The sequence below is a fragment of the Gallinula chloropus genome (assembly GCF_964237585.1).
Source record: "Gallinula chloropus genome assembly, chromosome: 1".
NCBI lineage: Eukaryota > Metazoa > Chordata > Aves > Gruiformes > Rallidae > Gallinula > Gallinula chloropus.
The window spans coordinates 85716321-86004678 of record NC_140085.1 but is presented as its reverse complement, the minus strand read 5'-3'; the positions used below and the strand labels follow the sequence as shown (position 1 = coordinate 86004678).

General features: G+C 41.0%; 4 protein-coding genes across 4 annotated transcripts; 3 read left to right on the top strand and 1 right to left on the bottom strand.

Moving 5' to 3' along the window:
• The first annotated feature begins 12911 nt into the window (after positions 1-12911).
• HAO2 (hydroxyacid oxidase 2) lies at positions 12912-23345 on the top strand. Its single transcript, XM_084268566.1, has 8 exons — positions 12912-13004; positions 14646-14798; positions 15556-15707; positions 16611-16894; positions 17256-17471; positions 19211-19369; positions 21662-21731; positions 23037-23345. The coding sequence occupies exons 2-8, from the start codon at positions 14668-14670 to the stop codon at positions 23090-23092; spliced, it is 1068 nt and encodes a 355-aa protein (XP_084124692.1). The 5' UTR covers positions 12912-13004; positions 14646-14667; the 3' UTR covers positions 23093-23345.
• Positions 23346-31317: 7972 nt separating this feature from the next.
• Positions 31318-41351, top strand: LOC311194204 (3 beta-hydroxysteroid dehydrogenase/Delta 5-->4-isomerase-like; the record flags this gene model as incomplete). The annotated part of the gene is made up of 3 exons (XM_084267231.1): positions 31318-31471; positions 37127-37299; positions 40545-41351. 3 exons carry the CDS (start codon positions 31318-31320, stop codon positions 41349-41351), a joined length of 1134 nt encoding a protein of 377 aa, XP_084123357.1.
• A 21242-nt stretch (positions 41352-62593) lies between these two features.
• On the bottom strand, positions 62594-203464 carry MAN1A2 (mannosidase alpha class 1A member 2; the record flags this gene model as incomplete). Its single annotated transcript, XM_084279553.1, has 13 exons — positions 62594-62726; positions 66495-66610; positions 74836-75008; positions 83457-83676; positions 89691-89806; positions 108029-108122; positions 108537-108660; positions 111287-111381; positions 136656-136736; positions 138934-139052; positions 156440-156536; positions 172251-172506; positions 203157-203464. The coding sequence occupies 13 exons, from the start codon at positions 203462-203464 to the stop codon at positions 62594-62596; spliced, it is 1932 nt and encodes a 643-aa protein (XP_084135679.1).
• Positions 203465-232281: 28817 nt separating this feature from the next.
• On the top strand, positions 232282-265621 carry CD86 (CD86 molecule; the record flags this gene model as incomplete). The annotated part of the gene is made up of 8 exons (XM_084273777.1): positions 232282-232349; positions 232485-232534; positions 233813-234154; positions 237139-237450; positions 239426-239560; positions 261954-262123; positions 264688-264816; positions 265496-265621. The coding sequence occupies 8 exons, from the start codon at positions 232282-232284 to the stop codon at positions 265619-265621; spliced, it is 1332 nt and encodes a 443-aa protein (XP_084129903.1).
• Positions 265622-288358: the final 22737 nt, after the last annotated feature.

Sequence of the window (288358 nt, the reverse complement as noted above, 5' to 3'; positions counted from 1 at the left end):
GAAGCACATGAAAACGTCTCTCCTGGTTGTGATCAAGGATCCTTGTAGCCTGGTAGCTTCTTTGCAATGATAACCATAGCAGATGCCTTTAGAAAGGTAAGAACATGCGAGGCTTTAATGACACTCTCCTAACTGCTAAACGAATTTAGCTCCAGAGATTTTCTGATCCTGATGCTTTTGCTCTAATATCCTTTGATGTAGTGCAATTCCAAAGTTTTGTCTAGTCCCTCCTTGAACCCAGACGTGTTTTTCATATCTGTAACATCCCATGGCACACAATTTTATTACTTGTACAAAAACTCGCTTTTCTTTGTGCAAGAGATGGAGAGGGTTAATGTCTCAAACATGCATGGTGCATGAGCAGAAGACCAAGAACATTCAGGAAAAAGAATCATATAAGTCATCAAGAGGCATAACTAGAGGTGGGGACTAGATTATAAAAGACACAAAGCTGAGGAGCCATATGCACTGGTCACCTACTACCAGAAGAAAGCATCCAGGGGTGGTGATATTCCCTTTCTCTCTCTCCTTTTCTCTTTCTGCTCCTCTGTCTTCCACCCCTTCCCCCATTTTCCTGCCTCATCATTTATAACTCTACAACATTTAAACAAATTTTGCCAAGTCCTTATCTTTTATATTCTTACTGACTGTTAAGTAAACTTATGCTTTGATCATACCTCCCAAGTAACTGTCATTACTGAGAACCATGCAGAGAAACAAAAAACAAACTTAACCTTACCCACCAAGAGCAACAGGACACTTTGTTAGTTTTTAACCTAGGTTCTGATAGCTTCATTTCATTGTCCCTAGTTCCTGAGTTGGAACTAGGTGCATCATAATGAATCATCACTATTTCATCCAGGCTTTTATTTTATCTTCTATTTTACAGGCAGTAAAGTTCTGACCTGCTAAGACTTCTACAGGAGTCATCTCATACTTTTGATCATCCTTGTAGCTATTGAATGTTTTGAAGTTTGAATGTTAACACTTTGAATGTTTTGAAGTTCCATTAATATCTTGAGATGTTAATAACAGAATTGCATGAACATTCAAGTTTGGAGCTAACCATGTGCTTGTACATGGGCATAATGCTATTTGCTGTTTTATTATCTGTTTTCCTAGTAACTCTTAACTTCTGATTTGCTTTTCACTTGATCCTGAGCACTGAGCTAATCTTCTCATGAAACCTTCACTTTCCTTAGTGACAATATTCAGCATAAGGTAATCAATTCATATAAGAAATGGCAGCTTTTCCTCCTGTAATTTGCTCATTTTCATCTATATTGAATTTCACCTGCCAATTTATTAATTTATTTCTCAGTCATCTGAAATCCTCCCACCATCCTGTGCAGGCCCATGGCAGCCAGTTTCTCAATCAGAGTGCTGTGAGAAACGGTGTCAAAGGCTTTACTGAAGTCCAGGTAGACCACATCCACAGCCTTCCCCTCATCCATTAAGTGTGTCACCTTGTCATAGAAGGGGATCAGGTTAGTTTGACAGGATCTACCTTTTGTAAGCCCATGTTGACTAGGCCTGATCCCCTGGCCATCAGGCATGTGCTGCATGATAGCTCCTAAGATGACCCTCTCCATGATCTTCCCTGGGACTGAGGTCAGAAATGGGAGTTGATTCTGCCTGCTGGGCCATCTCCACCTGACTGCTGCCGATCCTTTCAGAGAAGGCCAAAGAAGCCTTTCAGACAGCACTTCTCTTTACACAAGAAATTTTGACCCTTTTGAAGTGTGCTGTATTTCTTTACATATCAATGAATTCTCTATTAATGGTTTATCAAGATGTGCTGGTTTTGACTGGGGTAGAGCTAATTTTCTTCATTGTACCTATTATGGTAATATGTTTTGGATTTATGCTGACAACAGGGATGATACTGTTACAGCTGAGCAGTGCTTACAGAGAGCCTTCTCTGCTTCTTACACCACCCCATCAGCGTAGGCTGCGGGGGCACAGGGAGTTGGGATGGGACACAACCGAGACAGCTGATCTCAGACTATTCCATACCATATGACAGCATGCTCAGCAATAAAAGTAAGGGAAAGGTTGGCTGGGAGGTTGCTGCTTGGGAATGGGCTGTCTGGGCATCAATCAGTTGATGGTGAGCAATTGTTTTCATTTGCATCACTTGTCTCTTTTGGGCTTTATTTCTTTCTCTGTTATTTTCCATTATTATTATTATTATTTCTACTATTATAAACACAAACCTGTTCTTATTTCAACCCATGAGATTTCTCACTTTTACCCTTCCAATTCTCTTTCCTTCATCTTGCTGGGGCAGGGAGTGAGCAAGTGGCTCTGTGGTGCTCAGCTGCCAGCTGAGGTTAAATCACAACAGTCCTTTTTGACACCCAATGTAGGGCACAAAGGGTTTGAGATAATAACAGATTGACCAGAGCATATTAGAAGGGATTTATATCTGTTAACAGCTGTGGGTCATGATACTGATTCATCTATTCTGGATATTAGTTTATCTGATCTGCACTATGCTCTTTTTCTCTGTACATGTTGAAGAAGATTGCTGTTGGTTTGTGCAGTTTGCTGTGCTCTGTAGTGATTAGTGATGTTTTACCTGGGAGTTTGGTTATTAAAACACTCACCTTAAGCACAATCTGGTATTTGGGCTCTATGCTGAAGCTGTTACTGTACTTTGGGTACCATCTAATGGAGACAATTAAAAATTATACTTCTTCCTCTGAGAGGTTTTTTTATGGAGGCACCTTCACTAACACCTTCTGTGATGTTTTCTCCCTTGAGTATCTTGAAATGCTTGGGTAGATGAAATGCTTCTATTGGTATTTCTTAGGAATATTGCTTCATTTTTTTATAGTTAACAAGCAATTTATGAATATGACCCAGGCTCCATGAGAGTATGGTCATGGGTGGCACAGCATGTGGGAGAATACAGGCAGGTATCTAGAGATCTTACCTCCAGTGGTCTGGAACTTCACTCCTGAACAACTACATGATCCTGATGATGTGATTGAGTGTTAAATAAGACTGGACCCAGATCTGACCCCCTAGGACACACCACTAGCTACAGGCCTTCAACTAGACTGTCACAGGAAGAACAACAGCCATAAATTGTCCATTCAAGAGAATTACTGCTGCAGTGTCTGTTGGGCAGAGTAGAAGAGCTGGTCATATTTTGACCATATTTTGATACTGTGCATTTTCTCCCACATGAAAACTTTCCCTATTCGTAGTCAACAGCAGTGCAGAATGGCTTGTCTCTAGGTTTTGCCTTATCACTGGCCATGCAGAGTCTCTAGAACCTATTTCCTTCTGACATTTTGATGAAGCACTAGTTTTGATTTCTTTAGCTAAACTCCTTTTATCCTTCCTAATTATAATTTTGCTTTTAATCTCCCTGACTACACTATTCATTTCATTTTATTGGTTTGGATACAATGGGCATCTTTTTGAAAAATGCCTTCTTACTGCTAATAAACTTGCTTACTTGGCTGTTTATGTGCACTGGCCTCCTTTAATCCATTCTCTGGCCTTTCTCAATAGGTCATACACAGCAGTGTTACACTTCCAGTATGGTGTTCTTCAGAAGTTTCCATACTGCTTTTTCGGATTTCTCTTTGCTGACCTTTCTCGCTTCTTTTTAACAAGCCTCCTCATTTCTCCATAGCTTTTCTTGAAGCTGAGGACAATCGAAGTGATGTATATGGCCTGTGGTGCTCCTGTAGAGCGGGTGAAGCCAAGTCCTCTGTGGTCACTGTCACAGAGTGGAGCTTCCACTGGAAGGGCTAGAGCCACAAAGCCAAGGACTGTGTTTGCTCCTGTGGGCTCTTGAACCAGCTGCTCCACTGAAAACTTGCTGACAGAGCCCAAAAATGCCATCTCAGTTTTATTTCCTGGCATGGCATTCGTCAGTCTACATGAGGCCAGTTGACATCTTCTGTTACTACTATTTTCCTTCCTTTCTGATCTCTTCCAGCTTATCCAGTTCAAGGCACTTTGCTACCCAGGGTCACTAACATTATCTATTATAACTATATTCTTCCTGTTTAGTCCTGGAATTTCAACCTGTACAGACTTTATGTTTTTTGTGGCGGTGAGCTTGTAACTTGGATTTGATGCTGAGCTTTCAATAAGGTAGAGCACCTCTGTGCCTCTGGCTCAGTTTATCTTTACTGTGTACTTTTTATCCTGGTTTCAGTGTCCCATTGACTGCCTTTCTCTCCCTCTCCAAAACGCCTGGTGTATCAGTGTCAGTATTTCAGATCAGACATTCTGGTTCCTCATCTTATTTTTTAGACTTCAAACATTGTATAGAAGGTCTTTTATTGGCAATTTGTATGAAACCCAGGATGCTTTTTTCCCTTTTGCTGCTGAATTACTTACGTCTTCTGGATAGTGCTTTCCTTCAGGATTCAGAATTTTCCTTTTTTTCTTCTTCCTGTGGGTACTCATGCTGAGCCTGGGCTTTTCCACACCTGTTGGCTTTCCCCAACTCCCCAACTACTTCTTTTTTTTTTTTTTTATCAGCCTGTAAGGGAATATTTTCATTTCAAAATGACTGTTTAGGGCTTTCATTCTGGTAAGAATGTCTGAGAATGTTTTCAATTTGCTGCAAGACCAAGAAATATCACAGCAGAAAGTTAGATATGTTAGATATTTTCAAATCAGCTGGACTTGATGAAATTCCTGCTAGGATAGTATCTGAAGTGATGCCAGAACTATTAGCTGTTATCTTTGAGGAATCATGGGCTACAGAGATAAATGTGTTGCCTCTCACTGTTTTTTTAAATAAAGATGGGGCAGGGGAAGCAATTGTTGAGTCTCCAGAAGTTAACTACAAGGTGGGTGGCAACCAGTACGGATTTATCAAGAACAAATTATACCAAACAGATCTAATATGTTTCTGTGATAGGATTTGTGGGTAGGGAAGAACATCAGAAAGACGTATCTTAACTTTAATCAGAGTTTGAACATTGTCTCTTATGAGCTTCTCATAAGCAAGCTAAAGAATTGGCTACATACAATTTTTTAGCAGGTGAATGCCATATCAGTTGGAAATATATTCCAAGAGTAGTTCTCAATAGTTGACTGTTAGACTGAGGTCTCTATCAGTAACTTTCTAATTAACCAAGTGGATGACAGAATAGATAATATATTTATTATATTTCCATATTACATTGAACTGGGAGGGGTTGCAATTACTTTAGATGACCTTGACAAACTGGAGGAGTAGTCTGGGAAGGCTAGGATGCAATTTTATTAGGACAAGCATCTTCTGCCTTTAGCATCTGTGCACATGCTAGAGCAGCACTGCAGGGAGGAAAGTGGAGGCTGCAGCATGTTCCAAACTGAAAACTGCATGCAGTGCTCTCAGTGGAAGGTTGCTGCGGATCAGTGTGCAGAGTTGTGCTGCCTCAGCTCAACTGCTTTCCTGCTGCCTTATACTTGGGCTTATTAGACTCTTAGACTTAGTGTCAGACAGCGAATTACTTCCAAAGTGGGTCAGACCTGTGATTGTTGGGACCCAGGGCAGTGCTCTGATCCCATTCTGTGGCCTCACAAGAGTCAGTCCACTGCTTTTGTGAGAGGACTCAAGCTGGACTCGGAGTCTAGACATTAACAAAAACAGACAAGCCAACTTCCAAGGCACTAGTACGGTTTTACTTTCCTTTCAGAATATTCCAGAGTTCTAGGCTCAGATTAAATATTAACTTAGTTTCAAATGTAAAAGGAATACCCCAGTTGTCATTCTGAGTCTGCATTCTTATTCAGACCAAGTCATAAAAATCTCCTTTATTTTCTGCCCTTCCATCACCACGAAATCTCAAGACTGAGATGCATCTCTCTGGATAACATACTGTTCTGGACACTATTGTTCAAAGACCTCTTTTATATCACACATCATATCAGGTTTTCTCTGTCTCCATTTCTCCAGGGCGACATCCTGGATGCATTAGGGTGTCTCTGTTGTGTATTTGGGATGGAGCCTTTTTATAACATCTATTTTCTCTCAACAATTTTTAGCCAAAAATGATAGTTCTTTGTTAGGTGGTTAATCTCTGGGGAGACTTCTATTATTCTTAGCTTGATTCTTATCCTAGTTGGAAAATAGATGAGACTACTTCTGTATCTGGAAGAGATGAACAAAGGAGTTTGGCTCCTTTATTTAACTCATGATGGAATGGCACATCTGAAGAAATTATTAAGGAACATACTGCTGAGTAATGAACACAAAAATACTCTTCTATCATCACAGCTGAATAAACAGGAATATTGGCATATTCTTTTTGCTCTGTTCCAGATAAGGGCAGAACAGTGCTCAGCTGAACGATCATGTCCAGTTTTCCTCGGTGCCTTAATTAAGGGAGGAGTGGAACAGCCAGAGAGTCAGAGGAGAGGCCACAACTCTAGAAAACACGGCTCATGAGGAAAGGCTGAAAGAATTTGCATAGCTTGATTTAAAAAAAAGAGTCAATGGAGGCACTGGCCCATAAACTCCCTTTAAATGTTTTAAAGATAGACATGAAGAGAATGGGAGTGAATCCTTTCCCATGTCCTAAATGGCTGCATAATAGCTTAAATTATGGGAAGGGAGATCCGGGTGAAACAGTTGTAAACCTACCTTGTGTTGAGGGTAGTAAATCAATGAAGCTGGTCATCTTTGGAAGATGTGGAATCTCCATGAATGGAGGCAGCCACATGTATAACTGATTATAATTTCAGGAAGAGGAATGGACTTTAAAAAACAAGAAGGAAGAGAAAGACTGTATGTCTACACAAGCCCCACTAGCCTATTAGGCCAGATAAGGTTATGGACAAAATAATCCATAACCAACCCCACATAAGGGTGTTTCATGATTTATGTCATATCCAGCTGCTTCTGACTCTCAGTCTTTAAAAGGGACATCCAAGACTGAAAGCTGAGTAATGCCTGAACTCCTTCGCTGCTCCACCTTGTGTGTGAGCTCAGTGTCTTTGGAAGCAGCTTTGGCAGCAGCTAGTGAGGACCAACGGGTGTTCTGGGAAACACGGCATCTGCAGCCCTTCTTCCCTGACTTTTCTCTTACAACTGCAGGTTGTACTTATTTCTGCAGCTATTTGCTTGCAGTAGTCTTAGATACATCTGAGATGAGCAGTCTGATATGTTTTCATACTGACAGTCATCATCCCCCCTCCTTCAACATTTCTAAGTAATAATAAAATGACTCTGGAACTGCTCTCTGAAATCTTTTTGTAGTTGTATGCTCAGTCTGTGGCCTTGCTTGTGCATTCCCTCCTTGCTACCTGCAGTCCTTGACTTCTCACACCATGGTAAATGAGTCTCCTACATCAAACCCTGATGTGATCTTTCCTCCCACCTTATTGGCACAATTCTAGCATTTGCTGAAGAAGCCTGTGGGGATCTGTGACTCCAGTATCTTTGTGAAGAGGGATAACTTGGTGAAAACACTGTATCATCTCTCTTTGGTGCTGCAAAGTACTCTAGATCTTCCTCTACTCTAGGTCTTCCTCACTTGAAGAAATGCAAAGGAACAGACTTCCACAGTAGGACCCAGGAACATGCTCCTGGTTTCTCACAGTTTTTCTGGTGGGAAAAAAAAAAAGAAGACAAAGGGTAGGGACAAGATGGAAGAAAGGATACTAGAAAAGATCAGGTTGCTGATTGAATCTAGACATGTAAGAAGATTCAAACCAATAGATGGCAGAGTACATTGTGGTCCATGCACCAGCTGCCACATACACGAAGACTAAGATGGATGTGGTGCAAGAGATGTGTAGACTCCCTGTTGTGGGTTGAACCAGGATGAAGGCCAAGTGTTCACCAAGATGCTCTATCACTTGCCTCCTCAGCTGCACAGGGGATAACAAAAATATAACAAAAGGTTCATGGGTAGAGATAAGAACAGGGAGAGATCACTCACCAATTACTGTCATGGACAAATCAGACTAAATACGGGAAAATGAATTTATTACTAATCAAATCAGAGTCAAGTAATGAGGAATAAAACCAAATCTTAAAACTACCTTTTCCCCACTCCTCCCTTCTTCCTGGGCTCAACTTCACTCCCTATTTCTCTACCTCTTTCCTGCAGCAGTGCAGAGGAAAGGCGAATGGGGGTTGTGGTCAATTCATCACAAGTTGTCTCTGCCACTTCTTCCTCCACAGGGGGAGGACTCCTCAGGCTCTTACCTGCTCCACTCTGCATTGCCTCCCACAGGAGACAGTCCTCCATGAACTTCTCAAAATGTGAGTCCTTCCCAAAGGATTACCTTCACAAACTGCTTCAGCATGGGTCCTTTCTACAGGATGCAGTCCTTTAGGACCAGACTGCTCTAGCCTAGGCACCTCCCTTTACAGGGACACAGGTCCTGCCAGGAGCCTGCTCCAGTGTGGGCTTCCCATGGGCATCACAGCCTCCTTTGGACATCCACTTGCTCTATGATTTGAAAAGTACACTGCTTGATTCTCTTCCCCTTATGACAGGACAGAAGCAATTCCTGCACCTTGCAAAGGAAAAGGATCATTGTTTTTCTGACCTGAACTTTCTAGAGGAAAAAGAAGAGATTCCACGTACAGGGCTGTAGTGACCATGTGAGGCAACAGGGATAGGACCCCATGAAGTATTGTTTTCCCAACACATCTATGAATTTCAATTGTCTTATTTCAGGCAATCTAGGTCCACTAGCTCTTGCAGAGCCCAACCAAGAAAGAGTGGTCCTGAACTGGTGCTGTACATAGTAACAAAGCCATCTCTGCTTTACAGACAAGGGTCTGGAGCACAGAGGTTAGGACCAATGTGTTAGTAGTCTCAAGAATGCCTCTGAATGTGCACAGTCTAGAAGCAGGGAGGCTGTGCCAACACAGTGTTACTAGCAATTATCTGGCTGTGGATTACTAGCCTCAGCATTTCTTTCCAAACTCAACCTAATTTCACATCCTGCGATTTCGCTGTGCCCTGTTGTCACTGGTTTAGCAGGTCCTTGCTTGGTGCTCTCTGATCCATGTTAGTTAAACCTGATTTGCTTCATCCCCTTTCTCTAATACTGATGCAGATGTTGAAGTGAGATGCAGCTACTTTATTGGAAGACTTGGTGATGTATTGGCATGTTAGGTAAGTTAGAAAGAAAGGCTCAGAAATGATGTTTCACAACATGTGACAGTATATGGGAGATGTGAGACTTTATATGGTTGGACTTCCAGACAGAGCCCTGCCATATGAGCTAGTGGAGTCATCTGCTAGCAGGAAACACTTTTCCTTTTTGAGAATATAACACTGGGGATGGATGAGACACGTTTTCCCAAAGGGCTTTGCAGCTATGTGCTGTTATGTACAGTAATGCTGAGAATAAATCAAGCTCTCTTCTGGGTTTTGGAGAGAGACGTGGTTACAGAAAGAATAGCCAAATATTTGATAGTCTAGAACTCTTTCTGCCCAGTCACAGACTGTCCCCTCCTGCCTCTTCCCCAGATTTGTCCCTTTCTCTTGATTCTTCTATTCCCCTGAAGTGCTGTCACCCTGACATGTCTCTGTCCTGTTTTACTCCTATCTGCTACATCTCCAATTTTGCTTCTGCCCCATCCTACCCTGCCTGTCACCAGGCACTAGTCCTGCAGCTCTTCTTTTAGGGCCATTATTTTTCTCTCCCTTCTCTCCTCCAGTGGAGTTTAAGGCTGAATTCAAGTGCAGGTAGCATGGGGAGGCAGGGAGGAGGGGGTTGTTGGGGGACAACCAGTTCTTTACTCTTGTGTTTGGGGCTTTCTGAGTTCCTTTGGCCATGGCCAGAAGCATTCTCTGCACTAGGCAAGTCTTCAGGAAAGATAACATCTGGATTTCACACAAGCTCTGCTGAGCATGTGCAAGCACAGAGCAGTGATTTACAGCTAGGTCAGATCTGGCTGGATTTTCATATGGCCAGCAAGTACAGGCTGATCCCCATAGGGATCAGCCTCTACTAATTTCAAGCCCCTGCATGATGCACTGAACTGCAGTGAAACCACTGTAAGACATTTTCAGCATGGGCCAACCACCATATTTTTCACTAACCTCATTCTTGGAAGTTACCAACCAGCTTTCAGAGAAATGTTCCCAAAAAAAATCATCCCAAAACAGAGACCAAGGATGGAAAATTTCAGCCTAGAATGATTAAAATATGACAAAATTAAAAACAACTGAAAACTGGATCTTATAATTGAAAGTGTTAGGCAATGTTAAATACAGGATTTGTTGCCATCTCCACCCGTAATAGAGGGATGGCTATTGAAATATTTAATTTTGAGAAAACAGTCTTGTATGACTGACATGCAAGAAAAAAGCATTTTACTTCCAAACATGGGGCATCTGCCCAAGAAAGATATCTGATAAGGAAAACCAGTGGTGACAGTATGCAAACTGTTTGAGGTGTTTACATTGCTTAGAGTTCATCAGATTCTTTACTGATGCTTTACCAAGTCCCAGACTGGACTCACCACTAGTGGATGCATCAGTGAGATAGGTGTCAGCTTGACCCACAGAAATTTGCCATCTGTGAAAAGCAAATAAATATCACCAACTGGAGTAATGAGCATTGTGATTGTAACAGGAACTTGAGCACAGGTTTACACAGGAGCTTTGTGTTTGGACTCCCAAGCCTTTGACTATGTTAGTATTGAAAAGTAAGCAACTGCAGAACTCCAGCCGTGCAAAAATGAAGCTTTGGCTATCAACAACTTGGCACTCTACCTGCAAGGCTGGACCAGATGTGTGAGTATTTCCTATGTTATTTTCTTCTCTTCTCAAAAGAAGCAACAGGGTTCCAGCAAAGTTTTTAGGGTATATTTAAGTCTTTTATTGTACTCCAATGAGAGAGCTCCAAAACTTTAAAACTTGTCCACCTTTTTTCAAGTGTATGCCAGGGGCTGTAATAGAAGGTATTATCTCTGTGGCAAATATTAGTTTCCTGAGAACTTTAGAGCTTCACAGCTAATTCAGAAATCTAACTAGTACCAGAGAAGATATTACTTATGGGACAAAACTTCTTTAAAATAAATCCATTACTGAAGGTAGGGAATATATCTAGATGCAAAGCATGGTCTTTTAAAAGCCACAGCACAAACCCAGATATTTTTTTTTTCTTTCCTCCCCTGATCCAAAATACAGTAGTTACAGAATATTTTTAATTCATGTAAAATTGTGATAAACATGAAACCATAAACTCTATAGTTTGGTGAGTTGGCTGTGATGTGTGTCCCTAAAGTAGGTGTGTACTGAAAGCAGCATCTAAAGAAACATGACAGAGAAGCCTGCAGATAACTTGTAGGCTGAAGTGAAGATCAGGCCAGACCAGATGTCGTTATGTTGCGCATCAGAAAATGTTAAGATGAAAGCACAGGGAATTAAAGTTTCCAAACATACTAGCAGGCACTCTTGTGATGTGCTCATATTGGTTTTAAGGCTGTAGCGTGTGGCAGGCCATCAAGGGCTGATTTTGGTTATTATTACCAACACAGGTTAATATAAATGACCCAAAGCTGACATCTAGCGGAGGGAGGATGAGCGCAGGATTTTTCTTCTCAAGGGATGGAAACGCAACACTGTTGTGTGCAGGCAGAGATGGCGTTTTGCTCTTCTCTTCAAAAGTGACTGGAAGGCTGGCTACTGAAGGGCTTGTCCTAGGCAGGAAAACAAACCAAGAAGCTCACGGGCTCTCTGGCTAAGTGTGCATATCTCGTCTCGTTTGTGACAAGTGGATCCATAGGTGAATGCCAGGAGCTTGCTTTACAGTGCTGTTGGAGCTCTGAAGGCTGAATGTGAAATAGTTTCAAAAGACAGGGATATAGATGTTCACATCAGGTAGAGTTTGGTCAGGGTCTTGTGAACACATTCAGCAGAAGAGTAGATGTTCACTACAGATGGCGTCCGCGACCCAGGATTTCTGCTGTCAGGAAGGTCAGATCTTCAATCCTGGATCAGATCAGCATCTTGGACATCAGGTCCCAAGGTTACAGGTCTGTTCAGCTTCCAGCTCTTCCCCATTCTTTTGGCTTACTTACTGTCCAAGCTTGGCTGCTTGGGGTGGGAGGGCAACAATACTGGTAAAACTTTGGTAACATTTTCACAAGTTTCTGCCTTACCCTCTGCTTAGTACCACATGTTTATGAGAAAAATATCTCAGTTTTCTAGTTAGTAAAAAGCAACATGTCAAGCACTCTTGCTTACATGGAAAAATTGAAAACATGAACCCTAATGTCTTAGAAAACCAAAGGGCAAATAAAACTGTCCAGTGTTTACTTTTCATTGGTTGTGGAGTCTCCTCTGGAGACATTCAAACCCCACCTGGATATGTTCCTGTGTGATTTAGTCTAGATGATCCTGATCTTGCAGGGGGTTGGACTAGATGATCTTTCGAGGTCCCTTCCACCTCCTAATATTCTGTGAGTCTCTGATTCTGTGATTCATCTCTCACAAAATTAAGTCAATATCATAAAACTGTTGGCACTGCAATACCAGTTTGCAGTGCTTAGCAGGGGAGACAGAGAGAAGCACAGAGAAGGCTCACTAGCTCCAAGCACAGGAAAGGAAGGTGACCAGTGGTCCTCCTGGGAGATGGCTGGGGGCCGGGGGACGAGTGGAAGAAGGGAATCTGAAAGCCCAGTGAGAGAGTGGTGGGATTGTGAGATCCACACACAGCCCTTTAAAATGGAAGAAGACAAAAGAAACTTTACTTGTAGGAACTGTAGGGAGCAAAACCATCTCTGACAGGGTGGTGTGTGCTGTTCAGTGCCATGTCCCAAGCAATCACACTACTGAGAAGGTGCTGCATATTTTTGGGAGGAACTTTAAGTCACCTGATAGAAAAACAAAGTTAGTGTTAAACAAACAGAACAAAGTTTACTGCAGGATTGAGCTTTAATCTCTGGTGGTTGCTTATTGACTCTGGAAAAAACCAGCAGGTACTCAGTGAAAAGGACTCCTCTGCATCCTGTTTGCAGGTGAACTTGATAGAGAGGATCTATCCTCCTGCAGCTCTTCCTGAAACCCAAAGTAAGTCTGAACTGAGGTCTGAATTGGGAAACAATGGGGACTGGGACTGGATTGTTTAAAATTCCCATTTATTCTGCCATGAGAGGACTTGGTATATAATTTTGTGCTTGATGGCTTTGACCTTTCCCACAGTTGGAAAAGGAGAAGTTGTGATAATATACTGCATTTTATGGTATATTGCAATGTATGATGTAAGAAGACTTGTGTTATTAGCAGTGCTTGATGCCTTGAAGGAATACAGAGATGGCTTGGGTTACTTTTACCACCAGCTGCCTAATGCCTGTCAGAGGAGACAAAACAACAGTGAAGAAATCAGTGACATTTCTTCATTTCCAATGAGTTCCTCATCTTGGGTTCTCTCCTAGCAGAGAATTTTAAGTCCTAATTTTGAAGTATCACCTCAGTGATACTTATCCATGTCTGCAGTTTGACAGGTTGGATCTGTGTCCCAGTCCTAAGTGTTTATCTGTGTCAGAAGTGTGTAACATAGGACACATGGGACTGGCTTTGGTGAAGCTTGCAACACCTGCTGATCTGCTGTGGGAAGCTAATCCCGAAAGCTAGGATATTTACTTCTTCCTGTATATTTTTAGAAAAATTAGACCCAAACCACAGCTGCCGTAACACTTCATGTTTTCATATACCTTCCAAAACCACCCATTTTAATCAGAAATGTAGAAGCAATCGCAACAAATGATTTAGCAAATTGATTTTGTCTGTGTTCTGTCCACGTCTCTCCTTGCACACGGGAAGGATTTTCCAAAGCATTCCTTTTCATAGCTCTTGGTCCTGGCCGGTTCAAAGGCGTGTGAGTGCAGGCATTCGCCGAGCAGCATTTCTGCTGGTTTGGTTAGATATCTGGGTCACACAATGTCACTTCTGTTCCCTGAAACATTGAGGGTAGTTCTTAGAATCAGGTTTCATGTTGTGGAGTTTGCTTTTTGCCAGTGTTTTCTTATAGTTTGTCCAAATTTTGTATGTTCCTTCTCTCGCGTGTAATCAGGGCTGCAGTATGTAATGCAAACACCCAGAAGACATTTGTTACGAAAGAAAAAGGAAGATCTGTAGAAAGTAATTTGTTTTGCCACAGCGCTGGCCTTGACAGTGACTTGCACTTAAAGTTTGGACATAGTTTTACGATGCGTTCATGCTGGAGCAGGTTAGATTTAGACTATATTTACTTGCTTCCAGATTTTATGAGCTTGCATTTAGTCACTGCACTCCATAACTAATTGTTCAGTCAGGGAGCCGTCCTGAGGGGTAATCCAGCAAATTATGTTCTGTGACACCCTTTGAGGAGAATTAGTGGAACAAATAACCCAACTAGTTTTAAGATGGAATTTATGACAGCATATGTTTATGTAATGCAGTTTTCTTAAAATAGGAGAGGACCTAAAATGTCTTCTGCAGGCTTCTGAAGGCACAGAGATGCAAGCTTCTTCCTACTCTTATGTGTGTGTCTGCAAATTTTACTCATACTAGAGGAGAGAATGGGTGGCAAGATAGACTGAGACAACCTCTCAGCAACTCTTCTACAGACAGATAGGTCCAAGGTTTTCATTAAGTGTCATTGGAGTCCCTGGAAGAGAGAAGGACATTTCACAAATCTAATTTCCATTCCATGTTGTTCTTTTCTTCAAGGTTTCCAGACCCTCTCTCAGCAATGGCTATGGTGTGTCTTTCAGACTTCGAAGCTTATGCTAAGAAGTATTTACCCAAGATGGCTTGGGATTTTTTTGCAGCTGGAGCAGATGACTGTAGCACTCGAGATGAAAACATCCTGGCATATAAAAGGTAACGTGAGGTGCAAATAAGGATGTTGTACTGGAAGCATTTAAACTGTGATTTTGTGCAAGTGTTTGGACTTCAGAACCAAAGATTCCTTACACCTTGCCCTTTCAAGGTGGTCTCCAAGCAAAATGCACTTACCTGAATGGCATATGATGTATGCTCTGATGCTAGCCTGAATATGACACAGATGGTATGAGGCATAAAGGATGCTGCGGGTCCAGAAAAATGGTAGGGTATGGTATGGTATAGTATGTTATGACAGGTAAGGGGATGAGTGGCTATAATAGGAGATGCAATGGGGGGGTGTGTGGTGAACACCAGGAAGCACACATGCAAATAGTATGAAATTTGGGGAACATGCTGTAGACAGTGGGGGCAGGCACAATATACAGTGAGGACAGACAGACAAATGATGGAGTGGAAGGCAGTGACCTGGGGCTGGGCTGCAAGTAGAAGGAATCTGGGATGAACAATGCGAGCACAAGAGCTGGTGAGCTGAATTGGGAAATGCAGAAGCGATGTACTGTGAGGAGTAAGCAGGAGTAGGGGATTAATGAAAAGTGTAAGTGGCTGAACTGGTGGCTAGACTGACCTCTAAAAGCAAGTGGAAAGGACAAAGAACCTTTGTTATGTGCTGTTTTCTTTATTGGCTCAGATTACTGCATTGCAATAGGTAAATGAAGACTTGGTTTCCATGAGACTTCAGAAAGGTCACTGAACAGCTACCATCCAGAAGGTTGGGTTTTTTTTCCCCTCACAGAATTCATTTCAGGCCACGTATGCTGCAGGATGTATCCATGATGGACACTAGGACTAAGCTCCTGGGGACTGAAATCAGCTTTCCTGTAGGAATCGCCCCTACTGGCTTCCACCAGCTAGCATGGCCTGATGGAGAGAAAAGCACAGCCAGAGGTACTCTTCTGCTTTGTTGCTGTGTAGCAAAATGGGGCTTGTGGAATAGCCTCCAAAAGCTCTTAGGACAACTTCATTTGTGACTGAGTAAATTCTTCAGGCTTGAGGGGCAAACTCTTTTCACACTTTTTGACACCCTTTTTTGTGGATGACCCAGTTGACTCTGGTGACACAGACTGTGTGGGAAGCCCTATAGAGGTTGCTCTTCTGCTCCAGCTACTACTATTAGGAGATCAGCCCAGTGGTGGCTGCTGCAAACTTAAGATGGAGACCGTGGACACATTTCTGACACACTAAGGACCACTCAGGTCCTCAGTGCTGTGGGCTCTAGATAGGATATGAAAGTGGTGGGTGGCACTCAGCCTGTAAATTCCTTGTTACTCATAAGAACAGTCTCTCCCTTTGAGGAAAGCATGACCTCTCTTCCCAAATCCTGTGGTGGACTTGGAGAGCTAGAAATATCTTTTTTTTCTGTGTGTGTTTCTGTGTGCCCTGAGTGCACTTGACAGTGCATTCCTGCAAGGATATAGTTATAAAGCTCATGCTTTTTCAAAAGAAAGAGTTACAAAATGTAAGCATTGCTTCACAGACATAGTGGTGTTGAGTTGATTAGACTTGATGATCTTAGAGTTCTTTTCCAACCTGAAGGATTCTATAATGCTATAAATTACCTCTCCTTTTCCTAATTTCTTAACCATGGTCCTACAACAGTGCATGATAAATATAGGCATTTTAAAGCCCAGGGGCATATTTGCCAATTGGTAGAGGGCTGTGTTTGGTATGATATAAATAAAATGGGAGTTCAGGTGTTCTCTACAAACTGTATATAAAAAACTTGACCTGGTGTCTGGCAGGACTGTACCAGTACCCCTGATTCTGGTTATTTTCCAATACCTCCTGCAGCAGCCAAAGCGATGAACACCTGTTATATTGCCAGCACGTACTCCACTTGCACGCTGGAGGAGATCTCTGCAGCCGCCCCCGGTGGGCTCCGGTGGTTCCAGCTCTACATCCACCGCAACAGGGCGGTTTCCCAGCAGCTGGTCCAACGAGCAACGGCCGCGGGTTTCCAGGGCCTCGTCCTCACCGCCGATCTGCCCTACACTGGCAAAAGACGTGATGATGTCCGCAATGGTTTCTGCCCTCCTCCCCACATGAAACTGAAGAACTTGGAAGGAGCCTTTGAGGTTTGTAAAATAAGCCTGTCCTTTCATTCGCTGTGCTGGTGTGTACCACATGAGACAAGAACCGCTGGGTAACTGCTGTTCTGGCATCTGCTGTACGCAGGGTGTATCTTCTCCCCTTCTGGCTCTGCAGCATCCTGGCTTGACCTCCTGCCAGCCTGGGTTCTGGCTTCAAAATCTCAGCCCAGCATCCTTGGAGACACTGATCTGCATTATAATTATCCTCCTCCAGAGACATGTGCTGTCCAGAGATGATGAACGTATCTGTTAGGAAGTTTAATCTCTTCTAGGACAGGGAAAGACTTCAAGGGACCTCTGGATTGTTACAGCTCAGATGAGGTTTTCTTCCCTCCTGTGGCTGTAGGGAGATGACCGTTCTGAGTATGGATTGCCACCCAACAGCTTGGATCCTTCAGTCACCTGGAATGATATCTATTGGCTGCAGAGCCTGACCCACCTGCCCATTATCATCAAAGGCATCTTGACGAAAGAAGATGCAGAGCTGGCGGTGAGACATGGAGTTCAGGGAATTATTGTGTCCAATCATGGTGGAAGGCAACTGGATGGAGGACCTGCAACTGTAAGTGAGAAAACAGATGTCCCGTGAGGATTGCATGCACATTCACGCTAACCTGGGCATCTCTGTGGTTGCCTTTGTACCTATGCTTCTGGTGGGCCTGTGTGTTTGTTGCATGGCTGTGGATATCTGCAGGGGTACTTTAGATTTAACCTGGTCAGATGCATGCCTTGGCATGGGCTACCCATCTGAGTATTTTCTCAGCATTGAGCCCATATTACTGCAGATACTGGCCCAAGTTAATAAAAGGTCTTTGCCTATGTCTTCATTAGGTGGTGCAGTGCATACACATTCTTTACGTGCTGCAACAAAATAAAGTTCTGGAAACAAAAATGTACAAATGAGAGCATAATGTATTCTCATTGTTCACATCTGCCAAAACATGCACAAACAATGCAGCTAGATTTATGAAGAGGTTTGCTTGTATATTTATGGGCTCAAGTCTAAATGGAAACTTATTGACTTTCATGAGCCAGAAAAAGGATAACTTATCTGGAAAAAAATTCTCCCACTTTTTAATCTTTACAAAGAAATTGTGGGCTGTTTCGATGCTTGTGTATTTCACTGCTTTAATTTGTCTTCTGCCACTTTTTCCAATTGTTTTTATTTTACAATTCTCTATTGCATAGTATCTTAAGGACTTTCTTTTCTCTGTTTTCCTCTGTAAAGTAAAAATAGGCACCAGGAACTTGACCTCTTATTCCCTTCCCTTCTCTTCCTTTCCCTACCCTCCCCTTCCCTTTTCTCTTCTCTGCCTGACAAATTAAAAAAAAATCTAAATGCTAAAGACATAATAATGGAAATGGCATCCACATTAATTTTCTCTTCTATCTTCTGAGTTTCTTTCCATACACAGACAAAGCAGTAGATACCTAGTTCAGCTCTGCCCCTCCTCTACTACCAAGCCTGGTGCAGAGTGGCAGAAGCTATTGTCACTGGTTTTGGTGAGCTACTCATGTAAAATTTCAGCCCGAAATTTTCCATCCTGAAATTCTGAAAAAATAATGACCAATTGGAAAAACCTACTTAAGAAATCTTAATTATAGCTGCCCCACCTAAAAAAAAAAAGTAAAAGAAAAAGACAAAAAGAGTGTAAGGTACTATAGAAAAAAGACCTTTGAATTTGCTGCAAAGGAGAGTTAAATGGGTCTAGTGCAATGTCCTGCCACTGGCAATACTTCCAGAGCCAGCACCCTTGCATGGCACTGCCCCACATGGCACTCTGCTCTATGGGAAAGACCTGATGGACTCAGGAGACTCAGACTGGAGGAAAATGTAGTTGACTGGACTACACAGAAAATTAAAACAAGGTTTAGGGCATTGAAGGAGTCTTTTGACAGGTGGTCACCAGGATTAGTTTGAAATGTAAGTTTAAGCAATTTGGGCAGTAGCAGGGACAGGTGTGACATCAGCCTTTCATACAAACATTTGTATAATCCATCATTGTCTCCAATGAAAATAAGATAATGACGATCATTTCCATTTAAATCTATTTTAAAAATCTTTCAGATAGCAAGTGAAGCAAAGCACTTCAAAATGGGGTTAACTCCCTGGCAAAGAGAACAGGGAGCTGCATGTTACTCTGCAGCTTTTGCTGCTGAGCTATTTGTGATGCACCATCACATTTCATCTCCAGAAGGTGTGCTCTGGAAGCACTGCACCCCTGCTTGTCTCTCTGGAGTATCTCCTTTCTTTTGGAATCAAAAGCTGACCTCAAGGTGACAGTGGCTGCTTCTTTGCAGATTGATGCTCTGGTGGAGGTTGTGGACGCGGTGCAAGGCAGAGTTGAAGTTTATTTGGATGGTGGGATACGAAAAGGAAGTGATGTCTTGAAAGCGCTGGCACTGGGAGCAAAATGCGTCTTTATCGGAAGACCAGCCTTATGGGGTCTTGCTTACAAGGTAAGGAGCTTCCAGCTTGTGTGTCTACTTCCCATACTCTCCAATGCTCTGTTCTTGTTACTCAAAAGCTACAGAGACAGTTTCGTCCAGTGAAGAATCTTGCTGGGGGTTTTTTTGTTTTCTTTTGCTGAATTGTAAGTGGGAACACCCCAAATTGAATCAAAACCAGACATTTTCTGCGTTTGAAAAATACCACTGAGTTTTAAAACTTCAGATAGTATTTTGAAGCTGATAACATCTTTTGTGGGACCTGATTTCTTGGTGTGGCAGTTTAGTGCTAAAATACTGTAGGACTCAGGACCGTCAGTGTGTTTGAAAAGCAGAGGCTGTGCCACAGAGATGAGTCTGACAATTTTGTTTGCTGTCATCTTACTTGGAAATAATATATGGTTTTGATACAGCAGTTTTGTAGTGATATTATGAATTCTTCAGAAACACATACAGAACTCCATCCACTGATGTCTGAAACATTTTGGACAAACCTGATCACAACTGTGTACTGTAAGTGTCTGAGCATGTCATTACTCTCTCAGTTCCAGCTTTTCTGCCCCTTAACTACTAGATATTTCTATAATCTAGAATACTGAATTAGGCCTCATAATTGTGCCAGTTGTTTGCTTTGCTAATTTTTTGCTTTGTATCCTCTGGATTGGAGTTTTCAAGATTTTCTTTAAAAGAAAAAAGTAATTTTTATGGTCGAGAAACATTTACTGTCCAGTGATGTGATTGCTGTGGAATTCAGCAGCTGGGCTTTCAGCAAGAGATCATCTGAATCTTCTGAGAAACCTTGAAGAAGTTGAAGCACTAATTCTATTTCCAGTAAACCTCATGAAGTTCCACATGGCCAAGTACAAGGTCCTGCACATGGTTCAGGGCAATCCCAAGCACAAATGTAGGCTGGGCAGAAAATGGATTGCAATCAGCCCTGAGGAGAAGCACTTGGAGGTGTTGACTGATGTCAAACTCAACATGAACCTGCAATGTGCACTTGCAGCCCAGAAAGCCAACCATGGCCTTGGCTGCATCAAAAAAACTGTGACCAGAATGTTGAGGGAGGTGATTCTGCTCTTCTGCTCTGCTGAGAGCCCCTTCCTGGAGTGCTGTGTCCAGCTCTGGGGTCCCCAGTACAGGAAAAACAGGGACCTGTTGGAATAAGTCCAGAGTAGGGCCGCAAAAGTTGTCAGAGTGCTGGAACACCTCTTCTGTAAAGACAGGCTGGAGAAGAGAAGGTTTCCAGTACCTAAAGGTGCCTTCCCTGGAGATATTCAAGACTCGTCTGGACACCTACCTATGTGATATGTCCTAGAGGGGACAGGGGGCTGGACCCGATGATCTCTTGAGGTCCCTTCCAACCCCTACAATTCTGTGATTCTGTGCCTACAGGGAAACAGGAGTGGGACTGTTTACAAGGGCATGGAGTGATAGGACAAGGTGTAATGGTGTAACCTGGTCTAGTGGAGGGTGTCCCTGCCCATGGCAGGGGGTTGGAACTAGATGGTCCTTATGGTTCCTGCCAACCCAAACCATTAAATGGTTCTATGAAGTGGAGAAAAAGGACTTAATGTGAAAAGGGTGTTGCTGTGAGTTGCCTGCAGTTTTTCCACAATGAATTTTTTTTTTGTTCAGCTGTGCTTCGGTGTTCTATTCCATAGAGCATTCCTAAAGATGTATCTCCAAGGCATTACACTAGCATATGAGAGAGGAAGGCCATAAACAAGCACTGACATTGCCTGCACCCAAAGCATTTTTTTATTGCAAGAAGAAAAAATAAAATTTATGAGAAAAAAGAAAAATTCTCCAATACTTTACAGTAAGATCAAAATCACATGTACATTTTACTGGATTTTGGGTGCTCAGAGGAAAAAACCCACAGTGTACTATTTTCAAGGATTCAGTCCAGTATCTGGGTGAAGTTTTTAAAGCTGAAGCAAATATATAAAACTCTCATTGCTTCATAAAATACAGTCAGTGTTTGTAAGGCTTGACATTTTAAAACAAGCATATTGGTGGAGGCTAACTGAAAGCTAAGAGAAAAAACAGCTATAAAATGTCAGAAGTGAAAAACAGCTTTGTTTTCTTCCCTATTCAGATGTATCACAAAAGGAAAAGCATCTAAATTAATCTGTGATGAACAGAGTACATCCATCATATTATTTTAATCATTCATCTGTGTGAGAGACTGATACTGGCACAGGCTGAAGGGACTGTCCCAGCTCTCACAGCGCAAGCATCCTGCGGCATCGCTCTGTGCCAGTGCTCCTTTTACCCTGGCTGCTTTCTTTGTTGGCACAGGGTGAAGAAGGCCTTCAGGACCTTTTGAGGATTTTGCAGGATGAGTTTCGTTTATCGATGGCCTTGGCTGGTAAGCATTTTGCAGGTTGTTTTTTAATTGGCAGTACAGAGGCTTTTTGCATGCAAGAAGCTCAGAAGTCTGATGGGTGGGTCACAAAAAGGGAGCCCATGTGAGCTGTGCTGGGTCTAGTTGCTATATTCAAGGTAATTCTTCACTTCCTGTGAAACCACTTGGCATTTCAGGTGCCCATAGCGATGAAATTTGCATGGACGAAGTAGGTGGAAACACCTTTCTGACCCAGTTAAAGAGATGCAAAACTGCTAAGTAGAGAGCAAAACCTGGAAGTTCTGTTCTGCTGGGATTTGCAGCATGCATTTTTCAGTATTTAATGTTTTCCAATGCAAAATGCAACTGATTTTATTTCTTTTTCCTGCATGAAATTTTTTTGAAAATGGATGCAGAATTTTTCTCTGTGTATTAGAGAACACAGTCTCTTGGTGCACATTCAAATCTCTGCATGCCACATGCATTAAAATCCTCCATGTCTCCTCCAAGCTTTTACTAATGTTCCTTATTCTGTGCTTCTCATTTCCACTCCTACCTGTAGCTGCCACATTTGACCCCCTCTCTGAAGAGCGACTTTGCACAGTGGGTGCAAACAAACTCATTTCACACACATACAAGTATGACATGGGGATCCAGTGCAGAAGTATTCAGATCATCAGCATTCAGACATCAGCAAAGGGTCTTATCCCACTTTGAATTATGTTTTAAACATTTTCATGCTCTAGTGACCATGAACTCAAGTGGATAGCAACACTGAGTGGGAGACTGGAAGTAAAATCCCATTGGGCCTTTCTTAATAGGCCGGGGGTTTTGGGGTTACTTTTTCAACTAGCAACGATTCCTACAAGTTTGGGTTTTTTCCAGGAGTCTCTCACATTTCTTCACAAGCCAAAGGGCAATAAACTTGGCAAGAGTAGCAGCTTGGAACCTTTTTGGCAGGGCTGTGACATTCCAGCCAGATTTGACCAATTGATACAGCAACATAAATCTCCATCTCTGGTCATTTGACACACAGTAATCTCTGTGTCTTTTCTGTCTACCTTTCACGTCTGGCTGGGTCAAATGGTTCCCTGCTCAGCTTCTTATAAGAAACCTCTTTTTCATGTTTCTAACTCTTCTTGTGTGGGAAGCCTGGTGCCTAACCTCAAGGCTGAAGATGCCATTGAGGCTCCTGTGAGTGAGCTGTTGAAGTACCAACCTATCCCCATGTGGGTCATGCAAGACTAGACCATGATTCAGAGAAGGGGGGACCTTCCAAATTTCATCCACAGACCTTTTTCACAAACATGTTTAATTTCTCTATTTCAGGCTGCTCCAATGTCTCAGAGATTGGCCGACACCTGGTTCAGGTCTCAAAGCTGTGAACAGCCTTCTGCAGTGCCCACTGAATAGAGGCAGCTCAGGATGAGGTCCCAATCAGACCAAAGAGAGAAAAAGGAGGTGCAAATGTTGAATGTGCAAAAAGCATCTGTTAAGGCCTTCAGAAAACTTCTGATGAGATTAGGAAAGGCTTTGCATTACCAGAGGCTGTTCTCTACTTTTATAGATACCAATGAGTTCTTTGCTGCTTTGGGTAATTGTTACTTACTTTAAATAAATACATTTACTTTAAACTGACTGTTCTGTGACATTACTTGTGTTGGGCCTTACTCACAAGCTCTGTGTTATATTGGGCAGCCAGACCTGGAAAACTGTGCCCTTTGATTCTTCTGCTTGCCTGTCCTACCCAGACTGACTGCAACTGATGCACACCTTTCCTGTGGTGTCATTGCCTTTCCTTCAGAATAAATTTTGATTTCATGGTACACAATAATGGTGTAATGAAGCCACCACAAGTCAGCTCAGCAATGAAATTGCCATCATGATTGTTTCAGGTCCAGCAGACATTTCTGAGTTTAAGATGGCTTTCCTCATTGAAAGACTTCCAGCATCTGGTTTTGTTGCCTTACAATGAAAGCTGGGACTCTGGAGCCTGAAATGACAGCTTTTTTTGTGCTCCAAGGAGCGCAAACTGGACTGGGCTGGAGGGCCACAAAAATGATCAATGGGTTGGCTGATACCTTCCATATCTTGGGCTTTCCTAGATGTATTCATAGCAGATTGAGAAACAAGATACATCAGTTAACAGTTACTTCAGCTACCTTTTATGTTAGTGGTGGGAGGTCTTGTCTAGTGCTTCTGTATGCAGAGAAATGAAATCACTAGTAACCAAAGCAACACCCTGTGCTCCCCACAGAGAGCCCCTGTTCCTTCACTGCACAGGTATCTGCACTTCAGACTCATTCAAGCAATGGTCAGTACTTACACATTTTCACAGCACAAGCTTGTGGCAGTGCTTAAATAACTCACGTGGTGCACTGGTCTCTGCCCACAGAGGAGTACTGCCAGCACTGGCTGAGGGAGCTGCCAAAACCACCCAAGCAGCATGTGGTGTTTGCCCTCAGAAGATGGTACAGAGGTTGCTGCTGCCAGCATAAGCAGCACAAACCCTTGCTCTTCAAGGTAATGGAAAGGTCTGCTCATCTGTTCCCTGTCTGAGTTTCTTCCTGAGACACAGGTCTTGCCTCTGCATGAGGAAGCAAACCCTTGGCTATGCCACCCACCTGGCCACCAGCCATCAGCTGGTGGTGATGGGTCCTTAATAAGAACTAGGAGCTCTTCCTTGCTTTCTCTCTCCTAGTCCTTTTTCACCTGTATGTTTCCTTCTCTGGAGCACCTCTTAGAGAACAATCTTCAGCTGCACCATCTAGTCTTTCTCTTTTTCCCTAATTCCGTCTCTTTTCATCATCTCTCTGCTCCCCACCCTTATTATTTTTCTTCAGAAAAACTTCAATCCTAGTCTACACTAGGTGGTGAGAGGCTGGGACAACTGCACTTAAGCTCTGTTTCCATGAAAATGAGGTGTTCTGTCTCCCTGGTAAATGATCATCAAGGCCTTTGCTCCTCATTCACAGAAAGAAATCTCTTTTGTTTGGGGAAATCCGAGTACTGAAAAATCATCAATTTCTCACCTGCATTTCACTTAGGTAACTTTCACTTGCAGTCAGACTCTCTCAATGCTCCATGAAGGGAATGACTGGTCTGCTCATGCCCCTCCTCATGGCAGTTTCATAGAATCATAGAATGTGTTAGGTTGGAAGGGACTTTTAGAAGTAGTCTAGTCCCTGCAGTAAGCAGGGACATCTTCACTAGATCAAGTCACTCAGATCCCCATCAAGCCTGATCCTGAATATCTTCAGGGATTGGGCCTCCACTATGTCTTTGGGTAACCTGTCCCAGTGATCCACCACCCCCATATTGAAGAATTTTTTCCTAATATCCAACCTAAATCTTCCCTTTTCAAGTTTAAAACCATTACCCCTCATCCTACTGCTGCATTCTCTTGTGAACATTTCTTCTCCAGCTTTCTTATAGGCACCTTTCAGGTATTGGAAGGCTGCTACAAGGTCCCCCTGGATCCTTCTCTTCTCCAGGCTGAATAACCTCTCTTCATAGGAGCGGTGCTCCAGCCCATTGATCATTTTTGTGGCCCTCCAGTCCAGTCCAGTTTGCACTCCTTGGAGCACAAAAAAAGCTGTCATTTCAGGCTCCAGAGTCCCAGCTTTCATTGTAAGGCAACAAAACCAGATGCTGGAAGTCTTTCAATGAGGAAAGCCATCTTAAACTCAGAAATGTCTGCTGGACCTGAAACAATCATGATGGCAATTTCATTGCTGAGCTGACTTGTGGTGGCTTCATTACACCATTATTGTGTACCATGAAATCAAAATTTATTCTGAAGGAAAGGCAATAACACATCATGAAAATAAGCACAGTGTTTTATTTTGTGATTACATCTGTTTTTTCCATGGCACTGAAGTTGCGGGATGGAGAACAGGAGATCAGGTGAAGCTGAAGGACATGGGAACCTTTACTGAAGGCAGCTGGACAAAGGGTAGCCTTTGATCAAGCTGTTCTATAGGATAGATAGCATAAACAAAAACATAGCATAGGCATCAACATAGCAGAAATGTTTCTGAGGCCACTAATTTGCAGCTCCTGTGATCTGGATGTGTACTGCAGTACATATGAAGCCAGCTTTGAAGAGCCATGGAGCGCTTGGAAGTGAAATGAAGGCAAGCAGGTGTGCAGGACTGCAGGCATTTGGAATGAGCAGCATCACGGAGCTGAAATATCTAGTTCCCCATTCCTGTCTCTTGCTGTTGCCCTTTTACAGCCATACAATTTTTCTATCTGAGTTTTGAAACCATACAATACAAGATACTCTCCTTGTCCTTTCTCCCCTTTCAGATCTGCATGTGCTCCAAACATGAAGCGAGGCCTGTACACTTGGATAGTTCTGCATCCCCTGGGAAAAAAGGAGATGGGGAGATTTTGCTGGTCAGGTTTGTGTGCCACAGGGATCAGTACCAAAGGTGAACCATTACAGAACTGGGCATGTGCATCCTAGGGAGCAAATAGTGAAACCTCTCTTCAGCTTAGGTGTCAAGGGCAAGCTACTGCCCACAGTAGAATGCCATGTCTGGTGCAAAGAGCCAGCCCACAGTAGCACAGACCCCCTGTTGCAGCCTGATTTGCAACTGGCAGATGCCATGGTGCCCATTTGCCTGGCATGTGTGGGAGGAATCACAGGATCAAGCAGCGATCTGTTGCACAAGCCCTAGTTTAAATTGGCCTTAAGGAGGAAGAGGAGAGAGGCTAGCCCTTTAGCTCACTGTTTAGACCTGAACTTCTCACAGAGATAACAGTGTCTGCAGCGATTTTCCAGAGGCCTTCACATGGAGGCCTTTGTCTCTGTTCCAATAATAATAAACCTTGTCAGCAGCCTGACAGCCTGGCTGATAAGACTGAAGAATAATATCACATCATGCACTCTGACGGACTTCAAGGATGTGCAAGAACAGGCTGGGACTGTGCTCAGTCCTAAGAAGGCTAAAGGGGAGGGGAGGGGGGGAATCACATCACTGTCTTTTACTACTCATTTGGAGGGAACAGTGAAGATGCAGGCCAGCTTCTTGGATCTAAAAGGGTGAAAGGCAATGGACACAGGTTGCAGTGAGTTGAATTCCAGTTAGAAATGAGTGGGAATAAATTCACTTTGAGGGTGGTCAGATATTGCAACAGAGTGTTTGTGAAATCTTCATCCTTGGAGATGGAGACTGGGCAAGGTTCTGTGCAATCTTGTCTAACCTGACACTGATTTGAGCAGAGCCTGGGTGAGAGAACTTCAGATTCTCCTTTCAATCTAAATTGTTGGGGACCATCACAGAATCGCTAAATAAGAGCTACACATCAACTCTGCCCCCTGCTACACTGATGTGATTAACTACCGTGGAGCTGCTGAGGCAGCATTTTTATCTCTGTAAAAGAAGCTGCAGAAAGCATTTTCTGAGGGAAAAAGAGAGCTATTTGGTGAGTGAGCTTAAAAGAAGAGATCACAGGGTTCGGCCAGGCTGAGACTTGATTGAACAAGCCCCTCAAACAACTTTTCCAAGACTTTGGAACTTTTTTACAGTTTGAATTAAGCCTGTGCCAATGTCTACCAAAGTCTCATGCCCCCCCTCTTCCAGCCACCGCCCCCCCTCCCCCCAGATTTTGACTGCATTTGACTATTGTAAATATCTCTGATGCAAATTCAAGCAAGGTCAAATCTTCCAAAAACGTTATGCCCAAAGAGATTGCAAACGTGTGGGTTAAGGACTAATCAAACCCTGCTGCCTCCCAACATCCCTGTAGCAGGGACAGAGAATCAGTCAATGTACATGGCTAGTTTTTCTACAAATTGAACCACATACATTTTCCTTTGGTATATGGTGCAAATTTCCATGGCCTTTAAATATATAATTCACTCAACAATTTCAGTTGAGGAAACACAGTTCTACCTACAACTAAAGGGAAATGAGACTAAATGTTTGTTAATTGCCCAACTCATGTGCTGTTTAATATAGTAAAAATACCACAAGAAAGTCTTTCCGATCTTGAAGCTCAGGTAATAAAAGTTTGCAATGACTTTCTCACTTCTACCAAAAAACAGTTGATAGTTTTTCTGTTCAGTAGTTGGTCCTACTGAAATTTGAAATATTTTCTTTGTCAGGTTTGTATACACAGAAACATTGAGACCTCATAAGGTGGTTATCTTCATATCTTGGTGAAAGTGTCTCAAAACTGCTCCTCACTGTGAGAAGTTCTGTTTATTTGGAGTTTGATTCAGCACAGCAGTCCAAAAGTTGGTTATTTAAGCCTTGTTGCCTCTTCTCAATATGTAACCAGAAGAGAGATGAAAATGTTTTGAGGAGGGAATAGTGCCTCTCACCTTGAAGGAGAGAAGTTTTCCTATGATGAACCTACATCTCAAAGCACACCCTCTTTCACAGAGCTGCCAATATGTAGGCGTTTTGAGCTTACAGGCTTACAATTGTAAGAAACACAGTTTTTCACAGGAAAAAAATGGATTTTTTTATGGCTTTTTGGTCATAACTGCTCTAAGTTTAGACAGCAATGGGTCCAGTTAAATAATGAGCAAGCCTTTGCTTTCCCCACTTCAGTTATCATCAGTCAACAGAGCTGACTCCAGAAACACCTTTCCTAAACCAGACTTCTTTTCTGGACAAAAGAAGCTTCTGGATAGCTTCTTTTGCCTGGTTACACAATTAAACAGCATCATCCTCTGTAAAAGTATATTTTTATCCTACCTAAAACTTCCATGGTTTGCAATGTTACTGCATTTATTCACTCCAGTAACATGAGTTTGTTCTCAGTGCTGCTGGGAATTTTCACTTCACTATTTCTCTCTTAGTTTTATCTCCACTATACTCCCCCCTGAATCCCTTTTTCTCCTTGTGATGAGGCTAAGTACAAGCATTCTCCTAACACCAGCCAGCCACTACCCCAAAGTATCTTTGTCACAGTAAGCACCAATAAAGCCAGAGGATCAACACTGTTTCTGGACCAGCAGATAAGAGACATGGCTGTGATGGCACACAGACTGCACATACATGAATAGCAATTCTGTAACACAAGTCAAAATTTACAATCTCTGATTTTCTAAAATGATACTCCTAGACATGCATCCCATTCTATAGCAAAGTATCAGATTGTGAAGATCTTGGTTTATGTTCAGGTCTAGGAGAAGAAGACAACGTTGTTTAAAAATGATTACACCTTGACACAGAGTGCAGAGTTGGTAACCTTTTTAGACACTGCTGAATTATGTTTTAGCCTGCCAATTCCAGACTCTTGCAATAGCTCTCAATTTCTTCAAGTCATCCTTGGTGGTCACGGGTCTGGTGGCTCTGGCCTCTTTGCTCATCGACACTGTTCTGGGGCACACAGCCCATTCTGGCATCTGCCTCTGTGTCCTTTGAGGAACACCAGGGCCAGTTTTGTTCACGGCACAGAGGTGTTGTCATGCCACCCAGCAACCCCACACAGCAGTGTCAAGAAGAAACAGAAGGTGAAAATGCTGCCTCTGGGAGAGACCACAAGAAGCATCAGCAGGTCTCTGCTTGAACTGAATAAAGTGCTGTCCGACCCCTGACATCTGCAAGCAGCAGTTCCAATGAAGGCTGCTGGGCAGCTGTGTATAAAATTCCCTCAAACCAAGCCAAGCATTTGGCCCAGCAGCACCCCAGCAGACAAAGGGATGGCAGCAATGAGTCTCCTTACCCTCCCCTACGTGGCACTCATACTCTCACACAAACCGCTACCCCCGCTAACCTCGGTCCTTCTCATAGGCGAGCATGGTTTGGGAGAGCACTTCCTGTCTTAATAGGCTACGTTGTGGTCTTTATAATGCCTCCTTAGGCATTTTATTTCCTTCCTAAAACTGAAAAGGAAGGACTGTTTCGGAGAAGCCCCGACTGCAGCAGCAGGCTTTGGGCGGTTATCGTCCCTCACAAAACGCACGCACTGCACACAACTAATTTGCGGAGCCTCTGATAAGGACACACAACACCAAGGTCCTGCCTGAGAGAAGCCAAGGAAAGAAACACTGATAACAATTTTTTTAAAAGCTTTGTTGGGGTATGGGAAGGATTCTCAAGGACACTGTGATTGAAACAGTTGCTGAAACTTTGTCATCTATGTTAGCTTTTAACCAACTTCACTTTTCTCCTCCAACAAAAATGGGTTTGCTTTCCTCCAGCCACTTGCAGGCCCTGTTTTGCTCTAAAAAAGTGTTTCTATATGATGTTTCTAATGATGTTTCTATAGTTTTCTCCAGGGCTGTCTTTAAGGAGTGAACAAAATTGCAGAATAAAAAAAGGGAGATGAGGAGTTAGTTGCAAGAGTCTCTGAAAGGCATTTTTAGAGACGTATTCCAGCAGTGCCTGAAATCAGTGATCCCCTTTCCAGTGTTTTCGAACTGGTTGCATTGGTGGGCTACCTGTATGAAATCTTGCTTCAGTAGGGATGTCTGCCTACCCCTGCATGAGAGAGAAAGAAAATAGAGCTGCAGAAAGAGTGTCCTGACAGTACACAAAGACCCAGCAAAGCAGTGCAGGTATTTGGAGCTTCAGACTAATGCTGAAGCCCTGCCTTGGTCTCACACTAGAAAAAGAGTTTGGCTAGAACTGGAGCGAAACCCTTGGGAGAAACACCGGGGCGTTTTCCTCGTATTTTGGAGATGTAAAAAGCAATGACACAGTTCACTTCAAAGGCACTAACAGCCTGCCACAGCCTTACTTTAGCTAGGTACTCTCATGCCAGATGTTTCAGAGGTGAATCTTTCTCTCCCACAGCTCTAACCTACCCAGGCTGTACACTGGGCCGTTTTATCACTTCGAAATACCTCGAGGACACTGAGCAAATACAAAATCCCAGAGGTTACTTTTCAGTCTCACACAGAGAGGGTGAGAAACCCATGCTGTAATGGAGAGACCAGTATTAAAAAAACCCCAACACTGTAGCAACAGTCTACCTCTCAAACAGTTATAAAGAGCTACTCCTGCTATTTATGCTCAATTTTAATGCACTCTCCCTCATACTGTGTGACACAAGCGAGCACAAGCAGAGAGAAGGACCAGCATGAGGATTTACATTCCTAGGGTTTAGGTACGCAGGGCCACATCCAGGCTCAGACCTGGTTTCGTGCAGAGCCTTCCTCTTCTAGGGAGGAGGGGTGAAAGCACCGCACGGGTTGCAGGAGAGGAGGCATGCGAGAGGGAGGGGAAGCAAAGGAACCGAGGTGGTGCTGTGCAGTACATAAATACAGGCAAATCTCCCCCACGGTCTTTTGAGCGCTGGAGAGCTGGAACCAAGGACTGAGGCAGACTTTTGAGGGGTTTGTTTGGCACTGAAGTTGATTTTGAGCATTTTCAAATTTGTTAATTTCTTCAGTTTGTAATAGTTTGTAAATATTGGGGGGGTTGCATGGAAAACATGTAGGCTACTTCTGAACTGTGAATAGTATAGAGCTTTAAAAATTGCTCTTTAATGTAGGGGTTAGAATTTGTTTTTCAGTACTCTTTCCTTCTGTTTTGTAAAGACCACAGAAGTTGATGTCGTGTGCTCTTTCCCTCAGGCAGGAGGTGAACCAGCAGCTCTAAGCTGAAGAGAAAGCCAGTTCATCACCCAGGAGCAACCTAGAGCAATGTCCCTGTCTGGGGTGAGCTGTCTGGTGACGGGAGCAGGAGGATTTCTTGGCCAGAGGATTGTCTGCTTGCTGTTGGAAGAAGAGGAGGCACTGGCTGAGATCCGACTGTTGGACAAAGCCTTCAGCAATGAAGCACTCGAGAGGTTTGGAAGTAAGTAACTTCTCATGGGGACTACGTGCTGTGTGTATATGTGCTGTTGTCTCATGTGAATAGTTTGGTGTTTTTACCTCTCATTCAAACCAGCTTTGCAGATAGAGGCTTTTTGGGGGGATTTTTTTCTTTCCTAGTTGTGTGTACAAATGCTAACGTTTTCCCTCAACTTGTGATTAGTTTGGCTAATAGTGATCTTTTGGCTGAGAGCTGTGATGAGGTATCTTAAAAATTTGTTGTTGTGATTAAAGTTATCGCAGTTGCCTGGAGAGCAGAACCCTATTGTGCTATGTAGAGAAGAGGTAAGACCTCTTTGCAAAGGGCAAGTCAGGACTCTGCTTCTTGAATGGACTGGAAACAGCAAAAATAAGTGATATGCTCAGTGTCAGAAATGGTCTGGGGGGTGGGGGGGCAGCAGCTCAGTGTATTAGATCTTAAATGTCCCATTTGCTGTGATCCCGAGCATGCCTATAAAAAGGCACGTAGGAACCTAATTCAATCAAGTTTTTAAGAACCTGCATCACAGACATTTACTTGAAAATGCTTTCCTCCATCACATCATAACTTGAAGACTATTCCTCCTTGATACGGGCAACTATATGGGAACCCTTATGGAATATGCCCATAGGATTTGCCAAACAGCCACAATCTTTCTCCAAAGTGTGGCAGGAGTAACAGTGCGGCATAAACCTGGCACAAATTGTACAAACCTTCGGGGTGGTTTTCTATAACTCGGCTTCCTCCTTGTTAAATCCCATTCAGTGTTTCGCTGAGGGTTTGGTAGATGCCCTTGAGCCCTGGAGCACCCCTTCCTGCTCTGATTTCCAGGCAGTTCCTGCAGTGACAAAACCTGCAGCTGCAGCAGAGGCAGAAGCGCTCGGAGCATCAGGAGCGTGTGTGGCTTAGCACCAATACAGCAGCATCTGTGCTGCTTTGGGCCAGGAGAGCTTTGTGGGGATAATGGGGCTTCCTGGGAAGAGAAGATGGTTTTTTGTGTGAGCAGCCTTGGCTGCTCTGCACCAAAGGTCTGTTAATGGGAAAGCTCTATGCTCTCATTCTTTATCCTCCCCCCTTTCTCCAGTGAGCAGTGCCCAGACACTCCCTCTCCTATTCTCACAACATTCTCGCTGTCTATCTGACCAGCACAGGATGAAGGGAAAAAGCAGTTATCAGAACTTCCCGACCAACCCCCCTTCCCTCCCCCCATCCTCCCCGACCCTGCCAACAGGTAGCAGTAACAGTAAACTGGCATTTCGGATGCATTTGAACAGCCTCAAACTCCTGCCTTTGACTGGCAGTTCCTCTGCCTGTATCACGCTCTAGCTACAACTCTTCAAGAGTCCTGTGCTTGGGACTACTGGAAATATTTTCCTACCATTCCCTTTCACACCTTTCTCTAACACAGTGGCTCCTATTCCTAATGCTGAGTTGCTGCAAAAACTGTGGGGCTGGATTCTTCTGAACTGCATTATTTTTGCTGGAGGGACTTCTACTTGCTAGTAGATGTTGTTCGGGTTTCTTGACTAACCAGGAGCAGAGCTGAGTGCTTTTCTTTCTTGCTAGAGCATTTTTTACTTGCAGTAACTGTGCAAAGTCAGGGCTGTGGGTAGTAAGACACACAAGTTTGTGCAAGTTACAGCTCTTTGTGCCAGGAGATGCTCAGGGACGCTCCTCTTTTGTCCAAACAACTTTCCTGCTGAGACCTTGACCAGTGCACTCAGTCTGCGTAAAACAGTGGCATTTGCGGTCTTCCACAGCCCTGGGGAGTCCAGGATGCTCCAATCAACTTCAAGTGCTGTGAGCTGGACTCTACCCAGTTACACAGTGTGGCTGAGAATGAAGGTCACGTTGAACATGGTTGTTTGGTGCCTCGGGTTTCCTACCTCCCATCTCCACTTAAAACTTGTGTTTCTGTCTTTCCTGCATTTCCACTTAGGCAATTCTTTCTTTGTTCTCTATTGCACTGACACTTGCAGAAAAGTTGGAAACTCCTAGGTTGTTCTCAGGAGGGTTTCTCACTAATTCAAACTATTGACTCCCCCTTGCCTCATCCCTTTGTGCATCTCCCCCCCCTCCTCCCCCCGCCCCCAATTTCATGTCATTTTTCAGAGACAGACACTTACAGATTGTGGGATATTTGAGCACTGCTGACACAGTATTGCTCCAAAGAGAAGGAAAATAGAGGAAGAAGGAAAGTTTGGGGACTTTTTTTCCCAGGACTTTTGCTTGGGATAGTTCTTGCTCTGGGAAACTTCCTCCTGGCTTTTTGCTTGACATTACAGACATTCATTTGCCTTTATCACTGCATTCAAAACAGAAAGGCAGAGTAGAAACAGAACATCCCAGTAGCTGAAATGGGTACAAAATAAACATTTCAGCTTCCCTGGGCCAAAAAATTCAATAAATTTCTTTACCCTTTAGAGATTAAAATAAGATGCAATTTTTAATTTCTCCTATGAGTACAGAAAGTAGACCATTGTAATGAACTATCCAGCTAACCAGGAAAGTGGAGATCTCTCACTAGGAGTACCTTTCCCCACCATCACCACCTAACACCACAGCTAACACCACAGCTGTTAGGACCTTTGTAGAAGACCACTAAGAAACTTAAGCTAAGTCCCACAGACATTGTTGTTTACTTGAAATTTAAACAACACATAGAAAAGAGGAAGACAGTTTAGAGCAAGTAGTCTGACTGGATGACTGAGTCAGACGCTGCTCACAACAGGACACTGAATTTTGTTAAATAATCCTTGCTTTTTCAAGCCAAAACTACCCTGTAGGAAGCAGGGAGCATTGCTTACAGCTCAGAGGACACACAAGCCATTTGGTGAAGTAGAAGAAGGATTTCCAGTGGGTAGCTACTTTCTCATAATCACTGTATGCAAAAATGGAGACTTGAGCTTGAATTTGTTCTTTTTCTCCCTCTTCTAGCTGATATACATGTGATTTTTTTTGATGCCTGGGCAATGTTTTATGCAGATGGAGATCCAGTTTCTCTCTACTACCACTGTCCATCAGTTATGTCTTCTTTCCTCTCTCTGCTTCCAAACTCATCTGTAGTTTTTCTCTTCTCCAGAGCAAAACACTATCAGTCTGATGATTCCTTGCATCTTGCTGATGCTGGTCAAGTGAAGAAGACCCATACTGTATTTACCAGGGCAACACTCACCCCCACCCCTCCTTAAACTGCAAGACCAAAAGAAAGCCCAAAGCAGTGAGACAGCAGCTTTCCAGTGACTGATACAAACTATGCCTGTGATCAGCTTTAAAAGGGAGAAGTTTCCTTTATATTTTGTATTTGCACATGTAAAAAATTGCATTTTCCTAACTCCTGCACACGCACAGCAACTGCTCTGAAGTGGGCACATGTCAGAATCTACTCTGTGAAAAACATGTATTTCAATGTTTGGGATTACTACAACCCCATAAAAGCATTTACTCACAGAGAACACCAACCTAAGGTTGTGTTCAAAGACTAATGCTGTAAGAGCAAATCTGACAGGCAGGTGCTGAACAAAATCCCTTAGCCCCATAGTGTGACTCTTTTGCATCCATAGAAGTAGAGGTCAGTGTAAACCTTCTGGAAATGGACCCCTAGGAAATTAATGCACTCTGTAAAATAGGAAAGGGTAAGAGAGCATGTGGCAGTGACAGTGCTGGGAGGTGTCATGTTTTAGACCCAGGTGCAGCTGAGCACCACATGGATGCTCACTCACCATCCCCATCCCTACCCCCTTCCACCCCCCTCCTCGCCCCTGCCACCCCTTGCCCCCAGTGGGATGGGGAGGTGAACAGGGAGATAAAGGCAAACCGTGGGGTTAGGACAAGAACAGTTTACTGGGACAGCAAAAGGAGAGGACTTCTTGTCTGGGATTGGACTAGGTGATCTTTCAAGGTCCCTCCCAACCTCTAACATTCTGTGTGATTCTGTGACTTTGAACACACAAACCTGACAATACATACTGCAGTTTCTCACAAAAAAGCCCACCAAACCCATACAGCTCAGACTCATCATGAAGCAGGACCATTCCCCCTCCCTGGCTAGCCCCATTTTATACTGAGGATGATATCAGGGATCAGTTTGGGTCACTTTTCCTGGCTGTGTCCCGTCCCAACTTCTGGTGCAAATTAACCCTATCCCAGCTGAACCCAGGGCAGAGAGCAGTTTAGTAACAATTTTGCAAATGCTGAGCATTTAGGCTCCCATTTCATATCTCAGACTGAATGATTGTGATAAAAAAACCCAACCAACCATCCAACCATACAAACAAAAAAAAAGACCCTCGATCCTGTTGCATCAGAATATTGTTAAATTAATACAGAGCTATGGACATAATGAGATAAAGCCCTTTTAAAAGATACTCCCTCTCAGTTCCAGACCCCCGCAGCTGCTTCTGGCAGTGTTTGGCAGTGTCTGGCAGGATGAAATACTGCCTGCTCTGGAGGCGGTGGCAAAGCACTAGGCTCCATGCGATTTCAGTCACGGTGGAGGTTAAAAGCTGTATAAATCGATCAGGTTCGTCTCTTATCTAAAACGGGTGCTGGATTATGCTGGAAGAAGGCAGAGGAGGGAGGCGGCAGTGTCTTCCCAGCGGCTGGGCCTGGGGAGCCCTCTAGCGCAACCACAGCAGAGGCTTGCGAGAGGGATGACGTGATGACACTGCTAAATCGTGCTGGGGAAGTCCTCTCCTCTCCCGTGGCATAGCTGCAGCCAGGCTAGCAGACTTCCCGGGAGAGGAGCGCTGCCCCACGCTATAAATTTTTCCAGGCGATCATCCTGTGTTGGCCCGGTTTTGTTAGTGCGGTTCTGGGCTGTATAAGGATGCTTCTGCCCATCAAAACTTAGAGGAAGGATGGCTCCGAGACCTAGGACTGCACCAGGGTCTCACAAATTAGTTGTTGGGGAGGAAGGAGGCTTAAAAAGCAGGAGTTAAAGCAAGTCAGGGCTGAGATAGCTCAGGAGAGCAACCCTGAGAGTTCAGATTTGGGCCAGAAAGATGCCCATGCTAAAAATGACACCACTGCACAGACACTGAAATGGAGCGAGAGCTGGAGTTAGGAGAGGCACAGTTAAGTCCTGGCTGAGGTGTGGGAAAAAGGTGTATCAGAACTGTAATGTATTGGGAGAGCTGCAATATGGGCAAGGTCAAGGGGCAGAAAATAGGTGTGAACACAGATGTGTGCACACATGCTGTGGGTGGAGAGAGATCGTTTGTCACCTTGAAGACAGGACCGTGCAGTGCCTGGCTGTTTGGTATCCTTGGGTTAACACTTTTATACATAGCCTGTCACCAACTAGAACATGCACAGATAAAGTGAATCCCCTTGTGAACTTCAAAACTGTCACACCTGAAGGAAGCTTCAGGCCCTTGCTAGCAGTGGGAAAGGTTCCTCTTTAAAAAAAGAAAAGTTGAATATTGGGTCCAAAAATACAGTAGGTAATGCAACGTAGACATCTATAGCACTGTAATTAGCACTGACAATATGGCCACTGGAAAACACCTTCTGTTTTGCCAGCCTTAAAATATCACTGCTTGTGCCTGGGCGGTCAGCACTTCCCCGGAAAATACCAGCTTCCACACAGCCCTTCACCACTCAGTGCTCTTCTTCGCATGCCTGTAAGGTCTTCTTTGTTTTGTGCTGCCCTTGCAGAGTTCCAGGGTAAGACCGAGATGAAAATCCTGGAAGGGGACATCCGAGATGAGACCTTCCTGCAGCGTGCCTGTCAGGGGGTCTCGCTTGTCATCCACACGGCCTCCATCATTGACACCTTGGGCCTCGTAGAGAAGCAGCTGCTCTGGGAAGTCAATGTAACAGGTGAGTGGGTGAAGCACCTTTGTGAAAGGCAGGTCTACTATGTCCTGATCATCACCTGACCTGGTTTTCCATCCAGATTAACCGGGTTGTTCTGCATCTCGCACAGCCACATCCGTGAGTGCTAAGCATGCATATGTGCAGCTCTGTGTAGCTCTAGGGCTCTCCACACCTGGTAATCACTGGTCTTCCACTGCAGGCCACTGCAGGATCGCCCACTCCTGTCAGCACTCACATATGCCCATCCCCAGATCTGCACAGGCTTCTCCTTTCAGTGAGGATAGCCACAGCCTTGCGCACAGTGGACCTTTCTGGAAGCAATTCACCTCTGAAATCCCAGTGTGCATCCAAGCAAATCCCTGCCATGTAGCACCCAAGCCTGTGCACATTTTTCAGTTTCTACAAGCACTGCAGACTGGCTGCAGTTACAGAAAACTTGCATTACTGACATCCCAGACCTTGCATCTCTCTGTTTCCTATTCTTTTTCTTCCTCTTCCTTTTCCTCCCATTTGCCATCACATCTGTGTGCATGAATGTTCAGAGGAGCAGGTGTTCTCCCACTTTGAGCTTAGCATTAAAAATCCCCCAACAAAATCAAGACTGTGGGAGGAAGCGGTTTCTGTGACTTCTCACTTGGTGATTGGATCTCCCTTTCTATGGAGAAGCCCCTGTTCTTCATGAGATATCAGATGAAGGGGGGAAGTTTCTGGCTTAGAAATGGCCTGTGTGGTATCAGCTGCCAGGAAATTTAAGTGTATTTCCTAAAAGAACAACTTCACCCCCCCCCTCCCTGAGATCCCAAACCCCTCTCCCTATGCCTTTTAGAGAGCCAGTACTGCCTAACCTGCATGCCTGGCTGTGTTGCTTCACCTCTTGGTGAAGATTTGGACAAGATGTTTGGGGAAGATGGGAAATCTGTCCTATTGTCTTTTGGCAGGTTCAGACATAAGCACAAGATGTCCAGGCTGTCATAAATCTTTCAGTTCCCCTGCAGCAGAGTCTTCTCTGTGGGTAAAATAAGCCCACTGGGGCCTGTGAGGGTTAGTGGATAACATTTGGCAGAATGAGAACACACACCAGTCCTGCTCCTAGGGCAAACTGATCCTGCAGCAAATACTGCAGTCCCCTTCCTGATTTCCCTCCATTTCCATTCTGATGCTCTTTTGTCTTTCGGGCCAGCCAAGACACTGCTACGTGTTTCATAGACTTGCAGGGTGAAAGTTTTGTTTCTCCTAGGAAAAAAAGAAGTTTTATAATACAAACATGTTAAGGACCTAGATGTGGATGTTCACAAACCAGAACTGAAGCAAACAAGTTAAACTTGCCAAGATGCAGGGCTTTCCTCTGTCTCACACGCCACACAATGCCTCAGAGCAAAAATGTCCTTCTAGAAAGGACAGGGAAGCAAACTTTTAGGAGGAAGGTAATTAAGACAATAATTAAATGTAATCCAAACAACAGTGCCCTCTGGGATCAGATCCTCAGCCAGAAGGGTCTGCAAGCTAAACGTGGAAATCCACACATGGAAGATTTAATTTATTACACCCTATGTGAAAGATGCTCAAATTACCATTACTGCAGGAAACTTTTCATTTTTTACATATAACTTTGATTTTTCAAGTAAAATGCATTTTGTCTGGGTGAAATGGATCTTGAACAGGTACAAACCATCAGGATAATTTTATTTTTGCTTTTTTAAAAACTTGCTATCTCATCTGATTTTATCTAGCCCTTCTGCGCTTTTAGTTCACTTCCTAAACAGCATTGATGGTGGGAATTAAACTACTCTTTTAAAAAAATATATAATTAACTACTTAATTTCCCAAATGACGCTGGCTTGTGTGCCACCTAAATATAGGGGCTTGCATGAACTCACTTAGCATGTGAATTTATTCCCGGCTCAGTAACACTTTTTTCTTTGCTCTCATTTAGTGTTTCATACAGCCTCATCCAGATATATTTCCCATTTGTTTCAACTTCTTGTTCAAGCTTGAAGGGAATTTTGGTGACCTAACAATATGCAGTTCAATAATTTTTCCCATTCCCTACTCATCAATGGGTCCGTATTTTGCTGCCAGTATTCCTTGGTCCTCCAAACACCCTTTATTCATTATATTTTCTTCAGCAGTGCTAGCTTGCTCTGTGTTGTGCTTGTTGTTTTAACAGGTTGATCAGGCTTGTTAGATCATTTATGTGCCTCACTGCAAGTGTCCCCTTGGTTTTAGGTCACACCCTTCTGATATCATATCAGTTGTTTTCATTTATTTCTCCTTGCCAAGGACATTTGCAACATCTTGGAGCTGTATATTGTGTTCCAAACTCACTGGCTCTTTGACACATAAATTCTTTTGTTAGGCCATGCACAATAAATAAGGCAATTTTCCCCTCAAAGCTCAGGAAAAAAAGAGTCTAATTGCAACTAAACCAGCCTAATTTATTAAAATGTTTATTTTCCCCTTGAATGTGCTTTCCTAGCTTAACCCTCTTAGCTAGTTGAAAGACCTTGCCCATTTACCTCTGCTCTCCTTGATGGAAGCATTGTGATAGGATTTTAAAAGTAAGAAATCTTGCATTACTTCAAGTAAAAGCCAGAGTATGTCAAAAAAGGGGGTATGCATACACAAGCATCACTCTGCTCACTGCTCTTTATGATATTTGACTACATAGTATCATGTGTTATTCAAGCCCTCCTCTGGTCCTAATTGAATAGTGGATAGACTTCCATTGGGCAAAGCTTATTTTGGACTAAGTTTTCAGGTCCCACATGAACTTTGTCCCTCCTTAGAAAATCACCGGAAAGCACCCTCAAGCACGGAAAACGGGGCTTCAGCATACAGGATGGATGGTACCTAATGAGAGGGGCATCTTCTGAAGGTTGTATGCCTTCAGCCAAGTCAATCCTACTGACAGGCACAATCTGTGGTCAGTATCCATGCTAAGCTAGAGCAAGATAACATAGGCAAGAGCAAAATGGGACTCGACATAAAAAAGTCTCACAACATGAAATTAAGACCAAGTGTTCATTCTTGTTTAACTCCAGCAGGTGCACTGATACCACTTATATGGAGATTCAGAGCAGGTTCAGTTTCATTGAACAGGCTGTCCAGTTCAGCACAGGATTTTCCTAGCTGCAGAGAGGGGAGATTTATCCCCAAGCTCAGGTCAGAGATGCTGTTTCTGATCTAAAAAAGCCCACTTTTCCCTGCATGGAGAGCTTGAGACTGACTTGCATGTTTCTCTTTTGAAGGTACGCAGCTACTGCTGGAGGCATGTGTCCGCTGTAACATCCAGCACTTTATATACACCAGTACCATAGAAGTGACAGGCCCAAACTACAAAGGTGACCCCATTTTCAATGGTGATGAAGATACAGCTTACGAGAGTGTATCAAAATTTCCTTACGCCCAGAGCAAGAGAATGGCAGAGAATTCTGTGCTGAAAGCAAATGGCCAGTTGTTAAAAGACGGTGGCACGCTGATGACTTGTGCCCTGAGGTCCATGTACATTTTTGGAGAAGGATGCCCATTTCTTCAAGGTCATCTGGATAAGTGCCTGTTGAACAAAAATGTCTTCCTGCGCTTCTCCAGGAAGGAGGCTTTGGTGAACCCTGTGTACGTAGGGAACATTGCCTGGGCACACGTGCAGGCGGCCAAAGCCTTGCAGGTCCCCGAGAAAGCCATGCACATGGGGGGGCAGTTCTATTACATCTCAGATGACACCCCTCATATGAGCTATGCAGATCTAAACTACGAGCTGACCAAGAACCTGGGGTTTGGAATTGAGGCTGAGCTCCCCATGCCTCTGACAATGCTGTATTACTTCTCACTGCTGCTGGAGATTGTGAGTTTCTTGCTCCGGCCCTTTGTCAGGTACATCCCCTCCACCAACCGTCACCTGGTCACTCTACTGAACACCCCATTCACTTTCTCTTATAGAAAGGCGCAGAAGGATTTTGGCTACATGCCCCGCTACACCTGGGAAGAGGCCAAGCGGTCCACTGGTCAGTGGATGGCCTCCATGGTCCCACAGAGAAGGCAGCACTTGAAAAGCAAGGCTGCCTGAGACTTAAGGGGAGCTGAGACCTGGCCAACAAGTAGGGCCAGGAGCCAGAGGAGAGCTTGGTGAACAGCCACAGCAGGTAACTACAGCACATTTAAATGAAGAATTTGAGCAAGTCTCCTCATTCTTCTCACCCCACCCCAACCAAGAATAAACAAAAGTGAAATATTCGTCTCTTGAGTGCAGACTGATCAGAGTAGCTTTACTGTATAGTCCACATCTACAACTTGTATAGCATGAAGACACTGTTTTAGTAAGACTTCACAAAGTCCATGGTGTGAACACAGCAGCCCTTCTTTTCACTCCACCCCACCTTTAAGGCTTTTCTAAAGCACAACTCTTCCTAGAACTGTAATTACACTTTACAAATACATACTACTCAGCTATAGCTATTGCCAGCCTTACCAAACATGTAGCAGGTAGAAGCTACCTGATTGCAAGAGCTGCTGCAAATCTTGCTCACTTTTTCAAGCGGTGTCCAGTTGCATGTGCCATTCACCTGACAGTCAAACTTGAGAGCAAAGTTGGGCACCGTAAGCAGAGATTTGGTCAGATGAAGACCTCCTCATCCATTCTCATTTTCCTAGTTACCAATTTTGCAACAAATTGAATGGCTGCTCAGCAGAACAGCAGATTCAACGAGATGAAGGGGTGAAAAATATTGCAGGACAGCCTTGGTCACTGAAGGTTTCTGGTGCAGAGTCAAGATGTTCATGAACACTAAGGCAAAATAAACAGTGCTGGAGAAAAAAATCATGCTATTTCCAGGTTTCAGCTGGAAACAAGGGCTAACTTCAGCTAATAGATGCACATGCACCACCTCTGTGCTTTTCTGATGGCCATCTGAGTTTCTGCAGAATATTTAACTTGACTTTTGGACCAAAAATGCAGAGCTTGTCTGAACAAATAGATGTGATCTAGTGTTTGCTTCTTAAACATACATCTCACTTCCTGAAAATAGCTCTAAAAGGAGGGCATCTCTCTGTTCTGTTCGGGATGGTGTGAACAGAAACATTTTACCTGACTCAGTTGTAAATGTAAATAAATAAAATTTCCAGAGGTGCTGTCAGCTTGAAGTCTGTGTTGAATTTAATTGTGCTGTGCCCTAGACATTAGATAGTCTCAGTCCAAATACTACCATTTTCTTTAGTAACATTTTAGGTTAAGTATGTCAGATACCTGCCACCAGAACTGCCAGTCATATCCTGGGGACAGTGAAATAAGCTTTATTGGCTCCTACTGAAGGATTTGTAAATGCTCAGCAAACTAGTCCTGTGGATGTTGTTTGAATGCCGACGCTTCACAGATGACCTTGTCAACATTTACGCCCTTCTCCACTGGGCAAGCAGTACCCTTAACACTTCCATCAGAGTTCCTCCTCCTTTAGTGAGCACACAGATCCATCCCAGGCAGGACGAGACCCATCCCCTGCCACACTGTATGCTGATGGCTCCTCCAGAGACTGATGGAGAGTGAGGAGGCTGGCAGGAAGCTTGAAGCATGAGAGATTTGAAAGTGAAATTTGGAATTTGCAAACTCCTGGATAGAATCTGCACCAAGAAAATGGATGTGTGCACTGGAGCTTGAAAACAGGGTGAGGAACCTGTGCATGAAGCACCCTTCACTGTCACAGCTGCTCACTCAAGTGAACCTAAGTAGGAGCTAAAGTTTCCCATTTTCCTGTTAATTGTGAAAGCATTTTGAAGCAAGCTGCTAACACTGACCAAAGGACCAGCAAGATGGTGACATGGAACCACTCAAGGCACAAATCTTGTGGGCATTACAGACAAATGGAGGGTAATTTGGGGCCTCAAAATTTACCAAAATGAAGTCAAATCAATCCAGCATCAGTCAGCCGCTCATTACTAACACAGCAGGTAGGCACCCCTCACCCATCTGCTACCAATGGCACCAGGCGCACAGATGTGAAGTCACTGTCCTCCTGCATTGCTGCTGTGCCCTCTTCAACTCTATGAAGATTCAATGTCTAAATATGGACCATTTTTAGGTTGCTCAATTTCATTCATATGCACTAAAATTTCTTCCTAAAGAGGGCTAAAACCAAGTCTGTTTTCTGCCCAACAGGACTCTGAACTGCAGAACAGTTTTTGGTGAGAATGATTTGCCCTTGGGTCATGATGTTGCCCCAGCTGAGAGCTGAGCACCACACAGCCGCTCTCTCTAACAGGGTGTGTGGGGAAACTGGGGGTGGGAGGTGGGGTGGGGGTGGGGAAGGGAGGAAAAAGAAAACCAGAAAAACCCCAAACCTCATGGGCTGGGATAAGGAGAGTTTACTGTGACACCATAGAGAAAGGAAAATAATGGTGTCAGTGTCTCACTGAACGGCACAACGCAGGCTGTATAGCTCAGAACTGTCACAAAGATGAACTGTCCCCAAAGCTGTGCATCCTGGAGCCATGCACTCCTCCCCCCACCAGACCCTTTTATGCTGAGCATGACAAAATTGGCATGGAATACCCTCCTTGGCCAGTTTGGGTCACCTGTCCTGGCTGTATCCCCTCCCAGCTTCCTGGGTGTCCCAGCCTTCTCCTTAGCAGGGCAACATGAACAATTGAAAAGTCCCTGGCTGCTTGGCAACAACTAAAACCATCAGGGTGTTACAGCACTGCTCTCACCCCAACTCCCAAACATTACACTCACTGTTAGAAAAAAATTAACTCTGTCCTAGCTGCAACCAAGACACCATGAAGGACAGTAAGGACTCCAGGTGCAACTTGCAGACAGTAGTCATGCCTTACCTGCCAGTACAGTACCTACCAGTACTGAAATCATGGCTTTATGCTCCTGTACCTCCAGATCTCTCCATATGCACTTTGTTCATTTCCAGATTGAGCTCCAGCTCCTGTTGAGCTCTGTTCTCCTGCCACCTTGTTCCTTTGCCCTCCATTCCCCTCCAGTCCCTTCTGTGCATGCTCCATTGCCCTTACAGTACTTGTGTTTGTGTTCGTGCTTTTACCCCTTGTCCCTTCTTGTTCTCACTATGTTTTTCCACTCTAGACCCCTCCATTGGTGCTTTCTTCCCCTCCCCTCCAACTGCGCTCTGTTCCCTGCCAGTCTGCTCAGTTCACACATCTTGACCATCTTGCAAGTTAAGGACAATGGGCTTTGCACCTTGTGGCTGTCCCAGGCAACCCAGTGTCCTGCTGTCCAAAAAACCTGGGACAGCTCAGGGATGGAGGGAAACCAGGAATGCAAAAAAGTGGGGTTTGTTCTGTCCTTAGGACCCAGCAGCCTTCTTGGGCACCCATGTGTTCAGCATCCACCCCACCCCTTTTCTCTGAGCACCCTTACCTCCCTGCCATAACACCAGCAGAATTCAAACCTCCAGGGTCTTGCACCCGTGTTCTAACTTCTGTGCCCTCCTGGGGCTTCAGGAACACAGCGGTCCAGGATCTCCCCAGTTGCTGAACAAAGGTGAGGAGGGAGTCAGTGGCCAGGAAGAGAAGTGTCTTGGTGCGATCCATCCCAAAAAGCTTTGTTACCTCAGTTACCCTGTGCTCCGGAGCCACAGACTGGCCAATGGAGAGAGCAAAGTCCAGATGTGTAGGGGGAAGGCAGAGCAGGGGACAGCTGAGAACTCAGAGCTCAGGCACGCTTCTGCCGGGAGCCGAGGAGTTTGCAGCTAGTGAGCTTCTGTGCAAAGTTAGGTCTGAAGACCTGCAAAACTGGCAGGGGATGGCTGTGGCCTCTTGTGGTTAGAGACATGGTGCACAGGAAAGGCTGTGGGCCTAGGTCTTCATGTTCTCATGCTGTCTAGACCTCTCCGGGGAAAAATTGTTTACCTATAGCCCTTCTGTTCACAACCTCTTCCCCCTGAGCCTCACCATTTGCATACATTTCCCCTCCAGCCTCCTACATTGCTAGCTTTTTTCTCACCAGATAGTTCCTTTTCCTCTGTACCTACTTTGTCCTCCTCTGTCTCCCTCCAGTTCTATTGCCACTTCCATTCCCCTCTGGGCCCCTCCATTTGCAGGAAGCTCCGAGCTGGTCATAAGCCTCCAAAAGACTCCCAAGTACATAAAATTCACAGCCCTCAGAGTGCTGCTAGTAAAGCTACAAATCAGCTCCCTGTATTTACAAACACACAGATATCTCAGTTGCCTCCAGGGCTGAATAAGGCTCCGGGGATGTGCAAGGCAAAATTCTGCTGAAAGGAGTTTTCAAACCCTGCTCAGAAAAGCAAAGAGGTGTTTAACAGATATTAACACCCATTGTTTTTCTAGGCTACTGAGATCTCAGCAGCCGTGGCCGGTCTGTCACTGAAGTAGTAGAAAGGACGATCCAGGCACATGGAAACAGGGCGGGAAAGGAAGGGCAGAGCAACAGAAGCAGAGCTGCTGTTTAATAGGGGAAGGCACTTAGCACATCAAAGAGCTGCACTATTACAATATGTACCAGAAAACTGGGACATCTTTGCCCAGGTTTAACAGAGCTCCTAAAATACCTACAGATGCTGCCAGAGAGAATAAAGGACAGCTTTTCCTCCGCAGTTCAGTAAGTGACTCATTTCCCAAATGCAGGTTCCTGTTGCTGGAACCTGCTTTTGTCAATTTTGCCTTCTCAGTAAAACAGTGAGATCTTTCATCTCTCCAAGGTCTGTGCTCCCGAAAATCAGATTTCTAAACAAATTCCTGCTTTGCTGCACTTCTTCCCAATTCCTTGTTATCACAGCCCTTCTTTCAATCCCTTGGACAAACCATCCCTGCTAATGGGAAGCTTATTCCCACTTCTACCCCTACTATGACACCCACCTCATCAGCTGAAGCATTTCTTACATTTCAGGCAAGGGTAGGGCTGTGTGTGTGCCTGTGGGAGATAAGCTAAAGGAGGGAAGGTTTAGATTAGATATTAGGGGGAAGTTTTTTACAGAGAGAGTGGTGAGGTACTAGAACAGGCTGTCCAGAGAGGTGGTGGATGCCCCATCTCTAGAGGTGTTCAAGGCCAGGCTGGATGGGGCCCTGGGCAACCTTGTGTAGATCTTGGCCTGGAGATGGTGGCCCTGCCTATAGCAGGGGGATTGGAACTCTATGATTCTTGGTCCTTTCCAACCCAGACCATTCTATGATTCTACAATAAAGTAGGAACTCACCTTGAAGTTTTCATAGAATCACAGAATGTATTGGGTTGGAAGGAACCTTTGAAGGTCATCTAGTCCAACCCCCTGCAGTAAGCAGGGACATCTTCGCTAGATCAGGTCGCTCAGAGCGATATCAAGCCTGACTGTGAATATCTCCAGGGATGGGGCCTCCACTGCCTCTCTGGGCAACCTGTTCCTGTTTTTCCCACACTCACTGCATACAGAGGCCTTCTCACCTGTAGGATCTCTGGTGTTTAATTAAATTGCAGCATGACCTGAAACTCATGTTGTTTGGGACACTTGTGGGGTTTCTCTGTCTCATGATGCTGAAGTTTTGATGTCTGACTGATGATTTCCTCTCAATTGCTGTACCCAGAGTGATTGTCTCCTATAGCATCTTCTAGGTGAAGAAGGATGCTGTGGAGGCCCTCAGGAGTCTTTTCTAAATGAATGCTGTCATCCTGTCTCTCCCCAGGGATGTCTGTCTGGTACGTCTCTGACATGCACTGGCTCCCATATGCCTCTACCTTGCTACATCCCTGTGAAGTGTTATCTTCAAATGTCTCCAGTAATGTCTCCTATTTCTCATGTTCTTGGCATCATGTGCCAGGGGACTGTCATCTTCATTCCCACTTGTTGGCCTCATCATTTTAATGAAAGAGAAGCCAACGTTTTTTTCTCAGGAGGAAAGCAAGATAAGGAAATGGCTTTCACAACTGTGAGCCTTTACTAAACCCTAGTTTAAGGTTGGACTTGGAGGGCAACACCCCTTCTTTAGGATTATTCCCATCCTTAATCTCTGGTGACTAATGATGACCTGGACTTGGTTGTAAACTCAGTGCAGAAGTGGTTTTATTGGCTTTACCTTATGGAGGTACTGAATTCATTTGATGTATTCTTCACCTCTGGACACATTGGTGGGGAGCCCCCTCCCTGCAATCTCCTTAAAAATGGGCACTGTCAGCTCCTTCTCTCCTTCCATCTGGAGACTGCCCTCGAACAGATCCCAGAGGAGACTGCAGGGTAGCAGTAATTACCACCTGGACTGTCTCTCTGTTGGGAGGACACAATTCACCCTACAGACAATCCCCTTTTAGCATCATCACTACCCTTATCCTTCATCCCAAGACTTGAGCTGAGCAACCTGTGTGGGGGCTGCCAAGCCAAGAGGGCTGAGGGGACCCAGTGCCATCAGCAGCCACTTGCCTTGCCCTCTCATGCAGTGCTCAAGTCAGTGCCTTGTTGTGCATTGTGAATAAAAATCTTGGGGCAAGGGTGAACCCCAAAACATGACAAAGATCCTTAAGTTTGCAGAAAGGCCCTCTGTGCCAAGCTGCTTGCAGCTCCCTGCCCTGTGGAGCTGTGCCACTCTCACTGTTGGTGTGAAACCTGCCTGACAGTGGAAGAAGAGGGGAAAAAAAAAAGGCCTGTGTTACTTATTTGCAGTCATATTTTTGTAATGCAGAGGGGATTTTGAAGCCTCAAATTTTTTCTTTGGTTTTGATAGTGCCAGGGTGCAGAGAGGCTGGTAGAAGGTGAGGAGGAGGGATTGACCTAGGCAACTGTCCTTTATGAACACACTGAGGTTTGTAGCTGTGTTGTCTCTTGGCTCAAGTATTTGCCCAAAGTAGCAATGTCTGCAATAAAAAATCCTGAAAGCCCAAGGGGGTGGATAGCTGCATGTGCTACCCTGCTGCTCAGCAGTCGCTGAGTAAGCCTGCGTGTGTTGTTACTCAACAGCAACCACAAGCCAGTTAAGATATTTCAAGGGATACCAAGGCCCATACTGCAACGCAGTCGATGTGCTGCGAGTTTGCCCCTCAGTCTCCTTGGCATTACCTTATTTATATACTCTTCTGCTGGGTGGGTTAGCAGAGTGGCTGCCAAATGTACCCAATCTGTAAGAGCCTTACTGTTTTTTAAGTTAGCTGGCCAGTACCATTCACCTAATTTCATGGGTTTGTTGGCAACCAGTAAAGCACATGATTGTTTATCGATGAAACGCCACTGACAACAGGATCATGGTCAGTAAGAAAGATTGTACTTACATATGCACACTGGAGAAGAAGAAAAATGTTAAAGCTGCTTTGCTGGGCAGTGTCTATTTACTCTTCAGGCATGCAGAAAAGGGGGAAGTAGCAAAGATATGTCAGCGATACTTCCATGCTGCAGAAAAAAGAAGAATTGCTTCTGGTTCCAACAGGTACAAAAGCCAATTTTAAAGACAACCTTATGCTATTAAATATTTTGTCAACAGATTCTTGCTCATTTAAATGGATGAATATGTGTGAACTCCTAATGTGCATTTTTAATAAATTAAGGGATACTGTAGAAGCTCGAGAGGAACAGAAGCAAAAGTGGTTATCCTGTCAATGCTAGAAATACATGCCTGGCATTGGTATCATTAATATAGGCTACAGTCAATGAGGGACAGTCGGATGGTAATTGCCAATGAGTATCTGCTTATGAAGAATCCATATTGCCAGATAAGCATGACATTGGTATTTTGACTGCACTGAAGACTGCAAATAACAGTAAAAGTTCTGATTTGGTTGAATTTTGATTTACAAGTTGTCATGTTACACTATGACATTAAATCAAGTAGGAAAAAAAAATTATAAAAATCACAAAATAAACATTAACTTTTTCTAAGTATGTTTAAATCAAAATTCGATTTTTTAAATTATTATTATTTTTTAAAAAAGCTTTGCACAATATGTAGACTTGGTGCAGAATCACAATGTGAAACATGATGAGTAACAATGGTCTCAACCTGAAAAAATCTGTCACTTGCACATCTAGAGGTGATAACAGCTCTTTTAAAGCTAATTTGGAAAGTAGGAGTACAGTAGGATGCATTTCAGAAGACATCCTCATTTCATCAGTTCTTGTCGTGTGCCCTGTAGGCTCTTCTCCCTCTTTAAAGCTCCCCATCTGCATCTCTATCTAAGTTTAAAACCCACTGGATATCCAGAATTTATGTGTGGCCATGCCATGGATTTCTTTCTTATATCAATGCTTCTCATATCTAGAAGATCCTAATTCACATAACTAAACTTCTCACATTTCTTAAATAAAATGTGCCTCTCCCATGCTAGCAGCAAGCAAAGTTTATTAAGTAGTTGAGGATCAAACTAAGAAAAAGAAAAGGACAGTAAACAAAAGAGGCTACATGAAATCTCCAGTTTGGTCCTATGATGGGTGCCACTCAATTTTCTAAGTGTAGGTTAGGCGGGTAGGGGGTTTGCTGTCGAATAGCCAGAAGTTCCTGACAGTGAAGTGCTCAGTTAACAGACTGGTTTGAACTGAGGGGATGTGGCCTCACTAATGCCGAGTACAGGGGCACAGTCACCTCCCTAGACCTACTGGCCACACTGTTTCTGATACAAACAAGTATGTAGTTCTGCCTACAATTTTCTGAAAGGAGGTTGTAGAGAGGTGGGTGATCGTCTCTTCAGCCAGGTGACAGGAGATAGGACAAGGGGAAATGGCACTAAGCTGTGCCAGGGCAGGGTCAGATTAGATGTTAGGAAAAAAAATTTCACTGAAAGAGCTGTCGGGGTCTGGAACAGGCTGCCCAGGGAGGGGCTGAGTCACCTTCCCTGGATGTGTTTAAAAAAAGGGTAGATCAGGTACTGAGGGATATGGTTTAGCTTAGGATGGGAACGCTTGGACTTGATGATCTTAAAGGTCTTTTCCAACCTTGTGATTCTGTGGTTTTGTGATTCTATGATTCTATATTTACAGAGGGACGGTAGCTACTTTTACAGTGATCTCATTTACCTTGTACTTTCTGTTTGTGGTGTAAACGGGGGAAGGGAAATAAGAAAATGTCACAGCAGGAGCTTGACTACCTCTTATAACAAGCACTCCAATAGATTACAAACTGACCCGGTCCTGCTGCAGGACACAGACCCTAGACGGGGTCTCTTCCCCCCGGCCACACCATCAGCATCGCTTGTGCTTGGACCTTGGCTGTGGGAGCAGCAGGGAGCAGGAAGGTGCACTGGGCCTTGGAAGCCGTGCTGGACACCGGGGCCCAGGCTGCTGGTGTCTGGGGTGCCGAGCATCCTGCTCTAGTGGAAAGGCAGCTGGAAAGTGGCCACCAGGCAGATCTGGGTGACATCCCGGCGTAAGGACCATCCACGCCTTTGTCAGAGAAAGGTGTTTTGGAGACGGCACATCATGGACCGACCGCTGGGTGGGGTGAGTGCAGTATAAAACCCGCGGATTTTCGTCTGTGTCCCTTCCCTGCACCTCCTGGGCTAGGACACAGCCGGCAGAGCCAGGTCTCAGCCGCGTAATTGCCCCTCGGTGGCAACCTCCGCTGGGGCGGGAAGGAGTCTGTGATGGGCTGTGGGGTCGGGCCGATGCTGCTTCACACAGTCTCGGTGGCTGGCTGCGTTAGCCTGTGCCTCTGACTGACTGCCACGAGATGGTATCTTAGGCGGCAGCTTCCCCTCGCTGGCTCCAATGTGATATTCCGGCTGCCGAGCTTCTGTGTTCCCAAACCCTGTGCTTCTGTGACCAGTAACAACCGCCGCGCAGGGCTGCTGGTGCCGGTGCTGGCTGCTGGGTACGGCAGATTCGGACAAACAGAGCCGAAGGATTAAGCCTGACATACCATGCCCTGTACTAATGCAAATACTCATCTCGCCTCCTCCCCTGCTAACGCTCTTGAGTGCTTTGCAACCCCTCCTACAACCCAAAATTTCCCAGTGGAGCTCTAGGGGAATGGCTCGATGCATCTATTTCAAGAAAATGTTTCAGGCTGTGGCAGCAGGACAGACAGAGCACGACACGGCATCTGGAAGAATCTCCCAAACCCAGGGTGCCACTGTTTGCCTCTCTCTTCCTGTCTGGGGACAAACTGGCCAATATGCTGGAAGTCTGCATGGGCCTCTCTGTACAGACAGATGTGTTGCACAGGGTTTAAAAATTTCCCTTTCCCTTCTCCCTCCAGCACTCCTGCAGCAATTGCTGGGGTAACTACAAGTGATGGAGCTATGGCCAAGCATATGAATCCCACTCACTGTTCATTTGGGAGCAGAAAAATAAACCAGCCTGTATAAAGATCAGCACCAGAGCCCAAAAGCAATAGTGGGGCTCACACTTACATCACATTTACTTGGATGTCATGTTATTAAGTGTTGTGTTTTGTACTTGGTTACCATGAGCCACCTCGCTAAATCCGGGATGTTGCCAATTGTGTTTGAAACAGAGCAGTCAACAGGAGCAATTGCCTGGCATGTCTGGGGAATGAAGATCTTTGTCTGCCTCAGATTTAAGTTAAAAAAAAAAGCTTTCAAAAAAGCAAGTTGCTCTTAGTTTAGCACTTGTAGAGGTGCTCAGGGTAAGCTTAATGCAGCAGAAGACATGGGAAAAGATCCTCAAACTTATTATTTAGAAGCAATCTCCTAATTTTTGCATTTTTGAAAATTTTGGGTTATCAAGTAACTAAAAACTAAACTACAGTCTCTTGTCAAAGGGAGAAATCCCCCAGTGTCCTTGATGTTACCATACCCTCCCCATCAGGCACATTTGCTCCCCTCCAGGAAGAAGGGTCCTTACAGTCATGATTCACGTCCCACATCACAAATTCACCACCATCCTTTCTGTTCATTTCCTAATCTGTTTAGGGCAGACTGCTGTGCCCCTTGCCCTTGACTAGGTCCACTGAGCCTTGCTGGCTCCTGAAACAGGGGACCTTGCACATCCTAGTGAGTCAGCTGCATCAGGTGTTACGCATGCAAGTGGGTGAAGGATGTTCAGCATTTGGGAGATGGACTGTGGGTGTCTGACATTTGAACCACCAGTGCCCTTTCCCAACACCTAGAGGTGACAGCAAAATTTCTACTGCAGGAATAAAATACAGACATGGGCAGAGCATCTTTCTGCTGCAGCTACCATCCATCTGGCACCAAACATCACCAGTTCAGAGGGAACATCTCCAGGGCTACACTGTGCTCTGGGAAGGGATTTATGTGTTTTCCCTATAGACTTTTGGTCTATTAAGAAATAACATGAGCAAGAACTGTAGGAAGTCAAAGGCAGTATACAGAAAGGCTTATGTAGACTACAGACCTGGAAAAACAGTATTTGTGTATTATTTAAACTAATAAAAGAATCGATGGAACAACATCTCCTGCATGTGTCAGTAAATGTTTTCCTTTTGTCACTGAACTCACCGAAGTCTGCTTCACAGGAAAGCAATTAATCCCACACATTGATAACTAGTGGGTATTAAAAGATTTCAGGGATTCTTTTCCTGGGGGAAATTTCTAGTTCAGCTAAAAAATATCTGAGGAGAACGTGAAAAATCTAACCTTGCTGTGATAGGAGTGTCTGAGTTTACAGGAGCTTCACATAAAGTTTTAGCAGACTGTAATAAAAGGTTGATAGAAGTGGTTGCCCAAGTAGCACTGGTTCTGAGATTTCAGCATACTAACAGCAATAATGTATGGATTCTTTGAGATTATTTGCCTGGCTAAAGTGTTTAAAATGCATAACTGTGTATCAGTGCAGATCTAGGAGTTCACTTGCAGATATGCCAAAGAACTATCAGGGAAATTCCTTGATGTAAACACCAATTAGTACAGAAATAACCCACAGGCATAAAGCACCTTAGGTAATAATGGGATATGTACCCAAATAAAAAACAAGATGAGCTTGTGACACAGAGATGTGTATACAAGTTTGGGAAAAGCAGAGTATAAGTGTATGCAACAGATGGTATCTTCAGAGAATCTCCCTCTGAGGGTATTGATGACCTTTACTTATTGTGCTGTGCAAGAATCATTGCCCAAAGGATTTTACTCATGGACTGTACCACTTTTCTATTTTAGTGTCATATTCCTTGCTCTTCATTTCTTGTTCAGTAACAGTTGTCTCAGGTAAAAGAGATTGGTCTCCTGTATTGTCAGCACCGTGTTTGAACACACTGCAACCTGTTTCTGATTCAGCCAAAGCAAATCCAGTTCTGAAAGCTCATCAGATAGCCATATTAGAAAGCTTAATAGCAAGTATTTTGGTGATTTTCTATTCATCACCATTACGCAGTCAGCATAGCAAATGTGAATCAATTATTTCCATCCCTTTAGATAAGAAAGGCTTTCTTTGTGATCCATTGGCATTTTACACTTGCTTTGCACTGAAAATAGGTAATAGCACCAAGGAAAATGTTATTGTAAATTCAGCCCTAGACACAGGACAGGAAGGGACCTCCTATATCCATGATTCAGCTAACTGAAGTTGCACACAAGCAGACAATAGAATCCTTTTCCTCAGCATGTCCACGTTTTCTACTTCTAGGACCTTGTTGTCAGAAATTATTCAGATATTGCAGGTATCAATTTGAATGGATTTTTTTTGCCACATTTGTCCTACAGAAAAAACCCAGCATATTTCTCTCACAGGATCATCAACTCCTGAGATGCTTGTGGACAGTAGTTGTCCCTTGTCAGTCTTTTATTTTGCCAAGCTAAACTCTTCTTCTCACCTCCGTGGACACCAACTCTCCAATGATAACCTAAATCCTCCTGTCTAAGACCTGTTCCAGTGAAGCAAACCCTTCTAGATGGAGGTGACCAGAACCATACACTGTATCTCAGGTATGTTTCTGCTTTGTACAATGAGGATACTTTTTCAGTTCCATCAGAAATACCCTTCCAATGCATGCATGCTTTGCCAACACCATGGGCCTCTCTGGCAGAGCCTGCTCTGCACACTGGCAGTCTCTGTTTATTCAGTAAGTGATTGGACAAACTCCTAAGAACTTCCCCCCCCCCCCCCACTTTTGTATTAAATAGCCCCCGACATTGTATTAATGTAATAAATGTCAGGGGTTATTTAATACAAAGAGAGCACCTATGGCTCAGGAAGCTGCAGATCATTTCAGGGTACATTTGTGAGGTATCAATATGTGGGTATTTTTCTACTCTTCTGGGAAAAGCTGGGAAATTTTTCTACTCTTCTGGTCAGTCTTGAGCCACAGTGCCAGGTAAGACCGAACATAAGTTTTGACATAGCACAGACATTTTTTTCCCCCCACTTGCTTTTTTTCACCTTGCATTGGTGATCTGTGTCACTGTGACTGTCTACACGTTCAGGTCTTTTTCAATGTTAATGATTTCAGACTGACAACCCGAATTATAGTGAAAGGTTTTATTCCTAATCCCCGTAGGAACAAGTTTGCCTTCCAACTTCCAAAATTTCTTTTGTCTTCTGCTATTCCAGGCCTCAAGATTATCTGATCCTTTGTTCTCTTTATTGACAATTCTTCCTAACTTCTGCTGCAAACTGATTCTTCTTCTCTACTCTGCCCTCGTGAGGACCCACCTGGAGTACTGAGTCCAGATCTGAGACCTCCAATATAAGAAAGATGTGGAACTGTTGGAGAGGGTTCAGAGGAGGGCCACAAAGATGATTAGAGGGCTGGAGCACCTGCCCTACAAAGAGAGGCTGAGGGAGCTGGGCTTGTTCAGCCTAGAGAAGAGAAGGCTGTGGGGGGACCTCATTGCAGCCTTCCAGTACCTGAAGGGAGCAGAGAAACAGGAGGGGATTCAACTTTTTGAAAGGGTAGATAATGGCAGGACAAGGGGGAATGGATTAAAGCTGAAGGAGGGAAGGTTTAGATTAGATATTAGGGGGAAGTTCTTTACAGAGACAGTGGTGAGGGGCTGGAACAGGCTGCCCGGAGAGGTGGTGGATGCCTCGTCCCTGGAGGTGTTCAAGGCCAGGTTGGATGGAGACCTGGTCAGCCTTGTGTAGATCCTGGCCTGGAGGTTGATGGCCCTGCCTGTGGCAGGGGATTGGAACTCTATGATCCTTGGCTCCTTCCAACCCAGACCATTCTATGACTCTATGATTCTTGCCCTTACAGATTTGTCCTAGTACCAGGATTTAGTGACATTCACTAAACCACCTAGAATTTTCCTTCTCTATTTCTTACTTCATTGTTTCCCCTTTATCCAGTGCAGTTCTTGTGTTTAACTTCCTATTTTCAAGACAGAATCAAGATGCAGTATAGCATACATTGCTGAACTTCAGCCACATGGGCTGTACCATACATCATTCATGTAGAATATATATCCCATAAAAAGTATCCAATGACTCTGAAAAAAGTCTTTGGTATCCCAAGTAATTCTGCATCTTTAGTGACTCTTTTCCTCAAAGTCAGTTCTGTGGCTGCACAGGTAGTTCCAGTTAAGCCAGAAACTCTGTAGAGGAATTCACAGGAATGCTGGGCATGATCCACCCACCAGTCATGGGTGGGTCTATCTGATCACATGAGTAATTTTCCTGCACCTCACCTCCTGAAACCCACGTAAAAGTGATGTAGCAGGACAATGGCATCCACTCACATTCTTCGAGGCTTCTTTCATTGATTTCCTTGCTAAAGCTTCAGCATGGATTGGCTGCACAGACACAGAAGCAGCAGACATACCAGCACCAGGACAGTCTTCCTTTTTGTAGCTGCATCATAACACAGTTCACACAGGACTCCTATGTGATTCCATACCAACATGTGATGCTGTTTCTCAGTCACATAGCAGCTCATCCTTTCTACAGTTTACAGACAGACATCATACCTGCTACCTATAACTACTTGTACAATGGAAACCATGGAAGAGACAGCAAAACTCTTGGTACGCCTGGACACACAGTGCCCTTTTTCTCCTCCCCGCCTCCCCAATCCTTCCCTGAAGTAGTTTGGCCATATGAGTGGCTGCTCTTCTCAAACCTTGTCATGTGGGCGATTGCTCAGTCTGAAATATTGCTGTCAAAAAAGACTCTTGCTCTTCACATTAAAACAACCAAAGCACACCAACGACAACCTTCACACATCCCACATGTGAACTGGCACAAATAGAGTAACTCTTCCTTTCCAAAGCCCACAGAATGCTATGGCTTTGCACTGAGAGAAGCCAACTCCCAGAGCTACAAGATGAAGGCTAAAAATAAACAATTAAGGATTAATTTCAGGATTTTAAAATACAGGTAATTAATATGCATAGGAAAGGCACATGGTCTCCAGGAAGGAGTGCACACAATCAGAGTCTACAAGGAAAGGGAGGTGGATGGGGGACATGCAGGCAGAGTGCCAAAAGATATATAAAAGAGAATATTTGCTCCATATCCCCAGATAGAGGATGTGCAAAGAAATTGTTCCAGAAGAGGCAGAAGCAGAGGCATAAAACCCTTGAAGAGGCAGAGACAATGCAGCGCAACCACAAAGGACAAGATCCTGTCTGGAAAGCAGTGAGGACGGAATGTTATACATAAGGATACAGGGACTGATAGTACTAGAGCACAAGGCAAGGTTTTCTGTGTTAGGGCTCGTGACATGGATAGACACAGCAAACACGCTTTGATGCAAGAAGTGAATTTCAGAGAGGTGGCTTAAGGGCTAGGTGTGCCACAGGAAGGTCATGGAATCACAGATATACTGAGTTGGAAAGGGACCCATAAGGATCATCCAGTCCAGCTCCTAGGATCAACAGATGCTTAAGCCACTGCTTTGGTAGTGACACTGCAGTAGGAAGTTGGGTGCATCGTGATCATGCAGCACTTGTATGGAAAGCCAGGCAGCAACAGCTGAATGTGTGACTGCATCTCAAGATGGAGGGCATGCCAGGCAGCAGAGGTGAGCCTGGTGTTGTGTGTTGCACTGAATTATGGCACTTGGGAAGCAATTTTCTCATATGAAGTAATACTGATGGAGGTCATTGCATCCTGAGGCAGAATCATCCTGGGGAGGTTGGACATCTAAAGCACTGAAACAGGACACAGAGGATGGCAGTCACGGCATGGGATGGAAATAGGTACCACGTATGAGCAATATGGGGTGATGTCAGACTGTAAGGATTACCTACCTACAGTTAATGTGACTCACAAAGCAAATCTGTTTATTCGCTTGCTGTACTGTGAAGCAGAGAGCTATACCAGCAGCTCCAGTGAATCTAAAGGTCCAAGGAGAAAACAGGCTCACTTGGAGAGATTTCTTCGCATGCTTCCCTGTCAACAACTTTTAAGCAACTAGAAATGTCCTTTTCACAGAGAGCAGAAGAATGGATGAACAGACTTAATTGCCCAATACCGTGGCTATTCAGTATTAGGAAAACCTAGGGGTTTAATCTGCTGTCTTAAGAAAATCTATTTGGTAGCACTGCTTGTCTGCCTGCCCCCTTTCATCACTAGGAATCTTTCAACTTTTCAGCCACTTGCACATAAATTCACCAAAAAAGTAGACATCTCAACCCCCCCCCCCCCAACAAAACCAAAACAAACCTAAAAAGTGAGCAAGGGGTACAGGACTTTAACTTTGCAATACGGGGTCTTGATACACATTTAAGTTGGCAAAGTCTCTAGTAGATTTGCAGGGGCAAGAAAAGCTGCAGCACTACTAAGCCTACAAAGTAGGATCAGCTTCCCAGTCGAATGCTATAGGAGGTTGCAATTGGAGGCAAAGGACACAAACCACACCTTTTTCACTTAAAGACATTCTTTATTCAATCTTTTTTATATACAATATTATTTTTTAATCTGTAAAAAGTACATATGCAGGATTCCAGGTCAGAGGCAGAAGATTTCCACATCAGAAGATAAACTTTTGCCCTTTAATTGTTTTGGAGGAAAAATAATCTGTCACTTTTAGACAAAGCAAGAATAAAGGCAGAATGCAAATCCAGCTCCCACCAAGCGATTAGGATTGAAGGCAACAATTCACTGTAACAACTCAGGCTATCTCCTTTGAGTTTGGTGGTTCCCAACTTCTCTGGGCAACTACAGAGCAGTGTGTTAGAAAGGGCCGACAGTTGGAGCAGCTAGTGCTTATCAACTCTGCTACAGTTGTACACACATGACTTGCAAAAGAGCTTGGGTTTCCTCTTTGTATGGCAATTCAAACTCTTGAGTCACAAGACTGTTTCTCAAAATTCAAGGACCAGAAGAGGGATGTCATATCAGGGTGAACACACCTCAGAACTACAGTTTGGATCAAGAGCTTGCTTTCATTTTTCTCTGGTAACAAGAAGCCTACTTCTTATTTGTTCCCTTAAAAACACAGACTTGACTTAATGTACATAACAGGCTTGATTTGCTAAAAGCCTGTTACTTACAGCCCTGAGATGCAGACTGCCTCATCCTTTTCTGTGGATGCTGCCATGTTACGTTGTTGATGCTGTCAGTGTTAAGAGAATTTGAATGATTCTCTATTCAAACTAAGGAGCGTCACATTATGAAGGTTTGTAGTATCACTTCCTGAGGGATAGAAAAGGAGGGATCAAAAAAAGACAGCCCAGCTTACTGCTTAGCTGTAAGTCAGCACAGGAACACCTTCAACCTTAAAGGATGGCATTACAGAAAGCATGTCATTATCTTCGCTTTTCAGAATCTGGATAGTTAACATCCAAATCTTGTCAAATACTGGGTAGGAGTATATCAGTGTTTTGGAGGTTGAAGACAGCGATCCACAAATCTGGAGCGGGGAGCTAAAGAAGCCTCAAAGGTTGATTGGCACAGAGCACTACCTGTGTTTCCCTTTACTCAGCGTACTTTCCATACTTTTCTTAAGCATTCAATTTTAAGAACTGTATTGTGCAGCAAAATGAACACCCAGAATATCATTCAAGGGGTTTGTTTTTACTTAGGGGACAAAGCTAAGAAGTTGACTTCTTGACTGCAAGACACACACAGCTCCAAGGTGGCCAATGGAAGCTGCAGAAACCAGGCTTTTTTGAAAAGCCAAGCCATAAGTGTTATAAAAAAACCCGTGCTGCTAGCAGATCCTGACCAACAGACAGCTTGAGTCTTGGATTAGGAAAAGAACTGAACATCCTTGTTTTGACAGCATGCAAACAGGAAATAGACAATTCTGGGATTTCCAGGCTCTTGCCCAAATCCAGTATGCCAACAGGTTCTGTTCTTTATTTTACCCTGTGCGAGGAGAGGGTATGGTAGAAATTGCTAAAATGGGGCAGCTACCTAAAGAAAATGAGGGTTGTTTTGTTAGAGAATACAGTGCAAGACTCAGAAACAACTAGGACTAAAAAGTCATTTTGTGCTTAAATTTACACTCAGTCTTCATGAAAGTAGGTAAGACAGCAGCAACAGAATGGAAATGACAATATTCTACTGTACCTTATGTACCCAGAAGGAAAAGAGTCTGAACTTTGGGTAGCACACAATGCTGTTCTGCAGATCAGAACCTACTTCTCTGCGAAGGACTCGGGACAAGGGCAAGTCACATCAGTCACGAGTTTCAGTTTCTGTGGTGCTTGGTTATTATGCACCCACCTCCCTCAGAACCCATTACCTCCAAACTCAGCTTGCTCTAGGAAATCTCGGGATGGAGAGATTAATGAATGGCACAGCAATTAAAGTTCATAAAATGCATTATTTTTGATAATTATGCACATAAGTAGCTTCTGGAGGAAAAGTTTGTATTTTAAACAGTGATAGAGTAGAAACTGACAGCCATTGAGGCAACTGGAAAATGAGAAACAAGTGTCCTTTATTTGGTACCTGCTTCTTGTCTACACAAAGATGAAATTGCAGTACTGTACATCTACTTTGAGAAAAATACCATCCCATAACATGAAATGGTCCTCAATTCAAGCATTCTTGTGGCAGTGAGTTAACCTGTTGGGACTCATGGAGGAATTAATTTGAAAGGTTGCTCTTTAATCCACAAGAGGGGAGTGGAAGAGCAGTAGACAGCAATGAGAAGTTTGCTGTTCCTGGTACTCCAGAATTCTGTCCTTGACCTTTCTCTGAACAGACTGGCAGCCATTCTACATCCACAGTTATTGGGAGGTGTATGGGGACAGGTGTATGGGCTGGAAAGTGCCTTTTTATTTTTCTTTCTTTTTTTTTTTTTTTTTTAACCAGAAGACTGTTTTACCTCTTTTGTCTTTGTACCCAGAGAAATTTAGGAGCACAGTTTTAAACTAAAACCAGCAGTTTTAAACTAATAACAGTTCTTATGGGATGGAAAAAACCCTCAATTTGAAAACACAACATATCTGAACTTTGGAAAATTACTAGCTCTTCAGTAAGTCACTGAATACTAATTAAAAATAAATTAATGTGGGATCAGTAAGAAGCTACTTCTAATTATTAAGCTACTTCGAATTTTAAATAAATAATTACTTGAGTCAGTATTATTTACTATATCTATTACTGTATCAGTTCTCAAAATATTTCTAAGATACTGCTGCAAATTACAGTAACTGACTTGTATCAAGGTAAAAACACTGACAATGGATTTTTTTCCAAGCTCTATGCCTTTCTCCTCTTAAAGTAACTTTTTGGAAAAAAGCATCTTTTTTTTTTTTCTGGAAAAAGAACATCTAATTTTTTCTTAGGCCTTGTGATGCTTTCTGTGTCTAAGTTAGTATCAAAGACAAATGAAGAAAAAATTTAGGGGGGAATCTATTATAATGCACAGTCAGATGCGTTATAATATGACGCAGAGAAAAGCTTTTATATATAAAATTTCATATATAAACATTTTTTGAGGGGAGAAATAATACTCATTCCCTTTAGATCTGATGCTGTATTGCTGCAGCTCACTGAGGAGTTCTTCCACTCCCTTCAGTAGGAAAATACAATCAAGACTTTTTACAGACTTGACCTGTGCAATAATTAGGAGGGAAAGGAGCATCCCATAGCTCTTTTTCCACAAAGGGGCCAGTCACCATGGCAAAAAGATTTCAGAGCTATAAAGAGGAATAAAAAGAATAATTTGGGCTGTAAGTCTTCTGAAACAATGGTAAATAACAAGAGATTGAGATATACTTGGAAAGGTGAGACTTATTTTAGCGAATAAGCAAAGATTGACACAAACTGCATTGAACTGATACTGTCCAGCCCAGCCTCGGAAAAAAACCCAACAAAAAAACCCCATGCACGTAACAGCACCTCATTTCTTAGAAGCTAATAGAAGAGACTGTTCAGTTTCTTTTTCCACTCATATGTAAGAGATGATTTTTTCCAAAGATCATGTTGGCTTTCTACTGGAGCACTGAGAAGAAAAGGAGTTTTGTAAAGTAAATCAAAGGCAGTTTGGAGCTTCTGTCAGATATGTACCTGCAAAATTAACTTTCAGGAAAAATCCTGATTGTGTGGAAAAATACAAAGCAACAAACTTCTGCTGCTTAGCTCAAAGGGAGCATTTTAAAGTACCATATACTGTGTCCTATTATATAAATAATGGGAGACTGTATTTCTCATCTTGTCATCTCTGTTTATTTAGCTAAAAGAACCAGGACAAATAAGAGAATGTTTTTTCCATGTGACAGGATTTGTGAGGAAAGGAAAATTAAGCTTCTTCCTACCCCTGTGATACACTCCAGACTCTGTGACTGTAGCTTGCCAAATGAACTAAGCCCATGTTGCTGACAGTGGACTACAACCCAAAGGCTTACTAATTGTTGTTTTGGGTGTAAGCATGCAACACAGATCTTTCAGCATTATTTTGAAAGGGGAAAATGAGGAAGCAATATTTTTTTATAGTTTAGAGTTAAGTTTTAATAGCTTAGAGGACCTGAGAATGGCTGCCAGTCTGGACACACAGATGTTCCTTAGAAAATTCAGACAGGTACAGAAAAAAACTCAAATAAATCCTGATGCTGCTGGTGCAGTGATGTTGCTTTTTGTTGTTGCTTTGTTCATACCATCATCAAACAAACAAACAAAAACAAAAAAAGAAAAGAAAAATAAAATCTAGGTATTTGGAACCCACCCGATCTGAAGAGGTGACTGGTGTGTTGCTGATCCTTGCAATAGCCAACAGCAGCGGCAGCGAGTTCCTCTCCCTGGATGGGAAAGCCTCTTCTTCCTTATGCCACTGCATTTATATTAAACAGTAGATTCCATGTCTTGCTAGGGTTCAAAGCATAAGAAGTCTCTGTCCTGCAAATACCACACTAATGTGTTTTGGTCATGTATAAAACAGAACTTTTTTTCTTTCAGTTTTAATTTATCTGTATGTTGAAGAGCTTTATTTCTCACGCCGGTTACTTGCTTGACTCAGAGGTCTAAGTTTTATCAAGTGTCTGGGTCCTCTCCTGCTTAAAGTCTCAAGTGGTCCATGTAAACAAATCAGAGCTGAGAACAGTCTCTTTTCCTCTCAATAGAGCTGTTTTTATCGATATGCAGGATTTCCTGACAGTGTGGTGTTGGCTAAATGTAAAACAGGCAGAGGATGAGCTTCTGTGTTAAAAACCCAGTTGTCTAGTGGTAGAAGGTCATCATTGGAGAAAAGCAGATACAAATACCTAGATATCAAGACAGAAAGGAAAAACGGTGGGTATTAAAGCAGAGCAACAGACAGGAAGGAGCAACACAACAGCTTCAGGCCCTGCCAGACAACAGTTAATGCTGTAAGTGATTGATTTCTTTCCATCTTCATACAGCACCCACAACACCTTCCATAATTATAATGATCTGAAGTCATTTTTATCATGATCAAGCCCTGCAATGAAAGTTGTTACAAAGACAGCATTTTAAACTTTCCAAGAAACATCTGTTTTTCAAGACTCCTTTCTAAGACTTGCAATGTAAAACAAACATTGAGACACCAAGCACAAGGATTTTCAGGACACGGGAACAGAAAGAAGTTGGCAAACTGATTCAAAGATTTCAAGGAAACACCAAAAAAAGCCAATAAGCTGTGACAGATATCTGACTTGTCATCACTGGTCTGGAAGCCGGTTCAGCTTCTGGTGGGAGGAAATGCGCCAATCCATTGTGCAGAAGACAGGTAAATCTTGTACATTATAAAGCAATGCAGAGCACACGAAAACTTAAGGCTTCTGGACATACGTGGAAGAAGATGACTTCCTTGTTCTTTTTTCTTAATAACACACTTTTGAATGTGGCTGTGCTGTGCTTTGTACACGTTGTTGGCAGTGATCTTTGTCAAGTCTTCCAAACTCAGCTGCTAAAATCCAAAAGACATTTCCCTTCCTCCAGCAAGCCTGACTGTGCAAGTGCAACATCACGGGTGTACAAGGCCTCTCAGATTCTGGTATGGCCTGCTTTCCTGCTATCCAGAAAAGGTTGTGCAGCATGTGACAAGGAAGGGGTGTCACACCCATTGGTGGGCTCCATCACGTCCAGAATACTCACATCCATAATGTGCACACACGCTGTTCTGCCTTCAGTCTGCTGAGGCAGTGGCTACTTCACTCTGTTGCAATCAGAAGCTGGTATTGTCTACCATCTCAGTTGTGTGTCCCTGCCAGATCATTCTCCCATTGCCTTTATTTGCCAGCCACAACCCAACCCAGACAGTGAAGCTCTACTTCCCTGACTCACCAATTAACTGTTTACAGATAAAAATTTCTTGCTGAGGTGATTCAGTTTTGTCCCACAGGTCTAGTCTCTTTCTCTAAATTATTCATTTGCTTTTAAAGCATCATGCCTTTATATTCCTCCTGACTCCTATCTTGCTTTCTCTATCTGCAGGTCTCCAAACTCTTTTTCATCACAGCAGCAGTGTTTCATCTTACTCAAATTCACCTTCCTCATTTGATTCAAGCTTCTCCTTTGAATACCTCCACTCAACAAATACCTTCCTGCCATTCATACTGCTGAGTATCTTTGATGAGCCCACGTATCTGAGGAGCAACAATGCATATTTGGGGGAATTTGAGGGGAACAAAGATACAGAAGTTATCATTGATAGGAGACAAGGACACAGCTGACATTCCATAACACACATTTTATGTGTCTTTTCTGAAGGACATCTTCATTTTGCTCCTGGCATCACACCTAACCCTTGTGTCTTCATTTTCACAGACATTTGAGCTATATTGAGCTTACATTCTCTACTAATCTCAAGGTGATACCAGTTTATGCTTTGGCTATGCCAATCACATCAGCATCGAACATTTGATATCCAGCTCTCCAATAAAACTTCGTTTTCTCCAACAAGTTGGAAATGATCCAAACCAAAAGCCAGTGAAAATTTCCAAGTTCCTTCCCAGAACTGCCTTCTTTTGCAACGCTTGCACTACAATAAATCCAGTTACTGAGTGATGCATCAGGGAATTTTCAGATCTCCTTGTGATTATTTAAGATGCAGACAGGATTCTGGCAATACTTTGAAGGTCAGCCTTGTCACCACAGAAGTCCCTTAGGAGCAGATTTCATTCTCTGATTTGGCTTTTATAGGCAGATAATCATATAAGATCAGCTCCTGGGGAGGTAATGCTTCTCTGATTTGTACCTGTTTGAAGCTGCTGCCACTCTCTTTGGAGCATAGCTTTTAGGCTCCAGAAAATGAACTTGAACTAAGTGAAATAAAATTAATCAAGACAACAGAGAAGGTTAACAGTGGCTGACTACTTTTATAATGATAACATAGGGAAATAAAGTATTGTGTCTATGTAGAGGAGTCTGCTAAGGAGACAGCAGAAGGATAGAAAAGCCAGGTTCTTTCCTTACATGTGATGAACTTGGGGACCCCTTCTTACCAGTGAGCATGTTGTGGTGCTAGAAGAAAGTGTCTATACTACCACTGTGAGGACCTGCTTTCTCCCTTTTGCATTTTGAGCTTCCAATACCCAAAATCAATCTTCATATACATCAGCTACAGCTAAAACCTGAAAATGTGATATTCTTGATAGTGTAAGCTCTGCTGCTGTACAGAAATCCTGTTAATTCTGCAAAGCCTGCACATTTACACTGCCAAATGATCACAATGCTTTTTTCATTATATCACTGGGTAGGAAAGACAGAAAAGTGCACCTTAATGAGTCTTTGCTGCTGACAGGTTCGTACAACAATGTATGTGTTATCCCTTCCATCACACCTTGGCAGAAAGTGGCATGGATATGTAAGCAGAGGTCACAACTAAGTCTCCTAACAGCAGCTGTGGCCCCATCCATACTGCCAGCAGTGGCTTTTGTCTGGAGATTTAACTAAACAAAACATTCTCCAAACTGTATATGCAGGAAAAAGAAAAGGCGTAGAGAATATAGCCAACTCAGAGAGTTTTCTTCCAAAAACAGACAATTCACAAGATATCAGGGAAGTAACTGATAATAGGACGCTTGGTAGATTCCAATGCCAGAACTGTATTACCAAATTTACTGATGTAACTTGAGTATCAAGAAAATTGTCCCACATTAGAAGACATTGCTTCATAGGCAAAATCCCCGAGCAAACACAACCATGTGACAGGAGAGTGCTCTTGATAGCTTGCTTGTGTCAGTGATGGAGATGAGTAACCATGACATGCCAGTTCAGTTTTAAAAATGCATCTCTCAATAAAATCTCCATAACATATTCCTATGTCTACACTGTTTTTATTATTGTACATATCATCTCTGTAAGATAAGAGGTTATGGCATATTCTAATATAGCATATCTTATTAATTAAGAAAAGAAACATGGTGGAAGACCAATGACTCAACATTTACTTGAAATAAACATGCAACAGAGCGCATTACCTTCTGCAGGATGGACTACAGCTGTCCTGCTGATTTGACTGAACTGCAAATACCTAAGTATCTAAGAGATTATGCCTGATATTCTTGCTTACAATAAAAAGCATTCTAAAAAATACGGTGTAAGGTAAATACAGAAAATACATCCAAGGGCAGGAAGGGCTTTTGTTCCATGCTTTTGTCTCATGGAATAAATCCTTTCCAGCAACACACAGAGGAAAAACAGGTTCTACAGAACCAATGCATGGCATGTGCTTGCATAAAACATGTGAAGTCAGTGTATCTGAAAAAGAAGTCTTTTGCAATGGTAATTTCTTAAAAGGAGATAACCTCTTCTCTGCTGACATGCCAGAAATCAAATAGGAGTCTTAAAAACCAAAGCTCCCTCAGCCTAAGCTTCTTGTATGGGAAATTCTACTTTTTTTTTTTCTGATAAAAAAGGCTAATTCAGGACCCTAAAGCTGAGAAAAAAAGAAAGCCCAAACCATAAACCACACTGACAAGACAGCAGATCATTTGTTAAGCCACCGTATTCTTCTAGACTTTAGATGCTGGTTTTTACAGGAAGATGCAAGAATGAAGAGTACTTACTTCAAAGTTTCAGCAAGGAAAAAGCTCTGCTGTACATCGTCATATGTAGGAGATGAGGAATAGACATCCTTGACACCAGAAAAGCCACCACTGACTCGACAATACTTGTCAATTGCCTGCAAAGAGGAAAGAAAGAGGGAAAAAATTGTAGAGCAAAACTAAGAAAAGAAGTAGCTCTGTGGATCCTGCATTATTCTTTTGTGAATCTCCCTGTCAGAGGATGCTGTGGACATTAACAGTTTACACTGACCAAAAAAAAAATAAAAAGGGACTGGACATACAGAAGTAAAATCCTTCCAGAGCTACTAATGATACTAAAGTTTGCAAACTGGTAGATGCTAAGAAAGTATTCTGGGGAATAATCTTCCCCCAGAATACCTTCTTTTATGAGTATTCACTATTCACTGATATTGACAACAGGATGAGACACAGACTCATCAGACTCTTGCTCTGAGCTGTTATGGATACTCATAGATAACACTGAGTAGAACATCCATCAGTCAATCAACGCAACACGTGCTGTGAGGTATACAGGAAGAAAACAAATGCCCTGGATTTTGCAGCTGGGAGTTTGAAGTCATAGTGACTCTCTGACTAGTAGCTAGTCTTAGACACTTACTGAAAGTATGAATAAAATACTGCACTCATCTTTAGGGACTGTTGATTTAATCTTACAAACAATTTTAGCTGATGTGTTCTCCTCACATTTTCATCTCCTGCATGTGCTCACTCTGTTTCCCATTTATACAACTGAAACTCAAGTTATCTTGTGTGCTGGACTGGACAGAAGCCCCTTATCTTTAAAGCATGAAGTTTAAATCCATAAACATGCCACGCAGAAAGGGGCCAATAGATTGGTGATTCGCAAATCCCCCAGCTACTCAGCTCCAACACCGCCCTGCAGAAAGCACAATGGAAGAGGAGGAGACTGGAAAGAAGGCGTCAGTAGCTCAGAGCTACTGCGGTTTCATTATTCCACTCACAGGCACAACCTTACAGCACGCAAGGATATCAGCCATTAAAACTGGGCCCAAAGAAACAACTCTGAAATGATTCACAGGTTATTTGTGCTTCCCTGCTGCTTTGGCAGTGCTTCCTCAGCAGACACCAACTCTTTTAATAGATTCATGCAGGGACAGAAAAGGAACAGTGATGAAGGAAAATGTTTGGCTCAGGATGTCATTACCAACTACTGAACATAGCTACCTGCAGTTCAGCAATCTATGATTCAGCCCGTTAGCCTGTATGAAGTTTCTCACCACATGGTGCTCTAGGCCCAGGTTTTTGTTAATTCTGACTTCTGCTACTCAACAGAAGCTGGGGGGAGTCAAGGCAGGGGAGCAAGTAAGTTTTGAATGATGGTCCTTTTTATGCAGTGAAAACAAATTCAATCACATTTAACTCTTCAAGGTCCTCATTATAGCCCTTGTATGCTAGAAATACCAGGAAACAAAGGAGAATTTGCCACTGGACGCAGCCTGACTTCGAAGTAGAAGTGCTCCAGCCCTCTGATCATCTTTGTGGCCTTCCTCTGGACTCACTCCAACAGGTCCATGTCTTTCTTGTACTGAAGACCCCAGAGCTGGACATAGTACTCCAGTCGTGAGACTGGGGTCTCATGAGAGGAGGGCAGAGGGGCAGAATGACCTCCATCAACCTGCTGGTCACACTGCTTTTGCTGCAGCCCAAGACGCAGTTGGGTCTCTGGACTGTAAGTCCACATTGCCAGTCCACAAACAACCCCAAGTCCTTCTGCTCAGGGCTGCTCTCCACACATTCCCTGCAGAGCCTGTAGTTGTGCTTGGGAATGCGCAGCCCCACTTGGCCCTGCTGAACTTCATGTGGCTTGCATGGGCCCACCTCTCAAGCCTGTCAAGGTCCCTCTGAATGGCATCCCTTCCCTCCAGTGTGTTGACCTCACCACACAGCTTGGTGTTGTTGGCAAACTTGCCAAGGGTGCACTCAATACCAAAAGGAGGAAAAGTCAAAATGTAAATGATCAAGGTACATAGGAAAGTAAGTCACAGCACATCAGGTACTACAGCTAAACTTCTCTTAATATATGTCTTTATCCCGTGGAAACATGAGGTTGTTCATGGACCAAAGAATAATCCACACTGTACAAAGTTCTTTAAAATTTCTAAAGACCAAGTTTTTTAAAGAAGCAAGAGAAGAGACTGGCAAAAGGATGGATCAACTGTAGCTCTAGAGCCTGAGCTTATGCCAAGAAAAGTACTGTCTGTCTTGGCAAAATCTAATTCTTGCTGTAATTCCTTACCTCAAATGAAGCTTTCTCTAAGATTGGATGAAAACACTCCCTTTTTTGTTGGGACTTGAGCCTACAAGGATAAAGTATCTAGATGAATTTTTCTCAGATTTGGTTGCTGGTGCAGGTTAAGGCAACACTGAGACTGTTCACATGTTGGGATTTGGGTCGACCAGGTTTTCTCTAGAGTCTGCAGAGAAAGGTGGATGCGACACATCTAGCCCAACGGCATCACACACATGGCAACCTCTTTGCCTGCGTGCTTTTGCATGGCACAAGTGATGCTGGCTATCACAAGGCAGGTAAACATAAAGACTTCTGAAGCATATGCTGTTTATGGAAAGACCCACACCTTCCTCCCCACTGTAGTCCCACAGCCACTAGGCCACTGTGATATGAATGAACAAGAGTCAAAGCACTTTTGCTTTCTAGACAGGAAATGAAGTGCATCATCTTGCCACTATCCCCCCCCACCCTTTTTTTTTTCATAATACTGCAGAACACACCCTTGTCTCTGCTCTGTGGCAAGATGTGGGAGGAGAGCTCCAATGATCATAATCCTGCCAGAATTTCTACCATGCAGAGTCTGACCTTGCAGGTGTTCCTCTGGTCTATGATTCAGCAACCCAGACAATGTGCACCACAGCTTGGACCAGAGCTAGTAAACGTGGCAAGATGAAAAGAAGGAAGGAATAGTACCATTGTTGCAACACTGTCTCCTTCAACTCTTTTATTCTGGAGACTGTGGACAATAGGCAGCACTGAGATTCTGTTCTCTGATGTAGAGATCTCATGGTTAGATAAGTAAGTGCAGCACTGCTGAAGTTAGCCTAGAAGCCTAAAGAAAGAAAATGTGTAATTTATATTGATTTTTTTTAAAAAAAATTGCAATTACTAAGTAGTTGTGTATCTTCAGAAATTTCTCTTTGGGGACACAGACTCTGGCTAGACTGGAGGTCAAGATTGGCAAAGGATTTATCCTTGTTGATCAGAGATCTAAACACTGCAGATATTAATGAACTGTAGAGGAAAAATGTCTGAGTACGACTGCTATATAGCTATTCATCCAAAGGTGGATAAACAAATTGTCCTTGATTCAGCAGTGTAGAGAACTTCAGGACAATTGGCTGAAAAGTTTGGTGCTGTGGACAAGCTGCATAAAATGCACTTGAAATTTACAGTGCTCTGCCTTCAGAGAGATCTGAGTATTTGATATAGAAGCATCTGATTTGCCATCTGGATACTCTTTTGCTCATGAGCTGAAGACCAGTTTCCTTGATAAAATGATGCTAAATTTACTGCACCATAGCATATAGGGAAATCCTAGATGACTGGAAAGGTATCAATATAATGCTACTGAGGCATTGGCAAGTTGAATTATTTTAGAATGTCATACTTGATGTTAGCCCCAACCAACCATGGTAACACGTGAAAAAATATAGAACAAGAGGGTAATTGACACTAATCAGCATGGTTTTCTCTAAAACTACCTTGCTTACAAGCTTGAGCCACAAACTGGCAAATAAAGTTAACTTGCAGAAGTGTAATAAAAGTTTCTTAAAGCACTGACATGGTACCGTAAGACATTACGATAAGACAAAGCAGCACTATACCGTATCAGTATCACTATCTCAACTTAAAACTGACAGTGCTCTAAGAACAAACTGGCTACACAGAATCATCACCATACGGAGCTGCTTCTTCACAGAGATCCACAAGGAATGGTCTAAAGTTTCATTAACCACTGCAACGTTGCTGCTGGCAATAATGACACAGGTAAATAACAGCTAACGGTGTAATCTGGGGGTAACTGCAGTCCAAACCAAATGAGTTTCATATAAGCAGGCACATAATCCTAAATTTCAACATAAAGGCTGTGTAACTGCAGAGTCAGCCTGGAAAGTAAAGAATGCAGTGGCCACATGAGAAAATCCAGTATGAGTTCCCACTAAGATGTTGTGGCAGGTGCACACACAGCGATAGCAAACAGTAGCAGGAATATAATTTTATTTTTGCACACAGGGCTGTGGCTAAAATCAAACCTGAAATACACAATTCTAAAATTCGTTTTTTAAAAAGGATTATGAACTGCCATGAGTGCAGACGTTTGGGAAAAAATGCTTTAAAGCATTTTAAATACACTCAGTAGTAAACTTATAACAATCTATGAAAACTCTTTGGAAAGAAAACAGGGGGAATAAAAGACATTTTAATTTTGATATGGTATAGGAGGCCACAGGAAAAACCAGTGACTGACAGCTGAAAATAGAAAAATTCAAATGTGAAATAAACCCTACATTTTTAACAGCACAAGTAATTAAATAATGGAACAAGCTACCAAAAGAAGTGGAATTCCCAATTCCCTTTATGCAAATCAAGACTAGAACAGAAGAATATGCAATAATGTGCTCTTGCCAAATACAAGTGTCTTGGCTTAAAAATTACATTAAGTGAAATTTCAGGGCCTGTGACACACAAGGAGGTCAGAATTGATCCCATAAACTCTGTACCCCCATTTCTTCCACTTCCCACCTATGCTTGGCTCTTTTCTGTCTACTTTGCTTCACTAAGTAGAGATCTATAAGACATCCTACTCCATTTTACAGTCAATCCTCAATTAGTCTGAACTTGAGGTCTTGTGTATTTTCACTGTAAGTAGAAACTCTGAAAGAACTCTGCAGCCTCCATGGTACAATCCTACTTAGACAGAATACAGAAGCCCGCAGCAAATAGCTGAACCCTTCTTTCATACATATCTTAGATAAGTAATTGGCTTTACATGCCTATCGTGAAGTGATGGCTCTTATTGCTTTCAAAGAATGAGCCAAAAAAGGGTTTTACTAATCTTCTGTATTTACCCTGAATATATTGCATGCGTATTTCTGTAATACTTCAGTCACCCCTCCAGCATACCATCACCCAATCTGGCTAGCCTGATACAACTGAGATGGATGTTGTCTCTAGTGCTAAACACAGTATTAGGAAGAATTAGCCTTTTTATTCTTTTTATCAGGAAAGAGATAAGAGAGCCTGTCACAGGGATTTATGATCACTGAGGGAATATAAGATTAAACTTCCTGTTTTTTTCCCCACACACGCTGAATTTGGAGATACGTGGCTAACCAGGTATTGGTCAAAGCACACCACTGTCACTAAAATGACCCAGTTTTGTCCAAAAACCCAGATATTAAGGCCAAAAAGAAGCTGCCAATAGTGAAATTGATAAAGTACACTACAAAGATCTGCATACACACACAATCCATCCCCTCTCCACAAATTTTCATTGATAAAAGGCAGAGAGAGATCTGGTCTGGGAGTGCTAAAGAACCTTAAGTAATGCAGTATACTTAAAAGCTAGGTGGTTCTGCAGTGCATCCTGGATCATCTCAGAAGAGTTCTCAAGAGGACAAAAGCAGACTTCTACCGTATTTGTGAACTAACCCAAATCTACTCTGCTAGGGATATATTCATCTGTTCAAAGAAGTAAACAAGGGAGGCCACCCAGAATTCAATTATCAAACACCACATTGCATCAGCTTCAATGCAGAAACAAAACTCAGTTTCCCCAAAAGGTTAAAGGAACTACTGGGCTTCTGATGAAGAAAATGTCATCTCACCACAAGAAATTTGTAATACAGATTTCAAAGTATGCTTCCCCAGATGAAAGGCAAGAGAAAAGTGAATGCAGACAATGTTGTACACGAGCAGCACCCCAAGCACTCCGTGTGTCAGATCAGATTCTTCTTCTATGTATAAATGGAGGAATAAACACAACTGTGTTTGTTAGGGAAGAGGGGAAAGTAGTGAGTAGGTGTGAGGAGTAAACACAAGAACTTACACAGGGAACATAAAACATGGGGAACAAAAAGCTTTCTGAGCTTCTGTGTTAGTATGGTGGTAGAAGAAGAAAAATATGTAATTGTGGGAGAGAGGGGTATGAAGAAGCGTTTATGAAGAGTTCCAAAATATTCTAGGGCTATAATGGATAAAGAAACGCTTTATTGAGGAAGCAAGCAATGAAAAGCACTTTATAAGGACAGAAGCAAATAGGCACATGGGCTGCTTGATATACATAACTTCAATGCAGATTGACAGAAGGATAAAATATAATCCTACCCTACACACAGAAATTGTTTGCAGGGGAGGAGGAAGGGAGGGTTTGGTTTGAAAGCATGAATGGGGACCAAAATATGAAGACAAATGGAGAAAACTGAACAAAATGTAATTCAGAGACATGCTTTGCAGTGTGGCTTAAGAGACAGTTCCTGGCCTGAACATTTTATGTTTGTAAATTCTTTAACATAGTACAAAGAATCCAATCTAAGCTTGGATCTTCCAGCCATAGCTTCTGAGAGGAGCGGGTGTTAGATCAGCAAGCATTTGTAGTACACACACTGGCACACACATTCTTTCTTTTGTCATATTAGAAACACACATAGTTTGGGCAGGAGGGATGATGTGACTCAATGTTTGATGTTTCTGAGAGAGCGGTGTTGCATTCTGGAATACAAATGTGGAACCTCTCTCCAGAGTAATGTGATGTTGGTTGTAACAAAACAGTATAGAAGGCAAAACATAACCAGGACTAATTTAGAATACTTGGACTCTTCTACACAATTATAACTGAGCTGAGGAAAGGATAGGGATGATGTCAGCTAAATATGCTGAACCCACCTTAAATATCTTCCACCTGATGAATACAGACTAGAATGTAAATAGATGTCACGTTACAAGTACTTTTTCTGGATCTCTGGAGTGAAGCTGGTTTTTACCCACAGGATAAAGTTTCTCCAGACTCTTGGCTTGTCTCTTCCTTTGCTCTTCCCTCATTGCCCTTAGCTATACTCACAATATTTCATTAGTGCCTTGTTACCTTTAAAGTTTATTCACATGTCTGAAATTGGCTTTGTGCTGTGTTTCCAAAGGTTGCTGGAGCTGTAGCAGGGAAGATGATCAGAAAACTGCTGGGCCAGCAAATTAGTTTTGCACAATCTCAGTATAAACCAGCAGGTGGAAGCAGAGAGAAACATGAGACCAAAACCGGTTCGCAAATTCAGTCCTAGGAAGCATTTAAAACTCTTTGGGGGATTACAAATAATTTTTACAATTAGAATATTATATTTTCCTGTGAAAATTAAGTTTGTGACTAGCAGACAAAGGAGTTATCCATCTATGTAGAAAGGATGAATCAAGACCATGAGCACAGGTCTGTGTTAAGCGTCTTAAAATGGGCTTCTGGAGACCATTGCAAGCATTTCCAATGAGAAAGACTGAAGCATTTTCATGCTTGGGAATCTGATTAATACATACAACAACGAGATTTAAACCTAGCTAGCAGCTACTCAAAAAAAAAAAAAAAAAAAAAAAAGAAACCCCAAACAGACCAAAGCGAAAAAGTAATCTCTAAAACACCTTAGCAACACGTTCTGACTTACATGCCGTTACTTATCCACTTCCCTTTCCGATCTACTTCCAATGTTGTAATTTTCTGTTATAACTGAGAAAATCTAAACAGACTGGCATTTTTTTTTTCCTTTCCAATCAGACAACTAAAAAAAGAACCATGATACCAACCCACATATACATATGTATGTGCTCTCTAGCCTACAAATCGTCTGAGAATAGTTGTCTTACCACTTGTATTTTAATAGCCAACCAAGAAGAAACCATAAGAATAGCTTTGTCCTTTAATCTAAAGTGAGTGCTACCACATGCTTAACAAAGTTATTTATAACACACTTTCATTTCCCAGGATGAATTACCTCTCTCAGGAGCTGTGGACTACTGATAAGAGTAGGAGTCATGACCAGCGGATTGCATTTCCATGCCTAAAACTCATCAGCTGTATAATGCTGAACATGTCTCTCCTCTGTGCATTTGTTTCAGCAGTTGCAAAACAGGAATAGCTGCAAGCACCCCCACATGCACCCTGGGCATGCCCCTGTATGCACCCTGGTATACAGCAACTTGTGAGAATCAATTGCCATTTGAAGCATTTCAGTACCAAAGGATGCAAGTGGCTACGAAACGAAAATACATCAAATTACTTTACTGACAGACAATCAATACATTTACCTGGGTTGCTTCCCAGCCCCACTGCCTGTACTTGGGGTCATGGGTGAATCTCCACATATACCAGTAGGTCTCAATCACCTCTGGTCTTAGGATGTAATACTTCTCATTCTGCCGCACCGCCACGGCCTCTACGCCACCGTCAAATTTGAATGCTTCTGGACCCAGCTTTAATGCTGCAGAGGAAAGAAACAAACAAACAAAACAAAAAAAGAGAGCAATAAAAATTATTCCTCACCTATCTTTGCAGGAAGGGTGGCTAGGAGACTGCTATATCCCAAGCATGCGGGAAAAGCAGTAACTAGCTTGTCTTTAAGCAGTCTCATAAATATTTCCTATTGTTGAGGCCTATAATTTTTCTTATGAATAATTTATCCCATTCCTGTGAGAAAACTACCTATCTTGACAGTAGCACAGTAATCCTCTTGAAAGCTAATGAAACACTAAGAATATAAACACATTAGCACATTCAATTAGAAGATAAAATTAAAGTTATCAACATCAGTGCTTTACAAGCTGAAGAGGGGTGGGGGAAAGGGGGTCAACAGAAGTTTTTGACATCTTTGATCCCACCCAGCACAGCAGGGAAAGATCTTGGAACAAAACCAGGTACCATCATGTCCAATAACCTGCGCCTTTATCCAAACTCTCTTGGTTGCAGGAAGCTGTCACGTAAATGATGTGCTTCCTAATGTGATCCTCAAATAAAGGGTTTACAACTAGGCCATGAAAACTTAGCCACACCTGAAAATAAATCTCTGAACTAAGAGATTCACTATTTCAACCCTTAAAGGAAGCTGTAATAGCCCTGTGCTAGCATCTAGAAAAATAATCATATAAAAAGGAGGTACCTGTAGATATGCTGTCCCTAATACAATGATGCAATGACATGTTGGTTTTAATTATACAGCTACACGTTATTCCTCAAATTTTACATAAATCATGCACTCTTATCTACAGCTATACTCCACTCTTTGCTTTGGCAGAGAATTTTTAAGGTGTTGAACTTTCAAGCTGCAGTTGAGCTTTAAAATTTATCAGAGATTAATCACATAATCCCTATGGGCTACAGGCTGAAATTAACCATGGTCTCATGAGTCTGAAAGGAGAACCATAGAACACTACAATGGAAAATATGAGTATCTCTCAGTATGTACCCCTGCAGAAAAATTTGAAAAAAGTTCCTTAATCTTTTTGTTTCAAGGGAATATGGCTCTGGATGCAAACAGAAAAAAGCAACACACATGGTAAGGAAACATCCATCAGGAAATGTTTATGATACTTCATTCAAATGGGCCATCTTACCTGTTTTAGTTTAAAAAAAAAAATTACATATTTTACAACAAAAATCCATGAGATGAGATGCAGAGTTCTACCTATCCAAAATTAAGAATGTAAGAATGGCCATCACACACCAGACTGTGGTTTGGCCCAGTATCACATCCCCCACAGTGGCCAAAATCAGACCAGTATAGGAAGGAGGAAGAACAGGCCAAGCATATGAGATACCTTTTTACAGCTTTTCTATCAGTCTCAAACTTTTTTGAGCTCAAGGCTTCTCCAAAATTAGGCATACCTTTTTTTAATGTGGTCAGTAATTCTTAATAGATTATTTTCCCAACTACTTAAATGTATTTATTTAAACCTACATAAGCTTTAAGCATCCAAAACAACCTCCGATAAGGAGTGCCACATCTCTACTACCTCTTGGGTGTAGAACCAATTTTGTTTTTTTCTGTTTCCAGCTTGGTTCTATACTCATTTGATAGACCCTCTTCTCTTAGCAAAGAGAGTGAACAACTGATTCCTTTCTCCTCTCTCCAGTCCCTTGCTGATTCTGCAAATCTGTTGTATCTTACCTAAACCATTCCTTTTCCACACTGAGGAACACCATGTGATGCAGTTGTACCTTGAATGGAAACCGTTCCACACTTTCAGTTTTCCCTCTAGCCTTTCTCTGCAACTCTTTCAATTCTACTGTATCCTTTTTGAAATGTGAGGACCAGCCTGAAGACAGCACTAAAAGTGTGGACAAGATTAATACAGTGACATAATGACATTTTCTATTTTCTTCTTCCTCACTTTGTTTTTCCTGACCGCTACTGAGCTGACATTTTCATAATCTCAAGAGCAATTTCCTGAGTTGTAATGGTCAGTTAAGAGCTCATCATTTTATATGTGAGGTTAGAAATAATTTTTTCACTTTAACTACACTGAATTTAATTTAGTAATTTATGATGCAATTACTCAACCTCGTAAGGTCCTGGTGCAATTTTTCAGCTTTCTTTCATCCTTGCCACCCTGAACAGCTTTTTTGAAATTATCATCAGCACACCTAGCCTACTGTTCCTGCCCTTCTGATCATTTCTATATGTGTATATATGTATATGTGTTTTACTTATACATAGGTATACATACTAAAATATAAAATGTAAATATAATATAAATCTAGCACATATATACACATATTATCTGTGTATAAATACATATCAGGCATAGCAGAGCACCACTGGGTAACCACTGTTTGTCCACTGCAAGAGCTGACTAGTGTTTATCTGTTATACAGCAACCATTTTTTCCCCCCATGCAGGTACTTGCAGCTTGTGCTAGAGCTGCTTAACATCTAAAAGGCCTTAGTAAAGAACTTCTGAAAAAAGACTGTTGGAAATCAGGCAACCCTGTCAGCTTTATTACTCTTATCCACCAAAGATGTTGGATTTTAGGCAGTTCTGATGATGCATCACCTACAGAATCCATGACACCACCTCTTGCTTTGTGGCCTGCTGCTGTGCTATATCTTATATTATTTACTCATATCTACTTCTAACCTTATTGGGCACTCCAAGAAATTGCACCACCCAAGGATGGGAGATCCCTGCAGACTGTGACAATCTCAGTGAATTTTTAGCTGAAACCAAGGATGTAAAATTAATTATGGCACTTCTACCAATAGGTGACCAAAGAAACTACTACGAACACAGAACCTTCTTGGGGCAAAGAATTATCTACGGCCATTTTACAATGCTGGGTCACACTTTAACCCAGTTATTTTAGCATTAATGGGGCTGATAGGCTGTATTTCTAGTCAGGGAGAGCAGATGAGAAACGATTTTACATCACAATGCAAAATTGCGACATTCAACCAGCACCACTGAAAAAGAGATTTTAACTGATTTAAAGCTGACTTCAACAAGAGCTGTACTTAGTATTGCAGAAAATAAGGGCAAATCTTCAAACCTCTAGATAAATATTTCTATATCTAATTTTAGAAATAATTTTGTAAAAACTGCTTAATTTTCTGTGTGTGTTCTGGTAAGGCTACACTCAATTCAGCTACAAATTTCCTAAAAGTAAGAAAGGATTTTTAATTACAGTAATACCATTTAGGTTCTAGCTCATATAAAATTTGAGGAAGAGACCCTCCAAGATACTTTTGTTTGAGAATGTCTGAACTGTTGCATCAAGGTACATTGTTATTTTACACTTCTCATGAAAGTAACTAATTATTACCATCTTTACCTGTTTAGTTGCTTACTGAGTCTTGTGATAGAGACAGCATCTACTCATACCCTGACAACGTCTCAGCTGAAATCTTTGTCATCTGGATTATTTGCATTGGAATTGTCACACATATAAAACCAGCAAATGCTGTACTCTGATTCTAAGGACAGTTCTTGTCAGAAACTTTAAAGACACCTGAAAGAACTTTATCCTAAAATAATCTGTCTGTAGTCAGTCAATAATTTATGTGTTACCAGCTAACGGCTGGGAAAATTCTTAGATATAAGGACTAACATTTTACTAAAAATACCAAGTGCTATAAATCAACATATGCTGCCCATTTATAATAGAAATAGTGTGGCCAGCAGGACAGTGGAAGTGATCCTCCCCCAAGGGCACTGGTGATGTCATACCTTGAGTGCTGTATTCAGTTCTGGGATCCTCACTACCAGAAAGGCATTGAGGTGCTGAAATGTGTCCAAAAAGGGGCAACAAAGCTGGTGATGGGTCTAAAGCACCAGTCCTGTGAGAAGCAGCAGAGGTAACTGGGGTTGTTTAGTCTGAAGAAAAGGCGACTGAGAAGAGAACTTACTGAAAGGAAGTTGTAGCCAGGTGGGTCTCTTCTCTCAAGTAACAAGGAACAGGACAAGAGGAAATGACCTCAAGTTGTCCCAGGATAGGTTTAGATTGGATGTTAGGGTTGTTAAGCACTGGAACAGGCTGCCCAGGAAAGTGGTGGACTCACTATCCCCCACTATGTGTACATGTGGTGATTAGGGACATAGTTTAGTGGTGGACTTTGCTGTGCTAGGTTGGACTTGATGATCTTAAGTGTCTTTTCCAACCTGAAAGATTTTATGATTCTCTTCTATATAGATTTGTTTATTAACCTAATATCTACAATATTTATGAAAGCTAATGATTCAGGTTGGTTTATCAGCAGTCTTTTAATTCCTTCAATTTCATTGGAAAGCTGTTTTTGTTACTATTTATGGATTTTGTTATCAATAAGTTACAGTACAGAGAAAAGCAGAGCAGGTAGGAAGCTTGCATAGATTATGTATCACAAGACTATTTTGGTTACAGTTAAGTTTTCTGTGACAGTCAATAATCCCTTTCAAATCCTTGGTGTTTCCAAGGGGTGCCATAAGAATTCACTATTTCCTGAAGAGAGGAAAAGCCTTGGAGGCGGGGGGGAGAAGGGTGTGTTTCATGTCAACAAATTCAATGAATCCTGGAAACAGACATGCCTTACTTAGAGGAAGATCACAATCATGTCCTCACCTTCCAAACACCATCATCTTTCTCCAGCTGGTGAATCAGAAAGGCATCCCATAGGGAATGGTAGAGCGATCCTCAGCCTAAGTGGAATGTACAGGGATTTTGACAGAGCCATAGCAAGATCCTGAGCTCCTCAGGATATCCCTAGTAACTTCTCAAGCATATGGCTCAGGAGTTCAAGGTCTTTTCTCAGATATTCTGGAGAACCTCAATAGGTGAATCAGATGAACAGAGAGACTGTGTCCCTGCATAAACACTGATAACACAGCAGTGCTGCCAGTTGTCATACGGACATAACAACCATAGAAATACACCAGAAATGGTTGCAAGCACTTTCCAACTTCTCTGTATTAATCAGCACTGTGGAGCAGACAGCATCATGAGAGATGATGTGGATACCTTAAGGGATGACAGAATGCAATCTAGTGGGAAAGGGAAATACAGAGGGTGTAGCAACAACCTGGAAGGGATGACTGACACACATGGCAGGGGCCTAAGGAATACCCATAGTGTCAGAGGAAAGATCTCATTCCAATGATGCCACAGCTATGGCAAGTAAGTCAGTCTGCAACATGACCGTGCAAATCTGAGACCATTTGGCAATGTGTGCTGGTTACATGGCAAAGTGACTGCTGTCGCCAAAATGGAAAGAAAGGATTGGCAGCAGAGGACATACACCAGTAAAGAGGTGAAAAAGCACAATGCTTTTGTATGTGCAGGGTTGTCCTCAACCTTCCCCAAATAATTTGTGGCAAAACACATCTTTTCCTCATGTGTATGGAGAACTTAAAGAAGTATTTGAGTTGGGGAATGGGTTAGAACTGCAACCCAGCTAGCTTTGTGTGAGATTCCTGCAACACAATCTGCTCCTCCTCCTGTCAGCTGGGAGAAGAGCTCATAACTGCCTTCTGGAGCAATGGCTCCTAAACACCATCAAGGTCTACAAAACAGGTGGCAACAGAATGCCTACATTAAGGTGTAGGCCAGGAAATGGAGGAGGATTCATACAGCCTAAGACCTCAAGGGTCTTAGAAAGCATCAACAAAAGCAACTGTATCCAAGGGACCAGAGGGATGGTCTTAGAAACAATAAGTAATTGTAGTTCAACAGGTGACTTCTCTAATCAATTACGGTAACTTTAATTCTAAAGGCAGGTAAATGAAGAGAGGCAAACAGACAAGAACAAATGAAGGGGTACACTAGTAAATAAGTAAAGTCTTGTTTTGTTAAAGAAGAGTGAAATCACCACAAATCTTCTGTCTATAGAGGGTGATCGAGTTTCTCTGAAGATATAGGATAATGCATGAGAGAGGGAAAAGACCTGGGAGTATACTATTACTGCCTTAAAACCACATCAAGAACTTCCAGCCACAAATGTCATGGCAGACAATCACCTCAATGCTTAACAGGCATGTAGACTGTCATTGCAAGCCAAGAGCACTTTACTTATTCTCACACTGGTAAAATCTGTCCAGATCAAAGTTACTTCAACAATTTATCTGAAAACCCAGAAGTCATACACCTTAAATCATCTGTCATGTCACCATGCAAAAATAGAATTTAGTTCGCCTGAAGCTTTCTGAAATATCTTTTTTTTTCCTTTTAAATAGGCTTTCATACCTGCAATACGTGCCACAGGTTGCTGCCAGTTGGCAATACAATGCCCTACTTTTCCAGAAGCGCGTTTGTTCTCTGAAATCCTGTTTTGATTTTGCTGAGCCTGGACCTTGAAACAGCTTATTTTTTTCCCCCCACTCTTGCTGAGCCCTTATGGAAATGTAGGTTGCTTCATAGCATTTTTATTCTAAAATATTATAAACCCAGGCACATACTGTAGTTTATTATTATAGATGCTGAGAAGATACAGGAAACAACAGCTCTGGTTGGCTTGGCTGAAGAAAAGAGCTCTCTATCCTCAGCATACAGCCTCAGTACCTTGCTATCTTCTCCGGGGACACCAAGAGTTCTCACAAGCCTATAGGAAAAAGAAACGAGGGTCTCCCCTTTCTTGACTGAAACATAAACCTATTATCTGACCCAGGATGACTGCCTGTCCTCTGAGAGTTTTTTTCTGCAACTACCTAGTTGTGTCATTAAAGTGTACAATTATGTCTCAAATCCTACTGTTAAAGCATAATGAAGTTGACATTTTGCATGTAACAGTTCTTTATTTTCTTTGAAAAATCATTCCAGGGGAAAAAAAACAACATCCACATTCCTGAGAGTGCATGACTATGACTGAACAAAAGAAAACTGGGGCATTGCAAATTTATAGCTGTCTGTACATCTTTCAGCCTGTTTCTTGCATGTGTGTGTTCGTACACAGTCATTAAAAATGTAACCAAAACTTTTATCCCCCCTGCCATCTTTTGACTTATTTAGGGTACAGAATAAGCATCTGAAGGAATAAAATTAGGACTGCAAACAACTACAAATTTAGCATTGCTTATTTGTAAGTGCTGAATTAAACATGATTTTCAGAATGCAACAGCTACTATGTCCTACCTTTCTCCTCAAGCACCCTTATGTTTTTAATTTCTCCATTTTTAATGCTGTTGCTGCCCAGGTAAAAGTATCACTTATGTGACTAAATTCTTTAAATTGACAGGCAATTATACAATGATACTATGTAATCCTGTCATAAATACAAGTATTCTCACCATAAAACTGCTTTAGTTATAGTTACTATTACTTGTAATGGAAAGTAATTTTGGAAGATCACTTCTCTTATAAACTACACAAAGCCATTTCCAATTTTCAACCTACATCTTTTTCATGGTGAGCTTACAAAGTTTGCTCTTTGTACAACTGTGTTGTTTATATTTTAAAATAACTTTTTTTTCAGTCTTTGCCACTTGAGATGACAACAAATTTATTCTCTCCTTTGGCATTGTTTTTCTAGTCTGAGTAGGCTGACCTCTCTTATTTTCCCACTGTAAGATAGCAGCTCTGTCGCTCTAATCATTCTGTTGGTCCTTCTCCATTTTTTCTGCTTGAAATTCAGATTTGTACTGCGTATTCTGGATGACAAATTACACATGTCTTCTAAGAAGTGCTTCTCTTATATCTGCTGAAAATCTTCACCTGATACAAACTAGGACTATACTGGCATTTTGCAACCCTCAGTTTAGAGAAAGAGCTCCTGCCTTTATCCTAGTGAACTTATTGCTGACAGTCCAGTCTTCCAAGATCTTCCTGTTAACTATTCTGAGACTCTTCTGTTTTAATTGTGCCTTATGACTTTACAGGCACTGTAAGTATAACCAGCACACTTCAACTTTATGTATCAAGGTCACTTGATGTAAAGATGTAAAATAAACCTGGTCCAAAAGACTGAACTCGAGAAACTTCCAGGCCAAGTGTAAAGTCTGATATTGCCTCCTGACTAATCAGGTCTTGGGCCATCTCACTGTTTGCATATTGATCTCCCTCTTCTCTAGTTTAATTGTACTTACCCAGAATGTACTAGTACTAAAATCAATATAAGGTGTACTTAGAAATTTTTCACTCTACATAACTGTCAGACCAACGCACATGAAATGAAAAACTCCCCTATGTATGTGGGAGGACAAGAGTTAATACACACGCTTTTCTCCCTGTACCTACCTTAGCTGACTGATCCAAAAATAGGGATCAACATGCAGGAAGGAACCATGTGAAGTCTTGTTTTACACTTACTTGCCATGAGGTAGATCAGAAGTAAATACGTGAATGTTAAAAAAATTATACTGGTATAAAATTAGTGCATGTTAGACAAGGCACAGGTCTACAACGTATCTTAAAAAGAACTGCAACTTCTGTATTTCAACTACTGATATAACTGTATTAGCAATACATCTTACTTGTCCTGTCATACGACTCGTGACATGTATGTGCAATTTCAGCTCCAAGCTGCAAATAATGTCCAGCTTTATCATCTCTGGAACCATCTGCTCCAAGGGCAAACATTCCCCCTGCAAAACAGGTCAAATGGCCCATCTTTCTTTCCAGGTGCCCGTTCTTCCACTCCCCGATGAAGGTCAGGCCTCCATTGGACTTTCTGATGAGATGTTTTTCTATGGCCTACAAGAAGATTAAGACAACTTTTAAATACTGTTTCACATGCAAGTTCCACATACTCCATGGCCTGTGACCGCTCAAAGTAATCCAAGGCTGAACAGAGTTGAAGGATTAATGTGACATTAAAAAGACATTTACTATTCTCCTTGCCATCCACAGGATATGGTACAGATGTGAATTACTAACTCTCTTTATTACTTTTCCGATACCTACAACAAAATACACCCTAAATTCCACACCTTCATTTTGCACCAAAACTAGATATATTGGCAACACACAGGCAGAAGATCCTGCATATAACTGAAGCAGTTATCATGAACGTGGAGGTCATGTCTGCTGCACACAGTTGCATCCTTGCTACCAACACAGTGCAAACGTTGTAGTTCACCACAATAAAACTTCAAGCAACAAATACATAGATTACTCAGCTTTCAACTTGTAATTCAAGTTTAGGAGTGGACAGCGAGATAGCATCCCCCCCAAATAGAAAAAGTAAGACTGTCTTTTGTTTTCAACAAAACAGACAAATAAAAACCTTCAAGCTCTTCTGTGAGTCTAGTAGATATTTAGATTGATTTGTTTGGTTTTTTGGGGGTTTTGGAGGGGGTTTGTTTGTGGTTTTTTGTTAGAACCAATGCTTCAGTGACACAGGACTGTTAAAGCAGCTGTATTGAACCCAGTAACATTTGATAATATGGAAGTCTCCCAGCCAGGTACTGATATAACATCTGACAGACTTCCGAAGTTTTCAACAGAAAACTTCTCTAAAAAAAAAAAATTATCAAAATTACAGTTAGGCAGAATTTCTCAGATTAGGAGCCTCATCTGGAGAAGACAATAATATAAACAGTAATCTGAAATAGTTGTTTCTGAGTGTTTCTGTATGGATTTCTGAATATGTTATTGATTGCAGCAACTTTCCTGAATGGTTATAGTGATGTGAATCTACACCTCAGACATGGAGTTGGTGAAGACCTGTACTAACTACACTACAGTGGATTACAGGGAAAAGACTGCTTGTCATCAGTAGGGCCCTGCTCCTTACTTGTAATGTGGGTTGAGCCTTCATCCCTGGATGTATTTAAAAGACGGGTAGACAAGGATCTTAGGGATATGATTTGGTAAAGGACAGGTACAGTCAGACTCAATCTCAAAGATCTTTCCCAACATAGTGATTCTGTGATCATTTGGATGAAATTTCTCCATTTCCCTCTACTGAGGTAACAAAAGCATTCTAAAGGTAACGAAAGAGAAGTGCTGGTCTCTCATTCCTCTTGGGTTAATTTCTTCACTGATACCACTGATGGATATGAAGTTTGTACTTATGGCAGAGTCCAGTGAGAAGAACGCAGAATAAGTAGCAGAGCACAAACCAGTAAGTCTCTGACAGCTGCCAGAGTGGCTGTCTAACAATCATGAAATTGGGATTGACGACTGGCATGATACAGTGGCTTCTGCTGCTAGGGAGCCTGATGTGGTTACCTGTACAAGCCTCACTTGTTCTGAAAGTACCGGTACAGGAAAGACTGGATCTTCTAAAAATTCTTCCACTGAAGATGATACTAAGATCTGTAGCATTAGCTCTCTAGATTCAGTTATCCTAGACTGTGACAAAAATACATTATGATGATTACAAGGCTTTTTCAACCATATGGTACATAAAGGTTGAAGAGCCATTTTCAAAGGAAAGTCACTTCTACTATGAAGAACACAAAGGCTTAAAAGGGTTTGGATTATTTATTTCCTGGAGGAAAACATTTTTTTCCAAACATTGTCTGAAAATCCTTTTTGAATTGTATCTTTTTGTAATTTTCAAACTATTGAGGAATAAATGGTTGCAGGAGCATTTTCAGGGAGACAAAATCTCCGTGGTTGCCACCAGGAGAGCCTGCAAAGGCCAAATTTATGTACTTTGTGAGCCACTCCTTCACACTCTTGACATGCTTTCAGAGGTTTGACTGAAGAACATCATCTAGGTGCAGTGCTTCCCTCTTCTGAGCAGACAACACATCTTCTGAACTTGAATATCATTATCTTGCATAAGGGGTAGCTTTTGAAATCTGCAAATCAAGTTCCATCAGCTACTTAGTTATGAAGTTACATCTTAAGAGTCACAAAGGAAGCATCCCCCGAAAGAAAATAAGAGCAACTTTCTCAAAATATTGTATCAGTCAACAACCCATTGATTGCTAACTGTATAAAAAAAAACAATTTAAATTTACAGTAATTAAGAGGGAAGAGCTGAGCATTGCTGGAAAGACTGCCCGGTGGGCAAGAAAAGCTTGAGCAGTTTGGGGTAAATGTTACATTTGTAAAGCAATGACATCCAGCTGGACCATGAGGAGTATGCATGCACTAGAGTGGACATGTATATTTAAGCTCACAAAGAAAAGATGTAGTTCACATCAACTAAGAGATTAGCTGATGACAGAAGATTCCCTAGCCTGTGAAATGCCCAAAACAATAGACTGAGATGTAAAAACCAAATATTCTCTATCTCATGTTCACACTTGCTGTGACTACAAAACCTAGCATTTTCTGAGCTGTCTTGCAGCAGAACTTGCTATGTTGTGATAGTCAAACACACTGCTGAATACTCCTTTTAGCTATCTAATGCTGTGCAATAAGAAAGAGCAAGAATCAAATTTGTGAGGCTTAATAGATTAGCCTACTAAAGGCAAGAGATCAAAAGGAAGCTTCCCTATCCTCCAGACAATGTGAGGAGAAAAGACATTTTAAACCAGACTAGCTGGGAAGTCCACATTGAAATCAAAGTGCTGAGGCCTACCGTCAATATTTATCACTGAAAAATATTCTCCACATATTTCACAATTTCAGCCTTTAACACCACTATGAATCTACATCCTAGGTCATCAAAATGAAGTGTCCTTTACAATTATATAAAAGAGAGAGGTTACAGATACAAAACTTGTTTGTATTCTTGTTATGAAGCATGTGGTGGCCTGGGTAAGGGTTGACAGCAGTTGATCAACAGTTTAACAGTTGATGTTTAACATCCATTGTGGTTACTATTAAAATATTTTATTCTGGTTCCTAAACTGTGAGCACTTTAAATTAGAGGAAATAAACTTTCCCTTTTATCCTATCTACTGTAAGCCTCAGCAAGTTTGCTGACAATACCAAGCTGTGTGGTAAGGTTGACATGCTGGAGGGAAGGGATGCCATATCCAGAGGGATCTTGAAAGGCGGGAGAGATGGGCCCATGCGAACTGCATGAAGTTCAACAAGGTCAAGTGCAAGGTCCTGCATGTGGTGCAATCCCAAGCACAACTACAGGCTGAGTGGTGAATGGATTGAGAGTAGCCCTGAGGAGGAGGACTTAGGGGTGCTGATCAATGACAAGCTCAACATGAGATGGCAGCTCAGAAGCATCAAGAACAACGTGGCCACGGTCGAGGGAGGTGATTCCGCCCCTCCACTCTGCTCTTGTGAGACCTCACATGGAGTACTGCATGCAGCTCTGGGGTACCCAGGACAGGAAAGACACAGAGCTGTTGGAGCGAGTCCAGAGGAAGGTCACGAAGATGATCAGGGGCTGGAGCACCTCTCCTATGAAGACAGGCTGCGAGAGTTGGGCTTGTTCAGTCTGGAGAAGAGAAGGCACCAGGGTGACCTAATTGCAGTATACCAATACTTAAAAGGGTCATACAGGAAAGTGATACAAGGACTGTTCACCAGGGAATGTAGTGATAGGACAAGGGGCAATGGTTTTAAGCTGAAAGAAGGTAGGTTTAGATTAGATGTTAGGAAGAAATTCTTTACTATAAGGGTGGTGAGGCACAGGTTTCCCAGAGAGGCTGTGGAAGTCTAATCCTTGGAGGCATTTAAGGCCAGGTTAGATGGGGCTTTGGGCAACCTGACCTAGTGAAGGTGTCCCTGCCCATGGAAGGGGGTGTTGGAACTAGATGATCTTTGACGTCCCTTCCCACCCAAAGCATTCTATGATTTTATGATTCTAAGAAAGCCTGGAAAGCTAAAAGAGTTCAAAAGGACTTGGAAGTAACTGATGATTTAACAGTAGTTTTAAAGGTTAATAGAACAATCATAAAATGAATGATGTGGTTTCTAAAATAAATTTTATTGATGAGTGAATACTGACATTAAGAATTGCAGGAATTTCCTTGGTACTGTACAAAATATTAGTCCTAAACAAATATGAACAGGCTAAAAGCTGCCTTGCTAGAACAATTTGAAGTAAACGAAAAAATTGTGAAAAATCCTCATCTCATGAAGATGTGGCAAAAATACTTTCATTCAATGTCAGGCAGCACTTCTAACTACGATCTTCAAGAAACAAATGCTAAAAAAAATTTGCAGGTGACACCAAAATTGATGGAGCTACAGATAGCGATAAAGGAAAAGTCAGTCCTGTAAAATCATTCAGAACAAGTGACAAAACGGGTTTTGCCTGAACAATTGTTTTTTAACAGAGATGAATACAAGGTCACACATTGAGGTATCAGGAATGTAAATCACAGTAGTAGGAAAGCAGTAAATCAAAAAGACTATAACCAACTTCAGAGTAAAACCAGCTGTAAAGTGGATTACAGTGCCAGGCAAAGGATAAGAGTGCAAACACAGCTCTTGGCTGGCTGAAAGGAAGACGACTGAGAAGAAACGAGATATTAAAACCATCACTACGTTCTTGTCTCCATACTGATGACACTGGAAAGTACTTAGAAAAAAGCTTAAGAAGGATTTCAAAATCTGTTTTATATTAAGAAACTAAAGAAAATCATGCATTTCTCCTTCAGGAGAGAATGTCTATCTTACTTTTATCAGTAACCAGCTACATGATGCAGATAATCCTTTAAAACAATGAAGGGAAAGAAAAAGTTCAAGTAGCTGAGAGCCGAATATAATCAATTTCAGGTCAGGAATAAGACATATTACAGCTTCAAAGCAATTTCAGACTAGAACTTTCACTACACAACTTTTTAAATGTAAATTTTGAGAACTTCAGGAACAGCTGTTTTGCTTTAGGAGACTGCACTAAAACCAAGCTTTAAAATCTTCTGTTGAAAGAAATATGTCATGCACAGAGCATGGAGCAAGTGAGCCATCAAGCACATATCTGAACTTGGACAAGACACCTGGCAGTGTTTGAGGCCAGGCTGGATGGGGCTTTGGTCAACCTGGTCTAGTGGAGGGTGTCCCTGCCCACGGCAGGGGTAGTGGAACTAGAAGAGTTTTGGGTTCCTTCCAACCCAAAACTCTTTATGGTTCTATGAAGACTACATAGTCCCTGCTGCTGGTGGTGCCACACCTAACTTCACTAAAAGTTCCTTAGTTACTCTCTATGTGCCTGAACTGTAGCACAGGCATTTTGGTATATATGGGCCTGATGAAAGATGATGCCTGTGTATGGGGAAACTGAGAAAGTAAGAGGTGGGCAGCATAAAACTCAGAGCCATCAGAAAAACGCCCCCACCCAAATCCCATCCTGCAGTACTGCCCTGCTTGGGCAAGCACTACTGGATCTAAGAGATCTAAGAGAGGGAGCAAGACTGTATCACAAAAGAACCACGGAGCAAGGAATAGGTATGAACTACATTTTACAACACAAACACGGAATATAAGATCTAAATATTTTTGAAAATAATTTAAAGAATAAAACAATGCAGGTCTTCACCTCCTAGAATGATTCTGAACACAGGAGGAAAGAAGTCGCTTGGTCGTTCTACACATAACTTATGATTGTTAGATCTCTTTCTAATAAACAGAAATAATAGCTAAGGCTCTTTTGGACAAGCTGATCATTTTTAGCACCATAATCTGCATCAGATGCATTCCACAATAATACTTTTTAAACTACTCAGAGTGAAAGCCAGTATTATTCATCACTTGATTTCTTAAAACTTACGCAACCAAAACAAGTCCTGTGATGTGTGTGGTTGTGTTTGGGCTTTTCTTTGGTTGGGTGGTTGTTGGTTTTTAGGTATTAACGATGGTTTTTAAGTTCCACTGTTTTGGAAAACTCAATGAATTATAATCACCTCAATTGCATCGTCGTACATTTTCCTTGCCTCCGTGTCCATCTTGTCTGACATAAGCCAGGCTTTCAATAAATATTCATAAAAACTGTCTCCCAGCCCGCCCACGGATGTGTGATCTGTAGGAGGGAAAGAGGAAAAAAAAAATAGGTTGAAGTTGTTATATAATAGCACCTTAAATTTATTCAAAATATAAACTTATGTTTTTAAGGTCTATTGTTGCAGAAGTATCAATATTCTAAGCTTGTTTAGCAGGACAGCTTCATAGGTGTGGAACCTGCTCTCTGTGTGTGTTCACTATCTGTCATTCTACACAGGTTATTCCTCATATCAAAAATGTAATTTAAACTCTGTTTTTACCTCATTCCACAGAACCTAATTGTTTAGCTGCTTGGGTTTGGGGGAAGGTGTAATTTTAAATAAAGGAATAAATACATACATATTAAAAAAGTGTCTATAGAAAACACATCTCTGTATTCAGGATGCAACAGGTCATGTGGCTGGCTATAAAATGCCATGAACTACAAAGAATCCAATGTTTACAGGAGGGTTTATTTCCAACAAGGCAGTTACTTAACAGGCTAATTAATTTCTCCAAGAAAATATTCTTATTTAAATTATTTCATTCAAAAGGGAGGCAAATTGCCTTTGCAGTGTACAACACAAGCCCTGCTCTGTTCTGTGCCTGAGCAGCCATGCAGAGTTGTGGCATACGCTACAAGGGAAGGCTGCTTGACTACCCACCACCACATAAAACGGAGGGTTTAACACAGATAATTCTTTTTTGTCCATTTTTTTTCCTTGCAGAGGTTGCTCTTCACAAGTAAAGTCATCGCTATTCTGTGCTGACAGACCACATGAGAACTTCCTACGTTTGTCTATGGGTGACCTACCATACATCCCCACAAAAAACCTACTGATGGTCTGACTTGGTCTCGGAGCTCCTGTTCCAACCTCGGTACACCCTTCATTCAAAAAGCAATACACACTATGAGATTTAATAAGTGACTCCAACAAGAACAGCACATGACCTTTTCTTTCCCAACATTACAGCCCCCAAAACGCTGGCACCAGAACAGCCTCAGTCTGCTGAAGTTAGGAGAAGGAAATGTTTAAAACCAACTTTTGTCACAATGCCAGAAATTCAGTGAACTAAAGTAGGGCTGTGATAGTCATTCGTGTTCCCTTTTACTGGGTAAAAAAAAAAAAAAAAAAAAAGATGATATTTCTTCTTCCAAAGTACCTCAAAAAAGTGGTATTATTCACAATCTTTTTTGGATAAAGGTGTAAAAGAGAGGTTGGAGCTCTCCTTCTGTTCCTTCTCCCTCCAAGCACCATCTTGCCCCAGCATGTCTGCTTGCCTCTGAAGATGTGAGTAGGAGGTTACTGCTGGTAGATGCTTCTATCCTAACTCTTCTAGCTGCCTCTTGACTCCTCTGCTACTTACCAAGGCAATTCTAAACAAAGGAAGGAGCATGTGGGAAACCTGTAGCTTTTCCATTTGGCTTCAGGTTCTGAATTTGGAGCAAATTATTTCATGCCCTTCTCTTATTTCTCAGCAACTCCTAGACAGCCTTTTCACACACGGCTGCTTGGTGATTTATCTACAAACAATGAGTTTTTCATAAGCTTTCTAGCTCTGATCTGTAAGAGGGCACTGAGGTCACAAGTCACTTTCTTCCACAAATGTAAGGGATCAAAATTTCTCCTTCAATGCACAATTACATTCTCAAGCAGACACAAGAACTCAGGGCCTGTTGTTTCCAGAATAAAATAAACAAACCATCCCAAGACTTCAAAGTTACGACTCATGTCAGGACTACTCAGGGACTGCCTTCACAAGAGACACGGTTCAAAACTACTTCTGTTAAGCTGCTGCCTCCTCCCCAGCTGAGCTCTGCCATTTGAGTCAGTGCTGCTACTCTGCCAGATTTCTTTCACAGATGCACTCAGTCCCCAACCAGGACAAGGTTTGCTACATATCCCTCAGCATTTGTCTTGCTGCAGGCTCCTGCATGGTTCAGGGAGCAAAAGAACAGGAAGGTGAATAGAAAAGGTTTATTTCCTAAACAGAGAAACCCACATTCTAAGTGAGTTTCCAACGTCAATTATCAGAAACACAACCTGTTTTACATCTACTTCTGCAAGCAGTCACTTGAGAAATGTCTTTCCTGTCAGCAGTTGTTCTCCTCCTCCACATTGCTTCTCATCTTAAATGAAAGTACAGGGAACACAGGAACCAGTAGCATCAGGACACACAGGACTTAAGCCATCCCCTAGACAGCGCTTTTTGGACCTTCTTCATGCGTTCAGAGAACAGAGCTGCATAAGCTTCTCCGGTACAAAACTTCCCCACACTCAGAGGGTAAGAAGCAAACATGGTAAGGCTAAGGGCTGCTGAAGACCTTGCAGCTCCCGTTTCACATACCTCACTCCAACTCTGAACTATTAGGAATTTTTAAGGCTCCACCATTTCCCAGCAGATGCCATTCACAGGTGGACCAAGGGTGGACCTATCAAAAAGGGCAGACTGATTCTATTCCTTCTCTTCAGCAGCAGGAAAACAAGAGATGGAAATATTTTTGGTGGTCACACATAGTAAGACATCACAGACAGAGATGTTTCACACAGAAGCTGTATTTCAAGGGTACTGACTGCAGTGAGATACAGCTGTCTATTGCCCTGACCCCCTCCCCACCTGCAAAACAGAATAGGAGTGAAAAGGGGGCTGGCACAGCAGCTCAACTAAGTTTTAACTTAAACAGCTGCCTTAACTGCACCTGTGGCAAGGTCTTTTTCAGGTCTTCTGCTAGTGTCAGGTGTTACTGAAGCAGAATTTGCTGCCTTTTGTATATTCTTCTATAAATGACTTTGTATTCTTCTTCTACAAATGACTGAAAATTAAAAAAATCTTTTGTGATAGATTACAGGACTTTGACAACTTGCTCTCACAAAGAAATATTTGTCAAGATTCCTTAGCAAATATATAGTGAGTGAAAACTGTAGATTTGGGTTATCACATACCATTCTCTACTATAAACAGAGCTTTCTACGCCAAATTATCACCAGAAAGTGCACAGTGGTTACCACTCTCCCACTCTCTCCTGCTATTTGAGCTACAGCTCAGATGGATTCAGAGCTTCAACTCATTTTCCTCATAAAAATGTTTTGCACATAAAATATTTTGAACTTTTTGGTTCAGCCCTAACCTTGCATGTCAATCCACAGTACTAAAAAAAACCAAATCATGACTTGAATAACTGAGTTTACAATAGCATCTTGGCACTGGGTACTCTCCAGTATACAGCTGTGAGGAGAATATGTTTAAAATGCTTTTACGTATTCTGCAAATTTAAAAGTTGACTTAATTTTGCACATATTTAGTCTACAAGAATTATTTCATTAGCTTTGTCTCATTTAAAGGTTTTTACTGTGAAGAAGTATTTCCCAGTAAAATCCTGAAGTAATATTCTTTTCAAAAACAAATATAGCAAAGAGAACAGAAGTATGAAGGCCTATAAAATATGGTAGAAGCCACATACTCTGTTCGATGACACGTATACATTTCTAGAGCACTGATTCCTTCCAGTCGAGAGAAATTACGATGTTTTTTCCTTCCCCATTCTTTTCAAATGTAGGCCCAGATGACTGGGCAAACATGAAAGGATTACAGTCAAGGATTCCTTAGGAAGTCTTATGTTAAAATAAGTGACATAGTAGCTGCAGCTGCCAAGAATACCTCCAACTCCTGCATCCAAAAGTAATACAAAAAAAGCACTGTATTTTATCTGGTTTGTCACACACTTGAAAGCATGTTGTTTGCAAACCAGTGCACAGCCAGCCTGTTCATAAGCTTCCTCCATGCCAGAAATAGCCAAATAAAATTTTAATAAAAAGACAAAGATATTTACAGCTTATAGCAACATTTTTGCTCAGGTTTTGCAAGAGGTTTACATCCTGTTTAACACTGGCTATCTTCTTCTTAATAAACAATACACAATTGGGAAAAATATTCATTTCATATCATTATTTTTATAAATTTTAAACTTACTGACAAAAAAAAAATCTATATTTAGTCAAATATCGTCTCAGCAAATATTCCAAAGATCCCATCCTCCTCCTTCCCACAGACTCAGTGGAGGCTCTTCTTTTAAGTTCTCACGCCATCATTATCTAATATTTCTAAAGCTAATTTCACTCCAAATCATTTTATTTGTATCAGCAATCCATTAGCTCACAGGTGAAACAGTCTCCTCTGATGGGAACCAGGATGATGATTTCACAGCAAAGCACAGCAATACAGAGCAGGTCAGAAAGAAATGTACATGCTATCAGAAATGACAATGAATTGCAGCTTGAGATAGGAGGGAGACTCTTGTTCTCTGCAAATGATTTTGTTTCTTTACAAATCTGGGGAGACAAACTCATTTGTGCTCGGCTAGCTCTTCAGGGTATAGGCATCAGGGTTCCCCCTCTTCAATTACAGCTGAGGAACTGACACAGATCTGGCTGTCCTTCTCCAGGCCTAATACTTGGAAGGGTAGTAGATAATAGGGATACTAGGCATTCACATAACTCATTCTCCTTTCTCATACCCAGGTCTTCCTAATGGCTGTAAATAACTTCCTCCGCAGTTTCTAAATGAACAGCAGAGGTTCCCAAGAACCCGGTTATAGCCGCATATGGCAGGTTACAAACATGTGCCACTTCCTTTTGTTTACAGGGAAAGTTTGGTTCAGTGAGCAATAAAACATTTTCCACAACAACTGAAAGACCCCTAAAGATAACATTAATAAGAAAACCTGCTCTAATGAAGGTCTACCTGCTCTCCAGAGCAAACTTAAGATGTGTAAATTATTTTTAAGCAGATGGCTTTAAGTAGTTAACAACAGCTTAATGAGGCAAATTAAAAAGAGTTCAGGATTCGCTAAACCCTCTCTGCTTTGTGCCTTAATTGTTCAATTGTCATTTCCTGGCAATGAGCAGGAATGAAGAGAGAAGCCAGACATTGTTCTAAAAGCAGCAGATCATGCCAGAAGTGATGCTGCAGTCACAGCACCTGAGGGGGAGGCTTCCTGTTACCCATGAGCACAGGGGTAGCGAGCCACTGTCTCTTCCTGACCTGAGGGCATGTCCTCCTGTCCTCCTATCGCATCCATAAAGCTTACGCATAATTTACTGCACACAGAATGAAAAAGATGAAATAAAATGTTGAGCAGAAGTAGGTGTAGCATGCACAGGCTGCCGTGCTGAAAAGTAGTATGGTGAGACAACATTCTAGCAGCACATAAGCACAAGCAGGTGGGGATGAGGATCAACGATGATGATAGTATTTTTAATTCAGGAATTTGTAACTACAACACTGATTGAATATTTTAAAGTACAGACAGCTAGAGAACAAACACAGTAAGAATTAGAAATTTAGCAATATGTGATACAAACTCAAGTCTTAGAACTGAAATTGTTAGTTATGAGTCTAAAGTAAAGGAAAACTACTAACTTAAGCCTGCCTAGAGTGCTATACGCAATAAACTGGAAACACCAATAGGGACAAACTTTCAACTACATTTCAACAAAAGACCAAAGTTGTAAAAAAGGAGGCTGATTTTCCTTAAAGATCACAAACACTCCATCTTTGACAAAGTGCTATTGTGATATGTTAGGACAGGAGTTCAAGAGCAGAAACGACAAGTGATCAGGAGGCAGTAGTGAAGTGATTAAGTGAATATTAACTTTCATTAAGAAATCCACCCACCCCATCACCACTAGCTGTTCAGGGTACCAACTGGCCTTACACTGCTGCAGGAGCCACCTTTCTGGAGAAAGCTTTTCAAGAATTGTTCTGTTGTCTTCAGAGTGGCTCTGATTAAATTTCAGTTCAATTTTTACTTCATGTAGTTGGGCTTAGTGCCCCTCAGCTGCTCCAAATAGGTGCAAGCTCCCTTCCTAATCCTTTAATCCAGAGAGCTGAGGCCCTGGAAATGGCAGCTGCTGCAAATCACAGTGGAAATTCAACCTAAGGATGCCATAAGCCATAGTGGAAGGCTTAAAAGTGCAAACACTTGTAAATTAACTGCAGCAGAGGCAGCCCTGATAAAAGGAGGTGGAGATGCAATTTTTAGTCTGCTATGAATCATTTACCACCAAGGAACACATTACCAGCATGTGAATTTCTCAGAAAACATGCAGATTGTCACATAACAGAACTACAGTGAAAGAACAGTCAGGGTTGCAAGCTGAGCATTTGTAAGTTAGGAGACAGATGAACAGACAATGCTTGGTGTTCTACTGTCCAGTACCACAACAGACTCCAGCAACAAGAAAAATGTACCTCAACTCCTTCCAACCTGGGGAATCCGTGGTCACGCCTTCTCAGTACATACAGAACTCTAAAGAACGTAGCAGCTGAGCTCTAAATATGAACTCCATATGGAGTAAGTAGATGTGAATATTTTTCAAAGGCTTGGAAAAATATCGATGGTTTTCTCTTCAAGCTATCATGAAACAAATAATTCCTATAGTATGTCACATCCAAAATGTGATGGTTCTTGAGTTTCTTAACTGTACACTTAGGAAAAAAGCAAACTTTAATCTGGGTACACTAACACTTCACCTCATGCTTCATTTAGAAATAGCTCAAGCATTTTTGTCAAAAGCTGTTTAAAAAAACCCACCAAAACAGCTTGAGGCAGACAGAATATTCCAGTTGGAAGATCTGAAGTTTGGCAGCTGCAAGAAACTGAAAACACAATCACTTAATGGAAAGTGTTGAGCAATCTTAATTAGAAGTGCTACAACTTTCTTGTATAATAAAATTAAGCAAAATTACTTCCTAGAACAGTAGTGATTATCAAACTAAAGATTAAAATTCTCAAACTTGCACAATTCAAGTGTATGCAAAGGCAAAAGAAATAATTTGAAGCAGCCCAGTGAGTACAACTAGCTCAACTAATAAATATATTTAGGTAACTCATGTTGTTAGAACCAAAGCACACCTTCAAAGTGAATGTAGTTTTTGATTCTGTAATGTCAAAGGAGTATCCTAATTTGCTATCTTACAACAGGCTCTCCTTTTACACTCAGGAATTCATAGCTGGAATAAATACTTTCCTTTTTGTATTCAAACTTTCCTGAAATTTTACAGTATTCCAGCTATTATTTATAATTCTGGAAGGATTTAGGTCATCACTTTGCAGATGTGTTCATAAATTAAAGATCAATCAACAAAATATGTCCAGTCTATGTGCTGTAAAAGTAAAAAACACATTGAACCTTTACATTGGTGCTTTTACTGAAAAGTAAGGCGGTCTTTTATCATCCAAAGTTGATTTTTCCACTTGAATAGAGCACACCTGCCCTTCTGCCAAGTCTGGAGTCTGCGCAAATCTGACCTGCTCTGGAAGTTTTAACTAAGTTGGTTTTGATACCAAGTTGTATCAAAACTGTAGCAGTTTACACACATTATTTACACATGTATATATATACATGTAGCACAATGAAACACAGGAATACTGACAGTCAAGACAGATTCAAAGAAGCAGTGAAAGACACTCCTCGCTTTGATGTACTTGTGGATTACACCACATGCAATATAAATCCATATTAGTCTGCATGTGTCTTTGTCCTAGACTTGTATCTATACATCCATGACAGATGCCTGAATTGCACACACAGGTAGTTTTGGTCACTCTGTAAGTGATAGGAAATTGTGTCGACTCTAAAACTTACTCAGACTTAGACTGAGCCACCACACCCTACATTTGGACTGCATTCACCACCATCCCTCACACTGCTAGTGTGTGATTTGCAATTAAAGATCAGCTGTATCTTCTCATAGATCTCCAAATGAGATGGTATTTTACCTTGCAGGTACAGGACAGTGCAGCTCCCAATGTTACTTGATGACTAAAAGAACCCATCAGGAAAATACATTCAATGCCCGATTGAATGTATATACAAAACTATAGACACTCTCCCCTCATTATTGCCAAATGTTTCTTGTGTGACCACCAGCAGGTATATCTCCACATATAACTCACAATATGAAGTCTCACACTCAAGACAGAATGAAAAGAAATGGATTGTGATGTGCCAACCGAATCTTAGCAGTCTAGAGAACAGCCTCCAAGTGATACAGAAGGCATAAATTAGAAACAAGCAACTGTAACAAATCTGTAACAAGTTTGTGATTAGACTCTGATAGGCTTCCCTTTGATAAGAAATAAGTCAGTCAAGAATGGTTCAAAAATACAGATGAGGTACAGTGATATCCTAGTACAAAAAACAATTATTACAGAAATTGTGAGATTCCACGGGTCAAACTTAAATATTCACAGAGCACCTGTCAAAGGCTAGATTTTTACTCCACAATCATTTTAAGTTTGCTGTCTTCAAAGCCAATTATTTAAACTCTGAAGAATATCAAGTGGTACCCTAAAACATGCTGGAGTCTGTTAATACAGATTAATTAACTGAATTCACATTAAGGAAAATAAAGCCATAGCGGGACAGATTTCAAATTCTAGACAGTGATATACAGTTTGGTGGTACAGCAAAATAAAATATTCATCTCTTTGCACAGCTATGTACGTCAGCACTTTCAAAACCCAGTTACACCATATCCAAATCCTTTCTTTAGGAATTATTTATAGATGCTTCTTTTCAAATGCATAATTTATATACATGTTTAACCTTCCAATAACGCTAGAATTTTTAACTCCCCAAACAAAGCTTTCATTTGTTCAGCATTTTCATCATCTTGCTCAACAGACCAGCAAAACATCTTAACCTCATACACTTATAAAAACATATTGCCTGTAACGCACAACTCTACTGTATTTCATTAAAACAAAGTTTTAACATATTAACTTGCTCTTGGCTTCTAATGAATAAACAAATTTGAATGCAGCCTTTTCTTGGAACATAGTTAATTACATTTGTACATGGTTGTACAGCAAAAGGGCAAGGGGAATTCCCCAGCAGAGACTACATAGACTATTTTCTATTCAAAACACATGCATGTTCCTAAATACAGAACAAGGCAGAATATTTTGGTGAGAAAAATTAAGGACATCTGCCAAGATAGCAAAGAAAATTAAACAGCTCCTCATCTTGCAACTGGTACATGCATGCCTACTGCTGCATGATTAGAGAAATCATGTTTTGTTTTTATTTTTTCACAAGGTACTCAACTGAAAGCAGATAGGAAATTAAAATCCCCACCATAATAAATGCTTGCATCAATCTCCAAACTAAGCATCACATAGATCACATATGTCCAGTTCTATAACTGATGTTCCGACCACAATTGAAAAAAAAATTTACTTGCTAAATCAAATAAATGTGCAAAGATGATGTCAGGTTGGGAACTACTACTACAACAGATAAAATTAATTATAATCACGCACCATTTCTATTTGAGAAAAAGAAAGCTTTTCTTTATGCCAAATGAGAAAAAAAATCACTGAAGAATTAAAGTATTAGAAACTATTATCCAGAAGTCCAAAATTGAAGGTAATTATCTGAAGAGTTCCATAAAATACTCTTTGGAAAATGCAGGCTTATTTAACATAATTCCCTTCACTTTCTTTCAGGTTATGGATACTTAGCCAGAACTTGAGTTTACATTTCACAATTTTATTTTTTTTCATGGCTCTTGGCTTTACTGGTTTCTTAGTGTTGTACAGAGGGTTATTAACAGATATAATTTAAGACACTACTTTGGCTAAACAAGACATCTAGCAAACAAACAATGTAAGGGTGTGGGGGAGAAAACACAAAGAACCTTCATAGTTAAAGTAGAACAGTAGCAGTTTCAGCCAGCAAGGACAGGAACTTTCCAATACCAGCATCTTTCTCACTACCCGTAACTAAACCAATAACCTGTTAATTTATGCCACAATTATATTTTATCTGCAATATTTATCTGAGCACTTTTTAAATCTTTTGAAAAACAACTTCATTCTTCAGCATTATTCATTTCACCTTGCAACCTCCCCGAGATAGATGCCAAGACTGAAGGGGTCTCTTGTTTCAACGAAGTTCCAACAACAGAAATTACAACAGTGATTTAAATATCAATCTCTGCAGCACCTTAGAAAGTATGCATTCAAGTGAGCCATTCTTCCTACATATTAAATAGGACTCACAATGTCAAGACTATATCCTTCAGGTGACATGTTGATTATTCTTAGTACTGGCATTCGCATACATGCGAATATGCAGAATGTGAGAGTACCTTCATCATCAAGTTAGCTGGGTAAGAATTATTCAGTATAAAAACCCCAAACAAATGACAAGGAAATGGGTAAATTAAATACAGACATTAATAAGCAGGAGGTAACAGGCAATAGCACAAGCCAGAACTCTCGCGCTGCTTACTGATGGGCCACTAAAGGAATTGCTTGGGCACAGCCTAGGAGAGTCAACCTGAACTTTGTAACTGATAAGGAGGAGGAAATATGACTGTCAACACCATTATGAGATATTTGAGGGGACTTGCAGGACTGGGCAAAAGTATTTATGTAACAGCTGAAAGGGCCTTTGGCTTTACATAAAACTTACTATGGGCTATTTCCAGGCAAAGAGAGAGAAAGGAAAGGATCGGGGTAGATCGGGGAGGAATGAGAAAGAGAAAAACAGAGAGGAAATGGCTTAAAAGGACCTGGTCACACATAAACAGGCTGCAGAACACAATGCTTGTTGAGTCCTGCACCCTACCAGCACAGTCTGCCATATCTTCTTACATCCTTCATTTTGCATGTAATCCCCATTCACTATCCTCTGTGTGCACATTGCAGGGTGTGAACATTGGCAGCTGCAGAAAAGGTCACAGAGCTTTCAGGTCTAGGTGTCAGCACCTGGGGAGCCTGGCATGCAGGAGAGGTCTGGGTGCTGGTAACTGGTGGGACTGGGATGCATGTTGCAAGGTCAGAATACCAGCAACTGGAGAAAGGGGCTGCAGGTCACACAGCCCAGTAGGTCTGGGTAGCAGGAACTGCAGAAAACACAGAGGGTCACAGGGACCTAGGTTTATGTACAAGAAACTGGAAACCCCCTTGTGTGTGTTTTTTCCCCAGTGAATTTAATCTTGTGTACAAGTGCAATTCATTAGCAAGCTTCAATCTGGAAGAGCTGATGAGGAGAAGGAGACCTGCAGCTGTACAGGCAGGCACATTAGTGTCGTCAGTGTATGTGTGGCACCTCTCTAGGATACATCCTCAGCCTTGCTACACTGGCAAATGGGAACATCAGCAGCCACATCCATCAGACTGAGATAGAGACCTGCAGCTGACTGGGTTTCAGTAGCAGGGAAGGAGGAATCTCTAGGTCTTGGGAGTCTGCTGGATGCAGTGGTTTTCTTAACGTCGTTAACAAAATCCATTACAAACATTTAGATCAAATTTATTTTCAGTTTCCCTTTAAATAGAGAAAACAAATACAGACAGATGGTGCTTTGTGTCTGATACAATGTCATATCACAAATGAAAACAGATTGGGTGTATTACTCATGGTTTGTCTGTTACCTGCAAGAGTTTAAATTAAGCAGTTCAGTTAATTATCTAGCTCAGCCCAAGAGCTTTAGCCTAAAAAACAGCTGCATAAGCATGCATAAAATTTAGGCACATTCACTCAGTATTTTGCACTGATTTAATGACAATAATTGAAAATTGGTTTTATTCTTTTTCCTACGTGTAAAAATGGTACCATTTTAACAGAAGTGTAAATCTTATCCAATTAAATTAAATACACAGAAGCCTTCCCTAAATAGTATTTTAAAATTAAAAGTGCTTGGTTTGCTTTAATTTGAGCATTTGTTGTTATAAATTAAAGACTACCTGAAGAAATTGAAATATGCATGTCCACAAAGGTATTTGATTTGGTTTATTTAAAGGCCAGTCTACAGCACAAACAAATAGGGAACAGAGGATATAAATTTGTCCCATTCCGCCACCTTGGTTGCTCTGTAGTAACAGGTGCAGGGAACCACAAGAAAGTGAGAACATCACCAAAAAGTGCTAAGGCAGTGTGTGTAACAAGGCAGAGGATTCACCTGTGTGAATCCTCTTATTTGTCTCTAGAGGACAGTCATCACTTTGTACATGAAGGACAGCATTTAAATTAGTGCATCAAATACACGTGTCCACTGATACTGTGCTGCTGCTGAGTCCTTGTAAATGTGCTGACAGACTGCCCTTCATCTGGCTTTTAACTTCGTCCACTGGCCAGTCTGACTAAAGGGGCTTGCTGCTGGTAAGGGGACACGAACAAAGCACTGTGGAACAGACTGCAGCCTGAATGTTCATCGCATCAAGCATTCAGTGATGGCAATTTCAGTATCTGCTATTACATCCCTAACAGCAATGCTTAGCTCATGCACAGTAAATTCACATGGTAGCTTACTTTACAGTAACTTGTTAATGTGCTCACATATCATAAGCGGCAATAAACACGTAAGACTATCACAGAATAGGTATTTCTGCTTATTTTCTTGCCTTATATAGTCTAGAAAACAATTTTAGTTAAACTGGCACAACTTTTTTCCATAACCAACCAGGGTAACTCCACACATAGCCCAGGTGCAGGAAGTGAGATTTGAAACCAGAGAGATTTGAGTTCCCCTTCAGTAATGTTATTACTTGCAAGAGATGTTGGAACCAGATGAAATGCAGTAATTTATTCTTGGTATTGGAAAGTAGAAAGGAAGAATGCCAATTTACAGAAATGTGCAAACACTGGTGGCATGTCCTGACTTTGCAATAATGCTCATTTCTTTCTTACTGTTCTACAGTTAGTATTCTTATCCAACCTGTTTGCAAATGCAAATTAGAATTAAAATTTTCTCAACCTATTTTCTTTTTAAAAAAAATCTTTCATCAGTACAAATTAATTTCCAGAATTCTGAAAATTCTTGCTTTTAATTAACATTCTAATTGTTAGCTTAGCAGGCTTCTCTAGAAAGCACCACCACTGTTTTTGAAAACAATCTAAATTCAATGTTCTGATGCTGCCTCTATACCAACCACTCACCAAGTGAAACTAAAAGCTAATGAAGTTAGCTGCAGGTTAATGTGAGAGGTTAGAAAATGCTTCTTGCCAACTATTTTCCTTTCAGTCTTACAGAAACTCAAACCCCAAGGCAGAAGCATTGCAAATCGCTTGTTCCTACTGGACCATCACCTTAGTCTGTAAGTAAAAATTGAATCTGTCAGCATTCCTGTGGGCATTATAGATCTGCCTTCTAGCAAAAGCCCCAGTGAGCTGACAGATTCTGAGCTGAATCCATTAAAAAGCTGTCTGTCATGTCTCTCGTGCTGTAATAATACCTGTATGTTACAAGCTTAAACACAAATATTTAGCCTACACATGACATCATTTTCTTCCTCCAGGGTATAATAAACTCCACTGCTGCCACAGAGCAGTAAGGGTCCGGTCATGTACAGCCGTATTACAAAGAATTTCCACTGGAAAGCATGGAGATTTAGCAGTGACCAGTAAGCCATTCACCTGCCAGCTTTTAGGTATGGGCTTTATGGCATTCAAACAGAAAGAAATTATGGGATGGAATAGCAGCAGTCCCTGTGCAGCCCTGTCTGCTGCAGCCTCTGACCCTGGCTGGTGGCTGCTGCTTCACAAGGCAGGCAGAAAAAGAAAGATGGTAATCTCTCACCTGAGCCCTTCTTCAAGTGCTGTATCAAATGCATTAAATGCACATGGAAATTTATATTCACAAAAATGTAAACACTCCAAAGACATAGCTACAGATCACATTTATGTCGTACTATTTGACTCTACAACTTGTTGAAAGCCTAGAAGCAACAATCACATTCTTCTTGAAACCATAACTACTATCTCACTGGTAAGTTACTTTACTAGTTGGTTATGCCTTTTTAGTTATTTGTAACAGAAACATTGACTAGTTTGAATGAAAGCACATCTTTGTAAACACCAGCAGAAACAGCAGAACAACGAGTGAAAGGACAGCCTGCAGGTTTCAGGGTATTGTCCCCAGAACATCATTCTCCAACAGTGAAACTGCAGAACATGCTGTTTATATTGAGATCAAAAGGCCTGCACTCCGATAAATCAAACCACAGCAGAAATGACTCATCAGGCCTAGATCCTAACATCAGAAGGATGGTGACAAGGTTGCAACATATTATAAACACCATTCCCCTTCCCCTAAGGCAAGAAGAGAACAGGCTACATATATACATTTCAAGCATATGTTTAAATGATTAAAACCAGATGAGATACAGCAACATGACCTAAGATCTGTGGAGGCTAACAATGGAAATATTCTGAGGTACAGAAAAAACCTGTAACAATTACTGATCCCTAATGGCACTGAAAGATCTGTCCAAATACTAGCTTATCATCTTCATCCAAGAACCCTAAATATGTAAAGAGCAGTGTCCCTTTTTCTCTGACTCCAGACAACTTGGATATGTCTTGGTACCCGTGAACATGAATGAATTCTGCAAATACCAAGATTCAAAGAAGAAAGTCAGCATGTTGAGACTGTTGTGGTGGGTTGACCCAGGCTGGATTATCACAGAATCACAGAATGTTAGGGGTTGGAAGGGACCTTGAAAGATCATCTAGTCCAACCTCCTCACCAGAGCAGGATTCCAGGTGCCCACCAAACCGCTCTACCACTCCCCTTCTCAAATCGACAGTGGAGAGAAAATAAGATGGGAAAAATCTTGAAGTCAAGATAAGGAGAGTTTAATAAAGTAAAAGTTGCATGCAGAAGCAAAGGAAAAAGAAAAGATTTATTCTCTACTTCCCATTAAGCAAGTGACTCCTGGCCACCTTCCACGAGGCAGGACTTCAGCTATATATACAGTCCGCTCCTGAAGACAAAAGTCCTAAGTAACAAATGCTTTCCCTTCCTTCTCCTTTCTCTTTGCTTTTATTGCTCAGCAGACATCATATGGTACGGAATATCTCTTTAGTCAGTTTGGGTCAGTTGTCCTGGCCATGTCCCCTCCCAAGAGCTTGCCCACCCCTAGCCTACTGGTGAGGGGGAAATGTAGGAGAGACAGCCCTGATGCTGTGCCAACACTGCTCAGCAGTACTGAAAACACTGATGTGTTATCCACACCTTGCTAGCTACCAATAGGCAGCACAGCTTTATGAGGGCTGCTATGGGGAATATTAACTCCATACCAGCCAGACTCAATACCACCTGGCATTTGCTAAGAAGTTACTTACATATGCAGTGATTTATGCTGCTGTATCTCCAGAGCAAAGAGAAAAAAACAAAGGCAAGATTTCTAAATGAGGTATTTCAAAAGCACATTAGCTGCTCACAGTAACACTGAATACTTGGGATTGCATATCAAAGTGGATATGCAATCCTTGTGTGTTTTTTTAGTTAAAATACAAAATGAAGATATGGCTGAGCTCATTGTGCAAATACCTCTGAGATGGCATCAAAAAACTCTATCAAGGTAGAAGGCATCAAAAATTTTCCACAGAATTCTTGTTGCAAGCAGAGATACATCCAGTTTAGAGTCCTGTGGGACCACACCAAAGCCACAGAAAATGTCTGAGGTTTCTATTCTCTTCTACAAATCTCTCTTGCAACAAGAATTGTCTTTAAGAACTCAAGTTTACTTATCAGCATGTTAGAACAAAATTAAACAGAAAATGGTACAGAAGTATATCTTTTTTCTGTACAGAAGTGTATTTTTTTATATATATATACCCACTGCTAGAATGATGGGTATTGAAATAGAAAAGAAACCCACCACTATACAATTTAGCAGCTGAATCCTGTATTTCTTCAACAGTGTAGATTTTACCTATTTCACACCTCTGATGACTTAGTTGGGACAGATTAACAGAAAACCTAACTAGAATTGAGCCCAAAGTCTGAGGAGGTTAAAAAAAAAGTTTAAAAAAAAGAAAAGAAAAAGAAAAAAGAAACCCAAACCAAAAAGAAAACTTAGAAAGGTCAGAGTCAAGAGTTACAAGTATCCAGGCAAATAAAGAGTTCTGAAATAATTCTCAGAAACTATCTGGAGCAAGTACTTCGTACAAGATAGAATGCATCAAACTAAAGGTCACAACAAAGACGAAAAGGGCAGCTTTCCCAGCAACTGAAAGAAGAAAAGTTATGCTTTCCTACTCTTTCCATTGTCTCAGTCTTTCCATTGCTAAAGTATATAACAAGCCAAACACAATGTTCTTTGAAATTACCTTCTGAAGAGGACATAAAAGCCCTGCCTGCCCTTAATACCAACAAAGTGACTGAAGTCAGTAACAGTATCATGGACTCTGACATAAGTCCTCTAGTGAACTGAGGTGTAGTGCGTGAAGGCATCACCCTTACTTAACCGATTTCTGTGATGCAGGATACAACCTCTGCAGGAGAATCAAGAAAAATTCCTGCCTAAGCCTCAGTTATTTCAGCCCATATGTTCCAGTGCATGTGTACCTTTGCTTCTTAACTTTCTTCAGTGAATGTATTTGTAGTGGCCTATGAGGTCTACAACAAAGCCAAGTTCTCACTGTTCCATCCTGGTTTGTGGACAGAAAAACAGAATTGTGAATTCTTGTTATTCTGCCCCCACAAAACTTTTTGAGGTTGGCTAACAAATGCTTGTCACATTGGGGAATCTTAGAAGCACTATCAGAACGTCATCTGCAGTTGGAAGCTTATTTACTTCAGAAACCCCAAACCAACCAACCAACAAAACTAACAACAACAAAAAAACCCCCCACAAAAAAGCCCAACCAAAAGAAAGCCATCCACAAACCCGATCAACCAAAAAAAACCCCCACAACACCCCCCCTTCCCGAGCAAATTCCAGGAAATGTGTTATTGGCTAATGAGAGCACAGCAAAATTAAAGGCTCTAGAAAGTTGTACTTTTTATCCTAAGAACATAAGTCTCAGCCTGTAATCCTAAACTTTAGTCCCAAACATATTATCTTTCAAAATTAATTTAAACAGTATGTTTGAGCTGCATCAAACTTCTGCAAAATTAAAATTTTCAGTGTATGTTTATTTTCAGTTTATTTTCAGACCAGGACTGTTTTCTTCCCAAGAGCTGCCAATTCTGAGTATTATTACTACAACCACCAAAAAGCCCCTAAAGAATCCCGGTGATCTACCACATGAGACTACTATAAAAGTAGCCGAAGCAAATGATTAGGCTTATTTCAGAAGAACATTACATTGTCTATAAATAAGTAATAGGTAAATATTTGTATTTGACCTGTTTTTTATGAATGCATTGTTAAACCTAAATTTGTCTGAAGAATTTCTCTCATCAATCCACGTGTCTGTCTCAGAAGGTGTCACTATTGACGCAAGGATATTAAACACTCTGGAGAGAATTTTTGCCTTAACGATGGAATTAGACAACTCTTTTCACAGTCACTGCAACAACAGCTGCATTAATTTCCCTCATATGCCAGGCTCAAAGTCAGAAGCAAATTCTCAGTTTGCAAGCCAGAACATGTCATGCTGGATATTTACAGACAACCATTGAAATTCCCAAAAGCTGTCAATGATGTCAAACAGGACAGAAATAGATCATCTTGGTTGTTTTTCCTGAATAAACTTGCATTCATAAAAGAAATAGGAACAGAAACATTGAAGAAAAAGATTCTATTTTATCACACCCACTACGAAAGCACTAAACTACTCAACTGTTCTTGGAAGAACCACTTTAAGAAAAGGAATCATATTTGTGTCTCTGTCTTCATGCTTTATCTCCCCACTTACATTGTCAGCAATAAAACCATTTTTCCTTTCCATTCCAAAGCATGGTCGGTTTGGGTTTGTGAGGGGTTTTTTAGGTTTGTTTGAGCTTTTTTTAATATAAGACACACATTGATACCAGCAGGATCTATAGGTAGGTTCATCATGCTATTTTATACGCCACTACATAAATGAATGATGTTTGCAAATGTCAGTTCCTAACACTAAGTGAAGGAGCTGAAATTTAACCACCATAAGGATGCATTATTTTTACGTTACCGTACAGTAATCCACTTACCAGATGGCTTGCAGAACAAAACCAAAAAGAGGAAACTATTTACAGTCTCATTCTTTATTACCGAAGATTTTATTGGCTGATAAAAGTAAGGATAAGCACCTGGTTTGGTAGGAAGCTGCTTTCACAAAGTACTATAAAAACCGAGCTGCGTGGCTTGAGAGAGCAAGAGAAAAAAAATGGTTTCAGATCTCAAGGCTAAATAATTCTTCTATGCTGCATGTTTTCAAGCAATGCTGATCCCACCCTACAAAGTAATTTTTCTGACGTCCATCTCAGCAACAAAGTAAGAAGTAGAGCTTTAGATAGGAATAAATAAAAGCATACTTACGCTGACCCCAACGGCCTGTTCTTGGATTCAAATAATTTGGATAAAGTCCATTAGGACGATCCATTTTTTGAAGTAACTTCCGAATGTGCATGACCTAAATGAAATCAAGCATCAGGATCACCTCTAACAACATTTATTTGCTTTCTGCACTTAGTTAAATCTAACCTTGTTTTCTTTTTTAGTAGTAATTTTTTTACAATCTGAATCCAAAAGTTTTCTTGAGGGCTTCCTTCAGATTAGCAATGTTTCTGGTTTTAAAAGACTGCTTACATAAACATGTCTAAAAATTATTATTTTTAAAGGAAACAAATAAGAAAACCTGTGTTGTCATAAATTTCTACTTGAAGGAATCACCTATTTGGTAACAGAAATACAAGTATGAAAAAATTTACCTGCTAACAAGAACGCAAATAGCATTCTATATTGAAACTACTTTCCCTTTAATGCAACATAAGATGAAACATTATAAAATACACCTGAAAGATAAAGAACTGAATTTGAGGCCCACCTTGTTGTAGTATACAGGGTCTCCTGTCAAATAGCTGAGGTGGACAAATTCCATGTGCAGAGTACCAAACTCAGCAAGGATGCTGCTGCCAGCAGAAGCCCAGCCCCAGTTTCGACCCACACCGCTGAATTCCAACAAATACACATAGAAAAAGGAGAAAATAACAACAAAAAAAATCAGAATTACTGTGCACAGCACTAGTGACAACCACGATAGCAAGTTAAACAACTATCAGCAAAATATTAACCCATACTTAAGACCACAGGGGTTGCGATTTTATTCAGTGGTTTGGTAACAAGGTACCATAACCTCATCAACAAAAAGTCCTGTGATTGAATGATACAATACCTTGATGTCAACAGAAATAAAATGACTTAGCGCTGGGCCCAAACTCCAATGTTTATTCACTGTATGTTCCCAAGACTAAGAATCAAAAGCAATTATTAGACAAGTATACTTCCAAAGGTGGTAGCATTCACTTCCTTGTTCTGCCAAACATCTCCTGCATTTCCTTTACTTGTGTGGGATGTGCTTCGAGTCACTATTTTAACACTCTAGTATTGCAGGAGTAGACCCTATCTGTATCTACAGAAGAAAACATGTTTATTGTAAGCAGATTATTGTGAGTTCCTCAGGCTCACAAAGAATCCACAGAAAGTATTGTATACCTCATATCATCTGCACTCCAAGAGATACCATCTTGGTATATCACAACTCCTAAATTACCTCTGGTTTAATCTAATTTGGGAGTTTTCACTACCTTTCTGGATCAAGTCTTCTAATTTCTAAAGTTAACTACATTCTCCTGGAAATTAATTCTACTACTTTTCATAAAAAATTGCAGGGTTTGGTCAGATCATAATCAATTAGGAATGTCTTCTTAGTTACTTTTTAAAATTATAAATTAGAAAGAGGAAACATAAAGGAAAAATGTTGGTAATGGAACAGTGTTTGTAGCTCTTACCTAAGACAGAACACCACCTTTTAAAATACACTAACTACTGTTTACAGAGTGTAAAGTCAAAAATCATAGCTTGTCTCGTTTTTTTTTGGTACAGCACTCGTAAAAAGAGAAGATAAACTGTTTCATTATGAATACAAAAGCTAATAAAACACAAGTCAATAATTTTTCCAAATACTTCTTTCAGGTCCTTTCTTTTACTGCATGTCAGCCTCATGATAAGTGTTCTCATATACACCTGCTACTGTAGCTGCCCCTCAGCATGCCAGCCACTATTTTCTGCTGTGATGCTGGCTGGCTGGGTACACATTGATAGAGTAAAAGCATAAAGAATACCAGCACATAGGAAATTTCTGGCACTCAAATCTTTTCCCTTCGGCCTTCTGCAAATCCTCCTTCCCCGTCCTGCCTTCCTGAGTGCACTGATGTTCAACCTACATGTTATACCGATAAGTATCCATGCATCTACTGCTTGCAGCTTCTTAAACCTTGCCATCTACGTTGCTTGAGCAAGTGAAGCAGATGCCTATGAGGTCTGAGGTGTACGGCCACCTGGGCCATTCAAACATTCAATCACGGTGCAAGTCTGGGCTAAACAAAGCCAAAAAAAAACCCTACCCCAAAAAACCCCAAAACCAAAAAACCCACCACAACCCCCCTGCCCACTCCCCCCAAAAAATAAAACCCAACCCCAAAAACCTACAAACCCAAACCACTTCTGCACAGAGGAATTTCAGTGTGTATAAAATTGCAGGAAGAACACAAGACTGAGTAAACCATAATGCCATACAGAAACTGCACAGGGAAATTTAACCCAATAACTTTAATTGTACAGAGATCCAAAAAATGGGGAAAGTGCAGCACAGGCAAAGGAGAAAAAACTAGGCAAGGGTGGTGATGCCCTGCCCCAACAGAAAAGCAAACCACAGCTCCAAGATCTTCACCTGAGAAGCGACAGCACAGTGAAGATCGTTTTCTGATCACAAAACAGCATGTAAGACTAATGCTCCCAAGGCAGTCCTAAACTACTTTACAATCTAACAAAGCACAACAAGTATCTCTCTGAAAAGGAAAACAATTTAAAACGATTGAAAAACCTCTCTGCTATTTACTAGCCTGAATTGCTTAAGTGTACATATAATCTAGACATGCATGCCAGTTCAGCTATTGTTTAGGAACATAATAAATATTTTAAAAATGCTTTGCATCAACAACACTTTCTCAAAATGAGGGAAATCCTAGCACTGAACAAGCAATGCAAGATAAATTAGAGCAGGTAATTCTCTTCCACAAGGCAGTGCAGACCACCTAAGTTAGTGTCTGACCTAAACAGCCACCTGCTGGTCTCTCCATATCCATGGACCACACTGGACTTCAGCACCCAAGCCTTTACACCTAAGCTAAACTGTAAAATTAATATCTTCAGAGTCACATCATCTTCACAAACATTGTGAGGCTTCTAAAGGTAACATACAGCTCAGTAAGTTCAACTAAGGCCTGCAAGCATTTTTATTTTTTAATAGGTTCTTTAATGACTAAATACCAAGTATGTTCCACTGGCATGTTGACTTCCTATTGCAGAATCAGAAGAAAAAATTCATGGCCATAGTTTATTGCAGTTAATAGACAGAATGATATGAGCTGTATTAAAATTATTCTGAAGTGCCAGGAATGCAAATTTGTCTGCATCTTGTACTGTTCCACTACTAAGAAAAACTAACATATGCCATTAATAATTTTAAGTTGGAGGGAGGGGGAAGACCGTTCCCCACAAAAGAACATTCATTACCTTTTCAGATTCACCATTGCCCATGGTATACCCGTAGGTGTGTTGAAAGCTGGAAGAAGCTTTCCTGCCAGTTGCACGGCTTTGATCTTGAAAACCTAAGATAGTAGGATCAATTGCAAACAGTTACAAAATCTGGTTTATCTCCAAGAACTGAAGTGACTGAGATTTCCTCGCTCCACCCACCTCTTTGTATTAGAAAAGCTTTACATTGTAAAAAATACATTAACTTATCATTTAGTTTTTACTTGTTCACTTTACAAACTTCAAATTAGGATTTGAACATGAAAAGAAAACTTGTCATTTTCATTTCTTTCATTCCATACTCTCCAGCAAGAGTGCTCAGGTTCCTATTAAAGAAGAGTATCAATTCTCCTCCCACCTCCCTCCACCAGTACTAGGAATTTAAAGTGCTTTCTAAAGTAGTCTTTAAACCATATTTTATATTTTGTACCTAAAAAGAGACAGCTCCCCCACCTCACACACAAGGATTTTAACTTCTACAAACTATCAACCTCTTTTTAACAACATACGGAGTGCAGAGTTCTTATTCTTTTATGAATATCATCTATGCAAAGCCATATATACAGAGTTTCCTGCAGCTTTTCCTTCATTGATAATGCATAAGAAAACTAATTATAGGCTTAATCTTCCCACTCAAGTCTGACTACTCATATAAATTACTGATAGGGTGAAATCTCTTTCATTTCTAGTGTTGTCCCTACTTACTCTTATGACATAAATCTGTAACAGCCTAATTCAGAGCCTAAGGTTTATTAGCTAAATAAGCAACTGTGAAAAAGTTTCTTCTAAGCTTATAAGAAGAATTTTTTTTCCAAGCAGGCATGGTTGGTAGAATCCTATGAAGTAATTAACTCATTGTCAGTATTCACTATGCTTCTGCAAAAGTATTTTCTAAATTTGAAGATAAAATTATTCACGAGTTTGAAGCACTGAACAAACATGTAACAAAAAGAGCTACCATATCCCAAAATAACTTATGCAATGTTTACATACTATAGGAACGTTATTATCAACTACCTGACCAATACTCTGTAATTGAGAATAAGAGCTTTATGAAGAACAACAGGACAGCTCTATTAAGAGTTATAAAAAGGATTTCTCCCTTTTGAAAAGTCTACAGGAGAAAAACAAAGAGAGATGCTCGCTGGAGAAGCAAGCTGAAAAGTAGCTGAAAAATAAGCAATGGGGAAAATCCTCATTTTTCACATGAAGGCAGGAAAAGATCAATATCTTAATATTTGAGGAGATGACTAGCGAGACATGAAATAAACCAGGAAAGAATATTAAAGATGACATCTAATTGTATTTGATGCAGTGGTGTATGGAAAGATGGAGGTGGATCTGAAAGCAATGAGCCAGGAAAAAGAACTTTTACAGAGGTACTCAAAATGAATTGTAAGATGGGATGTATCTAAACTGAAAAAGAGGGTATCTCAGAATATGATTTGATAGAATTGTGAAATATCAGAGGCAATCCGGCTGGTATGATTTTTAGCAAAGATACTGACAAAAGACAGTCTGTGAGAAAATACGTAGAAATTTAGCACTAAAATTTAGATAACACTCTGACCTTGAATAAAGGACCAAGTCAAAACAGGAAGGAAGGCATGGTATAAGCAAGAGGTATAATACACGTGGAGTCTATGGTGACCATGTAGAGACCTAACCCTCCATCTTGGCCTGGTTACATATAAGCTCCCTGATTTGCATCTAAGAATACACGTCAAAAATTCATGCAGAACTCTTAGAATTTTAAGTAGTAGATGGATCAAGATCAGACAGAACTATCTACAGGGAGTTCTCTAAAGGGAGTTTCTCTACAGTGCAAACAAGCTTCAACACCTAATCCAGAACAAAATGATGACTTCCAGTTTAAGAGTACATAGCTTGGAAAGACATCTCTGGCATCAATTTGTTTACCTTTGCCTTTTATATCCTGCATCCTCTGAAAATGCTATGCATTATCGTCTTATTCATGGAAGATATCAAAACATTAGGGTAAGAATATTCAATTGGAAAACATCCCTAGAAACATCCTCACTAGAAGAATATTCTTAATGGCTAACTATTTACATACTGGTATCCAGGTTTTAATCGATTTGAAGCATACTTAGATGGTCTGGAGAACAAACTGAAGTACTGGAAGCAGCTTTTAGTAAGAGTGTATGAAGTCAAAGTTGAGCTGATCTAAACACATGCATGAATCTAGATAAAGACAGTTAAAGCAATGCAGTCACTGTGCCAGCCATTTCAGCAACTGAGCAAACCAGAGCATCAGGGCGGCAGCAGCTACTGTTAGTTTGGACATCCATGTTAGAGTAGAATAGACTGTTTCAAGTCCAACTGTCAATGTCAGCAGTACCTGTGAAAACTTGCTATGATTAGAGGTGCCCTCCTGTCACCTCTGCTGTGTTGAGGACTCTATACCACTGACATAGCATCCAAAGGTAAAATTCTACCTTTCTATATACCACTCATCAAAGACTGAACCTAAGGAAACACTAAAAAACCAGCTGAAGACATGTCTTTACTTTCTGTTACTACCATCTCAGTCCTATCCCACCACTGCTTCTGGCTAAGAAAACCACCTAGTGCTTAATACAGCATTTCCCTATGCAGACTGGAGTGAGAACTAAGACACAGCTGCACAGGTTTTTATCCAAACAAATTGATCAGAAGAGCATATTTGGAGAGATACAGGGAAAAGAAATAGAACCAGTGATGGTGGATGAGATGCCTTTTATAAGAGACTACAGAGGTGACCAGAGTGCTCTACTGAGCTCATTAAAGTTTCAGACTTTATATAAGAGCTACAGTAAATGCCTCAGGCTCTAGCTTTTAAATAACACGCTGGCATCAGACAACATTGTTACTTATCATATAGTATTTTTATTTTTTTAAAAACAGGTTGAACTGATAGATTCTATTTCAGCCTTGGCAGTTCCCTGTTGACAGACAATGCATTTCAAGAAACATACAGGCAAGAACAACAAAAAAATGAATACATGCCTTGAAAATAGAGCTCATTAAGAAACTGTAAAAAAGAAATTGGAGTTATTTAGTCCAGAGAAAAGATGTCCAAGAGAGAACAAGATAATGACTTTTCAGTATATAAAAAGGAATAGCAATGATTTTTTTTTCCCCTGGACATGGAGAACAAAAAAATTGAGCAAGGGAAAATTAGTTATTAGGAAAAAGTTAGTGATAAGGATAACTAATAATGAAATACGACTGTAACTCCTGCATAATAATCACTATAGCTTTTAAAAATGCACTGTCCAACATCTGCAACTATGAAGACTGACATGATTTGACTCTGCTGGGGAACAGAAGAATAACTGAGAACCAAACAGCTTGCTTACTTCTCTTCCAGGCATACCGCATATTAATCAAATGGCTTGTGCACTTTCCATACAAGTAAAAGCAATGTACTTTGTCTCTCTTGGAGCACTGTACCCATCCTGTACACCCACACAGCACCTTTGGAATTGGTACATAAATCATGGAGATCATCGTTTCTTTGCTAGCACAAACTCCGACGTATATGACCCTATAATAGAAAAGGACTCAGAGAGACCACAAATACAAAAGCTCTGAAAGAAGTGCTGTTTCTGCAGGATTACTCCATCTTTTTTCAAATGTGCATTCACACTTACATTAATTACAGAATTTAGTATGCAGTAGCCTTAAGATGTAGGGGTAACTGAGCTGAGTCTTCTTAAAGCCCCATTATAGATCTAACAAGACATTGTATTTTTAAGATGCAAAAATACTTTTCCAGATAAACTAGAACAAAACTTTTCAGTTGGGATAGAACTCATTTTCTTACTAGAAGCTGGCAGAGTGCTGTGTTTTGGATTTAGGATGAGAATAATGTTGATGACACACTGATGTTCTTAGTTGTTGCTAGGTAGTTGTAGTGTTTGCACTCAGCCAAGGACTCTTAAGGTTCCTAAACCCTGCCAGGTGTACAGGAAGTTGGGAGAGCACAACCAAGACAGCGGACACAGACTGGCCAAAGGGATACTCCCTACTGTATAATATGATGCTCACTATGTAACTGGGTAAGCTGGCTGTGAGGTGGCATCACCGCTCAAAAATAGGCTGGGCATCAGAGGCTGTTTTCCACAGGTGATGAGCAATTGCATTTGTATATCACGTGTTTTATAGTTATTATTTTCCTTTTTTATTCTATTGTCTTTTTTTTCCCCATTCTCCTCCCCATCTCACTGTGGGGTGGGGTGAGCAAGTGGCTGTGTAGTGCCTAGTCACCAGCTGGCGCTGAGCTACAACACATGTCTATTAATCCCAGGGTAGCTGTTGAGTCCATTCTCAAAATATGGACATTTTTCAGAAAAGTTTCAGAAGCCATCATACAATTGGAGAAAGTATTTCCATTTTACACCACAAAATCTAACACACTAAGTCCATCAATTTACATAGTCTTTGATAGGCTAATGCTTCTTTCTGAAAACGCTGTAAAGCAATGGAAAGATTTTTTCCCCCATCAAATAAAAATCAAGCTTTTTACTGCTAGAAAGGGAGAGTAAAAATTAGCAAAAAAAAAAAGCAAAACGTAAACTCAAAATCGGATAAGTGGATCCCTCATTAAGATGAAAACATCAATCAGTATTTACACACTAGTGTGTACAGCAGACCAGCTGTGAGCCTGAATAATTTTCATCCATTAAATTGATGCTTAACATATCGAACCTGCCACCCACCCCACAATATGAAAGCTTGCTCCTGAACCTATTAATCCAAGTAAGACAAAAACATTCAGCAGAAAAGGCCTTAAAGATTAAGATAATTCTTCAAAAGTCTTATTGATATATCCTCCGACTGCTGAGATGCATGGCTGCAAGTTAGAAGACTATATTATGCTAATACTGCTGTTAGGTGTTCCCTTCCAGCACTATGAATGGCAAACAGCCTCAAATAGCCTCTGTCCCTAACACTGCAGGGAGTTATAGATGTTTTATACAAATAAAAATTCTCTTTCATTTATATTCATAGATGAGCCTGAGTCATTCTTCTTAAACAGTAATAAATGCCAGACTTATACTTAATCTGATAGTTATTCACTGTTGAGTTATCCATGGTCATACAATGAGCCTGGTTCTGTAGGTTTGATAACTTGTGGTCCTTGAAAAAACAGGACTAAAGACAAAACAGATATACTGCAGAAGTTCACAAAAATATAGTACCTCCTACTGTCATTACTACTACTACTACCAAATCCTGCACACACTTCATTTTAACACTAAGCACCAAGATGATGAGACAGACTTATCTAATTATTGAATGCAGATAAAAAGCCCAAGAGCATCTGCCAGCAATACTAGGCTCAGGCCATTGAGGAAAATATTTGATGTTTCTTTGCCCAATCTAGAATAGTCATCTTTGTACCCTCAGAGTTCAATGTGCAGTAGCAAACTCTTCACTGCCCTTTTGTAGCTAACCACGCATTTAAAGCTCAACTTGTCAGATAGGACTTTCTGCATGAGCAATGATAGAGGCTTGTGGTGTGATTTACTGCTGAAAATCAAGACACACAGAACTGTCACAAAAAAAATAGACAGCCAGATAAATAAGTGTGGTGGTTTAACCCTGGCTGGAAGCCAGATGCCCAAAGTCATTCTATCACTCCTGTTCTCAGCTAGACAGGAGAGGAAGAAAATACTTTTTATATATTATATATATGTGGAGATAAGGACAGGGAAAGATCATTCAGCAATTAACATCATGGGCAAAACAGACTCAACACAGAATAAAATGCATCTAATTTATTACCACCCCCACCCCCAATGAAAACAGAGTAGGATAATGAGAAGTAAAACCAAATCTTAAAACACATCCTCCCACCCCTCCTTCACAGGCTAAAATGTATTCATGATTTTTCTGCCTTCCTCCCCACCACAGGTGGCATGGGGGAGACAGGGAATGGGGGTTTCAGTCAGTTCCTCACAAGTTATCTCTGATGGTCCTTTCTTCTTTCCTCCAACATGCTCCAACATACTGTTCCACCCACACGAGAGAGTCCTCCACAAACTTCTCCAACATGAGTCCTTTCCCACAGGGGCTTCAGTTCTTCACAAACTGCCCCAGTGTGGGTCCCCTTCCATACGGTGTAGACTTTCAGGAAAAGACTGCTCCAGCATGTTACACAATTGCTTTGTTGCCTATTTGTATGTAAGTCTTACTGCATGGGAAGAAGATGTCTTTATGTCAGATGAACATCTCTAAGTTCCAATAACCTTTCTCCCTTCAAGATTGGGAACTCCTGGGTTTTACGGTGTTCCTAGGACACTCCCCACTGCAAGTGGGGGCCATCCTGCTACCAAGAAACAAAGAAACTTCTCTCCCTCTTTACATATTTGCTTCTTATAAACTCTACAAATTTAATTCCAACCACATCTTTTAAGACGAGGGAGATGCAACAAAATTCTGGTAACACTTCAACTATCATAATACAAATGGAGATTGGGCAAGCAGTTCAGCTATATTTTACAGATGTTTGAGAGTGATGACTGAAGAAGTTTGTCCCATCTAGAATTAGCTCTGGAGAATGTAAATCCATGTTCATGTGAGACTTAGCAAGGCAGCTATAGACTATACAACTTATAGTGGTGAAAAATGTAGAATTACATCAATACAACTTCAGCATTGTAGGTCTCTTGATTTATAGCATATATTCAAGGAAGGACAATTGCAAATTCAGTAAAGACAATGCCATACATAAGGCACTTTCGCTGTCTTGGTGAGCTGCAATGATTTCAAGTATGTGATGAACAACACTTAGCATTTATAAAAGACTTAAAGTCTTTAAAGAAGAGAAGATTTAGCCTGCAAAGAGATGCTCTGTGAATTTATATTACTTTCTCTATGAAAAAAAAAAAAAACAACGAATATGGAAATGAACAACCTAAACCTATCTCAGCACTCTAAGATCAGTTAAAAACCCAGGAATCAACTTGAATCTGAACTGTGTTACCAACTTAAAATGGCTATGGTGTCAATTTTCTCTGCCTTCTTTATTTCCTCCCTTCAGATATTTGTACACATTGACAAGACATCACCAAGCCTTATCTTCTCCAGGTTGAACAGTCCCACCTCTTTCAGCCTTTCATCAGACAAGAAATGCTTCAGTCCCTTAACCATCTTTATGGCCCTTTGCTGAACTCTCTCCAGGACCCTCATGTCTGTCTCATACTGGTGATTACAGAACTGGACACAGCACTCCATGTGTAGCCTCACCAGTGCTGAATAAAAGGGAAGGATCACCTCCCTTGACCAGCTGTCAACACTCCTCTTAATCCAGCCCAGGATACCACATTCTCTTTCTTTGCAGCAAGGACCTGTTGTTGGCTCATGGCCAACTTTGTGCCCACAACTCTTCTGCAAAGCTGCTTTCCAGTTGGTTGTCACGTCTCAGCTGCAGGACTTTGCACTTGCCATCATTGACCTGCATGAGGTTCCTGTCAGCCCATTTCTCCAGCCTGCTGGGGTACCTCTGGGTGGCAGCACGATGCTTTGGCATATCATCCACTCCTATTTTTGGAGCAAACTTGCTGAAGGTGCACTCTGCCTCATTATCAATATCATTAATGATATCAAGCAGGACAGGAACAAGTGACTGACACCTGGGATACACCACTAGTTACTGGTCTCTACATTTTGCACCACTGATCATCACCTTCTAGGCCCAGTCATTCAGACAGTTTTCAATCCAGCTCACTATCTGCTCATCCCCTTTGTGAATCCATGCTGGCTATTCCTAATGAACTTGTCTTTAATGGGTCAGGATATAGCTTTCCAAGATTAGTTGATCCATCACCCTCCTGGGGCCGGAGGTGAGAGGTGTGATCTAAGGGTGATGCCACTCATCTTGTGAGTTAGCTTTGGTGCCCAAAATTCTCATTTAAACCATAGCCTTTTAAGCTATTACCTTTCTGTAAGGCATGCAGCTGTTGCACACAGAAGATTTACACAGGCAGAGAGACATAAACTGGCCTTAATTTCTTAATTGCAAGTCTCCAAAATTTTAAAACCCTGCCAGATTCACTCTGCTGGAAGTCCAGGACTGATTATTTCTGTTCATGCAACTGTCGCTGCAAAGTCCACCTGTGCGATGAGAGTTCTGGTCTCTCAAGAACAACAGGATAAAGCCAATATGCAATATTTATGGATGAAGTACCAACTTGCTGATTTATTCGTTTCATGAGCCAATAAATGCTTCATGAATTTTTTCTTTACAAGAAAAACCAACCCTGCTATCACAAGTTCAGCAAACTCAGAAAGTCAACATTTATGAACATTTGTGGCTGCCTCCTGTACCCATTCTGATCCAGGTCTCCCTTCCCTTTAAAGGTTTCTGAAGTCAAACCAGGTTTTTTGCACTAATAGAAAGATACCTTTGTAAAGAGGTTTTCTTCAAAACACAGAGCCTAGGCTGACATTTTCTTTAACCAATAACACTGCACATGAGACTTCTACAAATGTTTTATAAGAGAAAAATCACACTAGATACTTCCTTGAAAGATACGTTTTTGTTTACAGTTAGAAAGAATGGAAGGAAAACAAGAAAGGTTGTCCAATTTCAGATGATGAATGAAATTAGGTGATGTAATGGCTACCCCTGATCTAAAAATCATGGTTACACAAGTTGAGCTATCCCTAGTATCTTTGGAGATGCAGCTTTAAAAAAATTTCTAAGGTAGTGAGTGTCAAAATTATTCTGACTTCAAGGAAAAAGCTGTAACTACACTCTGCATTCTACTTTTGAAATAAAAAGCTCAATAAAATGCACAGAACTGTACAGGTCCACTCATACACCCAAGTCTTAATCTCATCTTTCCTAGAGGCTCTGGATTGTTCCGAGATAAAAACAAAAGCCATGATTTTGACATATTGAATACAGGAGCAGGTAAAACATTGGCAAAAGAGATGGCAAGAAACTACTCAATTCTATCAACAAATATATATGGACTAGACAATAGGAACTACCACTAATACAGTTTTCCTAAGCTAGAGTTGTACTGGAAGACATTAACATGGCTGTTTATTTTTGCCAGAAACTCAGTCTACAAATGAGCTGAAAAAGAAACACAAAAAATACATGAACTGCATCAGTTAAATGCTGATGAGAAGATATTATCTAGTTGACTACAACTTTCCATATTTGCATTTTACAAATTAGCAATTATATGTTCAAAAGTTGCTTCTTAGATATAAGATAATAAATACCATGGAGGTTTTCTACCACCAGCGGGGGAAGATTTGCTAACAGAATTCTTAAGTGATACTATCTTTATCCTTCACTAAAGTTTTCCGAAGTTGCTTTCCTGGACAACAGGCATGAGGATCCTAGTTACTGTTGACTGATGCATCTCAGAATCTAATGAAATATTCATTGGTTTCACACCATTGATATTTTTGAAAAATCCACAAGAAAGTTTGTGCATATATTAGCTTACTAGAAATACTTGAAATTTTTGCTCTAGAAGATCTAAATGTAAGAATTTGGCATGCACTGGACAGCTAGCTAATCACATTTAAACTACCTGACACTAGCTAATAATATCTCGATTAAAGTGCATAATTTGCATTCACTTCAATAGTTGTAAGGGCATGGGTTTCATGCATATCTAAGTAGAAAAGTTACATGTTCTCCATTTTTAAATGGCCTTCAAATCTGAGGCACTTCATGCAGTCAAGCCAACACTACAGACCACTTAAAATTCAGAATAAATGTAATGAAAATCTGGCACATAAATACCTCCTTGATCCGATCATTCCAAGAAAATTTATAATGCACTATTTCTCATCCCACTGGAGCCAAAAAAACATGTCAGTTTTGTTAGCTTTTTGCTATTATTATTAGAAAGTTGTTTTCAGTCCAGGCAATTTTTGCCTTTTCATATCTCTGACCTCTCCACAATAAGTTTCCCTGCACAAGTAGTACTAATGTGCCAGATCAGTTAGCTTTCCAAATAAATTGTCTCAGGACCAGAAGCAACAACCTTAAATTTGCAGAAGATGCCAATCATGGTCACTCATGCCTAAGCACTAAGCATGCTGCAAGAATCTAAGTGAGCTTTTAAAAGACTCTCCCTTCCCCATGATTTCTTCTTGTTGAGAGTATTACTAGCACAGGGAACCAGATATGAGAGTATAGACAATGCCTAGCATCTGGCTTAAATGTTCTCTCACTAGTTGCTGGCAGTAAGAAACTAGATTGACTTCGAAAGCCTGGAAAAAAGAGAATGGAGAAATAGAATTATAAAATATGAATGGCCACCAGGAATATAAACAAAAGAACTGTCAAGGGACAGAAGATCAGTACTGAGCTCTTCCAGCAGGGAAGCAAAATGGATAAGAGATAAGGCTTCCAGCCCCCCACCTCATATAAAGTGAAGAGACCAGGATTAGGAGCTGAAGGGAAGAAACAAAAGGCAACAGGAAAAAGGGCAGAGAATGAATAGAGCGCTAAAGCAGACAAGACATAAAGGACCACAGATGGAGTGCCAAGAGTGTAGTTGTAAGGAACAGAAGCATGATCTTGGGAAATCCAACAGAGGAAGAACGCCTTCTCATCTCCAGACTATATTACTGGGATCTAGAATTGACCCATACCTATCAGCCTCTCAACACGCTTTTGAAGCCAGCACACTCAGGTAAAGGTACAAAGGAATCTTGGTGTGTGTTTGGGTTTGGTGGGGTTTTTGAGAGTTTTTTTCAGAGGTGGGGTTTGTGTGTGTTGTTTTTTGTTTGGGTTTTTTTATTTTATTTTTATTCATCAGCGATTCTAGGTGTCTTGCTACTACCATTTGTTCTACTAAGTAACAGACTGCATTATGTTCCTGAAGGTCCCATACTGATGATCCAGTATCTCTATGGCTTAAAACGGAAAATGTCTATTAGAAAAAGTAAAAAATTGTTCTGAAGCCAAGTAATTAAGCTGTTTGTGCTATACTTACAAGTCTCAAGCGAATTTTTTTAATACAACAAAAGTTATCTACCTTCTCTGATTATTAATCTCTCGATGCTGGCTTTTTTTGGTCACCTGCTCCTACTGCTTTCTCCACTCATGTCAAATATCTCTTAAATTTCCCATATATTTTTCTCTGCTGTGTCATCTCTTTTGCCCTTCAGCACTGTGCTTACATTGTATCAATTTCTACTTTCTCAGTTATTCCTGTCTCCTGTTTCTCTTGAATGTGCTGCCAAGCTTCCCATTTTAAATTAATCTTGATTTCTCCTTTAGACTTTGCCAGAAATGACTCAGTCCCCTTTAGACTGTATTTGCCTTTACAAAAAAGTTAGAGAGATGAAACTACATATTGTTTCACACTACATGCACTCATTAAACACACAGCCTCCCTCCTCCCATTGGTATGATGTAACAGAATACAGTGCAAAAATCACAGCCTAGAGAAAGTAATTTAAAAATCCCATTGCTTTCACACCTTCAAAAAAATCCTTTACATTTCATTACGTTACACCTGAAAGAGTAAATAGTGTTTTGTGGCTTTTTTCAACTGATTACGTGGCTTGTTTTCACAGATTTAGCTTATCTACAGCTAATATATATATATTAGGACCAAGTTCTGACAGAAAATTAGTTGGCAAACAAAAGCTATGAGTAATGAATTAATAAGCACTGAATCTTCACAGTTGCATAAATTCTTCAAGGCACTTGAAGAAACAGACATTTATTTTGAAAATAAGATAAACATCCTGAACTCCTGCAACATAATTTATATATGCTAGGGCCAGAAAAAAGACCGTATTTTTCTTCCTATGCCATACAAACAAAAATTTAAAAGGCTCAACAGACCAACAATATGATCTTCTGTATACAATAAAGCACAATTACCAAGTAACCTTTGTGTTTCTGTCAATTAGTAGTACTTAAGTGAAATGTTTTTTTCCAGAGATGTATCTGGACTGAGTCATATACAGCATACTGACTATTGACACGGCAAGGAACGACACTTCTGTTTTACACATCCTTTTAAGAACATGATTACATTTACAGCATACCATCAGTGACCCTTTGTTAATGACTTGAATGGAAAAATTCCTCCTCATATTCAAAACTCCTATTTACAATCCGAATGTGCATAGATCTTGTGCTACAGGACTTCATTCCAAAAGCTCAAATTGAGTTGGCTTGCCTTGTGTGAGTTACACTCTTGAAGCCACAGCTACTCAGAATATATTCCTCTGCTTTGTTCCCTTCCCAGTCCGGCCAACACAGGTGCTTGTTTTTTCTTATAACTTACAACCTGCATCTGCACCTTTGGCAACATTAAAATGGACTTCATTTATACAGGCCACATGGACCAACTTGATTAAACTTCTTCAGAGATTACTTGCCATTTCAACCCGACCAAATCTACAGTCAGCTATAAATTCTTACGGGAATACTTTTATTGTCAAATCACTGCCATAGTGAAGATATCTTATTTTCCATTAGGTAAATTTCTGGGATGGGGAGGAGGAGTTAAATCAGACTAACTGGCTCACAGATACCTCGGTCGCCTTAAATGACATATTCTGAATATGGACACTTAATTGTATTCTTTTGTTTCGGCGCTTATCTGCAAATTTATATTTTTAATTAAAAAAAATAAATGTTAATAGGCCAGAAAGCTTCTTGGTCATTTCTTTAAAGATTTGTCAGCTGATTATCCAATTCATAAATGGGAATACAGTACTATTGCCAACAGCTTTGCATTGTTTTGATTCCTAATTGACTAGAAGAGCTCATCACCTTCATCGTGTGACAGGTGAACACATCATTAGAGGCAACATGACTACTTCTAGTGTTTTTGCTAGTTTTTAGTGGGTTTGATTAGCAATTTTTTGTGCATTTTTGGCATTTATTTGATTTCTCTCACAGTACCTGTTCTTGTCTAAACAGTTTTCAACATTCAAACCCCTTTTTTAAGAGGGAAGCCTAATAGTTAGCACTGAATGAAAACAAGTTCCAAAAGGCAAAAGCAGTCAAAGATGCCTGGTTTTAAAGTGATTTCATGTCCTGAATTGTATTTTTGTTTTCTTCTAAAGAGAAAAAGAATCTTACTGGAAGAACTCTGGTTTTAGCTGACTAAAAAGAATGCCACACTTGCTCTCTGGATTAGATCAAACACGCAAAACCTCAGTGCAGACACTAATATAAGAGGAAAGAACACAGGAAAATCCATCGGGGAGAAATCAGTGCGTTGCTTTGTCAACAGTAATGCCAATAAATGAATCTGTGGAAATAATAGGTAAGATACTCTGCTTGCTGTCATTGGTGCCCATCAGCATCAGTACGACTGTTACACTACTGAAGAGCCAAAACTAATAGATATGGTCATCCAGAGATACACGGCATGCAAGTAGTTACAAGAATATGGTTTTTTTTAGCTTTTATAGCCTTCTACAGGAACATGACCAAGGGGTGAGTTTTAAGAGTGGCTATTACTGCATAGTGATTGTATTTTCTATTGCTAAAACAGCTTGTCCTTTATTTCCACCAGTTAAAAGCATGTTATAACAACAGGCAAACCTATTTCCAATCAGTCTTACAGGAAACAAGATTGCAATGAAGTCAGTTTTCCCCTTTTTCAGGTGCCACGTGGTACCAAGATGCAGCAATAAATTGGGCTGTCATTTGCAAATCAGAAAACATTTAGTACAAGCCTTGTAAACAGAAACTGCACAAGCATTACAACCTGCACCACAGCAAGCAGTGGCAATACCCAATATGTGGTAATGCTTTAAAACTAAAGAAAAAAAATGTTTTAACAGGCTGTGCCCTCTTAAAGACCAGTAAGCTGTCATGGCCAGTTGTGAATAAACAGCTCATCTCCTGGCAACAAACTGAAATCTCATCTTTATTGGACAGCACATAGACAAGGTTACCTCTTCCAAGATTTTAAGCCTTGGAAAGCTTAACTATATAAGCTCCTTCAAAGGTACTGTCAAGACTTTTGTGAAACCAGTTCACACAGTATGTCGTTTTGCTTACTGAAGACCTATACTTTATGTACTTAGGTCATTTATTGGGGGTATCCACTAGCATATATAACAACTTTACTAAAGAATCTTCCTTAACAGAAAAGATGCTGCCTGTCAGTTTCCTGGAAAGGATTAGTTTGATTATCTGTTAACAGTGTATCAAGTACTTAACAGACCTCACCCTCCATTTTAAGTGACAGGTTTCAGGCTGGATTTATCCATGCAAATTATATTATCTATCCCAGAAAGATACATCATTTTGATGGTGTTTATAAAGATGACAATCATGTAAAGGAACTGCTTTAAATCTAAGGCTGGCAAAGGTAAACACAGTAAATCATTATACGTTTTTTATATATATTGCAAATACCATAAATAACTTTGTTAAACCCCCCCCAATAAGCTATGCTTTTTTATTGTATTAATAAATCAGCAACAGACAAGAACACTCTCATAATGGTGCAAGCGTCCTCCTGTCACTATCACATAAATGCCATTGGAATAATATTCACTTTGTTGTCCTTACTTGTGGTTTTTCAAGCACAGCCATGTACTCTGCCAACAACTGACCCTCTATCCATCTCTGGGCTTCTATCATTCCACACATCATTGTTAGCAGGCTTGTCTTATTCACCACTACCAGTCACACTGCGAGTTCTAATGATTTGTGAAGCTCTACTTCATAGAAAAAAAAAATAATCAGTCAACAGGTACCTAGTGCAGTTTCTCTACAGATGCTCTGGCATGCTCGTCACACCAGATAAGATGCTTAGTTACTCTAAAGGCAAAATGGGGTTTTACTCCTGCACACCTTACAAGTCTCTTGATGGACTGCTAGCAAACGAGTTCTAGGCAAAACATTTAAGTATCACTTACTAATCCTAGCTCTCAGTCACCTGACCTTCTTTATAACTCAGAACATACTCAAAAACTGGAAACAACCCCCAAATTCTGCTGTGAACAGCTGCAGCTGAACTTTAGTGTGGAGGAACCCATAAGCCATGTGCTCAATGCTTGGTTTTATTACAGACTTCCTGGAAGATGTTAGACAAGGGAGATAAATCTGAGTTTTCAGAGACCACTGCAGGCTACAGCATTCCTTTTTCTGATCCATCTTGCATCAGAAAACATGCTGGCTTTTCAGAAGCTTTAAGGACTCTAATCTGTAAATGAAGTGTTAACTGCTGAGAAGAGGTACAATCATACCTCTCTTCACTGAATCACCCCACATCCAGTGAGTTATCTCCAGTATTTTATCCACAAATCAATTACTGATGTTGGAAATAAGCAGACATCAGAAATTACACTCTCACAAGATTACTGTAAACTTTCACATGCCCAGTATAACTTTACAGAAGAGATTAAAAACAGAAGGTTGAATCCGGGTGTGTATAAAGACAGGTGTTAGACACACCTGCCAAAGATCCTGCACAGGATCCCCTCAGCTGGGGAGATGCACATAACTATTAGCTATCAGTGGATGGGGCTCATTTCTACTACGACTTCCTATGTAGCAAAGAAGTATGCTGCATCACTATGGAAAGAGAAATTTTCTTGAAGCAAGGACTAAGTAAAAAGCGGTCCCACAGCTTGAAGAATAGCTAGACAACAGCAGCACTGCTTCCTCCCCTCCTGCTGCTCATGTCTTCTGTAAATACTGACTCAACGAATCAGAATCAAACTGCAGGGATGGTGTCTTGTTTCCTTTGTAACGGGCATGTTTCCTGAGGAGCAGGGATAGCCAACTTTGCTGGTTCCTGCCTCATCAGAAATTCAGTCTCAGCCTTATGCCCTCCTCTTGCTTCTTCCTTTGCTGAGGATGACGGTGATGTCAAGGGTGACATCACTAGAAATGCTTCAGAGAGAAAGGGTAAATACAACTTTGAGAGCTCCAGACTCCAGGGAATTGTACTCTGAGATTATTAAGCCTCAGGTGAGATGCCACAGTACCCAGAGACAGTTGACATACCCATGATTTGGATCACTGTGAAGAGATTACTATACCTGCATTACTTGCTAATAAATTTGGACTTTACTTATCTACTCTTCGAGAAGTTGGACAGACCTTTGGCATATAATATGAGCATCATGTTCACTCTAGCAGCCGGTACAGTCACTGCCAGAGGCTATTGGGCAGGAGCCAGAGACAAGAAGTGACAGCAATTCATAAAATACAACCATAAAAAAAAGAGTATTTTGAACACACTGCAATTAACTCAGTATCTTCATCTGTGAAAACTTAGCAACAATGTCCTTTATCTTGCTTATCCTTTATTGCTACTGTGATCATTTAGTGTGTTTAATTACAGGACTATTCTGCATATATGCATCACATGGATTCTGCAGCTCTCCCTTTCCTTCCCTGAACAAACTCCCATTTGGAGAGCAGAAAGTTAATTTACAATGTCTTCACAAAGGCTTGGAAAGAAACTGCTCCTAGCAGGGTTCACCATCTTCACTGCTGAATTTGGATGGCTTTCACAAATAAGGAAAGATGTGCCTGGATCATGCAAGATGCCCTAGGAATCTCCATCTGCCTTTATGAGCTCAAAGAAGTTCACATAGCCAATATGAAGAACTGCAGCTTGTTTCTGCTGGCATTTGTGGTCTATGATGCCTTCCCTTGTACTTACCATTCCTTCACTGACCAGGTATGGGTACAGCACAATGGAAATTACAGCTGTTGGAACATTTGATTCAGCACATCATGAGGAAATCCCATTTCTGCTGAAGATTCCAGTATAGTATCCTACACCAGTTTCTGACAGACCTTTACCATCCTGGGCCTTAAGGACATTGTAATTCCTAGTCTCCTGGTAGCCTACTGTAGAGTTGACATTCAGGCAGACGCATAATGGATCTATTCTGTAACTGCTGTTGTAGCTTATAGCTTACAGTCTGTTGGTAAGCTTTGTATCATGGTTTAGCCCCAGCCAACAGCTGTGAACCACATGGCCACTCACTCACCCTCCCCCCACCCTGTGGGTTGGGGATGAAAATAGGGAGACAAAGGCAAACCTCATGGGTTGGGATAAGGACAGTTTGCTGGGACAGCAAAGGAGAGGGAAATAACAACATCAGGACTTAAAATGCACAAAACTGTTGATACAAAGTTCAAGTTCTCACCTAACTGTACAATTCATACCATACAGCTCAGACCCATCCTGAAGCTGGACCAACACTGAATCACACAGTCTGGAGCTGCACCATACTCCCCAAATACCTCCCCTTTTATACCAAGCATGGCACTGTGGTATGGAACATCCCCTTTGGTTAGTTTGGGTTACCTGCCCTGGCTGTGTCCCATCCCAACTTCTGCCACAAATTAACCTTATCCTAGCTGAACTCATGACACTTGGTTATTCCAGCTTTAATACAGAAAGATTACCCAACTCTTTTCTACTGGCTCCAGTTGATTCTTACTGCTTCCCTGGTTGTTGCTTTTTTGTGCCAGGAGTTCAGAACATTTTGGACATGCAGTGATTTTACAAAGCAGTCCTCCTCAGAAATCAGCATCAGCAACCCCAATGCCCAAAAAGACCCAAATCCACAAACGTGACTTGAAGTGGAAGAACATGTAATCATATAACCAATAAAAACCAATTGGTTAATCTGTGTTGAAAAAAATAATTTACTAACATGCGGAGAGAAGAGAAAGCCTTACGTTACCCAGAAACCAAAAAGCAAGCACCCAACACGACATGATCATGAACCAAATCTTAAGTCATAAAACTGTATAGATACCACAGCAGATTAAACAAATTCTACAGTCACATCCTGAGAAACAAGGTATGTAATACAGCTGAATTCCAGCTAACAGAAGAACCTCCTTGTAAAGAAACTTTAAAGAATGTTTGATCAGACAGGTCCAATCTAATAACAAAAGTGGAACTTGCAATAGCATCCTTTCTTTGTGAAATGCAAGTGCTTTCTCTGATTCTGATCTCCATGTATACATGATACTCTTTCATTAAGCTTTTCTAGTCTGATGCTATTATATACAACAGAGTGATATCAGGATATTATATTTGATTACTGTTGGATAAGATAAACATAAAAACACAAAACATTCGTATGCAGTCAGACTAGGGAATTAACTTGGAATAAACATAAAGGAACATACTGTTCTAGTGAAAATGCTAAACAACACATTGATAGGTAATAATTGAAAACTATAAAACCACAATGATGCGTAACTAAAGACAAAAATTATATTTGTCAGGATGATGCATGAGAGAAAACAAATAGTTGAGTCTTAATGCAGCCCTCCCCCCATCAATTTTCTGTTTCTTTTGTGTTGAGGGGGCAGTTTTCGGGTTTTGTTTGTTTTGTGGTGGTAGGTGTGTTTTTTTCTTTTTAAATTCATGTAAGCCTACTTTTTAACCAACAATGTATACTCAATATTTACTCTGAAGTGGGCACACAGAATATTTAATCTCTAGTCATTTATTTTATATTATCAAATATATCACAGGCACTTGCCCTCCCCCAAGCATAATGAAGACCATGTGTAGTTCCTACAGAAATTAAAGGATTGTGCAGGGATTACCAAGAAACAGCCTGTCTCAATTTAGATAAGCTACCTATCTTTCCTCCAGTATTTTAATTTGGCCTGTTAATGCCATATGACAGATGCAGAAGAGGAAGCAGAGTGGTACTTGTGAACTCAGAAGGTAGAAAACTTGTAATTCACACCTTAACTACAAGATTATGCTTCCTTTCTGATCAAGACACAAAATGTGAAAATTGTATCCATTCTGTCATGACCTGTGGTCAAGAAAGAGTGCCTGGTTCTCTCAGTATGGCTCCCAGCCACTTTATACTATGAAACTCTCCTAAACCCTCAAAAATATTTAGTTAGTAGCTCCTGATGGTGTACCAGAACAAAGAATTTTGCAATTCCTATGTAGAGATTTGGTACTTAGATATTATACCTATTAACATACAAATTAATAAGGAATAATGATTAGTGAAGAAAACACTCTAGATTGGTTGCTCAATAGAAACTGGGAAGAAACCTGTGACATACAACAAAATACAAGAGCACCTGCCTGGACCTACAGTACGCCCAGGAAACGTCACACTTTTTTCTTCTGCTTTTTATCAGGTCTTTTGTGGTTGTTCGTTGTTCAGCATAGAGAGAGGATTGTTCCAGGGAGACATAACCAGGTGGATTATGGTAGGGCAGTGGATGTGGTTTATCTGGATTTCAACAAAGCATGAGACACCATTTCCCACAGCATCCTCACAGCTAAACTGAGGAAGTGTGGTCTGGATGACTGGGTAGTGAGGTGGATTGTGAACTGGTTGAAGAAAAGTAGCCAGAGAGTTGTGGTCAACAGGATAGGTCGAGTCTAGCTGGAGGCCTGCATCTAGTGGTGCCCCTAGGGGTCAGTACTGGGACCAGTACTATTCAATATATTTATCAATGACCTGGATGAGCGAATAGAGTGCACAGTCAGCAAGCTTGCTGACAACACAAAACTGGGAGGGGTGGCTGACACACCAGAAGGTTGTGCTGCCATTCATCAAGAGCTAGACAGACTGGAGAGTTGTGTGGGGAGAAATTTAATGAAATATAACAAGGGCAAGTGGAGGGTCTTGTAACTGGGGAAGAACAACCCCACCTACCAGAATAGCTTGGGGACTGGCCTGTCGTAGAGCAACATAGGGGAAAGGGACCTAGGGGTCCTGGTGGACAGCAGGATGACCATGAGCCAGCAATGTGCCCTCATGGCCAAGAAGGCCAACGGTACCCTGGGGTGTATTAGAGGGGTTGTGCTTAGTAGAGAGAGGCTCTCCTCCCCCTGCTCCCTACTCTGCCCTGGTGAGACCCCATCTGGAATATTGTGTCCAGTTCTGGGTTCCTCAGTTCAGGAAGGACAGGGAACTCCTTGAAACAGTCTAGCACAAAGCCACAAAGATGATTAAGGGAGTGGAATGCCTTCCTTATGAGGAGAGGCTGAGGGAGCTGGGTTTCTTTAGCTTGGAAAAGAGGAAACTGAGGGGTGTCCTCATCAGTGTCTATAAATATGTAAAAGGTGAGTGTCAGGAGGACAGAGCAAGGCTTTTCTCAGTGATGTCCAATGATAGGACAAGGGGCAATGGGTACAAGCTGGAGCATACAAGGTTCCATGTAAAAATAAGAAAAAACCTTTTTACTGTGAGGGTGGACAGAGCTCTGGCACAGACTTCCCAGAGAGATTGTAGAGTCTCCTTCTCTAGAGACATTCAAAACCCTCCTGGATGCGTTCCTGCGTGGTTTAGTCTAGGTGATCCTGCTCTGGCATGGGGGTTGGACCTGATGATTTTTCAAGGTCCATTCCAACCCCTAACATTCTGTGATCTTATAGCAGCCTTTCAATATACAAAAGGGGCTTATAAGAAAGATGGAGAGAAACTTTTTATCAACATCTACAGTGACAGAAGAAGAGGCAAATTTTAAATGGAAAGGGGGTAGGCTTAGACTGGATACAAGGAAGAAATTTTTTACAATGAGGGCGGTAATGTACTGAAATAGGTTCCCAGAGAGACTGTGGGTGTGTCATCATTATAAGTGTTCAAAGTCAGATCATACAGAACTTTGAACAACTTGATCTATCAAACATGTCTCTGCCCAAGGCAGGACAATGGACTAGACAAATGTTAGAGATCCCTTTCAACACAAACCCTTCTATAATTTTATATTCCACTATTTTATTATATAGTCATTATATATTTTAATAAGGTACTTTGGAGAAAAGCCACAGACTCAAAGATTCAAAAAAGTCCCAAGAATCTCAGAATTAAACAACAGATTGGGACTTGATTCCTACATAGGAGCTGAGAGGAAAAAATACACTTATATCTCTGATAACACACACCCAGCCAGACACCAGATGGCCTGTCCATGATCAGCTAGGAAAAACTTGCTGTGTGGCAGATTTAAATGAGGACTTCCCAGACTGCAGACCTACTACCCCAGCCACCACATAAATCTCAGTGTAGTTTCAACTTGAGAAGACTGAAACAAAATGGATGGGCAGATTTTCTACGGTGTCAAGTTTCACAGGTATCTCTTGATTTTATTCTATTCAAAAGGCATTCTGATGGAGAAACGGAAACAGAAAATAAAAATATGGAGAAAGACAGTGATTTTCCCCAAATCAGGAGAGATGCCTGTTAGACAGAGAAACAGTTTTGTCTCTCTACACTTACAGAAAGGTACGGGGAGACAAGACAACCAAGACATTCATCAAGAGGAACAGGAAAACACATCCTCTTCAAACTTTAGCTTTGCGTGTTCATCACAAGGAAGTCCAGCAGAGGTTTCCACATGTAATAAGTTGAGTTTTTAAAAAATCTGCAAGTGTCATGTTTCACAAAGAAAGGCTTGTGAATCTATGCCAGACAGGAAAAGCTGACAGCACTTTAATCCAAGTTGGCAGTTGCTAAAAATGGCAGCTTTTTTAGTTTGTAAAGGAGATACTTTTCATTACTCCCCCATCCACTGCCATGAGCAAGAGGGAACTTTAATGAATAAAGGGACAGCAATACACACAATCTTGATATTAAAAGTTTAAAATTTTACCATTAACTGTAACCAGAATCATTAAACCCATGAACGCAGTAGATGGTTCTCCAAGCAATGCTGGTAACCTGATAGCTAAAATATACCTCAGAGACCACAGCTATGTCATTAGTTACGCTAAACTTTTCTTTTTTATTTGTATGTTTCTAATAAAAGCACTAAACAGGACAGTTTCCTCTAAGTTGACAGCCAGCTGTATTTAAAAACTATGACCAATAAATATCTAGCATTATGACTCAAAATCCTATCAAGCAAAATTACTTTCTCAATAGAAAGGGCAAAAGCATATAGATAAACCAGCTGACTCAAATTCTCCAAATGCAGCCCCTTAAAAATGACTGAAATTCCACAGCTGATGCTGACACTTTCTTTTGCGGTTGTTACTATAGCATCTTTAACAGCACAAAGCAATAGGAGACAAAATAAAATCTTTTTTTTTTTTAAACTTTCACCAAACTGCTGTAATTTGCATTGCTGACCTAAGCAGAACATACATAAATTTAAAGGGGAAAACCTAAATTAATTCCAAGCAGCCCATTCTTTGTATTGGACTATTTTTCAATACATCAAACAAAACATGAAAAATATGGAAATTAGTATAACCTTCTAAACCAGCATGTAGCAACAGTCTTAAAGAAGGAAGGCTTAGAGGAAAGGAGATAGGGACTGGAATATCAAGGTGGCATGGGAAGGGAATATGAGCAAGTAAATGATAGATTGAAGAACAAGGAAAGATGCCTGCCAGTAGATCAAGACTCCCTCACAGACATAAGCCCATGTCCACATTCACTGCCTGATCAGGCAAAACATCCAAACACTGGGGAGCAGGCTTGCCTGTCTGAGCAGTAGCTAAGGAGTACCTCCTCACATATCTTCTTTTTCTTTTTTTACTATGTTCAGACATTAATCATGCCCTAATCCTGAGCCAATTAATACCTTCCCTTCTTTGGAGCAGAAGAGAGAAGACCACATTGGATATCATTTCAAAACAAGCCCATTTCCAACTCTGAAGACTTGTCATAGGAGGTAGGTGTCTGCCTCGCTCCTCGGCTCAGTTACTGAAAAGCCTCAAGTTCCCTTGTTTGTCTTATCCACACTGACAAACTGCAGAGAAGCCATCCAACTTGACAAATGAAGTAGTCTATAAGGTTCCAAAAACAGTCCTATCTGTCATATTATTTTGAAAGAAATGCAGCCTGAACACTTTATTAAAGAGTAGTTCTTTGGGCAAATAAATACAATACATATGAACGCTTGACAGGAATAATCTTCTCCCACAGGTTACAACACATTTAAGGTCTACTCGAGAGACTGATGCCATAAAAAATACTTCTAAAAATAGAGTCAGTCCAGTAGCCAAAACTTCAGAAACACAGAGGGTAAGAGCTTTTCTAGGAAGGAAAGAAATAAAACACGTTGATAAAAATTCTTTTAACAAAAGAAATTTTGTTAATTCCTTGTTCTGCCTCTACAAACAGCAGTAACTGAAAGGAAAAAGAATACTCAGCTTTACAAATGCAGGCAAGGCATGTGTTTTGGCAGTGTTCAGCTGCACCTGTCAGCATATTGGGTCAAAAACGTTCCTGTTAAGGTGCTTGTACACAGGTGTGATATCGACCTATACAGGCAATCCAGCTACCAATGAGCTATCTTTCCTCTTTCTCTGAGGGTTTTTCCATAGTCATGGTAGATGACTCCAAGGAGCATCCTCCAGTTTGGGTAAGTTATCCAGAGACAGGATCAACATTCCTCACTAAAAAGATGATGTCAAACTGCTCTACTTAATGCTTGAAGGCTTCAGTGATCACACAGCACTTAATGTGATCTGAGCTCCAAGTAACAGAAATGCAGATTTCTGGAAAGGATGTGCCCTTCAACAAGCTGCTGAGGTCACTTGCACTACAGTAGGAACTACCATGAGTACTCCTAGCAGTTCCAGCTTAGCTACTTCAGCTACTCCTTGGCACAAGTCAAAAAAGCACATGCATCTCAGACCGCTCCCCATGAAACTACTTTGCTATAGAAATAAAAACACAGGCAGTTTTCCTTCCTTATGTTTGACAGCAGAATAAAGCTTCTGTTCTGTGGGCTTTCAAAAGGAAACTGATAGGTTAGTAACGCTGACCTAGATGAAATTCAGAAGCTGCCTCAAGTTTATATTTGGGTTGATCATTCAGTGATTTTTATGTTTTCTTTTGTTAGGATAATAGTGTAAACTAACAGAGCTTGAATTTCACCAAGACTCAGAGACAAGAGATAGCTGCTACAAAAGTTGTCTTCCTGAAGAGGTGCCACAGTAGAAAATTTAAAAGACTGACTTGGAACACTAGGGAATAGGATTGTTCCCTGAGGGTAAAATCCTTATTGATTTGTGAGAAAACTATGATGGAAGACCTAAGTTTTACAAATTCTGGTGGCAGAAAAAGGCTCACTGCCATAGATACAAGCTCAGCTCTTCAATTGTTACAAAGAAAAGAGGGGCAAAATTCTGTGCTTCTCACAGAATCACTAGGTTGGAAAAGACCTTTGAGATCGAGTCCAACTGTGCTTGTCCTCCACTAAACCAGATCCCTAAGCACCTTCTCTACCCGTCTTTTAAATACGTCCAGGCATGGTGACTCTCCTTTCCTTTGGGTCTCCTGTAACAGAGCACATACATCACTGCAGCAGCTGAACCCTCTGCAGACACAGGGCTTGGAGAGTATGGACAATAATGAATGTGAAACAGTAGTACTTAATAAAAAATAAACTAGCAATTTCTTCCACATAGTAGTTTGGAAGAAAAGCTTAGTGACAAAGCACCAAAGAGAAGACACTCTTACATGAGAGAATTCATAGACCCCAGAGCGATGCCAAAGACCTAAAGAGCCAACAAATACAGGGTTTCTCCTGGTTATTTTTAGGCTGTGGACTTAAAATCCCTGATAACTTATTGATATATATGTGGTGAACTCTTAAACAAAGAGGAAAACCTTAAGCCATGAAATATGGATGCAAGTCTAATGATTTAGGTAGTAGACTACAGAAAGGCCATTAAAAAAAGGATAAAAGCAAAAAAATCAAAGACATAGAGAATAGATCAAAAGACAGCTAGTTGATAAGACAAAAAGAGCAACAACTTAAACTGTATCTTGAGTCATGCTCCAGCCTTTTTAAAGTATGTGAAGTAAGAGGTCACAGCAATGTTATTGCTAAATCAAAGTTGTCCACAATCACAAGTCTTTGAGTATATGCATCCTTTCAATCTAAGTATGCCTTTGCTTAAGCACTCAGAACTATAGTCTCCAAGTTTTTTTTTAATGTAAGTTTCAGAAGCGGGACAAAATTGACTTGATATTTCTCTGTCACTGAGAAAGTGGTAAGAAGATTGTGTAGTGTTTTTGTGAAGCAAACCTACAGCCTTGTAGAAGTGACAAAACTATTATTTCCACCTTTGTGATGTTGCAGAATTTCAAAAAAAATTACCATTGGCATGAAAAGCTAGTGACTTGACATTTTGGGCTGATGTTTACTGAAATGGATATCTTTTGAAAACATCTCAATAAAAGCAGTGATTCAAAGCTCTAACAAAGGGTCCTAAATTAACTGAGACCTGCACAGAAACAAGCTTTAAAGGTTCCATACTCTCAAGAATTTTGTTATTTTGTCCAACTTAACATTGTAAAGTTAGTTTGCAAACTACTTATAAACCAAGGTTCTAGAAAAATCTTCATATGCAACATTGTGCAATTTAATGTCTTCTAGCAAGACGCCTTCCAATCTCCTTACCTCTTGTCCTGAAAGGTAGTATGCTGCTAGAAGACCTCCAATGAAGCGAATATTGACCTCAAAAACAGATACTTCAGAATTCTGGAACAGAAAGAAGAGTAAATAGCAAATCTTCATGACACCAAGTGATAATTCGAGTTACAGCTTCAACTGTGAGGTTGTTTTTTTTTTTTTTCTCCTGTTTTCTAATCATATTTATCACCACAAAGTGCAATTACATTTTTGGAGATGGTAAGAAAGACAACAAGGACTATACATCTCCATGATTCAGCATCTTTTTTCTTATGTTTAAACACAAAATCTGTGTTTATACTATAAAGCAGAATAACAATTAGAGAACAACTGCAATGTGCTTTTTAATTTCTGAATTATGTGCAATCCCAAATTCAGAGCTTGATTTTAACACAGAGTCCATCTAAGAATAGCCTTTTTGTATCTAATGTTACAACAATAAGCACTGTGAGACCACTGACAAACTCAAGAGAATGAACTATTTTACTGCCTGCCTCAACATTAATATCTATGGGCTGAATTCTCCAGTATTTTTTGACTCATTTAACCCATTGAAACATTGAAAGGAACTAGGTAGTTTTAACATTGTCCTGCCTCCCTCTATGCTGCATTCTCTCCTTTGCCTGCATACACCCCATCTTTCACCTCCATAAACATCTCTTCATTCAACCCATTAGACATAGAAATGTAGTTTTATTTTAAGACTTTGAATTAAAGGGGCCCTTTCCTTTTATCTAGAAAAATAACTAGAATGTACACTGTACAAGTTGACCCACCAACCAGCACACAGTTGAAGCGGTATTTATAGCTGTAGCTTTCCTTTCACACCATTTCTATAGCACATGGCTGTAACATGCATTTTGTTTATATAAAAAATGAATGCACATTGCACATACTTATTTCAAAAAATATTAATACTTCAGAGATTTCCTCAAATAATACTGATGATTAAAAGTCTAAAGTTTGAAATGCTCCCAGCTCTTTAGTAAAAAAATGTATTTTTATTCACCTACAGGTGATGCAAGAAAAACATCAACAATGCAGTGTATGATTTTGCTTAATACCTACTGAAGTCATGACTCACACAAGCAGTGTAGAGTTAAACAGATGAATCCAAGAGGAACCAATTTATGCATTTATTTTTAAACTTCAAACCATATAAGGAAATTACTTAACTCTAGTATACATAAGACAACTCAGTAACCTTCAGAAATGTTTTTTGATACGTAGGAAGCTGTAATTGAACCTCAGTGGGTCATGTCAATTGCTTCCACCCAAATCCTAGATTGATTTTGCAAATTTACATCAAGATTGGCTCAGATCAGGCAAAAGTTAAGAGTCATTTAGTTGACCCTCGTGATGGCTACATTTAGGGTCTTCAGTTTCAGACTGAATTATTATCTGTCACTAACTGAAAAAAGCAGACAGTAGAACTCTTTAATGTTTTCCAGAGTCTCAATATATGAAACAAATGGAAAAAACAAAAAAAATAATTTCTGAAATGTGGGACACAATCTGTAACAGTAACATCCGCTCATTTCTCACTGTATACCTACTTCTGATTTTGTGCATTACTGAATGTGAAATTATTTTTGGAACCAGAGGGCAAGTCTAAGTATTGAAATGCAGATTCTGTCACAGAGTCTGTGCCAGTCCCAAAATTACTAATAAGAACACTAATCAATAAGGATATGGTAAAGCTATTACTTCCATTAACACTTTTAAACTCTGTGCACACAAAGAATGCCCGATGCTGTATGACCAGCTGGGGAATTCTTCTGATATATTCAAAACCTGTAGGCAAACCAAGATGACTCAAGTAACAAACTTAATATGTTAAAACATCTTAGGGACAGGGGAGAAGATGGTATTATATTGTTACACACCATGGTTTGGGGGGAAATTGTCTTTCACAGCTCAGTTATTTCCAGCTATTATAAGCTAGTAAAGCCTCATTTTTCTGCATGCATTCATTTCGGAAACCCTGTTGGTTCTCAGTGATCACTTTCCCTTTCTTCCATTATCCAGTTTTAATTTGTATTTTGAAAATGAAATATATAGATGTATCTTACAATTAGAGTGCAAAAGGGTTGATTGGTTGTTTTTCAGAATACACAAAGTTATACACAGTATTTTACAAAAACTTATATCTGATACTTTGAATTGTAATTTTTTTTTAATTTCCAGCTGAAAGACTTCATCTGTCTCCCCCCAATAGGAAGACTGTGAAAAGGTCTAGAGAAATATTAGTGCAAGCTCTACTCACCACACTGAAATCAAGATTTTTGTCAATCCACTCTTGTCCTTCTCTGAATTCATCGTGAAGCCCCATGATATAAAGAGTATCCAATGCATCTACTATGGTAGCACCCATTTGTGAGTTTCCTACATGCAAAAAGAAGGATTTCTTTTACAAGTGAGTATTTCATTTCTTTTCTTAAACATCACAAGCATGAGAAAATAACCCAAGCTGTAGCAAGGCAAAGTTGCAACAAAAATGAGACCACAAAGAATAACCAGAATGAGCAAAGATATAGCAGCTAAGACAATCACACCTCTCTTTTGAAGCATCAGTTCTCTGGTACAGTTTGGCTTCTGTCGAGGAAAGAAGATTAAAGATAGGAGAAGGAAAGACCCTCTCTTCTGCTTTACCAGCACGAACATGAACTACACATTCACACACACAAAAGAGACGTTCAGTTTCAAAAGCTATTAGGCATTCTATGGAAGAAGTACTTGGGGTATTCGTGGATGAAAAGCTGAACATCAGCCATCAACGTGCATCTGCAGCCCAGGAGGCCAACCGCATCCTGGGCTGCATCAAAAGAAGTGTGGCCAGCAGATCAAGAGAGGTGATTCTGTCCCTCTGCTCTGCGCTACCTCTCCTGGAATACTGTGTCCAGCTTTGAAGCCCTCAACACAAGAAGGACATGGACCTGTTGTAGCACATCCAGAGGAGGGCCACAAAAAAGATGAAAGGGCTGGAGCTCCTCTCCTGTGAGGACAGGCTGTGAGAGTTGGGGTTGTTCACCTTGAAGAAGAGAAGGCTACAGAGGGCCCTTTTAGTGGCCTTCCAATACCTGAAAAGCACCCATGAGAAAGCTAGGGAAGAACTGTTTACAAGGACAAGTAGCAATAGGACAAGGGGTACTGGTTTTAAACTAGAAAAGGGTAAATTTAGGTTGGATATTAGGAAGAAGTTCTTCACTATGAGGATGGTATAGTTCTTCATAGTTCTTCACTATGAAGGTTGCCCAGAGAGGTAGTGGAGGCCCCATCCCTGGAGATATTCACAGACAGGCTTTATGGGGCTCTGAGCAACCTGATCTAGTGAAGATGTCCCTGCTTACTGCAGGGGATTGGACTAGATGACCTTTAAAAGGTTCCTTCCAACCTAACATATTCTGTTATTCTATGTTAAAAAATCTACATATGCAAAATAAAGCAATCTGTATTAGCAGTAACATGTTGCCTTTCCCACTACTGAAACATTCAAAGTTTTCAATTATGAAAGCTACCCAGCCACAGAAAGCATGGACTGATCAGCACGGATGGCCTGGTTGGTCTTGACTGCAGCTCCAAAATGTTCAAGTCATTCTACAGAGATCCACACTTTGAGGTGCTAAGGGATTCCCCAGTTGTCATCACTGAAACTGGAGCATTTAAAACCAAATAAAAATCAATGGTGCATTACCCTAAAATGCCGTTCACTTGAAACGGCAGCATTTTACAGCTGACTCATCATTTTTTAAAAGGTAAACTGGTGACAGATGAGCCACTGATCACGTTAGGCTTGACTTCTTTAGGCTAGCCCAACCTAAACTGGTGCCCTTATTAGGCAGTGGTTTTTGTTTCTAGAGAAAATTACCCTTTATTTTCCTACGAATTTCCTATACACTAAGTAGCTGAATGTCACTGTTCATACCGGTATTCTATAAAACAGTACAGTAAGTATATGATTAGCAATTCAATGACAGTAATCTTCTAACAAGTTAAGCCAATTTTTTTTCTTTTTTTCTTAAATGTGCTTTTCATCCATAATGGAATTTCTACAGCACTGTGTTCCTGCTTGGTTGTTTCTATTCATTCATTTCTGATTTTTACATGTTTAGAGATATTTTTTCCTCTCAAGTATAACAATAACTGAATGAAGCCATCACCCTCATTGTATTTCTTTCACACACCTAAATGACTCATACTTACATGCAAGCTTAGTTTCATTTGCAGAGATTTCTTTCCCTGAATAACAAAAATTAAACACAGTCTCCATGACAAAGCAATCACCAACTCATTTCTTCAAAAGATAGCCATGCATCTGTTTCAATTCATTTGAACCAGATACGGAAAGCCTTAAGTCACTGGTGTTTGTTAGGAATATTCAAGTGCGGATCAGGACACACTACCTTTTGCAAGATTAATTAAAGACACATCCTTTGACAAATTGGCCACCAGGCATACCTAGAAATGTTCAGGAAATTAATTCATTCTGGTGAATGAATTAAAACCCTAAGACCTGTAGGGTTTGTCACCTTCAGCCAAGTGACAAATTCCACTGCTTATGCTGAAGTAGGGGTCGCTTTGAGCGGACCTAGAGCATGCACTTAACTTCCCATCCTTTCATAAGCATAATGTGACAGTTACCTAATGAATCACTTCAAAAATATGCAAATCAGATCATGACACAAGGACTAACTTCAGTGTTAGCTGACATGGTATTTCTGACAAAGTTGGAATGTGTTACACTGCTATGGCATTCAAAGTTACTCCTGTTCCTTTATTTATATCACACTGATAACATTTTCAAATACACAAGGCATTTGTATGAACAGGACTACATAGCCTTGGGAAATCTTGAAAACTCCACCCGTAATAGTTTCAAAAAATGAAAACTTAAGTTAAACACAGTAATAACCACCTCAGTAAGCTCTCATATTCTATAATTGGCATGAGATGAGAAGAATACACTGCATGGTGTGTGACTGGTGTGTCGTCATTGTCTTCATCCCAGAAAAAAGTTCTGACACCACTGTACAGTCATCCAGTTCCCTAGAACTTGGAAGTAAATTCAAGACTCCACATGGAGGGACAGCAGCCCTGCAGAAAATATCTTCAAAAATATCAATTTAGGCAACCTTTTTCATAGAGTTCTCTGCACAGAACTATGAAATAAGAGTCATGGAAAGGCAAAAGCCCACTATTATTCTTGTCATCTCACCCGCCCAATAGATGCATCCAGAGACTGAGAGCACAAATGCCAGAACTAATGGAACAGCACTCTCTCCAGAATCAAGCAAACGCATCCATGGTTTCCTAACACATCCTGTAGTGACTGAACAATACAACTTCACCAGACACTGATGAGAAATTTGCTTTCATTCTCAGTGTTAAAAGTGAGCCCTCAATCCCATATATAGAACAGTCACCCATAGGGATTGACCTATTTCATGCAAGATCCTCCAGTACTGTTTGCAGCCATAGAAATGTCTGCAGTCCAATAGAGGTCAGCATTTTTTTCCCCCATGAATCAACTAAAGGTGTACATTCATAATTTTTAAAGCATTTGCCTTGGCCACACTCCAACAGGTTATTTTAAGCTTTCCCTCCTGCTGCCCTTTTGGCTCTTTCTCTCATCTTTCATGTCTATCTTTCCTAGATCCACAAACATCCAACAAAACAATACTGCTCACACATGCCTCTTCCCAGAGTAGTGAAAGGTGCTTTTTTTTTTTTTTTGAGACCTCAACTTTTTCTTACAAGGGTCTCCTAAGGAAGGCAATTATTATTTTCCTTCATTCTTATAAGCTGGCTATTTCAATCAGATCTGCTTTATTTTTCCTTTTTGTTTCTTCAACATATGGTAACTAATCCTAAATATATACCAGCATTTTTTCCTTGAAGAAGACTCAGAAGAACAATCTTGGTTGTTTAAACCTTTTGGGCTGAACAAATTTCCAAAAGGTCAAGAGATGACAGTGAATATTTTGCAACAGATTGTTTGCACAGTCTTCTGCCTTTGGTGTCAAGCAAGCAGCACAAAGCAAGTTAATTCCCTCCTACTGGGCATTGAGGGGAAATGAGCCAGAAAAGCAGAGTTCATACCCAGAAGCTTTGTGCATACCAGAACAGAGGCAGAGCTGGACATAAAGCAACAGAGGACAAGAAACTTAACCTAACACTGCGGCTCCCTCATGTTGCAAGATAGGTACAAGTCAAAACCATTTGTGGGCTACACTAGATTGGGCTAGAGATTGAAACTAACTGCTCTCAGCTCCTTTCTTGGAGGACTATGTGGGGGAGATGTCATTCTTAATTTGTTCCTAAATAACAGCTTCTGTTATTCTATTTGTTGGGTTTTTAATCCAACAGGCAGCTAAACCAACCACAAGACATCTTCACCCTGCCCCTGCCCTCCCCTCCCACCTCCCACAGTGGGATGGAAGAGAGAATCAGGGAAAAAAGGGTAAGACTCATGGGTTGAGAGAAAGCTCAATGTGACAGAAAAAGAAGAGAACAACAACCACCGAATATATAAAACAAGTGATGTACAGCACAATTGCTCAGCACCAGCAGACCACCCATGCCCAGGTAGTTCCTCAGCCGCAGTGCAAATCCCCAGTCAGCTTCCCCGAAATGAGCATGACATCACATGGTATGGTATAACCCCTTTGGCTAGTTCGGGTGAGGTGTCCTGGCTGTGTCCCATGCCAGCTTCCTATGCACCCCCAGCCTTCTCCTTAGCAGGGCAGTATATAAGAAACCAAAAAGTCCTTGACTTGGTGTAAGCATTGCCCAGCAACAACCACAAAAATCAATGCAGTATCAAACATTATTTTCATCCTAAATCCAAAATACAGAACTATACCTACTACTAGGAAGAAAATTAACTCTACCCCAACCAAAAGCAGGACATGGCTGAGGTCCACAACCTAATCAGAACTGACAGTGACATTGTCATAGCTGTCCTCACCTTAAAATCCATGGCACTAGCAGCAAGGCAGCAGCTGAAGTCTAAAGAAGGGAGAAACAGCAAGTGTTCAAAGGTGACTGGCCTGCACAAGACACATGGGGCTATAATGAAAACAGACTACAATGGACAGGCAGCTGTACTTCCCCCTCCCAATGCTAACACAAAACATTCAGTCTAAAGTCACAAAGAAAAATAATTTTCCATTTCATAGTAGAGTATTTTCCTTTCTTTTCACAGCCATGCTAAGATGCACAAATTTTGCCTCCAAGAACAAGAGAATAGTCTTCATGGACCTAAACTGCAGAAGGTGTCATTTTAAGAGTATTAAACTACTAGTAAGATAACTGTTTAGAGGAACATACACTGCTTACTACTACCTCAACCAGTCCAGTCTATTATTGCTTGGGATACAGACAGAGCAGATGTCTCTTTGTGTTGAAAAAAAGGCTCTAAAACTATTAAATTACAACAGAAAATAACACTTCTCCTAGCTGAAGGCACTCCTCCCAGGGTCTGGCTCTGTTCACCACAAAGGCTCCGTTGGTCATGTTGCATAAGATAATAACTGAATCCAAAAGTGCTACATTTTACAAATGTCAGATTAGGAAGTTTCCTCTCCATATAATTATAGTTCTAGTTGATTGAGCTCCAAATTTAATGAAGTTTGCCTAATGAATGCAATGCTCATTCTTCTAAATAAAACAGAACATCCATCATGAGCTAATGGAAGGAATTTAGCAGCGAAATAGCTGAACTATTAACAAAATTGTGCACACTCTCATTAAGCAAGGGTATTATTCCAAAGGACTGCAAAATAGTAAGTCAGATTTATATTTAGGTAGACTTCAGTTTCCTGAGATTAGACAAATAATTCCTTCACTTGACAGCACATAAATCTACAGGCTGAAATATCAGCACATCGTATGACTAACTGTAAACAGCAGGGCCATTAAAAGAAAAATGATCTCCCTATCTAAAATTCTTTCAGTATGCTGAAACACTAGATGAAAGACTGGTTTATTTATACCATTTTAAAGTCCCACAAGAGACTATCAAAGCACAGCAAGACAGATCATTGTCATGTGTTCCATGACAAAAGGAATATGATGAAAATAAATAGCCCATTTTCATTATACCACAAGGATAAGTATAGAGATTTTAGAGTGTCTGATACCAGCTACGGGGTTGCTTAGTGTATTTATCATGTGAAAGCACAAGAGACTTTGAGCCATGAGGTACTAGAGAAAATATGCAAACTAGCATAGATCAATTACAATCAGAGAACACTATGAAAATTTGAGAAACAGCCATATTATGTAAGTAAGGGACAAGATGACATATTAAAACTCTAAACCAGCAAACTTAAGTCATGCACTCCAAGTCGCAAAGTAATCAAACAGGTGCTTTATTTGACAAAAAATTGATTATTTAACTTGTTACCCATTCCTACTCCTTTTTTCAGCTGGTATATACCACACACGTCTCAAAGCTTCCTTGGGAGCTTTCATTAGCCTGAGTTGAGAGCTGAACATGTGTACTTGGTCTGGCTGGGATGGAGTTAGTTGGGTTTTTTCACAGCAGCCTGCATAGTGCTATGTTTTAGATTTGTTACTAAGCCAGGGTTGATAACCCACCAGAGTTTTGGTTACTACTGAGCAGTGCTTGCATAGTTCTCGGTTTTTTTTTTTTTCTCTCTTCCACCCCACCTAGTGCATAAGCCAGGGGTGTAGAGGAGATTGTGAGGGGACACAGCCAGGACAGCTGACCCTCACTGATCAAAGGGATATTCCATACCATGCAACACCATCATTAGTGATAAAAGCTGAATGTTAAGGGGTTAGCCTGGCAGGTTCCTCAGGGACCAGCTGAGCTTCAGCCTGCTTGTGGGAGGTGGTGAGTGATTGTCTTTGCATTATGTCCCTCCTCTTGCCACTTCACTTCCTAAAATACTTTTAGCTTAACCTGTGGATTTTCTTGCTTTTACCCTTCCTCTTCTCCTCAGCCAAGGCAGGAGATAGAATTCTCCTCCTTTCCCTTTCACCCTCGGTCTGTGGCCTAACATTCTTGTATTAGGAATGAGTGTTACAGGGATAAAGAGCCTGAAGGAAACGCAGATCAAACAGGATCTCTGATTATTGAAATGAGCACTAAGGCAGAGAAAGGCTGCTACACAGCCAAGGAAACCAGCCTAAATTTACCGTGAGGGGACTGCCTCCGAGGCAAGTCATAGACAATAGGCCTAAGAGGTGCATGTAAGCCATCTCACCCTTCTACCTTATGCAGTGACTGAAAAGATTTATTAAGCAGAAAATATAGCAGATCAAAGACTCAGAAATGGGTACCTTTACAATCAAGGTAGGGTTTTAACATTTCCTAAACCCCTGAAAAAGCCCAGAGGAATCTAACAGAGTCTTATTCTTATTGACAAAGGCAGCCTGTGGATACCACCACCAGCTATACTTTGATGAAAGCTAAAGGAATGAGGAAAATTGCTTGAGGAAAAATAAGCAGTTGGATATAGTAAAAGCATTTGGGCTGTTGTTGAAGATAACTGCCACTATATCATGCAAATAGCAAATATCTCTGTGCCAAGGCATCCCTGCTATGGAAAAAAGTTATTTTATACTCCAGAAAGCCAACTTCTTAAGTGTTAGAAAGCTGGAATCTGTAGTTAGATACATTAAAGACTAGAGATCTGTGCATAGGGAAATCGCTTTCACACTCAACACAGCATAGCTCATGAGATGATACTGATGGACAGAACTGTAAGATACAAACAAACCTTATATAACAAAAATCGTCTCAGACACAATCAGAACTTGGTGGTTTGTTGGGGTTTTTTTCAGGGCCCTGGACAGATATCATTTACTGGAAGCAGAACCTACTCCTACTGGTGCAGGATGTCTTTGATTACCAGTGTGTTTAATTGGGGGTAGAGAGACAGGTTCCTTATGAAAATTGATCAAGATGACCAAATCCACAAGGGATAATTTAACTTAATTCCTAAATTAAGTTTCTGCTCTGACAGGTGACCTGAACTTCAGAGTGGTCCAGCACTACTGCCAGAGCCATCTGCCATCAGACAATCGAGGCGTGCACAAGCATAGAGCAGATCTATTCCATCGTAGTGATTCCAGAAACAAAAGAGATATGAGAGTCCACTCAAAGAAGTATACGCTGGTGCCACTCTGAACCTAAAAGTTTAGTTATTTTTCACATAGGCAGGTGCTTTAATCCCAAGCAAAACTACTTTCTTGATAAACTCATTAAATACAGAGTTATTACTCTCTAAAACCCAAAAATTCTAGTTGTTGATATTCTTGCCTGCCCAGCTTCAGAATCACTGAAAATACAGACTGGGCAAGACTATACCAACCTAGGGAAAGTATAGCAGTTTTGACTCAGAAAGATTCAAAGAACTCAACTTTTCAAACTATAGCAACAGAATTTCTTCACGTGATAGACATTACAAACATAAAACATGAAAATTAAAAGCAAACAATTATCAACTTAGTTTTCTGTATCTCTAATGTGCCTCTGGTAATAAAGCTGCCACTAGTAAAGCATACCACTTGTAAAATATCTTAATGACTCACAAGGAACAGGATAATCTTTAAGGGAATGAATTAAATTTTTGAACAACAGTTTAATTCCACTTGTTTCCCAAGTGCCTCAAAATTAGTCAAGGAAACCATACATTTCCTACAAAACTGAAACATATGATTTCAGCTCATCCATAAAATACAATGGATAACCCTTTAAGCATCCATGAAGAAACCAATTGCCTTTAACATTTTAGGCCAATTAAAAAAGCAGAACAAAAAACTAAGCATGTTGATTGCTTAATTCTGTTAAATTGCTCATAACAGACAACATGAAAAGGAGTTCCAAATCTTTTGTACCAGACAGTAAAGTATTTTAGCATATAAATAGCATTAAATAATCAACTGTAATGCTTTTCTTAATTTTATAAATGAGGAGGCAATGGGAGTGAAACACAGAAGTGTATGCGAGTTGGAATCTATTAAAAACTGGGCCTGCAGGTATATTTTATTAATCAACAAACTGTTCCTCAAACAGCCATGTCCTTAAGACCCAAATTTTAACTATCTAAGAATTCATACTACAGTAACCTTCCTCTTCTCTGCCCTTCATTTGTTTGCTTCACTTTGCTCTCCAACTAAATCCTACATGGTCTCACAGCTTAATTCAAAATTCATACAAGCAAGAGTTGAACAGACTGCCTCTAGTACAAAGCCTGAATGTCCTCAAAACTATACTTGAAAATGGCTTAATATACTCACACTAGACCATTTTTATTTTCTATATTTCTTTCCAATTGTCATTTATTTTGCCTTTAAGCACAAACACAGAACTGAATTACTGTAGATAAGACTGTGTGCAGACCATAATTAAGATTAATGCTGGAACTATGATCTGAGTGGAAGGTTAAGACCTAGTGATAACTGAATAGCCACATTGTCAGAGAAAGATAAGAATAAGCTTCAGAGTAGGAGAGGAAAAAGTTAGAGAAGATGTTGTTAAATTCAGTACCAAAGAGGGGATAGAAATGTATCAGAAGGGAGGCAAAAAATGAGTGGTGATGGCAATCAGTTATACATACAAAGCAGCCAATCAAAACTAACTGAACATATCGATCTGGAGCAACTCCATTTTGAGAAATCAGGAAATAGAAGGCTGAAGGGAGGAGTAGCAGAGAAATGATGGATCAGAAGGAAGCAGATCCTAAATACAGGCAGTAGTTAGTTAAACTCTACAGCAAGCAAAGCAAGATTAATGTTTGACAGAAAATAAGAGAGCAAGATGTTTTCTGCACACAGGTAGAGCTGTATGACCTGAATGTAGAGGTCTTATGTATGAAGCAAGCTAAGTGCAGAAATCTTATGTATGAAGCAAGTATTGATTTTTTCAAGACACTAGAGATACAATTTCTTACAAATAATCGTAAGCAAAACTACTTTGTCAGCTAGGCCGTAGGAAAAATATCACAAAAAAAAAACCCTCAAGCCATCATGCCATGTAAGCTTTTTTCCATCTTTAGACAAAAGCTTGGACCACTTCCATACATTTTGGTCCAAACCACATTCTAAATTTTCTTTAAGAGAGCTGAAGAGGAGCTGATTTCAGTGCAGCAGTCATAAAACTTCAATAGGTCTGGAGAAAACTTGAGTGAACAATGTAAGTGTATGAGACACAAGCAAGTCCTGCACTCACATGGGATGAGCTGTTCCTGAATTACAGCTGCCTCATACATATGCTGCCTCAGATGATAGCAAAATGCACTTGCATCTGCCTCACGCTTCATACATGCGCCTGCGGAGATGTCCTTACCATATTTACTTTTGGAGCTCCACCTGATAATCCTTATTTAGCTGTCATGCCTGTTTACTTAATATTTTAGCACAGGTCTTTAATAGACTGTATTGCCTTAATCTAATTTCTTTAATATACCCTCTGTTCTTAATTCCAAATTATAGGAAACAAGTTTAAATTCAGGAATTGCATTCCCACTTAAGCCTAAAGATTTTTTTCTTCAAAGCAAGCCATCTGGTGTATCAGAAAAAGAATAGGAGAGGATGCTAGTAGAGAGAATAAAAATTCTCCATCTAAGTCTAGGCCCTGAACTTTAATATGACGTAATTTCTTCATTACCATTTGATGTTGATGTTTACCTGACTATTCTATAACGTAGGGTACAGAAATGAATCTATGAATCTCATATTTTTCTTTTAAAGGCAGAATTTTCAGTCTTCTGAATAATGCCCCAGGTTTTAACATCCATTCAGAAACATGTAAAAAAGCCACTGAGAACAACTGACCTAGATGTTATACATGAGCTAATACAAACTGGGTGAGAAGAATTCAGTGGGAATACTGTATTGCTAAAGAGAACAGAAGACAGCAGCTGCTCATGCTGAATTTTCCCCCGATATGCATAGGCACGCTTGAGACAGTTTGATGGCGCAGCAATAACCTCCAAATAATATTCTTCTAGCTAACCACAGTTGTCTTTATGGCACCAGTGCTGTAAAACAGTTAAGAGGGAATGCATGGACAGATTGCATCCTGCCTGCACGCATTTGCAAGTTTTCAAGAACAACCTTATTCTGAATAAACATGACACCTATGGCAGTGAAGCAAAACACTATTTGCCCAATTAGCTGCATCAGAGGACAGCTTTAAATTCAATTAACTGAGGAAAAATTTTGTAAAAGGAAGTCATATCTTAGCATCAATGTTACAACCTTTAAGAAGTGAACTTGCATATGGACAGAGAATACATACAGAAGGTGAGAACATCCCTTAAGGAAGGTTCTTAAGAAACCTGACCTGCCACAAGATAAGACAAAACTGTTCTCATTCAGATGAGTGTTTAAAAGATAGGAAACAGGATAACAACAAATTATCATTGTGAGGTGAAACCACCAGTAGGATCCTACAGAGATGGATGCTTAGGCACATGCTTATTTATGAAATAATTTTGAAGTATTTATAAATAATTCAGAAATACCGCACAGTGGATGAGGATTTTGAGAAGGAATGCTACTGCAAAAAAGCCACCCAGTAGTGAGTTCCTAGACTCTATATGGAGCCTAAAAAATACAAACTACAATTACTAGGAAAGGAACAGTCAACAAAACAGAACCCAGAACAAAGTTTTAGTTCTTCTCTCAAAGAAAAAAGATCCTGAAGAGATACAAAGAAAGAACATAACATAGGGCATGAAAGAACACACGTATGAGAATGACTTAAGAGACTAAGAGTCTCCATGTAAGACAGGCACACAACTGAGGGCATATGCAGTTTCACAAACTCATGAATGCAAGAAGGAGATCAATGAGTTGGGTTTTCTCCATACTGAAAACAGACACTAAGGAAAGTAAACAAACCTCAAAACTAAATTGTTTTCCACACAACACGGAATCAAACTGTGGGATCATCTGTAATGGAATATGGTCGATGCTCTTTAGTTTGCACAGACTTAAAAGCAGATTGGACAAAATAATAGAAAAATAAACTAGCTGCCACTGACCACAGAAACACTAACACTACACAAACCTTTTCAAGTCTGGACAGTACTCTGAGAAATGCTCACTTACAGGCTTTTCCTGCTCTTTCAATTCTTCCCTAGGTACCTGCTAGGTAGGTGTTATCGGAACATTATTCTAAGTTTGGCCAACAACTCAAGCTATTTTCCTTTCCAAAATTTGTGTTACTGGCCAAAATATACATTAAATGCCTATATAATACATATAATAGTCAACATTGTCTCAGTGTAATCACTCATCACTGATTTTGCAGAGGCCTGTCCTGAGGCCAGTCTCATTTACTTTAGAAGAACCTGATACACAGAGACTGGGCTGAAATTTGCATCATGAAATTCCCTCCCTTTACCAGCTACCTTGAATGGATTTCCTTTGCCCTTTCATTTGCCACAGAAAAAGGCAATGATGTGTAGATTGCTTGTGCACGTACAGTTAAGATGAAAAGTGATGCTCAGCAAGTAGGCTTTTTTCCATCAAAAAAAGAACATATTTGTTTACATATATACACCTCACATTACTTTTTTTTGTTTTCATTTATCCTCCACACAGATTCAGAGGCTGAAATGTACAGAGAAATGATGCTGAAAAATAGTTGTTCCTCCTGTCTTTTTCATTAGGATTTTACAAGGAGAAAACACAAGAAGTTTTTAGCTATATTTTCAAAAGGTTACCCCTCAGTCTTTAGAGCTTATAGTCTAGTTTCTTCCCTGTAGAAGTGTTTGCCTCTACAATGTTTATAAATCTTTATTTGGCAGCTTAAAAAAAAAACAAAACCAAAAACCGACAGAAAAACAAAAGCCCCACAAAAACGGACACCCTTGACACTCCATTATGTCAACTTCAAAAGTAAATCAGATGACAGCAGGGGATAGTGTCGGAACAGCTCAGTCAGCCCAATAACTGTTACAGTGATAGATGATAAATGTCTAACAAACTAATGACTATTTCCCAGGGTAATTTAAAGAAGCATCTGTTAAAGCATTTTATTGCAGTGCTTACAAGAAATATTCCACTTCTTGTTTTCTAGACCACAAACCGTACAGGGAAGTCACATTACTCTCCCCAGCTATACTGTACTTGCCAAAGGTATTGGAAAACCAGACTCCTTTGCCTGACTCAGCTCCTTCTCTCTACAGCCTTATGCCCTTGCAGCCTGACAAATGCATTTTCGCCATGGAGCTTGGAGGCATCGCTGTTCCTGCTCTCAAGAGCACGGTGGAGAAATGCACTGTCAGATCTCCATTGCTTAGCAACGTGAAGATCTGCAGTAAGAGCTTCCCACGCTGCAGCAGTGGGCAGTTGGTAGCTGGCTCAGCAAGTTTTCTTCCAGGTCGTGGGGGCTTATTAGCAGTGCTGGGAGCGAGAGGCTGAGGCAGGCTGTGTGGCCAGGCGACAGGACACACTTAAGGTGCCAGAAACCAAGTGGTCCACTAGCAAGTTAAAAAAAATAAATTCAGCTCACTAGATGCCCAAACTGAATCTTTGGGTTGTTCTCTGGGACACACCTTGCTCATTAATGAACCTTAACCTCAAAATTTAATTTTCCCTTATGTAAGTATATGACACGGAACACAGCAGACAAAAAACCCACGTGAAGGGACACAAACAGCTGTATTTGGTCATGTGTTGACTGCACTGCATTGCAGCCTTGAGGCTCTATCACAACATAAACACAACCACAGCATGACTTCATTGACAATTTTCCCTTCTTCTGAGAATGCAACATCCCAAGACAGAGCATGCAGACATCACAGATTAAATTGACCATTTGTACTGCACAGGAGAACAAGAGAGGCATGAAAGCACCATAGATGCACCAGACAGTTCTAGTGTGACAAGATACAAAGTAATAGTTTCATTAAGTTTTCCCGCATGAGAATGTGTATGTCTGTATGCAAGCATCTACAACAAACTCCACATCATTATGCCTTAGGAAAGATCTTTTCAAGCCCATAATAACATAGACATATCTGTTTATATATGCACACATTATTGGGTCATCTTCCCATAGTGCAGCTCATCTCTATGCAGAATATGTTCAAATGCAAGGTGTAGAAATGCACCGCCAGTGATGTTGGATTTTTACCATTTAGCAAAGGTTTGTCTCAACTTTTGTCACATACTTATTACCTGACAAACTGCACATCTTTGCTTTCTTCTTAGATAGTTAACATAACGAGAAAAACCCCACACAAATTTAAAAACTAATTTCAGAAAGCATCAGGTAAGATGACTGCCCATGATTTCTAGTGGCGCAGAGGCTGATATTCTGAGTCACCAAAGATTGCAGTCTTTTTTTTTTTAACCTCTTTTTTTGTTTCTTTTTTTTTTTTCTTAAAGTAACTCAGGTTCTCAAATAAACATTGGGAGAGAGGATTGAAAACTGATACAAACCCACTAGTACAAACCACTCAATTTAACTCTCAATCATCGAATAGAATCACTTCGGTTGGAAGAGGCCTTTAAGAACAACAAGTCCAATAAATTCTTCTCAAAGCTTGTGCTACAGTAATTAGTTCATAAGTTCTAAAATAGTAAAAGATGCCACAAATACAAATAATTTAAAACTCTGCAGCATATCTGGATTTAATTTTAATCGTGTTTCCATAAAATGCTCATCTAGGGGTCACCAAAGAAATGCAGGAACAAATCATCCTTAAAGAGCACATTTGAGATAATAAAACCAGGTTTTGCTGAGCAGCTTTTTACTTAAAATAGCATCAGATCTCAAAAGGAATTATGTAATTCTTCTGTAAAGGCAAATACTGCTGGGAATGGTGTCATAGGTAACAGAGATTGGTGAAGTACTATCAATAACAATACAGCCTATACAGTCCTTGGTACAAGGCCAAATTTCCCCTCCCTCTTCCCCATCAACCACCCACCAAATCAACAATGGCTGATTCTATTTGAGATTTGGTATATACTTAAGACTATATATTTCAGAAAGGTTTTGTGTATGAAATAGCCTTGAACAGAGCAATAACAACATGATTTGGCTAAAAAATTAAACAGCACAAAATAGCATCTGGATTTTAAAAGGACAAACAAGGAATCAGCTGCTAGAGTTAGCTGGAATAAGAGGATCAGAAACCTGAATGTGCAAGAAGCCTGCAATTTCTTTCAGACAGCAACATCAAAACTCCAAAGAATAAGCATTCCAAGAATTAAAAAAAAAAAAAAGTAAAAGCTCTGCAGGCTCATTAGGAGACTTGTTAGAAGTAAGCCAAGAAGGAATGGGAAGAAAATAAAAGAGTAAAACACGTCAAAATAGCTTCAAAATACTGTGTCAGTCACATTATAAACAAACATTGGAAAAATGTTTTCCAGTCGAAGAAAAAAACCTAAGAGTCTGGGTTACAAACCAAGGCTAATCAAAATTACACCTGGCAAATTAAACAGAATTGCATGTAAATTCAACAGTACAGACTACATGATCACACAGGTGAACATTGAAGATCTGCACTGTCAGACCCAGCTTAATCAGCTGGAAAAAGATGTAAAGGAAAGTAATGAATGAGAGATAACATACAACTAAATCATAGAAAGCTTCAGAAGAGAACTTAACGTACAAGGTAGTAAGAGAAAGTATCTACAAGTACTAGGCAATAGTCTCTGGAAGCCTAAGAAATGTCCTTCTGTCTGTCACAGCAGAAGCCTATTGCTCTGGTCTTCTCTTCAGTCACATTAGTCAGTACTGACTGCATCTTAGGAGTTTGCTTGCAGTAAAGGTGAAAAATCCTCCTTACTGCAGACAGGGCTAGTACAGCACCTGAAATTATTCTTCTACGTATTTAAATACGCTTCTATGTGCTACAAGTGTTGGGGATGAGGGTTTATTTGTAGCAGGGGGTGGGGGGGAGAGGCAGGAGGTTGTTTGGTTGGTTTTTTGTTTCATTTTGTTTGTTTCCTTTTAAGTATTGCAAAAAATGTAACTTAGAGACTCTCCTTCAACTGCTGGGAACAGGAGAAAAGGAGCAGTGTGCCTAGTTCAAGTTCTCCTTCCTTCTCTGTGTCCAGCACTCACTTAAGGCTGAAGTTCATCATGCAAGTAAGTTTGAGACACAGCTGTTTTGAGATGAAAAAACCCATACACTTGTTGGTTTGGCAAGATATAAAAATGGTTTCAAGAAAAATTTAAAGATCAGGAGAATGGACAGAGCAAAACCTAAAAACTCTTCAAGCATTACAATACTTTTGAAACAAATCCTCTGACTTCTTTTGGAATGAGTTTCACATGGGAGTTTACTTTTTCCCTATGATCAAAACAAAAAGCTAACCAAATTTTGATTCAAGTCAAAGTAATTTATTCTTAGTTCAGACACTAAACAGAAAACTCTTACACAATCCTAATCTATCATCCACAAATACAAATTTGAGGCTTAAAACAAGATAAAACAAGTACCGATTATGACAAGAACCAACTTCACACAAAGTCACTAGTCAATTGCCTTACAATAAAAGCCAAGTTGTTATAACCAGTATTTACATACTTAAGGTATACACAATGCATTCACAAGCATTCTTGATGTAACAAGTGGTTATGATAAATTTGTATGTTTCTCAGATACCAGAGAGTGGATGAACACAGTATGAAACCCCGAGCAGAATTCAAAAACTAGCCAGCCTTGGAGCAGCTCTCCTGCGCATGTTTCACAATAAGTGCATGAGCTTCGTGGCTCAGTCATCTTAGGTGCTGTGCATTTTGGACCAATCAAGGCTTAAACTTAATCACTAACATCAAGGTTATGTGTTTTGCTATACTAGAGGACGAACCTAGAGAACCTTCCAGGTCTAGGTCCTCAACAGTTACAACCAGATTTTTTTAATCATTAATCCTATAAAAACTCAGGATAAAGAACTTATTCCTTCCTGGTTTAAACACCAATAAAATGCCTGTTGCTTTTTGATCACCATTCTACTTATTCTATCCCTGTACATTTACACCAGAAAAGCAGTACTGCTAAAGATCACTGATACTTTAAGGAAAAAAGCCATCTAGGCTGAGCACATATTTGCAAAACAAGACTATTCAGCTTCTTGATCTTTCCACCTTCCTCATGTTTCATATTGTTTTAAATGCCATTTGTAACACATTCACATTCCATTGTTCAAATATTCTCAACTCCATCCCTTGAATTTCTTCAAAATTGACCCAACCCTCAAGCTCCTGCATTTTACATGTTGGGTTTTTTTTTCCTTTCGTTCCAGTCTACAGGTTCAGAATCTACATGTCACATATCAAGTAATGGTGCCACTTTTACTTTATCCAGATCTTTTTTTTAGAATCTATTTCAAATTCAACCTTGATACTATCAGATTTTCAGCATCTGGCATGTGCATTTTTCCTTGCATCATGTTCTTATGAAACTAAACACAAAGATGTAGACAAAATGAGGTTGGGTGCTGGTTTTTGTTTATATCTGTTGCATCCCAAATATCATCAACACATTGTAACTTTCATTTATACATATATATATATACACACATACACAAAGTAACAGTGCACACAGACACAGCTTAGCTCTTGCAACAACACATTACTCCCAAAAAGACAGTTTAGTAACATAATTCACTGAAGCACCATTGAGATAATCAACACAGTTCTTGCCATCTACACTTCTAAGGATTTATGTTAAAACAGAATCTGCTATAAAGTTTGAGCAGACTTTCAAGGAGGATAGCCTAGACAGAAATAAATAAATAAATATATATATATAAAAGAAAATATAACCTACCAAATATGTTGGTGGAATGTCCTTTCCGGGCAATTGGTTTGAGCTCGTTATGTCCCCATCCATATTGCCGATAATTGTCCCAGGCATGCTTCATCATCTAAAAGATGAAAAAATAGGATTTGATTACATTAGAAAACTACTTGGTATAAATACAATGTTTTACTCCTTGAGACTTCATCTTTTACTGTCATCCCAGCATACCAATAATCATTTTCCCACGATAACTCAATTCAGAAATCAGATTATACAGCATAAATAAATTTGGAAACAACTTCAAGGCTATTTGACTTCAGCTAGAGAGCCTAATGCTCTGAATTTGGTAATTTTCTTGTTCTCTCTTTCCCTTAAATATATGCACAGACATTTAAGAATTTAAGAAACTGATGAAAAATACTGGCTAATGTTTTAAGACAGAAGAAAAAAAACAAACTCCAGCATAAAGGGGAATTATTTACAGTTATGCATCCAAGTATGACTAAACAATTTTGCAAAAGGAATAATAATTTTATTAGCATCACGTACTTGACAAAGATACACTGTCCTGGAGCTCTAGCAAAAGAAATGCCAAAAGCTTTGCTCTTTAGAAAGAGTGAATGATGAACAGAGCAGTATAAAATTATTTGCTCCACAAAATATTCTCAACTCTAACAAATGTTTACACAACGTACCGTAGCAAACTACATTAAAAAAAATCTTGCTGACCCACAAGTATTAGCTGTGCATATCAGCCACCAAGCACTGCTTTTATAGGTTTGCTAAAACTTCTTAAATTCTTTGCTTGTTTCCATACAGCAGAAATTCAACAGCAACCAAACTGCAAGGCAAATGCTGTTTAAAATCAAATATCATCAGTTGCCTAAACAGATCACAGTAACAATAAGAAATCAGATTCTAAAAAGATACTGACCCAGACACATGAAGAGTCAGGAACAAAACTGTTCTAAAACAACAGCCATATGGTTGTATCCACAATGTTATACATATTTTACTTTTATAATGAGTCTTAAAAATTGTATTAAAATATTGTTAATATAAACAAAATCTCCAAGAAAATATATAGGACTTAATTATTTCCGCAAGTTTGAGAAGTGCTCCCTAAGAGAAAAAACTATGCTAATGTAATGTTGAATATGAATAAGTAAACAGCATAGGCTAAGTAAAGTTTTCTGTACAATTTACAAGAGTGGTGTTTTCTTATTTTAATCAGGGAGTCATCCTACTCATAGAAAACAGGAGGGAACAAAGAGGCACTGGCTAAAGAGTGTGGTGCAGCCAGCGACCTTACCAGTACTACTTCACATAGAAGACACTCTTACTGAGTTCAAGAGGTAGCAGAAGTCAGCACCCAACAATCCCAAATCTTTCAAACTACATCTAAACTTCCTGCCCAAGACATGCAAAACAAAGTCCCTGTCTCCCTACAGACACCAACATCCCTGTCCAGCCTACATGGCTGTAATTCCTTTGAACCTAAACTCCCTCCAAACTTCCCATGGCTCAATTAACTCATGTCCAGACCATAAATTTGAACAACAGCAATGTATGTGCACAGGCCCAGAAGCTGGGAAGTGCTTTTGTGTTAAATTGACATCAATCTAGACACAGATATTCTCTCAATATGGCAGGGGTCCCACTCCTGCTTGTCATTCAAAGTCAGCTCATATGTTTGCTATTCACACTTAAAGACTGACACCTGATTAAGCAATGCTGTCCTGTTTCTTTTAGCAGCATGAACCTGTAGTGTAAGAAAAGAGAATGCAAATATACTAAAAGAGGAAAGAAAGGCCACTACATTAGCATGCACAAATTCCTTAGCATTTAAAAAGCACATATCAACTTGACCAACTAATAGCTTTTAGAACCTCAAGATGACTCTGGTAAAGTGATCTTCTCTTGACAGGTAAGAAAACTGCAGCATGACAAATGCAGTAAAAGCCTGATCACAGGCAGTGTCAAAGTCCCTCTGAGATCTCTTACTAACATTATCCAGAATGAACCTATAAACTTTTGTATGAAATTATTCATTAACTTAAGATCATAGAATCAAGAATCACAGCACTGACTGTGATTCTCTTCTTCCATGAAGTGTCCTACACTAATGGACAGCTTGCCATATCACCTTTAAATCCCAAAAACCACTACCTCGGAAAACAAAAGCCTCAGTTTCAGAAGGCACCAGAGGATGAAACTAAAGATTTACTGACCAATGAGCTCTATTTGATAATAAACAGATGTCTAAACAACAAAGTGAGCATGACATGGCAGATCAAACTAACCTACTTCCACATAAGGGAAACTAGGCTTCTGAGACTTTTTGAATTAAAATATATAGAATTATTTAGATTGCAAAAGACCTTTAAGATCAAGTCCACCACTAAACCATGTCCCCAAGTGTCACATCTACACACAAATGAAGACATCAATTAAGTATTTAATGAAGGAGAATCAAATGACCATTAGCACTGTAAAAATCTCAGAGTACGCAAATACCAGCATAGATCAAAACTAGCTAAGTCCAAAAGAAGAGTAACTTGTTTCCTCGGGGCAGAATGCTAATTGTGGAACATTTCACTGTCCCAATTTGCTGTGCTTCTAGAGAGAAAGCACAGATTTTGCTAGAGATTATTTAATTCTGAGGAAACCCAGGAAAATTATGGAAGTTAAAGGGCTGAACCAGAATACATTAAAACATTAAATGTTTTATAACTGTAAGATGATAAATTTTTCCTAAAACTTCATTGACAATGGGGGTGTTAAAAAAAAGTAGTGTAGACACAGCACTTTGGGTCACAACATAGTGGGCATAGTGGTGCTGGGTTCATGGCTGGAGGTGATAATCTTAGAGGTCTTTTCCAACCTTAACGATTCTATGTGTCTCAAATGAAACTGGTTTTGTAGGTACATCATTACCTAGATGCTTTTATTGACTTTAGAACACATTTATGGGATCTGATCCTCTGTAGTCACTGGGAAATCAGGTTTTTATGAAGAAAAAATGGTAGTAATGTCTTTTGACAAAATCCTAATTGTAACAGTAAAAGGTTAGTGACTGAAAAAGAATTTTGTAAGGGAGTCCTATCACTACAGCAGCATGCTATGAACAATAGCTCAAAACAACAGATTGTTTCAAAAGCCCTTTTCCACTCCTGATAAAAGGGCAGACACCCAGCAAACAGAAAATAAGCACCCTGAGAAATAAGCAAAAAATCCAATTTACTGGCAAACTGCAGTATTTGATAGTTGTGCCTAGAAACAAGAAACCTATCCTCTTCCTGCCATTCATGAGAAGCATGTATAACAAAGACAGCAAATAGGTTTTGCTTTCAAAGGAACCTACTGTGGTTAAGGGCATGATTTTAAGAGATTTATATAAACCACCTTCAAATTCTGCTTTAAAATTAACCAAGGACTTGCTAGACAAGATTACTGTTCAATTGACAGATTAAAAATTAATAGCCACTTTCCTACTGTCTGCAAAGAACATTTTTTGGAGGTTAAAGAATGATCTTTTCTTTGTACATACAGTCATATTTTTGAAGAGACTTGGAAAATTCAGATTTTATTTTTCTGGAAGCTATAAATCTCTAAGAAATATTATCTAAGGCATGAGTCTATGCCTGTATCACACATTTCTGAACACCATTGTGAAAAAGTCTGTTTGGAACATGTTCCTAGCACACTCAGAAAGCTGGGTTTTCTTCTTTTACTGATTAATCTGGTAACAAATCTGTTACTAAAACAACACTGTGAGATGTATGCAAAACAGGAAGCCTAGACAAATATTTCATGCCAACAAAAAGGACAAAAGATACTATTCAAAACAGGAAAACACTTCAGACTGGTGAGAACTGGAACAGTAGATGTAAAGGAAAGCTTATAGAAGTGAATCATAGAATGCTCTGGGTTGGAAGGGACCCCAAGGATCACAGAGTTCCACCTCCCCTGCCACAAGCAGGGCCACCAACCTCCAGGCCTGGATCTACACAAGGCTGCCCAGGGCTCCATCCAACCTGGCCTTGAGCACCTCCAGGGACGGAGAATCAACCACCTCTCTGGGCAGCCTGTTCCAGCACCTTACCACACTAAAAATACTTCCCCCTAATATCTAATTTAAACCTTCCCTCCTTTAGCTTTAATCCACTCCCCCTTGTCTTGCCATTATCTACCCTTTTAAAAAGTTGAATCCCCTCCTGTTTCTCTGCTCCCTTCAGGTACTGGAAGGCTGCAACGAGGTCCCCCTGCAGCCTTCTCTTCTCCAGGCTGAACAAGTCCAGCTCCCTCAGCCTCTCCTTGTAGGGCAGGTGCTCCAGCCCTCTAATAATCATCTTCATGGCCCTCCCCTCAACCCTCCCCAACAGTTCTACAGTGAACTGACTCCTCAAATTTATACAAGTCAAATGTGGTTTTTTCCAAGATGGTGAATCAGGGGGTTTTTTACCTTATGTCTCATGGCTTAAAGAGACACTGGCAGTCATGGTTTTGACTGGTTCTGTGGTGGTCAGAAAACTAGAACCCCCAGACCATCTCTAAACTATAAGGACTGCACATCAACCAACAGAAGACAGTTCCTTTCTTTCAGTCTTGCCTTTCCAGGCATCAATCTAATAATCTTCATCAACTTATCCTTGCACCTCTGCCAGTTTTACTATGTCCTTTTGGAAGCTGAGACACTAGAACTACACAAAGCATGCAAAAGGCACCTTAGCTAGACATTACCATAAGAACCATGTGTGGTTTGTTCTCTTTTCCTAAAACAGTGTAGTACCTTTTTTTCTCCTATTGAGCACAACAGTGGCACTTCCAAGAATTATAAACACAAACTCTCATTCTCAAGTGGTAAGAAGTCATCTAACACCTTTTCATAGTAAGCCTGAAGATAGAATTTCTCCCCCTCCAGCCCCAATATGCATAATCTTAATTGAGTTGAGAAATAAAAGGGGAAATAAACACCCAGTCCCACAGGATTTTTCTGCAATTCTTCAGTCAAGCCTCAGTTTTCTACTCCAAATCTTCACATTGGCAGCAAAGTTGATCATACTGCTATTCATCCATCTTCCGATTGTAAATAATTTATTTATATAATTCAGAGCATGGATCCCCAACATATGCCCTCAGTGGCCCCCTATACTATTTATTCATACTCCTCATTTCCTGCCTTCTAACTAATTTCTCCAGGCAAACAGAGACACAGTCTTCCAATCCCATGGCTGCTTACTTCAGCAGCTGTTACTGACAAACCTTACCAAACATTTGTTGTCAAACTGCGTATATAACTGTCTCCCCTGTTCATGTACCTGTTGACTCTTTCAGGGATCTTCTATAGCTTTGTGCATTATGACATCATTAAAAATATATCTTATAAACTTATGTATCTGTGTGCTCAACAATTCCATTCCCTGGTCTAGTTTCTGTTAATCTGCAGTTCATTTATCAGGCACAGGGATCTGCAGTTCTTTGACCTACCCTTGAAACCCTTTCAAAAATTGATGCCTTGTTAGTTACCTTCTACTCCCCCAGCAACAGAGATGAAAATAAGAACAGGTGCCAGCAATGCAAGTCAAGAATCCAAATCTCAGAGCAAACTAAAAGTAAACTGTTACAAGTTTCAGGTATTACAGTATTGTATGCAGATGGTCTCCCTCTTCATGAAATACACTACAAGAGGTTTCTCATCAACTCCAAGTGGAGCTTCTCATCAACTCCTGCACCTGGGTCGGAGCAATCCTTGTCATCAATACAGGCTGGGACATGATATGATAGAGAGCAGTCCTGCAGAGAAGGACCTAGGGGTGCTGGTGGATGAGAAGCTCGACGTGAGCTGACCATGTGTGCTTACAGCACAGGTGGCTAACAGTATCCTGGGCTGCATCAAAAGGAGCGTGGCCAGCGGGTTGAGAGATGTGATTCTCCCTCTCTACTCCACACTCATGAGACCTCACCTAGAGTACTATGTCCAGTTCTGGAGTCTCCAACATAAGGAGGACATGGAACTGTTTGAACTGGTCCAGAGGAGAGTCATGAAGATGATTAGAGGGCTAAAGCATCTCCTGTGAAGACAGGCTGAGAGTTGTTCAGTCTGGAGAATACTACAGGGAGATCTTACAACAGCCTACCGGTACCTCAAGGAATGGGGGGTTGCTACAGGAAAGCTGAGGAGGGACTTTTTGGAAGGATGAGGGGGGAATGGTTTTAAATTGGAAAGGGGTATATTTAAGATTGGATATTAGGAAGAAATTCCTCCCTATGAGGGTGGTGAGGCACTGGAACAGGTTGCCGAGGGAGGTGGTGTCCACCCCCTCCCTCAAGGTGTTCAAAGCCAGGTTGGATGGGGCCTTGAGCAACCCGGTCTAGTGACAGGTGTCCCTGCCCATGGCAGGGGGTTGGAACTTCATAATCTTTAAGGTCCCTTCCAGCCCTAATCATTTTGTGATTCTATAAACTACAAATTGCTCACGTTGTGTATCAATAATAAATTAAATATCCATAATTCTGAAAGGTAACATCATCAAGCATTAATCAAGGAAACTGTTCAAAACCACTGGGATATATTCTGTGGCCTTGTTCTGGGAAGCAAGGGAAGGGACTACGGATGAAAATACATGAACTAAACTAACAGTGGAATTTTTATGATATTTAAGAGGTTCCTTATGCTTTCCAATTAAAGTGTCCACAGCTTCAAAATGCACATTGTCATTTGTGTAAATTAATATAGGGTTCTCTTCCATCTAGCCATAACTCACAACTTTTGCTATAATATGGGAATAAATGGCATATAAAATTTCAGAAAAACAAGCCCAAACCAACCAAGCCTCATCAGATTTCATGGATCATTTTGATTTACCTAACTCCAGAGAGAAGTAATTTACTTAGGTTTTGCTATTTTTGTTTGGCTGACTATATCAGGGAAATATTTCTTTGTTTTCTTGATTTTATTTTCCATTTGTGAATTTTAAATATTGCAAGTGTGCTAGCTCATTGTTGAAGCATGTTCTTCTCACAATGGTCTGGAAAAAAGATATCCTTAACAATGAAGACCTCCTTGAATTTTTAACATGCTTTCAATAATGCACAAACGCTGGAAAATTCTGTAGTTACTAGAATTTGAATAAACTTATTATTTTTTTTAAATCTCTTCAAGCACACAAGCTCACATTCCTTACTAGCAGCACGTGTTAAATCACCAACTGAAGCAACCTATCCAGGATGCACAGCTGAAGTACTGTGTCATCTACACTAGGAGCTTTATTTTCATCTTTCTGTCCAAGCACAGTAAATACACCAAGCTACAAAAATTAAAGACTTATAAATGTAAAATAAGTTATTTTCACAATCACCCCAACATGCTGCAACACATCTTTGTACATGGTTATTCATAACTTGCCTGTAATGAACTAAGTGCTAGTCGCACTATTCTACTATACCCATTGGAAATTACCTTCCCAGCAGGCTTGATCTAAGCCAGTCCATCCTTAGTTTAAGCACATTTCACCCCTTCAGTAGAAGTGAATAAGCATTAGAAAAGCACAGTGAAACTAATTTAAAGCCAATTTAAATATTTCTCAACATGCTGAATTACATTTGAAAATCCAGAACATAGAGAATCCAAATAGTGTGCAAACAAAATCACGTAATAAATTTGTTTACGCATAAACACATCGTTACGTATACACATACATTTTATAAATGTGGGTATAAAATATATATATATACACACACACACAAACACTGCAGGAGTGTTATCTTAAATACTGAAAAGATAGGTCATAATATATACTATGCTTCATTTGTATTGGGATCAAAGCCAGGAGCGGTTGTGTAGCAGGAAGTACACAACAGTGCAAAACTCAGAGCACAGCAGACCAGTATTACTAAAAAACAATGTCCTAACCAACTAGAAGTTCAAGTAAGCTTGACCAAGAAGAGAGAGTGTAAATTGTTAGCAATAATAAAATTGTTCTAAATTGGGTTTAGATGCTGAAAAAAGTCCCAGAGTCACAGAAGGGTGAAACACTGCAGTTACAAAAAAATAAATGAGATTAGCAGTGGAAGTTGTATGAATAGTAACTACGAAAAGTGGAGTTATGCAGCATGAAAGAGACCTCTATACAATTAAGTATTTCTTTTTTTCACACAGCACTTCTCAATAGGCACATAAAATAGAACTCAGGCAAAAGGACACTTACTGACTATTTTTAACCTGATTTAAGAGAACAAGGGTTATGCAATCTTGCTATCTGTGCATCTGTCATTTGAGACGCACATTAGCACTACCCTGTAAATCCATTTTCTCATTTAAAACTTGGGTTTTACAGAACTGGAGGAACCAGATACTTAAAACCTCTTTTTTGGGGGCGGGGAGGGGGGTGTGGTGATTGGGGATGGCAGGTCACAGGAAGAAGAAAAATATCTGTAGCTAGGTGAGGTATGAGGTAAACAGACATAAATTAGCATACCAACTGAGAGGAAGGCAGTTATAATCCAACCCTTTAGTCATTCAGAGGGGCAGTATTTAGGATGCAAGTAGCTCTAAACCAGGCACAGAACGCTCATGCAGTCACACAGGAAGAGGGCATTCACAGCAACATGTGCATGAACAGTAGAGGGTGGTACAATGAGACATAGGTCAAAAATCCATAGGAAATTATTAGTTTTGCTGCTTATAAAACAACCTGCTATGTCTCAACATTATTAGCAGCCTCCTGAGCATCATCCAGAGACTAAGAGGAAAATACACTTCTCTTGGCACATTTCTAGAAGTATTTACAAAATTGCCTCCACTAACATTAAATAAATTATATTACTAACCCCCATTCTCAGAGAAAGCATACTACAAGTCACGTTTTACTACTGAAAGTTTTGCTGAAAGTAAGTTCACTGGCAAAAGAACTCAAGTCAGAACACCCCCAGTTTCCCAGCTGGGACCTTGTTCCTCGGTTGTACAAAGAATCCATGCTTAACTGGGATTCATTCTATGGGCATCAGATGCAGCAAGTGACCTTCAACTGTGACCCCTGTGCTCCCTGGATGCTCGTTTCACAACAATTTTTGCTTAAATGTCTTCCTCTGCTTTTTCTTTTTTACCATAAAGTCAAGAGAAGCAGGAACACGATCAAAATTTTGCTGTGCTGAAAACAGCTTATCAGAAAGTAGTAAGATACACGTCCTTGCTATCCTGTCTCATTAAATATAACAGCTTTTGAACTGCACAAGAAGCAAGCATGCCTCAGCCAGCAGATTTGGTCACTTCACTTTGTCACTTTGGTTGTGTGAACACCGCACCTCCGTGGAACTGTATTTAAGAAAGATTATGTACAATTAGCACCGACTAATTACATGATTGCATTATCACAACAAGTGTAGAACATGTAAGGAACAAAAGCTCCAGAGCATGCAGATTTTTCTAGTCTATCTTTGAAACCTACAACATAAAAAATTTTTTACTCAAGTTTACTTAACTGCACTTATGTAATATTCTGGAGAAGCTTCCTTCCAGCTGACAGGCTCAGCCAACAAACACCATCCTATCACACAACAGCTAAGGTTGGAAGAGACCTCTGAAGGTCATCTGGCCTAACCTCCCTGCTCAGGCAGGATAATCTGGAACAAGCTCCCCAGATCCATGTCTGGTCATCATATGAATATCTCCAAGGAGGAGGACTCCACAGTGTATCTGGACAACTACCTCTAGTGCTTGGTCACCCTAATAGTAAACAAGGGTTTCCAAAGTTGAGGTGGAGTCTCTGGTGTTCCAGGTTATGCCCATTGTCTCTTGTCCTGTCACTGGGAACTGCTCAAAGAGCCTGGCTCCATCCTCTTTGTGTCCTCCCTTCAGGTATTTATATTCATTGTAAGATAACCCACATCTGCCCTTGTTCAGGACAAACAGTCCCAGTTCTTTTAGCTTTTCCTCAGATGAGAGTCCATTATCTTTGTGGCCCTTCACTAGACTATCTCCAGTATGTCCATGTGTCTCATACTGGGGAGCCCTGAACACAACGCTCCATGTAAGGTCTCACAAGGACTGCTGGCAAAACTTCATCTAATGCAGCCTCCAGGATGCAATTGGCTTTCTTTGCTGCAAGAACACACGGCTGGCTGATGGCCAACTTGGTGTCCATTAGGACTCTGGGGTTCTTTCCTTCAAAGCTGCTTTCCAAATGGCTAGCCTCCAGCACATATTGGTGCATGGGTCCTCCTTCTTGCCCTTCTTGAAAATTATTATCTTAAGAATGGTGTTTGCTTTCCTCCAGTCTTCAACAATTCTCCCAATCGCAACAATCATTCAAAGATTATCAAGAGACCTCATAGTGACATCAGCCAGCTCCCTCATCGTTCCTGGGTACATCTCATCATGGCCCATAGACTTATATATGTACAGTTTAAGTATTCCTTCATCTGATCTTCCTTCACCAAGGGTATGTCCTTCTTGCTCCAGACTTTCTCAGTAGTCACACCAGGACCTGGGATTCCTAAAGGCCAGTCTTACCAGTCCAGACTGAGGCAAAAGCAGAACCTCAGCTTCCTCCATTGCCTCTGTCACCAGATCCACTGCCTCATTCATCAGCAGGCCCACATATACTTTAATCTTCTCTGTGTACTTATAGGAGCCCTTCATGTTACCTTTGGCATCCCTTTCAAATTCACTTGCAGTTGGCCCTTGGCTTTCCTAACCCCATCTCTCCAAGCTCAGATACTATGTCAGTATTCCTCCCAGGTTAACTGTCCCTGTTTTGACCTCCTGTATCCTTTCCTTCTGTGTTTGAGTTTTCAAAGAGCTCTGAGTACTTCTGCCTGACTTCCTGCTCATTAGGATGGACTGCTCTTGAGCTTGGCGGAAGCAATCCTTCAATATTCACTGGCTTTCTTGGGCCCCTCTTCTTTCCAGGACCTTATCCCAAGCAGATCATTGAAGAAGCCAGTTTGCTCTACTACTTTCAGGGCTGTGAGCTCACTTTTTGACCTTTTTCCTTTCAGGACCTTAAACTCCACTATCTCAAAGTCCCTACAGCCATGGCTGCCTTTGAACTTCACATTCCCAACAAATCCTTCCTCCTTTGTATGAGGTTTAGTAGAGCACCTCTCCTTGTTGGCTGCACCTCCATTTGGAATAGTAAGCTGTCATCAATGAGCCCCAGGAAATGCTAGAATTCCTTACGCCCTGCTGTGTTGTGCCGCCAGCAGATAGTGAGCTGGCTGAAGTCCCCCATGAAGGACAGAACCTAAAACATGATGCTGCTCCAATCTGCCTGTAGACCACCTCATTCAGTTGTTAATCCTGATCAGGTGCACCACAGCAGACACACTACAGTATCACCCTTAGCAATCTGCTCTTTAATCCTTATTCATAAACTCAGTTCATTATCCATCTCTAGGCAGAGCTCCAGTCATTTCAGCTGCTCTCTCACATACAAGGCAACTTCACCCCCTTGCTTTCCTGGCCCATTTTTCTTAAAGAGTCTGTATCCCTCCCTGCAACACTGCTGTCATGAAAGTCATCCCACTAAATCCCCATGTTCCCAACAGGATCACAGCCCTGCAAATGCACACAGACCTTTGACTCAGCATGTTTAGTCCTCATGCCACACACATTTCAGTCAGAGGGGTACCTTGGTGCACTGATTTCCCAGGCTTCTCCATAACAGTGCCCTTAGGCATTTCTTTGCTTACATGCAAGTGCTAGAGGTGACCCTGCTTAAGCCCTGGTTTGCTCATTTTGGGATGCCTTTCTATCGTATCACCACAGGCCGTTTGCTCATCCACTTTATCACCCCCTCACAGGGCTGCTGGTTACTGTCCCTCCCACATCACACCTAGTTCAAAGCCCTTACAAGACAACCATTCCACTGGGAAAGATGTCCTTGTCCTGCCACAGTCAGCTGGATCCCATCTCCTCCAGTCAGATCAAGAAAGCAGTGTCCCATGGGTTAGAACCTGTTGCCAACACAAGCTCCAGAACCTACTGCTAATGTGGATTGCCAGTTCACTACTCCTCACCCCTTCCCCTTACCGGCAGAATCAGAGAGAAGACCTCCTGGGAACCCAGGGCCCTGACAACTGCCCCCTAACAATTGCCCCTCAAGTACAAATGCAAAACCAATAATGTATGTAATAAAAACTGTCTTGTATGCAAAATGTATACATTCATAGTTTCAATAATCCAATACCTCTGGATTTCAACAATCTAAGACCTCAACATAAATACCTAAATGTTCAGAACAAGGTGTATACATATATACACACACAGAACATCCAGCATGGGATTAGTACTGCTATTTGGTGAAAAATACTATTTTTATGAGTATCTGAAATGAATGCTGGCGGTAAGGCAATACTATGAAATCTTAAGCTTAAATGAAAGAAAACCTGAACCTTGAGTATGGTGAAAAGAATAAGAGTCTTCCTGATTTGACTGAATACAATTTAACTCCTCAAAGAAACAAAAAAAAATTAAAAATAAAAACACTATCGATAATGATTACACTCAAACAGCTAAGAAGTATTCTGAACACCATTTAAAATGCATAATAACAGGAATTAAGTGTTAAAAATTCCTAGCTTTCCTGCAATTTATTCGTAATTTAACTTGGAAAGGAAGATAGTGACTTCCCAACAATGCATTTTGTTCTTAATTCTTTGCATTAATCACAATAAAAAGACATCTTGAAATCTTTTTGGAAAATTATACAAGTTACATCTACCCTTTTATAAAATAATCTTATATTTTATTTAGTATAAAAAACCCACTAAAATATTAATACACAGTTAAATTGAAGCAAGAATAATTTTTGCATGTGTTTATTCTTAAAATAGTAGTTATTTAAAACTTGCATTTTTTAAAAGTCAGAGTAACAAGTTAATATACCAAAGTAGTGCTATAAAGCCTGTACAGCATGCAGGTGTAAAGCCTTCTCAAAGCTGTTGCTGTGCATCTAAAAATAATCAGCCAGTTCCTAAATGGTCCTTATTGAAATAACTGAATTAATGGCTTGTTAGAAGAATAGACAAACAAGACAAGTGAAGTTCCTCAACAGGCATCAGGACACTTCAAAGTCAACCAAGGCATAAACCAAATTAATTCTCAGGACCACCTGGGATTTTGAAGCCAGGTATGCAGCCTCAAAAGACCTAGGAGTATTCCTGTACTATTTTTTTGTCTCATTGCAGGCAACCATGATATCCTCCACACCCGAAATGCTATATAAAGCTAGGTATAGACCTATGTTAGACCCATGCTAGACCATGCTAGATCATGCTAGGGTCTTGTTAGTTTGGGTTGGTTTTTTTTGCTAAGTCTGTCTCATCTATGAAGACTATTGGTATTAGTCTACACTGGTTAAAAAAAACCATCAAGATAAGACTCCAGCAATGATCATATTCAAAATGTACTGTACAGCTCTGGAATCGTTGCAGTCTTCTGTGATATATATGATGTTGTCAAAAACAGGTTTCAGGCAAAATATTATTCTTCTGATACTGTCAATATATGTTTTCTCAGCCACATTATACTCCTTGTAACACAGCAGATGCCAAAATCCAGAAGTAGACACAGAAGCCAAACAAAAAGAACAGTGCACCAACAGTGAGATCTTCAGCATTATCGTCTGTCCATTCTCACTAGCACATATTCCACTCATTCTACCCCTTCAACCACCTAGCTGTGGAAGTGATTACCTGTTGCCCTTCATCAAAGAATTTAAAAATTCTAGAGATCACCTGGTAGCCACAGTACTAACAAGACCAAATCAGTGAAGGCAATTCACACAACAAAGTTCAGTCATGTTAGCGTGATCTTGGACTGTTGCATGGTGGTCACACTGTTGAATACCGTTTAGGACAAAGGTATGATTATCCTAACCACCTAACCACCCAACACATGGTCACAAAATCCTTGGTCTGACTACGAAATGTTATGCAATTGAAAAAAAATAAATCCCACTTTGTCATTGTATTTGTCTCACACATAGACTGATGACCAAAAAGAGGAGTAAGCCTTTTACAGCACAAGATTTGTGGCAACTGCAGCTAAAGATTTCCAGAGTTATTAAACTACTCCAGATTCCTTACTCATAAATTGCTAGACCTTCAGCTTTAGCTCAGCAAGATTTGTCCAAACTTTAATACTTACTCATGTCAACAAGAAAACAGCCAACCTGTAGTAATCTATAGCTTCTCAACTCAGTCTACATTCTAACAAAACCACTTCAGAAATGCAGGCTAATTTTCAATCCTTCCTCCAGTTCCAGGCTTGATCTGTAAGAATTTTAGTTGATGATTTCTTCCAGCTGCTACTTCTTCATTGTTCACTGCACTCAGTACTTTCACATTACTTGGTCAACTCGATTTTATTCTATTCATTAAATCCATGAGTGGCAAACTCAAAGGTAGTTAAATACAGTAACCTGTAGTTAAAATTAAGAAGTGTTGACAACTACATGACCATACCATTCACTGTTTATTTATACACTACAGAAGACATTTTGAGAAGCAAGTCCCTCTGTATATTCTTACTGAAAGTATTGGAAGACAGTTTTGAAAAGAAGTAGAGCCTTTTGAAATCCACAGTTTGGTGCTTCTCCTTTGGGTAGCAGCCTTAACCAAGCAGGATCAAGGGGGTCCAATATTCCACACAAAACTAGCGTTTTGTGCAGTAGCCACTAACAGAATAGGCATACTTTCCAGGGAAGGATTTGCTACATGAGAGATTCAAATAGCAATGCACCTTCATGCTGTATCACTCATCTATCATAAGGATTTGATAAGAGTGAACTTCATCTAGTCATCATTAATATTCATAGTAGAATTTCAACTTGTGTGACCAACCCACAGCATGGTACACACTCGAGCTGTAACTCCTCCCTACTACAAGGGCAGATGTATGCCTGACACTTTTATTTTGGTTTATGAACTAACTAAACTAAGAGTACAATTTAAAAGAAGATTTAGCTGATGCAACTATTAAGTGCTGTGGTCCTGGATGTTCTTTAACTACAGAGTCTATGGTTGTCTACTTCTGGCCTGAACCATTCCTGCTTGCTAACCCGATTTGTGGGCATAAACCTAAGCAGATTGCAGAGGAAAGTAAGAAAAGACAAATAAAGGCCATGCAACATTACTGCCATACTTGTAAAAAGTACAGGCTTAAAAATATTTGGCAATAGGAAATTGGCATTGCCAGGACAAAAGAGGGAAATTAGTCTCATGGCCAACGAGAAATAGAAAGGGTAAGACCAGAAACAGCAATTCCTATAGCACAGGCTGCCACAGAACCAAAAGCCTAAGGCAACATCTTAGTTTGAATGTTTTAGAGATAAGTGATGCACTATTTAAATGACTATTAGTTTTTTAAGAGCCATTTAAAAACTTACTTTGAAAAGCACATGATAATTCAGCAAATTTTAGTAGCAAGACTTTTTTTTCCTCTTTTACATCCACTTTTAATAATTTAAAAAGCATATGAGCGTATTAGGTCTGATTCAAAGAAAGGGATAAAGTCAGGGTCTGCTACAAAGCTGCACTAGTTGCTGTTTCATGTGTTAGTGACAAACTCACTTTGAACCAATGCCACTAAGTTGAAGAAATCCTTAAAATAATGTGTTATCCAGTGAAACATTAATACACCAACAACAGGAAAAAACATGCAATAATAATGCTGATGTTCATTAACACTCAACGTGCACTTCTGGTTTACTGTTTATTAAAAAGATTTGTAGTCCTGCCTCTCTTTTCAATATAAATCATAACAGCAACTAAGCACCATATAAATAACTGCTATCAGATACAAGAACAGGTAGGACCACATCATTACTTTTACCTCTTTAATTTTGTTCCTCTTCTCTCGGATATCCAGGTCTGCTGGTTCTCCACTGTTTATCCCTATAAGATTTGGTAAAGGAACAGGGGGCAGTGGCTTGCTGTCTTTCTTTTTCAACTCTTGCACTACTTTGTTCTTTTCTGTCTGAATCTCTGCTTGAATCTCATCACGTGATTTCTTCAATTTCTCCTTAGCCTCTTCCAGAGCCTTTTCATGATCTGCTCGGATCTTATTTCTCAGACGTTCCTCTTCTTCTCTAGAGACACAAATGCTAGTCAGCATCTCATTACTAAAAACACATTGCTTATAAACAAACTGCAGCTTCAAAACAGAAGCCACATCCCAAATTGGTTTACTCTTAAGTAATTCTAATGATTCAGACAAGTTTATTGAATTACATTAGTGTACAATCCTACACTATGTTTGCTCTGAACCCCAAAAGAACAGCACACACATCAGGAACACTACTGTAGAAAACAATGTGTCATATAATCTAGAGTCTACTCAAGAATTTAGAAAGGAAAAGCCCTACAGCACATATTTCAACTACAGGATGCACATAGAGGCACCTCTACCAATCACTGACTTAAAAAAATCAGAAGGGCTCTTCCTGAACTTCTGCACAATTAATGCATCGTACATAATTAAAGATTTGAAGTAACTACGAAAAAGAAACTTGCAGCCACTCCCTTTATTAACAATGAGGTATGAGCTGCAAGAACTGCAAACCCCATTACAGCATGTTTCATCTTGAATTCAGCACTCATTGTTGCAATCAGTATAGACCATAAACCTCGTAAGTTAAATGCGGAGTTAATTAATTATAAAGTCATTTAAGAACACAAGAGCTTTTAGTAAAGCATGGTTTTGAAACTTGGTGATCAACAAACCCAACATCTACTTGGTTCCAAGCACAAACTTCCATCTTTAAAGATGATCTTTAAAGATCAGTAAAAGTTTTGAGATTCACAAACAAAATGTTTTTGTTTTAAAGCCTGGGTTAAAGAAGAGGTTACTCTAACAATGGAGAAAGTGACCCATTCTAGTCTTAAAATATTTCAAGGCATCAGAAGGAAATGCATCAAACAATACAAAATAACCTTTCCACACTTCTTTAAAACATAGTGTTGCTCAATGACTAATATAAGCCAAAATAATTGTAGGGATTTAAAGCAAGGCCTAGTTACAAAGACACACTCCCTCCTTGCTTCCTCCCCCAGAAAAAAATACTTTTTCCTTAAAGAGCATTAATGAGCAGATGGTGGATAACAGAAAGAAAAGAAGGCAAGCAGCAAACCATGGAAGAAATACCAAACTCAGCCTAACTGCTTTTATGAGGAACTGAGACACTTGACCCATATTCGTGGGGTTTTTTAACAGTATATTGAAAACGTACCAATGAAAAGGAGCAACCACCATTTGATGTGTGAAAATTAGAATAGAATAGTTAGTTGGAAGAGACCTACAATGATCATCTAGTCCAAGTACAATTAAAAGCCAATCCAAAGTTTACAGAAAAACTAAACACAAGATTGACAACTGTTAAGCAAACACTGACAACAAAAATACAAACATATCTACATATTTAAATTGGGATACTTTTCCTACAATGTTTATTAAAAGTATTTGACAAAGTGTATGATAAACCAGTAATGTTGAGAGATTCAAACAAGTTTTAAGTAACTCACTGGGATGCTGTGTTGGAATATTTGGGCTAGATCTTACTGAGTTTTTCAAGTATAATAGAACTGGTTTTAGTAATCTCACAGATCAAAATCACGTGTCTTTTAGATGGCACTGTTTCACCTTTACAAAAAAGGTCAAAGAATGAAGCTAGTAAGTTGCCTAGTGTTACAATACAACAGCATCAGAGAAACCCCACTAGACTGGTACACTTTGTGCAGCGTTTGTGTTACAGTCTTCTGCCCAGGGAGAGCTGATTGTAAGTCAAAATGCAATAAATCAAGCTTTTAGTACAAGAAATTCATAGTTCAAACCCCCACTTTACTAGTCCAGGCTGCTATCATATAAAAATCCAGTGTACATGCAAGTTAAAATGCAAAGACACAAGCCTTTAGCTTGGGCTCAGAAGCTCAAATAGACATTTTTTAGGCACGCATTTTATGCTCAACTTGAAGTCTGACATCACTCAATGTCGTCTAGAAAAATAATTTCCCAGTTTACAGGCCAATGTGCATAGCATGCAGGGAGAAAATTATGGTCCTGTAACACAAATGCTCTCAGCAAAATGCCCTACCACACCAGAAATGTTTTGTTAGCCCCTACATTTTGATAAGTGTTACTAGCTTTGCATTAAAAAAAATGATGGTAGCATCATTACCTTTCAATACTTTAGTACAAGAAATACAATGCAATTTTTTTTAATAGACGGACTGACTGAAAGGCTTTCAAATGGAAGTTCTTCAGATACTTCTCAGTATGATGCATACCATATTCATATTTCTTCCGAACAGTAAAAAAAAAAATAAAGAAATAATGAAGGACTGATCTCTTCACTCTATCAAATCCAAGCTCACTAACACTGTTGAACAGTAACACTCCTCCTCTCCCTCACCTGTAGAGCAGAGAAACATCTTTAGACTGGTCTTTTGCCACTTACAAAGAGAGAAAAGAAATATTATTTAGAATAACTTTTATTTCTCCTATGACCTGCTTATGGGGGGAAATAGCTTTCTTGTATTCCTGTAAATGTTACTCTCATTCTACTGTGGCAGCAATGCACTCAAGTTAGTAAAAAAGGCAGCTGAAAATTTCTATCCACTGAAAGACTCGAAACCATAGATCTGTATTCTGGAAAACTTTTCCAAATCTAGCAGAAGACTCTGTGTAAGATACAGCTAGAAAGAATAAGAATGAGGGAGCCATCATTCCCCACTGTCATGTTCTTACCAAGAGACGGGACAGCACAACTTACAGGAGCCAAAGCAATGGCTTACGGAGAATGAGAAATAGGAAGTGTTATTGAATGTATAAGGACCATAATACCTCAGTGGGAGAATAACATATTTTGGAGGTGTTTCTCATTTTCAAAATTAAGTTTCTGAAGGCAAGCGACAGCCTATATGTTCTAACAGGAACTACTAACATTTTGTTACTAGATATTTAAATTCTTTTTGCAGAAGATCAACTATCACTGAAAATATCTGAATTTTTAGAAAAACACAGTAACAATGTGTATCAGATCTTAACAAAAAGATGTTCAAAGTATACCCACATTAATTTGCAGAGGATGTTTTACAGTGTGTGCTTTACTCACTGCCATGATTTTGCACTGTCAAGATTAAGTGCCCTGAAGATTTTGCCTTTCCTTTAAATTCTCAGTCCCAGGTGTTGCATACAACTGGCAATAATAAAAGCTCCATCACTCTATCAACTTCATCTATTTTTACATTCAAACTGTGTGAAACAGCCATAAATTGGAAAACAACTTTTGAACTCATGTCTGTTTACATTGCGGGAACCACTATATACACATACATAGCTGTTGATTTCTATAGCGCTATAATCCAATTAGAGTCATTAAGGGGGTTTGAATGACAATCTACTTTCCTCCAGCCTTTCAGCAGAATACCTAAGTGTTTAAAGAAAATACACCGACTCAATAGAGATGAAAAATTCTATCACTAACAGTATGATCAGCTCCAAGTCTTCCAGGAAGTGACATTTTGAGACAAACGTAAGAAAACAGAAAGATGAAGAGAAAGGTCAACAGGTATTTGAGGGAGTTTACAGGAGATTGTACAAGACCTGCTTCTGCAGACAGATATTCTCTATGCAATTACCAATGATGGACAGCATAAGCTACAAGAAATGTCACATTCTATGTTCCATCTGAAGTCATTTTACCAAATATATTTGAGTATATGACCTTAATGGAAGAAAAAACTCATACGCCTTAATACCAATACCATATTTCCTCTGAGTTCTTAAGCCGCAAAATCTAAGTGAAAATAGAGAATAAAGTTAAGATTGGAAAAGTGAGAGCCCACATCCCAAACAAAGACCAATAACTTCTTCATCCAGCTTTAAAAAAAAAAAAAAAAAAAAAAGGCTCAGGAGGAGTTAATGCACTACATTCAATACTCAAAGATGACCATAGAAAGGATCAAACTACAAATGTAAGTTTGGAAAGAATCCCAGCATAAACACATGCACCAAAGCGTGTCCAACAATTTCCATATCCAACTACACCCCCCACCCTGCTTCCCTGCTTCTAGGCAGCATAAGACAATTCTTAAAACACAGAGTATTTTGACTAAATCTTCAGAAGCTTTACCTTACAGAAAGCTGCCACCTTCCTTCTACTCACCCTAACAGCTTATTCCAAAGTCTCAAGACTTAAGAGGTTCAAGCGCCATGAAACGACAGCAGTAGCAACTTTAAAACAAGCAATACATTTAAAAGAATCTGTGACCAGATTATTTTTGCCAGGAAGAACCATAAATAGACCTAATAATTAGAATCTGAAGCTAGAAACAGGTGCAAGTTTTTTAAACAATCACTGTAATTAACTATTGCAGCTGCTTATGCAGAAACACCAGACACGCTCAAAGTGCCCACAGACAGTCTAAATGTCATTCAGAAAACACCACAATTGTAATGCTTGATAACCAAATCACTAACTGAAACTTAATGTGCTTTATTTATGCACGACATAGCAAGCCTTCTGAACTTAAGAGCTACCAAAGCTCTGCTTGCCAAGACAGCAACTTTTAACATAAATCTCTCCTATCTGCTGCGACACAATAGGCTTGTTAGAAACTGAATTGCAAAAAAGCCCACAAAAACGCTTTCAAACTTCATCATAAGATTCAAGAGTGAAAAAGGAAATAAAAATTAGAATGGAGTCAAGAAAAGAAAACTGACCACTGGTAACTGTTCTCTCACATTAAAAAGCCACTGGGTCCCTATAGCAAAAGGATAGCCAGTTTATTATAATGTTGATTTTCAGCACATGGATAGAAACAAATTGCTAGAGCACACAAATATTTGTGTCTGTCATCCAGAAACAACTTTGTGTGGAAATTCTGAACTTCTACCCTTTTGTCAAGTTTCATCTTCAAACAGAGGATACTTTCAGAAACATGGTGAAACAGAGACAGGCACTAATTTTATTTTGAAAAAAATTCTGACAGCCAGCACCTAAAACGTATTCCTATTAACTACAAAAGTCATTTTTCCATCCACTCTTGCAGTACATGCAATTATATAACATCCACACGTATCTGAACACCTTCATATTTTCCTAGTATATGGCGAATACAAATTAATGTCAAGGACACTGAACATGTATCTACTGCCCCTCACTTCTCAGAAAATTAACCCAAATTGCAGATTCCTTGAGTAGTTTCTTTAAGGTAAAAGTAGAATTTATTTCTAGCAAGTATAATTGTATATGAGACTAGTACTGCTCCTCAAACAGAAAGAACACAAAACAGTCCTTATTCCAGCCCTCTTATCTCTCTCCAGCCAGTTTCTGAAGTTTTTCCTCTTGCTACCACACTTACCCTTGACTTTTTCATGTTCTTATGTCCCGCCGCCCTTCACTATAACTCATATCTACTAGGGCTCTGCTAGCTAGCTTGCTTCCTCAGTCTTCTACAAAGGCACAGCCACCACTTTGAATACCAATCCTCCTCATCTTCACCATTCAAATTACTTAGACCATGCTAAGGAGAGGAGAGAACTCACTGACATGGGCACTCTCCTTTAATCCAAAATACACACACATCCCCCCTCAAATTCCATGTAAATCTCCTCCAAACAAAACTTACTTCCATTTCTGCATAGTAACTGACGTCCCTAACTGACCCCTTTTGCAACTAAATCTTGGACAAAGAATCTGGGCCTTCAGCCACCTTCATCACTACTCAAAAACTCTCATTACTATGATGTAAGCTCACAGATCCTCTTCCAGATCTGCTCTCTTTGTCTAAATCAAAATTTGAGTCTGTGACATTTCTTTGCAGATCGCTGGGTGTCACCTTCAAGTCAAATGAACTGTAACTTAAGTTTTAATCTTCCGCCCACTGTTCAGCAGTAGAAATTTTTCTATTGCCCAGATTGCCAGTATCTGGGCATTCTTCCCATTTCCTGGAACTTGACGACATCTCATTTTTTCTGCCTCTTCCACATATTTTAAATGCAGTTTTTCTTAACCCATACAGTTAGAAGCCTGCAGACCTTAATCTTCATCCAGCAATTCTGCTACGAAGACAATCCACTTAACTACTTGCATCCTTACATTGTCTTTCTGTATTTTTTCTTTAAAAACCTCTCATTCCCTGTGCACATGGAGGACTGTGATGAGTGGTGTTCCTCAGGGACCAGTACTGGCACCGGCACTGTTCAACATTTTTGTTGGTGACATGGACAGTGGGATAGAGTGCACCCTCAGCAAGTTTGCCGATGACACCAAGCTGTGTGGTGAGGTCGACACACTGGAGGGAAGGGATGCCATCCAAAGAGACCTTGGCAGGCTGGAGAGCTGGGCCCATGCAAACTGCATGAAGTTCAACAAGTCAAGTGCAAGGTCCTGCATATGGTGCAATCCCAAGCACAACTACAGGCTGAGTGGTGAATGGATTGAGAGCAGCCCTGAGGAGGAGGACCTAGGGGTGCTGATCAATGACAAGCTCAACATGAGCTGGCAACTCAGAAGGCCAACCATGTCCCGGGCTGCAATCAAGAACAGCAAGCCCAGCAGGTCGAGGGACATGATTCTGCCCCTCCACTCTGCTCCTGTGAGACCCCACCTGGAATACTGCATGCAGCTCTGGAGTTCCCAGTATAGGAGAGACACAGAGCTGTTGCAGCAAGGCCATAGGATAATCAAGGGGCTGGAGCACCTCTCCTATGAAGACAGGCTGCAAGAGTTGGGCTTGTTCAGTCTGGAGAAGAGAAGGCACCAGGTGACCTAATTGCAGCGTACCAGTATTTAAAGGGGTCATACAGGAAAGCGGGAGAGGGACTGTTCACCAGAGGTGTAGTGATAGGATGAGGGGGAATGGTTTTAAATTGGAGGGGGATAGATTTAGTTTGGATATTAGGAATAAATTCTTTACTATGAGGGTAGTGAAGCACTGGCACAGGTTGCCCAGAGAGGTTGTGGAAGCCCCATCCCTGGCAGTGTTCAAGACCAGGAACTAGATGAACTTTGAGGTCCTTTCCAACCTAAATCATACTATCATTATATGTATTCTTCTTGGCACAACAGAAAGAAAACCATGTCCGCTTCTAGATGTCCAGTATGCTCAGTTTGTCAATTGCCATGCTGATCACTGAAGGCTCTGCTTGGTGTTACTCCTCTGTCTATTCGCAATTATTTCCTTCTTCCCTGTAATTTAGGCAGGGCCCTTGGAAGCAGTTCTGGAATGAGGACAAGCAAAATCCCTAGGAATAAATTTAAAGACAATTTCAAAAACATAGAACTTGCAGAAGGGTGTGCAGAGTCAAAGCACATCCCTTATGCATGAAGAGCAAGTTCTCTGCAAAGCTAAAGACCAAAAAATTCCTTAGTATTTCTAGAACACAACCAGAATCCCTATAAGTCATCATGAGGCAATACATCCAATGAAATAATTCATTAATAAAAGCACATTAGCACAGATGACATCTCTTGCATTCCTGCCCAATAAGTACAAAACAGCTTCCAGATAAAAGCAGATTCCAAAATCAAGTGTGGAACATATATAACTTCTGAAGGGGAAAAAAAAAAAAGAGGACATGAAGGCAAGGGCTCATCCTTAGAGAATGATTTGCTTCTTATGTTATGAATGTTAACACAAAAAAGGGAACTTTTTTTATCTTGAGAGTCTGTCAAGTACTGTGACCATTAGCAAAGGCATTTGTCCCTCACCTCAGTCGATAGCAGCCACATTACCTCAGAAAAGGAGGATGACACACACACATTAATGGCTTCCATGGGCCCCAAAAGCACTGTCATAGCTGGTATGGTCAGCTTAGATCTTACTAGTGAAGAAAAGCAGATTTTTTTTCTACAAATGCTCCAACAATTGCATTGGTATGAGAGGCCAGGCACTTGTCAATGCTAAGAAGGGTCACTAGAGACTGTGTGAGCATTTTAAGCTTACATGGAATTTCTTAGTTTTATAGTTACTGCATCAGCTGAGACAGATTTTCCAGAAGAATCAGATCAACCATTTAGGGAAGAAAGATGATACTTTTTTTTTTAAGACTACAACAGCAATAAATGCAACTTTCATTAGTGAGGAACAAACATAAATTACACAACACTTTACACAAGTTTCCAACTAGACATAAGCAAATTCATTCAGGTTTTAGTGTCTTAGAGTCATATGGGTATGAAAATACTTTGTTAGGGGAAAAAGAAATGCACCAAGTTCAACAATGTAGAATTTTCAATCACTAAAGCTCTATCAAACACACCTCGTTTAGATCCATTCTGCTTATACAATGTAAAAAGAATACAATTAGATTTGCCTCAAGGCACTAACACATAATGAAAAGTAGGCATTATTTCTGAATTTTTGCTGATTAAAGAAACTTAACAGCTGCAACTAATTACTTCTGTGCAGAATATTAAGCTTCTGCAGAACAAGGCCTTAGATCTGACTGTCAAAGAAGTTACAATGCTAATATAGAGAGAAAAACAGTATTTTAGTTTTCAGGAATCAATCTTGCTTCTAGAAAAGAACACTGAAAAGCTTAAGTCGTATTAAAAAGTTTATGAAATTTAAGATGTCTGTGTTTTATCAAGAAACCTGCCCTATATAAAAGGATTTTTAATAGCTCTCCCAGCACCAGACCAACTGAAGCATCAGATCTTCCTTTCCAATTACTATGCCAATGAGACAGATTTTTGGGTTTCTTGTTAACTAAAAAAGATGGAAAAATTTCACAAGAAGCAGAAGTGAAAAATACATATAGATCGTAGGAATAAGAAGCAGAAAAGGAAATCAGTATTCAACAAGAGAATTGAGTAGGATGAAAAGTTAGAAATGAGCAAGACAGTAAGAACAAACAGCTGGAAATAGAGTCTACTTTCATGCAGGATACAAACAGCACCAAAAACTAGAAGTAGAATTTTATTTCACAACTGCAGAAGCCTACTACAATTAGCAACAGAATCTTCTACGCTGAACCACTGCAGGTTGCTAGAAACACTGCTTTGTACAAGTTTAGGTATGTATATAGTAACATATCAGGGTATTATTACCACAGTTAAGTCTAAGACAGTATGGACAAACATCTTGCATGCTGTATTATTTACACATATATATATAAAAGGCAGTTTGATCAAGGCAGAATATTTAACACATAGCTGGTCTTGTGACACTGAAAGCTATTACACAGAACTGGGTTTTCATTCAGGAGCAGTGAGTATATCATCTCTGCTGTGTATTAAAGAAGGCATCTTTACAAATAATAGTTCACATACAGGACAAAACAGCCGTGCTGATGTTGATGGCACAAATCAGATACTGAAACTCAAGCAGAAATAAAAGGAACCCGAGTATCTCCTTCACACTGCATCAAGCTCTTATTAATATTAATGTTATGACCACTCTACTGCTACTGTCAAAACTTCTCCAATAGGAAAAAAACCCAACCCACAACCACCCCAAAAAAGAGAGGCAAACCCAGCGACACTAACCAGGAACAACTAGAAGCGGAGCATTCTGTGATTTGGCATGTATCACACAAGCTGCTGCAAAATGAGAAGCATTTCTGTATTTAATACCACACAAAGCTCATCTTTTTCAGACCTCATCATGCTACAATCTTTATAATTTTCTTTATTCTATATAGAATTACATACACAGGCTTTTCACAACAGTAAAAGCAAACCTGCTTTGACAGCGACATTTTCACCAAGAACACTACAGTCCAACTTAAGCTGTCCAGTATTAAACACAAACATAAAATTAGGCAGACTTAGATGGCTAATTTTAGATACAGAAGATAGATTCAAACACTTGAAAACCAAGAAGATTACTGGTTTCCGCTACACCTTAATTCTCACCCTTTTGAACACATGAAGAGCCATATTAAAGCTGCACATACAAGTGCAGAATTAGCACTTCCTACACTACCTAACATTTTAATATACTCTGGAGTGAAAAGGTTTGGGTTTTCAAAAATGTAATTCCTACGTCATTTTTTCTACCTGAAGAAAACAAATCATGGGTCCCCTATTGTACAACACCAGCAACTGTTTCAGTACATGCTCTACAGAAGCTTGCACTGCAGTACTGATTTGCTTCATACTCTGTACTAGCTACACTCATTGCCAAGACAGGATGCTGAGTTCCTTAACCTTAGATCTGTACAGAAATTTTGGGAGGAGATAGAGACAAAAGGAAGAATGAAAACCGAAAGAACTTCAATCATATGTATATATATTTATTTATATATATATATATACACACACAGACACATACACACATTATACAGAATCCTTGCTCTCCCTTCCTTCCTGGTCCTCTTTGCTCCCATAATTACAAGCCCTGCCCCCCCCATCATGCATGACACTCCCAGAGAAGGAAAAAACTTCTTGGAGGCGTGCACAAAAAAGCTTCAGGACCAATTGAAAGGACAGAAATACCCTCCAGAAACTGAGTGAGTTGAAAACAGGATGCCCCATCCCTGGCAGTGTTCAAGTCCAGGCTGGATGGGGCTTTGGACACCCTGGTCTAGTGGAGGGTGTCCCTGCCCATTGGCAGGGGGTTGCAAGTAGATAGTCTTTAAGGTCTCTTCCAACACAAACAATTCTGTGATTCTGTGACAGAAGGCTGTGGCAGTTTGGCCCTGGCTGGAAGCCAGATGCCCACCAAAGCCACTGCATCACTCCCCTTTTCAGCTGGACAAGGGAGAAAATAGATATCGAGAGGCTCAGGAGTAAAGACGACAATCAGCATCACGGGTTAAACAGACTCAGCACAGAACAAAGGACAGAAAACCATCTAATTTGTTACACTGCCCTGCACACAGTGACACCAGAGTCAGGTAATGATAAGCGCAAACAGATCTTAAAGTACCTCTCCCCACCCCTCCCTTCTTAGCAGACTGCACTTTAGTCATGATTTCGCTCCCTTCTTCCCCCCACATTGCGGCATGGGGAGGGTCAGGGAATGGGGGTTTCAGTAAGTTCCTCACCAGTTGTTTTACTCCTTTGTTGGGGAGGGGCCTTCCTCACACCCTTCACCCGCAGCATCATGGGTTCTCAGCCATGGGAGACAGTCCTTCACAAATATCTCCAATGTGAGTCCTTTCCCACAGGGCTTCAGCCCCTCACCAGCTGCCCCAGCCTGGGTCACTGCTATGGGGTGCAGTCATAAATCATAGAATGTCTCTCAAGCCCAGACTACTCCATCCTAGCCCTCTATGGCATCACACGCTGCCCTCCCACCCCCCAGCAAGCCTGCTCCAGTATGGATCTCCCCCTCTCATCTCTATGTGCCTGTCTCTCTCCAAGTGCTGGCAGGGGCTTACTCCAACGTGGGTCACAGCATCTTCTGCATGTCTCCACCTGCTCCAGTGTGGGGCCTTTCCACAGGCCTCAGGTGGGGTCTCTGCTCCGTGTTCTCTTCCATGGGCTGTGGCGAGACAACCTGTACCACCATGGTCTTCATGGGCTGCAGGGGAATCTTTCTCTGCAGCACCTGGGGTGCCTCTTCCCCTGCCTTCTTCAGGGACCTTGGTGCCTGCACAGCTCTTTACATCTTCTCACTCCCTTCTCTGGTGGCAAAAAGCAGCTGCTTGCATTTTTTCTCCTAAATGTGATTCCCAGAGGTGCTGTGACCACTGCTGATGGGCTCGGCCTTGGTCAGCAACGACTCCAGCCTTGAGCCGGCTGGTGTTTGCTCTGTGGGGCCTGCAGAGAGCTTCTGGCTGCTTCTTGCAGAAGCCACCTCTGCAGCCCCCTCCTCCACCAGAACCCAGCCATGCAAAACCACAACTGAGCCTTAGCCACCTGAGAACTATTTTTTCTTTCTGCATGCCCAGATAGTAAAGAAAAAGATTTTTTTTTAGCATATATATATTGATTACAGCATGCTCTTTTTGGGGTATTTTAGCCCAATAACAGAACATGGAATATTAACCTGTCTAAAGCTATGATGGGTTTCCTAACATTTCACTTAAGATACAGGGACAACAACACATGATAGAACTTACAAGCAAAAGAAACACAGAATTTTACCTTCACAAGATACAGCTTACACCAAGTCCTCCAGCAGTTATCAATGGCTTGCTGAAATCACCATGTAAGTGCAGCTTTCTCTGTGACATTCTAATTCCTTACAATAGGAAATGCTAAGTATAAACATATTAAATACTTAATATACCAGGACAGCCTCACTTTCCACATGAAGTAGGATAGACGACACTTCTGTGACAGTCCACATAAACATTATAAGCTTGTTCTAAAATGAAAGAACAAGAGGGAACACACTTGAAAAAAATCTGCCCCTTTAAAAATAACACCAATAAACCCACACTTGTGAGTCCCAGAATCATAGTAGAAAGATGATAACTCCCATTCTACTCCAGTTTTGAAAGTAAAGAAGGCCAAACGAACCATCAAACAGACCAAGAAAACTTTGCTTTTTAACTGCATTGCTTGAAAAAGTCTCTATTAACCTATTTTTATATAATTTGATTTCTTTTTGTTAAGAAAAGGGCTTGAAAGTGTTAATTAGTTTCAAACAACAGTCACAAAAAAAGTTTAACACCAACTGTGAGCAGTAATATTTGGCTGACTTTCGAAAGTGTCAAGTAAGAGCTTGGGAGAATAGCATGCCAAAAGATGCTTGCTGTATAGAAGTGGGGTGGCAGGGGGGAAGGGAGGGAAAGGCAGGGGGTGTTTCTTAAAGAAACTAGGCAGTAATCACTAAAAATTATGACAATAATTTTAACATCCTAGTGATTCAAAATGGTAAGGCTGGAGCTTTACATCTGTAAAAGACTCCACCATTTGAGCTAACAGAGCACGACAGCCTCCTGCTATCAGTTGATATATAGGTCAACAACAGAGGAAGAGAAAAATACCTTGACAGGGTTTCACACATATCAGCTTACAGCATAAAAAAAAGAGACTCCAGCTACTGTTTCACATTATATTTAAGCTGATTAATACCTAGCTGCTGCCAAGAGAAAGGTCCAACTCAAACCCTGTGCCAGCTCTGGCACTTTTCAGTGGCTGGTGAACTGATTGAGGGTCGTAAAGCAGTAGACCATCTGGGGGCTTGGTAGTACTCTCCTGGGCATTTGTCTGTTTTTGCAGGGAGTTAGCTGCCTGAATTAGCTGATGGCAGCATCAGAAAACACAGGTAAATAAGCAAGAACAACCTTCCCTCTATGGAAGAGTCCACACAACCTTACACACTGACAGAGACAAATGTGCAAATTGTAGCTTTAAGGTGACTGGTATAACAAGAAATGAAATTGACTGAGGAAAACAGTGAAAGCCAACAGCAATAAGGCAAGGATCTGCATAAGACTAAAGACTACTGGATAAAATCCAATAGGAGTTGGACTTGATGATACTTACAGGTCCCTTCTAACTCAGTATATTCTATGATTCCATGAAAATCACGGTGAGATAAATGAATTGACCAGACAACCCACACAACACCAACAGCATAGATCATCAATGCAATCATAAGCACAGGCTAAACTTTGGGAAGTTCTTCTGACAAACTCAGAGGGGCCCCATCTGCAAATCCAACTTCCGATCAGAGCGGAGATGACACTGCCTTCACTACATTTCTAAAGGCAGAGAAGCCCACCTGTGTGGGCTGCTAAGAGAATACCCCTGGGTGAGTACAAGTTGCCCACCATCAGAATGGGTCCCACCTCCTGATCACAAGCCAGATAGTGGACTGGAACACAGCTTTCACAGTGTTGCTGCAATGAGTCACTGATGGCTAGAAAATTAGTGGTTCTATAGAAACAAGTCAGCCGGCATGTACACTCACACATGCTGCTGATATATTAGGTTAAAGATTGGTTGTGTATGACAGCAGCATTAATAATATCAACAACAACAGTTGGAAAATTGGCTTAGGTAATAAAGGATATTATAACTTCATATTCCTTGTATTGGTCACCATCTCTGTGTAAATTATTCAGTAAGTTTCAGAGCTTTAGCTGCCCTACAAAAGTAAGCTCCCTTACTCTTTATGTCAGTACTCAGGAGACCAGGCAACAAGCCAGTCAGCCAGTGATGAGCTGAGCCAGCTGAAAAATCACTGATCATTTCAGGCCAAAGCAGGTCTCACAACTGGCTGTCAGCCCAAACACTGCTGTTGGAGCAAGGATATAGGCAAGATTAAATGGCTAGGGGCACAGCAGAATAGTACATGAGCTTCAGGTGTTATAGACCTGCATGTTCAGGGATGTTAAATTAGAACCCAAGCTACAAGGAGCATGTTTTCTGCATGCAAACTCATATGGTCACTAAATGCTGTCAATCACTCACCCACCATCACCTCTGTCCCCTCACTCAGCCATATAGCTTCCTCTCCTCTAGTGTATCCCAATGATACTGCTTCCTCTATCAGACAAGAGTCACTCCCTACCATCCTAAATTTTATTTATGCCTTACTAAGCACCAACTTGCTTCAAACATCTTCTATCCCCAAGGCCACTCTGATTAGTCCTTGATATCTCACTCAGCCAGGGCCCGCCTCTTCTTATGCCTCAGACAATGTTGATCTTTTTTCTACTTAGGGGAAAAAGGAGAGGAAAGCAAAAGGCACTAGTTCAGAGTCATCACATCCCCTTTTATTCTGCTCTGTGTGCAGTTCCCATCTCCAGCTTCCAAAGAAAGAAATTAATCACTGCTGCTCATTACCACCAAGGCCCTCTGCCAGCTCAGGCTCACTTTTTCTCTCCAGGTTCCAGTTCCTAATCAGGTATTTCTTTCTCTTTCCCCACCCCCTATACTGGAAGAATGAACATTATATAAACTGAAGCAATGTCTTCTTCCTGATGTTTGTGTTCAAAAGGGGTACCACAGTAGGTGCAGTAGCTCCCTCCTTTTATACTCTACATCTTCTCAGCAGCCTGGCATCCAGTAGTTAAACTGCAAGATTCTCATCAACTGAAGAAAAACAGCTGGAGAAATTTAGCAATTTTAAGCAACATTATATTAGCATGGTCTTAGCCTAAAAAATCCTCAGCTGTTCAAATATAAAATAAGTTAACAGCAAAAATACTTACAGAGAAAGGCTATTGCAAAGTGAAAGCAGCAAATAGCATATAATGCAGACTCAGAGATGGCAAACTTTCAGGTAAGCAGATGGTACTAGACTTCTCTGCACGGGAAACCCTCTGGCAGGTCCTACAGAGCTCTAAGGAAGTGACTATCCTTACACAGATGTTCTGTCAACACAAGCTTCCACATTTCCATAAAGCCACATACACCCAGCCAGAGCTGCTATTCACATCCTAGAAGCAACTGTGCCTTAAATATCCTATTGGAAGTTCAGACATACAGATCAGATTTATCTTCCTTCTCCACCTGTAGTTGTTGGTAAATGGTAAATTGACACCAGTATATCAGTGCATTTAAAACAAGAAAAAGCATCTATGGCACCATAACTCATACACTAAAACACTGTATGGCAAAGAGCACGAAGAGGAGGGTGCGGCGGGGGGGAAACCCTGGGATCTACCATATCAAACTTGATATGAGCTCTTCATTACAGGGCAACACTATTACTAGCTTAGTCCAAACACAGGTCTAGTGCAATTTCTCTTGACTTGCTCCTCTCACAACCAAGAAACTGTATGCGCAACCCTCCTGGCAAATCCAACATCAGCAATAGCCAATTAGCCTTGCTGTGGCATGGGAACAGAATTCGATTTGTCAGAAAGACACAGACCAGCTCCTTGCACCACAAGATTGGCAGGATCACACCAGTCACATTCCCTCTATATGGCAGCAGTTTAACACGTAGCACTGCCTCTCAGAGTCTGGAAGAATTATGGGGCAGCAACAGGGGGAAAAAAAAAAAAAAAAAAAAAGAAAAAGCTTAATTTAAACTCAATCTCAGAATATCAATAGCTTTCAGAAGGTATTCTGTGACATGCTGTGAAAAAACACCCAGACAGGACAGCAGCTGCAGGCAATGTTCTGTTCTTAAACACAGCCCTTACTTATTTCAAGGGAAAAGAAACAAACATATATATAGATAGCCCTTATACTGTGATTCAAAAGGATTTCATATCAGAGGACACAGGCTGTAGCATGGATATATTTTCCACTGTAATACTGGATTAATTAAAATAGAAATATCTACAAAAGTTCTTCCATATAGCACCACTGGGACTGGTTAGAAGGAAAGAACAGCAAAGCTTTATACCTCTCTACTTGGCAAACCAGGCAAAACAGTAACTAAAGATAGAGCTACAAAATGCCTGGAAATCAAGATGTACAGTCTAATCTGCACTGTTCTACCGAGCAAAACTGTATCTCATTACTCCCAAGGTTTTTTTTAATCTTGTCAATAAAGCAGAGAATGAACGACAACTGTATGACAAATTATTTATCCTTCCAGGTGCTTTTAATAATATTTCCCATTAAAATAATCCACCCTGATAATAAACTATGTAATTTTGATTCTAGAGATAAATAACTGGGCACTGGGGCATGGGGTTTTTTTTCACCTTTTAAAAAAAGGTCAGAAAAGCAGCACTAGATCAGTAACTCCCCACCCAAAAAATTGTAACAATGTAAGGCTCACCCTACTCAGTACCTTTATGAGTAGGGAAAGCAGGGGTTTTGCACATCAGAAGAGAATACAGTGCCCATCACAGAATAAGGTTGAGGTGGGAAGGGACCTCTGGAGGTCTTCTGGTCCAGTATCCCCCCACCACCATCACTGTCATTCCCATCCCCCTGTCCGTCCCCCCACCCCCGGCTAGGTGCAGGGCCACCTAGACCCAGTTGCCCAGAACTGTCCCCAGACAGCTTCTGAGTATCTTCAAGGACGTAGATACCATTACCATGAATTATGCAGTGGAGTTTCCTTATACATGAGCAAACTCCAGAGAAGATGAGTGATAAGATTCACTCTGAAAGAGACACCTTCCCAATTCCAGTGTCTCCCCAGCTGAGTAACAACATTGTTGACAGCCAACTAGGTTAGCAAAATCTAAGTCTAAGAAATGAGTGGCCCATGAGCAAGGAAAGGATGTTAGCATCACAGAGGTAAATGAAACAGAATGCAAAAGAAAAAAGTCATACAAGAGCAAGTTGTGATGTGTAGCCTACTCTTACACATTACAGTTAAGTCAGCTGAAGATGACTTGGCATTCTTGAGGAACTGCGTGGCAAATCTTTGTTCATATTCATCTACAATAAAAATATTTTCAGGATACAAGAATAGAGGAGCTAGGGACATAGAAGGGCACAATGTGATCTTTGAATTGTTTTCACCAATAGGATCCTAGATTTTTCAGATAGCTCTATGAACTGCACATGGTACACACTGTGTTATCTTCCTCTGTTAATATGCTGAATACACATACACATCCAGCCTGTAAACCCACATTTCTTCCCTCTCCTCCACAGCAAACTTTCTAAATTTCAGGGAACAAAATGCCACTCATTAGCAGATGTAGACTAAAGTCTTTTTCATTAGTTCAAACTATTATGGCAACTTCCTTAACCTCTTTCTTTTCCTAACAGATATACAGTACACTATTAAGAGTTGACTCAAAAAGAGTAACATTGGTTTGACTATGGAAATTCTGGAGCCAGAAAAGAACACACAACTCTTTCCTTCAGGCAACAAAGTCATGTTTATTTTGAGAAATTCAGAACCTTCAGTTTCAAACGTCTTGTTCCAGAGTAAATAAGACCCAAAAATCACCAGAACCAAAGTCCAGTGTGAGCTTGGGCTCAGCTTTATCAAAACCAAAATGTTACATTATGAGCAGATAGTCTAAGAGCATTAAGCTACAGCAGGTAAGAAAAACAGTGAAATTGCAGACACTACCTTAAAGTGAAATATATTGACTCAAAAAGGCAGAAAATCTGGGGAAAAAAAGTGGAGTTGGAATATGTTGACTCAGCAAGAATCAACACACTCCAAGAATCAAAGCGAGGTTGATATTTCCCTACCTTACACCTTCCAGGCCAGCAGGGACTCATTGAGCTGGTAAGCACATTAATCCTCAGTAAACAGCCTAACTCTTCGCACGAGCCAGCAAGTAATTGCTGTGTACCTCCTGTCTGAAGAACCTCTGAGCACTCTAAAAGATGCCAAACCTCTATCTATGGCTATTTTCTAGAGAAATGCTATTTCTGAAGATTAATGCTGCAGCAAACGGTTATATCCTTGTAACTGATGTCATGCATGGAAGCTAGTATTCAAGTTGGAAGATCTTTCTAACCCCAAACTCACTGTTAAATCACTAAAACTAGGAAACCAAAGCTTAATTCCCTCCCTATGAACATTATTTCACCTTCAGTCATTCTTATTTTGAATTCTATGAAGGAGGGAAGGATGGAAGAAGATGGGAGAAAAAAAAAAAAAAGAACCCAAAACACAGTATTTAAGATGGCTGTCAAAGCCCAACATAGCTTCTCTCCTTGAGGATTTCTTAAGCTTTATGGAGGCTTTTATTTACTCTTGCTTCTCAGAGGTTAAGCTTCCACCATTCTTAATGGTTTCAAAGAAGAGGAGGTAGTATTAGGCACCTGTCACCACAACATGTTTTGGGACCACACCAAGCCTTTATGGGAGAAAGGTTGGGGCAAAGGGTATCTGTGATCTGAAAAAATAGCACAGCATAAAGGAACTAGGAAAAACGTCTAGATTACTCTTTCACACAACTCAGTCTTTTCATACCTTCCCAGCATTCACAGCTCCACCCAAGAGGAGATGGTGATGCTGCTTTATGTGTGTCAGACTACAGAGCCATTGGATAGCACTGGCCACCTTCAGAGTCCTGTTTTGTTTCAGCTGCTGAGCACTGAACTGAAAACAGCAAGGTTATAAAGCTAAAAAAGTGAGTGATTCTATAAAAAGAAGAGGTATAGCAGAAACTGGTAATAAAATGTAAAACCAAAACCTGCCTGCCACAAATGTTTTTGAACAGTTTGATGTAAATAAGGCTAAATCTCAAAAGGCATTCTATTTTAAGCATTATCGAACCCATCTGAAAGCTGGTGAGGCAAGGTTATGGCTGATGCAGTTTTAGGCAATTTAAGGCAACTTGGAAGAACTCTATTTACAGGCTGCACAGGCTCCAGTATTTTTCTTTATTAATGGAAGTCAAATAGAAAAATGTGTTACGTATCACATTTAAAGAATATTTTAATTTCTTTATTTCTGGTTAGTAAAACACTAGACAATATTACATAGTTTGTTTTTTTCTAAAAATTGCATACTATGAACCCATGAAGATTCAAAACAAACTTACTAAGGCACCAAAGAACAGCAAGTAATTGCAACTTATTCAAAAATTATGCATACCACTTCAGAGTTGTTTTGGCTGGTTGTTGGTTTCTTTACTTGTTACTGTATGAAAGGAAGCTCCATAAATATTTCCTCATTTTTTTATACTCGAAATGCACTTTAAATTTTCCTAGGACCATCACAAATTCTAGAGCAGGAAAATTTTTGAATAAAATTGCATACCTTAAAGTACTAAATGGCAATCTTGTGCTGGAGATTGATCAGATGACTTGTGTCAGTATCTGAACTTCCCAGCCCAAATAAAGGTCATATTTTCTTTGCAGTGCCTTAAGTTCCTCCTGCAAGTGTTCCTGCAGGTTACATTACCACTTGAAACGTCACATATTTCATTGAGCATAATGATTCAGGCATCTTGCCAAATTGACACGAATATGTCAAGACTCATTTTTCTTTCTAATAGCAGTAGACTGGATGATCTAGTCCCACTGTAGTGCGACGGCCAGATGCTATTCTGACAAAATGATGTCTAAAGAGGGGGGAAGGGGTGTCAAGAAACCCACTATGCGTAAACTGCAATAGCATATCCATCTGAATAAAATTAGCGCTCAAGTGATTTACAGAAACCAAGATAAACACAAAAACATACTACAGATCTATATAAAAACCTGAGCAAACCAAGGGCCTGAAGTTCACAGGTAGTATTAGCAAAGCGATCTTAAAATTCTGTTGTTTCAAAACCACACAAAACAAAGTTGCCATTAGGCAATGACTTTGTGTCAATAAACTGCTCTGGCCAGTAAGCAGCTATCAAATGTTGCAACCCAAACACAGGACTGTGTGAAATCCAGCCCTAAAGATCCCAGGTTCTCTTGCATCACTGCCGGGGGGGGGGGGGGGGGGGGGGGTTTGCTGTTGTTCTTCACATCAAGTAATACCAAGAATGATGTTTAGAGTGATGTTTAGTTTGGGGGGTTTTTTAACTTCGGTTTTGGGTCAAGATTTTTTGTTGTTGAGTTTGATGTTTGTTATCTTAACAACTTCCTTTGGTTACTAAAACAACTTTGAATGATTCATAATCAGTCTGTTCATCAATCTCACTACAAGAAAAGGCTGCAACAAGTTTGCAACAAAAGTTCTTTGTAAAAACTGCCAGTAGGAATATCAGTCACCTCACTAGCCATTTGCTTTAAAGTTTCTCATGTAATAAGACAGCAATGGTAATTACTCACTTCACAAAGCAGTTTATAGATCTCATATAGAGAAACCTTGGTATCCTTCCACAAGCATCAGTTCCCTCAAGATGAGAAATTTCCCAGACAAGATACAAAACTGTCCCCAAAAAGTCTGTTATCAGGGTGACAATTATTTCAAGGCAGGTAAGTTATCTTCTATTATCTGGGATGTGAATTAATAATTAATTTCACATTCAAATCGGCAAAATTGTATGAACTTTCTACCACATTGGTCTGGAACAACTGAACAAGTATATCAGTTTGTGGATACAACTTGACTGGTTTTAAGCACCTATATTAAACAGTTCAGATTAACAACTTGTTAAATAATGTGCTAGATACAGTAATAAAACTGAAGTTAAAAGCCTGTTTAATTCTCCACAATATTTCTCATTTGTTTTGATTTTCCTACTTACTGAAAAATGTCTCTTTCCAGAGATGCACTGGTATTTTAATTGCCATGGATTCCACAGTCTCTAGAAGGTAGAATTAGTTATTAAAAAAACCCCAGAAATTTGAATTCCTTGTATGGAACATTCCCTTTACAAGATCAGAACTCCATGGTGTAGAAGAGACAACTTACCCCCCCTCTGCACTATTTTCTTCTCCAGAACACTGTGCACTGCAATTCAGAATTCAATATATGCATTACTTAATAATTTGGAGAATGCTTTCCACACAAATAGAAACCAACGACAGCAGAACAGATGCCTTCAGGAAACTAAGAACGTGTGATTATGCACTGGGAAAACAGACACTCACTTGCATCATCGGCAATTAAGTTTAGAATTAAACAGTCTTCACTGTTTCCAAGATAAACCTGATTAACAAGCTATTTAAAAGGTTACTAGAAACATGGTTCTTAGTCAAACTAGCTCACACTATCATTTTTTCAAGACTTAATTTTCTCTTTTGGGTGGAGGAAAAAAGGAGGGAGAAGGGAGAATATTGTATTTTTTACCCAGGAAGATGATTCTACTCTTATCCATCTTTCCCACTACTTTTGCCACCTGAAGAGCTGCCCAGAGAGTGGCAAGGTTTTTTTCCCCAAGGTTTGCATTCAAAGTGTAGAGTAAATTTTATTTCAAACAAGCAGGAAATCTGCAGTCCAGAAAGTTAACCTTGGATTAGGTTGCAAGCATTCTGGAGCAAACAGAGATCTCCCTAACTTCCATGGGGGAAGTTGTACAAGGGAGTCAAAATGCAATTAGTTTTGTAAACATAGGACCATATCCAGAAAAAATTGCCAACTTTTATTACATGCTGTAAGTTATTTTTACTAGCCCACAAACCTAAACCGTGAGTACAACTGAACTCTGTGTATTCAGCTAAGTTTACTTATCTGGCAGGATATTCAGACCAAGAGCACAACAGATCTTCCCCCTTCCCACTGAGGGATTGAAGGGCTATGCTGCTCCCACAGGCGAGATGTTTTTCTTACCCTTTGTGAGTACATTCAGTTTGATCTAATAAAAAGTAAAACGGATTAGTTTGATTTACCACTGACAGTCACCTGCTCCTAAGTGGCCTGACTGTACACTGCAGCATTTAAAACATGTCATCATCTCCCAGAGAAAAATGATAACAAATTACTGAGAGGTAGAAACTATTTATGCAACTTGCCTAAGCAAACTTCAAATGCTGCCTTGATGGCCTACAAACAGTACAAAGCCTCAGCTGAGATGAATGTCATCTTGCAAGAGTCTTCCAAGTTGCTAACAGCACATATTAAATGTGAAAATTGACATTTTTGCATGCTGGTGTTAATAGACACAAAGTAATTTCATTTAACAGCTCTTAAATCTTTATACACCAAGAAAGTACTTTCATCATATGCACTCCCTTAGAGCTGCAATATTGCTTATGCCATACTGATCACATTACACAATTTTAAGCCAAATGAAAAGCTCAAACTTGCTCTCTCAAACAGAAAATAGCTACCTGTCCAACGTAAGCCTCAATGACAGCATTACAGCAAGGAGTAGAGAAAACATTTACAAAATCCTCTGGTGGTTTAAAAGGTGACTAACAAGTAAGAAAGCACATAAAATGTTAATGAAACTAATGCTGAATACCATATGCACGATAATCCATTTCACGGGATTGCATCATAAGAACATCTGAAAAATTGAAGACAGCAAGATGGAATAATAAATTGATTCAATATCTGAGCAAATATATCCTGTAAGGAGCAGAAATAATGTAGCCCAGTATTTCATAGAATCTTAGAATCATTTAGGTTGGAAGGGACAATCAAGTCCAACTGTAAACCTAATGCTGCCAAGTCTACCACTAAACCACATCCTTAAGTGCCATGTCTAGATGTCCTTTAAATACCTCCAGGGATGGTGACTCTACCACTTCCCTGAGCAGCCCGTTCCGGGTCTTGGTAATCATTTTGGTGAAGAAAGTTTTCCTAATACCCACTCTACACCTCCGCTGGCACAACTTGATACCATTTCCTCTTGTCCTACCCATTGTTACTTGGGAGAAAACACCAACATCCACCTGACTATAGCCTCCTTTCAAGCAGTTGTAGAGAGTGATAAACTCTCCCTCTCAGCCTCATTTTCTCCAGGCTAAACAGTCCCAGGCCACTCAGCCACTCCTCAGAATCACACATTAGTGTTCTCTGTTTTTCTGTCCCAGTGCTTTCTACCACCTCAGTAACACATCGCATTGCTATTAGCATCCCATAAAGCCTGACTCTCTACTACTACAGTGTTAATTTCCAACCACCCTTCTCCAGTGACCAGTGAAGAATTGAGGGCACATATTATGGCTGGCTCAGTTATCCTTGTGCAGATTGACTAGCAGTGACCAAGTATCACAGATGACTTCTGGGCTCATAGTTGTGATTCTTCCTTCAGCACTGTCCCTAATTAAGGTCTTTCAGCAGTAAGACATGCACAAGATACAGACACTTACTTTGACAGGTCACCCTTTGCTGATAGAAGTCAGCAGAGAAAGGCATAATAGAGAACAGAACAGGGACAGCAATGCACTACAGATGAACATCTAGCACAGCCACGTAAACTCTGTTTACTTAGGAGAGAGGGCTTAAGATACCTTTAAAGAACAGTTTCTATCTTAGATAAGAAGGTTCATAACCGGCAACTTTTTTCTTTTAATTTTAGCAACACCAGTGTACCCGGTTGGTACTCAAAAAATCAAAAATTGAAGTTATCAGGGAAAAAGTGTCTCTTCAAATACTAAATATTATGAACAATACTGAACCTTCAGACCTTTGAGTGAATGGATAAAGCTACATAATTTGCTCAGTACAGCACACTAGATCAGAAACAAGGCAAAAAAAAATCAAAAGCATAGAAATTTTATGAGCAAAGATACAAGAACTTAGCAGTGCTCAAAGCTTTCCCCAGTATTTCCCCATGAATAAGTGTATTTGCTCACAATACAATAATAAAGTAAAAATCTATTTGTTGAACTTAAAGACAAATAGCACACATCATATTGATCAAATAAAAGGTAAATAACTACGCTGTAAATGCAGATACTTAGGAAAAGTTATGATCACATTAGGTCAGATGTAGAGCCCTCAGTCTTTTTATTTCAAGGTTTGGGGCAGCAGAGCATTACTACTTTGTTTGCCTGTTGGAACAGCCCTCTCCCCACAAACAGTTAACTTGCAACAGAACTCTCAATTTTGGTAATAAAGCAACAATCTAGTTGCTTTATTTAGTACATTGTTAGTAATCAAGACAGATGAGGGCACTCACTTGAGCCTACAACTAGAAATGAACATCTACCACAAGCTATACCTAGGCTGTACCCAAACACATGCCCTGAAGCTCCCACTTCATTAGCCTGGATAACTACTGTGAGAAACAGCTGCCTGCCCGTCAGAGAAAACTTTGCTCAACATCAAGAGCTGCAATAATGAAAGCACAGGATGGTGGAATAAAAGCACTCATCCCATTTGGGACTTTGTGGGCTTCTTAGGGAAGGACATGGTAAGAAAGGCATTACAAAATGCTTCCTCTTCGCCCATATTCAAATCACAGTTCAAGCGCTATGAAAACTTGTACACACGCAACACACTATGTCACCAAACTTGTGATGAGTTTTACATACATTTGTTTTAAGGAAGCAAAAACCCCATAACTCAGAATTAGCTAGGTAGGATCAAGATGTTTGTACTTACTACAGGAAATTGAGAGTGTCAGAAGATGGGAGAACTCTTATAGTGGAATAGAGCCATGCTGCTTACTATTGCCTACACCGCTACCATCATCAAGCAACCCACATATATGCTAAAGTTCTTCTGAGATTTTAATCTACAAAACTCCGAATGAACCGAAGTGCTACTGCCTCCCACCCACTACCTGGCCTAAGTCCAGCCAGCAGACTTTCTGCCGTTTTTCCCACGCCTGAGTTTTTTCCAGCATGCAGACAAAGTGTAGATCATGCAGAAAACCAACATGGTAAAACTTTTTTTGTTTGTTTGTTTTGTTGTTTTGTTTTTTTTAAACTGCAAAGGGTAAGAACTGGAAGACACCAGCTCTTGACTCCTCTCATAATACAGGAAACACTTCCAGAAACAGGAGTACAGCGAGGTAACTTGAAGAATGGTAACTCTGAAAGCTGGAAAGAGACTGCATATAAGGGAGTGCAGTGATACAACATGGGGTAACGGCTTTGAATTGAAAGAGGGCAGATTTAGGTTTGATATTATGAAGAAATTCTTCCCTGTGAGGGTGGTGAGGCACTGGCACAGGTTGCCCAGGGAAGCTGGCCCCTGCCCTGGTAGTTTCCAAGGCCAGGTTGGATGGGGCTTTGGGCAACCTGATCTAGAGGGTGGCTCTGCCCATAGCAGGGGGTTGGAACCGGATGGGCTTTAAGGTCCCTTCTAACCCAAATCAGTCTGTGATTCTATGAAAGTCACACGCTACATGTGATGTAGGCTGTTCAGCAGATGGGGGGAGGAGGGGGACATCTAGGCAGATGGTCTAGAATTTGCATTTTGTAATTCAACGATAAAAGCATTTCTCAGCCTACAACATAATGCACTAAATTCAACAGAACCTCAGAAATAATGCAAGAGGGTCTCTCTCGCAGACCAGTACCATTTCAGGAGAAATTCAGATTGTGTTTAAGGGTATAATGCAGGGAATCCACAAGGAAGCAAGGGAATCAAATTTCTCTAAGTCTCCAAGTAGCAACATAATTTATCGAGCCTCTTCTCAAAATTGAGTCAAAAATAAACAGTGACATGTGGCTACTAAAGACCCCAACTGAGAAGTCTCCAAAGATGGGTAGTGCTCTTGCAATAGCTTCAGTAGTTGAAGTCTGACACCAGACAGTTACAACATCTTTGACCTAGACATTAAGATGCTTCTGGGCTGTGATTTGGAATGCACTCCTCATACACAGCTCCATAGCTGTCAGCAGAAGGACCTGCACCTCCTGTGTGCCAAGCACCTCAGCTTAAACTCAGAGTCCACATTCCACAAAGACTGTGGAGTGTGCTGTGAAGACAGGCTCCATTTCATTCATTAAAAAAAAATAAAAATTAGAGAGCATAAGAGTTGGGGCCCAGGTACTACAGTGGCTCCTGACTTTTCAGAGGGAAAAAAACATGTTCTCTGACTCACAACAGCAAATACTCTTATTTGCACTAATGAGCTGTGCCTCAAACAAAGGTGGGGAAGGAAGAGCAGAGAGTTTTATGCACTTACATACTTGATGGCGTGGCACAAGATGACAGGAGACTGATCCCACTGAGTAATAGAGGTTAAATTATCTTCTCTGCCCACTTCTACCTCAGATAATTAAGTCATACAGACCAGAAAAGATAAAAGTATTCAAAAGAAGCATATCAAGCCTTTCATGGTTCTTAAAAAGAAAAAAAGAAAAAAAAAAGCAGTATTTCAAAGAAGAAATTAAGACTGAAAGCTCTTCAGAATAATTTTTGTTACTTTCATCTCCTAAAAGTAGACACAGAAGTATCCATATAGTGAGCAACAGAAGGAGCGCTTTTAGATTACTGCCATACAGCTGCTGACCCACAGCTGGTCATATCAAGCCACTGAACATAACAGAGAAGTCCATATTCCTTAGATTTACAGAAACAAAGTCAAAGGTACGATCTGTACCCACGTACACAGGGAGGCCAAGGTAGCTGAGGTGGCAGTGGTATTAGCAGCACGTGTTACCAAGTCTGTTGACATGAGGATTTTGGGAGGGTTTTGGGTTGTTTTTAGAACAGGCAGGAATTATGACTTGAAGTAATACACAGGAATTTAGCAGCTGAAGATACAGCTCTGCAAATTCCGAAGGACTGAATCATTGGCACAACAGTAGTCTAAGTGCTGCTACAAAGTGGCTTTACAGCTTTGAGCTCACAAAACTACATTGTGCATTGCCCCGATAGTCAGAAATGGCCTTAACTTTTGTCAAGTAATATTAAGAGCAGCTGCTTGACACATCATTAAAAAGGTCTGTTCAATTTCCATATTACAGATAAACTTATTTTTTAAAAAGTCTGATAAGTCACAGATACAGCATGGCATCTACATTCTTATTTACATTAGGTGCCAAGAAACCATAACAATGTTTTCCTTTGGTTCCAAAGCTAACTTTCAGACATAGTAGTGAAGAATACAATACTTAAAATAGCCGGAAAGTAACTGGATAGCGAGAAACACCTTAAGTGCTTTCCTGTGGCAGGGGAGATGCAGAAATCTGGGAGAAGCAAGTTATCTAACACCACGTAAGCAATTTTGAGTGACGCATAAATTAGTTTGGCAAGATGTGTCTTCAAAACAATGCTGTTCTCATTCCAGAATCTCTGCAATATCCTATCTGAAATGAAGAGAAATTCATTTTTGGGAAATGAAATTGATTTTTAAAAAGCATGTGTACACACATATATTTGCAAGCCCTGAGCTTCCCTTTTCCACTCTCCCTCCTCACAGAGGCAAAACTGTAGTACACCTTTCCCCCTTTCCTAACCCATTCCCCATGCATTATCCTGCAAATACATGTGAAGAGCTTACCCATGAAATGAACAGCTATAAATGAGTATTAACTTGCACTACAGCCCACCCATTTCCCAAAGTATAAATTGTAGTTTTATTCCAGATGTTAACCGTCTTCTTACAAGAAAGTCACTTTTCTTTGGATGATAGACAAGGACAGTAATTCTTGAATACTTAAGACCATCAGGAAAGGAGTGGGGCTCCCTCCCCAAAAGAAAAAGGTGGGGTGGGGGTGAGGGGAGAGGGAAGAGACACGGAAGAAGTAAAGAGAACATGAACAAAAACCACATGGGTTATTGGAACATGTAGAGTTCACATCACCAGCGGGTGACCACTGTATCAACGATAATAAAAACGCTCAAGAACATCAAGGGGGCACAAGGGAAGAGGTAGGAAAGTTAGGTGAGGAATTCAGAGATCTAGTGAAAACCACCATTTGTATACCCAACACTAAAGCATGGCTGCATGACAACCCTCTGCTTACATCATTACTATATTTTGCTAGAAGACAGCTATATGAATATCCTCTAATAGACTATAAAGCTCAAACAGTGAGGGGTAGGAGGAAATGAGCATTGAAATATTATAACCTATATACCAAGGGAGCAGCATAACCATGACATGTATCTTTTATTGTTCAGAGGTCAATACCAGCATTTACAGAAGAAACTTTTATTTAGCCACTAAATCAACACATCTGTCATTTCATGATCAAGTGTACATTTGATATGCAAGACCTTTGATACGATTTCTTCTCAAGTCCCACAAATCTTGGAGAGACAGCTTGTCAAACCATCATCACACTTCACATCTTAGACCAGATCCTCTTCTGTATTACCAGAAGGCTATCTTCTCTTTATCTTCTGCACAACTACTTAACACTATCCAAAAAACACTACCTATAGAGTAGCTGACACTTGACATCGCTCCTTGATGGTATGCTGAACAAAGCTTTTTTTCATCCCAAATTGAGAAAAAAAAAGCAATCTAGAATCTTCACACTATTGAAGACTCTTTCTCAAAATACTGTCAAGGTCCCTGCAATCCAGAAGCAGGAACTCAGCAATGAAAATGGCAACAGGTGTTTTCCTTTATGGAAAACAGTCACCACATCAGCTCCAAGGTAACAAAAAGCCTGTTGATAAGACTACTGGTAATAAGTCAATCAGTCACTCCAAAAGTAAAGCACATAACCTTGTTTCCCAATGCATATTGCAGCATTTGCACAAGTATTTTACAGGCAGGTTAAGCAGGCAGACTTTTTTAGTAGTAGTTGAGACACACTTGGACTAATCCATTTGTTTGCAGGGCTAAAACAACAGGAATAATATCTGTTCTTGCTGAAATAACTCAAAAGGTGGCCATAAAACAAAACTGTATATGACAGGAACGATTTTGGGTTGGGGACAACAGGAGACACATGCATTTGTGGCTTAGAGAGAAAGGATTGAAGAATTAACTGATGGCAGGGTAACCACTTTTTTAAAAACAGATCCCAAACAAGCAAAACCCAAAAACTCTGACATAAGTTACTGCTTATCTATACATGACAGACAAAAGTTGCACACACTTCCTATCATTACTAAAGACGTAGTCCTGGCAATCACACTTAAAGAAGGAACCTAAAAAGTATGCACCTAAGTAGGTTAATCAAGATCATCACTCCAGAACTATCAGTATCAACAGACTCCCTTTTCCCATGGCCCATCTACTGGGCAGCACAAGGTATAACAGTCACAGCTGGAGTTCTGAAAATTTCTGCTGAACGCCTCTTTGTTTCATCTGTCTTCTACTGCAGAACCCAATTTTGACTACGTGTACCAGAGTGACTGTGGAAGCTAGGAAATAAGATCACGAGGTGTGTGTGTTTGGGGGGCGGAAACAACAGTGAAAGATGTCTAAACCTATGTTTTGTGTGTTTAACTGCACCCGTCATTAACATAACAGACAAAAGAAGTCCTTGTTAAATATTAAGCATCCATGCCCTTTCAGTTAGGGAGGCAGAGCTCATGATAAGTGCCCCAAGACATCCAACAGCATCCAAAGATGCCTTAAGGAAAAATACCATGGCATTCAGGTAGTCTTTATAGCTCATAACAGATGAATAAAAAGAGGCAATTATATCCTCTCCTTTTAATCTAGGACAAATAACCTTTAAACAGTTATTATATCATGTCAATAGGATACCTTTTAAAATGTTCTCAAAGGAACACTGTCAGCATAAAGAACCTGTCTTTAAATTTCACTGTATTACTAATTTGAGTATTGAAGACCATATATTTTATCACCCATCATCATCACATTTTATACATCTTTGACAATGAGGAGAGCTCAGTCAGCTTCACTATGATCCAGGCACTAGGGTAGGATTTAAGCAATTAATGCATGTTAAAAGCAAACATACTGTATGACCATTCATTTATATTTTTTAATCTCAGTTGTGAAGGTCTGCTCACGACCCAGTCATGAACAGTTAGAGGCTTGCACCGCATAGCTTTAGGTGGCCCCAAAAAGCCATAGACAGCATGATCTTTGACCCTTAGTGCTCTTAACTACTGTTTTATCTCAAATTTCATTACCCTGGCAAACACAGTTTGGGAAACTTTGTACCCACACCTCCAGCTGTCTGGCATAACATTGTAACAAGTGACTTTAAGGGCCAGAAAAGGCAATTATGCCATCTACATTAGCTTTGTCCCCCACACATTGCAGGCTGACAGCCTCTGGGTCACAGCACAAAGTCTTCGTCAGACCAAAGTTCTTGCTACGCTACTGAGCAACAAGCAGCTGTTTTGAGTAAGCACGTAAAGGCTACAGAAAACGCAGCAGTTTCTTCAGTCACTCATACTGTCTCCACAAACACCGTAACTTACATCTCCCCTTTTTCACGAGTAACCCCGGGAATTGGCACGGGCGAGAAAAATAAGCCTGTCACCGGAGGGGAGCTGGCATTCATCCTCTCAGCCCTCGCTAGTCAGCAGGCTAAATTCACACTGGAGGAGAAACATGGAGCCACAGCTACATATGGCAGCTGGAGGGCACACGGCTAGCGCTCAGAAGTTGACGCACGTTGGGAAGAAGACAAGAGGATGCGGGGAAAGAGAGGAGCGGCAGCAGCGCGGCAAGGACCCATTCCACCGGGTCCTCCTTCCACCCGGTCCCGGTCCCGCTCCCACGGGGACCCGCTCGCCGCCACAGCGGCGGCGCCGCTCCCTCGCCGGCGAGCAAGGCACCTACCTGTGCCGGTGCTCGTCGTGCCCTTGCCCGTGGATGAGGAAGCCGCCGAGGTTCTTGCCCCCTTTGCTGGTGTCCACGTGAGGAATGAGCACATCCTCCAAGCCCAGGTCAAAGCGCTTGTGCTTCGAGGAGTCGGGGAGGAAGAAGAACGCCCCGAAGCACAGGGTGATGAAGGCACTAAGAATAAGGAGCAGGATGAATTTTTCGGAGAGTCTCAAGGTAGCCCTGTGGTGCGGGAAGGCGGAGGCCCCCAGGTTCAGGGGGGGCAGCCTCCGCCCGGAGAGCGGCAGCAGGGCGGGAGTGGTCATCCTTCCGCTAGCGACCACCCCGCGGGGCACGGCTCATCCCCCTCAGCCCCTGCGGAGGACGGACCGGGCGGCGCGGGCCCGGCTCGGTTCGGCCGCCTCCCGGTCCGGCGCGGGTGCTGGGGGCGGTTTAACCATCCTCCCCGCGGGCGCCGGGCCGCGTCCCCTCTCGTCCGCCGAACCACCGCGCGGAGGAGAGGAGGGGAGGGGAGGGGGGGGCCGGGCCGCCCCAACGGCCCCCGCCCCCCCGGGGACTCGGGCCGGGGCGCGGCCGCCCCGCTACCTGCGCGCCCCCTCTTCCCACGCCCCGGTGCTAGCAGGGCCCGAGCGGGCGGCTCCGGTCAACGGCGCTCCCCGAGCTCCGCGGCCGCCCGCCTGAGGGACACCGCCGGTGGCGAGCGGCAGCAAGCTGCTGGGGACCCGGCCTGACGCGCGGCGTCCCTCCGCCCGCGTCCCCTTGGCCGGGCCGGGCGGTGGCTCATCCCCGCCGCGCCGCCCCGCTGCGAACGGCGCCGGGAACGGCCACCGCAATTCCACTCCGGACCTTCTTCCCGCCCCCACGGCGCCTGCGCGGCGGCAAACAACACATGCGCGCTGGGGAAAGCGAGGGCTTGAGGAAGCCGCTGCCAAGAGAGCTCCGCCCTTCCCGCCGAAGGGGCGGGGCGAGGGGCGGTGCCTTCCCGCGCCGCTCCGCGCGGCGGGGGGCGGCCCGGCGGGGGTGCGGGGGCGGGCGGGCGGCGCATCTCATCTCTCCGCGCCCCCCCTGGCGGCTTCCCCGGCGGCCGGCTCGGCGTTGCCCCCCTGCGGGAAGCGGCGTCTCGCCGCACCGCTGCGGCAGCGCCTCTGTGGCTCTTCCACCGCGCTGTCAGCCGGGCCGGCGGCGCGTTCGGAAGACATCGCGCAGAGGCGGGTGAGCTGGGCGGGGGGGGACACACCGCTGATCGCCCTGAGGACCCTTTAAAATAGAGCCTGCCCCCCCTGGAGGGGTGTTGGGGGGTAATCCTTGTGCCTGCCACACCGGGCAGGTCCCTCGGGAGCCGCACCGGGACCTGGTGCGTACCGGAACGCTCGGAGGACATGGCGCTGCCTGTGCCCGGGTGTGCTTTGGCCTGGGTAGCGGAGCGCGCTGCCGGGGCCACCCGTCCTGGGACAGCCGAGGGTCGCCAGTCCGCAAGCAGTCGTGGCAGGTCTGGTGACTTGAATTGTTTGAGCCATCCAGCCCCCCCCACCGGGCGCTTTAAACATGGGAAAGTTAAGGCAGAAGTACCACGAGAAAGGGTGTAAATGAAGGGACGGGCAAAAAAAAACCCACACCCAAAGTGCCCCTTGCAAGTATCCAACGTGCGCGTTTGAGCCTGCTCTGTCACACACTGCTGCCTGCACCAGCCAAAGTCCCCATGAAACCCTGGAAGGGCCTCCTGAGAGAGCAGAAGGTAAGGTCAGGTACAGGCCCGGGCAAGGCAGATGCAGGGACCAGATGCAGGGGAGATAAAAGAGCAAAAGCAAGTCGGTAAGTTTGGGAGACAAGTTACACCTCCAGTTCTTTTCAAAGTATGGTGGTTTTCATTAATTTTTAAATAGTTAACCGTACCAACCAGAGCCTGAAGTACTGCCAGATTGGGGAGAGCAGAGTGTGTTCAGCAAACCAGGCAGATGAGGCTGAATCCCAGCAGAGGAAACACAAGAGCAGGGGAGAGGATAGGTCGTTTTAACCTGTTGAAGTGAAGTTAGCTGGATGGGAGAGGACTTCCAAGGTGGAGGGCAGCATCCCCAGACTGTGGTGGGATTGACAGGATAGGAACTGAATGAATGGAAGCTCAGGCAGCAGTTCACTGCAGGGAACCCCACAGCCCAGCTCCAGAAGGGTCAGGAATCCAGTCTGCAAGTGGGAGAGTAATATACAAAGAAAGCAGAAGACAAAGCATCAAGGCATGTGTCCTGCAGGCAGAGAGCCCAGAGCGGCATCCACAGCCATTAATGTTGCCAAAGCCCACAAGTGGGATGCCCTCAATCCCAGTCACAGCAGCTGTTGGTATCCAAGCAGAGCAGGTTTGGGAACAGTAATACCAGGCATTCAGGTCTGTTACTGGTCTTATGCTTTCCATTAAATGTTTCAAATCTTTAGGAAATTATGCTGGCCTTTGAAAAAAACATCGCAAGTCCAGCTGGATGTGTTGAACTAATGAAGGTTAGTGTTCAAGCTTCTGGCCTGAGTATGGTGTACTATGGAAATTAAGTCCTGAAGAGAAGTTAATTTGGGAGGATTCCAGGCAAGGAAAGCAACTGAGTAGATAAAAAAAGCTCTGATGTTTAATGTAGTGGCACAAGTGTGGCTGCATAAAAAAAATCCAGATGAATAAACACTTGGGGTCAGTCACGTTATCTGAAGTTAACTGATCAAAGTAAAGCAGAAAATCTTACACACAAGACTCACTCTTCCACTCTGATCACTCCCTATGTCCTCACATCCAAGCTATGAATCACACCTTGCTGGATCTTTTTGCATAATATATCAGAAATAGTGGCCTTTCCCATCTGTCCATCCAGCTTAACTCTACCACCCACTTAGAGTTTTGCTTCTTCTCTGATTTTTTTTTTTACAAAGAGGACCCACAGCAACACCATGCAGAAGCAGCTGGACCCTGATAGCTAGTAAAAACAGAATAAAAGTGAGAAACTCTTCCATGAGGTGATAAAAACCAAAGGGCTAGCAGGGGACAGAGATACCAGAGTGAGGGCATGCATGAAAAGAGCTTCATTATCACTCCAACCAGTACAGCTACTAAACCTACATTTTACGTTGTTACTACAGAATCAACAGGCTTCAACTGGTCTGTTGGACATTTCATCTATCTTCTAATTTTGATCTGGTAATGTGAAATATTTCAAATAAGTTCAAGTCTTCAGTTATTAAACTGCTTTTACAGAGTCTGAAAAAAAATCAGTCCATTAAGACTTCTGTTCTTCAGTCTTTTTGCCTGTTGCTTCACTCTTCTCTACCAACCACTAGTTTTGATTTTGCCTTCAAAGACTGAGAAGCAGCTTCCACTTTAGTAAATTTTTTTTGTTTAGCTTGTTGCAAGGAAGTGACATTTCTGTAGGTTTTGTAGTTTATTATGACCTTTCCAAATTCTAAAGCATCTGTGTCTGAACCATGATCAAGTCTTGTATTTCTACAATTTTCTGCTTGCTTTCACTTCTCTACTCTTTACTAAAGTCTAAGAGTAATTTTTCATCCTCTGGTTCTGTCATACTGGGTAATATGCATATCCCTGTAAGTCTGCCAGTGATTTTCCATGCTGCAGTGGTGTTGCTCTGTAGCTGAACAACATTAAATATAGAACTTTACTGAATTAGTTGTTTTTGTGAGCCTCTGCTACACTATGTAGATTCTGCATCTATTTGTTCTGGGCATCTCTAACAAAACACTTTCTCAGAAGTGTCCTGTGCTGAAACCTCAAGGTTTTCAGAAGAACCAGGAATTTTCTGTACTCACCACTTGTCTTTGATCAATCACCCATGTAGCTGTGAGCTTGAAGTGTCAAAGTGCTTGATCATCAGCATTTAAATCACCACATTTCCACAAGCCAACATTTCTGGAACATTATTAGGGCAGTTCACATTTTTTAAAGGTAGACAAAGTAAGTTCTGTGGAAGTACAGATCCATATCTACACATTATTTGATTCTTCTTGAAATGACCACAGTGATGCCTTCTAGCATCACAATCTGGGCATGTGGTCTGCAATCGTTATTTGCAAAGTCTTTTCTTCAGTTTTCTCCCAAACACTTTCCAGTCTTTCCTCTGGCCTCCAGGTTCCATAGGAACTCTGACACAGCTCAAAACGACCTTCACAGTCTCTTGAAGCCTATGGGAACTGGGGTCCCATGGTCACATTCTTTCTGAAATCTACTTTCTAGTGGCTCTTGTGACTCTGCCTTCACATTTCTCATGCTATCCCTCCAGTCATTACTTCTTTGGAAGAGACACTTCACCCACAGCCAAGCTTTGCACAGAGAGCAAAGTGTGATGTTAGCCCATTTCCCTGCCCTCTCTATACCTCCTCCAGGTGTTGCTGAATGTATGTAAACATACATTTTACTATTATTTCTACACAGACAACTCACAAATCAGCCTCTCCAATTCAGAACCCTTTTTGTTCCAAGCAGACCTTAGATCTTTATGAGGACGACTAGCCCTGCTCATCCTCAGTCTGGATACAGAAGGATGATTAATACTGTCCGAATCTCATTCTCCTACTTTTTTTTTTGATTGAGCTGGTATGGTTGTTCAGCCCCAACCAGTGACTGAGCACCACACACCACACACTCACTCCCAGAGGAGAAGAGACAGACCCTCCATGGGTTAGGATAAGGACAGTATGCTGACAAAATCACTATGAATGTAGAACAATAATGGCCAGTTACACCCAGTGATAACACAGAGTACCTTACTGACCCAACAATTACAGAGTGCTGGACATAGAAGGACTGACCCAATGTCCTGGCCACATTCAGACTGTCCTGGAGGCACCCAGGAGCACCCCTCCCCAGCCAGCCACTTTTATGGGGGAGTGATGTCAGGCGGTGTGGAAACATCCCAGGCTAACTCAGCTCATCAGGGCTGGCTGCTTGGGAAGGTTGACTCTGGCCTGGCCAGGACCAGGACAGGTGGGAATACGTTCTTCTCGTAATTCAGAACCATAACCCATGCTCTGAATTACATCTTCACATCCAAGTTCTGAATCATACCTTGTTGAGCTTTTCCTGTGTAACATGTCCAAGATACAGACATTCCAATCCAGCTCCTCAGCCAGACTGTTCTACCTTGGTGTTGTCTTGCTTCCTTGTCTGCACATCTCACAAAGACAGTCTTGCAACTTTCAGGTCCACTCAAAGTGCTTCTGGAAAGATAATGTTTTGTGTGTGTGATTTCCCTTGCTGTGTGACTTTAAGCTTTGCATCCTCCCAATCTTTCCTGACACATCCCCCGCCCTGCATTTCTGATTCATCACTTAAGACACCAGCTTCTCCTCCACCCTGTTGCCCTGTAATATCAGCCTCTGGCACCTATTTGTTAACATTTCAAGTACTTCCATGCTTTCTTCTGTGCTTCCCTGAGGCATGAAAGGACTTGCTCATCAAAAGGGAGTTTGGGAACCATGAAAGTCTATTAGACCATACCAGTAAATTTGCAGCTATGAAAACTGAACTTACTCATGGCAAGTTCTGCGCAGAGACACAAAATGGCCATAAATACCAGATTGTAAATAAAATAGGAGTGTGTGTTGGGATCAGCAGCGGCACTGCCATTCTTTGACTGAGAAAGTGAAAATAAGCTTTTCAAAGATGCCCAGATGACAAGGGTCAGGAGCTGCATGGCTCCAGGACCTTGAGAACAAATAGCTCCCTGTAGTGTGCCCTGGGGAGACCATCTGTAAATTGGAGCTTGTTAAACATGTGGAAGAGATTGCATAGCAAGTTAAATCTATCATCTGCATGGTGGTCTGGGTTTGCAGATGATGGGACTTGATGATTGAGGTTGTCCCTGAAAATAAAAAACAAGCTAATCATTCAGATGGACACAAATTTCACACATTTGACATTTTACATCCAAGCACAATCTGCTTCAAAAGAAAAACAGGATTTATGCCCCATTTGTGCAATCCTAAAAATAGAATTGCTAAGACATCTTTACGATAATGGAGATGAGAAATTTCTAAGTAAATAAATTACATCTTCCCATTGCCAAAAGTTTATTACAGAAAATGAGTCAAGATTATAAAAAACAAGTCAGAGTCCTCTTAGAAACATAATTTTAAAACCTGTCACCCACTGCCACAGCCATACAGAGATGGACAACTCTCAACAGTGGCAGATCAATCAGCGTTTGAAGGGCTCATGTTTTTCTTAGTATCCCAGCCCAGGTCTGGTAACCACTACAGGGGAGCGTGAAAATCAGCTTCATATTTCATAGTGGAGTGTTCTTCCATTCTGGAGAGGGCAGATTAAAATTTGGCTAGAAAAGAGAGAATTTTACTTCCTTACAGCTATGTTTTGGAATATCTACATGTCCCTGTTCCTCTACACAGACCTTCATGCCTGTCTCAGTGAGCCTCCCTGCAGGCATACAGGCCCAACTGCACTGATTACTTTGCAGAACTGGGGGTAAGAAATTACAGAGCCACATGCTTTATAATTGCAAACTCACTAACTTATCCCAGTCTCATTCAGTGATGTTCTCCTTCCCAGCAGGGCCCATCTGTCACCATTTCACTAACTCCATGTTTTAATGAGATCCAATTTCACTCTTTGCTTTCAAGTTATTTTATTCTATATCTGTAGATTGACAGAAAAAAAAGTTTTCTATTAAAGTAAGTCATAAATATGTTGAAAACTGAAGGGCCCCTGCATGTATTGCCATTTGACATTTTATCAATGCATTGTTGATGGTTCTGCATTCCTGTAATTCTGTGCTGAAAGATTAAAAGATATTTCTCTTTAGAAAGAGAAAAAATTGTGAAAGATGGACATTCAAATCTGAACTGCCTTAGAACTACATCAAGCTGATAAACTAGTCCTTTGGAAGCCTAATCTTTGGGTAAAATATTGTCATTCAGCTCACGCTACTGAATTAGACTCGCTCCATGGACAGTCAGTGAAGGATTCTACTGTTAAAGGAGACTATGCCATTTGGTGTGAAAATAGCAAAGCTAGCTCTCACATTAGCAACTCCCTTAATCAGCCCAGCCACAGGTCCAGAGGGAAGGGCTCTACACAAACAGAAGCTCTCCTAGGTTATGCCTGTATTACCTTTGTACCTGGGATCTCCTAGGCAAGTTCAAGCCTGAGGGTGGAGTTGGAGGTATCAAGGCAAACTGACCAGACCAAGTAGCTGTCATTTAGCATGATGTGCCCTGGACTACATGAGGTTCATGTACCAATGTTCCCTTGTTCCAAAGGAATCTAAAGCTAGGCTGTGGGCACTGTCATAAACTACACTAGGCAAACGCATGACTGACTTTGTGTGTAGATGCTGCACTCAATAAACAAATCCCTGGCATACTGTTGTCTACCTTGCATTTATCTAGCTAATGGCAGGCTAGCGTGGGCAGCAGGGAAAGCTGCATTGCTGTGTCCCAAGCTCATCCTTGGTACTACCTTGTGAAGCCATCAGGGTGCCTACTAGGACTGGCAACAGTAAGACACAGATTTCCCATCCAACTTTGTGTAGGTTGAAAGTCAAGCCAGTGGAACTGCTTTCCATTAAAGATTCTATTCATCACCCAAATACACCATCCTCCCTGGATTTGTCAGTCTACCCATTATGCTTTTCAATAATCCTTCCCCTCACTTATCTAATACTTTCTCCCTCTCTCTCATCATTCTCTCTAAGCCATGTAAAGCTATCTAGCCCTCAGGTGGCCACCGCTCTTCCTTTCCCACAGTCTCTGAGCTGAGTGTGTGCTTGAGTCTGTAATTACACATGCCCAAACATTAGGCTAGCACCACCAGGTTTCCCTGCAGAAGCCACAATGGAAATTTATTCCGTAAAGTCCCTACATGGTGTCTCCAAAGTGCCTCTAGTTAGCAGTTAGCATATGTCTTATGCACCTTCTAATATGTACCCCACTCCCACTGCATGAGGCTTTGTAGCCACAAATCCCAGCAGATCTCTGCTGGTATTTCAGCAGTGCCGTGTGAGGCTGAGTGATTTCCCACTGCTGGTCTGGGATTTCCCAGATGTAAGCAGGTGTGTGTGAGTAGCGAGCCTAAGCTTTTGGATTATGCTGCATTTATTAAGGTAGGAGTCAAAGTCATGCATAGAGAATGAACCCGGCATTTCCTGGAAATGCCGGTCGGGGTCAACTGACTGAATAGCAGACATGTGGTGACTGAATCCCCTACATCCTCATGGTGTTAGCTCTGCTTGATGGGTATGCAGCAACTGAGTGAGGCGTAGGTTTGAAACCATTGTGACTTCCAGACGTACAGCTATCCAGCTGGGACAACTACACAGGAGATCCACAGCCACTTGGATCTACTAGATACACTTAAAAATACACCGGCTCCAACAAGGGTGAAATTTTGGATACCAAAACAGATCTTATTGGTGGAAATATGGGCATGAGACAACAGGGGAGGAAAAAAGGTGTTTCTTCTGCTGCCTTTGCTGTTTGTGGCGACCACTGTTGCCACTGTTGATGGAAATGTCCACAGAGGTTACACTGGCAACTTCTGCTCTTCTGAGTCTGTGATTATATAACTTCACCATCATTATACATTCTTTTCCCTTCTGGAAGCACACACACACGCATGCGTGCCCACACTGACAACAAAGAACATGGAGCCGTCTCCCCTCAGGAAGAATGAAGCCATGAATAAAAATCTTGCCTGAACATCTTCCGAGCTCTACACCTAGTCCCTTCATGCCTCAGAGAACTTACCCAGCCTCCCTATAAATGCTGCAGTGGAAGTTTATGTTCCATCAGATAGTTAAATAACCGCTGGCAGGTTATTGTGTGGTACCATTGCTAGATTTTTCACATACTCCTTCATGGATAGAGGCAGAGACTAAAGTCAGGCTGAAAGATGAGCGCTGTGCTTACTGTTTATGTTTTTCTTTCTGTTACCTAAAAATTTGCATTTAAGAGGACTGGAATGCAGTGGAGTCCTTAAAGTGGTGAAATAAGGGTGCAGCAGCGTACCCAGGCAACCGACTAGTTTCTGTCAGAATCCCAGGGGGAACACATGTGTTGGCTAAACAAGGTGTATGCAACCACAGAAAATCCGCTTCCTTAACAAACCTGACCCAGATCTGAGTGAGCTCGTTGCACCACGCAAAGCTGTATTCAGAGGAAAAAAGAGTATTTATAGAAGGCCTTAGAGATCACTGTAACTTGCTGATTTTTCACAATATTAAAGACTCATTCTTATGATGTGTTTGGTGTGGCCCCCTGAAACTCACACCGTTCTCTGCAGCCGTGAGATTTCTGTACAGACACAAGGGCCTATCTAGATATTTCCAGGCCTTGTTTCTACCTGACACTTGCTCCTACTCTTCTGGAGCCATTCTGGCAGAAAGCCTGTGGCTAAATTGACACCATCCCCAACCCATCATTCTCCTATCATAAGGCCTATCAGCTTATCAATTCACCAGCTACATTTTAATGGGTTTATGACATCCCAGGCTCACATTTTCTGCCTTCTTCATGCTATATTTGACACAACCAGGGTTGCACCTGCAACTCAGTGTGTAAGGGTGTTCCAGAAATTCATTCTTCAGCAACAAAAATCTTCTAACATCTGTTTTACATTTGGTTGGACTAATTTGTAGCCATTCATTTTTTTCCAAATGCTACTGTTAAAGTACCACCATTATCGTAGAATCATAAAAGGTTGATTAAGATGATTGAATCATTCAGTCCTTACGATTTGTTTCTAGGAACACTTTGAATTTTTCTTTTTCCTGACTTTTTTCATGGCAGAGACTCAAAGACTGTTCATGGATATCCCATACTAAGTAATGCAAATGTCTGTAATGTTTGGTGTAGACCTGTGTTCTACCAAGCTCTGTTTTTACTACTTCACATTTTTCCTTGTCTATTTACCTAATTACCAACAGGTAGAACGAATGTGCTGTTTACATTAAGGCTTTTAAGTACAGCTTATAGCATTAAACTAGCTGTTTGGTGACAGCACATAAATCTTAGATGTTCTCTCTCGTCAGCTACACTTCACGTGATTAAAATACATTGTTTAGCAATTTAAATGTATTAGGAAACTAATTTGGTGCACTTTTAAAATAATTCTAAGGTGCACAGGTACATAATAGTCTTGGCACAGACCCTGGGAAGCAAAGGAATGAAAACTGAAAGCAAGCAAGTTACTTCCACCTTTCACACCTCTCCCAAACGCACGTCAAAGTTACCCCCCAGTTAGCAGCTCAGCTTCTCATCTTCACTTGCCTGGGGATCCCCATTACCTGTCTCACCAGCCCACTCTGCCTCCAGGATACAGCACCAAATACCCACAGAGCCAGTCACAGACAATCCTTCAGTCACACTTCCCTTTTTGTCAGCTCTTTTTTTTTTTCCTAGAAATGTGCTAGCACTGCTTTGCTCTTCACTCCCTGACACAAGGTATGATTAATGACAGTTCTTAAAAACTACAAATGCCTTTTTTGTCAGCATGGCCAACAACTAGCATTTCTTATGCTAGCAGCTTCATCAGTCTTCAGGCAGGAAACAAATCATGACACATTCCCCACAGGTCAGAATAAATGTTCCACCGTGGGACTTCTTTATGATTACAAAAAGAGAAATGTACCTAAGAAGAAAGCACCCAAGACTCATTCTGAAAAATCCTTCAAAAATTCCCTTCAGTTTGTCTTAGCTCAGTACTCCAGGACACAGTTTGTGGGAAGCAGAGAAGTATCTGTCCAATACTGAGACCCTTTTTGGAAGGAAAAAAGGCTGAAAAGTTGAGATGAAACAAAAGATCCATCATCTACAATGATGTTTTATTGAATCAGTAATGCTCTTTTTGGTTAGGCTGCATAAGGGTTTAAATTCTAAACACTTGTTTGCAATTACCCATAATTGTCTTCTGCCAAAAATTTCCCATGCCTGGTTTATCCAGTTGCTGAATTTTCTTACGTTAAGTTTAAGAAAAAACAGTTTCAGCCTCTTTCATCAGGAAAGCGGGGGGAATTCCTGTTCAGTTATAATCTTATTTCAGACTTGAACGGTTAGTTGAAAAAATAGAGTTCTGACTTCGGTTACGAGACTGAAAATGCCTGGCTAGATACATACAGTCAGGGCATTCATGCCATAGCCAGGGAGGACTGAAGATGGTTTTCCCACCCAAGAAAATCCCATGGTTATCAGACCCTCTGTACTGATTTGCATGGAGTTCCCCTAAGCTGCTTGTCTGTCAGCATGGTCTATCAGCCAAAACCTTGCACTCTTTTGCTAAGAAAGGGGGCATTTTCTTTCAAAGTCGTCCAGAGGAAACCTGTGATCCATGTTACTTATGGTTTAGAATGGGTGTTATCACAGTGTGAGTCCTCGGGCTCTCACGGTTGCATCGTGTCACACATGGAGCTGCGCCACAACACGGTCCTGTTGAGCACAAACTCGCCCACCGCCACATGCGTAGTCACAGCGTGGCCCCGAAGCAGATTCAAAGGAACCTGTACCATGTACGCCACTTGATGAACCCACTGCCAGCTGATACTCACTTCTGAGTAATGAAACATGATTGCTCAGCGACAGTTTCTGCTTTGCAAACAGATACTGGAAGCCGTCATTTCACCTCTCTGCACTGTGGACATTTTTTGACCAGTGTAATGAGGTACTAAATCAATTGCCTTATAAATGTCCATATATACGATACCAACATTGTTGTCTTTATCAGTGTAACTTGCTGTCTTCCCAGTACAACTGCTTGATCTGACTAATTGCCCTAAAAATATGCTAACTGACATTAATTACAGTCTTACCCTTCAGGTCTTTCTCAGCTAATCCCTTAACTGCCTTTCCCTTATTTTACCATGACTGAATGACGCTAACTAATTTATAATTAGTGGTATCATTCTCATTCTCTTTGAATATTGACACAATATTATCACTGAGACTTGATTTTCTGGTGTTTTTCCATCATTCCAAGATTTGTTAAAAATTATCAGAGGTGCAGAAGTCAACTCAGCCAATTCTTTTGTGACTCTTATGATCCTGCAGATTTAAAAATGTTAGCAACTATTACTTTACATGTCAATAATTAGTGGGTCAGAAATTAGTTCATCAGTCTAATTTAACATGCATTTTTCACACTGGTTTCCAAATATAGAAAAGAAATTACTATTGTCTTTTCTGCACCATTAGAGGCTATTCTATCAGCTGCATCTAGCCATGGCCAGATGCTTCTGGGGTTGTTTAGGATTTTTTTAAAACTACTGCTCCTAAATAACTTGGTATTTTCTTTTAACCTTCCAGCCAGATACCTTAATCTTTGAAAGCCTTATCTTCCCATACCAATTTTCTGAGATTTGTGGCTCCTCATTCGTCATTCTTATGACCTGTTTCCAATTTTTCCATTTGTTATAAATTATTTATTTACTTATAATTAGCAACTGCAAACAGTACAGCTACAGCCAATGTTCTTTTCTTTGACGGTGACTTTTGGATGGATAATAAGCCCTCAAGAGCCACCATCTTCCATTTGTATTGTTCTGCCAAGATATATTTCTCCTACTGTTTCTGCTTATAACTTTCTTACAATTTGATAAATTAGAGCTTTTGAAGCTGTCTGTGTTTGGGACTCTCCTGTGGCTCGCCACACTAAATATAGTCAGGCCATGAACACTGGTCTCTTGGCAACCACCAACTTCCCATTCAGCAACTTTCATCTTTATTACTTGTAGCGCCATCCAGAATGTTTACCTTCTAGTGGTAAGGCTTTTAAATTACATAAGTGACATTTTACCAACTTTTTGGGAAAAGTGGTTAGGTCGCCATCCCTTTGAATGCAGAAGACAAGATTACATCTCTTTTTAAAATATATTCTTTGATCTAGTTCTGAAAAAAACATTATCTAGTTTCTGCACTGGGAGGGTTGGCCTAGGTGAACAGGGAGGTCCCTTCTGGCCAGAGAGTCTGGAAGGCTCTTAACAGAAAAAGAAACTCTACTAATGTTTCATTGCAAATCTTCCAGTTTTTAACTTCCCCATAACAGTGCAGGTTTGAATTCTGCCCATTGTAGAAACTTGCTTAGGTGTAGGTCCTCAGTGTAATTGCTAGTTCTCTAACCCTTCTAAGCTAAAGGGTTGACCCTTTTCATATTCCTCTTTTTCTTTCCTCCCTGCTACCTCTGTTGCATTTTCCTAAACAGTGTTAGTTGGCACCCTGGTCTATAGGCATTGAATATATAGGAATCTTCACTTCTATCTCTTCTTGCAAGTGCATAGCAATAACATGAGAGGCAAAAGACAGAGCATGAGAAATTCCAATTATTCATCAGATATTTTGTTTTGTTTTGACGTGGTTGTTTTTTTTTTACCTTGAGAGTGGTCAGATACTGGAAGAGGTTGCCCAGAGAGGTTATAGGATCACCTTCCCAGGAGGTCTTCAGGATTCAACTTTACATGGCCCTGAGCAACCTGATCTAATTAGATCTGTCTTGAGCAGGGAGATTCCCCTAGATGATTCCCAGAGGTTCGTTCCAACCTAAATCATTTATGGTTCTATGATCTGCAGACCTAAAACAAGGTAACTATATCTTCCCTGTATAGTCTTGTCTCTGAAGCTCTTTGTCCTCCCCATCCTTAATCACACCATGACCAGAGAGGTTAACATGCATGTCATTAATATCTGAGCAGGTCAATGTCATTGATAATGTCAGTGAAATTAAAATGCTTTTTTTATTAAGACTGTTCCATTTCTTCAGGTCTTTTCCTTCCCAGACCCCAACCCAATGCTTCATAAAAACAAAATCTTTCAAAACATGTCTTATTTAAAAAGTTATTGTGCCATACTACTGAAGTACTCTAATGCTGCTTATTACTTTTTTTGGATTAAAAATAGTATGTAACAGAAATAATGCGCTGAAGGAGGTGTTTGAATGGTACTACACATAGGCAGATACATCTGTCTCAATTAAAGAGGTTTTGATTTTACCATTCTTGCAAAAGACAAGCTGTGGTACATTGTTCCTTCAGGCCTACATAAATGAATGCACTGGGCAAAGCAGGCAGTGCACTATAATGTATGCAGGATTTCTGAGCTCTGAAGAGCTTGCCTTTGCAATATAAATGTAAATCTAGAATGTATAATAAATATGTTTGTGCATTATATCATCCTTTTTTGGCACATTCTGATGGACTAAGTATTTCAGAGCATTGCTAATAAACTAAACATCTTTTCACTTGAGTTTGCCAGAACTGTAATGAGTTAACAGAAATATATTAAATAACCTTGAAGAATATTTCAAGATCCATTGGCTGTTACATGTCATGTAATTTCAAGCTGAAGTACTTTGAGTTCTAGAAGTTGTAGTTCAAAGAGCAGAGCCTGAGAGGTGGCAAAATACAATGGGAGCTGCAGTGTGGACCAAATGGATTTTTATGAGACCATAACTACACAAACAGTCTATCAAACCTCCTGAAATTATATATAATCAGACATAACTAGATTTTTTTCCTGGTCATACACTGTTAACGTAGTACGTATTCACACACAGGCGTATGTAAGCAGCTAATTTAATTGTCTCAAAAGATAAGGTAAGCAAGAGTCTTTTACATAAATGCATCCTGTACAGTGAAGAACACAGGTACACATCAGGAGACAAATATTTACCAGCAGAGCAACTACAGCTTTTATCACCTTACTTCATTTCTGAAAGGGAGAAAACCCTATGCCTAAGAGCCTTTTACAAGGATGATTACCTATTAATAAACAAACAAACTTAAAACGCATTCACATCCTAATAAAACAGTATTTCCCACTAAGCTAACTAAAAATCAAACAAGATAATGCTCAAATTAACATTACAGCTGGAATAAAGGGAATTAATGCATTTTAAGATACAGTTTGAAGTCAGCAACTACACTTCAGATGAACACAAGTGGAATTCAGATTGTGAAATTGTCTATCTGAGCCTTAAAAATGCATAATAATGGCAATATAACAAACATAACATTCTTTCAGTCTCTTTGAGGCAGCTGCCAAACTTACCAAAATTGCTGTTTATTGAGCAACTTACGCAGTTTTCCATTATTGAACCTAATTGCTCTCGTTTCATTCAAAATGGCTTAAAACCTCCTCTTTCCCATTTTGTCAAGCTAATACTCTACAAACACAGTTTCCAGCCCTCGCAATGCAGGATGATTTAAGGCGGCAATTTCTGCACATTTGGATGTGTACAAGCTATCATGCACACACACTTGATCACTGGTTCTAAAGGTTACAAAAATTACTCACCAGTAGGCAAGCTATCTAGTTTGCAGAGTCTTGAGCTGTTGCCTGCTTTGGATTAGCCCCAGGACAGCAGGAGTCTGCATCTTGCTGGTCCAAGACAAAACTACCTGTGCCACTTACCCTTATAGACGGGATCCTTCTTTCTCTGGAACTCCCCAAATGTTTCAAGCAATGCCACATCCCGCATCTCTGAAATACGCTATTTCCTCTCCTGTTGCTGCCCCCTTTGACTTTGGGTGATTATCTTCAATTTAGCCCCATGTCAAACCCTGAAAATAGAACCCTTTTACCTGCAGTTTGCAAGGTACCGCCCTCTTTTAAAGCAACGATAGAAGGGACTCAAAAGACGAACATTTCAGGATAAGGAAGAGATTAATACACAGCTCTTCTGTCAAGTCTCACATAGGATAAGAGATGAGTTGTTGATGATGTCAGTTTCTCTCATTTCCTCTGGCTGTTTAGTTTCATTGATGACCTAATTCACCAATATTTTCTCTGTCTTCATTGATATTCCCAGCACACTTGTCAATATTTTGTATTCTCAGTGATTCTTCAATCATTCTTGGTGCTATTAGCAGCAAAGTGTGAGGGAAATAAAGTACTTTAGTTCACCCTAGGTAGAGAAGGGTCACCCCTAGCAAAAGAATTGTCTGTAGTTCCACTAGTAAGAAATTTATGTAAGCAAAGAAAACCAGCATTAGCAGAGGAAAACATAGGACAGCATTGGAAAAAAGAGATTTAAGTACCCAAGCTTTGTTCAAACCGGCTTATTATTTCACTGCTGCCTCCAAGTGATGGCTACAAAGAGAAACTAGTTTTTCTCAATACTCATAAAACCCCATACAAAAGTGTTCATAAATTGTCAACCTCTTATGTGTTTATTTCTGTTATTCAGGAATGAGTTTCTTTTACATATAAAAAGCAAACTATTTAAGAGCAAAATCTTCCGTTTCACATGCCGGTTCTCTTTTGATAACATTTCTACACAGAGGACTTACACTGCAGAACAAACTACAGCCATGGTCTTCCATTTTCAGCCAGTGTTTCCTCTTTATTAGAAGGACTGCCAGAGTCTCTTATGCTCTGGGAGGACTTGAGTGGCAAAGGATGTGCTCTCTGCTTTGGTCTCAAATGTCACAATTCTTCCAGTTAGCATAATACAGAAAAAGAATTAGTGAGTCTGTAGGATGCATGGACAGGAGCCCTTCAGTACATCAGCATATATACAGGGTTAAGCTCATTACCTGGATTTAAATTTTATGTATTTAATTCCCTTGTATGTTACCATCACTTCCACATCAAAGAATCACATTTTGTTTAAACAAGTTGCTAAACCAGAAGCCACGAGAAAGAATTCCACACATGGGATACTTTAATCTTCTCCTCACAAAACGCAGGTATTGTATATTAAACTAACCTTGCTCCCAGTTTAACTGGAACATCCTGTAGGACACAGACAATTAAACAACCTTAAGGACTGAAGTTTAAAGGTAGTTCCCCATAATAGCAACTGCTTCTTTCTCTGAATCAAAACTAAACAGGGTGTGCCTGAGAGCTCTAATGCAGTTCTCATTCATGGACAACTGTCAAGACTTGCCAAAATGGGCCCTGAGACCAGCAGAATATTAAATCTCAGACTTTCCTGAGGGCTGGAGTGTTTTCCCAGGCACTGCTAGCCATTGCTCCTAAGAACTTAAATAGGTACCTTCTATGAGACTTCCTTTAATCTCCAGAAGTTTTTGCCACACTGTGAGAAGGTGTTGCATGTTATATTTGGCAGGTATTGGTAATTCCCAGCAACTGAAGACCTAACCAAAAGTAATGCAGGAGCCGCCTCTGGCTATGAGGGGTAGCGGTGGGGGGCGTGGGGAAGGTGGTGGGAAGTCTGTCCAGTTAGGGACAAATCCACCAAAGTTTCTCAATAGGTAAGACAGCTCCAGGGCTGGATTTAAGGCACCCAAACACAGACTGACAAACATTAAAACACCTTTTCAGCTGTTGCTTAAACTAAATTCTATAGACCTCCAGAGTTTCAGGTTGCCAGGTAACAAAACTTGAGATGCTTAGAGAGAGTTTACTAACTCAGGCCCTAGCAAGACCCAGTCCCAACTGAGACCCAGGAGGGAGCTTTACCTCTCTTTGTCTTGTTTGATGGACTTGACAAATCTGGTTGTCTGAGAACATATTTATTGCATCAGTCTCCTCACAAAATTGGATTGCAGGCACTTATTCCTTTTGAAATATGGTTAGAAGGACAATGTCTCTGCCTATTAGATTGGGACTATTTTTACACATAATTAGTGGTTAGAGCCCTCACTCAGAGGTGGAGAGGGTGCACATCAAGTCTCAGTCCTGCCTAAATTGGGCCTGGTTCAGAAGTGATTTGGTCCTACTCCAGGAGTGCCTTTAGCCTGTCACATGGAGTAGTCTTGCAGTGCGAAAAACTAAGTCAGAATCTTCTAATGAGGGCCATGAACATGGTCTTCCCATGTCCCGAGTGAGTGGCCTGGCTCCTTGTCCTGGTTTTCAGCTGGGATAGTTCATTTTCACAAGAAGCTGGGAGGGGACACAGCCAGGACAGCTGACCCAAACTAGCCAAAAGAATACCCCATATCATGACATCATGCTCAGTATATACAGGGGGGTGCTGGCTGGGGAGGAGGAATTGCTGCGCGGGAGCAGGCTGGGCATAGGCTTCCAAGTGGTGAGCATGTTACATTGTGCTCCCCCACTTTTAATATTCTTTTATTAATGGGGTTGTTATTTTCCTGTCTGCTGTGGTTTTATGTGGCTGGGTTCTGGTAGAGAAGCAGGGGCTGCAGGGGTGCCTTCTGTAAGAAGCAGCCAGAAACTCTCTGCAGGCCCCACACCAGCCGGTTCAGGGCCGGACCCACCACTGACCAAGGCCGAGACCATCAGCAATGGTCGCAGCGCCTCTGGGAATCACATTTAAGAGAAAAAAAGACTGCAAGTGGCCACTTTTTGCCACCAGAGAAGGGATGAGAAAATGTAAGAAACTGTGCAGGCACCAAGGTCAGAGAAGAAAGGCAGGGGAGTAGTGATAAGGTGTTTCAGGTGCCGGAGACAAAGATTCCCCTGCAGCCCATGGAGAAGACCATAGTGGAGAAGGTTGTCCATCCAGCACATGGATGTTGATGGGGAGCAAAGATACCATCTACAGCCCATGGAGGACCCCATGCCAGAGCAGGTGGAGACACCTGAAGGATGCTGTGACCCTGTAGGAAGCCCACATTGGAAGCAAGCTCTTGGCAGCAAAACCTGCAGCCCTTGGGCACACCAACCCACACCAGAGCACGTTTGCTGGAGGTATTTGTGACTCTGTGGGGGACCAGGCTGGAGCAGTCTGGGCTTGAAGGTAGGCACCCTGTGGAAGGGATCCACGCATGGAGGACTGTCTCCTGTGGGTGGGACCCCACAGTGCAACAGGGGATGGGTGTGTGGAATGAATGCCCCTGCCCCAGCCAAGAAGGAAAACAACTCGTGAGGAACTGACTGAAACCCCCATTTCCCCCCCATTACCTGCCCCTTCTTGTGCCAAAATGAAGGGGAAGAAGGGAACAAAATCATGACTAAAGGGAACTCTGCTAAGATGGAAGGGGTGGGGGGAGGTGTTTTAAGATCTAGCTGCACTTCTCATTACCTGACTCCGGTGTCACTGGGTGTGCAGGGCAGTGTAACAAATTAGAGAGTTTTCTGTCCTTTATTCTGTGCTGAGTCTGTTTTGCCCATGATGCTGATTGCAGAATGATCTCTCCCTGTCCTCATCTTGACCCCTGAGCCACTCAATATATATTTTCCTCCCCTGTCCATCTGAAAAGGGGAGTGATAGAGCAACTTTGGTGGGCATCTGGCCTACAGCCAGGGTCAAATAGGGGCAGTGTGTGTCTACATGGTGCTCAACTGATGGCTGGGGCTAAACCATGACTGTGCTATAGAAGAGAAGGGATTTGCTTGCACTCCTCCATAGAATGATGCATACTCCTTTTTAAAAGGTGACGAAGATGCCTGTTATCAGAAGAAGCTTCTATACTGTGAATCCTGAGGGAAAGCAGGTATTTATTAGCACAGAGTAAGAAAGCCACATCCTAGAAACTGGTGAGATTGAAGACATAGTTGTGCGGGCTTTCCTATAGACTCACATAGGTGTTTCCCTTCTCAGTGTGTTAATTGTCAAAGTTTCCATTCTGAAACATTGCACTTTCCCCATAAACGTTGCAAAGTCTTTATTTACCACCTCTTGGTTTCTGGATATGAGCATGCAAAGCCTTAATTATAATAGTAGACTTGCTATAGCCGGGGCAGACTAGGTGAAGCAGAGGTGCTGTTTTGCTCTTGAAACAACTCATGTAACAGGAAAAAAGCAAGCAGGCTGTCAGGTCTTTTTCAAGCCTTTTTAAGTTCTTCCTGGTTTTTTCCATCAATATTTGGATCTGATAAAAGATATTTCTCTGTCTAAAAAACTTGTTGTATCAATTTATGGCAAAGAATGTATTACCACCTTTTCAGATTATTTGTCCCATACATCGTATTTGGGGAATTCTCCTTGCCAGGGTTGTTTTAATTTCTTGGAGTAAGCTGTGACTGAGACAGCATAAGCAAAGCAGTTTGATTCTCAACAGTTTTGTGCTTTGTACCCTCAGGCCACTTAGCAGAGGTTTTGGCCTCAGTAATTCCTAGAGACTCTGGGGACGACAGCATGCTGAAAGAATTTCGTAATTCTACTTCCAGAGTCTGAAGATTCCTCTTAACAGTGCCTTGGGCACTCCCCTGTGGCTTCCTGTAAAGCATCTTTGTCTGGAGCCTATCTTGCTTTTTCATCAGTCAAGGATCATTTCCACATCAGCATTTATTATTCTGGGGCTAATGAAGAATGTCTTGGCATCCCTTATGCCTTTAACAGAAAGTGAGATCCTACACAGGGATGAGGGGGTTTTTTTCTTCGTAAACTGGGATGTTCTCCTTGCCACAGGTGCCATCACCCCAGATTTGGGTTGCAGGTGATCTCTCACCTGCCTCCCTGGTGGCTACTTCAGCTTTAGACAATGGATCACGCAGTTCCTCTGGAAGCTTTCTGTGGCTCCCAAGGATGGCAGCACTTACACACTTGCAGGCCTCATCCCTTCCTTCAGGATCTTCTTTACCTCCTGCTCAGTAAAACCCAAGACCAGCTCTCTGAGAAAACCTCTCAATAGCCTCATGTAATTCAATACACCAGGTTTGCTTGCTTTTGACCATTTTATCTCATGGGTTTCCCACTCTGGTAAGTATCTACAGAACATCTGCCTACCATTAGTAGAATCACAGAACAGTAGAGTTTGGAAGGCACCTCTGGAGATCATCTAGTCCAACCCCCAGCTAAGGCAGGATGACCTAGAGTCGGTTGCACAGGATGGCATCCTGTCGTGTTTTGAATATCTGTAGAGGAGACTCCACAACCTCTCTGGGCAGCCTGTTCTATCTACTTACAACACTAAGCTGGTAAGTAGGACATGTGTGTATGATAATCAAGATTTCAACCATGTGCTCTTTGTCCCTCTGGCAGCCTGGGGGATCTGCTGAGGATGGGGGATGCAGTCTGAGATGCTGTGAGTGGCAGGCATATTTCCACATATGCTTCAATTAATCCCCTCCACATCGTGTCATCGTAATGTAAATGTCTTGCAGTAACCCAAGCAGCTCCAGGCTGGCAAATCTTTTTAACCTGCACTTCTGCTGCACAGTTCTGAATTTCAGCAAGGCTCTCTACAGTCAATAGCATCTTGTCCTTGCTGATACATATCTCTAGGGGAAACCTCTACAAACCTACAGGATCCAGGTTGCAAGGAAACATCTTTCCAGATACCTGTCTTCCTTTTGGGTTATGCTGTATTAGAAATATGCACAATATGCACAGTGTGTCCTGTTTCAATTAATAACACATTCCTTCTTTCTATCTGTGCTAGCTTGGAGATCTGTTTTCAATCCTTGCTTCATATCTTCATATTGTTTCTTCAATTTCAAGGCTTTTCTTTCATCAGCAAGCAAAAAAGAAGCTGAAAAGTTGGTGAAAAATCACTCTTAGGCCCGGGCTTTCAAGTTCTGTCAGTCATTCTGAATAATTGCCTACCTTTTCTTCATGATATACCATCAACTATTTTTCCCCCTAACACTCTGAGAAAGTTCCCACTAACATCTTTTTAAAAACCTTCTTTTCTGCTGCTAACTCCTAATTCTATTCTTCAAAATCCCTGCTGGACTGTGGTCTTCTTATGTAATTTTTACGTGTTTCAATTAAAGTGTAATCTAGTTTCTCTTTCTTTGCCCTTGTGCTGTCTCTGTCTCACTCCAAACCTTTTAGAGTCTCTTCTGATTTTGTCACGTTGGTCTCCCATTTCAGGTGCCACTCGACAAGTTTTAAAGAGAGATTCACGGGAAATACGTAGCAAGCAGACCTATCTGCATCAAATATCTGTTATTAGCAATAACAGTATAGGCAAAGCTAGTCTATAAATGCATAGCAAAACTTTCACCATGAGCAAGGAACCAAATCCCTCTGCATCAAATATTACTCAGGCTCATACAACGGGCGCTACCTATTCATCCAACCACAACCAGCCTGACTGGTTGGTGATTTGACTGAGATGAAAACTGAACTCAATAAATTTGTATGACGTTCAGTATACGAATGGTTAGACTGTAGGCAGAAAGACAAAGAATATTTAGCATTTCCAATTTGATTAGTTCCAGTGCAATACTTAGCTCTCATCCATCACTACTTTTGATCACATCTCAAAGTGGGGGGAAGATACTCCATCATCGCTGAAAATCCTGCGCACCTCTCCTGCTTTCCTTGTTAACTACAAGACTGAGTTGTAAGCAAGTAAAAAAAAAAAAAAAAAGAAAGAAAGAAATACCTGAAGTCTGTAAAAGCTCCTAGGTTTTAGATTTTTGCTGAACTTGTTTGGAAAACACTTAAATTAGATCCAATTAGTTTTTAATCCATCTAGAAATTATTCTTTTGGCTGCTTTCACAGGAAACTTGAGTTAAGAGCAAATTATAGCTCTCTGATTGCTACAGATTGTAGAAAAAAACTTCCCCTTTTTCACTTATAGCAGCCTACTTCTCTATTTTTAATCAGAGCTGTTGAGTAGTTTGTCCTGTGCAAAGACAGACATGTGTATAGAAACTGGTTTGGAATTAATTTCTAATAATGTTTAATAGGCAATAGTTACAGGATGGATTTTTCTCTCCAGACAGCTTCTTTTGAATGCCATGTATAAACTGTGATTTGGCAAAAAAGACTCAGGAGTGAGTAATGTTTGATCTACGGCTGGCAAGCACAACTGCAGTCATTAAGCTGGGCTTTTATGAGGCTCACTACCTGCTCATAAACCAACTTAAAGCAAATCTTAAAGGATGATAAAATTGCAAGTTTTACTAAACTGTCAGAGTCAAAATGGTGTTACAGGAGAAATCAAACTCCATGTAAATAAAATCAGTACTGCAGGAAAATGAAGTTACTAGTTTATCAAAGGATCATACATACCAATAGTGAAAACACATAAGCACAACTTCTTTACTTGGTCATATAGAAACATCAATTAGAACATAGCAAGCATGGCATCTGTGGTAAAGGTATGGGCCTAAATTTCTCTGATTTCCCATAAATGTTATGGAACCAGTCCTGGTTTTACCATTCTTTTATAACAATCCATTCAGCTGTATTTTTATTGTGTCATCAGATCTTAAATTAACTTAGTGACTTTCACCAGCAGAGTATTGGGGAAGGACAGACTGTTTTGTCTAATCTCATCAGAGAAACTTCAGTCCTTGCCAAGAAATCTATTTCCCATTCTATTAATATAAGACCTATTTAAGCAAACAAAAGTGAATGGAATCTGCCAGCCATGAAAAGTAAACCTTATTCAAAAAGGGTTATTTCCTTCAGGCAAACTCCAAGCAAAGGTTTTCTTGAAGTTGAGGGCTACACAGCAACTCTGGGACACTGTGAATAACACTGACACTTGTGAGAGAATTAAATGTGCTTTGAAAGTAGGGGAATTTCAACTTGAGAAGAGGAAGCTTCTTTAGACAGAGGGTACTTGCGGTAAGAAGCAGATACGTGTTAGTGATAGGAAAGGGTTTATTTTCTGTGACAAGAGCTTTCTGCATATGGTGAAGGACAAGGCACTGAAGACAGAGGAAAGAATGAACATTTCTGTTGTCAAGATCTGTACTGGAATATTTTGTTGCCTGTGAGACAGGAACCCTGGAGAAAGAAATAACATACTCCTCAGTATTGTAATAATGTTACCCATTGAGTGGCATTATTTTTTCATTTATCTGATAATGATTTGAGCAGTCACTGAGGCAAACCTTTGTATACTCCTGTAAACAAGTAGGAGCATCCATTTGTGAAAATGTAATTGCTATTAGTAAAGTTACCTCACAGCTGTTCTCCATTTCATTTGAGTCACAGCTGATAATTGTAGCAGCTCCACACACATCCCTTACTCCCTGAAGCAAGCTGTCCAATTGAGAGTAGAACAAGCTAGGACCCATTCTGTAGTGCCATCAGCAAAATTATTTCCTAAATTCCTGGACCAGGACATTTATAGTAACAAGCTGGGCAAAAGGACCAAAGTGGATCTGCAGGGCATTTTCCAATTATGTACGTTATAAGGATGGTGGTTTTACTTTCCACTAGTAGATAGGATAATCAGGTCCTTTCTTCCAATCTACTCTAGTTCCAGTAGTTGAAGAGAGTGACCCAAAACCAAAAGGCAAAACCTCTTCCTTTAGCTTTGTAAATCAGTTAATGTGCTATGAGGAGCACTGTCTGAAAATCAGTATGTGTCCCCAGAGTGATTCTTGCACTAGAACTGAAATCAGGAGGGCTTGGCTCATTTAACCGCACTTCTGTATGTCACATCTTCGTTTAATAATTGCGATTAGTTTATTGCAAGAAAAAGTAGCTCCTGATCAGTGATCCTCCTGTTTAAGAAGCAGTAAGAGGTTTGTGTCGCATGCCTAGCTGGTTTTGAAAGACTCTTATTGAAAATAAAGAATGTAATACCTGAGGACTAAGCGTACAATATATTGTGCAGCTGCTAATCCTTGTTAGGTGTGTTTGGGTATAGGTTAGGAACCAGCCACAGATTCGTCCTGTTGTGTAGTACAGTACTTATATTGCCATCAGAGGTGCCCTGCAAACTATCTGGGTATCTGGGGTGATGCCTGTGCTGCGTTGGGCAGCTTATGCCATCATTTCCAGACAAAGTGCAGAAACAAGCGGCTCGAAGAGGGACAGCACATGAGTAGGCATTTGAATTCTCCTTTCTGAACAACAACTCTTGAGGAAATTCCAGCTGGTATCTCTAAATTGTCACTTGTGTGGGAAAAGGGGTGCGCTCCTTCCCTGTTGCATGCAAGGTCAAATGGGTCAGCGTGATCTGGTGAGAAGTGACTCCTTCAATTGCTGCTTCCCAGCTAAACAAGTTCTCTTGACTAACCTTAAGGCTAGTGTGAGGGCTGGAAAAGGACCAATGCCACCTGATGTGATACCTGTGATGCAGAAGTGGTTTGACCAACTTGCCAATTCTGCGGCCAGGAGGTAGCTTGGAGTGTGGAAAAATCTGTCAAAATGACCTGTCCTTTAGGTGGAAGCCAGAATAACCACAGCTAATCCCAATGAATGTCTCATTCTGGTCGATGACGTTCTTCCCCTCTGAATTTCCCCCCGCAGTTTCACTTGAGTGGAGTACGTGTTCGTGTCCTGTGATTTGCGCTGTGGGACCGTGCGCCGTCAGGCAGTCGCTGTGCTCTCTTGTTGGATATATCCACCCTTTAGTTGTGGATGAAGGACTCTGCTCGCAGAAGCAGTGGAATGCTCCATGACCTTTGGACCAAAGGTATTATTTAAATAGTTGGCGTTGTTTTAATTGTTATTGAAAGAGCGGTTTCTGGATGTTAGAGCAAGACGATCCCAGAATTATAAAGTCATAGTTCTCCTGAAGATTTTACATATAATAAAAGGATGTTACTGAAAGAGGGGATATTGGGAAGGAGTACAAAATGAATTGAGAAATCAAAAATTAGGGAGACAGAAGGCTTTTTTATAGTGTAATAACAATGTAATTAAATGAGAAGTCCAGAATTTTTAAGTGTAACTTGGAGTAAAAGATTGTTCTAAATGAATGAGCAATAGAAAAAAGAAAATAGCTATTGATTAATACAGTGCAGTTTTCTAACTGGAGAAGCATACAGGAAACACAAGTTCCCTGGGTTTTGGTATGTTTTTGAAATGTGTCCCTTGTTGGATATTTATGTGGTTGTATGGCTTAGTATTTGGGTGAAAGGCATCCTAGAATTCTCTGACCTTGCCAAGTTAAGGGAAATTTCTTAAGTTGTGATTTCCTTTGATAACACTTGCTCAAATCAACCTGTGTTTACAACATGAGAGAAGGCTGGTAAATGCATTTTTAGCAGAATTTCATTGGGAAGTATCTAGGATAGCTTTCAGGGCAGTGGTGGAAAGTCACAGATGTCCTATCTCCATAAGGCTCACAGCACTGCTCATGGAGCTACTCAGTATTGCACAGTGTGGAAATTTTAGAAAAATTCCCTATGCCAGAGAAGTCAAAACAGTAGGCTGCTAGTTCAATGGCCAGTTCTGTTTTGAGTTCATCATGCAACATGGGGGGGTTGGAGAGGGAGAGGAGTCTTCCCATAGAAAGTACATACCTGATATAAGAAAATAAACTTATTAGAACATGTAAGAACATGTAAGAAAGAAACACATTGAAAAGAACTGAAGGACAACAAAGGAACTTAGGAGTCAAAGAGCACAGATTTGGCAGTGTCTTTCAAAAGATAATAACTACATCAAAAAATGAAAACAGGAAAAAAAGAGAGCAAAAGAAAACTCAGGCAAACATACCAAATGCAAGGCTTTGTTTACTCTAGGCTTCACAGCAAAGACCTTCAGGCTTCACTGTGCTTATTGGGCTTTCACATGCTGGACTGGAAGAAACAAGAGTCAGAAAGGACAAGCCAATCTCAAAATAAGTCACACAATATTTTCTGGCTATTTGCCTCAGAAGTAAAGGGAGTGAAGTTGACTCTTTTTCCCAAAAGTCAATCTTAAACCTCTTCAGGGAAGGAATCTCCCTGTCCTCAGCCAAGTGGGAACTTCCTCATGACTTTTCTCAGACTGATTTGGGCCAAACCAAAGCAGTCATGAATAGGGCTGGTAAAATGCATGTACTCATATGGTTTCTTCTCCTTTCGGTGATTGGACTCCAGATAGAGTAAATAAAGGGCCGAGTGTGACTTCTGTCTGCATACTGACATAATTTCAATTAAAACACTTCTCCATTTTTCATATTTGACATCCGCAAATGATTTGTAATTGTGAGTCATAGGAACATCACCAGGGATGGCTGACAAAGCCTCAGAAGGCCAGGAAGACACGCCACATAGTACCTGGCTTATTTAGCAAGGGAAAATGGTTACCTCTCCATGGACTTACTTCACTTCTGGATATCAGAGATCATTTTTAAGTCCCGGATCTTCAAACCACTCCCATCTCATCAGTTATCACTGGTATAATGAAAAAGTGCCAATTCCACAGCTGGATGCAACCAGCATATGAAGAGAGGACCTGCACATCCATCCGCAGATGCACTATGCTCTGAAGTGGAGCAGAGTGCTCATGCACTGGGCCACAGCCATGAGGACAGCAGTTTAGTCTGCACCATTTGGCAGCAGCAAGCCATACCCTGAAGCAAAGTCTATCTTTCTCCTCTTATCTAGTCCCATTTGACTGCTAAACAATTCTGGGACATAACCAGACTTCCAGTGGCCTGCAGATATAAAAGAGAATTAAGCACAGAATTTGTAGAAATGGTGTAAGTAGCCAACACAGAGTCTGTGTAATTCTCCTTCCTCCCCTCAGCCTTCTGGATGCTGGCTCCAAGGATTTGTATTTGCTGGTTAAAGGCATCTTGTAAAAAAAAGGGGAAGACAAGCTGCTTGCAGCACTGAAGCTTTAGTGGCCCGATTCATGATTCAGCAGCTCTGTAACACAGTTCACACGCAAGAGGTGGGTTGTCACACTGAGTGACCTCCCTGTGCAAGGAGTGGGGGCGTACACCCCTCTGCAGATTCACAGGGTCCTTCCTCACATAGCCATTCCCGGCAACGCACCTTCTCCTGGAAGGCAGCAGCCAGGAGACAATGTTGCATCTTTGAGACTTCCCCCCTCACAGCTCCAAATCTGACACATGAAGAAAAGCAAGGAGCGTTAGCTGGTATTTTTACCCATGTTTTATTTCTCTCTCTCACTCTTATTTTCAGTTCCGGTTTTGGTCTTTGCTGCTGTGAGACAGTCATTGCAAAACATGCCTAGCTATAGCAGTACACTCTCTCTACTTCATTTATGCTTCCAGTTGCTAAATTGTTTTAATTTCTCCTCTTACACACCTTCACTGGATCAAAAAAAAAAAAAAAAAAAAAGGCTATCAGTTGGATTTTGGGTTTTTTTGCTTGACTGGAAGCAAAAATTCTTAGTCACAGGAGGGGAATCCAACTACTGAGAAGGTGTTTCTGTAATTTTCAGTGACTTGGTGTAGGCAATTTTACTTAGGAAATCAGTTGTGTGGTTTAACTCAGTGAGGCCCCACCTAGGAGGTAAACCCCTTGATAAAACTTCACTGTGTAGTAGGGTGGCTGGAGCAGAAAGAGAATCAGGTCTGTTTACAACAAGCCCTCCCTCCACTTCTGCTATGACAGGTGGATCGCAAAGAAAATTATCTACGTCCTCCGAGTGATCTGGGCTTCTTTCTCTTCTTTCCTAAGAAAGGGCAGGATGAATCTGGTCTGGAAAAAATAATATTCACAGTTCTGTACATTACAGTGCACACACAAAAAGCATGTCAGCGGACTGAGGCAAATTCTGTATTAAACAGAAGAAGAGACTCATTCCCAGAGACCTGGGGTAAAGGTAAATCCAAAGTGTATCAGCTTAAAATAAAACATGACACAAATGGGAAACCATGAGGAAGAGGTACTACCAGTCAGGACAGCAGGCAGCAGTCTTGCTGCTTTTCAGTAGTATGAGAACCAAGGAGTTTTTCCATCTGCTCCAGCAGGAAAGGATTCTCCAGAGCAGTTTAAAGGAGGGGAGTGAAGGACCTTGGCAGGGGTGATGTGGAGGCTTCTCCCAAATCTATGGAAAGGATGCAGGAAACAAGGAAAGATACTGCTAAAATGCAAACCAGTGACCACAGGCCAGTCAGAGGCAGGTGCCGTTTCTCTCACTGGTGCATGGGAATGACATTTAGCTCAGGATTACAGGCCCGCCCTTACACCACCTGAACCCAAGGAGCCGTAGCAGTGTTTTGCTTAAGAGATGAGTCATAGGGCTTTTTCTTTTTTTCCAAATAGATGCCAGTTTTTCTTCACCACAAATTATGTGCTGTTTAGCCTCAACTCTTTAAACCATGCAGGATTTCTCTCACATACCTTTTACTGTCATGAAGTATAGCTTGTTACAAAGCTAAAAGTCACACACTTCATCACTTCTGGTATCTGACATCATTGCACCGTCTCCCCCACCTCCTCTTCCTGTGTCACCCTCTCCTCCCCCTCAACTTTCAATTCCTTCATCTTCTTCCCCACATTGCCAAGCTCAAGCATGCTCCCCATTCCTCTTTCCCCTGCACCAGGCGTTTTTGGTATTTGTCCTGTCCTTCTCACCCCAGGGGCTCTGTGTTCCTCCCATGGCATATCCTGAAGGCAGTAATCTTGCATCACATCACTTTCTTTGTAAACCAGTGATCTGTCATGGCATGCTTCTTGTCACTAAAAGCTGTGAAGCACACAGGAGCCCATGCACCAGCCCATGGGAAAAGGTGAGATTAACTTTCTCAATAGTCTCTCTCTCTCTGGCTAAGACTTCTTGCTTTAATGCTTGTTAGGGAGTACTGGAGTAGGTACTGGAGTATTTTCACCCTGTAACATATTTCTTTCATTCTTCCTTCTTACAGCATCATGGAGGTCTGCATATTCTTCCTTTATGCTATGATACTTCTCCCAGGTAAAAGGCACATTTTTAATGGCAAAAACTGCTTTTATTATTTGTGTCCAGCTACATGATTCCACTAAGAAGCTCATTCCTTAGTACTAATTAATCATTTCCGTTGCACAATCAAGGTCACATAGTCTATGTGACACGTATTTAAATTGTGTGCAGGGACTCTATAAAATACATAGTAAGTACTTCCTCTCTTCAACTTTATATCTTTACATTACACTTCTTTTATGTTGCTCTTAAATTTTCAATTTAAATCTTTCTTTAAAATGTGTGTATATTACCTCTGTATATCATGGAGAGCAGTATTAAAGTGAAAACCGACAGTTTGATATAGGACAACTGGAGTTTCAGGCAGCTACAGAGATGATTTTGCAGTCTGGTGCTCTGGAGGAGCCATCAAAATTTGCACCAGGAAAGACTGTAAATCCTTCTTCTCCTCTTCAACACAGCATAGGTGTTTGTATCTTCCGGGACAGACAGCTGCATTTCTCATTCCAGGAAGAGCCTGTCCTCCCAGCCCGTTGCCACATGTAGTAATGGATACATGCACTGATGAAAGAAGGAGAAAAATCATCCCTTGTGTAATATAGTTCCATGCTTTCTTTGCATGAAGGCATAATTGTGTTTATTGACTATTTCTGCTAACGAGATCAGTCACAGAACAGTTAAATCTGACATTTAATCTGTCATTAAACTCTAGATTAATTACAGAGCAGTTAAATCTGACATTTAATTTGTCATTAAACTTTAAATTAATTCTTCAGCAAGACTGAAAGCATTCACCTGCTTCTAACCTTCTGGTCATATATTCCCTAGACACCAGCATTTACCACACTGTGGGCACTTTACATTTTCTTCCAAACCGTGATGCTGTGTTATTTTATCAGGAGGACGAACTCAACTTTTTAAAAAGAAATTGTGCAACCACCTCCTTTTGTGGCAGAATGTCATTACACTCAGGTTGCTATGCACAAGAATGGTTTGGACCTCTTGCCTGCATACAGGTTTTCCAAAATATAGAGGCTCACAACTTCTGTGTGGTAGGCTTTCCTTGGAAAGTAAAATATAGGAAGAAAAATCAGAAGCAGTTTTATGACCTGAGCTCCACAAGACTTTTGAGTCAGTTTGAAGAACTACGTGTCCTGTCATACCTAGTGGGAGAATTTGTGTCTAAGTGCTGGCAATTTTACTGCTACTGTTAAATGTGGCCTCTCTGAGTGCAAATACTTGGTGTTCTTTCATAACTGAGGGAAATCTTAATTTCTTCTCTCTTTGTCTAAGGTATTGCTGCCAGTGTGCATCAGGTGAAGTCCTTTCTCAATCACACTGCATACCTATCCTGCTCTTTTCCCAACTCTCAGAAAACTGATATAAAGGATTTAAGAGTTTTTTGGCAAAAAGGTGCCATTGAAGTGGTGCATGAAGTATACTACGGCCAAGAAAAACATGATAACCTTAGTCCTAAGTACATAAACCGCACCAAGATGGATATGGACAGATGGACCTTACAATTGTTAAATGCGGGAATTGTGGATGAGGGAGAGTATACGTGTATTATACAGCACAGAGATAAAGGATCCCTAAAGGTCATACACACATCTGAGTGCATACTACACATCATTGGTAAGTAATCTCTTTTAACTGTCATCTAGTCTGGGGTTGGGGTTTTTTTGGGGGGGTTAGGGTGTTTCTGTCACTGTTCAGTCCAGAAATGTGTGGTACTGTCCCCAAGCTGCTGAAGGTGTAATTGCTCTAGAACAGAATTTCTAAAGTTGGGGAACAGCATTCTCAATAGAAATCCTCAGCTCTGACTGAAAAGTATCCAGGTGGAAGCAATCAGAAGTAGAAGAAAATGAGGCAATAACGTGCTCAATATCATATCATTTCTGATTCCCACCCCATCATACTTCACAATGAAAACCATCCTGCCTTGCTCCCCTTGCCTTCTGCAAGTTTATGGCTTTTAGGAGTCTGGAAAATACACTTCTGTCTTTGAATCTGATGCACTACCTTCTATTAAAAGTAGCAGTAGTTATCATTGGTGGTGGTAAATTACAATTGAAACATAACAAGATTTCTGCAAACACAGAGCTGTTTTATGATCAGATAAATCACAGGGAAAATAAAGAAAAGAGCAGCTCACACGTGGAGGAGTACAAATTCATATGTTCAGTTAAAGGAAGACTGAAAATATCTCTAAAGTAAAAATGCATGCAGTGATGAGATTCAACATGATTTCTTGCATGGGAATGGAAGTGAGGAAGCAATCTTTTCCTAATGTTTTCTAATACTTTTCATAATACCGAATGTATTTTCATAATGTTTTTCTATTTTAAACTGTTCCGTTAGTAATCTTTGTCCATATGCCCATGTTCTCTCTTCAACTGCAATAGTGTTAATCATTAATAATAACAGCCTCTAACTTCCACTGGTGATTCCAGATTTCAGAATACTTCTTCAAAAGGGAACAGGCCACACGTAACAGCAGTCAAAAACAAAGTACCAGGACATCTGAGCCTATTTAGTTTTGTGCTACCAGTAAGTGTTCCCTCAATCCAGAGATAGAAAACATATGTTAACTTTGATTCTCCCTGAATCTATTTGACAAGGATTGTCAGCAAAGTTTTAGAGCTCAGGCCTCAAATTTAAGAGATGCTTAGCATCGATTATTCAGTTAATTCAAGTAGTTAAACCACTTATCAGTTTAGCCAACATCTGAAGTACCTGCTAGTACAATGTACCTGTTTTATTTATGTGTATTGCAGGAGGGAGGAAAGGAGGAAGGAAACAAAAATACATACATATTGTGTACACCCAGGATGATTTATATAAGAACAACAAACACATGTCATTCTCCAGTAAGAAAGGAGAGCTTCACCACAGAAAGCTTTGGCTCAAAACAGGCAAGATAGGGACCATGGTGACAAGCAGCTTAACTGGAAATTCTGCTGCTTATAGTATTGTTCTAGTGCTTCCTTTCGATGGATCAATAAGGGAAGTAAGTGAGACTAAGGAAATTATTTCAAAATATGTGCTATTCAAAGAGTTGGGAGTGGAACTGATGTCAGAACAGAGAATTTACGGTTTGTGTCCTCTTTTTAAAGGGGATGTTGAAAAACTTAAAAATACGAAGGAAAGCTGTCCTAGCATTATCTGAAGGCTGGAAAAAATACAGTCCAACTGAAGACATTAAAAGGCCAATCTCATTACCTTATAACACAGAAGTCTTGTTTTCAGGGTGTGGGAACCTGAAATACTCATAAAATACTGGGTATTAAAAAAAAAAAAGCAAATTAATTCACTGAAGATATAAAAACAGTGGCTGGAAGCTAGTGAGAAATAAGGTACTTTGTCACTTTAGAAAACAGAACAAAACCAGGTAAGGTGATTAAACCACTGAGAAAAATATTGAGGGTTTGATGAATCTGCTGTCACTTGAGATATTTAAATCTAATCTCATAGACTTTTTGGAAGACATGTTATCTTCAGATACAAAATAGTCCCTGAAACATGCTTTTCCATTAAGAATCCGAAGTTCATGTATGCATAGCACACGCCCTGCATGCAACCAATATCACTTTTCAGAAAATTGAGATTCCAGAAGCCATAAAAAAACAGAAGCGCTTCGATCAGGCTGTAGTCTACTATTTCCGTATTTTCTTTAGTCCTATTGGCATGAAAATAATGAAGTATTTTTAATGAAGTCTTATGTCTGTTTTTTGTTTTTTATTGTTGTTACCGTTCTTTTTTTTAACTTGCCGTGTGCCACTGTGAAGTCAGTATTATGTCTACATTCTCTCCTTTTCCATTATAGTCCACTATTTCTACTCTGACCAATTTTAACCAAATAAATCCTGGTTAAGAATATTTGGGCAATTATTTAGTAGAGAGTATTGGTTCAAAGCTTTGTTTTATCAGTCACATTTTATAGTAAAATAATTCTTTCCAATCCTGTTTCACTAATTATCTCTTGCCTGGGAAACTTGACTTTTTAAAGCAATAGGTATGGTTTTCATCAACTGGGACGAGTATCCAGAGACACAAAATAAAAGAACTTGCACTGTAGTCTCTTCCACATTAAAAGCCAAGCTATGGGAGCCCTACTGTCAGCTTAAGTGAATTAATTTATATGCTGCAAAATGATTATTTATAATACTGAAAGACACCAAGGGTATTTCTCCCTGTGATGGCACTTACCCCATCTGGAGTCTCCCAGATTATTTCTTTCTCTACATTTCACAGTTAGAAGTTTGTGATTTTCCCCTTACCTAGTCAGGAGGTCAAAAGCGGGCAGCCCTGTGTTGTGTTCCTGCTTTGTACTGAAGCACTGACCTGCAAGCAGGCCAGGCCTGGTTTTTCTGAGGCGTCAATGGATCTAAAGCAGAAGGCAGAGACCCATTGTTTGGCTGCTCAGACTTAATGTCATTGAAACACAAGGAACAGCAAGTCTGCACGTACACCAAAAACACAGCAAGCCCTTCTTGGGATTCTCACTGTTTCCCTGGGAAAATTGCTTCGACTTGCTTCTGCCTGAAAATTTTCAAATTGGAACTGTCACAAGATGTGGTATGTCTGGCTCAGTATGCTTTCTCTTCGGTCTATTTCAGCCAACTACAGTCAACCCGAGATAGCATGGCTGCACACGGGGGAATTAAAGCCCAACGAATACTTGAATCTTTCCTGTTCTTCCAGCGGTGGTTATCCAAAGCCCGAGCAAATGATTTGGCTAGTTGCAAGTGAAAACAAGACAGAGAGGTTTATGTACTCCGGGGATGTCTCACAGGATGCTGTGACAAAGCTATACAACGTTACTAGCAAGCTGTATATCAAAGTTCCTACAAACACCCCCACTAACATCAGCTGCTTGCTTCATGTTGGGGAGCACCTGTGGAGCCTTGTCTCAGTGCCACTAACCATAGGTGAGTCTCCTTTTGCCCATTCTGATTTTCGCATGAGTAGGAGCAGGGCATGTTGCAGGCATGTTGCATGTAGAGCTGGTCACAGGTAGCAGCATAGTCAAGGCAAGGAATAAACCCTGAGTAGCAATAGGAATTGGTTGCAAGGTCTGTATGTCCTGTTCACCAACAGCCATGACCACAAAATTCCCTCCTCTTTCCATCTGGGAAGTCTTATTACAATGAAGAGAGGGCACAGAGAAGGCAGGCTAATGTTACACAATCCAAAACACAACCTTGCTCGCGCCCTCCCTAGATGCTGCTGCAGTAACAACTAAGCAACCTGAATGTTTGGATTAGGCAGCAACCAGTCTCTGGAGGTGATGTTTAGCAGTTAACAGACATGGCTCCTTCACAGAATCAGAAAACTGTTACAGTTTGAAGAGGCATCTGGAGATCAAGTAGTTCAACCTCTCTGCTTAAAGCAAGGTGAACAGATAGTTGCAGGGCTTTACCCAGTTTGAATTTTAAATATCTCCCAGGGTAGAAACTCCTCAACCTCTCTCAGCAAACTATTGACAGTATAAAAGTTTTCTTCTGATGTTTAGGTGCTTGAGCTGCTGTACTTAATCATTCCCTAGAGAAAGGCAGAAGGCTAAACAGAAGAGTCCCTTGGCCCACATTTGGCTCACAAATGGACAGGCAGACCTTAACAAGTTTAAGTGTAAAGACCTTGAAACTTTGGCTACTCTTAGAAGCATTCCTCACAGTTTTCATAACATTTGGCAGAATGAAATGCACATTCCAGAACGTCTATGTGGTGATTACTTATTTTTTCACTAGGATTGTATCTTTTTTCAGACACCTCTTGAAAGAAGAAGCTGGGGACCCAAGTTTCAATAAGACTTTACTGCTGGATTATCTCAGGGTTCCACATGACTGATCCTTTCTTTAAACTAAAGCTGTGTTTTATTTCTCTCCTGGGTCAGAAAAACATCCTTTGACATGTTTTTGTTCATAAGCAATGGCACAAGTGCGTCAAAATAAAGACAATTCCCACGTGGCTTGCACATATCTCCTTTAGGCAATGTTGAAGATGGCGAGCTGTGCTTTAACTGGCAGGAACAGGAAGCCAAGAGGAAATGGTAGCATTGCAGGAAAGCCTACTAGGGTAGTAGAGGCATGCGTCATACTACTGCAGATGTAAAAGAAGTTGCCACTCATTCTGATGAAAGTTCCACAGTGCAGTTTTCTTCATATAAATTTAGCTAAAAGGTTAAGTCATTCAAGCCAGATATGGCAAACTGCCTCTGGTGTCCTTCCACCGTAGGATTTTTAAATAATATTAAAACACAATACAGAATTCTTCTGAAGTTTGCACACCTCTCCATGTTGCTCATGGTGTTAACATGGCTATACTAGCTACATTAGCTATAGTGCTGCATCCTTCTCTTCCCTATTCAATAATTCTTCTTGTGAAGAAGCAGTGATGATGGCTAAGAAACTAGGAACTCCATATAAACAAAAGCTTTCTTGGATGATAGCTGAAGCAACCAAAACCTGAAAAGCCCAATAGGAGGGAAGCTCCTTTGCATTCCCTGTTACATTCCCATCATTAGGCTTTGACCATCATTTCCAACAGATACCAAGCAGTAATGTACCCCAGGTTCTTCAAACTTGCACAGTAGCACAAAGTAGCAGTAGCAGCCTCACAGACTCTTGTGTTCATCAAGTTGCTGACCCAAACTTCAGAAAGGCTCCTTTGCCTTGCTGTTGTTGAAGTGACCACTAACAGTTCGCAGTTGCACTAGTTACTGGAAATGGAAATAAAGCAATGTGAATAGTGATTTACTGACACTATTAAAGCTCTGTAAAAGTAAAGGATGTTGAGGGCTTTTCCCTAAGTTTCTAATTCACAGAATTTGGGGATAGATTTTTTTTTTAAGCTGTCACCCAATTAAATCTTTGCTGTGTGTATCTCCTCTGTTTTCTTATTCAGAGATAAAGGGGGAAGAAATGGAGCAAGGGCAGATACATTTCTTTGGCCCACTTATAGCTGTGGTTATATTGATCACACTTCTTCTGGGTTTTGTGATATTGAAGAAGAACAGAAACATTTCATCTACCAACCAGAGTAAGTTATTACTTCTCACTGCACTCTCCTGTCCCTCAAGTACCAGCTTTGCTCTCAGGTGTCATCCCTTTACCTATATCCAAGCTGCTGACAGAATGTTAGGTTTCATGCTGGATTTAAGGTAAACTTCCTTGGACAGCTTGGTTCCTGCAAGAACTTAGTCCACACAGCAGTAAGAAAAAACATCTTTCCTGACTTGCCCTAGGATCTATTTGATCCTCTTCTTTGTGCTCTGTGAGACTGCCATGGCACTACCTTACTACTTTTTCCTGCAGTTTCATCTTTTCTTCTTTTTTTTGTTCTGCCCATCACCTCCACCATAAGAAAGGTGGAGGTTGGGGAGGGATGAGATGAGGCTTCCATGAAGTGCCACCTGTCATTGCAGAGCTGAAGGATCCAAGGCATTGAGCCACCACAGGCTGCCCAACACTGAACTGGAATAATTTCTTCTTGTACTAGAAAGAGAATTCAATCTTTGCATTGTATTCCTCTATTTTTTTCCCAAGATTATGTCTTAGCAGTCCAGGGTGTTTTCTGCAGTGAAAGGATCCCCACGCTGACCTCAGAGTCTACCCTTCCTTGCATCAAGCGGGAACTGCATTCCTCACAGTCCTGTTTCTTTACACGGCCACGGGTCCTGAGCCTAATGTCTCCAAACCAAAATAACTGGAGATTTACTATCAACTCTTTTCTGTCTACTATTTCTCACGTTTCTGTAAATCACATATTCATCTATTTTAGGTGACAGTCTAGCAGTCTAGAAGCTATCCAGTTTGAAAACAAGGCCATCAGCGAGACTGCTGGCTGGGAACTACCTCTGCACATAGCAAGGCCTGAGGTCCCACATTCTTAGATGCTTTACCAGAACAAGAAGGCTCCCCAGATACCTTACAGAACAACATGCAACATTTTGATGGCTGAAATCCACTGTTCAGCATTCTCTGCTTATATTTTTGCTCCAGAATGGTAGTAAATATGGTGCTCTGCCTTTCTGCATGGCTACCTTTTTGCTGTATCATTCATTACACAGTGTGACGCTATGAAATCCTGAGAGTCAATGAAGAAAGCAGAGCTGTGTGGGTTACAGAAGGGAATCTCGAAAACAGAAAGAATTCGGCCACAATCTGTGAACTATTAGTGTCACTAGAAACATGATCAGAGGCAGGCTATTAACCATGAGCCATAAAAGCTTTTGGCAGAGCCAGCGTGGTTTCGTACCAGTAACTTTATTGTAAAGCTCCACAGCAGAACGAGGAACTTCAGGACACTTTCCCACCTTCTTAGAAAAGCCGTGCAGTTCCTATCAGGCATTTGAAGCTAGGAATCACCTGAAAGGAAGACCTGCTTTAAATATAATTTCTGGGTTTTTCGGTTGTTTTCATTTTTTAGGTTTTTTTACTACCACCCAAGCTTATTACACCCAGACAGTTATTATCTTCCACACTTTGCTCCTCTGTATTCTGACCAGACACTGTACTGGTTGTTCCAGTGGATGCTGGGCTAGAAAATGAAAGCATGTGGTATCACTCATATGTGTATAAATCTAAATGTATAAAATTAAGGTAAGCAAATAATGGAAAAAAAATATTATATATGTAGGTCATGTATTAATTTGGTTGACTTTGAGCTGCATAAAATTCTGTGTATGCAAAACTTCTTGGTTTATTGGCCTATATATCCTTTCTTAATTTTGCTTCAGACCTTGAAGGCAGAGCAATACTCATGCTATGGTGTGCTCAGCTATAGGAAGTATTTTTACCTTTACTCAATATGTGCCAGTTCTCTACTCCTGAATGATCTCTGCACTTTATGTTCTTCAAGAGCACTGACATCTTTGAGGAGGAAGAATGCAGCAGCACTGTGACAAAATTCCGAGGTCTTGTGTCTGCAAGTCTGACATTTACAGCAAGAGCAGGGACATTAGCATCACATTCACAAAGCAAAGTTCAGAACAGAGTTGTAGCCTGGGGACAACAATCCTCCATGGTTTCTGCTGGGTACAAATACTCTTTCCTATTAAATAATGTTGGGAGTTGCTAGATTCCACCTCAATTTTAATTCCATTTTCAAGTGTGTGAGACAATGTGCATGTCCTTTTGAGTTAGCTATACCATTTGGGAGTCAACTTATTAAGCTATTACACTAACATTCCAAATATTTTCATTTAGATTAATATCATTAAACTTTTATTAAAAGTTAAAGGGTTTATTTTTATGTAAAAATGTATAATTCCTAGCAAACTTATTTAATGACTTATTAAAATATACATCTTTTTCTGTGTTGGCGTTTTATTTTCTTTCCATTAAGCAGTATATGGAGAAACACCCACATTGCTGTTCTTGGGGATGAAATATTCCCAAATTGGTTTTTTGGAAGCAAATGAATAAAAAAGGTATCACCACAATGACAAAGAATGATGCAATTGAAGGTTTCATATATTCATTCATGGAGCTGCATAAAATTCTGTGTATGCAAAACTTCTTGATTTATTGGCCTATACACCTCAAAGATTAAGTACAAAATTTCAGTCTGAAAATTTAGCCTATTGGTTCTATGCTGCAGATTGTCAAGTATATGTCCAGTGGGTCACACAGTCTCCTCTAACTCTTGATCAGCATTTGGTTCCTTAAATAAAACATGTGTTAAACTATCAGGTACGCTAAATCAGGTAGATGCTCATTAGATTTGTGTTATCTCTTGTCATTTATATTTTAACAAATGCTGTTATTAATTTAACATCTTCACTTCCCACTCAAGTCATCCACCTCAAACCCTCACTAACATTGAGGTTGTCAGAACAACTGCTAAAACCTCCTTTGTTCCTACCCCAACAAGCCTTGTGGGTCTTTTGTCTTCCACATGACTAGATTCACACATGTATACATACACTCTTGGACAGCTATCTCAGAACTCTCTTACTAATCCCTAAATCTTGGTGTGCCACTTACCTGCTCAGCTTTATGCACTGAAGTGAAAAAATATCACCAACCTTTCGTGTTTGCCCATAGGTGAAAAACAATAACCAGTTCCTCCACAATGCATATGGTATCTGGAAATCTATGCTAGGACCCAAGAGTCTTTCTGTAGCCCATTCACTTAGCACAAATCAAAACTTCCTAGCACTTGGAAATCCATCAGTCTTTGCAATATGTCTTAGTAGCTTTGAGGGGGCTTTTCACCCTGATACACTGTCTACTATCACTATCAGCAGCTGTAACTAATGGGAAAAGTCACATGGTGGGTTAGGTTTAGCTTTTCACAACTCCCTCCCATCCTTAATTTGTTCCTAATTGGTGAATTTGTCAGTTTTCTCCCCTTGCCATCTCCCTAGGTTAGGCTGCCAGCCTTCTTCTATTACCTGATCAATTTCTCTACCTCCTCTTTTCTTGCTCTTAAAATCAACTCTAATTCCCTCCTGCTCCTAAAGACAGTTAAGGGGAAAAAAGCAGATGGGCTTCAGGGAAAAATCTTGATTTGCTTCTATCCATTCAAATGCGTTAATCCTCTGTGCTAGCAGATGCAACGAGCACAGGAGAAAGGTAGCTAGCATTTTTGTCCTCCATACAAATGCATTCAGATTTCTAAGCTATCTCCTCACCTACTCTGTAGGTTTTTTCTTTGACAGCATCCTTTTCAGTCATTCAGTGACTCTATAAACATGGCAAGCAAACAAATGAGCAGACGCCCACTACGTACCACAGCATATAACAGCTTCACTTAAAAGCCCTATTCCTTTATTTTCAGGCATAAGATTACAAATTTCAGAAAATGCTAACAAAGAAATGAAAATGGTGTGTTAAACCAGTATCCAATGCCCTAAGGTAAAATCCTGTCCTCAGACTTACAGTTGTGATAGATTGTTTCAAGTTAACTGATTAACTGCACTGAATCACAGTATAGCTGAGCTTGGAACAGACATAAGAGAGTGCCCAGTTCACGTCCCCTGCTCAAGCAGAGCCACCTGGAGAAAGGTGCCCAGCTCCATGGGTGCATATCACAGAATCACAGAATCATAAGGTTGGAAAAGACCTTTAAGATCATCAAGTCCAACTATTCCCATCCTATGCTAAACCATATCCCTAAATACCTCATCTACCCTTATTTTAAGCACATCCAGGGAGGGTGACTAAACCCCCTCCCTGGGCAGCCTGTTCCAGACCCCGACAACTCTTTCAGTAAAAAATTTCTTCCAAACAGCTAACCTGACCCTGCCCTGGCACAGCTTTGTGCCATTTCCCCTTGTCCTATCACCAGTCATTGGCCTGAAGAGACCATCACCCACCTCTCTACAACCTCCTGTCAGGTACTTGTAGGCAAGATATCTTGCATGTATCAGACTGCATCTGCATATCTCTAAGGAGGGAGACTCCATGACTCATTTGGACAGCCTCTTCCAAGGCTTGGTCACCCTACACAGTGTAAAGGTATTTCCTTATGTTCAGAGGGAAATTCCTGGGTTTCAGTTTGTGCCTGTTACCTCCAGTTCTGTCACTGGGCATCACTGAGAAGAGCCTGACTCAGTCTTTTTCACACCCTCCCTTCAAGCAGTTATAAACATTGATGAGATCTCCCCAAAGCTTCTCTTCTCTAGGCTAAACAGTCCCAGATCACTCAGCCTTTCCTCATACGACAGATGCTCTGGTCCATTCATCATCTTTGTGGTCTTTCACTGGACTCTCTCCACTATGTTTATGTCTTCTCTTGTACTGGGGAACCAAGAACTGGATGCAGGATTCTAGATATGGCCTCACCAGTGCTGAGCAGAGGGGGAGGATCACCTCCCCCTGCCTGCTGGCAATGTTTTCCCTGACACAGCCCAGTACTGCTGGCCACCTTTGCCAGGAGGGCGCACTGCTGCCTCATCTTCAACTTGTCCACTAGGCCATTCATGTTCTTCTCTGCAAAGCTGCTTTCCAGATGGTTTGCCCCAGCCTGTACTGGTGCATGGGGTTACTCCCCGCAGAGTGCAGGACTTTAAATTTCCCTCTGTTGAGGTTCCTCTCCACCTCTTGAGATCCCTCTGGATGGCACCCTCTGGTGTGCCACTCCTCCCATTTCTTTCACCATCGTTAAACTTGCTGAGGGTGTACTTACTCCCATCATCCACATCATTAGTGAAAAGCAAAGTCTGTTAGTTTTACTGTGGATTTCTTTACATCAGGCAGTGCTATTGCAAACAAACAATACTTTCCTCTGGTGAAGAGATAAAGGGACAGTGAAGTGTTGCCCTTCCAGAATATACCATGGGCACTGCTCAGCAGTGAAAATGAGATTGCAGACCTAAGCCTTCATAGAAATTCAATTAGACTATGAGCACTAGAAGGATTTCTTTTTTTAATTGGGTCAGTGGTTAAAACTTTCAATATTATGTACACACCCGGAGCAGAAAATGTACAAAAAACAACTGCAGTACAGGAACTGAGTAGGCTTTATCAAGCAAAATGCTCGATCAGCTAAACACCCTGATACATCACAACCCAGCTGCCCCTAAAGTAATGCAAAACAATTGTTTGATCCCAGAAACCAGCGCTAGGAATCATGGCACATCCTTACATTCCCTTGCCAGTTTTTACCACTCCTTTCCTTCCTCTCATTGACAAAATCTGAGCAGGAAAGTAGATTCAAGGGTATCACCTCCCGGACACGCATCTGCAGGGGAGTTTTGAGGGGCTGACTGTAACCAGCCTCACTGAAACCCAACACTAACGCCCACAGCAGCTGTACACCACGGAGGAGAAGTGTAATCATGCCGCACAACGATGGCCCCTATTCAGGCCACAGGGCTGGGCTCCCGAGGTAACCTGGCAGTCACCTCTGGCCCACCAGGCCTCCCTGAGGCAGGGAGCCCCTCCAGGTGACCCAAGCTTCGGCCTTTGTTCCGACACCCCGGTACCCTTTTGCTTCCACAGCAACTTTTTTCCTTAGAAAACAAACAAAACCAAGGGGGATGGGGGTGGGGAGGGGAGGGGGCGGCCGTTGAGCCGGTCAGCCCGCCGCAGCGCCCTCCGCCCGGCCCTGTAACGACCGCCGGCTGCGGTGGTTGGGGACCCGCGGCGGGTCCCGGTGCGCGCGCCTCGCCTGCCCCCTGGCGGGTGGCGGGCCTCCCGCGGGCTCCCCTCACCGCCCCGCGACAGGGGGGGCGGCCGGGCTACGCTGACAGCCCAGTCTGTGGAGACGCTGCTGTCGGAGGGGGTTCGGGAAGAGGTACGGGCGTCACAGCGCCGCGGGCTGTGACGCAATCACGTCGGGAGGCCTCCGGGCCACTCTCCAGCCCCAAACGGGGTCGGCTGTGAGGCCAGGCTGAGCTGCTCAGGGCTTTGTCCAGTCAAGTCTTCTGAACCTCCAAGGGTGGAAGCTGCGTGGCCTTGCAGAGGGGCACTTGGTCTGCTGCTTGGCTGTCCTCTCAGAGAAAAAGGTTTTCCTTACACTCGGCCTGTCACACCAAATTTGCTCCAATTTAGTCACATCTTTCTTGCGGTGCGTGGACAGGAACTGGACGCAGATGTGTTCCAGATGTGGTCTCAAGAGTGCAGGGTAAAAAAAGGGGTAGCGTCACTCCTCTCATTCCATCTACTGGCACCACTGCTGTCAATACGGCCCTGGATACCATTGGCCCTGTTTGCTGCCAGGGCACTCTTGTGTCATGAGTTACATTGATCAAAATCATCTCACCAGCAGCTTCCTTCGTACTGATGGACTTGTTTTCATCTTTTCCCCATCAGTGGCTAGCACTTTTGTAGATGTGAGGGTCTGTGCTTTCACTCTGCCTGTCCTTAATGCTACATTGTAGTTTTCTTGCCATCTCTCCTCTTCTCAGGCTTAGCCTGCTCTCAACAAATCCTTTGCAATTTGTTCCACGTACATTTTAGGAACTTTTCATGTAAAACTGGAAGGTACTCAGAAGATAGAGAGAAAAGGAGATTTTTTTTTTTTTTTTTTCACATGAACAGAACCATAAAAATCCATGAGACAAGAAGACTTAGGTTTAGAAAGGAGGGAAACTGAATTGCAAGGTGTGTTTGAAAGTAAAATTATATTCAGACAACTGAACGCAACAGGGAGAATGGAATTCACACTAACAATTGAGAATCTGGATAACACATCAGAGACAGGGACAGAGACTCTCTAAAGGAAGAAGTTCTTTTTGATGAAACTTACAAACCCTGCAGGTAAAAATTGTGCTTGATAGCAGTTTTTCTCTCAGGGAAAGTGTTAATAATTCAAGGTATACTCTTACAAGGGAAATTTTGAAAAAAGGATTTATAAAAACTGAAAAAATCAACAGTGTCAGTGTTATACAATCCCAACAAAACAAGGATTCAAATGAGAACATCTGAAATATAAAAATAATCCTTTCTGAGTTTTAATTATTTGCCCCCTCAACTTCTAAAGACCATTTTTGCAAATGGTTTTCAGCATTTTTAAGATGTATTTAAAAAAAAAAAAAAGCTGATGAAATTTTTTTTTAATACTGAAAGGCTTCTCTGCACTGATTTTTGTTATGGTATCATTTCAACTGACCTAAAGAGAAACACTGGGAGACTGGTCTACCAGGCAATAAAGAGACCTGATAGGTTTGGTTAGATAGATTCCACTGTCTAGCATGTTTCACTAGAGATGTATCAATATAAACACAGTGTTTTTTAAGTTACAATAGTACAGTACAACTCCCTTCTGTATACTTTATTTCCTGAGTCTTTTATTGGTGTGATAAGAGCAAGAAGGCCAGAAAAGACAAGGCCCTCTAAAGAGTCTTCCTGTGGTGGAACTGTGAAAAAACAAGAAGTGTAGTACTAGCACTCCAGACAATAGATCATCAGCCATCAGGGACGTGAAAATCCATTCTCTTACATGCCCCTTACAATTTCTGAGCATTTAGGTAGGTTGAATAGGCACCCAGAGGTGAAGATTCCAGCACTGCTTTCATTATGCACACATGACTCCCACTGTGCAATGCAGGGAGTAGTACTGATAGAAGTGTGAAGCCAGGTAGGGGAACCTCAGTGACATTTTGCGAAGCACTCTCTTGCCACATTTTCTAGAGACCTCAATTTTGCTTTCCCTGGGCATTTCAGGAGGTAAACTGAAGAGCACACAGGACAGCCTTCGAGACATTACCGCAATTATTTATTGGCTTTATATAAAAATGTTTCTTACATACTACTGAACTTCTCTGAGATAACTTTATGTACATTGCCACTCTGGCGATCCAACCAATATTAACTGGAGTTTTTGCCTTGTCAATACCGGAAAAATATTTTAAAACCCCTTTTCTTCCCTTTCTCCCTCTCACATGTGCATAAAATGAAAAAACAATAGGGAATGCCCCACCCTTCCAGTCCTGGCAACAGGTCTGCATGTTCAGAAGTCATCGATATCACTTGAGCTGTTGCATTTGATGCCTTGATTGTAGTAGAAGCATCTTTTTTTCTACCTTTCAGTGTATGTCTGAAAAATTTGAACTAAAATAACAGTCCCTCTACTGAGTTCAACAGCCCTTAGGTCTCTCTAGGAGACCTACATATATACAACAGCCCATAGGACTCTCCATGGACTTAGCCCTGTTATTATGAGAAGAAAAAGTTGCCTGAAAGCCAAATTGCACAAGAAGCTTCAAAAACATATGCAGGAAAAACATCCAGAGAAGTTAATTTCCTGATTTGAATACACTTCTTGAAGAACCTCTAACAAGTATGTCAACAAATACAGTATATTAGGTGGCAAGCAACTGCAATGGGTCTTTGTCTTCCTAGCTCTTCCAGGTGATATAAGTACAACCAAAATGATGTTTACATGAACAGATAAAGACAGAAGATTACCACAGGCTTAAATGCTTTCTTCACAAAGATCTGAGTGAAAAAAATGACATTCTCTGTAGCTCCTGATTAAAAGTTTCTGATTACTAGGTAAATCTAGATCTTGGTGCATAAGGACCTTCACAGTAGCTCAGTGAGAGAAAATCAGGAAAAAATGTATTATGTGTAAGTATATTGTGGCAGTACTGCCACTGAATGCATACTCAGCATACTCAGTGGCAAGATCCACTGCTTTTATTTTAAGCAAGTAGTCTGATATAGTGGATAAAAATGCAGTGTCAGGAAAAAGTGAAATAGATTTTACACATGGTAGAGAATGCAGATTGTTCTAACATGTTTGACTCCTGGTCTTCTCCCACTGATGAACAAAAATGTCTATTATTGAAGAGGAGCAAGCTTATTCTATTCCTCATTCGGAGAGCTGGAATCTACTGATGTGATCAAGCAGCTGAGGATAAAACCTTTCTTAACTGATCTTAAGGAGATCTGTGAAAAGAGGCAAAATTCTGGAATTGTGTACCATAAAATATAACAGGCCCTGGAACCAATCCTTCATGAACCATGCTGGGAACTAGGAGGAACATCACAGCCTCATCCCGTATCTTTCTAAGTACACGTAGACCAGCATCTGGAGGAGAACTTACCTGTGTGAGTTTGTGTGTTTGGAGATGTGGGTGCTTCCTGTTTCTTTACATGGGAAAGAGTAAAGACATTTGCCTGAAGCCCTATTCTGTTCAGAAACTTCTGAAGCAGAATGCTACATAGAATTTACTTTCAGTGAGAGAGAAATGTGGTTGCCCTGTTAGTCCTCCAGCCTAATGTATAATTAAACAACTTCTGCGATGTCTCATAAAGAAAAATTATTAAGAATAAATTTGTTTGGGAATTCATTTTTTAAAAAACTAACAAATTTCTTGATTCACAGACAAAAGGAGGAATCTGCTACCTTTAAGTCATAGAAAAAGAGAATTACAGGGCCCTCAACAATGGCCCTGGTAAGAGTAAAAACCAAGTCACTGGTGTCACGGACTGTTCCCTTTTATGACTTTTCTCTTACAGCCTAACCCCCCACATGAAAATAGAGAACTGAGATCTGACCCAGAGTTATCTCCTACCAGTTTTCCATGAGACTCTGCTGTGGAAACATAGCCAGAAGATGATGGAGTCTCAGCCACAGGGAAATGCATCCAAGAGATTAAGTTACTTTCACTGAGGGAGCCAAATGAGGGCCCGTCTAATTCTGTACATGCCATATTCATCCTATGTAGGAACAGCTCACTACTAAAATACCAGAAATGGACCACAGCAATCGTTTAACATTATCTACAGACCAAAGATTCAAAGGAAATTAGGACAGCTGACTAGCTGAAAATTCCAAGGAGCTTATTTCCTGCATTTGAATGTAGATAGGAAAAAATTAAAATGACTGTTGCCATTAGATGCAATCTGATTTATAATCTGATTGCATTTAAACCTTCCAAATTGAAACAATGGAGCTAAGCAGCTCCAAAGAAGAGCTGAGGCAACACTTGGGAAACTAAATTTAAGAGAAGGCATCTGTAGAGGTCCTGGTGTCTTTGCAGCACTGACGTATCTGTCAGAGCAGAAACACAAATTGGCATTGGAGCTATCTAGTCATTTAGGCGCTCAATTTGTCAGCATCATGATAATATGAGAGGAATTCCTAAGGGAAGTAGACAAGTACTGTCACACTGCTCCAAGGGAGAACTAAGGCACAGAGTTAAGCAATTTGACTGAAGCCATACAGGAAGGTTCTGAAAGAGCAAGGTACAGAATCTGATTGCCTGAGAATCACTGCACTGTCTGATTTACAAGGCTGTTCTTCCTTGTTGAGTCAACTGCTTGACAACTGATCTCAATCACAGCAGAACACTTTTCCAACAGGAAATTCACATTCTGGGCTTTGCTTGAACCAGGTTAAAAAAGGATGTAGAAGTTTCTGAATGGCAAGCAGGTTTAGAATCCAGGCAGACTTTGATCTGCAAGGGAAAAAGCACAGTAGGGGAAAAAAGTCAAGTCAGAGGCTTGGAAGTAGCACTCTGGAAAAGGTTGATTAAAGGAAGTATTGGTTTATTGGTTGAAGTATCCTGTATTCTTGTCAGAATGTGCTTTTGTACTATCTAGAGCAAATATCCCTGCTTGTCATCCATCCAAATGAGCATACTTAATCTTTTATTAATAACTGCATTTCTTAAACCAGCCATTCCCATTTCCATGACTCCTGATCCTAGACCGTTGTACACCTGCAGACAGTACTCAGCAGTGTTAGCAGATTTTCCATAGCAATCCTTCAGTAGTTACTCACTTCCCAGACACCTAAGGAAATGCATTGCATCAGCAGTACAGTGCATATATAGGTAGTGGGAAGTGCCAGAAAGCCAGCATTTCTTCAACCTGATTAAGAACTTTGGAACTTTACCATGCTTGGGACAATATAGAAATAGATTGCCTTGTAAATAATTTCATGTCTCATTTGCAGCCATAGAGAGCATGCTTCTCTGTGTACATATTTGCGTCTTCAGTAATTCCAGCCCTGGGGAGCAGGGGGAACCCAAACCCTAACCCCAAAAACCAAACCACTTCATGTTATCACCTTCTTATCTTACCCAGTCAGGCCTCTACTCAGGACACTTGTATCAGAACCCTTTTTCTGTGCTAGTCTTGCTGACCTGTACCTTTTGACAGCTGTTGATAAAAAGCTAGTCACCACCAGGTGATGATGTTTGTTACTGATATGCAGCTTGTGCTTCCAGGCCCCCATGTGAGAAGTTTTGCACTGCTTTTAAACATAGTCCTTCTTAAAACTGGTTCTGGATTTTCTCAAGTAAGATTCTTCATTGGAAAATGCTAATTCTTTGAAACCAGCCTTGTTAATGTGAAAGGGAGATTTTCATAAATTAATTCAGTAAAAGTCTGAAGAAAAAATTATGTGGTTATGATATGTGAATTTAATGTTTTCTAAATGAAGCATTCTTCTTCAACCATAAAATCCTTTTGTTTCCAATATTTATGTTTTAAAATGTTTAAAATGTTCAAAAGCTCAAATGGAAAAAGTCATTTACAAAACCAGTGTAACCATATTTCAGATCTCCACAATCTTTTTTCTCCAGACAGAATTCACATAATTCCCATCCTCTGTGTTTCATAAGCTTAGGGTCTTTGTGCCACTTCAGGAAGAAGAGATACTTCAAAATCAGACCTTCACAGAAACAACTTCTTGAGGCTCCTCTGTAAACTTTCTCTATCTTTTTCACATCGTGGATGCCTATCCAGATTTTGCAAATCAGGCACTCTTCTAAAGCTGTTCTTATTAGGGCCTTTGCCAATAACTTTGCCTGTTTTCCAAACATCTGCTTCGTGTTTAGCATGATTCATATAAAATCACAGACATTGGCAAAATGAATACATTCCATCATGCCCTTTCCTGTAGATCACTTGGGTACTTTAGGTGTTGTTCAGAATTTCTAGATCAAAGAAACAACCCCTTTATATTTCAGCTCCAGGGTCTGAAATACTGCCGGAACAATCTGATCTATCTGTGCAGTACTGCGCTATTTCTAGTTTCATTCCTTGCTGACGAGAGCAAGTGAACAGATTGTAGGCACTGAAGAGCATAAATCGAATCTGAACTTTGAGCACTGATGTGTGATACGCTGGACAAAACATGCCTAGCATTGCTGCTGTCGAGCTCTGTAGCCAGTAAATAACTTCTTTCATACTGACTGCATCAGCACTGCAGAATACAGGGTCCCAGGTAGAGATTTGATATGTATGGATCGGGGAGTCAAATCAGTACCTGTATTAAGGCCAAGATTCAAATGCAGGTATTGCCACATTGTCTGTGTGTCAGTATGTCTGCTCTTACAAAGGTAGACAGAGTAAAGGTGTATATATGTGCATAAAAATTCATTCATTAGGACACAGGACTGAGTGCTGAGTATCTCATCTCTAAAATGGGAATAATAATACTTACTTGCTTGGGTAGGCATCAGTCTCCCCTTAGGTAAGTCACAGGTATTTCGCCACAAAGTTATACTTTCGTGGTCCTTATGGCTGTAGGAAGGGGTAGTAAGTTAATAATTACCCTACAAATAAAGTGTTTGGCCCTTTTAAATTTAAATCCTTGCTGCTCTAAGAACAAGGTCCACAGAGAAAGGAACAGTCCCTGCAGCTGCCAGCCCTTACTTTCTGATTGCTTGGCATGACTTGACTTTACACCTCAACTCTGCACATTAGTGTCCCTGATTGTTAGATAAGGTAATGGTCCCCCAAGCTACAAAACTGCTTTAGCATCCCTAGACAAAAGGCACTGTGGAAGCACAAAAGAACTGTTTACATGAGTTAAAAAATAACTTTTAACCTTTGATCTTGAAGATCTATTTCACCTGTGCACCATATGCTCAAAGGCCTAACAGCTTCAGCTTCACCTTTTTCCTGTGGATGCACTCTGTGACTTCAAAGCCCTTATGCTTTTAGCTTGATGGCATCCAAGATGTTTCTTAGCAATCATATTCTGCCAGCAACACACATTCCTTGCTCCTCAAGATCTGGGAAATTTGCTGCATTCCTCTCTTTTTCACACTGCTCTTTGGAGAAGTTAACCTCTGAAGAAACCCAGGCAAACAAACAAGAAATCCCACAAGCATAAGGGATTTGCAGCGTGTTGAAAATGCATAGGGGTGGAAAAAACAACTCTGTAGTTGTCAGCTGAACCTGATCCAAACAGTCTGATCAGTGATGATAACTTGACTTTGTTTTGTGCAAAAAGACCTTTGTTTATATACCGGTTGCACCACAAGGGGAAACCATTACGAACATTAAAGTAGCTGGACTGGAATAAGAAACACAATGGCTAAAAGACAGGAACAGCACCCTGCAGAAGAAATGCAGTTTTTATAGGGCTTTTGGTGACAAAGGAAATGGTATATGATTTGGAAGGTTTACTTCTGGACAGATATTTTTGAACTGATAATCTTGCCTCTAATATTTGATTTAGGGAATGTTGTGGGTCTATGAAACAGGCAGACATAGGAAGAGGTGGCCACAAGCACCTTACCTATACATCTGTGTGGTGATCATGTTGAGAGACTTAAAAAAAAAAGAAAAAGAGATTCTGCCCAAGCCAAAAGGTCACAAAGAGAATGAAACTATGAGAAAGACAGGAGATCAAATAGCAACCTCACACAGAAAATTGCAAACTGAGTCACTTGGAAGTACAGGACAAGGAGAGGAAAGCCAGATTCTTCCCCTGCTTTCGTCATCTTAACCTTTCCCCTCTAGCAGCGCACTAAATATCACATCACCCAACACTTTCTTACTGACTATTTGATCTCATATCCCAATGCATTCAGCACTCGTCTCCATCTCTCTCTCCCTCCCTGGTCCCAACCTTCCTAAGCATGTAAGAACAGCTGTCCTCAGTTGTAGTAAAGGTCTGCTTAAGAAGGTAGCATACCACCTCTGTAGGTCAGTAGCATATACTGAGGGAAGGAGTAAAAGAACAGTGCAAATGTGGTTCAGTTCACTCCCAGATTCTAGAAATCCCAAAGTTCAAGTCCTCTCCACAGGCCAGAAGAGTCCTGGGTAGATATTCCTTTCACAAGAACATCTAATCCCATTTTGAACCCTTCCATACTTTTTGTCTCAATGACATACAATCTCACTGGACTTCACAACCTATGTGGAAAAGACATTCCATCCTTTTGTTTGTTCAAAACTTCTTCATATGGTTGTACTTGCCTTCCAATCCACTTATTGCATTATGAGGAATGGCAAATTCCTTTATTTATTCTTTCCAGACCATTCATAGTTCTGCAGACCTTAGATGCCTCATCTCCAGACTGAACAGCCTATGTAGTCTCTGCCTGTACATCAGCCATTCCTGTCCACTGACTATTCTTACTCCTTTATTTTGTGACTCTTCTGGTCCCTGTATATCCTGTTTTCAATGGGAAAGACCAGAGCTGATGACAGCATTCCAGATGTGGACGTGTCAGGGTTTTAGCCTTCCCATGGCATATCCAAGTCTACTGAATTCAACAAGAAGCTGAAAGGCAAACAGCTGGTAGTTGAACTGCAACCAGCTGTAACCAGTGTAAGTCTCTTGTACTATACAAGTACTTCTAAAACACAAAGAATTAGATCAACAAATCTAGAAAGCACAAAAAAAAGAAAAAAGTCCAATCATTGCAAAATAAAACATTTTTTCCAGCACCCAAAGCAAACTGGCAGCAGAAAAACAAATTTGAAAAAATGTTATTAAGACCAAGCTACAGTGCTAAATGTTGCCTTCTGCCTTACAAGATGATGGATGATGATTTTTATTTCAAACTCCAAGCAAAATAATTTGGATTCTGGGAAAATTAAAAAATTACCCAATACTACAATACTTTCTGAGGGTGGCAGTGCTACTTGGACAAGCAAATGTTGCAAAGCAAGTGTAATGACTGCACTTGCAAAGGCAAATAGTGAAAGCAGTAAGTATGACAACCACTGATGGAGGACTGTGGGATTGATCAACATAAAGAAAAAGGTAGAATACTAATATTAAGACTCTTGAATACTATGTAAGGCATCATCTCTGAGTACTGTCATTCAATCACCCTAGATTGGAAAATAGTGATGATACTGATTGCTGAACCTTTGTTATAACAAATAAATCATGTTTCAAGTGCTTCCTCTAGTTTCAGAGTTTTGTAGTGTACTTACATAATCTTTCCACAAATTCCTAGAAATTTGAGGTGAACATTGAGAGGCACAAACTTGAATCAATGACTCATTGAAACCTGATTATACTAGAGTAAGAGCCTTTCAACCTGAATGGCTTTAGCCTTAAAAAGCATTTTGAAAACTCTTAAGCAAGGGCTAGCCTCAGAAAAATTAATATTTTCTGTGCTATTTCTCAGAATAGTTTCTGGAATATTAAAGGAATAAATGCATTCTTTTGGGCCACTTTTTATATGTGATCCAGGCAGGTCCCCTTTTGGTTCCTGTCTAGCTTCCTTAGTCATGATGATACTAATGATTGTGAGTGTGTACAGGGAACAGCACCAAATTAAAAATTAATGTATTTTTAATTTTGATTCTTCAATCAGATGGATTCCTGCCCATCTCCACAGCCAACCACACAAAACAAAGAAGGGTAAATGACTGTTTGGGGCCAAGGAACGGCAAGTAGGAAGGTCTTCATCTTGTGACTCTCCTAGGAAGATTTTCTTGGAGCTATAGCCTCAGATACAGAGAGGTGATATATGAAATTCATCTTCATATTTTGTGAGGCCCTTCCTTTTTGCTAAAAATCCAGAACTATGCATCAACATCATTATAATAGGTCCATTTATTTTATCTCTGACCTAGTTGTTGAATTGGCTACCAGGCCGAGGAATAGATATGGTCATAGAATCCATCAAACTGGCCAGTCACTGGCAGAAAATGAGATAAACAAGATCATACCAAGATTTGTTACAGACAATTACACCAAGTCACAAATGGTAGGGTGGAGAAATTATTTTCAAATACCCAGCACTAAAGACCCGTGTAATAAATCACTGCCTGTGTTTGCAGAGTACTCATTCTTGTAACTATGTGAAAATAATCTCTGCCATACTGAATATGGATATTAACTTAAGTGACCTGATTCCTATTTGCAAAGGAGAGGCAATGCTTAACCACACATCTCTTTGGAGCAAAGAACATTCCAAGAAGCAAACTACTTCCTTAGTTGAGACATTTTGTCATACAAACTATTAAGGCTGAAAGAGAACATGGTAGGATGTATAACTAAACATGACACCTCTTCTTTCCTTGCCCTTCAAATGTGATGATAATATTGACCTATAACTGATTATTATTGTCTGTAAAAGCCTGAAGAATCACTGTGCCCAAGAAAAGTGTTTTAAGGTATGATAATTCTGGAAAAATATATGGAAATATAGGCAACATTTTAAATTACTTTTTATGTTTTAAAAAGGAAACAGAATGTACTTTCTGATGTACATTATAGATATCATATCATCCCATTAGCAGCTGTGACACAGAAGATAAGAGGAGATTAATTATTTCCTTTCGTTAATGACCAGATTTGTTCAGTAATGGCTGAACAGTACGTGTCACCATTTCACAGGAAAGAGAGGTGGTTAATGAGAGCTTCATTTAGACTGATGATGAAACAATACTGCAATAAAGGCATAAATTCAGAGGCTGGGATGTTATAAAGACAGGAGGAAGCATTGTGAAGTGTAGTCCGACCTCTTCTGTCACAGAGGCTGTTGGACTTGGAATTATTGCTCTATTAAGAAAAAGCAAATTGAAAATATTTCTGTTGCAGAAGATTATATCAACAATTGTTGGTAACTGTTCTGATAGTTATTTATGAGCAATGTTACAAAATTTACTTGGTTTCAAGTCTAAATTTGCTTAAATTCAAATTCCAATAAATGTTTCTTGCCCTGTTACGTGTGGGTGCTGGCAAATGGGTGTCTGTCCATATCTGAGGAGTCAAGACCTTACCTATCTCTTTTGCCTAGCTTCGAATACCAACCAGGTAAGTTTATCTACTTTTTGCTTTGCTACCTTGAAACTGTCTTTGGTTTTGAAACTGAAGAGCTCTCTATTACCACTTTTTCCCCCACCATGTTGATACTTGATGGCTGTGATAAACTCACACCTTCACCTTCCTTTTCATGAACTAAACAAATCTGTCTATTTAAAATTTTCACAGATTTTTTTTGCCAAATCTAATAATTCTTATGTCCTTTTTCTTGCTCATCACCAGTTTTAAGGCCATCTGTCTTAAAGTGAAAACACTTGCACTTGATACACCATTCCTTCTGTTGCCACAGCAGTGCAAATCAGAGGCAGAAGATCTCCAGTTTATAAATTAACACTTCTTTTGTGCAGCATTGTTCAGATGAACCTGATGTTCATCTACATGTCCGTTGAGATGTCCAACTGCTTCCATAGCAGTTGAGAACTAAGCCATAGTGAATACAAGTAGAGGTGCCAATGTGTGTGGATTTCTCATCATGAATAACCTAACAATAACTGAAGAGATTAGATTGTTGTGAATGACTGAGTAGAAGTGCTGTGGTGAGATGATGGCATTTTGTGTGAATCAAAAAAGTTAACTGAGAACTTACATTAATCCTGCTTTTAAGAATATTTTTTCATCCAATTTTAAAGGTCTTGACTGAAGTGTCTTGGTTAGCAGCAAAAATTGCCCCATGCTGTCTCCTTGCTCCACAGAAAGAGACACATCAGGGGGCTGTTCAGATCTTTTGATGGGGCCTTATACTTCTGTTTTGTGTCAGATAGTAAATATCCGAAAGGATCTGCATTACAGATCAGTGCTTGCACTACCAGTTGTTCATCTGTGTATTGTTGTTAGAGAACAACACACCACAACTAGTTTGTAGAAAGTCAGGTCCCTGTGATTTATGTAGAGGAGTGTGTTAGCATTCAGTCTTTACTACAGTAAAAACTTTAACTAACAGAGATTATAGGGAAAAGTAGCTATTAACCTTGAATAATCATGAATAATTCACCACAACAGCAGCTGAACTGAAGATTCATTTCTCAGTCACTGTTTGTCCAGACAGATAGTACCTGAACTGACCAAAACCAAACACAAAACCCACATTATACTCAGTCTGTCCATAAAAATCTTCTCAAGCCTGCAACTGCATGAAGCAGAATTGACTCTAAATAAATTGTGTTTTAAAATTATTTTTAGCGTCTGAACTAATTAAGATCCTTCTGTTCCTAGAAGGATGTTTATTATTCAAAGTGTAAATTCTCTGAGAATGTGACAGTTTTGGGACAGATCATACGTGCAACTGAAAAGTGAAACAGAAATTATGAGATAAAAGAGTTGGGAGAAGAAACGAAAAAAGACAACTTATGTGCATGTGGCTAGAAATCTGGCTAAAATGCAGCACTTCTGTGACATGCTGTCTTAATACATGTGCAGCAGGAGATCAGGAAGGACAGGAGCTAAGTTGCTGTGGGAATCATGAGTGAAGATCAAGAGGCTTCCCAAGAGTAAATGAGCACTTAATGTTCAGGTTTGACCTTGACATATTTGAATACATACATATAGGTCCTCCAAAAGCACTTGTAAATATGGTGTGGGGGAAACATTCTTAAGCTATCCAGATGAAACTTCAGTCTTCTGATTTCAATGTAGTTCTGTGCTTGTTTTCAATCCTATGGTATGGCTTTTGCTTGGGTTGTCAGTGCTGAAGGCATGTCTCGAAGCCTCCTTTGAGGTCAGATTGGATGGGTCTCAGTCCCGACACTTCACTTGCACTAACTGCAAACTAATACAAAAGGAAAAATAACATTTATGGACCAACATACTTTAAATCACTAATAACTTCAGACAGACAGTGCTTCAGTCTGAGGAGAAAGAAACAGGGCAGTGTGTGTAAGGTTTTTCTGTAGCTCTCCTGAACCAAATATGGCAATGTAGAGAAAAAATAAAGATATGAATATGAGGGAAGACAGTGAGACAACGAATATCAAAAGGAAAAAAATCCACAAAACCAAAACCAAACCCTCAAAAAAGGAAAAAACAACCAAACAAAACTGACTGAGGAAAGAAGATCAGAGAATACAGGAGGAGCCTGGCTGGAATAAACAGACAGCCAGACACTAGTAAAATATGCCTTCAGTTAAGTTATTGTGCTAACACCGGAAAGCTTCATCCTCAGTGGTCTGTTTTTTCATGTTAGTTGTCTCTTTTCATTTATGAGCAAGCAGAGATACTGTTCACCAGGATGATTTTTAAATGCAGAATCAAGTCCTGCTTCTCAGAATTATTGTTTGAAGCTGGCAGCCTTCTGATGCAGATAGCATGACATCCATTTTGGCTCACATGTGGAAAGTTTTCTTTGCAATCATAAAATGTGGACATGAAACTGTTATTTTATCCATGGCTAGGTTCTCAAGCACAAAATTACTCTGTCGTGAGGGAAAACAGGCAGCTCACTAAGCTACCACAAGTAGGCCAAATGTGACCTATAGATCAAGAAAATGCAGGGACTGCTTAATAAACAAAAGCTACAATAGTTACAAATAACATTTTTATCAATAGAGTTGTTGCTGAAAAGTTACAGCAAGGTAGGATTTTAAGAAGCATGTATTTCACTGTGATTAATAGAGGGACAATGTTCTCTGTGTGCTTCTGCTTTGATATTCAGCAAATACCTTGGAGCTTTGGTGTTTGGTTTTTCATGCTCCCTAGGTCAGGATATTCCCGGGTTGCTCAACAAATAACTGCTCAAATGATATTGCTTAGGCTGCTTGTATCTGCCAGAGTAGCCCTGCCCAACTGCGCAGATCCTTAAAAAAAAGCTAAGGAGGGAGAAGAAACACTTAAGGATAACCAAATAAGAAGTGCCTGCATCTGAAAAGGAATATGAGAATGAAGAAGATGAAGAAAGAAAGGAGTGGGAAAAAAAAGGTGAGAATGGACATCACCAGCTGTTTCCAGATACATACAAGAGGAGAACAGACCCTTGCCAAGAAAGTAGAACTTTTCAAAATGAGTTTGGAGGTGGTCCTGGAAAATGTACATGCAGAACAATTCTGCAATGGCAGCAGGGGGGATGGACTGGATGTGAACTTACTGGGTCTCTTCCATCTCCAGTTTCTATGAAAACAGTCACCATACTTTAGCAATATGATAAATATTTAAAAAATCATAGATACAAACTAAATAAAACATATTAAATAACAAGTTCAGCCAATTTAATCATGACTTCTCAACTTTTTAAACCAAGACAGCAGGGAGGAAGAAGGAACAGGCATGAGATTTTTAGTCCTCTTTGTTTAAGGCTAATTCACATAGGACACACCTTCATGAGACTTGTTCAATAACATTTGTGGAGCTGAGATGGAGTTGTTGTTGGATTGTCCTCAGTCCACAGGGCTGCTGGTTTTATCCAATGCACACTGGGTGCTGTCTCTCTCTAGCAGGCTTTAATTCAGATTTTGCCTTGTTTGTGTTTCACTCCTAGCTGGACCAGTAGATTTCATTTGGAGTAGTGTAATACCAGTCTAGTCCTTTCAGCATTTAGTCACCAAAAGCTGATTCCTTTCTTCATTCCTGCACTGATCAAAACAACATCAACTGCCTTCCAAGAGCAAATCTCCTCCTCTGTAAGGGATCCATGTGTTGCAGATACACAGACTTCATGGTCCTCAGCAGGGGAAGAAGAATTTCTGGCTTAAAAAACATAGAACTCATTACTTGAGCACGTGGTATATCCATAAAGTCTAGCTGCAGCAAGGGGTCTTGTGTTCCATGGGACAGCCACTAGACAGTGATATAGACACATCTACACAGCCCAAGCACGCCAGCTTCACACCCCTGTAATTGCCTCAGCCCCTCTCTAGCATTTTCTTCACAGCCAAACAGCTCAAATTTTCTCTGAATCCCAGTCAAAACTCTGCTTGCATATGTTCCTTCTGAGTCCTTTTCTCCCACACAAGCCAAAGATGAGAAACATCCTGTGGTAGAGGGAGCCAGAGATATGTCTCACCTGCGGTCAGCTTGTCCAATTGAAAGAAGACGTCAGCCTTCTGGGTTGTAAGTCTTCAAAGTGTCAGTCTAACTTCTTCATGGGAACATGATTCAGCCATCAGTAAACTGGCTTAAATTTGAGTTTCAGCTTCCCAGAAAATTGGCTTAAGCCATTTACATCCATACCCTTTGTATTGAGCATACCTCTGGCAAGCACCATCTGCATCCTCAGAACTTTGTCAGAATGAACATCAGACTTTCCAGTTATCCCAGTTTATCTGGATAAAGGACACAGATAAGCTGGAAGAGGCTAATTTACAGGAGCAGCAAGCCTGTCCTAGCACCGATCCACTCTCCTGACTAGGGTCAGGTGAACCAGGCAGCTTTCCAAGACCTTTTGGAGATCTGCCTGACTACTGAACTTCAGAACTACAAGAGTTCTATTTGGGAGGTCACCCACATCTTGTTGCAGATGATGGACAGAGTGTCCCTCTTTGGAGTTTCTGCAGGAAAATGCTTCTGTTAATTATTTTGTCCTTCATACCAAGAGGGGGCCAGAAGTGGGCAAACAAAATACCTGTATGCCAAAAACAGCTTTCAATAGGTTCAAGGACAAAGGAACAGAACAGACCTGGCAGATCTTTAAGGATGCTTTCAACAGAGTGCAAGAGCCCTCAATCCCCAGGTGTAAGAAATTGGGCAAGGAAGACAAGAGACCAGGATGGCTGAGTTGAGACCTGCTGGTCAGACTGAAAGGCAAGATGGAATTGTACAGGCAGTGGAAGCAGGGACGGGTATCCTGGGAAAAGTACAGGGATTTTGCCTGGTTGTGTAGGGACAAGGTCAGGAAGGCCAAGGCACAGCTGGAGCTGAACTTGGCAAGGGATGCCAAGAAAAACAAGAAGGGATTCTAAGGGTACACGAACTAGAAAAGGAAGGTTAAAGAAAGTGTACCCCTTTGATGAGCAACAATGGTGAACTAGTAACAACAGCAAAGAAAAGGGTGAGGTTCACAACAATTTTTTTTCCTCAGTCTTTCCTCACTGCTGTCAGGTCGATGGCCCACAAGATGTGGACCAGGAAGACAGAGTCCCTCCCACTGTAAGTGAAGTTAAGGTCTGTGAGCATCTGAGGAACCTGAATGAACACAAGTCCATAGGACCTGATGAGACACATCCCAAAGTCCTGAAGGAACTGGCTGATGTAGTTGCCAAGCCACTCTCCGTGATATTTGAAAAGTCATGGCAGGCAGGTGAAATCCCTAGTGACTGAAAGGAAACATTACACCCATTTTAAAATGGTAGAAAGGAGGACCCTGGGAACTAGCAACCTGTCAGCCTCACCTCTGTACCTGGGAAGGTCATAGAACAGATCCTCCTAGAATCTATGCTGAGGCACAAGACAGCCAGCATTGCTTTACTAGGGGTAAGTCCTACCTGACCAATCCAGTGGCTTTCTACAATGGAGTAACTGGGAAGAGCTACAGATATCATCTATCTGGACTCCTGCAAGGCCATTGACCTCTGATGTTGCTCCCCCACAATATCCTTCTCTCTAAGTTGGAGAGATACAGAATTGATGGGTGTACTGTTCAGTGGATAAGAAGTTGGCTGCATGGTTGCATCTACAGGGTGGTGGTCAATGGCTCGATGTCCAGTTGGAAGACAGTGATAAGCGGTGTTACTCAAGGGTCCATACTGGGACCAGTGCTGCTTAATCTCTTTATTAATTATATTGACAGTGGGATTGAGCAGAGCCTCAACAAGTTTGCTGATGAACCAAACTGGGTAGTGAGGTTAATGTGCCAGAGGGACAGGATGCCATCCAGAGAGACCTGGACAGGCTGGAGAAGTGGGCTCAGATGAACTTCATGAGGTTCAACAAAGCCACGTGCAGGGTCCTGCACCTGGGTTGGGACAATCCCTGTTATCCATTCAGGTTAGGAGATGATTTGCTGAAAAGCAGCCCTGAGGAAAAGGACATGAGTGTACTCATGGATGAAAAGCTGGACATGAGCCACCACTGTGCACCTGCAGCCCAGAAGGCCAACCACATCCTGGGCTGCATCAAAGTGTGGCCAGCAGATCGAGAGAGGTGCTTCTGTCCCTCTACTCTGCTCTGGTAAGACCTCACCTGGAGTCCTGTGTCCAGCTTTGGAGCCCTCAACACAAGAAGGACATGGACCTATTGGAGCACATCCAGAGGAGGGCCACAAAAATAACCAAAGGCCTGGAGCACCTCTCCTGTGAGGACAGGCTGAGAGAGTTGGGTTGTTCAGCTTGGAGAAGTCTCAAGGGGGACCCTATAGCAGCCTTCCTTTCTTACAACACCTGAAAGGTGCTGCAAGAAAGCAAAGGCATCTAGCAATAGGATGAGGGGGAACAATTTCAGACTAGCAAAGGGTAGGTTTAGGTTAGATGTTAGGAAAAAGTTCTTCCATATGAGGGTGGTGGATCACTGGAACAGGTTGCCCAGAGAGACAGTGGAGGCCCCATCCCTGGAGATATTAACTCTGAGCAACCTGACCTAGTGAAGATGTCCCTGCTTACTGCAGGGGATTGGACTAAATGACCTTTAAAGGTCCCTTCTTTTCTGCCTCTACCCCTTCCAACCTAGCACATTCTGTGATTCTATTCTATGATTCTAATAGTCTGCCTTATAAGCTGACACTTGCCCTGTTCACATCAACACATGACCTCACCACTCTCCATGCCTTTATGAGAATGTATCACCTAATGACATTTGCATATTCCCTACTCTTGCTACTCACTGGGAAGTTAACTTGAAACAGAGAAAGTCGTCTCCACAGACAGTGTAAGATGGGTGTGCAGTGCCATCCAACAGAGCTGTTATTCCTGACCAGGGATCATCAGAGATACCATCAGAAGAACCAGCAGCCTAACATAACTTGTGCAACTCTGTCAGGAAGGACACTCCTCATGGACTGTTTGCCTTAATTGCTGCACAGTAAGATTTGTTAGATCCATAAATCCTCAATAGGTCCAATTGACAACACATGCCACTCCAAACAGCGATCTTCTCCAGGAGTTCTTCCCAGCAGGTTTCCACCTCTCTCCCAACCCACTTTTAACTCTGAGTTGGTAATATGCCTGGGCATCTGATGATACAGTTAGAAAACGTACCAGCCCTGCAATCAGACAAAACCCTTGAAAGACGAATGTAGCTGTTTCTATGGGTCCTTCTGTCCTTCTGAACTCTCTTCTTGTTCTGTGAGACACCCCTTGTTGGTCCCTGAAGAATCTCCCCACTGACACGACAGGTGTCTTTCCATCACAAGGGACCTTCTGCAACTTGACAGACTTGCTTGACAATGCAGCCTTTGAGATCAAACCCTGAAGGCCACAGTGCAGTAGAGGAGACCATGCTATTCTGAAAACCAATTAAGTCTCTTCCCACCTCAGCTTTTGTCTTCTTTACCCCTAGGTCTGGTGTCCCACTTTAGCCCTTCCAGGATTTTCCTTATATTTATAGGAAATATTTTAAGATGGTTTTTACTTGTAGTTTTAAATGAACACACAGCTGCCTGTGTCCCATAGTTCTGTGTATTTCTTTTCTTGTTTACTCTCACGTGTGCCTTTCAAGTAGAAGTGATCCTCAGTATTTGTTGGTTTGCTTCTTTCACAGGCATTCTGTCACTGAGATCCTAATGCTGTTTAGTCTTTTGAAGAGATTACAGTAAGTAGGGAACCAAATAATAGAAATAATATATTTTACTTTTACTTGTTATTTTCATGATATATTTTAAGTACATGCTGCATGTGGCAAAGGCAGAGAAAAACCTGGGATATAAGGACAAACTTCCTAATCGAGTCACTATTGAAGCTGGTTTGGATCCAGAGCTTTTAGTTAAAATGCCAGCTTCATCCTCAGAGAAAGTGAGAGACAAAAACTCAATCAACTGTCATTAGCATAGGGCTCAAAATGTTAGTGTTTCCCTAGTGTAATTAACTTGCTATTTCTTTTTCTTCCCACCTAAATAAAACTAAAATGAGGCCATGTGAAACAAAATGAAGGATAGCATGCATCTCAAAAGGACAGGATGGGCAATTCTTCGTCTGGAATGATCTTTGGCCAGCAGTTTAGGCTATTTCCTTGCCAAGAGAGAGATGTGGGTTCATATCTACTTAGACACGGGAGAACCTGAGTCTTCCACATCCTGTCTGAACTCTCCAAACACTGAGATTTGAGGGTGCGCTGACAAAGTGCATTCTGGTGTTACCTGCCTGAACTGCACAGGTGAGAGAGAGAACTGCTGTGTTGCTCAGGTTTAGATATAAGGGGCCTGATTGGATGTAACCAACATTGCATGTAACTACTTTGACTTGTGTAGCTACGCTCTAGAAACCAATGAGTTGTCCATCAAGAGTACAGAAGGTCCCTATGGACTTGTCCTGCTTGGCCCATTTTTACTCATGGAAGCAGTTTTCCCTCTGTTGCTACTGTTGCGATGAAAGGAGCAATCACAAAGTGATGAAATTACAGATAATGTGGAGCTACAATTGATAGCAAATAAAAAAATAAACCTTTCTGTTAACATTGTTTCCTGTTTGATAGAGCCATGCCTCAAATATCCAGCCTCACAAACCCCACCAGTATAAATTCCACTGCTGGCTAAGTGGGGGTAGTGCAGCCATGAATGCAGCAGTATCTGACTTGCAGATTTGGTGGAAGAAGATGTGACATCTGACCTGGATCATGTCCCATTTTAAAGGTTTTGTTTTCTTTCATCTTTTCTGCCTCTACCCCGTAACTAGAGCTAGATGATTACTTAAATGACCAACTTCCTCTTCTTCTCCAGTTTCTGCGCAACCAGAAAATAATCTTTAAAAAGTTTTGGTTTGTTGCCATGCTACAGTGTAGTCCTGAAAAAACTGACTCCAAATACTTGGTGCACAAAGAAATCTTAACTGTTTCTTCAAACAAGAGTTTATTTTGATTTGGGATTCAAAACACTTTCGACTGCTGCAGGGAAGTGTTAGGTTTACTTGGGTCCCTAAATGAACATTTAGTTTAACCTTAATAGAGAACTCTCCAAATGTATAGGCCTTTTATCTGGAACCCTCTCCAATTTGCAATCAGTAAGGTTTTGTTTTGTTGGGTTTGGGTTTGTTTTTCTTTAATCTTGTAAGTATTTGTGGTTGTTTCATTAAGATTGTGCAATTACACTGTAATAGCTATCATAGGGATAATGATCTAATTCTTTAAAAATTAGTACATTTCAGTAGCTGTGGGAAAACACAATTATTTTTCAACATGAACTGCATCCCAAGACATGAAAAGCTATTATTTATGGACCTAGGTGACTTGAAGTCCATTGGTAATTCTGCAGTAATACATGGATTAGTCATTAGGTCTCAGGGACCTCCCTCAGGAGTAAAGGTCTCTGTCACCTCTTTAGGGTGATAAATACAATTCACCTTTAATATATTCTAAGTGTCACTCTCACCAGTACACTGCAACTCTAACAACATTTTTATTGTTATTATTTGGGAATATTAATATTGGACTCTCAGGCCAGATCCAGACCACCAGTGTTGAGCTGTAGAATGGCACCCGGACCTGACTATAGGGCTACATGCTAGTTTTCCTAATTAAAAAAAAAAAAGCCAAACAAACACAAACACATTCTATGAGGTTAAGAGGTTTCGGATACAAGCTGCATGAAGATCTGAAAAGGCAGCGTTGCTCTCAACCAGCATTGGCAGGTCTTTGGACATGAAAGGCGGTGTAACAGTGTCAGTGGCAGAAAACAATGATGAAAACTGTTCGGAACCAAACAAACCGCTGAGTATAGCAAATCTGTCTGGAACGATGCAGATGCACACAACCACACAACAGGATTGTAAGGATTTTCAGCTTCAAGAGGTACAGCTCTCTGGTATCTTTACTACGTGGGTTTCAGGTACGAGGGGACGCCATAAAACAGAAAGCCAGGCTCTTTCGGAGTGAACTGAAAAGAAAACTGAGCAGGCACTGATTTTCTCTCTCACACACACGCACCCCCCAGTGTCTTGCTGCAGGGTTAAGAACTCGGGTGCCAGCCTGTGGAGTCCCGCTGACTGTGGAACGGCAAGGGCCAGGCAGCAGCACTCGCCCCGCGGACGTACCCCGTGCCCTGCCCTGCCGTGCCGTGCTGTGCCATGCCGTGCGGTGCGGGGGAACCCGCACGTCGGGCAGCGCGGCGTAGCCCAGCGGCACGAGGGTTCGTGAAGAGGTACCCGACTGACCAGCACCTCCTGGGCGGTACGCGCGATGTGCTGTCCGGGCACGCTGTTCCCGGGAGCGCGGACCGCTACCTGTGGGCGCAGCGCAGAGCGGTGCGGAGCGGCGCGGAGTGGGGCGCGCCGGGCGGGTCTCCGCGGTCGCCGCCGCCGCCCGCCCCGCCTTGCGTGGCCCGTGGGAGCGGGCCCGGGTGCCGGAGGCGGCGGGGAGGGTTGGGACGGGGCCCTGGCCAGGGGTTTCTCTCTCCCCCACCCCCTCCTCCCCTCGCCGCCGGTTCCCGTGAGGCTGCAAGTGCCGCCGCGGCAGCTGGGGGGCCGGCGGGGGATGCTGCCGCCGCCCTGCCCAGTGCTGGAGTAAGGGCAGGAGCTGGTGGCGGCAGGAGCAGCCCCGGCGGCGGGACGAGGTGAGCGGGGCGCGGGCCCGCGGGGCAGGTGGGTGCGCGCCCGGGAGCGGGGCCGGGGCGGGCAGTGCTGCTGCCGGGGCCAGCCCGCCCGCGCTGGGGGCTGGGGGCGCACGGGGAAGGGACGTGGAGCAGCCTGCGGGGTTTGCGCGGGCGGCGAGGCGGGAGGGGAGAGAGCCCGCAGTGCAGCGCCGGAGTCTGGCTTTGGGGGTACAGAAACACGGAGGAGCGGAGCCCGGCGAGGCGGGGTAGGGGGCAAGCCGAAAGCCACGGGGAGCCAGGGGCATTTCAGGCTGAGCCCGGCCAGTCATGCCGGATGCAGACGTAATTCCACGGAGGGACCCCTCCATCTCCCCTCCCCAAATCTTGGGCAGGGTGGCTTCTAATACATGTAGGATCAGGGAAAAGAAGAAATTTCCGTAGAGCTCTGAGGTGTTTTCTCTGGCTGAAGTTATCTAGAAATAATATTGAGGGGAAGAGCAGTAATTCATAACAAAACTTTAAAGAGCAACAGGTTGTTTTACTGAAATCACACGGGCTGGGGAAAAAAAAATCACTTCAAGGGGTTCTGATAGGAAATGGCTGATAGCAGTATCATGCAAACTGGTCTATAACAGTTAGGAGTTTTGTGGGTTCTTAGCACTACTCAAAACAAATTTCACTATGTGCCTGAAGAGATATGCTAAAAACTAATGAATCTGTCCCTAAAGTTTTAATTTTTACTTCTGTGCATACAGGATATGATCCTTAAAATTACTTTCATGTGTTTCATGTGCTTCCCTTTTTACTGGTGTTTTTTGTACTTGAAATTGATGTACAGCTCTCCTCGCTGTCAGACTCACAAACATGTCTGGGTGCCTTTCTGTAAAGTCCACGTGCAAACTGGAATTAACCTTGCTGGACACCCTGGGCTGGATTCAGAGGAGTGGGGGAAGGTTCTGGGCCAGTAGCTCTACATCTCTTGGTCATGTGCGCAGGGGGAGAGTGGCTTTGCAGGCTTTTCCTGATTTCCCCCTGCAAGTAGCATCCCTATCACAGCCAGGTCTTTATTGCCTTCTACTCGAGTTTCACCAGCTGGTGTAAATGCACAGAGGATGTGCTGGGAGGGGCACGGTTGGGGGAGTAGAGTGGGGTGTTGCTAAGGCTACTTCCCAGGCAGTGTGGTGTCCCTGGAAGTGTTTATGTTAATTGTGGACCTTAGAGCCGTTAACTTCTCTTCTTGATTTTGGCTGGGGCTGGGCAACTGTGGACTCTCTTAACTTACTGTCCTACCCTTCTTGCCTTAACACAGTGCAGGACTAAGCACTCCTTTCAACGAGAAATGCAGGTTCCAGCCCAGGGACAGGATCTGATTCTGTTCCCTGTGCATTCACTGGGGTTTGGTCATTAATCCCAGTATTGTGAAGTCTGGATCCACACATCATCTTCTGGTTGTGAGAGTGGAAAAACAGTTAGATTATTATTAGGAATATTTTTGCTGAAGTTTACTGAGCGGTGATGAAGGGATCTGATAGCTGTTGAGATCAAACACTGTTTCAACAACTGGCTTACATGTAATTAATGTAATTGAATGTAATTAAAGTTGTTGAAAAGTAGATCGTTTTAAAGCAGATTGACTATGGCAGGTTGGTGATGAGAAAACAAACAGAACATTGCAAAGTAATTTTTTTCTTCTAGGATGCTAATGTTTAGGGTCATCTATAAAATTATAAGGATGATCCCAAATCTGTGAAAATCTCACCACAATATTGACACCAGATTCTCCTACCTGTAACTTTTCAAAAGAGTCTAGTGATGGAGTGGGTGGCATACTGGCAAAATTTCTACCTCATTCGCAAAGTAGCAGCAGAATCACAGTGGCGGACAAGGTTGTACAACTATGTCCTAAGCTAACCTTTATGGCTCAATGAAAGCATTGAAATGCCAGGTTTGTCCATTTGACACCCTTTGCATTATTCCCAAGGCTCAGTACTTTCTTCATATTTGTTAAACTTATTAGAATTACCTTCTGAAATACAAGTAAAAATGCCAAGTGAGACAGTGGGAGCTTTTCAGTCTACTCCCATTCCACCCGCATGTTAGTTGCAAACTGTTGCATCTACTGTTGGCTGCAAACAACCTCTTCTGCATAAGTTGATAGGCTTTCTCAGTCACTTATTAACTGCAAGAGTGAGGAATGCTTTACCTGCACTAATTTGTGCCAACAATTGTAAGAACATTATTGACACCCAAGTAGAATTGAGGAGGGCAGTGACACAGAGCGGCAGCTTTAGTACTGAAATCTTCTCTTCTGATGTATCAGGGCTAACTCTGTATAAGCACTTTTTTTGTCCAGCTGAGAAAGTTAGGATAGATGAACTACTCGGGTCACAAAATATGAGAGATTGTAATCTCTTCATGTGTATGTGAAATGCTATTGAAAGCAACACGATATAGTGACTTAATTGTAAGGAAGATTCCAGAACCTGTTCTGGGCTTGGATACTGACCTCAGGCAAACCATTTCCTTTCAATTTTCTGGTTTCAAAAGTGGAAATAAGAACTGTGCCTCACAGGGACTTGTTAGAAATGTCACAGGTCTCTGAAGCGCACTGAAATTTCCACGCAAGAAACTCTGTAGTGTTGTACAGTATGGTTACCACACAGGAACAGGCAAAACACAGGGGTACAGAAGTTTCTTATCCTTTTTCCTGCTATTTTCAGGAGGGTTCAACTGCTTCTCTGTTCTGCAGTCTTCAAGTAGACCTTACAACTAGATCCCCTGTGCCTGAAATTAGCTTTACTGATCTACATCCATTTTGGAGTTGGAGGGAAACTTAATGCTACTGAACTTGGTAACTTCTGTTTATTAATAGTTTGGGCCACTTGGCGCTAATATATTAATCTGTCTCTGCTCACAGTGCCTGCCACTGGGACAGAGACTACCCAACAACTGGGTATGGCAGTAAGTGCCTGTGTTCTGATTGTTGCTTCTTGGAAAAACCTGTGCATATGGGGTGGTACGGTGTGGAACACGGCCGTGACATAGCACTTGTGCAGAAAGTGGCCATTGCGCTGTGCCCTGGAGTCTGGAGGTAGATTTGAACTGTTGCTCCTTGGGACTTGTCAAAGTGCAAGTACTTATGGTTAATGCTAACAGTGACCACTCTGAACAGTGCACAGAGAATGGGGATTTGTGATGACAGATTCAAAGAGACGAAAAACAAGACAGAGAAAAGAAAGAAGGATGGGTAAGGAAAAAGGAGCAAGGGTGGCAGTAATCCTAGCAAAGGGAACATTTTCCAGTAAGCAGTTCTGAATGTGATGTAAAAAATAACAACTGAAAGTTTTATTTTACTACACAGAGCCCAAATTCTTTCTTTGATCTCTGTACAAGCTTCCTTTTGGCATCTGTGGGAGATCAGTGGAGAGAGGGGAGTGTGTAGTCTTGAATCTATGATGCAGCTTGTGGACAGTCATGAAATGGAATTCAGTCCTCTCCAAAAATTAATACATAGCTGTGACTTAACCACAAAGGTACATACATGGTCCTGAAATAAATTACAAAAATCAATGTGTTCACAGACATCTCAACCAAAATGGTAGGTAAGTTATCTGAATACTATGTGCATTGCAGCTAAACTTTTGGCATTGATTTAAAAACAACCTGTTGTCTACAGGAATTCCATAATGAACTCTTGTTTGTGTAATGATTTACACAGATACACTATTCTCGAGACTTTTAGCACTACTCATCTTCTAAAAACAGTTTCAGCTTAAATTAGGGACACGTTAAGTGACCTCTAATGAGTAACAATAAATTTTCTACAACACTTTCTTAAATTATGGGATCAGTGTAGTAAAGTTTGCTGATTACTGCTTGAAAACAGCAAAATGTGAGCTTCAAAAGATAGAAAACAGATACATCAACCTCTCTGAGCAAACCAAATATGCAAGAATTCATAGAAATTAAGGTGGTTGATTTGAGGATTTGTTTTCAAGTGTTTACTATGGATAATCAACATGTCGGTCTATTCATCTACAGAAAGCTTGCTTTAACTTGAAAGAGCTTCACATTTGATGCTTCTGTTTACTCATTGTACTGCTGCTGCTATATTTAGACACTTGATATCTTGAATTAAAACACTGGGATTTCAGGGGCCTTGGGTTCCTTTACATATATATTATGAGAAACAGAATGCTGGGGAGCAACCCAAAGCAAAATCTAATATCAACGTGTCACCATCAATCTTTGCTGCTATAAAGATGCTTTGTCTACTTTCTGCCTTCAGTCATCAAGTCCTTCCAGCCTCGTTACGCTGCTCAGAGCTGTCTGATGGGTTTTGCAAGCAGCGGGACAGCTGACCTGTTACTGTTACTTGTCTCCAGTTAGGAGGACAGCTCACAAATAGGAATAGTGCTGTGCAGTATGCTCTGCAAACAGAAAAGAGAGCTGGTCCCTGCTATAAAGTTCCAAAGTAGCTCAGGCACATCATGTAAGGAGATTAAGGACTTTCTATCTTCCCATTTCCTGTCATCATCGCCTCAAGACACACCTTAATAGATGTATTCCTTTTCTCCAGGAAGTACTGTCTAACCTGGGTTTTCTGTGTTCTGCTCTCCACGCTTTCTTTTTATCTTGTAATCTTAATCTTCTTAAAAAGGGGAATCTGTTCCTCATTTCTGTCTTTCCACCCTTTGGATCACCAGTGGCCTGGCACCATTAATTAAGCATTTGCTTGTGAAGTTTCTTTATTTGAGAACTGCCTGTGCTAAAGGAGGACCTTTTAAAACAAGTTCTTGGAAGAACGTAATATTATGGGGAGATTTCCTCCAGCCCTATTACGCCTGTGTTTTTTAGTATCAAGTGGAAGCATCAGGAGAAGATGGGGATGAGGGAGCAGACAATGTTTCAGTGAATATGCAACAATCCCAATCTCTTATGCTGGCTGTTTGTGTCAAAGCATCCAACAAACTCAGGAGCTCTTCAAGAGCATCCACTCTTTGCTGTGTTTACATGGTCCATTGCACAAAACTCTCCACAGAGGAAAGGCAGAAAGGGAAGTTGTGGTCTGGTGCTGATGGGATTCATCAGCTACAGTTGGGATTCATTAGTTACATATTAGGGATTATGGTAGTGGATGGGTTGTTCATCCAGCTTTCTACTTCAATTCTTCTTTGAGAAGCCTGAGTTGACCTACAGCTTGCAGTCAGTTTTGTCGGTACCCTTCCCTCTTCCCGGAAAGGTTCAGGGTGCTTTTGAAATACACAGTGAGTGGCATTTCAGGTGCACAGCAGTATGATGACTAACTGATACCTGCTGCACCTCAGAAGGGCAAGGATCTTTTGTAGTTCTTGTGTCAAGTCTGCCAGGCCAGTGCAGTTACCTCATATGTTCTAGCAAGGCATGCTTTAGGCAGGTTTAAATGTCTAGGTTAGTGCCTCAGTGGTTTGTGCTTGTGGCAGGGATTGCCTCCTTATTCCAATCTCCTGCCACATTCCACGTCCCTGCTGCCTTTGGCACTGGCAATGCACCTTTGTCTTTGGCACCACTTGAAACTCCGTTGTGGGAAGCCAGGACTGAATGGGTTCACATGTACTGAGCTATGGTAGCTGATTTCAAGTTGACCTTTTTGGTTGCATGGGGTTTTACATATTTTGAACATATCATAATTGGCACTCGTTAGGAACATCTGACTAACCCTGAGCAAGCCAGCTGTCCAAACCCCAAAACAGGAATCTGCATTTCAGATCTCTCTGTTTACATTTTAGAATATGTTTTACATTTAGCCTTTGAGGAGGAATTTAACTAAGCTGGACCTGGACTATGCCAAGCAGTACACTTTACAGCACGCAGAGCTGCAGCAGTTTAGATGCCGTTCTTTCTCCACAAGTGTTTTGAAAGTAGTTTAGATTGTGGAGGTAGTTCCTTCCAGGAGACTTTGTATTGGAAAGACAACAGTCTGCTCAAAAGGACAACTAATCTACACCACATTTAAGTCCCACAGGTATTTTATGTCTTCTGCATAGCTATATATTTTGCAAGACTGTCATATTCTTGCACAAATGATAAAATGTCAAACCCTGCTGATGAGTTTCCTCCACTCAGTGGCCTTCAGTCTAGGGAAAAGGTACAGATTTATACACTTAGCTGTAATCCTAAATCTTCTACTGCCTGTATTTATTATCGCAGGGAACCTGCCTACAGTTCTTATCTTACCTTAGGGAGACAATTCTAATTCTCCTGGTTTTATGTATTAGAGATTGAAGGGACTGGATCCAGTTAGTGAATGACAAATTGGGTATAAAAGACTGGTTTCTAAACAGAAATAGGTTCCACCTGTTGCGTGACAAGGTCCTTTAAATACATTGCTCCATATGATACCCTTGTCTAAAGCACTGCAATGAGGATACAAATGTCAATATCAACAGTGGTGTATGAATGAATATAAGCATGAATTCTTGATATGATTTAGCAGATTGTGCTTCTTTTACTTCCCAAGATAGTCTTAGATTGAGTAATTATAACAGGTAAAGTAAAATTACCACTGCTCCCACTTCTCAGGAAGCAATGTTTGCACAGTTAATGGACATGTACCATGTCCATTTTCATGGATCTTGCATACATAAGCTTTTGAAGGCAGCTATCAGCAAGCTCTGTTTAATATTAAGGATAAGCCTTACACTTCCTCCTTCACAGTTAGATCAGAGCAGATACTTTGAATATGCTGCCTCAGAGCTTTCAGTTAAGAGCTTTGAGCAGTGTCTCTGAAGTTATGCTGGAACTTCAGTTCCTGCAGTGTCAACGTGCTGGCTTGCAAAAATGAGACCTCAACCCTTCAAGCTTAAGCAGAAGCTGGATGATGCTTTTGAGGGTGGAAAAATCACACAGAATCACGCAGAATCATAGGGGTTGGAAGGGACCTCAAGAGATCATTGGGTCCAACCCCCCTGCCAAAGCAGGCTTCCTAGGACAGGTCTCACAGGTAGGCATCCAGACAGGTTTTGAATATCTCCAGAGAAGGAGACTCCACACCCCCTTGGGCAGCCTGTCCCAGTCGTCTGTCACCCTCACTGTGAAAAAGTTCTACCACATATTGTTGTGGAACTTCCTGTGCTCCAACTTGAGGCCATTGCCCCCTGTTCTGTCCCCACAGACAACTGAAAAGAGGCTGGCCATGTCCCCCTGTGTCCCACACTTAAGGTATTTATAAACATCAATAAGATCCCATCTTAGTCTTCTTTTCTCAAGGCTGAACAGCCCCAGTTCACTCAGCCTGAACTCATAGGGGAGATGCTCCAGGCCTTTAATCATCTTCATGACCCTTTGCTGGACTCTCTCCAGATCCCTGTCTTTTTTATGCCAGGGAGCCCAGAACTGGATACAATACTCCAGGTGGGGCCTGACCAGGGCTTAGTAGCGGGGAAGGATCATCTATGACCTGTTGGCCACGCTTTTGATGCACCCCAGGATCCCATTAGCCCTCTTAGCCAGCAGGGCACACTATTGGCTCATGGCCAACCTGTCATCCCCTAGGACCCCCAGGTCCTTCTCTGCAGAGCTCCTCTCCAACAGGTCATCCCCCAGCCTGCACTGATACAAGTGGTTATTCCTGCCCAGGTGCAAGACTTTACCCTTGCTTCTATTAAACCTCATCTAAATCTCTATGTCTGAATGAGTGATGAACAGAATATCTCAAGAACCTTTGAGGTCCTGAGTTTAAGTTCCTCAGCATTAATAACTGTGATCCCTGAGTCTTCTGGAGTGTCCGCTACATTTACTGTATTTGTTTCTCTCTACTTAAGCATTGAAGTTCTGGTTCACAGCCACAAGAGCTGGAAGTGTTTAGTTTTAATTGAAAACTGAGGTTCAAATGAAACCACACCAAAGACACAGCCACATTTTTGCAGAGTTTGTCCTCCAACCATGGATGAATGCATCAGTAACTCTGTGGCTGGAATCTCACACAGACAGGACTTGTCACCATATATTAGAAACAGCCAGAAAATAATTGGTAATAAGGTTTTTTTAATGGGCAGGAGCTCACTACAACCAGAAATACCCATACATACCGGTCAGTGTTGTAGGTGCACAATAGGGAGAGAAGTGGAGTGGTGTTGTCTGCCTTCTGTGGGGTGATAGAGTTGAAGGTAAGGGCCTGGATTTAGCTATATTTCAGTACCTGTCACGCTGGAATTGCTCTAGCTGAAGTAGGACATGTCTGACATATATAATGTCATCAGCACCAGACGGTGGCTGGCGGTGCAGTGCGATGCGAGGTACTACAGCGGTAGCACTGAAACCAGCAGCAGTGACAGGGGCCAGAGCAGACAGATACGGAGTCCTGACAGGAGGCAGCTGCGGCCTGGGAGCTGAGGCAGGCACGGCACCGGTGCTGTCCGCTCTCTTACAGATCTGCCTAAGTAAAACTTAGTGGGAAGAACTTTGTCCCTTGCCTGACTGTGGGAATGAACAGGGTCAACGAGGTGAAACAAGGGACTGCAGGGCTGAGTGGTCCCCACTTGCTGTTTGTATGAGGATGACACGTTTTTCCTATGTAATGCTTGGTTCCCCTCTCCCCTAATAAACTATTTCTTGCTTTGTGCATCAACATGTTATTTGTAGAAATTGACTTATTGCCTCTTAAGGACACTGAGGCATAGCGCTTTATTTCCATGATTCTTGATGCAGGCTATTGCTGGTGACAGCTGCATCTGATGGTATTTTTTAATGTCCACCTTTAGTTTTGCAAATGTGCCTGGCAAATGACATTAAAGGTCCCAAGACAATATATACACAACTGTTGTTTGGGTGTTGACATAGTGTCCTGTGAATGACATCCTGTGAGGAGAGACTACTGAAAAAAGATTATTATTGAGGAACAGATTACTTTAATGCCACTATATAAAAATAATTTAAATAACTTACTCTAAAATTACCTCTTTCTCCTGAAAGTTTTTTATTTTTGCCAAAATAACTTTCCTATAAGCAGTGCCACGATATTCTTACTGTTTGCAATTTTTAAAGTGAAATCTTATTCAGGGAGGTGATTTGTAGTAGTCCTGTTTTCTTATTCACTCTTATCTGTTGCCATATTTATCAAGGTGATAGCTGCAATTGCTAAAGACTGAAACAACTCTTGGGCACCGTGGTTTCTATTAACATTGCAAAACCAGCAGAGCTGACAGAACCATTTGTATCCTCTCTCTTCATGTGCATTGCCTAGAGAATTACTGACTTGTAATTAAGAATCGTTGACAGTTGTACCAACAAAGGAGGGGGATACAGAAGAGCGTAGGTGACACTTAGGACACGGGTTGTTCCGATGATTTTCTGTTGCTGTTAGCAATTTGCAAACTGGCAGGTAATTTTGGAGGGATGGCCATTAAAAATAACATCTTGTAAATTACAAGGAATATACTCGCATGCAACACATGTGGAGTATTAAGATTTTGTTTTTATAGGCACTTTTTGAAACAGTCCTACATTATATGGCCTTGTTTGAAAGCTCTGCTTGTAGTAAATCACAGCACATTGAAATAGCTGTCTCAGAAATGGGAAAGGTTGGCTTGATTGAGCCAGTACTTGAACATACAATTCCAGACAGTAAAAACAGTTGACAACTGCTTGGCATCCAGATACTGTCTTTCATCCAAAGATCTAAAAGAGCTTTTAAACATGTCTAATTACAGCATAATGGGATCCCATTTTGTATCAAGGATTATCAAAGTAGGGAAAATACACAACCGTAATTTTCAGGTTCAGATTTCTGTACTTGCATATCATACGTCATGTTATTGATCTAAACATGCATTTAGATGGCAATTTGCATTCAAGTTTGAAAATTATCTGATTTCCAGGCCCAAAGATGAAAAGGTCAACTTTTTAATGACCACATAAAATATTTAAAAGCCTAAATTATTTTGTTTCTTAATAGGATTTGTGCTCTTAAATTTCTTTTATTTGCTTTTGGTAATCTGTATCTCACTTGAGCCTGCAATTGCCAGCTAACATGATGCTTACACTAACTTATTGTGTTCATTTGATGATTATATGTGCAAATATTTTACATGCTTCTTCAGAAGCAACTTTCTTCAGAAGCAAAGCAAGTACAAAAGTTATTTAGGGAACATTACAGGAGCAATAACTAGTAAGAGAAAAAAAGTCATATTTCTTAGTTAAGCATGAGAAGCAGCAGTGCTGGTGTGTACCTAACAATGCACATTTCCTCCTAAATGAAGTATTTTAGGTGAGCAAGAGTTCACATCCTGTTGGAGAAAGGGATTATGAGATATATACCTGTTAATTAAAGGAACACAGTTTCACTAATACAGCTGGCAGTGTGGTTAGATAACCAGTGGCTCTAATCTTTTCCTTTCCAATACCATGGACTGATAGGTCACTGTGTTCATCTTCAGTTTCTATGGGATGTCTCTGCTTTGCCTATATACTTTGTCCAGTTTAAATCTAAGTGTTTAGTGTTAATTTTATGTCCTTGCTCCATCCAAAAAGGCCATGGAGTGCAGTTTTTAAGTTGAGATGTTTCTAAAATTCAGGGACCTGCCAGCTCTCATAATGTTGCCTGTACCTGGGGAAATTACCTGTAGGAATTAAAAGTTTGTCTTCTGCCAGTGGTCCCCACTTATCAGAAATGCTGTAGGAACAACCGTTGGGTGGGTGATACACAGAGTGGTCCTGTAGCTATACGGTGGCATGCGGGGCTGGGGCTGAGCCTCTCTGCTTGTTACTGGATTTGGGCAACTACAAAGAGGGCATGAAGCTATTTTTGTTTCACCTCCCCTGGTCTTATGCCAAGAACAGCTTGGAGAATCTGGGCATGACTTGTACAGCAACATTTACTCATGTGTAATTGTTTGTTGCAGCACATAGTCCCTTCTCAGTTAAATGTTTAAGCTGTGGGTTGTAACAGATGACTAGGTTCATTGCTTTCTGCTATCTTTACTTTTTATTAGTAAAGTAATAAAATCCTTATCTGGGTGGATTGTGTAGATCTTAGAGGCAAAAAAATAAATCCTTCTTTCACTGCTTGTTTACTTCACAAAGCCCACTGAAGTCCCAACATCTGTTTAACACTGCATGTTGACAGTGCAACTTAAATAGTTTAGAGTAATAATTACATGTAAAAATAGACAGATGTCCCTAATCTGAACAAAATCCGTAACTATATCAAATGGCAAACCTCATCCCAACTCTTACTCACTATACCTCTTTTTTTTTCCTAAATGCCTGAAGAAACAAATATCTTGTGGTTCCTCCACTGATTGTTAAATGATCTATCCTACGTACACTGTCTTCTTAGACCATTGCTTCAGAAATATTCTGTATGCTCCAAGACTCTACAGTGATTAATACAAAATTACAATAACAGCTGCCTGGCATCTATTATTCTAGGAATATTGCATGACTGTGTAAACAAAGATGGCATGATAATGCAAATCTCAGCAAGCTGAAAAATCTAAAGGTCATTCTTGTTCATCCTATACTGAGATGAAAAATGGAAAAAAAAATGGATAAATAGAGTGGCACAAATTTGCATTCATGCTGTGGCCCTGAGTTAGTTAATTCTTCAGCTCAGTTCTAGTTCATATGCTGCCATGACTGAAGTTATTTCAGCTCATTTAAACAAAACAGCAAAAGAATAATTCAGGTTCAGCTGTGATTGGAGGAAAAGTCCCTGCTCCCTGTTTACAGAATGATTTAATCATGCATATGTAATCAGAGCATTACCAGGTGATTATTGGTAAATTACATTAGTTTCTGAAATTTTAATTTACTTTACACAGATTTCAATATTTGTTCAGAAATTTGTATCAGAAATTAATTTCCTTTACAGGTCTTCATATATTGCTTGCTATACCATAGTCTCAAAATAGTATTAGTTTAGAATTTAGAAGTTGACAAAAGACAGAATTTTGTCAAATTTTATTTGTCTGCACAACTCACAAATTTTTGTCCCAACCTGCCTTTTGAGCATTTCAGGTGTCATGAATGTTGTAGTTACCTGATACCAAAATTTTTTTAAAAGCATGTAAAATATGTGTACATATAATCATCAAATAAACATATTAATTTGAGCATGCCTCATAATTTAGAGATGCTGCTAATTGGCATTGCAAAACTTAATCCTTAAAAACAGGGGCTTAATCCTGTTTTCAAACGTAACTGTAGGGCAGGCTTTTCAAGTCATTGGTGAATTTATGCTCTTTGACAATAAATGCGACACTTAACTTTGTCTGGTTAACTGTCTGTCAGATTCTCAGTCGTGAATTACAGTATATTATGAAGTATATTAAAGACCTGGCAAAAGATTTGCAGAACACAGATGAATAGGGAGCCACACACCTTACTATGGAGTGAAAGAGTAAGAAAAGGTGCTGTCACATTCCTTCTCTCCCCAAAATTCAAGCTGTGTTTGCTTTTAATCTACCTCCTGGCTTCTGATGATAGTACGTTTTCCTCACACTGACCTTAAATTTCCCATTGCCACACCTTTCCTGCACTGGTAAATTTGATTCAGTCCTCTTGCTGTGTAGTCTGACCAGTGGCAGAGCACGTTTGAGCTCTGCAGGTGAGAGGTGTTCTTCAGCCTAAGTTAAAAGCCCTTCTTCCAAGATCTGAGCCAGGGGTCTGAGCAGTCTGCCAGCTGGTAAGGGGGTGTCCAAACAATGCAGCAAGTTCTTTGGGCTCTCTGTGAATAGGGAAGAGAGAGGCTGGGGATGTTTTGGATGATTCTGCTCTGAAGGAGTGCAGCATTTGGCAGAGAAGGTAAAATTATTGAAGTCAAATTATGGAGGCATATACAAATTGTATTGGGAAAGTGGTTGTGTGGGGGGTTTTTTTCAACATAAAGTACAGGTTTGGGTCAAAAAGAGTAAGACCTCTTCCATAATTGAATGACTATAACCAAATGTGTGGGTGTCTTCCTTGGAATGTAGGAAGACCCAGTTCTAGTTGAAGCCTCGAAAAGCCAGAATCAAAACTCAAAAGATCAATCTATCCAGTATTATTATGTTTCACTGAATCATTGTATTTCAGACAGATCAGGGACAAGTAGGCTTGGTTGGACTCCAGGAGTTGTGTGTAAGCACCCACCTTGACAATGGCTCTGGCAGTCCTGAGCAATGTTTCTGAATTTTTTTTTTGAAATTGGGAAAAGTCTTGTAGTTCTGATGTGGAATGGAAAATGTAACTGAAGTTCTGACAGCATTCACTAGATGGGGATACTTTTTTTAACACAGTTTCATCATAAAGTTGATTGACACACAGCTTTGGAACTGGATGATAGCTACATGGTAAAGAAATGCTTCTTGGACAGCTGTAAGCCAAATTTCAGCAGGACTTAAGTTCTCAAGAGTCAGAATTTTAGACTTAATCAATACCTCAAGATTTCATTAGGTGCCTACTGGGCTTTTCCAATGTGCCTAATCCACTAGCTCTTTCTGGCTTCATTTCCTACGTCTGAGGATGCAAGTCAGGAGTGTCCATTGAAATGGCAAGTGACCGTGATGTGTCATAAACTATTAGTATTTCTTTGATTAAGCCATAGTCCAGTATGTTCTCTCTCACTGAGAATCCAATTCTTAGGTTTACTTTTTAATTTCTTCATTTTCTGTTGTTACCAATCACTGTGGCTACCTTATTCAGACATGTGGTTTGCTGGAGGTATATTAGAAACATGTCTGTATTTATAAGTATGTATATATATAAGTATATATATAGAGAGAGGTCTGTATAAGACACTCTGGCTTAAGGAAAGCCAAATTAACTACAATGGTCCATTTCAATGTGTCAAATGCACTAACAGTAAACGATACTTAACAGATAGATGCCCATCTCAAGGCCTGAATGTCTTAAGATGATGGACTTGTATAACTATATTGGCTTAGAACCCAGGTCTTGCAAAAAGCAGCATGTAAAGCTGCTTTTCTTGTTTTCACTGACATAATACAAATTTTATTCAACATGGCTAAAGCCTGGAAGACACAGCATAGCTGTCAGTTTTACTAGCAAGGCCAAAGCTAGGAACAGCAGACTGACAGACCAGTAAAGACACACTGCTGGTTTTATGTGATTCTAAATACATAAACACATTAAATACATGAACATAAGTTTATAAATTCAGAAATATTAGCCATACAACAATACAAATTAGGACAGCAGTTGCGTTTGATTCATTGGTTTGTGATAGAAAAATATTACAAACACATGTGGTAAGGACAATTGAGTTAAATTCAGCTCAACTTTGAAAAAGGAACATTTGAGCTTGGGTTTCTGGATTTCAGCAGTGTTCTTTTGTTGTCTCATAGCTGCAGTTTGAATATAGTCTCTTCCTGATGGTCTTAATGTGTGCACAACAATAGCTGGACACTTGCCCAGCTCCAGCCTTCAGTCAGGATAGACAGAAAATCAGTATGGACTTTTAAAAATACCCTGCATGTGTATGTCAGTCAGTGGAAAATTTTAAGCACCAGAGAAAATTTACCATCCCAAGAATATAGCAGGTTTGCCGGAATGATTTCTTAAAAAGCAATGGTGATAGTCATAACCGCAAGAATATTTATTGCTAAGGATGACACTTCTTGGTAGAAATATGAAGTCCTTTTTCCTCTGTGCTTAAACAGTTTATTCTATGTTGGTGATGAAGGTAGGACCTGAGGTGAGAGGTTAATTATCCCAGCTTAGTGTATCTTGTTCTCAAATGTCCAGCGATGATTTCTGTTGGAGAGAGAACCTGGGTAAGCTATGTAGGATTGTGGATCCATTTTTTCCTGTGTCTGTACATTAATTTTTGTGCTCTTACTGAGCTACTGATAATCAAAATAGCATGCTTTAGTAATATTCCCCTCTTACTAACCTCTCACTAAAATAAATAATAGCAGTATCTTCTGTCTCTCCAGAAAGCCCTTTGCTGGCTTCCTCTAAACTCTGAAGACACTTATTGTCTCTTGATACTGATGTTCCAGACAGAGCTATTAGTGCTGAGCCTCAGACACAGAAATTGAATTTACAGGCTCGATGTTTTAAGACTTCAAAGAGCTGAAGGGTTGAAGAGAGGCTGGTATAAAATAGTATACTTTTCCTAATTTCACTTTTGGGAAATTAAATAAACATTTATAAATAGAATCATGAAAGCTTTTTTTTTTTTTTTTAAATTAGATGTATAAGCATTAGCTGTTTACTGTATTCTCTTACTTGCAAACTGTACTGAAAAAAACATTTGTCTTCCAGGAGTGTGATGGTAAGGCTTAACTGAATGGTTGTTAAGAAGTCTTGGATCTTTGGAGACAAGCTATGAGAGGAGCATGCAGTAATATTACCTTAGCTTTACATATAATAACATTCTGTTCTTTTATTTTACCGGGGAACAATGACTCAGTCTCAACATTCTCCATCCTCCACAGAACAGGTGGAAGCTAATTATTCTCTCTATTTACTGGCTAGGGAAGCAGAGGTTTCTTTTCCTGCATCCAAGATTGAGTGAGTAGTAAATGAGCAAGAAATGAAGCTAGCAAGAAGTAAGGCATACGCAGTGAGCACTTGAAACCATACCAATGTAGTTGTATTCTGGAGTACCTCCTACTACTGCTTTATTAGCGATGTTTTTGTTGCTAATGGGTTGAGCTCAGAAAGAGGTTGCAGATGCTAATGTTAGTTTTGTGCTCTCCTTGATTCCTTGAGGAAGGACCAATAGGGGAGTGCTTTGTTTTCTTTGAAATTGTTTCCTTCAGCTTTGCAAATAGCAAGAGAGATGAAAATGCTGTCTTCTGAAGATTTGGAAGCAGTCTACCTTGTCATTTTATAATTTGAAAATGTGATTGTGCTGTGGCTTTAACAAGGCTCTTTAACAATATTATCAAACAAAATAAATTTTTTTAAAAAAAGTTACATAATTTGAGTAGGATTTGCTGGTACCAGTCACTTTCTAAATGTTTGTTGCCTTGACTGCTGTGATGCAGTGGCTTTTTCACTGCCTGTCTGGCGTTTTCATACGGTTTTCTAGATTAGAAGAATCCAGATTTTCTCATGTGCATATCTGCGTTACTCCTTAGGTCTGTCTTTTCAATAGTGGGAAGGGTGGGAATATGACTAGGTTTTGTATAGATAGGTTAATTTTAAGAGTATTCCCTTTCATTTTGTATCGTATTAGGTCTTTTAGATGGCTATAAATCTGGTAGACTTGGGCTTAGCAAGGGTGCATTTTGAGTATTGAAACTGTAAGGTCAAAGAGAGAATATAGAATATCACTTTATAGGGAGAAGTTCCGAGATGGTTCAAGAATGAGTTTTCAGGTGCAGCGTTTGCACCTCCCCTTGTGAGTGTGGGTAGCTCTCATTAAACTGAGCTATCAATAGAAATGACCTCTTGCTCATCTGTATTTATTCTCCTTTTGAGGCTTTGTCTCTGCTCTATTCAGTTCATAAGTCAAAACAAAGTATCAAACCATTGCTAACACTGCAGGTTTCGCCTGTTATCTGAACATCAAGCCAGGCTTGTTCTGCTTCACTACAGGAGCACCCACAGGAAAAGGACTCTGGATCTGGAACTTATCAGGGTTTTTTGTTTATGCTTGAGACAAGTATACATGTGACCTAGACTTCAACTTTTACTGTGCTGACACTATAGGAAACACTTCCCTTGTCAGTAAATTGATATGTCAACATCAGAAGTAGCTACAGCAGTTCTTAGTAGTGGCTACTTTTGTAGCTGATTTTATGGTCATTTTTTCACATACTTTAAGAGGACTGACCAAACAGCTAAAATATGGCAGCTCTGCTGAGAAATGAGTTCATTCCTCAACAACAAAAGTTGAGGAATTTTTTTGTTCAGCAAAAATCTGCAGCAGAATTCAGTGTCACATTGTTCTCATTTTGTGACACTGACATGTCTGTAGAACACTCTGTACACATGCTGACTTTCAAAAATTAAGCCCAAAGTTTGTGTTATGCCCTGAGGATTCTGCAATAAAACTGTTGCAGGACAGGCAACATGCATACACCCTTCCTCTACCCAACTACTATGCATGTCTTTTTTCCCACATTTACTCTGAAGAAAGAGGCCTCTCTGAGCCACGCATTGACTGCGTCTCTCAAAGAAATATGTCTTAATTTTTGAAGATCTTGTAAATCTATCAAATCTCTGGGTTTAAGTTTGTTATTTGCATCTCCCTGTGCAAGTCTAGGGAGATAAGAAGAGAAAACAGAGTTAGCTGCACTTGGGATTCTCGCCAGTCTTCGTGGGATGGAAAATTCCTTCCTAATTCCATATCTGACTTTAAATTTGACCCTCAGCGTGTGAGCAAGATAGACCAACACACGCACTTTAGAAAAAAAAAGATCCTTTGTGTCCTAGCAGGACACTGGTGCAACTTTTCCAGGGCCCCAGTCTAGCTACTGCCAATCGGGGAAGCTTTGTCTTTCCTGAGGCATCCCAGAGCGTGCGGGTAAATTGGGCATCAGAAAAAAGAGCTGTCCTCGCCCTCCTGCAGGCTGTCAACAGAAGCCTTGAAACATGAGATTTGGTTATAGAGTTTATCTCAATGCAGAGCTACCAGAAAGATGAGTATGTTAAGCACAATACAGAAAACCACTAGTCCCCAGAGGAGAGTCGTAGCTTTGTATATTCCAGCATTAGTGACCATTTATACATTAAAGCTGTCTTCTTGACAGCTAGCTTTTGTGTTTGTCTCAGTTTTTAACAAACAGATTCATTTTACTATTTAGAGGACTGATTAAAAATGTTCAATAGGTTCAGAATGAGATTGATCTCTGAGTGATATCTTTAGAAATTACTCCACTTGTTATCATTCCTTTAATAAAACCTTTGAGATCTCTCCACAAACTGCTTTTGAATATGTCTGTTAATTGCAATTTTTAAATTTATATGGACATATGCCTTGGAGAGGTCCATGTTGTCCTCAGTACAGTTGCCTTTATCGAGTCAGTGTCTCATAAAAAGAACAGTAGGGGATTTTTATAAGATGTCTACATTACTTGTATTTTATCCTCATTGATTTTTAGAAAGAATGAATGCTGACTTAACTACTTTCATTACTGTAGCCAATTTGATATTGGGGTACAGTGCCTGTTATTTCCTGGGCCTTCCTTCTTTAGTAGCTATTTCATACCTAGATCCACTTGCAGTTCTCTGGCCCTTTGGAATTTTCCCAGTTTTCCATGAGTTGTTCAGTATCAACACTGGTGGTTCGGAGAACTCCTCATTGAGTTTATGTAAGACTCCAGGCCTGTTGATTTGAAAACATTTAATTTTAGCAGATCTCATCTCACATCTCCTTTTATTACCTACAGTGAATTTTGTTGTGCTGACGTAATATGGGATGATACATTCTCCAGCTTCATTCCAAGGACAAAACAATGTGCGAAGGACAAAATGTTTATTGGATATTTCCGCCTTTTTTGTATTGTCATTTACAGTTTTATCACCCGCATCTAGCAGTGGGCTCATGGCCAGTCTCAAGCTTTTTCTAATATTTATAAAAAGATCTTTTTTGCCTCTCTACCTCTGTTAACTATTAGTACTTTCTTGATTTTGTTAATTTCCCTCATAAGTTCCCTGCATATATCATCTTAGAAATTGTTAATAACTCTTACTTTCCCCTTTCTTCTGTGCTGCAAAGAGGTGATTTTTAGTATGTTTCATTGCCTTCTTTTATCCCAGACAGTTTCTAGTTTAGTATAAATAATTTTTGTGCTTAGAATTGCATTTTTGGCCATTGATAGGACAGGCTTGACACTTTATTTTACATTTCCCCTTTGATTTTATGCTACGAGTCACTTGCACTAACAGTTGTTCTCAACTTTCAAAGTTCTTCCTGTTTAAAGCTGCAAGCCTACATTTTGGAACCAGTCCTCTATTACTTATACGTTCTGCTTGTATGTTGCAGTTGTAACCACATCACCGATATTGGTACCTAGGCAATTGCCAGTTCAAGGCAAGCACTTAAAACTTCTACACCATCAGAAAAAAGTGTGTGGTTGAGCCGTTCAAGTTTCAACTTTTATGTTACCACTAGAGCCCCAGGAAACTTAACCTGACCCCTTGGCAGGTACAGCACATACTCTTCGCTAGAGCACATCCCTGATGGAAGAGCTTATTTCAAGTTAGGAAGGAAACTGTAGTAAGTGGGCAGGAAATGTGAGTAAAATGTCACTAGGAACAATTCCAGTTCCCAAAGGAAGCATGAGGGGTTGCCTGAAAATTCCTGCAGGCTTTTTTTTCTTTCTTCCTACTAGCTGCTCATTCTTGCTCCGTGTTGTTTGCTGCCCCTACTGTTATGCTAGAGGAAATATTTATAGGGCTGTGCTGTAAACAAAAGCACCAAAAATCAATCCAATTTTTAGAATGTCATCAATTAAGATGTTTTCTGATTTATGTCAGGGTTGCATGGAAGTTGTATCAACCAAATATCTATCCTTGGAATGCATAATACCAGACCGACCAAAGCACAGGATAGTATATTTTGTACCAATCCCCAGAAGTAAAATGGATGTTATAATGTTGTCCTTTACACACAGGCAAGCATAACTTGCATGCTCACTTTTGTTACCTCTATGCTGTATAAGCAGTCTTGGCTTCAGCCTAAGGAAGCTCCTCTCTGAGATATTACAGGGCTCCCCAGGAGAAGAGTAGATCAGTTAAGCACCTGGGAACTTTCTGGGGATGGTGAAAGTCCATGAAAACAGGATTATCAGAAGGGAAGGCTGTCCTTTCCACTGTAAAGCATGCTTTGGTTTTATCTTTTGGTGAAGAGGAATCTGGTTCATCCTCTTGCTTCTCACTTGTGTCATTTCTGGAGAACACTAAATTTCCTGAAGACAGAAGTAGCTTTTCTTTCTTTGGGAGGATTTATAGGTTGCCAGGAAAAGTTAGAGAAGCTCAAGAGAGGGCAGGATGATTTTCTTTTAGTAGGGATCAAAATTCCTCCCAGGAGAGGGATAAGGATGGCTAAGAAATGGTGAACGAACATGTGGTTATTGGCACAAGCTGGTGAAGGGCTCCTTCCATTCCTGTGGCTGGCATAGCAACTCTCATCACTCACCTTTCCTTGCTTCCCCTCCCACGTGGCTAGCAAAAGCAACCATTAACTCTGCCCCTACCAAGAACCATGTGAGGATGGAGTGAAGGACTGCGGACAGACGACTGACTCCTGTGGAAAACGTTACTGGAGGTGAAACGTGCATCCAAGTCTGGCCCTCTCCTGACATTTGTTCATTTGCCACTTTAATCCTGATAGCACCATGACCAGCCAGCATAAAGCCCCATTACAAACAGATACACATATAAATATCTTGTCAAGTTAGAAAATGTGGTGGGGTGTTTTTTATTTTTCTATTTTTCTCTCTTCTTTTTCCACTTGCTTAAATGAGCACAGCAGAGCTGGTTTCTTTATCGCGCTCCTGCTTCTGCATTTTTCCAACCCAATTAGGCCATTACCAGGGCTAAATGAGGCATGGAGCCTCCAAAAGTCACACCGTTGTCCCGGAGATGAAGCGCATATAGCTGCAGAGTTGGCAGGCAGGCAAGGTGGCTGGGGCTCACTGGAGTGTGACCCCGGGTGTTTTCCTGTTCCAGAAAGATCACCTTCAGAAATGAGGGGGGAAAAGTCAATTTAAAAATATTATTTTAAAAAGCTCTGTGTTAATGAGGGGTTGCCACGTTGTGGTTAAATAACATGGCTGTATTTCTTATGGATGCACAGAGGAAGTGGGTGGTCACAGTCTCTCTTGGTTTCTGGACAGTGTGCCAAAAAGAGCCATGAAGACCATCAGCACCTTCAT

Bases quoted from the DNA above. Each gene is read 5' to 3' on its own strand.
- HAO2 (XM_084268566.1), top strand. From the start codon at position 14,668: ATGGCTATGGTGTGTCTTTCAGACTTCGAAGCTTATGCTAAGAAGTAT. The intron at 16,895-17,255 runs GTTTGTAAAATA...CTGTGGCTGTAG, and splicing joins ACTTGGAAGGAGCCTTTGAG to GGAGATGACCGTTCTGAGTA. The intron at 21,732-23,036 runs GTAAGCATTTTG...TCTCTATTTCAG, and splicing joins TTTATCGATGGCCTTGGCTG to GCTGCTCCAATGTCTCAGAG.